Source organism: Crassostrea angulata, chromosome 7 (assembly GCF_025612915.1).
Source record: "Crassostrea angulata isolate pt1a10 chromosome 7, ASM2561291v2, whole genome shotgun sequence".
In the NCBI taxonomy this organism is placed as follows: Eukaryota; Metazoa; Mollusca; class Bivalvia; order Ostreida; family Ostreidae; genus Magallana; species Magallana angulata.
Window position 1 is genome coordinate 8,736,970 of NC_069117.1, and position 288,358 is coordinate 9,025,327.

Below are 288,358 nucleotides of genomic sequence, written 5' to 3' on the forward strand. Positions count from 1 at the left end.
TTGGCAGTAGTGATGGCATTTTCGATACCGAACAATCAATTCTGGGAAAATCTATGATGTAAAGTTAGTGAAATTTCAGAATAGCTGTAAAGAATTAACAGTACCTTTACCTATAAGTGTGAAAGGAGACCTCAAAGGGAACTAAAACTTCTTTAAATCACAGTGGATGAATTACGAAATAGCCACAGGCCTGGACAAGAAACATGACACAATCAGGATAGCAACATTATTAACAGTCATCGGCACGAATTGTTACCATATTTATGAGAACTTAAATTTAACGGAAGAAGAAAGAAAGGATAAAGCAGCAGTTATAGAAGCATTTGGAAAACATTTTTCACCAAAGATTAATGTCAAGTATGATTATCTTCAAATTTATCTTCAATACAGATGATCAACTGCCCAACGAAACAATAAATGACTACATCTGCAGGCTAAGAGAACTCGCAAAGTCGTGCAAATCTGTAAACATGATTGATTATATGGAACGAGATCGTCTTCTGTTAGGGGTAAAAAACAAAGCAGCAAGAGGTAGCATGTTGAGAGAAGCTGACTGAACCCTGGACAAAGCCATCACAATGTGTATCACAAGCAAAAGAACCTCATTACAGCTTCAGAAGCTACAGAAGGATACCAGTTATGCCACCAATTCAAAACATGCAGTTGTGAAATATGTTAAGACACAAGTGACGCGGACTCTGATTTCATATAGGCTGTGAACTCTTCATCTGAAAAGCAGTGATTCATATACATCCATAAAAGTGTCAGTAGAAACAGTTCAAAAATGCCTGTCAACTGGATACCTGCAACGTAATAAACTTAAGGCAGTACGCACGAAACATGCAAACAGGCTACCCCGAACTGAAACCTATCAAGAAGACATTAACACTATACGGGGGAACTTGAAACTTGAACTTAAAACTCATTCCTCATTGCGACCTTGAAATGCAAGGTGATCAAGTTCGGAAAAACAGAATATCTTGAAGTTAATGTAGTCGATATGAACCAGACACACATTCTCTCAGCAGAAACTTGTGAAAACTTGGTTACTGACTATCAATGTAGTCCACAAGCTGACAACATCACAATTTAAGCCAGTGTCCAAAAACAAATTCTTGATGAGTTCAAGAATGTATTTGAGGGACTCAGTTAGTTTGAAGGCAGGAACCACATTGAACTTTAATCGACAGTGAAGCCAGTACAGTAATAGCCAAGAGTATCCTAAGCTCTTAGAGGAGAAATTAAGGACTAAGTGAATCTCTAATCAAAAGAGGTGTTTTCTAGAAAGTTTCAACACCAACATAGTAACATGGATGCTGTCAAAAAAAACTAGTAAAGTGAGACTGTGCATTGACCCCAAAGACTTGAACCCTGCTATTAAAAGACCAGATTTCCAAATGCCAACTGTAGACGATATTCTACCTAAAATATCAAAGACCAAACTGTTAACTGTGGTGGATGCAAAAGAAGATTTCGGGAAACCGGACAGAAATTTAGTCTAGTCACCAAACTCTAGACATCATTTGAAATATACCGCTTGACACGTTTTCCATTTGTACTCTCATCAGCACCAGAGGGGTTCCAACGAAGCAGCATGAAGTATAAGGGGGCCTTCAACATACAAATGTCATATTGATGATATCTTAGGCTATTGATCTGGGGAAAATATGTAGGATGCGATTAGTGATCATGACTTTCACCTTAAGCGCTTCTACAAAGAGCACGCGATGTAGGCCCGAAACTCACAAGCAGAAGTTAAAGCTGAGAATCACTTCTGTCAAGTACATGGGTCAGATACTTTCCTCGGAAAGAATGTGCCCTGATACAGATAAGGTAAAAGCTGTTGTCGAGATAGCACGACCAAAAAAAGATGCTGAAAGACTTACAGGACTTGTGACCCACCTGTTCAAATACCTACTACATTTATCTGAAACATGTAAACTTCTACGCAGACGTACCGTCAAAGATACTTTATGGCACTGGGATTTACAACAAGAAGGTGCATTCAAAGAAGTTAAGCAGCTAGTCAGCACTGAACCAGTATTAAAGTACTATAACATAAATGTAGAAGTGACCGTATAGTGAGATGCGTCTGAAATTGGTTTAGATACAACTCTATTGCAACAAGGGCAGCCGGCTGCGTATGCATCCAGAGCTTTATCTCAGACTTAACAACGATATGCCCAAATTGAGAAAGAGTGCTTGGCAATAGTGTTTGCATATGAGGATTTGTATTAATACATAAATGACAGAGACTTTGTGACAGTCCAGTCCTGTCACAAGACTATTTTCAGAATATCCTTATTAGCAGCTCCAAAATTTATTCAATGAATGCTTCATCTCCGAAAGTTACAATCTACGAGTAACATACATCAAAGGAAGCAAACTTTACATAGCGGACACCCTGTCTAGAGCTTTAGTGACAGAGAGCGAATACATTTTCCAATCATTTTTGCAGGAAATCTCACAAATTTATCAAAGTGAATGGATTCCCTTTGGAACATACGTAACGAGTTAACGGCTCAGAGTGGATTGATCTGTAAGAGCAACAGAGTCGTGATACCAAATGCCCCCCCCCCCCCCACCCACCCAGAGATGATAAGTAGAACTCATTCAAGTCATCAAGAAACTGAGCATGTGTAAGGAAAGCAAGAGATGCAGTTTTTTGGCCTAATGTATCATCTGAGCTTTGCGACTTCATATCGAAGTGGATCACTTGCAACAAAATGCAGGACCAGCAATTAGAGTAGCCTCTTATCACACATGATGTACCCAAAAAAAACGTGGGAAAGTTAGGAGTTAATATGTTGACTTATCAAAACTAAGACTATATATTTACTGTGGATTATTTTAGTGATTTCTTTGAGCTAGATATCCGAACTGGCACATCAGCAATGACTGTAAAAGATTGTCTAATGCAAGAGTTTGCTCGCATTGGGATTCCGGATACCTTATAATGGACCTTAGGTTAAATCTGCGAACTTCCACACCTTTGCTTGTGATTGGGAATTTGTACATTTTACTTCTACTTCATCACCATATCACAGCCAATCTAATGGCAAGGTGGAATTTGTGTGTATTTTCATAACAAGACTGATAACTGGAAAGCAATTCTAGACCGGCGAAACATCCCTACAAAGGATATGGATTGTAATCCCGTCCAAAGACTGATGTCTATGAGGACAATATATTCATTACCAACAGCCAATGTTCAACTTGAGCCAAATATCAACATAAATGTCTCTAGAATATCATTGCTGGAAGGTATGCCAAAGACATTATCGTTTGTGACGATGGCAAACTTGCAACGTTAACCGTAGCTCAGAAAACTTTAACTAGACACAAATCAATTACCGAGAGCTAGTGATCAGTTCTGGATATGGACAGATGGAGCTTTCAGAAAATTGGGACTTGGGCAACGTTATGTGTAGGACGGAATGATAAACCACTCTAAGATGGCTTTTTACAGCGCAAATTCAGGCTATCTTACCATCTGACTTTGCAAGCCGTAACGCACAAGAATGCAACAATCCGTCCTGTCAGATGTGCAATTCCATACACTTTCAAGAGGAGTTAGTCGTGCGCCACGTTACAACACAGGATGTTCTCAGTGGTAAAGTGAAGCTTTCTTTAACAAGCATAGCTGCATTGTTGTCTAGACAAGGTGAATGCCCAATATACAACGTATAAGCACATCTTTGCAAGGTACACGTCCCTTCAAGAAGCTTACCAACATAAAATATGTAAAGAGATACCTCTTCATCGAAACACTAGCTCGGAACGGTTTATTAGTTGTCAAACCAAAGTTACCTTTCATCACTTTACATGATTGTATCATTGTCCCGAGCAAATACTGGATGGATCGTTCACTTCTTTTCAAATAAAGCTTGACCACCCATCTTGTCATCAGGGTAAGTCTGTGATCAATTGCTACTTCTATGCTTTTGATCTTGAAAAGTCTGTTGAAACGGTCACCAACACTTTCCACTAATGTCCTTTTCTTTTATTAACCCCAAAAGGTTTGCATTGATCACAGTGAGTCTGATCATCCAGAAATTATACTTTCTGTGTTTGCTGCTAATGTACTGAAACCGGAACTACAGCTGGTTTTTGTTATTTGTGTGTGTTATTCACATTTACAAAACTCATAGAAAGTGAAGACCACCAGAACTCAGAGATGCCATTTTACAAGTCCTTGCTGAAATTAATTCCTTTGGCGGACAGTTTATTATTACAGATTATAAAGAGATTATCCACCTGGATTTTAAGCACTTGTCAGTGCACAACTTTTATCTCGCCATCGTCTATCCATTAAATTTATCTATCCAAACAAAGCTTCAACAAAAATTAAGTTGCAAAGATAACAATACAATGACTCGAGGATGGAGCGCTGCGCTCTAGCTTGTCAAATTCAGCCCTAACACCTTTGTCTTTTTTCCTTATCACAGATTGCTTAAACACACGCATCAGAAATCGAAGTTTGTCATCAAAGGAAATATGGACTCAACGAGACCAGCTCGAGTTTGATTACTTGTAATGTATTAAAGGTGATACACTTTGTTTTCTTTATCTACAGTAAATTATGGGTTTTTTGTACGAAATAGAATAATAATGTAGCTTTTCTTTACTTATCGGCGATGATCACATTTGTATCAGAGAGAAGTATGGTATACCGATATGAATTTTTTTTTTAAAAAGGGAAACAACCTATCAAGGAAAAGATGAGAATAAGCCGACCTATAATGAAGCACATAATATAAATAATTTTTTAAAAGGGAAACAACTTATCAAGGAAAAGATTAGAATAAGCCGACCTAGAATGAAGCACAACATACAAAATAAAGTGAAATTTGATGAGCATATAAATTAATGTAAATTTGTAAAAGAACTAAAGAGTAAAGAAGTACATGTAAGTTGAATAAAAGCAAAATACATATACTTTTGGCGTTAGTACACTTTTACAGCGAAGTTTTCCACGATCTTTACAACTGACCTACAAATAAGGTTTAAGGTCATTTGTTAGGGCAAACTAGAAAGATTTAATATGTAAGAAACTTCTTTGTGGTAATTCACACCAAGGATTGCTATTATAACATTTAATTTAGTTACCTACTGGTATGCATGTAGAAATTAAAAAAATACGTCAAATAAAATCGTGTTATAAATATGTTTACCTGGAGGTAGCGCCTTTGAAACAAAAAGAGTTCCCCATTCTTCTTTCACTGAAGATATCAGAGCTTGACAAAAAATACACAGTCTTATCTACGAAGATTTAACTGAGTGGCTTGATTTATTGATTTTCTATATTTAGTTTTTATTAAAAGATTTTAAGGTTCATATATTATTAGTATAAAGCTGCTTGATCGATTTTATATCAAATTTTGAGTTCGCTTTTAAGGTAGCTCCATACTCGTAAAATTCTCTGAGGAAAGTTGAAAAACCCAACTGATTTCGACTTAATAGACTTAAATGTCATCAATTGTTAGAAAAAATATACATGTCATCATACTTTTTGAGATGCCAGATAAACATTAACTAAAGCATATTTTAGCATTAGAAAATGTATTTTTTTTTCTGTTAAAAGTAAAATCTTGTAGGCAGAAATTTGTTTTTCTTGTTTAATTTTAATGTCAACTTTATCAGAAAACTAAAATTACAAAAATATTTTTAAATTAATCGTTGGAATAAGAAAAACTATAGCATTTAGACATCCAACTGAGAGAAAAGTCAGAAAAAGAGTTATTTCCCCTTTGCATAGATAAAATATATAAAAATTTGGAAATTTAGTATAAAATTAAGTGCGAAAATATCTTTAACCTACCAATAATTCTAATTACATCCATGTGATTATATTCACATAAAATAAATAAAATATCTTGCACAATTTTTAAAGAATTCAAACTTTTACAAAAAAGTGTGACGTCATAGAACACTGGATCTACTTTAAAGGATGGGAATGATAGGCATGTTAATAACAATAGACAACGTTGCAGTAGAGTCCCCAGTCAATCAAGCCATGTTTCAATGAAAAAAATGATGTACGAAACTAGTTTACAGAACAAACGACATGAAAGGGTATCGCGTTATTTCGCCATATATTAAAAATACTCCTAACGTCGAGGCGGGCATAATTGTAATACACTTTGACATATCTATAAATAAAGGTCATCATGTTTTGACAAATCACAAATAAACCACTAATTTTTCACTAATATTTCTGAAGTTAGCTTTGTTTACAATCTAAACAGATTGTCCCAAATAATGTTTGTCATCTTGCACTTTCCGCTCATATTCATCATTAATGTATTCTCGTAATGGGACGTGGATATAGAAAATAAAAAGTGTCACCGTCACGTTATTGCTAAATTGATTTTTTTAAAAAGTTTATTAATTGCCGTTGATATTTCTGTATGATTTAGATAAGCACTTACTGGCGGAAACGGGTTTTTTCCCCATTACACACATAAAACAAAGGGTTGTGGTCAAAAATTGAAAAAATTTGCACCCAGCTTACCTTGCCTTTAAGATTTTTACAACAAGACTTCAACTAAAGTCATTAACTAAAACGCGGCATAAAATAAAAGGGTTAACTATACAACACATACTCTTGAATTATAGAAGTAATTTAATCAAAAAGACTATTTTTCAATTTATTATGATCATGTGTAAGGAACATTAATATCATGAACAATAGGTCAATTATAACAGCGCGTACATGTAAAATCATAGATAGGTAAATTAAGCTACTAGTAACTGGCTACGAGAAATAAGAAAAGCTAGCTACTAGTAACTTGCTACGAGATGAAATAAAAGTTGGCTACTAGTAACTGGCTACGAGAAGTAAGAATAGCTAGCTACTAGTAACTGGCTACAAGATGAAAGAAACTTGGCTACTAGTTACTGTCCAAATGAGAAAACATACCTAGGATTTTTATTTGTATTCTTAATATGTACATTTCACTATATCATCATTTACTCATATTCCTCTCATACCCTCATCAGTAATTGGTGCATTTCTTTTTTTTTAATCTCTATTTTAAACAATATTGTCATTTTAACTCAAGTAGCTGTACTAATAGATTGAAAATATCAACAAGTGTTATTAATTATAACAATCTATCATGTCATCCGCATAATATTAAAACTAAATTACTCAGATATATTTCTTAATCTGGTCAGCTACCATTGCATTTCGTTTCAACTACCTCTATTTTAAAGACAACTTTTTCATGTAACTCAAGTAGCCGTACATAAAGATTGAAGACATCTTCAAGGGTTGTTAATATATATATATATTAAAACTCCTGAAGATTATAATGAAACCGGTAGAGTTTTGAATCGGCTTTCTGTTATTTTTTATTATTTAATACTTGTGTGGATTAACTTTACCCATTTTGGATTTTATATATATATATATATATATATATATATATATATATATATATATATATATATATATATATATATATATATATATATATATGGTCACTTCTTTAATTGTTTTGGAGTTGGTGAACATTGGAAATTTTTACGACGTTTTCTCAAAACAAAATTGTCAAAGGTGTCATCATCAGTATCACTTGGAAATATGATTTGCGTTCCTTCCCGACTTGATCTTTGGATGAAACACAGAATTATAATGACAATTAACCTATCACGTTACGATCTTGCCGAAAAAAAATACATTATTTTCCATATTTCGATTTTTTCAAAATGAACGAAGAATACTTTGCGAGTGTATCCAAAAATAATTCCACATCCAGGTCATAAGCTCTCAGTAGAGATTGAAACCAGTCAATATCTTTTCTGAAACAAAGAGCATAAAGTGGTTGATCATTAAAAGTAATTTTTCGCACTCTTTTCAGAGAGGTTTATCTACATATCATGACAAAAGAGAATACTAGTCCTTTGAAGTTATGATATCAGAATGTTTCGTGTCTTTTCCCAAGTTATGTTTGCATTGTTAAAGTTTTGAATGTGATATTTAGCTCATTTTTATGCTGCCATTTGCGGATGAGTATTTGACACTCTTTTGCAAATTAGATAAGTCAAAATGAGAAATAACATTTTTACGAAGAGTTTACTCATTGAAAACACATACAATGCACAATTTTGAACATGCATTTTTATGTTGGTAAGCCTTTAATAGATACATCAGTGATGAACAATTATAGTTTATTCATTTCTCTGTTCAATGTTCCTTTGAAAATTAAACTGCTTTAAACTAGTCTTTTAAAATTGGCGAAGAATAAAATGCTTTAAATCTAGTAATTTACTTAAAATTGGCGAAGAAAAGTGAATTCATGATGTCATAGTTATGTAATGCATTACCTTACAGGCACGTAGCATCGATTTTGAAAGTGGGGGGGCCAGACCCATCCAAAAAATCTTGACAAGCAAAAAAAAACCAAACAAAAAACAAAAAAAAACAAAAAACAAAAAAAAATAGGGAAGTTTCCGAAAATCTTCACAATCCTAATCCGTGGGGGAGGGGGGGGGGGGGGGGGGGGGGGGACTCAACTATACTTCCAAAAAAAAATTCTTCCCTACCAAAATTTTTTTCCCTCCAAATCATGAAATTCCTAATCCGTTGGGGGGGGGGGGGGGGGGGTAACTTCTATTTTACTACTCATTTTCTTATTTTCATATCAATTTTTTACTAACTTCCAAAAAAGTGGGGGGGGGGGGGCCAACTCCATTATAATTCATTTTTTTATATGTAAATTTTAAAAAATTTGTTGCTGCGAGAAAAAGTGGGGGGCCAGGCCCCCCTGGCCCTCCCTGATGCTACGTGCCTGCCTTAATAATTAAAAACTAGATTTTGACCCGTGCGTGCAAGGGTTGACATTGTATATGATATTGGACATTTATAAAATAGATACAACGACACAGCGTATTGTTGACATTTACACAACCAAGCTACAATAATTCTATTCATTTCACTACACTCTGCTTAGTTAGACTAATCAAACTGTGTCTCGGGACAGGCCTTCACCACAGTTGAAATGCCTCCCATATACCCATAACGTAGCAAAATTTGCAGAACAAAACGATTTTGGGGGAAATTAATGAAGCTGCATTGAAAATAACAGTCAAATTATTCATAACAAACCATTTTGAGGCTGTAATTACCTTTCATCTAAATGTTTGAACTAAATTAACTAGATACTGTCATTAGACAGTAATACCCGCACCAAGTGTTTGCCCCTAAATGACACTGTTTTGTACAAGTTTAATTAAAAATGAAGGCCACGTGCAAACTCCAGTAAAACATTTAATTAAAAATTATAATTTTCATAACTGAAGGATGAGATCCCTTCCCATATGATAATACACATGAGCAGCACTTTATGTGAAATTTTGGGTTGAACTGTTTGCAGTGAATTTTCAGTTAATCAATAATCTTAACATTTCATGTCATAGAAAGTATTACGGTCCATATAATTATTACAAACAAAATTAAAAATGAAATCATGCTCCCTCCCCGTGGCGGTTGCCGGTTTAAGATTTGCTTCTGTGTGCCTACATGTACATCATCGTGTGTACAGATTAAGAGAAGGGGTGAGAGTGAGGGGTCCAGACCCCCCCCCCCCCCCATGAAAATTCATTTATATCAATTGAAAAATTACCAAAAATACACCTTGGACCCCAATGCTCTTACAAACATGTAAACGCTCTAACCCATTGCGCTTCAATGTTAGGTAACATTATTTGGGGGGTAAGTTATTTTTTGCATTTGTCAGACTTGTACTATTGAGTTGACCCCATCTTGACCCTGTATAAACAATTTCTTATTAAATTTGTGTATTACATGTAAGTAAGTGTACTAATTGATATTTAAAATACTTTATTGTTTATCTCAATAGAAAGTATACATCACAATATGCAGGTGTCCTTCACCACCTTAAAATTGTTATTTACATAATAAAATAGTGGATTTGAAGAATAGGTCGTAAAAATACATGCATGTTACAAATGAATGATCTTTGTCTGAAGTTACGTACACAACACAGGTCTGCATGTCTCATTAGCTGGTACTAGTTTTACCCAGCTCTTCGATTAGATGGGTTCACGTGTATACATACATGTCTGTGTTTTCCATATGCAAAAAAGGATTAGTTAAGATCAGTTAAAGGAATTCATTATTGTGTTTTAATTGGATTATCATTATGATGTTGACCAATATAGGTAAGCATAATATATGTAGCAGCAGTAGCACAAAATACTGAGATGCCAGCATACGTAAGTTCTACTTTCACTTTCTAAATGTGATCTCCCTTTGACAGCATACTGTATCATCATCTTTTAATATTTAAATTTCATCGTTACCTATCTTATCGCATTTGTAAAGTTTCTGTCATTTTAGTTGCAAAAGTTATTTTTTGCATTTGTCAGACTTGTACTATTGAGTTGACCCCATCTTGACCCTGTATAAACAATTTCTTATTAAATTTGTGTATTACATGTAAGTAAGTGTACTAGACACTTAATTATCATTTTTATATGAGTTATAATAGGAAGGAATGTCTTTCTTAATGTATTATAATGCATCAAATACAATGTAGGTCATGACCTTATGGAACTAGCTGTGCTGACCCCACGAAACAGGAAAATACAAAATAATTTCTAATGTCATTATGATGCATCAAATGGTGTAAAGTACATTAATGACCCCCAGGTGTTGTTTTTAACCCCCCCCCCCCACCTTTATGAAATAGGAAATGATGATACACTGTATATTTTGTTAACTTCTGAGATCTGAGATCCTCATCCCTAAACCATATAATTTATTCTTACTCTTTGTGTCATTGCGCATAAAATTGTATATAGATTATGTCCCCTTGGAGACACCCTGACAGTCTAGAACTATAGAAATAATAAAGTATTTTATCTTATTCATATGTTACAGTAGTGTTTGATCCATGTGGGTAATTCCTAGCCTAATGATGTCACTGCTTTGTTTAGGAGACTTTACAATTGCCCCAAATAGGCGAATACACATGCATGTATTACATTTGATTATAAATCTTAAAAACTGAATTAAGCAATTTCCAGGAGAGAAAAAGCAATCAAAAAATGATTTAAAATTTGCTACTGCACACATGTAAGAATGTATTAAGAAGACTGAATCTAAAGAACCAGGTTAGATTTGGGAGGGGGGGGGGTGAATGTGGAGTATAAACATTTATAATTTGAACTAGATGCTGTCATTAGACAGTAATACCCGCACCATGTGTTTGCCACTAAATAACACTGTTTTGTACCAATTTAATTAAAAATGAAGGCTATATGCAAGCTCCGGTAATACAATTTAAATTTATAATTTTCATAACTGAAGGATGAGATCCCTTCCCATATGATAATACACATCGTGACATGAGCAGCACTTTATGTGCAATTTGGGGTAGAACTGATTGCAGTGAATTTTCAGTTAATCAATAATCTTAAAATTTTATGTCATAGAAAGTATAATGGTCTACAAAATTATTACAAACAAAATTAAAAATTAAATTATGCCCCCTCCCCGTGGCGGTTGCCGGTTTTATATTTGCTTCTGTGTGCCTACATGAACATTATCGTGTGCACAGATTTAGAGAAGGGGTGGGAGTGAGGGGTCCAGACCCCCCCCCCCCGTCCCCATGAAAATTCATTTATATCAATTGTAAAATTACCAAAAATACACCTTGGACCCCAATGCTCTTACAGACATGTAAACGCTCAAACCCATTGCGCTTCAATGTTAGGTAACATTATTTGGGGGGTAAATATTTAATCAATATTTAATATACTTTATTGTTTATCTCAATAGAAAGTATACATGTACATCACAATATGCAGGTGTCCTGCACCACCTTAAAGCTGTTATTTACCTAATAAAATAATGCAAGTGGATTTGAAGAATAGGTCATAAAAATACATGCATGTTACAAATGAATGATCTTTGTCTGAAGTTACGTACACAATACAGGTCTGCATGTCTCATTAGCGGGTACTAGTTTTACCCAGCTCTTCGATTAGATGTGTATATATACATGGGTGTTGCTAAAACGCAGAACGGAAAACGGAACGGAAGGGAAAACGGAAAATCTTATGTAATGTTATTTACCTCATAGATTTGTTTATCATGCTAAAACGATATACTTTAAGTACCTTTTTAATTTTTTTTGAAAGATTAGCAATATTAGATTATTTATTCAAGAATATTTATTTCCTCAAAATTAACAGTACATGCATTGACCACTATATTCTGTCCCAAAATATCCTCGATTCACTTTTTGCTATATTTATATATACCTTAGGGTTCAAGCAATTCTCTTTTAGAAGCATTAAACATTCTCATTATTCTTTCTTTAAAACGTCCTCTCTAGCTTATCAGCTGGTATAAATACACGGCTAAAAATAAAGAAGTCTACGGGGTTTTGCATTTCAACAGACCCGGATGATAGTGTTGAAAAATTGTGCAAGGTCTTCTGAGTGACTTCCAAATGGAGAAAAGATGTCAACATTTTCCATTATAAATCGTCCAAATGTGCTGCATGAATATTTTGGGATCGACAGACTATAGTCCCAATATATAATCGGAAAATCAAACCAGGCGACGTCTACAGCTCTCTATTCGGATCATATGTATAGAGCTGCTGGAATAAACAACTGCTTAGTAATGCAAACGTAAGCAAAATTGCATTGCTAAAAATACTAGTTTCACAAATTACTAGTTTCACAAATTTCCGGGTATTTTAATGTTTACTGTATTTTAAGTAATATATAGAGTACTTTTTAACGAGTGTATCTTCAGATAACAGACGAGGGGGCTTGTCCCCCGAGTCTGATATCTGAAGATGCACAAGTTAAAAAGTTACTCTATATGTTTTGTATCGTTGTTTTCAATGCACTGAGTTGCCCATGATCTATCAAAATTTTAATATGTTCCATTTTATGACCAATGAAAAAAGAGCACGTGATTCTAGAAGTTAAGCGTAATACATTTTATGAAAGTTCCATCTACCTCGCCCTTTTAAGCAAAAATGCCGTCGATGACGGTTGTGATTTTATGCTCTCGCAATTCTTAGGATATAGTTGAAACCGAATTCCTCAGATAGGAAACCTGAACATTCACAATCTGTTGATATGCATCTCGGATTCTCCGGGATGAAGATCCTAAACAGAATCACTGGTTACGGCGCTTTGTGTTAGACGTACATAAACAGAATGGCAGTGATAACCCCCGCGTCCTCTATTCGTTGTGTGCGGATTACTGCGTCATTTGCGAGAGGAAAACATTCAATTTGAATTTTCTTGATGAACACGACGACCTCTTTGCCGTTTTCCGCAAAGTTTTAGATGTTTGCATGAAGGAATTATTATCAAAGGGTTCAGGTACCAAAGTGCGACAAGTTGATTCGATAATGCCGGAAGATGAGGAAAAAATCTGGACTCGTGGAGTACATCGGATTTAGATAATTGTGTATTTCATTTTGAGCCATAATTAACTGGCTGTTTACGCAGTAAAAAATGATAAGTTTTCTTGTAATAATTTTTATACCTGCTTCAAACATTTCACAGAAACTGGTATGTTCTTTGAACTTCATGAAGCACATGAATTTGTAAATGATAAATACAACTTTCTTATTTTTTGCTACTCTTCTTTTTTTTTTAAAGTGTGATCTATCAGGGGGAAAAAATGTGATCTATTACAGATACATCACATAAAACTGTTGTGTATCAAGAATAAATGAATTGCTGACATCAAAGGAATAGCTCACAAACAATGATACAGTTTTTAATGTCGTCAGTCCTACGGTTTTTTTTCTTCCATCTCATTGATACTGTATCGTCTGTATGATAAAAGATCGTCTAGAGCACCGAAAATTCAATTTTGATGTAAGTATATACATGTACATCATATTTGAAATATAAAAATACTCAAAACGCGCATAAAACGCTTTCACTAACTGCGTACGTTACGCTGATATGCCAGCAATACCATATAAGAATCAAAGTACTGAAGAACTGACGGGAGTTGATTTTGTCGATGTTTATTTATTTTTAAAATCAATGATATGTTATTTTGCATGACAAATACATGTCGTTTCTAATTTGAATAACGCACATTTCTATAATATGAATTTTTGGACTTTTTCGATAAGAATGTCACCCCCATATGAATCATGTTAAATAATATTTAAAGATAAAATTAATTCAATCAAACTATGTTTCAGTAATAGAAATATTTCTCGAAAATTGTATGGATCCAAGTAATATTGAACAAACGCTTGGCTGACACCGTAGATCTCCGACAAGGATTTACGGAGACAGCTGAGCGTCGAGTTTAACGAGACTATATAGAACTCTGGCGTAGGAATACATACGACTACAAAAAATATTTAAATTGTTCGTACCATTTAAAATCTGACTATTTTCAAGGTATTTATAAATAAGTTTCCTTGAAAAACAATGCTTTAGCATAAATTACATCGAATTTATCAATTATTTTCAAGAACTAAGTCTTGTCAGCAGCAATGATTTGTGCTGAGGTCCAAACACTGTTTCACTTTCGGTTTGTCAGAGTAACTGCATAGGAGAGTTGATTAAAATCAACTCCCAAAAATAAGTAAAAAGTTATAGCTAATTTGCTCGTATAATCATGTTAATGTTTCACAATTCGTATACATTTAATTTTTCCGTTTCCGTACTCAACTAAAGCCGAATGAATACAATGCTATAATTGATAGACATTCATATGAATATTAATAAGATAACAAGATGTTGATAATCATTCATTAGATATAAATAAAAGATACAAAGTAAATCGTTTCTGGCCAGTCTATACCCTTTTTAAGCGATAAACGTGATGATATTCTCCACTCCGTTCCGCTTTCCCTTCCGTTTTCCGTTCCGCGTTTTCGCAACACCCATACATACATGTCTGTGTTTTCCGTATGCAGAAAAGGATTAGTTAAGATCAGCTAAAGGAATTCATTATTGTATTTTAATTGGATTATCATTATGATGTTGACCAATTTAGGTAAGCATTATACATGTAGTAGCAGTAGCACAATATAATGAGATGCCAGCATACATATATATAAGTTCTACTTTCACTTTCTAAATGTGATCTCCCTTTGACAGCATACTGTATCAACATCTTTTAATATTTAAATAAGCTTATCATCATTACCTATCCTATCGCATTTGTAAAGTTTCTGTCATTTTAGTTGCAAAAGTTATTTGTTTCATTTGTCAGACTGCATGCACTATTGAGTTGACCGGTAATCCATATTGACCCTGTATAAACAATTTCTTATTAAATTTCTGTATTACATGTAAGTAGGTGCAGACACTTATCATTTTTATATGAGTTATAATAGGAAGGAAGGAGTATTTCTTTCTTAATGTATTATAATGCATCAAATACAATGTAGGTCATGACCTTATGGAACTAGCTGTTCTGACCCCACGAAAAAGCTAGGAAAATACAAAATATCTTCTAATGTCATTATGATGCATCAAATGGTGTAAAGTACATTAATGACCCCCCCGCCTTTATGAAATAGGAAATGATATGATACACTGTATATTTTGTTAATAACTTCTGAGATCTGAGATCCCCATCCCTAAACCATATAATTTATTTTTGCTCTTTGTGTCATTGCGCGTAAAATTGTATGTAGATTATGCCCCCTTGGAGACACCCTGACATTTTAGAACTAGAAATAATAATGTATTTTATCTTATTCATATGTTATACAGTAGCGTTTGATCCATGTGGGTAAATCCTAGCCTAATGATGTCACTGCTTTGTTTAGGAGACTTTACAATTGCCCCAAATAGGCGAATACACATGGAAGTGATGCATATAACATTTTGTGTATAAATCTTAAAAATTGAATTTTAAGCAATTTCCAAAATGTTAATGTGAATCACGAGAGAAAAAGCAATCAAGAAATGATTTAAAATTTGCTACTGTACAAATGTAAGAATGTATTGAGAAGACTGAATCTTTATAACGTTACCAGGTTAGATTGGGGGGGGGGGGTGAATGTGGAGTATAAACATTTATGATTTGAATCATTTATTGTTATTAATTTTATCTTGTCAATGAATACTACTTATTGATCCCAAGGTAGAAATATGACCTCTGATCATATCTCAATAGATCATTTGTCAATTATGCAAAGTGTAATATAATTTTTTTTAGGAATAACATTTTTTACCAGTTTATAAAAGTTTTTAGACACCCAAATTATATTTTGATTTTAATAGATCATTCGACAAGGGGGGGACAGTTTATATTTGAGTTTGTTTGGGAGTGGGGGTTCGTAGTCATATATTTGACAATTATTTAAAGTAATTTAAAATAAGACTAAGCCACACTACAGTCATGAACATGAAAAGTATAGAACAAAACACAAACTAATATATGTACATGTATATACATAGGATGTATTACAAAACGGATGATTGATCTATATCTGGGTTCTTAAATCGAATCATATATCATGTACATATTATATTATTGTTTCTTTGTTCATGAAGGCATTTAAGATGGTATGTAGGTCATGATCCCAAGTTCTCTTCCTGAAATTATTAAATATCATAAAAACCATTAAGATCCCCACCTTAATCCAAAGATATTATTCCTCCTTAGGTCATGCAGGCGCATCAGATCATTATGGCATGTAAGTCATGACCCTAAGGGGTCATCCTGACCCCCTTAGAATCAGAAATTGTCAATTATCTTTAAATTAATGATGTTTGATGACCCTATCTCTATTTAATCTTTATTATTAAGTCTCCCGAATGAAATTTGGAGACTTATTGTTTTTGTACGGTTCTTGATACATGTATTATTATTCTTCATCTTCTTTTTCTTCATCATGCTCTGAACTTGTTTCTCAGAGATGGCTGAACAGAATTGTACAACACTCTGGGATATGATAGGCCTGCATATCTAGTTGTGCACCCTGGTTTGATTGTTCTCATTTTTGGTTAGACAACCACTTTTCGAGGGGTGGGGTGTGGGGGTGTCAAAAGGGTGTGGGGTCTAACATTGAACCTTGTAGGAAGAATCGTAGACTCTATTTCAAATGGTAACTTGAAAACGGACAAAGATAATAATATAGGGTTTTCATAATCATATATTGACTGATACTGGCAATATATAGGGTTTATTAGATCTGACCCCTGGGGTCATCCCCACCCCCCAGGAATTTGAAATTACCATATATCTCAGAAACTGTTATAATCATGACCCCTAAACCATATATATTCATGTTTCTGATGTCAAGGGGCATCAAATGTTATATAGGTCATGGGCCCTGTAGGTGGTCCTGACCCCCTCAAACATCAAGTCCCTTAATATCTTCAAAACAGTTGAGATCCCCACCCTTAAACCATATATATTATTGTTCCTTGTGTCATGGGGCATCAAACAGTGTGTAGGTCATGGGCCCCGGGGGTGGTCATGATCCCCTCGAACAGGAAGTGCACGAATATCTCGAAAACGGTTGAGATCCCCACCCCTTAACCATAGATATTCTTGATCCTTAAAGGGTATCAAAAGATATGTAGGTATTGGGCCTCAGGGTTAAGTTTTATTTTTCAATACCGTAATGCACATCTATGGAACAGTTCCTATCATATCCCAAGATATGATGTGTCTATCCATTAAATAATAAAAGGAGTTCTAGGATCTATGTTTTTTTGAAGTGATAAACGTCAATTTTCTTCTACTTTTTGACTCCCTGGATGAAATGTAAATTTTTAAAACCTTACTGCACATCTATAGAACAGTCCCTATCATATCCCAAGATATGATGTGTCTATCCATTAAATCATTACTGGCACTGTACCAGTTATCGGCTAAAATTTAACGTTTTCTTTTCGTAATTCATTATTTCTTGATATTTTTGGATAAAACTTGGCATACTTTAAAAAGTGAAGTCCTTATTTATCAATCTGTTAGTTTACATCATTATTTAGAACCCAAAACATCTTGTTTTGTGCTTTTAAGCACGCCCCGAATTTGCCGAGTTTTTACAATTTACTGTACCAGTTATCGGCTTCGTGATAAAAACATAGTAAAAATCCGTGTTCATGTTGATTTTATACTCTGCTAAATGTAGTTTGAATTATGCCCCTTCTGAGGTCAGACTAAAGCATTCGGGATCATGATACATTTTAAACAAAACTCATAAAACAATTTGTTTATTATCATACGGTAATACACCAAATCGTATACTATTCAATACATAATTGTGCAATCAGGCGTTCAATTGCGCTTAGAATCTCTCGGAAATTCGTTAATTCCTTTTGTTTATACATTTTAAATGTATTGATTTTATATGTCAAATCAAAGAAGGGATATAATAACGTATCACAAACAAGTAATATTCTATTTTTAACTTATTACGTCACTTCCCCCACTGCTGAAAGTGCAAAGATGTAAAATCAGCGGTAAACAATGATCGTTTAAGCTCATGTATAAAACATATTCAAGAAAGTTTTCAAGCAAACTTACTTTTCTTTATTCGAAAAAGACGACTGAATTAAAAAATCTTGCATTGTCGCGTGCTATAAACCCGAACTCTCAGTTTAGCCGATAACTGGTCTTAGCCGATAACTGGTACAGTACCAGTAGAGAAGCTCTTGGATCTATGGTTTTTTTTAAGTGATAAACGTCAATTTTCTGCTACTATTTGACTCCCTGGATGAAATTTAAATTTTTAAAACCTTATTGCACATCTATAGGACAGCCCCAATTATATCCCAAGGGAAACATAAATTTCACTTCTAAACGTGCTCCTCTACAGATACGCTTAACGAGGCCGGGTCTAATTTGTTCTGCCCTAGATTTTTGAATGAAATTTTTTACATGAATTTCTACTGATATAATTATTATTTTAAGATAAATAAATAAGACATTTACGACACCGTTTGTTTAAGGGGCCATCTGAAAGTTTATTAATTTTAAACATAGGACCCTATGGGATTTTGCTTGAAATGTATCAATTTTGCACATTTTTCTTAAACTTCTGCCCTAGGGATTTCTTTTTCTGTTCTACATATTAAAGTTATTGCTAAAAGGCATCAAATGGTAAAAAAAAACCTTTTACCTCCTGGTTTGTTCTAGGGGTCTTATCAAAGTTGTTTTTTGTATGCCCAATTTCCCAGTTTGTCAGATAATGGCTATTTTTTATTTGACAAAGACGAAAATGGTGATCTTTATAGTATTATTAAAATATTCAGACGTGTTTCAGTAATAAATAAATATATAACATCACACATTAAAGGTCATTAATATAAAATACACGGTTACTGTTTTGAAATATATGAATTAAGCTATAATTAGGCGGGTTAAGAAAAAGTGACAGGGGGCTAGGCTTGCTGAACCCTCTTCACGTTTTTAAACTGAGTCCAAATATAGCTTATACTTCGAAACATTTATGTTTATTCCACAACATAATATAAATTGTACGCATCAAACGAGATATTTTCAAGAGATTTCGCTGAATATCTGCAGTTGAAACTATCACGCCATGGCGTCAACAAAGCAAAAAGATGACGTCACAACAAATGAAACGCTGCGCGAAAGCGTGCGTACTCGTTCTGTTGTCGGCCTCGTTAATACATTATATAAAGACATCCTGTACGGGATCACAACCCCCTACTGAAATCTTGGTTGGTAGTTCTTTTTCAGAGACAAATCGAAACACCTCCATGCAGAGTGCGCATACTATCGAGGAGACTGTCAACGGCTGTTCAATTTTTCTGGGTTTATATTAGTATCCATGAACAAATAAGTGATTAAATGGAGTGCCAAAGAAACTTAAATTGATCCAAGAATTAAACTCGTAGAAAGGGAAATCTTAAATTTTCAATATAGTTGAATCAAATCATATTTATGATGTTTAAAGGTTCGTTTGGATAATATTATTACATCTGGAATACCATGCTAAAGAGAAGAGAATGAACAAAGCTGATTTCAATAAGATTGTTTAATATCATCGATGACAACTATAATGTATCCTGCAACTAAGGTTACAAAACGTTAAGCGCCTTTTTCTCCCATAAAACAATAATAATGAATAATTATCCCCCCCCCTCCTTGGAAACATCCACAAAGAAATGAACGTAAACTGCAAATATTTGGAATTTTATCAAGTCCAAGGGGCATAACTCTGTCGAAAATTGCTCTATCACACCAAATTCAAACTTGAGAAATTATTTAGATAAACCTGTTTAGCAAATTTCATATCAATAGGTGCACCTCTGCGAAGAAAATGAGCGGAAACTGCAAATAATTGGAATTCTTCTACATCCAAGATCCATAACTCTGTCAAAATTGCTCGATCGTACCCAACATCGAACTTAAACTAGATATTATCATGATAAACCTGTATAGCAAATATCATTTCAATATGTTAATCCTATGCGAAGAAAATGAACTAAAACTGTTGGTGGACCGACCGACCGACAGACAGCTGTAAAGGAATATGCCCTCCCTTCTTCTAAGGGGAAGGGGGCATTAAAAATCTGTCATTCAATTTTTTCATTCAAAAACAATATCAATATCGATGATTACCTCGACTCCATAGCAGTGTTTTATTTCACAGTCTTCTTCACCATTACTTCTACACACAAAAAATACAACGATTTATTTAATAAAAATTTAATCGTCAGTCCTTCTACCAGAAAATTTTTCATATTTCAGACTTCTTCTCAAACGCTCAGGCCAATTTAATTTATTTAATTAATTACTAGTACTTAAGTAAAGTGAATTCAAGATTGTTAAAGGCAACATCCTCTTTCAAGGCGAGAGTGAATTTAAAATAATTTGTAGGTATTTAAAAAGTCTTCTCAAAAACCAATTGGCCAAAAAAGCTGCAAGTAGAGTGGAATCATTCTCGGGTAGCTAGATTCAAGTTTGTTCAAATCATGATTCCTGGGTGTAATGTGGGTCCTATATGAGGAATTGAATTTTTACATAGGAATAAATAGAGAATAATTATGATCCTTAATTTTTTTTCCAATAGCTATTTACCCACAAAATCTTAAACTCGTGTGAAAACATCCTCAGGGAGTGAGGATAGATTTTCGTTTAATTTTTTATCCCTGCTGTAGAGTGGGGCTTGCATTTTAACATAAGAATAAAAATGGGGAGATATTGTGAAACAATTGACAAAAAGCTACAACTTATGTGGAAACATTCTCAAATAGTTAAGAATCTACTTAGTAAAATCATTAACGCAGATAGTGAGGCCTTAATGGGAGTTGATTTTTTTGCATAAAAATTAACAGAGAAATATCTTCAAAAACCTTATTTATAAAGACCATTTAGCTTAAATAGATGACGTTTGTGTAAAAGCACCCTCTAGTAGCGTAGGTTTAAGTTTGTTAAAATTATGATCTCTGGGGTAGGGTGGTATCTTAATGGGGTTCTTTTGACACAAGAACAATCAGTAAAAGTCTTTGAAAATTGTCTGCTCAAAAATTTAAAAAATGAATGTGGCTAAACGATTAACATAAGATTATGAAAAAAAATTATTTTTCAAACAATATATACTCTATTTAATTTTCATGATACTGTATGCAGTGAATGTTCGACCCCGTTTTATTTTCGCCTCTTTTACTTCGTTGTCAGCAGGCAAGTTTATGACTGGGCGAATTATTCTCTCTTTAAACACAAATATAACTGTACACATTCAAGAAGGGACGAAATTGTTTGCGACTGTAGAAGAGTGAAAAATACACGGGATGAAATACTGTAAACAGTAGATTTTTGTATTTGAATATATAAAGCTGATTTGATCAGAGTTATGCCTGTTGTTGCATAGGAGACTGGTGTGGCATCTGTGCCTTTTGTTGTTTCTGTATGAAAAAAACCTCAAGATTAATTTTCCATGGATTTCTTATACGTATGCTGATAAATCATAAAATATTTCATGGATTTTATTATAGCAACAACGAAGGTTTGTGAATGTTTATTAGATAAAAAAAATAATCCATTTCAAGATAATTCAAATTTCAACAAATTGACAACGTTAAATTTATCTACACAATATTATATTTACATAAACTTTATCACATTGCAAACATTTAAAAATACTATACAGTCAAGTGTCAAAGGTACCTTTTTAATAATTTTAAAATTCATTTGGTTAAAGAAACTAACCTACATATGGAAAGCACTGCATAGCAATCTAAACTAGTTTTTTCCAAAATTATATGGATTATTTAATCAATATAAAAACGTGGGTTAAGTAGTTTACAAGATTAGAAAGTGTTACTAAGTTTTCAATTGTGACTTCTTTTTGTAACTAAACAATGACTAAAAACTTTCTTCGATATATTTTTTTCAAATTAATAATTCAGAGGGTTTCAGAAAAAATGAAATGCATCTTATTGTCATTTATTGTAACAGATGTAAAGTTAACGGAATAATTATATTCTAACTTTAAAGTTCTTAGTCCAGGTTGGTATCGCAATTTGTTAAAAACAAATTTAAATGATGACTACCGGAATTGCTAATTCAAAACTAAGTGTAAACTATTCTATCAACAAAGGGTCTGTAGAAACTATTCTGTTACGATAACCACCTTTTTTTTTTTTTTTTTTTTTTACAAATAATGGATGTCATTTTATTAGATAACATGAATATTAACGAAAAAGACGTTATGCATTTATAACCTTTTTCTCAATTTAGTGATGAGTTTTGTTCTTATATGTTAAACAATTGTTTAACATTAAAAAGTTCATGCATGCTTTTTTTGTTATCAATTCACTTCGGTTGGGCAATACCTTTATTTAACACAGGTCCGTTTTCATACAAATACATGACAGGCCATACAATGTAATCCACTTCCTTCCCCGATTTCATGTACGCTCTAAATATATCATTGTTTTTCATCCCGTCGGGAAAACGGGTACTTAGATGTATTGGTGGCTGGGTTGTCTGCATGAACCAACACAACTCCACACAGCGCTCGGCAAAGTGAGTCGTTTTTGCAAACTGGGACGATGAAATTGTCTGAAAGAAAGAAGGGGCACCCATCTGTCCACAAAATTGTTTTTTCTTCAGCAAACATCTGTCTCCAGAATACTGTTCATTACATGGTTGTGAGGAGTCAACGTTTTCTGAGTGTGCTACTTTTTTTCGTCTCTTTTTTGATTTTTTAGTCGTTTGTAAATTATCTTCCTTTCCTTTGCTTTGCAAATGTGCTGTACTAACGTCATGCAAACAATAGTCTGAGGGGTTGTTTATTCTGACATTGTCTTCGAATGGATTCATAGTATGTTCGTGTGATACTGAACTCTTCACTCTAGTAGTTATATCACTTAAGATACCGTGTAAGGTGTCAGCAAATTTCTAAAAGCATAAATATGAATGTCATTTTATTTTCTTCTAAGATTCTTTTAAAAAATAATTCTCAATAAGAAAGAACTACTTAAAACCTCTTGCATCTCAGAAATCAAAGTTGTTTCTTTAGCGCGTAAACACGTTTTAAGTGCCTGTTGGATGTCCGGTACCATCGCTTCGGGAAGTTTGGTTACCACCTTAAAAAGATAACATAACTGATTTACATATATTTAGGAGGTAAAAGCAGGATTTTAAAGATAATTTATATTATAAATAAAAGCTTACTTTCATTTCTCCAGTGTCTTTACAGGTCATTATGGTTTGACAATCTGTTAGGTCAAGAAACATGGAACGAGAGCCAGAACAAAAGTTGTAGGCTGTCTGTAATGTATGAAGAAGAATATTTATTTTCTTATATCAAGGACGTACATCCAAATTGTTTCATGGAATTTATTTTACCTTCTATCCTTGCATTAGAAGGTTGATTTAAGTTAAATTTAAGAATTAAATATCAAGTTTACTCACTCAAATGTATTTTTTTAATATCCCAGTCAATTGGAAGGGTGTCTTTATCATATGGATGGTATTTACATTTAGTTTTCCAGTTCATTAACATTTTTGAATTAAATTCTTCAAGTTTATAATCAAAAGTAAAAGATCAAATAAACGCATATCCCACCTTTGGCAAAAACTTTGGCTACAGCCCTAACCTCATCAACAATAGCAAAAATATTTAATGAAGTCATATAAAAATAATCTGGAATACGTAGCAATTTATCTTCTGTTTATAATAAATCATATCCCCCAATTCCATCCGCCGAGATATTCTTAAGTTAAACAATGATCCACTTTGGTAACGGGGTGATTTCAAAAGCATATCATATATTAAGCATTGCAGTGTTCCAAAAGATCTTAAACAATTGTCATTTCTATACAAAAAGCAATATCAAACTTAAAAAATCGTCTTAATCAAAAATCGTACATCTTGTTGGACCCAAGAGTTGTCCAAGGTCCACAGTCTAAACAGATGAGAATCTGTGCTTGTTAAGATCTTTCTATATAAGTAATACCATACATAAAACATTTGAGTGTTCAAAAATTATTTAAAAAATTTCTTAAGTAAAGATGTTGTCCCACCTTACCCCCAAAGACAAACTTGAAACTACACAATATAAAGATGCATGCATTTAAGTTATAGCTCTGTAATGCATATAGCTTTAGAAGAAACTTTTCTATATATATTCATATCCAAAATTTCAATTCCAATTCTGGCCTCCGCATGTTTTGAGCAAACTTAAACCTAAACTACATAAACTGAGAATTCTTTCAAGTTTGGGAATATGATATTACATACAAGTCATTTCAAAGACAAAAGAAGTAAGTCATACCATGACAATGCGCAATAAAAAGCCAATTGCAGCTCTGTCATTCAGCCTCAATTCCCCTCCCGTCAACTCCTCCATAGAATCTGTCCATGCGTCGTCATACAACTGACCGAATTTTTCTGCCAGCTTGGTCGGTCGGTTATCATCATTCAAGTCAGCAATATCAGGGTTGTTGGAGGTCAATTTGGATCCAGCTATTTTGCTAAGCCTTAATTGGAATAAATAAACACAATCATCACACATTATAATATAATGAAACCTATGTCAATGTCGTGTAGTTGAAGTTTATTTTTCTAAAAAAGAAATCATTTTTATCTTATGCTTATCTTGTATTGGAAACATACCGAGTTAAGAGATGCTCCTTTTCTTCTGCGATCTGTTTGAGCTTACACTCGAGGTCTTTGACCTTTTCTCTTTCTTGTTCAACCTGGTCATGAATACGAATCCAACCATTTTTACTCTTTTTCTCCTGACGGAGTGCTTGATCAATTTCAACAACATACGGCAGATTTTCATTTAAACTGTCAATTTCTTTACTCAATTCTTCAGAGTCTTCCTTTGTTAGGACTTTTCCTTCTTCAACCTCATCATGAACGCGTTTCAAATATTTTTTACTCTTTTTCTTTTGATGTTTTTGTTTCTTTGCCTGCAATCTTAAAAAGCAAAACGTCATTATATCTAGACACGAAATAATTACAATAGAGGGGCGAGCCCGATTTTTTTTCTTTTACTATTTTACTAATTAAAATAATAAGTGAAAATATACAATGTATTTAAATTCAAGTAAGAGGAAAGGAGAAATGAATTGTCTTGTCTTATACTTTTGAAGTTCCTCATTTTCCTCTTTAAGTTTCTGAACCTCTAATGTCAATCTGCAAATTAATCAAACATGAAGAAAAAATGAATAATGTATACATTTCAGTAGGCTTAAGGAAACATTCTTCCTTTGTTTCTGTCAAAATACTTATAGTACAATAAAATTTATAAAATGATTTTTCATTATTTTTAGGATAAAAAGAATTTATTTTTGTTACTTTTTACAATTTGTTTTCGCTCATGCCATCAGTTGACATCTTGGCATGAAAATACAGTAGATATATACAGTACAATATACATGTAGTTGACAAAGATTATTATCTAACACAGACTATATTTTTCGCAAAATAATGGCTTCGGACAGCGTTTAATGTATTGTGCAACAACAATTTTATTTGTTTAATATATATATATAAAAAAACAGTACAGGGTTTTTTCATTAAAGATGTTCGTTCCTGTTTTTGGGTAGACATTTTGCCTCACCTCTAGTCCGGAAATTATGCATCATATGTTAATTCTACTTGTAGATTCATATTTTACAATGTCAAATAATATTGAATAAGATAATTAAGGGAAAATTACACATCTATAATAGTTTAATGAGGGACTATATTTTGTTGCGGAAGGTCTTTAAGAAGAAAATCAACTTTTTCTTTATGATAATTTTATTTTACTTATTTTAAATGGTATTAATTTGTAATTGATGCCATCATTAAGTCCGATTGAAAATTATAGCGAAAACAGTTATTGTTTGCAATTTGCACTTTCAGTGAGGAAAGGTCATATTTAATACACCGTAGCGCCGAAAGCAGCATATAGACCCCAACAGTTTGTTTTGAATTTTGGTTAAGCCATGTGTGTAGTTTTATAAATACTATAGAAAAAAACTTCAAGACTTTTGATTGCAGGATCCAAGGTCCTTAAATACACGTAAGCACATCTATTAGAGACTTATGATTTGGAACTTGTTACCAAAAATTAATATGATTTTCCGACCGATTCCCAAACTTACTACGTTTTGACCTTGCTACAAAAATAAAGTTGTCTGGTAATATAGACTACTCGGTTGTGTAAATATGTCATAGAAATCTTATAACAACAAATATTAAATATTAGTGGTGGTGTCTCGATAGAAAACGCTTTAGTACATTACCTATTGTGTTTCTTAAGAATAGAGCCCATCTTTATCAAAGTCCCTTTCTTTTTCAGACACTTTTTAATACAGTCATACAGCTTTCTACAATTTTAGTGATGAAAAAATTATAACAAACAAATTTTATGTATGGATATCTTTCGATATATATGTCTTAGTTTCCATGATATATCTAATAATCATACTGTTTCATTGTGGTTTCAGTCCAGGAAGTTGGGATCTCGAAGCTTGTTTTTTCTGTATATTTTCTTGCAAAGTCATCAAAGGCTTTATCATCCATATCATCAGGACAACGTATCATTTCTTCAATACCATTTGACCTAGAGTAGCAAAATATATGCATCTAAGATAAAACAAATGAGAGTTATACAAATTATAACTGATAGTTTGAATCATTTTATTTTCATTTTATAAATTATTTATTGAATATAATTTAATATATACTTAGAAAGAAATTCCAGAATATTATGTGTTTGCTGTTTATAAGCTGCCAAGAGGTTGAAGAACCATTTTACATCATCTATGAAACTGAAAGCATACATAACACAAAACGTTAATATATATCAACTATTTCCTGACTGTTTATCATTTTACAACTTAATGCTATTATTAATGCATCATGCACGAGATATCAATTATTTAAACATCAGTGGATATGTACGTTAAACCTTTGTTTAAGTTAGTTCAAAAGAACAAAAGTGTCCTCACACTTCTTGCTTCAAGTACCAAAAACATTTTGAAATTCACATTATATGTAAAGTTTATATTAAGAGACTTGAGGTAAATGATATATGACCTGTTATCGATATATGTCAGACCCGATGGAGTGTCAGAAGAAATAGGAGTTAAGCAGACTGTAGGTTCCTTTTGTACGTGAAGCTTCCAGTGCGGCGGTAACAGGTCTATGTTTACATGCCCATTGCTATTTAAACAAAAATACACAAGTGTAATTATCATATTGATTGTAAAATTCATTTAACAGCAGACACTAACTTTATTTAACACACCTTCCTAGAATAATAATCGTTTATCAAACTTGGTTTTTGATTTAAGAAGGATACGAGTTAAACCGGAATCATAATCACGATAAACACCCTATTTCAAATAGCAACTGTAACTCTTGAAAGCTAAATAGACTGAAAAAAAAACACCTTTCATATCCCTCCAGTTCACCTTTCATCAACTGTTGTGGAAGCTGATTTGTGTCAATGTCCTCATTGCTATTTAAACAAAAATATATTTTATTATTTAAAGTTATTGCATCAACCGCATTTAACATCTCCTCGAAAGCAAAAACAAAACAAAAGTACATTAAAAAAATATTTTCCTTCTCAATAAAATAAGCATGATCTATCTCTTTTCAAATAAATAATCATCATCTCACATAGTCTTATTATTTTAAGATGCATAATAAAACTGACCTTTTACATTAATTTTTACTCAAAATTTAGAATTCTTCAAAGATTTTTAGAGTTTTTAACCTACTTTCACGATAAGGCGTCAATTACCTCGACTGTTCCTTCGGTTTGACTTCTAATAGTTTTTGCGGCTGTTGGTTTATGTCAAATTTTTCACTGCTATAAAAACAAGTTTGATACAAGTTATGGAAAATGTGATCAGCTATAGTTTTAGTGCTCAAAAAAAATAAATCATTTTAAGTAAAAGGCAAACTAGAAAAAGGGATACATGTATTATCTTTTATTACTCTTTGACTTATAATCTAAAAAGAAAGTTTTAGAAGCTGAAACATATAGACGGTAATACCTCGTATTTCCCTCTTGTGCGTCTTGCTTTAAGCATTGCGTATTCTTATCTGTGCCGTTGCTATTTAAACAAACATATAATTATTAGTTAATGTGTTACACCTATCAAAAGCGTTTAAAATCTCGACGAAGCAAGAAAGCCAATGTTACTTGACATTCAAAAACAATGTACATCTAATCTAATACCCGATTCCCTGAAATAATAAACAAACCCAATTCAACCAAATCTTCATCATTTCACAAAGCTATAGATTTATTCAAGGATACAAGAAAAAAATATATAACATATACATAAAAAGTATAGTACAAGCAAATAAGATAGTTGTCTCACCTTGTTCCCGAACACTTTTTTCCATACCAGATTTTTCAAAGATTAAAAACGGGAGCAAGCCACTAAAGGGTTAAAAGGGGCATAGTTTGAAAAAAAAATTAAAGAAACACTAATGTTTCTCATAGGTCCTTTTAATGTCTTTTATCTTACCTGACAGGTGAGATATTAACCTTTAAAAATAAAATCCCATAGTAAAAAGATATTCATGGGAAAAAGTTTTTCATACAGGATAAATGGGAATTTCTTCTACCCCTATAAAGCTGTTTTCTGTATAAATTTTAAAATAATTTTACTAGAAATACAACAGGTTTTTTAAATTTTTAAATCCTATGAAAACGTTAAATAGTCTCATCTCAAAGGAAACAATATTCCTGGAGGATTTTTGAAAACTACTACTGGATATTTCCCCCATTAGTACCTTAAGTAGTTCCCTTTAGAAAAAATATCACATTGGCCACTATATTGGTCTACTATAAACTTGAGAGTTTTTCAATATCCATATCCATATTTTGATTAGCAGTGATGTAGTTGCTGAGACAAACTCTTTTTAATGAAGTTGTCTTAGTTAAATTTTACTAATGCTAATATGACTGATTATATTCTAGGCGGTTATGGTTTAATATTTTTAAATCTTTACTTTATCGATCGTGATAACAATTTTTTATCGTTAGAACATGAATTTTTAAAACATTTTCCCATAGTTTATCAATATAAACTAATTTCAACATTTTTGAATAAGTTTGTTGGATGATGCTTATGTCCAGTTTGGTTGAAAACAATTCGTTTTTAATTTTATAATGATGAAAGCACAAAATCTTTTATGTTAATGGATATTCAAGCTTTCAAGCGCTAAAAGGTGAGGTACTTGTAAATTAAGAACTTCAAGGGAAGAATGGACCATAAAATACTGTTAAAAATCTTTGAAAAGGCAGATGAGTACCACAAGTGTTTCGTTGTTGTTACTGTACACTCTGGTAGAATTGTCTTAAGTGCGAACCTGGCAATTTATACCAGGGTCTGCTTTGACTTTGACGGTTATTATAGAAAAAAATTTTAATATCAGTGCAAACAATTTTTACCAACGAATACTCCTTATTTTTCAAAATTTAAAATTTCAAGATAGGATAAGGACAGTGAGATAAGACAATGAACCATCCAAGGAGTTTACACAGATTTAATTTACATGCTTTTTATTCAGATTTTAACGTAGTTGCACACGCCTGATTGGTTTGGAAAGAAAATATTTACATTTAGTGTATATATTCCTTTGGAAATTTGCGACGTTCAATTTCCTGTGAATACACTAATTCATGCGCCAGAAGCACAAATATAACCGTCATCACGCGTTTTGAGTGTATATTTTATTGTAAAATTAATTTAACGTTTAAACTTACATAATCAATTTGATATTTACTATTGGAAAATAATCGTTCATTCATATTTATTCGTCAATGAAATGGAATTGTTTGACATAGTTTCTGACACTATATTTAAAGTTGCAGAATTAAAGCGATCTAAATACTTAAAGCATGTTAATATGGCTGTTCCGTGTGTATTTCATGCCCCTGACTAAGAGCGTATATAATGGCTTTATAGCGACGGTACATAATATTTCATACAAATAGACATCAGTAAGGATAAATAAATATAAGCTATATAATTCGGATGGGTCACGTCGGGTAGACAGACGGACGGAGATATTGGTCTCTATAAGTACCTGTAGAGCGAACCCTAATAAATTATGCTAAATGAAATCTTGTGATAAGTATGTTTACCTTGGATTCACGGCTTTGGAATTGGAAGCGTTTCCCATTCTACTTTCACTTTAGATTTTCCAGCACATTAAAAACTTGTCTTAGTACAGTTTATAATCAAATAAATGTTGTTAATTGATATCAATTCAATCCATGCTAAAAAAAAATTCACAAAATTAAAACTCCATAGATACCGGAATAAACATATCCGCACTTCTGTCCAATGTTATATATGTAGTATTCCTTCATAGATACTTTTTTCAGTAGAATGAGAACTATTGTTAAAAATCCTTGAATATTAAGGATAATTTTTACAATGACTGGTCTACTTAACCGTGGGAGAGAATCCTTTTCTATTTCTTACATTCCACATATTTCTTAAGTTTATCATTCTTGAACTAGTTTCATTATTGAATAAGAATTACTTCCTTGATCGTTGATAAGGGTTTAAATTGATACCTGAATGCTAATGATCGACGTCATGTGCGGATCCAGAATTTTTTTCCAGGGGAGGAGGGGTTCGAGTGATATTATGTTTGACAGTTCGAGGCATATTTTCGGTAACTTTACTATGTAAATATTGGAAATCTGGATTTTAAGGTTGGGGTTAAGAGTGTCCCCCTTCTTCTACATATAGATCCGCGCATGGACGTTGTATACATTGCACGTGTATTGATTCCGCAATAAGTAAGATTTAACGTCGTTGAGTTGCAGGACTTTAAAGTGCAGACCAGAGAGTTTAAAGCAAAGCAAAATTATAATGAATTCAATATTCATATAATAGTATTGTAAATTGAAATCTTTCATACAATATTGGGCACACCGTCTATATTTAAGGAATTGTCATTCCATATTTTTATCCTTTTATGTTACATAATTACATGGCGATTAAAACATGAAACTTTAAATAATCTTAACATTCATCCACTTTGCTAGGTTTTATTTCTTTCCTGTTCGTGTTTTTGATACATGTGTATTTTTGTATCATTATCAATGGAGTTGTAGTAATTAGCTGTATGGTCTGAAGCTGATAGTGAAAATGAAGTTAATGTTATGTTTAAGATTTTGAATTGTTAAAAATGTCATATTGTGAGTTATGATATGTGAACAATCTTGTCAAATATTTTAGTATATGTTGTTATAGCATTGAATCATGATTTTTTGAAGTATACACTCTCATAACTGCAGCGGTGTGTGCATACAAATTGAGTAACGCGCGTTAGCGCGTTATGAAAATTTGTATGCACACACCGCTGCAGTTATGAGAGTGTATACTTCAAAAAATCATGATTTAATGCTTATATTTACATTTTTTAACTTCTTGCCTTGTCTGCAAATGTGATTCATACCTTAAAATTCCTATCTTATCCTAAGGGTAAGTTAATATTAATGGAAGAGCCACAGTAACAGCCACAAGCGTGAACTTTGATTTTCGCTTGTGACGTTGCAGTTTACAGCGTTAAACGCTTGTGACGTCATAATAAAACTCGTCAATTTGACCTTTGACTACTTGTTGCATTTAGAGGCATTTGAAGATCACAGAATTTAATGGAAAAACACAGTAGAATGTAAATATTTAGAATTGCCTCCCAATATTTTTATGTATTTTGTTTTATGTTCAACGTCATTTTTCAATAAATGACATTTATGGAACCTGATATGTTGTATTCTTTTATTGGCAAAAAACAGCTTCATTGTTGGCAGTTTTTTAAGGGCGGAGAAGTAATTACAAGTATTAAGGTAAGGTTTGCGGTTACAGGGAGATAACTCACACATTTTCATTGTGACATAACACCAACTACCCTTTATTTCAGTTATGACGTCAAAATTTATATGACGTCATAATTGATTTCAGTTTTTTTATTTCGCGGGTTTTTTTTAGTTTCAATGATAAAATAAGAGGACACAAGCATTTTATCAATTTCCACGAAAACGAAATCCGCATCATATGGTTTTGAATAGTGTTTTAGAAACATCAGATTACACATTTTCTAAGATACGTTTGTTATGTTGTAGATTTTGTCATCATGATGACAATTTGTAAATTTTGTATTTACACCCATGCACCCAGTACATTCAAAATTTACAACATAAAATGAAAATGAGCCTCCTTGTTTATAACACAATCATAATGTAAAATTTTAGCATTACAACGTAAATCTCTTAATGTTTCCAAAGACGCGAGTTTACATAGCTAATTTTTTAATAGACCGATTTCTAATCGTCTCCTAGTTGCTTTTAAACGTGATAAATTTGTAACTTTATCATGGATATTTGAAAATGTGCAATCATGGATAAAATGTACGTTAGTTTTGGAATAGAAACAGTTTTGCAATGGTGATACTGAGTCTGAATTTTGTCCTAGGACAGATTTACCCAATGTTCTTTTTATGTCAATATGTAGTTTTATCATGTTTCTAAGATAAGAATATAAAAATAAATGTGTCTTAAGTTTCATATAAACTAGAGTTAAGGGTCCTCCACACACTTGGGAAAATTTCTGCATACAAGTCCATTTTTCAAAACGACTTAAAGATGTGGATGTCTAGCATGTTTTCGACTAGAAAAAAAACAGAAAAAGAAATCTTTTTGAGGGAGAAAATCCGCTTATTAAATTTTACCGCTATCATTGAAAAATGTCCCTGCAGTATTCAAACTCAGGGCCTGCGGATCGGTAGATCGAAGCTACACCCAGAGATGTTGGCCATATAAACTGTTTCATTATGGGTTTAAATCGCCATGTTGTGACGTACTGTCATAATTTTTTAAAAGTAGAAGTCAAGGAGTATCGAGGATCATTATGAGAACAGCAAATTAACATAAAAGTATAATAAACTTATCATATCAGCCACTTTATTCATAAAGATAACACCCTGAACATATTTTCATGACAGAGAGAGAGAGAGAAAGAGAGAGAGTATTATGCGTCATTTACACATAATACATTCGGAATGCGATTCGGTTTTGCTGAGAATTAGCATTACACTGGTTGGGCCACACCTTTAGACAAGAGGGGTCCATGTTCATGTAAATACATCACAGGCCACACAACATAATCAATGGTCTGGCCCGATTTTGTGTAGGCTTTATACAGTTCTGGACTGAATTTCCCATCTACTGGAATACTGAAGTCTAGATGAACTGGAGGCTGAGTACACCGCATCCACCAGCAGACTTCAACGACATCTCTCGCAAAATTCAAAACATTAGAAAACTTGTCATTGTCCAGAGTTATCTCACTTGGCTCGGTCACGTGACCGTCTATGATAGGCTTAGCAAAATCAGCCCTAGCGGAATTTGCTTTTCTGTCAGGAATATTTTCTTTTCCTACTGCATTGCTAATATTAAGGGAATTGGAACCTGTGGTAAATTTTTGCCTCTTTGGCGTATTATGATACTCGGTTTCGGGAGGGTTTGCTGCCTTCTTGTATACTGCTTTTCCAAAGTCCCCTTTTTGTTCATGTTGTTCACACAACTTATTATTCTCTCCTCTATACACGTCACCAGATCCAGAACTGGTACACAACTGCATTCTGCGTTGGATCAGTTTAGAAACAACAGACGTCAGCTTCTGAAAGTGCAAAAAAATTATTTTTTTAAATTAACTTCATTTTCTATTTATCAAAATGAGTAAATAACTATATGCAGCTTGCAAAAGTATTACACAGATACGTTGGTAGCTACCTCTTGACAAGTCTGAATAAGGTACTTGTGGTGTTTTCTCTTCAATGCGCCAGTAGACTTGCGCAGCTTTGTTCTTTCCTCATCTGTCAGTTTATTATCCAACGCATGCAGCTAATGAAATTAATAACACAACTGCATTAAATTCATTTCATTTTTTCATAAATCTGCTAACTATTCAGTTGAACGGACAGCTAGTTAGATTTTATTTGTATATATATTTTCAACTGTGTAAGTAAAACAAAAAGCTGTACTTTGCCAGTAAAAACGTACCACTGAAAATATTAAACAATAAAACATTTTCTTTCAAGTGTTATATCAATCTATGAAATACATGGTATAAGTTTAGGAAAAAAAACTTTTCAAAAAAACTCTTAGGTAAGTTAACTATACATTCTTATGATTAAGTTGGACCTTTTTGATGAACACCTAATCTTTCATATAAATAAACTTATTTTAATTTCCATAAGTTAAAATTACTTCCCGCAATACTTAGTTACCACACCTCTTGATCAGTTATTGTATAGAGCCAGTAGCCCTATATAGCTGGGCAATAAAACACAGATAGTGTTTGGTAATGTAACTATGAAGGTTCTCGGGTACCACCTTTCTTTGAGAGGGATCACTCTCCTGGACACATTCTAGTAGTTGACACTCTGGTAACCATAACAGCCATAGATCGGAGTCCTTGCAGAGACTAAAGGCTTCCTATAGACAGAAAATAAACAGTAATAACACTACAGCTACATCCTTTGACAAACAATGGATAATAGCGAGCGCAGCGAGGCGGCGCGAAGCGCCGCTTGCGTAGCGAGCTCCCTAGACAACGTGTACGAACGGAGGAAATTCGAGTTGAAATCTGCACATTTTTCAAAGAAATTTTTATGAGGCCACGTGAAAAAGTTCTACATATCCCAATATTTGCATTCCCATTGTTCTTTCCCACTGTAAGCCCATGCGGAGGAGCTGCAATTATTTAAGAAATAAACAACGTTATTTAGTGAACATGGCGTTATGAATAGCAATTGCTCTGTTGGCATATTCCATGATGCGCGCTAGCGCATCATGGAAAATATGCCAGCATAGCAATTGCTATTCATAACGCCATGTTCACTAAATAATCATTGTTTATTACTTATATTTGCATTTTACCACTCGCAAATACCCTGTATTAGCCTAGACCTTGACATTTAGCTATCGCATCAAAAGTAAACATTCAGACTGTAATGTATCTTTTTAATTCACATAGATTTGTTAACAGAATCAATGATATGTTATAACAGTAATTCCTTTTAAATGTTATCAAAAACATGTTTTAATATTACATGTAAATACGTCAATTTTAATGGAGTTGGAGAAAAACACAGTGGTTTAAATCTATAACGTCATGGAAAAGTATATAATATAACGTTACACCTTTGTGACGTCATAGTATACTGACAGAGCAATTGCGATTATAGAGAAATAATTGCAGCTCCTCCGTATGGGCTTACAGTGGGAAAGAACAATGGAAATGCAAATATTTCTCTATAATCGCAATTGCTCTGTCTGTATACTATGACGTCATAAAGGTGTAACGTTATATATACTTTTCCATGACGTTATAGATTTAATATAGCATTAAATCATGATTTTTTTAAGTATACACTCTCATAACTGCAGCGGTGTGTGCATACAAATTGAGTAACGCGCGTTAGCGCGTTATGAAAATTTGTATGCACACACCGCTGCAGTTATGAGAGTGTATACTTCAAAAAATCATGATTTAATGCTTATATTTACATTTTTTTTAACTTCTTGCCTTGTCTGCAAATGTGATTCATACCTTAAAATTCATATTTTATCCTAAGGGTAAGTTAATATTAATGGAAGAGCCACAGTAACAGCCACAAGCGTGAACTTTGATTTTCGCTTGTGACGTTGCAGTTTACAGCGTTCAACGTTTGTGACGTCATAATAAAACTCGTCAATTTGACCTTTGACTACTTGTTGCATTTAGAGGCATTTGAAAATCACAGAATTTAATGGGAAAACACAGTAGAATGTAAATATACCACTATACGATACATCATGTGTTTTTCTCCAATTACAGTCTGAATGTATACTTTTGATGTAATAGCTTAATGTCAAGGTCTAGGCTAATACAGGGTATTTGCGAGTGGTAAAATGCAAATATAAGTAATAAACAACGATTATTTAGTGAACATGGCGTTATGAATAGCAACTGCTCTGCTGGCATAATATGCCAACAGAGCAATTGCTATTCATAACGCCATGTTCACTAAATAACGTTGTTTATTTCTTAAATAATCCTTTTTCGGTGCATAGCAACATGGTGGAACAGGAAGCGTTTCTAAGGAAAATGCTTACCTCTTAATCGTTTCATTCATAACAACAAAAATCCTTTAAGAACACTAAAGTAAACAACACATATGCTTACGTTAAAATAAACTGTACCTATCTGAACTTTTGCTAACATATGACGTCATTTCCTTTCCCGAATTTTTCCGACAATTTACGAGAACTGTCGAGCACAAAATAAAGTTAACTATGACGTCACAGTGATTTCGCGCAATAAATTAAGAGGTGGATCAAGCACATGTACTGGGATGTACTGGGTGTAACGTGTACTGTAGTAAGTACTCAGTATCAGTATTAATGGTAACTCTTCGGCTGATTAGTTTTGTTTTGATCATATTTTTTTACTAAGTAAATACACATGCAAGCTCCATACTTTAATTTACTGTCATATATTGATCCGATTGTAATATGCATGCGTGAGGTAGGTGACAAAAAATTATTTAAAAAATGTCTACAACGCATATATAGCATAAAAAAAACAAAATTATAAACGAATTGATGATACAGAGGAAAATAACAAGAAACAAAATGGGAAAAAACACACTCAGACAAGCAGTTTATTGTTTACTGGTTTTAATGATCATTATTTAAAAGTGAAGGAATGATAAAACATGATTGTCTTTTTATAAAAAAGAAATCAAAGTTAACGGCTTTGATTCAACATATTTTAATAAGTCTGTTTTACATTTAATTTATGCTCAGTGGTTGTTTGTTTAAGTGTATTAGCCTAAAATGGACAATTGGAATAAAGGTTTGATAACTTCGGGTTCCTTGCGGTGATAAAAGTGTTCGAGACAAAACCAAAGTTTTTAGGTTGGGGCAAGTCCACGGGTTAACGTTGCATTTAACGATGATGAGAGATGTTTGGTTCTGCGCTCGCCCCAAAGGTCACACCGTAAAACATATTATGCAATACCTTATGTCATGGACCAACCTTAACTATCTGCAGCAGGAGGGTGACGGCCACCTTGTCCTGGAGGCCTCCGGAGCTGAGATCCTCCATGGCGTCCGTCCATTTGTCGTCGTACATTTCACGGAACATGTCGTTCAGCTTCAGGGGCCGGAACTCGTCACTCAGGTCCGTGATTCCAGGGTTGTTGGACGTTAACCTCGTCCCTGCAATCTCACTTAACCTGTTGAAGAAGGAAATTTTCCATTGGCATGAAATATTTTTCCTCTTTCCACGGTCCAATAAAAACAGCTTAATCTAAAGAGAATTGAACTTAAAATTTTGACAAAACCTAATTAGCCTTGATGGTATTAAGAAGAATTACTTTGAATTTTAGAAATTGTTTTCTATTGATTTTATCATAAACTTTCAACCTCCATTACAAAATAACTTCCCCCATGTGGGTTAGGATAATTACATGTATGAACAAACTTAAATCTAGCTACCATTATCAGAAATGTAAAACTTAATATAATTTAACGTAAAAAAAATATAGTAACTAGTATCAGGTTATTTTGTTTCTTGAAAAGAACATTTTAAAAACAACTCGTTTTTTTTTTCATGTTTTATCTCTAATTATAATTAATATTAATATTATATAATTAACTAAGCCTTTTACATAAGGATGTTTTGTGCATTGTTGGTTGGAGTAGGTTCAAAAACAAAGAATGTTCAATGGTGCAGTGGGCAGACACACAAACACCGACTAAACTGTGATCAGAAAAGCTCATTTGAGCTTTCATATCAGTAATCCGAGATTCCTCTGACTCTACCCCCGCTTTTATATTGTGACTTGCGCAAGTCACAATATAAAAGCGGGTGTAGAGTCAGAGGAATCTCGGATTATCATGTCAGGTGAGTTCAAACGGTTCAAAAACAGATAAACAAACAATTAGGATTTACCTCGTGAGTAATGCTTCCTTTTCCATTTTAAGTGTATCAACTTTCTTTTCACAAGTGTTGTTTCGTTGTTGCAATTCTTTGACCTGTTTCTCCAGTTGTCTGACATAATTGGCCAATGTTTGGCTCTGTGTTTCTGTGTTAGTTTTTAACTGACATTGAAGTGAATTAATGCGTTCTTTACTGCTAGATAACTCCTCTTCTATGCCCGCTTTCTTCCTGAAAAATTATTATCAAGCATTACATTAGGTTAGTAAAAATACTACTATTGCTCATTTGAATTCTTACTTTTAAAAATATTCTGAAATATGATATCAAAATGAAATGACTGATTTGATTTATAAATTTGTTAGGCATAAAAACAAATGCTCAATACCAGGCTCCCTGTAATTTTACTTACTTCTCAATTTTCATATTTTTCATGCAGAGAAACTCAACATCTCTTTTTAACCTGGAAGAATATTCTACTTTAACTGTTTTATAAAAATCGTAATCTTTACTAATCACAAAGAAAATTGTAAGCTATGGTTTATTAGGAAAAAATAATAAGTTTATCTTACGCAACATTCTCATCTTGTAGTCTGCAGATCATATTCATTAAACTTCTACAATAAAAATGCAGAAAGCTATGAAAACCGAAACTTCCTAAAATAAATGCTTACACTGAAATTGCAGCTATACCATAATTTATTTGCATATGTTTTTCCCAGTTCATTGAGGAGAAAAGGACCTAAAATTAGAAGATCATATTCTAATCCTCTGTGACTAATTATAATTAGCAATATTTGTCCTTACAATAATCCTTGAGAAATATGCTGTAGTTGTGTTTCATCTGCCCCCATTCCTTGGTTTACACGAATGACAAATTGTTTAGAGTCATCATCTAAAAGGTGCCAGGCTTTTAAAGGAACACACCTCGGTCTCCTAGAGAAAAATAGAATTGATCAAAATCATGTAAATAAATCTTCATATCTCCCTCACCATCATGCAATAAATGTATAGTGTTAGTCCTACCCTTCAATGTCTGCAATGTTTTCACATATTGTAATGGCGATTCTTTTTTCTGTGGCACATTCTTCAATAAGCTGATCCAGATTCCTTTTAAAATTGTAATTTAACAATTATGAACTTACTGTAAACATATAAAAAAGTATCTTCTGAAAATCTTTCATGGAAATTGTAAACACAGTAATAAACTACCATATCATTTACTTTTTTAACTTGGACAACATTGTGAAAAAGGAAAAATCGATTTGTTCATTCTCCATTCCAGAAAGAAGAGCATCATATTCTTCGTCGTTGATATCAGAGATGAATCTCAATTTAGGAGTTTTCTCGCGCTTACTGGAAACATAATATGTCATATTTCATAAGAAAAAAGTTTCTAAAAAGGACTCTTGCAATCTGTTTTAACTTGCATATGATTGTTACATTATTTTAAGGTTATATAAATACTATCACCATACTCAGCAAATCTTTTCAACCGGTAACAATTCTTCTGGAGGCCCTTAAGGAGATTCGTAAAATATGTTAAAGACCTGTAATTTAGAAGATGTGCATGTGAAACAGTGAGATAAGCTTTGTGAGCCGATTTTCATTAGGTAATCTTTCATTATTCTATATACAATAGGATATGGTCAATGCTAATCATATAAAAGTTACTCTTTGAGTTGTGTCCCCTTTTCTGACCAAACATGCTGCCTCCAAGCAGTCGGTAAAGTGGCTGCCCATTCATCCCGGGATCTAATCTGTGGTCTCTGACCTTCCTTGGCCTCTATTTGTTGTTGCCTTAATACAGCGAAAAACACGGACATTAACATAAATAACCTGCCAAAAATACTAGTACATACATGTAGAGGCATCTTAGTGCCACCAAAACTCGGCAATCTAAGTACAGAACATTTATAATATGAAATATAAAGAAAAGTTCACGACCACTTAAAGAGACTTTGACACGATTTAAGCTAAAAATCTTCAAATTTTATTTTTCCATTTTAGCATCTAGAATGATATATGTGGGTATTTTTAATGATTTGCAAAATTTGAAAGTCAAGTATCGAGTTACAAGCAAGATCCAGAGTTTGAAACTCTTTGTTATGTAAACAAAGCTTGAGTCTTGTTATTGTTTACACATGTGTGGTATTGGTATGAGTTTCATTCAAAGGTTGCATTTTTTATGTTGATAATATTTTTATGAACACATTGAATCGGTTATTTTTTTTTTGGCCTGAGCCTTTTTTGTCACAGAAATTGTAATTTCTGTTCTTTTCATTATTTGTAAACAAATAATCATAAGACTCGAGTTTTGTTTACATAACAATGATTTCTTACATCTGTATCTTACTTGTAATTTGACTTCTAACATTAGTGATTTTGTCAATCATTCAAAATGCGCATGTAAACCATTTTAAACATAAAAAATAAAAAACATAAACATTTGATCTCAAATTGTGTAAAGTAAATTAAAGTCAACTTGGCACCTGGTAAACCCGGCACCCAGTGAAGTTAATTCGGCAGCTATAGTAAAATCGGCACTTGTGTTAAATATGATTAATAAAACATATATTACCCACACTGTTGATTTTAATCAATGTGTTTCTATATCATTTTCAAAACGATCTTTATAGTTCGTTTACTGTGCATTTTTACCCTGTCCGAATCCTTTACACTCTGTGTAAAAGTATTTTATATGCAAAAGTCGATAAAATATTGTATTTGATCATAAATATGCAACTGATTAGCATTTCTTAAAATTGAACTAAAAAACGAATTCATTGTGAGTCATGGTAATTAAAGGGTAGGTTGCAGTTAGTTTTACCTTTCATTGTACTCTTGTCGCGCCATCACTGTATCCATGGGAATAAACAATCTGTAAACCAAAATAAAGAGATATGACAAAAGCCGAGTCATACGAGGGTTGTTAGAAAAGTTCGCGAGCAAAGTGATTTACGGCAAAATTACTGTGTACTTTGCATGATGACGTATGTTTTATTAAATGACTACTAATTGAAAATAAGTACGCAATATGGTTTTGAAGTTGTTATCAAAAGATACAGCGATATTTATTTTGCATGAATTGGATTCACGGAGCACCATGTCATATTTTCACGACGTCAGGTGACGTCAAACTACTGAAGGGCAATTTAAAACTGTCACTCTCTTTCAAAGTAAACAAGTGCACCTTTTAGTTCACACAGTTTTCATGCCATTAACCTATTTTTAAAACGCATGTTCACACTATTATTTGTCATTTTTTTGTATAATGTCTTTTGTGTCGTATCGTAGTTCATTTAGGTCCGAAAATCTCTGTCCATGCAGTTTCAACTTCAGATAAGGAAATAAAGCGAAATCCATAGGTGCAAGATCCGGGCTGTATGAGGGGTTGGGGTGCTGCAAGAGCTCAATATATCAGTATTCCCTCAATTCCAATTGTGGTTCCAATTGTAAACCTTTGTCCTATAAAAATAGCAGCATCTAAAAACCTTTTGGTCTCCATCGGAGATTTTTTCTCGTGCACACAAAATTTAATGACGACCCAGTGCTCCACGATTATGTACAAAATTCATTACAATCTTGTACCTCAATATCTTAGTGATATTGCTAACATTTTTAGGAAAGATAATTCTCGCTACAATACCCGTTATGAAGACAATTATATACCTCAAGTATGTTACATATAAAAAATCATTTATTCCAGATGCTATAGGCAAATGGAACTCACTAAATTCGGATATTAAAAAATCAACATCCATCCGCCAGTTTCAAAGAAGCATCTCTAATAATGGCAGTGATTCAAAAGTTCCAAAATATTTTCTTCATGGCAAAAGAGTAGCTAACATCATTCATACAAAATTAAGACACAATTGTTTACTAAATTATGATTTACACAGAAGAAATATTGTTGATTCTCCAAATTGCATATGTGGAAAGAAAGAAGATGTATATCATTTTTTATTTGTTTGCAAACTATTTTCTAATGCAAGGAATACCTTATTTAATGAACTATTCCAAATACAAAATTTAGGTATAATAGATTCGCATACTTTACTATGGGGTAATGACAACCTAGATTATAAAACTAATGTTAGAATTTTCACAGCTGTGCAGAACTTTATAATCAATTCTCGCAGATTTACATAAGTATACTATTATGTTCTCTACCATTTTTTTTTTCAATATATGTGTATATACCTGTACCATGTTTTATGACAATTGCAAATTACTTGTAATTGGGTGAGAACCTAGTAAGTTGCAAGAACTTGTGTTCGAACCCTTTGTATATTATATATACAATAAAATATGTTCAAACCAAACCAGTGCTCCAAGGTATCCATTTACATTAACGTTTTTGTATGGAACGCCATGGCTGCCTTATGTTAGATAATTTTATTATATGCGTGGGTCTATTATTATATGCTGTGGTTCTATAATTATATGCTGTGGGTCTATAATTATATGATGTGGGTCTATACTTATATGCTGTGGGTCTATTATTATATGCTGTGGTTCTATAATTATATGCTGTGGGTTTATTATTATATGCTGTGGTTTTATAATTATATGCTGTGGTTCTATAATTATATGCTGTGGTTCTATAATTATATGCTGTGGTTCTATAATTATATGCTTTGGGTCTATTATTATATGCTGTGGATCCATTATAATATGCTGTGGGTTCAATTATATGTTGTGGGTTCATAATTATATGCTGTGGGTCTATTATTATATGCTGTGGGTTTATTATTATATGCTGTGGTTTTATAATTATATGCTGTGGTTCTATAATTATATGCTGTGGTTCTATAATTATATGCTGTGGTTCTATAATTATATGCTTTGGGTCTATTATTATATGCTGTGGATCCATTATAATATGCTGTGGGTTCAATTATATGTTGTGGGTTCATAATTATATGCTGTGGGTCTATTATTATATGCTGTGGGTCTATCATTATATGTTGTGGGTTCATAATTATATGCTCTGGGTTCATTATTATATGCTGTGGTTTCATTATTATATGCTGTGGGTTCATAATTATATGCTGTGGGTTCATTATCATATGCTGTGAGTTCATTATTATATGCTGTGGGTTCATAATTATATGCTGTGGGTTCATAATTATATGCTGTGGGTTCATTATTATATGCTGTGGGTTCATAATTATATGCTGTGGGTTCATAATTATATATGCTGTCGGTTTATTCGAAACTAGCTATTCGAATCCGGATTTCTCTTTTTGGAGTTTACATTTACAAGCACTTTCAGCTGACACCAAGGACAATGGTCGTGTGACCTTGACTGAGACCCATATGCTAAAAATTGCTTTTCAGAACTTTGTTGTCGCCGGGCGCATAGTGTCTCACAAACACATCTTGTTTCAATTTATCAATATTATACTTTCAGACAAAGCAGAAAATGTGTTTGTGTTTTAAATCTTTTATTTTTCTTTACTACTATAAAAATTGATTAAAATACTGAGTATGCAAAATTGATTTCTTGTTTTATTTTCTATTATCAACTATAATAATTGAAGCTTTACTATTAATCGTTGATGTTTTAAAAGATTCTTTAAAGGGAGTGTGCTATTAAAAATCAAGTACAAGCTTGAAAATCTATACCGACGTTTGAGAGTACATTACTGAAAGTCCAAGTAGCTCAAAAAATTCTATGTCTTGGCATCTCTCTTAGCGCAGCCGTACGTGTTTGCTCACGAATTCTATCAGGACACATTTTTATAGTGCGTTACCTTTTCTATACATGTACACAATGTTGAAAACACTATCTTTTATTTGTTTGAGGAACTGAAGTAGAGATGTGTATTCAGCCTCGCCCAATGCCCGGAAATCCAACACAGATTCAATTTTGCAGTATTTTATGCCACTGTCATCGAAGATTTGGGGGTACATAGTTTTTCACAAACACATCTTGTATTTATTTTGGTTAACTTGGCTTTTTTCCCTTTGAAGAACTACTCATAATTAATCAAATGACATGAATTTAAGATCAGAATTTTCTCACTCTCTTTATAATAATGTGATGGCGGATCAATAAAAGAAATACAGTAACGGTGCATTTAGGGGGCAAACAAATTATGAAATTAAAATCAGATGCGTTTTTGAAGCACCATGCGCCCGGCGGCAACAAATTTCGAAAAAGCAAATTTTTAGCATATAGGTCACAGTTAAGGTCACAAACTCATTGTCCTAGGTGTCATTTAAATGCACCTAATTAGTGAAGTATGCATACCAAATAAGATGTCTCTTTCTCCTATGGTTCAAAAGTTATGGCGAAGGTTAAAGTTGACAACAGACAGACAAACAGGACAAAAACAATATACGATTCGGACGCATAAAAATGTGTCCTGATAGAATTCGTGAGCAAACACGTACGGCTGAGCTAAGAGAGATGCCGAGACATAGAATTTTTTTATCTACTTGGACTTTCAGTAACGTACTCTCAAATGACGGTATAGATTCTCAAGCTTGTACTTGATTTTTAATAGCACACTCCCTTTAAAGAATCTTAAACATCAACGATTAATAGTAAAGCTTAAGTTATTATAGTTGATATAATAAATAAAACAAGAAATCAATTTTGCATATTCAGTATTTTAATCATTTTTTATTGTAGTAAAAAAAAATAAAAGATTTAAAACACAAACACATTTTCTGCTTTGTCTGAAAGTATGATATTGATAAATTGAAACAAGATATGTTTGTGAAACACTATGCGCCCGGCGACAACAAAGTTCTGAAAAGCAATTTTTAGCATATGGGTCTCAGTCAAGGTCACACGACCATTGTCCTTGGTGTCAGCTGAAAGTGCTTGTAAATGTAAACTCCAAAACGAGAAATCCGAATTCGAATAGCTAGTTTCGAATAAACCGACAGCATATATAATTATGAACCCACAGCATATAATAATGAACCCACAGCATATAATTATGAACCCACAGCATATAATAATGAACCCACAACATATAATAATGAAACCACAGTATATAAGTATGAACCCACAGCATATAATAATGAAACCACAGCATATAATAATGAACCCACAGCATATAATTATGAACCCACAACATATAATAATGAAACCACAGCATATAATTATGAACCCACAGCATATAATAATGAACCCACAGCATATAATAATAGACCCACAGCATATAATAATAGACCCACAGCATATAATTATGAACCTACATCATATAATTGAACCCACAGCATATAATAATAGATCCACAGCATATAATAATAGACCCACAGCATATAATTATAGAACCACAGCATATAATAATAGAACCACAGCATATAATTATAGAACCACAGCATATAATTATAAAACCACAGCATATAATAATAAACCCACAGCATATAATTATAGAACCACAGCATATAATAATAGACCAACAGCATATAATAATAGACCCACAGCATATAATTATAGACCCACATCATATAATTATAGAACCACAGCATATAATTATAGACCCACAGCATATAATAAAATCATCTAACATAAGGCAGCCATGGCGTTCCATATTTTTGACTCATTTTTTAGCGTTGGTCGATCATTGGCGATAAAACGGTCAGAAATTATTCAACTTAATTGACACTTTCACCAAATGACCTTCAGAACTAATTGTGATCTCATGTGAATTATCGTATATTTTTATGCGCTTAAAGTGTACATTTTCTTAATAAGGAAAAATGCGTACAAAATATAAAACAATTAAAAACTGACATGCTCCGTGAAGCATACCTTATCAAAGTAATTAATCTGTATATTTTTCAAGGTGCATTTAAAATAAACAAATGTTTACATATTTCTTAGAAAAAACGTCAAGATTAAATATGAAAAGTTTCGCTGGTATCATGCGAATAGTCCGCTCACAATTGAACTTGTCCGCGAACTTTTCTAACAACCCTCGTACTTCAAATCTCATTTTGATTCGCATGTATTCAAAATAAAGATAATATATAAAACAGTACAAAACCAGATTCAAATAAGTTACGCACAACAACCTTATTCCAAAACACGTGCTTTTACGTGCCCTGCTTAATTCTGGTGTTCAATCATCACAGGATGGGCCTACATCATTACACAATTAAAGTACAGTTGTATTATTGTTTGAGCATTTTCTAACCATATATTGTGAATAATAATTCATACAAAGAAATATGTGTATCACAAGAGCTTAGGTTAATAAATGCTATACACTTACAAAATGTGTCGGGGGCAATGCTTACAAAATATATATATAGGGTAGACTTAATTAATATTAATTAGGCATACATAATAGCTAGTATTCAGAAAGGTGTATATTAAATGTAGTCTTCTCATGAATATTTTAAAATTCTTCACATTTTAGCAACCACAAGTATAAGTTCATGATTCATAGTATTAGAATGTTACTATAGATAATTTATCTCAGTGTGTATTTTCATCTAAATCTTAATCCCGTGTGGGACCCCTTCGTTTTCAAGTAAACCGAAAGTAGATTTGGGTCAAACTAAACGAACAAGGAACTTTATAATATTTTATTCAACGGATGCCATATTTCTGTATTTCAATATATAAATTCCTTATTTTCATAATATTTCAAAAACACAAAAGGAAATTTCCGGTTGATTTGATTATTTTATATCAAAGGTGAAAAGTTGTATCCGTTTAATTTAACAGTTGGATGGAAGTAGCTTCCTCACAAATCCTTAAAACAATCTGCTTCCTTGATAATACTAAAACAAACAAAAAACCAATACTGAGTACCCCCAATAAAAAATGCAGAAATAATTTTATATGAGAGAGAGAGAGAGAGAGAGAGAGAGAGAGAGAGAGAGAGAGAGAGATTCACGGCCAAGCTACCTTTTTTCATTTTTATTAATCATCTTAATCATCATCATATACCATCATAATTAATTCAACCTTCGTAAAAGAAAATACTTTTTTTCATAAACGTCAAAAGAATCTATTTCACGAGCTTATCTACTGTATATAATTAGGCCTAGTTCTAGGATTTTTAAATTCTGCGGACATTGGATGTAAAAGTTTTAAAATGATATCAAATTTATAATACACGAAGAATAAAAAGAATCCGTCATGTGGATTGACCGAAAACATAATTACATATAATCCTAATCAACTCAACAAAACTTTATAAACAAACCCTATTCAAACACAGAACTTCAGAAGCAGAAGCTTGTTCAAACAAAGCCTAGGACCATGGTTATTTAACACTGTTCAACAGTTGAAATGCGACCTCCGATTACGTGTAGGTAATATCACTGGGTGGTTTTATCGAGGTTTAACGTTAATCAATGATTGAAAAATCATGGAATATGCATATACTTCGAAGTTCAATGAAAGATTCAAGAAGGAAAATGGAGATCGGGGTGCTTTATACCGGAAGCTACAAAAATTATGTCGAAAATATGTGTCCAGAAATTATTACCAAAACTGTGCACGAACTACGTTTCCCTTCCTGGGTACTTTGCGTTCCTATAAAGTGAAGGATTATCTTGCTAATGACGTAATATCAGGACTTACCGTGGGGGTGATGCAAATTCCACAAGGTAAAATCTCTCTACTTTTCTTTTGAGTCATTGACTATTGAGGAAATTCGAAATGTACACTTGGCTGAATGAGTATGGTGCGCCATTTATGCAATTAAAAATAAAATGAACACAATGGAGAAAACGTTGTCACTGAGTCCTGATTTAAATTCAACAAGCTAACAATTCAAGATTTTAAAAAGAAAATGATTACCACATGTAAAGGTGTTTTATTTGTCAACTTTTATTTTTCTATTAAAATCGACAGCCGATCAGTAAATTTTGGCCAAACAACAGATTTTTGAAGGATGTTGTTTATTCAGAATTTGAGTCTTCGGATTGCTTTAATTAACGTTCAATGTCATGAAATCTCAATCATAGTATAATATTTTGAGGATTTTTTTTAACTTCAAACCTTTATTCTAAAAAACAACAGACCACCCAGTGTTTGGGTAAAAAATATAACATTAAAATTGAAGCTTTATAACATACAAAAGATGGGTTTTCATTATCATCTTAAGACATCTTTGGAATTTTTTATGTTTAATTTTTTATATTAATACTTTTAATAACGATATTTTGTAGGTATGGCGTACGCCATGCTTTCGTCGCTTCCCCCGATATGTGGGCTATACATATCGTTCTTTGGTCCACTCGTTTACTTCTTCCTGGGCACGTCAAAGCACGTGTCGATGGGTAAGATGTACTGTTTGAAATGCATTACAAGACTACTGAAATTCGCTTATTTCATATTTTATTATTTCAAAATTATTTGTAGAACCATGGTTAATCGGCAAATAACATATATACGTTACACTATTCGTAACATACTTCATAAAGCTTCTAAGTATTTTGTTAACTTCTGATTGCTGTTTTGGTGGGGGGTTTTTAATGAACCTATTCTGACAGTGACACTTCTTTTCGTTTCTACAGGCTGTATATCGATTGTAAGTCTTATGATTGCTTCCGTATTGGATGACGCTCTATCTTATTCCGGCCTAAACACAGACCAAAGTCTCATTGCTCAGAATCTCACTGCCCATGCCGTGCTGAGCTCACCCGAGTACAACATGTCTAACTACAGCCAGTCAAACAGTACAGTTGAAGCCTTTCCTTTACCCGGTGTTTCTCAGGGACAGCTACCTGACACCCCCATCAACAGGTTCAAAATTGAGCTTGCCAGCGCTCTGTCATTAATTTCAGGGATAACCATGGTAACTGTTACTTCCTGTACTGGATTTACAAATTGTTATTGATCAACAAAATATATGTTTAAGCGTTAACTTTTCAATTTAATTTCATAGCATTAGTACAATAGAAAATGTTTAATTCACATGTGCTTGGAATGGGTTTTTATTTCATGTTTTCTCCATAAAATTTTGCAAAGAACCATATTTTGGAGAAAATAGAAAAATTATGATAATATTTGAATATTTATTTTTTGTTTCTTGCTTAATTGTCAAACTGACAAAAACTCACACGAAGTTGCTCTTGAAAAGGTTTGATATTGATGACTCGAACATTGATTTGTTGGCTTTTCGTAGATAGCCCTGGGTAGGTTTGGTTTTAGCATCAGCGATAACAATAAATCGAGTAGTGAATTTGGCTTTATTTCGTAGATAATCCTGGGTAGGTTTGGTTTTGGCATCATCACCACCTACATGCCAGAGCCCATGGTGAGCGGGTTTACGTCAGCTGTGGCTGTCCAGATCATCACTGCGCAGGCCAAGCACATCTTTGGTCTGGATGTTGTGCGGCATAATGGGTACTACAAGACGATTAAGGTCAGTTCTGTAAATTTAAAAACCATTACATGCGATTCTCTGAATACTATTTCTAGAAAGAAACCGTACTATAATCATGCCTTTATTTTTCCACTGTAGAACTTTATTAAAAAGACTGCGAATAACATTATCAAGATACTGGGTTTCTCTCTAAAAGAATTATTTTGTAGGTATTAAATATTAACATAAGCTTACAGATCTGGAAAAAAAAAACATATTTCATATGTGCTGATCAAGATAATTCTGATATTTGCAGGCACGTAGCATCGTTTTTTAAGAAGGGGGGGGGGGCTCATCCAAAAAATCTTGATAAGAAAAAAAGGAGGAAAATTCGCATAAGCATAAAAATCCTCATTCATTGGGGGAGAGGATGGGGACTGTACCTATATTGTATACCTATAACATTAATTTCACTATCAGTTTTCTTATTTTTACTTAGATGCCACGAAAACTCAGTTTTCTACATGAATATTTTAGAAAAAATGTTTGCTGCCAGAAAGAGTGTCCCCCCATCCCGATGCCACGTGTCTGTATTTTTGCTTTGCTTTTGACATCACGGTATCAAGTGTCATTTGCGCTATATCCAATGTTTGTATTAATATTAGATAACATATTAATGGTAGATTTTTGTATCATTAGTGGTTAGTTAGAAGAGTATTACACGTAATATACCTCGCTTTTTCTAGGAATCAGTTAATCATTTTAATCGTTTATCACACAGAAACTCAGTAAACTAGTTGTACATGTCTTTTTTGCACATTGTAGGTTATTTATATAAGATTGCATTATAGCAAATTTAAAATTCTTGAAGTCGATGTCCGAGAAATAAAGCCCGCATAATTAAATTTGATATTGCCAAGCATACGTCAAAATATATTGAACATGTACATCATATTTTTAATCGCCAAAACTTACAAATATAGCTCAATATACATTATTGATATGTTCGAATGCCACTGAGTAATCGAATTCCCCAAAATAGATCACAAAACTGACGCTTATTGCCACAGATAGTGGTGTAGGGGGTGTTTAAACATTTCAGCTTTCGATGCTTAAAGTGTATCCTAGAACCCATCGCCTAAGATTTATTGTGAATTTTTCAGAATAAAAACATAATCCGTTGAAGTAAAAGAACAACAGAGGATGTCGAAAAAGGAAAGAAATGTTGTTAAAGATGATAAAGAGTAAACAAAAAAATAAATGAATATTATTTTATTTTAATTACAGACCTGGATAGACATACTGAGAGGTATCAATGGTACACAGTGGCTCCCATTGCTTATATTTTGTTTTTCTTTTGTCATTCTGTACATCGTCAAAGTCCATATCAACATCCGTTACAAGACAAAACTCAAGGTCCCCATTCCAGCTGATCTCATCGTGGTGAGTATAGCAAATCATTAATGTAATTAAACAAGCATTCGATATCTTTCAATGTGTGAACTGTGGTTTTGCGTTTGATTTTTATTCATCTTGTTACAAAGGTTGTCCTAGCAACAGTGATTGCGTACGTTGCAAAGTTACCCGAGAACAACGGACTGAATGTTGTCCGAGAGATCCCCGCGGGGTGAGTAGTAACAACGGCTAACACATCGGCCAGCAAATTACTTCATAATATTCAGGCACGTAGCATCGTTTTTGAAAGTGGGGGGGCCAGACCCATCCAAAAAATCTTGACAAGCAAAAAAAGGGACATTTAAAGTTTTCCAAAAATCTTCAAAATCATAATCCGTGGGGGGGGGGGGGGGGGGGGGGGGGGGGGGGGGGGGGGGTGGGGTGGCAGACTCAACTATACTTCCAAAAAAAAATTCTTCCCTACCAAAATTTTTCCCTCCAAATCATGAAATTCCTAATCCGTGGGGGGGGGGGGGGGGGGAGGTAACTTCAATTTGACTACTCATTTCCTAATTTTCATACCAATTTTTTACTAACTTCCAAAAAAGTGGGGGGGCCAACTCCATTATAATTCATTTTTTTATATGTAAATTTTAAAAAATTTGTTGCTGCGAGAAAAAGTGGGGGGGCCAGGCCCCCCCCTGGCCCCCCCTGATGCTACGTGCCTGATATTGTATTGCTTTTGAATGAGGCATCATCTTAACCCTCAGCTCTCCAATAGATTTTTGATTTTACTCCCCTTTGGCATAATCACTAAGTGTTTATGTCTTAAAGTCTTTGCGAGACTGAAACACAAAAACTGGGAAACATACAGATGTGTTCGTACTTTTGTATTTCATGTATTTCAAATAAATTGAATATGCTTGTTCTCAATTAATATGCAATTAAAGTTAAATATGCGTTAATTTAAGTATTCTACATAATATGAGCATTATTGTATTCCAGTTTTCCATCCTTTCGTCCACCTGATATGTCTCTCGTTTTCTCGCGTTACTTGAAAGACGCCATTATGATTGGGGTAGTAGCATTTACCCAGACAGTTTCCATAGCCAAGATATTAGCCCAGACAAATAATTACGACATCGATTCAAACCAGGTTTAGCATTTTATAGCATGGGTAATTTGATATATTCTATTTCAATCTGTAAACGCATAGCAACGATTCTAAGTTAGTGTGTATGTGTTAATCATAGGAAATGGTAGCATATGGAGCCGGAAGCGTGGTTTGTTCCCTGTTTTCTGGGTACATTCCTGCGGGGTCGGTAGGAAGAAGTATGGTACAAGAGGGAGCAGGTGGTAAAACTCAGGTGAGACGGCGGTGTTATAGACAAAATGTCATGACAATGTCAAATACAATGTATAAAATGGATGGAACTGCTACACATTTTCTGGAAAACTAAATGAAATGGGGAAGGGGTGTTCTTCCACCCAGAATGGAATTCCTGGATTAGTCAATGTATTGATACATGATATTTGTTTAATAATATTCTTGGTTATGCTATATTGTTACTGTTGAATTCGACCTTACAATTACTAATATGGTATTTTCAAACAAGCCATGAAAAGTTACACACTATCACTCCAGTCTTTTATATGAACCATCAATGAATGATCTTTATTTCCCAGGTGGCGTCTTTGTTTGGTTGTCTCGTTGTCTTAGTTGTTATCGTCGCTATAGGACCTCTATTTTATCATCTACCAAAGGTATAGTAATGTTTATATTGCACTGACATTTCATATACATTTACTTTTTTATTTATATTTTCATGTTAAAACCTTATTGACCAGTCAGAGGCAACATTTAGAGACTGTACTTTGTTTGTTTCCATATTGCAATAACATGATGTTTATCGTGACAAACATTTTACTGCAGTGTGTTCTGTCCGCTGTGGTGCTCATGAGTTTACGGGGAATGTTCCTACAGTACACCGAGCTACCCTCACTGTGGCGCAAGTCCAAGATAGATTTTGTAAGTCCATCGTAGTAACTTAAAACAGCAGCATTAATCATGAATTTCTGTTGATTAAGGAAAGTGCTGCCATTATTTTTATTATTTTGGTAAATTGGGGGGGGGGGGGTACTAAAAAAAGTTATTGGTTATTTTTTGTAAATCCAATTAGGATGTTAAACGTTTGGTATGCAGTATATTTTCCGTGAATTTGTTCCAGATGATCTGGATTGTCACAGCAGCTAGTACAATTATTCTGGATGCGGAGATAGGAATTATCATCGGGATCGTATTCTCCGTTTTTACAGTGACTGTCCGAACTCAAAGGTACACCAGACTTACTAATACATTACAAATACAAATTGAACTTGATATAATTTTGCCAAACATTTAGGTGTTTTTTATTTGTTTGTTTTAGGACTGACGTATACAAGGCAGGGGTGGTTGAAGGAACTAACATTTTCAAAAGTACCGAGCGCTATCAACCGGTAATATTGCCATCAACCAACTCGTGATATATGATTCATTGATAATCACATCATTAATCAACCAGAGCACCAATTTCCTTTTAATGAAAGTATTAGGATTTACGAATGTTAATCTTTACGTTAGATTCGGTCTGACGAGGGATCTCATTTCGTTGCCATACATTTCCATGGACCAGTTTATTTTGCCAATGCGGAACATTTTATGAGGACTGTTTATAAGAAATCTGGACTTGATCCAAATGTTCTCCGGAAAGCGAAGAAACAAGAGGCAAAATTCATGTCCCCATTGACTGATTCAGTAAGAAACGTGTATAGTTCTCAAAATCAGAACCATGCATATGTATCCAAATAAAGCTTCTATTTAAGTGTGACTTTCTTAAAATAAGAAATGTATATAGTACTACTTTATGTAATGCCCTTTTCTAAAAAAAATTACACAACATTATAATGCCATATGTTAATTTTATCATATTGACTGGTATTAGTAAACGAAACTCTGATTTTATAATTGGTTGCTTTGGAAATATTTTGGTTTTTTAAAGAGAATTTGGATTACTGTGTCTCGAAAAGAGACAATGCATATGAAATATGAGTAAAACTATATGCATTTTATCAGTTATCAATTACTTGTATATAGGATAGTTTAGCCGAAACAGAAATGATGCATGGTCGGCGGAAAGTTGTGATAGATTTCACGACAGTCAATTTTGTGGACCTTGTTGGAGTTAAAACAATAAAACGGGTAATACATGGAGATTTCGATCACGTTTTAAAAACTGCAATCGTTTATTTGAAATAAGGGACATATGACATTTAGGGATTCATTTTTCTTTTCAGGTGTATACAGACTACCAGTCTGTCGGAGTTGATTTACTATTGGTCGGATGTAACGGTAAATATTAATCAAACCCCCCCCCCCCAAAAAAAAATATTCAATAAAGTTTGAAATGTTTTAGATAATAAACTGCCTATATGTTTGTATTTACAGATGAAGTCATTAAAATGTTTATTAACTGTGATGTCATGAAGGATCTTTCGCAGTGCCTTATGACATCAATGGAACCTCTTTTGTCTGGTTTTAATATTCATCGAACAAATTCCATTTGTAACGGAAGGGACGGTTTAGTGAATGGATGTTCTTCATTAGAGTCCAAGGAACAGCCATGATAAGACTGAAAGTGAGGCATAGCCAAATCATTCTACTCTTTGCGTGTCTTGTACGGAATGGTAAACACAAGCATATATAAGGATAGCTTACTTGCATATAGAAACACACCGATTGATGGATATATATATATATATATATATATATATATATATATATATATATATATATATATATATATATATACACACACACCTGGATCAATGATTACCTTTCGATGAAAAGCATATAGAAGAACTTGATGTTTTTAAACACTATTAAAGATAACCCACGGTTATTTTTCAGGCGGAAATGTTAAAATCTTTTTACAACATATTTTGTATACAATTTTTTTTATATATGACATATAGTATGAGATGTTTTATATGTTTTTGTATAATTATTTTTTACATTTACATGGCATTAGAATTTTGTATTCAACATGCAATATAGATCTTTATGTATCTATTTTATAGCATCACCTTTACATGGTATTGTTCTGTGTGAATATAAATGTACGTACCTCTGAATAAGAGTATCAGTAAAGGACAATAAAAGCTAAGTTCAACAAACATTTTATTAAGACGGCGGGTACGTGGCGGAAGCTGCTTGTGGACGGAAGAACGCTGTAACAGGGTAGGTATTGTGAGATCCACAGTGATACCAGTAATAGGCCGCCCGGTTAAAGCAGATCTCCTGGCTGTTGTCTGATTAAGAAACAGGACCAAGAGTGATTATCAATTCCAGATGGTTTCATCCGTATTTTTTTTTATTAATGTATTGTTCAATCTAAAGAAAATGAAGAAGAAAATAAATAGATTATCTTATGTTAGTCCTAATTTTACCTGATCCCGAACTTGTTTGTCCCAACGCATCATAAAAAGATAACTGTATAGAAGAATCGGCTATGCATGCGTCCATTTGAATCCAACATCCACCACCCGCTGTTGTAGTTTTACCTGTTTCAATGACATATAAAGAAACTCAAAGTTGAAAAAGCTGAATTTAGAATTATAATATCAATGTCATTCTAAAACATCCTTGTTTAAAATCAATCAAATCAATGTTTTACATCATTATCATTTCCTTGAATACCTTGACATCCACAATTGTATCTTAATCGATGGAAAACCAAGCGGTACATGAAAGATAGAAGAGCTATACCTGTCGGTAAAAATATGCTGGTGTATGGATAATCAACGTGACTACCACAATAACGATATTGCGGAAATGCGCGTGAGAGGCAGTTGTGTTCATTGTGTAAGGCATTTAATGAGTGCTCGGCGTAGGCGTCGTGGTGGATAAGGCCAACCTTTGGTAGGCTATGGCTGTGGTCAGGACAGCCATATTCAGCGAAGTAGCAGCCCTCGTGTCCCCCAACAGTCATCGCCCCTGATAATCAACAACGTACTAAAAACAGTTAGCCTCGAAAACCATAGCATTCACATTAGTATTTTATGCCCAATCGTGTTGTCATTGGAGAATATATGATATCTTAAAACTTGAGGTACCTCACTACATCAAGACTTATTTCACAAATAGCGATTTAAATGTTCTGTTAAATCGTTTTTATCAATATTTTTGGTCGTATATCGTAAAATTATTGGGCTTGCGAATCGCATATCACAAGTTGACTCCGCGCGCCTGGGAATTTCGTATTTATGAAAATAATAATTTTTCATCCAAAATTGCAATTTTTTTATTTTACTTGAATACTTCTTATGCATCCGACTATCTATCATCAATTAATTTTCTGCTGATTTGAGCAACTATTTCAAAGTGTATTGAGCCACCTTAAGACATGTCAAATCTGCAATTAAAATCGATTCTCTACAGTAAACATTATTTAACTTTAAAATGAATCAAAGGATAGTGGAAGTAATTATGACTGAATGATTTATAGAAAATTAGAATCTGACTAAAGCAACCTTTTTAGGTCGATTGCAAAGTTCATGTAAACGTACCCGTAGGTCCGAAAATAACATAGAAGAGGGACTCTGCTCCACAGTAGCTGACGTAGTGAGACACTCGCTGCAGACAGAGAGACTGTCTGGTGTTGGCACCAGGGTTCGTGTCTCGGTGAAAATGAGTTTTGTTTCTAGATATCAGTCCGGGGTGTGAGGCGCATTTTTCCACATACAACCAACATCCTTCAAATTGCACAAGCAATGCAATAGAGAGGGAATGGTACATCCTGCACAGTTAATATCGGTATAGCAACCAGTTCATTGTAAAAAAAAAAATAATGTCTATAATATCTTTAAAATTTTTAGCTGAAATGAACGCCTTTTCACTGTACCACTATACCATGTATTTGTCTAACCCTGTTTGGGGGTTGCGTGTATTGTATTGGGGGCGGATCCGTCCGGTAGATAAGATCCTTTGGGTACATGTGTGACCGGTGGGTAAGTGGTACATGGGGAAGGAGAGCTGTGTGTGACAGGGGCCGTCGCCACGTGTTCTGTAAACACGTAAAATGTGATAACATGTAATATAAAAACAACATATTAATTGTTAATATATTTTTGATTGATATATAATATATTATTATACTTTCATGTGAAATACTGAAATCTGATTGGTTTAGACGCAGTTAATAATCCGTTCTATTACCCTCAGCATTAGCAACGCACTTAGCAACGGGTAACACAACGAATTGTTACATGCGCGTAAATTATGCGCGTACGGTTCGCCGTAGAATTCACGTCATTTTTATATAAAAGCAATATACAAAATTCTCTAAAATCAAGACATTCAGTATAATAAATTAAATAGTGCCTGTTTGGGAGGATAAAAGTTGAAATTGACACCCCTCGAAAACCATTGTCAACCTCCGCGTCGCGTCGGTTGACAATGGTTTCCTCGGGGTGTCAATTTCAAGTGTTACCCTCCCAAACTGGCACTATTTTTATATTACCGTTTCTTCTAGGTATTGATTTAAGAAACAAAAGAAAAACAACAACAAGCTATATACCGTTGTATTTAGGTCCCACGGCGAAACGTGGACCCACCTGGTTCAGTTGTATTGGGGTCGGAAAATGGACTCTATGTGCGAACTTTGCCAGCTGACACTGAGGCCGGAAGTCCCGCACTGCTACGTCATAGAAGTCTGACGTCAGATCTGACTACAAAATTAATATTAACCAATGTTAATACTTTTATACAACACTAATGTCATCTGTCTGCAAAATTTTCAGTTATTTTAAAATAACTAACCTTTTTGTTCTGTTTCTATAAATCTAATCGTATATGTCATACAAGTTATATATTTGTATTTACACCTTTGGGATTTTATGGATTTTTTTACGTATATCCTATAGGCATCATCTTTAAAAATGCACTACACAACAACACACAAAGTTATTGTTCTTTTACTTTACAGCAACTATTGAATATATCATTGCCGATGCATTTCGTTACTTACGTAGGCGTTGTTCGACACGTTAAACCAGTCCACATTTTGTACCAGGCCACGTATAGACGAAGTCTTAGCTCCGTAGAATACGTTGTTGTAGATCTGGTTTCCTATTCAGTTTTATATTCATGAAATAATATTCCGTAAACGATTCTATATCAAATATCGAGCATTTTACAAAATGTTCACAAGGGGTTTTTCCCATCATGTCGCCGTTATAAAATTAATGAAAGTTTGAACATACCCTGTAAATGTTCACGTCTACAAATTATACTGGTTTTTTCTAGGATTATTCCTTATAGTTACATTTTTATCATCTCAAGAAAAAACAGACTTACCTCTTGGTTCGCTTGGACTGTTCGATTCAATGACAGCCAACTTTGGATATTTCGAGGCCCATATCCCAGTCTTAAAAGGTACTTTCTGTACATCAAACAGGTTCGCCAGTTGAATGACAATTTTTCAATTTAACATTAATATAACGCAACTTGTTTCAACAGAGATGAAGTATCTCACCCGCAGTTTGTCATAGAGTGTCGTGTCCACACTATGGGCGGTGCCTCTGTGGTCCACTTGCATTGCGTTCAAAGTGGCATTATAGAAAACATTGTCACGTATGATGTTGTCCCGTCCACCTCCGATATTTGTATGAACTTCGTTCTTTAGAAATATATGAGTAACGAAATACATGCATTGATATTATTAAATGTACAGTAAATAGGAACTTTAAAACTGAGTGGCCCCGCCCACCACGTACGTCATAGAACACGTTTTCCTCGATGGTCACGGACGAGTACTGATCGTCCAGCATGATCCCCCGGACATCCGCCCCCGGGACCCTCCTCAGAGTGTGATGTATATGGTTCTTACGGATTATATTTCCTCTCTGCATGAAAACACAAGTTAATCGTTATGCCTGGTAATTTAACAAGTAAATCTTATTCACAAGCGCCTGTTGTTCTAATAAAAGATCACCCTATAGTGCAATACTAATATTATATAGTATAATATAATAATACTATTATACTATAAGGTAGACTTATAATACAGAGAGCAAGCGCCATTGGTCTTATTTCAACAGTATGCATATGATCTAATGAGATCATTGTATTTTATGAGATAAGCTGATGGTTTTGTTTCTTAAATAAATGATAAAACAATATAAGGCGATAAACTTCAGAGACAATACTTTTTAAAACATATACATGTATTACATATTTACATAGCGTATTAGAACAACCATTATATTCTATACGACGATTATAATGTAAATGGCTCTCACCGCAGTCCAGTCTCGTCCTGAGTGTATCCCTCCGCAGTCGGAGCTGTTCTGACACGTGTGGTGGACGTTGTTGTATTCCATCACGTGATCGTTCCCCTGAATAGTATCATACAATGGGTGATAAGGTATGATATTCTTGTATTATGCAATATCCAAATAAAACTGAATATGTTACTAAAAATATTTTACAGTCTCAAATCATTATTATTAAATTCCTGTATGTGATATGATGTATTGTATTTCCAAAGGCACGTTTCGATTGAAGACTTCGCTCAATATGCAGTTTTCCTGACTCTTATTAATAATGATTTTAAATAAATACTCACTGACCACCGAATGGCCGTGTATTGCCCTGTGTGCATGTCGTTATATTGTACCCGTGCGGCAACTCCCCTTAGAGACAGAGCATTGGCCCCGACCCCTGTTTCTCGGCTGAATCTCCAAATAAGGTTATCTGTCACCAAGTTTCCCGAGGGAGTCAGCGTGACGCGATCGCCCCCTGATCAGTTATAAAACAGTCATGTAAAATTAACAGATTTTGACGACAGTTTATAAATAAAAGGAAAAGGGGCATGGTCACGATTTTGGTTAAATATTATTTCTCCATTTTACTTGTTGACAATGCTTCCATAATGGTCAACCAAAGTTTGAGGGTAAGTCGTAGAGTTATAAGCAAGATACAGAACTCATATTTCTTCGTGTAAAAACTAGGCCTGTGAAACGTTTACATCGGTTCAATACTAGTACATCGGCAAAAATTATTTTAAAGATGATATTTTTATCTATGTTTTAGTTTTAAACACAAAAAACAGTTCCTAGCGTTTAACACATTCATTTTACATCTAAACCTAGAATTTTTTTTCATTCAAAATTTTAAAAGTAAGGTGACCTGAGCTTTGTTGACATATCCAAAAAGTTTACAATAGAAAGCTCTGCATGTCGCTTTTAACTCGACGAATGACGCTCAAATTTTCGATTGACTATTAGGTGTGCCTTACTAAAGCATTGTAAACATTATAAATGGAATATTAATTTTTTTACGAAAGTCGTGACCATTTAACTTTTAAACCTAAGCACCACCTTAGTCAGATGTAAAAAAGCCATGTTTAATCCATAAATTCTGCGTTTTTAAAAATAAAGGTAATTCTTACCATCTAAACTGACGCCCCCGTCCCCGTCATGAAGATTACAGCGGCTGATTGTGACGTCACGTGAATCTCCCGAAAAGAAAACATTGTAAGACCCTGTTGATGCAAATTGGGAGTATATCTATATATACTATTTGAATGCAATTCAATTTGACCTTTTCGATGTCCACGACCGATTAAAACTTTAAACAGAACTTTAGAAGCTATAGATATCGTTTAAGCACCCTATTTTAATGTACACGAACTCGAATATAGACACTACAATTGTCGTTATCAGATTAGTGGATATTTCAATTTATTGAACACAAACCTGTGTTTTTGATCTCCATTTGTTCAACAGTTATGTTGTGAGCATTGTTTCCTTTAATCCCAAACCTTCTACATGCCTCCAGTGTAAATCCCCGAAATACCACATTAGTACTTGTTCCATCAAGGCTGAAAAAAATGAATAACCTGATGTCTGAGAAATTAATATATAAACTTTACGAAATACTAGATTACTGCTTATTTTGCCATCATCTATGATAAATAGGCAAAGTGAGGTCTTCTACATGTATGTAACGTATTTCCGTAGACCGCGAGTAACACTCCAGTTAATGTGGGCTAATTGTTTTCTGTTACCTGAAACAATCGTTAATGATAGATGTGTATATGACGTCATGACTGCTGAGACCAGTAGATGTAGGCGGCCATAGGTAGAGGACTCCCGAGGATCTGTCTATGTAATACTCGCCCTAATGAACAAAAGAATGGTCTGTGTCATTTGTTATAAACGAACATACTAGTAGTGTATGAAATCTTAAAAGCAATATTTTCTGCATACATCCACCAATGCATTCATATGGTTATGAACATCATTAAGCAATCATCAGGTCCAGGTAGACACTGAACTATACCGGTTCATCGATCTCTCCAAGGACGTTCAGGAATCTGAAATATCCACCTTGTTGCGAATACTTTATCCCTTCATTTGATTGATTGTTATAATGTCCTGTAATGAAAAAAGAACAGGCATATGGTTAAATTTTCAGCAACAACAAAATTATTAAATCGAGTAGATTTCTAAACCGTATGACAGATTGCCTACCTTCCTTCAGACCATACCAGGTGTCACGTTCAAGTTCTACCACGTGATTCGTGACATCTAAAGAGTGGATTTTCACACCCATGTCCGCCCAACTCCAGAACCTGAAAACATGCATATGTTAATTAGTACAAAAAACAGTTTCAAGAGTGTCATACTTAAGATATCTATTGGCTTGAGTAATAGTACCCTTTCCCTATACAGTACTATTGCTTACGTTTATGATTGAACTTTGAAAAAATATTGCAATCCAAGGTTTGTTCAATTCAGTTAAACTATTTTTAATGTATACAAACTTTTTTTACCAATATCCGTATGCCCACAGATCGTTTTCAGACGACCATCTCTTTGGTCGCTCGCTGTCGTACGAGAATCGTCGTCCGTGAGTACCACTCAGCACTTGTCTGATGTTGATGAACCCCTCGTTCGGCCATCTCGCAAGACGTAGAGGTGCGCCATTATAAAACACCTCGAGGGGCGCTTCTCTGTTGTGATAAAATCCATATGAGGTAAGATGTCCCAAATCTGTGATTCCAACATCGGAAAGGTTCATTTGGTACACCTTTAATAGGTGATAATGGTTTTGATGAACAAACAAACATGATTGTATTAAAACAAAAATTTGAATTATCATACTAGTATGTTACAAATGCACAGGGCTTTACCAATCGGTTTATTAAAAAGACTTTTTAACGAAGTTAACGTGTGCACACTGCAAAATACATATTTTAACTTTCACTCTTCATTCAAATTTCGCGCGCTCTCTTTAGGAGCCTATCAGAACGCACCTTGTGTCGAGACTCCGGCGGAAGCCTGTGGAGTATGGCTGTGTCTGTTACTTTGTGGAACATGTTGCTGGGTATTCTCTTTCCCCCTGTCTTCAACAAAATGATATAAAAGAACATTGCATGTTTCATTCAACACGATTGCCTTGTTCTCATGTAAAATATTAAGTAATAAATGTCAGCGAATTTATAATATAAAAATAATACAAAAGAGACATTATAAAGAAACAAATTGTTGTTGCTAATATGGGACACAAATACAGAGGAAGCAAGAAAAAGGGTTCCATGCGCAGTCCTTGTCTACAGTAATTTAAAAATCGTAGACTTCTACTAAATTACTGATAAATTGTACTCGTATATTATTCAGCTATGTTTTCTTGCCTTATCATTTCTTTTCCATTAAAATGTTCTTTATAAATTCCTTTGAATTTTTTACGGTAATGGAGATTTAAGGTTCAATTGATACCACGTGAACTTCTTCATCTTTATGTGCTTGAATTGTGATCGTGTGAGGGGATCTGTGGGTAATGTGCACAGTTGCATCCAAATCATGGTACCCTTGCATCAGGTTAATGGTAACATCTACAGCAAAGGACAGAATTATAAAAAGAAACCAAGAATAATTATATAAAAATAACATGGAATCGGTATTCGTTCTAAGACTGACCTCTATTGGAGTAAGTGGACAGTTTGAGTTGGGACAAGGCCTGCGACAGGGTTCTCACTGGATGGTGAATTTCGTGTCTGAAAAAAATAAGAATTTTAAAATCATAACTTAACATCTTAAAAAGAATTTCTAACTCTGACAAAACAAAATGGTACGGACCAAATGTGACAAGATCGGGCTTTGTGATTTGTACTTTGATATAACCACCTATCAGTGTTTAGTCTTAAACTAAAAAAGTTGAGCTTTTTAAAAAGTTTTCCGTCTTTAGAGAAAATACCGAACAGCAAACAAAAATTGACTCTTTTTTTACATATATGTCGCCTTCTCTACATTTTTACAAATACCTTTTAAGCTTGCCTGTCTAAAACTAAGAAATGTGGACAACGTACTTGTTATAAGTAGGTAGAAAGAAATCGTATAATGAGGGAGTGTATTTTTAAAATAAAATCAAAGTTAATACCACGCAATAGCATCTGTTTGACTTATATTACATGTACTTTTACCGTATCTAATATTAAAACAAACTTATTTACAGATATTAGCCATACCGTATCGAATTTTAACATTTTTTGTATACATTTGAATAAACGTTACAAAAACAAGAACACATCATATAAAAGGATATTGTATAATATTGCTTTCAACTAGTACTGACAAGTTAAAACCTAGATTTCATTCATATCAATTTTTATTGGGGTTTTTCGTTTTATCACTTTTTAAGATTTGAAATCTACGAAAATCATTGTCTTGCATAAATAAAGATCACCAGAAAATTATTTCCCTAGTGCCGAACAGAATTTTATCCAATAAAATAGATGATTTTAATAGTAATCTTTGGTGCAAATGATTGTACATGTAATAGTAATATTTGATGCATGATGCAAAAATGATCTTAATAAAAAAGAACAGTTTCTTTAACTCTATTTAAAATATATCGTTATTCTATGTATTAAAATGAGTTTTACACAAGTCCTTGATGGCATGGCCGTTACACTTACTACATATTTATGATTTTATATCGCAATTTTAATCGTCACAGTCATTGAAACACTGCAAAGCGACATTGTTACCGTCTTTTTTGGAAAACTGTATAAAGAGTTAATATAATTTACGGTCTCCGCATTGTGCACTTCCTCTCCTTTGTGATTGGTAGAAATTAAATGATGTGATAATCTACATTTAGTTGCGCAAATTTGATTCATTAAAAAAGGCATTTACATTTTAAATTTGTACTATTTAAAGAAATGAAGTGCTGTCATTTGATAGATATAATTTTGACAACTGACCTTAACAGACCGACGGACTGACAGACACTGTTATTAGGCATGGAACATCACGTAGTTCTTTAACTTGTGTATTCAAATCAACACAGTGTATACCCGTTATTGTGGTCCCTTCCGTGCGTTGACACGTACAGATTGGCGGGTCCCGAAAGTCCGTCCAGAACGAACCCCCCACAACAGAGCACGTGTAAAAAGAGCAACACGGCGTACAACATCCCTGTAACAGTTAAAACCCTCTTCTACGGCCAAGATTTACTCTACATCAGCTCTAGGACTAAATGGAATTAAGTAAACATATAGGTAACCATTTAGTTAGACACTCCGATAGATTATGTACCATGTGAACTGTTCAACAATATGAACTTTTCCAGGGTTGCCTTATCGTATTTATTCAACATAGCGCGATTTAGTCATGATCCCCAACGCTTAAAATGTTGACGGATAAAATCTAAAATAACTTTCATGACTAAAAAAATCATGAAAGTTATTTTCATCTTTTTTAATTTCACATGGTATGATTTGATAAATTCGTCAAAATAACTTTTTTGAGATGCATTTGTGACACATCTGTCTTTTTGCGGCGACGAACGACAATTCAAAAAGCTCGTACAATGTATCGGTACAATGTAACAGTAGCTACATGGGTGTTTTCAAAAGACAACTAGAACGCAAAATCCAGCATTATCAATCATCATTTTAACAAGAATATTTTGCATACAGCTTTGTGATTGCAAACAGTCTAAAAGTTCCACACAGCTTAGTAATCAGAGGTAAATTCACACAAAAGCATTTGCCTGCTTGACTCTCGTTAAAAAAGGGCAATGCTGTTCGTTACCAAAGCATTACTTGTCTCGCATATTTTTGTGAAGAGATTTAGAGTATCTTACGAAAGACGAATAGGGCCACTTAAAAAATATTTTTATCTCGTAATTACGAGAAAAGATCTCGTTATTACGAGTTAATTATCTCGTTATTACGAGAAAAGATCTCGTAATTACGAGAAAAGATCTCGTTATTACGAGTTAATTATCTCGTTATTACGAGTTAATTATCTCGTAATTACGAGAAAAGATCTCGTAATTACGAGAAAAGATCTCGTTATTATGAGTTAATTATCTCGTTATTACGAGAAAAGATCTCGTAATTACGAGAAAAGATCTCGTTATTACGAGTTAGTTATCTCGTTATTACGAGTTAATTATCTCGTAATTACGAGAAAAGATCTAGTTTTGAAATGGCGCGTTTCATTATTCTATTCTTTTTATATAAAGTGTATGAACTACTGCAATGTCTATTAATATACACTTACTTAGCATGATCATCGTTTAAAATGCATAATTTGATATAAAATTGGACCAAGCAGTTTTAAAGAAATTTCAAAAGAATTAGCAAAGCAAATTGATTAAAAAATTCATTGAACTGTATGTCAATAATTAAGAAGGATATGTGTTATTTTTTTTCAGACTCCAAAATGTTTATATAAAATCAATTATTTTCAATATACATGTAGGTTGTGTATGAACATATAAAACACAAATTCGGGTAAATCCTGTGTATCCATATCCATGACTGAAACTATTAGTCATTAAAGTTATCTGTAACTAATAAAACTGTGTTTTTACGACTAAAGGACTACCTGGTATTTACTTCGGAGTGGGATTATAATATATATAAGTTGAATAGAAAAATTACATAAAGTTCTTTCCTTTTATTATTACCAGATAAAATGTCGAAACCAATCATTTTGATATGTAAAAATTAATGAATAATGATCGTTGTTATTTTTAAATATTGATCAAAATTGAATCAACGTTTCTGGAATGAAAAAGATAGACTTAAAGTGTGATCCAGTCGAATTCTTTTTCAGAAACGCACCATTTTATATAGATCTTTTCTCGTAATAACGAGATCTTTTCTCGTAATAACAAGAAAATTAACTCGTAATAACGAGAAAATTATCTCGTAATAACGAGATCTTTTCTCGTAATTACGAGATCTTTTCTCGTAATAACGAGATAACTAACTCGTAATAACGAGATCTTTTCTCGTAATAACGAGATCTTTTCTCGTAATAACGAGATCTTTTCTCGTAATAACGAGATAATTTACTCGTAATAACGAGATCTTTTCTCGTAATTACGAGATAAAAATATTTTTTTATGTGGCCCTATTCGGCTTTCGTAGTATCTCTTGAAGTGTGTGCAACTTTTTACACTGATTTTCTTTTTATCAATAATTCGTTATCTATCAATACAGAAAAAACGTATCCGTTCGTTAAACCAGAGACGTCATAGCTTGGTTGTTTTATTTTCTGGATTATTCTCAACGTTGACTACTTGTATTTCCTTTTCCACAACATGTCTGTTCCTGTACACGTGGACCTCCACACCAGCGTACATCGCCGAACCAACGACCAGAAGAACGATGACAAGCAACAACTTGACTTTGACGCATACGTATAAACTGATAACGAAGTACACAGTAAAACTAGCAGCCTTCGTGCAGTGGTAGTTGGCAAAGGCTGCTTCCGTCCTCTCTGGGAACAGTAGCGCTATCAATGCTGTAAATTGCAATGGATTAGAATTATAAAACCAATTTACAATTTTTGTATTTCTTTATATCTTTTCAGTAAAACATTTCACCTACCATTGAATTGTGTTGCCCAAATTCCTTCGCCCAAACCCCACACGACAGCCATGGAAAACAAGTGAACCTCTTGGTCTGCTGTCGGAGCCCAGAAATATAAAACAATAAATATGGTCAAATCAATGGCAACAGCAGTGGCGAAAAGCACGTAACGTCCCGTGTATTTGGCTATCCGTGACGTCACAATGGCACTGGCGGTGGTGGCACATCCATAACTGGCCATCACGAAGCCTACCATATGTATCCCAAATGTGCAACTGGCGTATGACTATGAACAAAGAAAAATGTATAACTAACTACAATCAAATTGTTTAATATTGCTAAATGATCGTCGTCACTTTAAGACTGTATTGATCTCATTTAGAAGAAAAGCTCTATATATAAAAAATATATATAGGAAAATACCCAAACTCAAGGATAAAATATATGAATTTTTCTATAAACTAGATAATAGTTTATAGCCAAACAAATCATATTTTAAATTTTAGATAGATCTGGTGTGAGTTTGTTGACCAACGGGTCTCCTTCAGCCTCTTAGAAGTTCTTAAAAAATAATATTCAAATTCAAACCTTTGTAAAATCTGTCCATACAACGGCTTTTTGCATTGCAACAATGGAAAACAGGGGCAGAAGAAAGACAAGCTTAGGATCTGTGCGTAGGACAGAGCAGCAGGCTGTTACGGATTCCTTACCATTTGCTTTTTCTGCCCATTGTGTTTTTTGAATTGCAGGCAAAAATATTACAGTACACAAAAATCCAAGAACATCAAAAGCTAGGAAAATCGACATAAGAAGATACCTTGCCGAATTCGCAGGCTCCGTGATTTTGCTTGTTGAGTTACTATGCACATCAACAGGGCAGTCATTACAGCCGCACGCTGAAGCAGAAGACATCGTCGTATTGAATGCAGTATCCTTGTTTAAAACAAAGGATGAAATCAAGTTTCCCGTTATCTGTGTAAGTTCGAAGAAGGTGAAGAAAATTCCATTCAAACGACTGAGAGTGGCGTGGATTTCCGCCTTGTTGTTTTCACTGATAGAGTATGCATTTGTCGAAATAAAGACTCCCTGTGATGTCCACAGTAGCCCGGATATTAGTCCCAGTAGAATGGATGTCGGTATCAAGGTTGCAAAGGTTGGATAGAAATTGCTGCACGTGTACAGAATATGTGATACCCAGGAAATAAGCAAAGAAATCTTAATTCCAAGCGTCTTTATGATCCAGGGAGCTAAGATGGCGGATACGATGACAAATGCATAGAGACACGACAGCGATGTTATTCCTAGCCCGTCGTCTTGGTTCAAACTACTCTGGAGATTCTGTAGAGCAGTGTAGGCAGTAAACACAGCGAAAAAACTCAGGGAAATGATCACGACGTTCCAGGTTTCCCGTCCGGTAATTCCAACCTCATTCTCAGTTGTTTTACACCCAAAACAGATCTTCATTGTATGTTTCATTTAATGGTTGACCTTCTGTGACTATGCTCAATCACAAGTAGTGATAGATAATAATATGCATTCCTGTATATCCAACCATTTTGTTTTGTTTACTCTGTCAGGTGAATTTTGAAAAATGTCGTCGATAAATGTCGCCCTGGTATGCTCTTTCCTTTATTATAAATGGAGCTAAGATGGCGGATAGGATAAGGAGGTCCGTAAAAGTTCTATGATGATAAGATTACCATGAAACACCTTAAAAAGAACTCTTGCACTGGAGAAAATAAGGGGTTCTTTGCATTCAATGACAAGTAGCCTACAGCTTTCAATATCAATATTTCATTGGCGTTGCTTAAAAAAATCTGCTGTCGTCATTCTGAAGTAGAATATGAGATTTTCATTTTATAGTCAAATGCACAATTTAATTCACATATTCTAGTCCACCGTTTGTTGCTATGAATGACATTGCATCATATTTGTTCATTTTCTGAAGAACGAATTACTATCAAATTATGTTCTTCTCTACTACATGTACATGTATGTATGGTTAATATGATTTAAGGTTGTAACGCGTTTTCTGATTTCCTAAAAAACAGTTTAAATAGGATATAGTGAATGTTGCCTGCGTCACTGTATCACTGACGTAAAAAACGTATTATTTCATCTAACGGTACGTTTGAATTTTGGTATAAGTTCATGTTATTTCAAAAGTCAAATGACTGGGGTTTTTTTTAACAATCAATAACAGAAAACCAAATTATAAGGAATTAATTCAATACTAGTAGTTACCAAATTTATACTAGTATAAACTGGGTTGGAACAATTTACACGGGAATAAGTTCGAGCAGTAAAAACTAATTTGAATTTTTCAGTTCTTTATTAACAAGAAGTCTCACTGATACACCAATGTATTGAATACACAGTTGTAAAATGCATCTAGACGTTACATTTTCAGTTTTTCTTGACGGTCACACGGTCCTGTGCATCTATCCTATTATCGATCCACTATTAAAATTAGACTGACGAGCCTTCTGGTCAAACGTCATCTCGCAGATGAACGCATGTTTCTCGGAGCACGACACGTCCCCCCACTCATAGTCATACCTCGGATACTCGATCAACAGACAGTTCTGGTTTCCAGCCACGTTGTTGGGCTGCCCGGGGTGCCAGTGGGTGTAATTGAGAGGGACGGGGTGGGCCTGACCAGTCCACGTGAACGAATTTTCTTGGTCAAGGTCGTTCCCATTCGTCCACAGTCCGAAGTCGGCGGCAAGCCTCATGGCTGAAAAATTATATTTTTACATGACATTTTTCCATCTATCAACAGACTTATCCATTAATGTTAGCGGTAACCTAATTAACGAATACGATCTCTGTTGTTATTAACAATAGAATGTAGATTATTTTAATAACTATTTTGGAAAAGTGAATGTACAAGAAATAATAAATTATATTTATATATTTTCTTTACCGTTTGAGTTCTTGATCATGTTTGAAATAAACGTTTGTTCAGCTGCAGTTTCTATGGCTATTAGGCTTGCCTGGGGCCATCTCGCTTTACACGCTTTCATGGCATCTAAGTAGGTTTTTAATTTGGTTCAACGTGGAACACATAACATGTGGTCGTTCCACTGACATTGTATATCACAGACCCGTTAGGACACCGCGGAAATCGGATTCCTGGAACACAGATACGCTTATGAACTTTTGTTTTTAACTGTAGTCGAAAAAAAGTAATTGTTGTTTACTCTTTTAAATTAAGCAGATATAAAGTTTAGAATAGATTAACTTTACCTTCGGTACTACAAGGTGCGATATAAACACTCGGGTCGTCCACATACACGTACTGATTCAGATGGTCAGCCTCAAACACAATCTGCAAATCAAAGTAATGAATTTCAATTCCCTGCTTTTAGTACTAAATCCATCAAGAATTGTCCACAAATTTTATTATGCTTTCATAATTATATATATATATATATATATATATATATATATATATATATATATATATATATATATATATATATATATATATATATATGTTTTTTTATCTACAGAGTATGATTCCCTCTATTTCTCACGGATTTTTTCAGAAAACCCATCAAGAATAACTTTTACAATATATATTAAACCATTATTTTCTGTATTTGAGAAAATATTTTAAATAATTATTTTCGCGGGTGTTTCGCACTACCTTGAGTAGTCTTTAGATAGCTATAAGGTTTTGAAATCATATATGTATAACGAGGCCGAGTCTAATCATTTGTACCCTAGATATTTTGATGGAATTTCTTGCGTGTAGATTTACAACTCTATCAATTCTTTTAAGATAAAAAATAATATGTTAACCACCCCGATTTCCTATGGGTCTCAAATGCGTCTCAAAAGTGTTCTCTTTTTTTTTTTACGATCGGGACCTTTTGAACTTCGTTGAAAACGCACTAAATTTTCATATTTTCCCCATATTTTTGTATTTCTGTCTCTCACATATATGAAAACTATTGTCCTTCCACAAATTCATTTAAAAATTAAATTTGTTGTTATGACTATTGTAAAAAGTCTCCACATGGTAATTTTTTTTTTATGTTTTCCTCGTGGTTTGGTCTAGAGATGATATCAAAGTTGATTTTTTTTCTCCAAAACGTTTGGACATTGTAGTATAATTGGCATATGAATTAATTATGAACAAAATACTTGTAACTCTTTAAAATTGCTATTATGTTTCTCTTAATTATGCAGATACGATTACGCGTAAGCACCATTTTAGCATTTCATCCTATCAAATTCATAAAATCAATTTTCCAAATAATAAACTTTACATATATTGTTAATTTTGTACAAAATTACAATTCAAAAGTTTATAACTTTTGAGCTACTGCTTCATGAAAATAAAAAGATGCGCAAAGCCCCGCGCTTTCATAATGTACTCGGCCTCGTCAAAATAATCTGGATAGTACAACATAACAAAAAGACCAAAACAAAGAGTTATTTTTAAGTTGGAAGGATTTTGCAGAAAAAATGAAAATAATAAATGGCTTAGATTTTCAATCCTGTTGTATATTTTCATGTATGTATATAGGTGTTATGGTTTGCAATGAGAGAAAAAACATTCCTACATCAAGACGATCTTTTAAGAAGGCTTTATCGTACTCACTTGGAATTGCCTTCTTAGATATTCCGGGTCGGGAGTTATTTCAGCGAGTGTCCAGTCATGCGCAGGAATATTTGTCACCGAGAAGACCGGGGATCCCCTCTAATTCCCCTCCTACAAGTGAACAGATTTTTTAAAAATGTATTTAATTCAAGAATTTTACAAGTGAACAGCTCATGTGCAAATTAAATACGACTTATTGACTACCTGCAAATAAACACTGAATTTTCCAGCAGTGTTCTGTTTACTTTCTGCTTTGTAGAAAAATCGTATGCAATACGCATGTGCAGGATTAAAAGGCCTAGACGTAACACGCATTACATAACTAGGATGTTGAGACTTTAAACTGTGTCCTGTAATAAAAAGAAGGCGTTATAAAAATATACTCAGAATGTAAAAATAATATAAAATGAACATGTTAAATTTAAAATCATGTAAAATTTGATAATATTTCAGGTGTTTGAGTTAATAAATTGGCTCACCCAGTTTTGAGCCTAAAGTATGGTCAGGGAGTGCGTTGTCTAGCAACCAATTATATTGGTCGTCGGTGTTTTGAGTAAAATTGCACATATGGACCCCATCCTCGAAATCACAGTGCGTTAAATTGTACGAGTACATGTTGCTGGCAGCTTGCAGATAAACAAACACATTTAGGTAAACATTCATATTATTTTTTTTTTTTAATCACAAACAGACGCACATGTACATGAGGATACACATTCATGATATTCATTTAGGATCTCTCATGATTTGCGATGTTATAGGATTTTTATCCAACGAGTTGTGTGTTTTTGACGTTAGTCTGACTATGACGTAGGCAATATTCTTTATACAATATAAAATAATTTTTTATTACGCGTTACAACCAGAATAAAACTATTGTTAAATAATGCGAGAAAAATAATAATGCATTATATACTCGTGTGGGATAGTGACATTCCACCTCGGGGCCAAGACTCACGGTCTAGGACTCGATAGAGCCCCTTCCTCGACCGTGAATCTTGTCCCCTCCTCGGGGAATTTATCTATCCCACACTCGTAATAATGAATGATTCTATTAATCCCATGAGTGATATCCACCGTATATTGAGATAAACATGTGATAAATTTTATTCTTTTATAATCAAGGGCCTACCATTAGCTCCAAGATCGCCACAATTACTTTCGATCGTGTTGTCGAGTTGGACTTTAAGCGTCTGTACCAAAGCAGCAAGTTCCTCGGCCTTGTTGCGGACATCGTTGTACGTGGTCTGAAATGTATGCATTGCCAGACACTGTTGTTCGTTCGCCAGACCCAATCCCATGCAGCTTAGGCCGCACAGCAGGGGCAGAAAATGTATATAACGCATTTTTTACTTGGTCCAGACCGAGTTTGATATTTCGGTAAAACTTTTTTACAACAATGGTTGTTACCTCGTCTAGAGACTTTTCAAAAATGAAAAAATGGCGTTCGTTGCAAATTGAAATAAAAAGATGTTTATCTTTCGGGGAGGTGTTCGAGGTGATTGACAACTATTCTTCTTAACATCTAAAATATTCCATATCAGTTTGCAAAGAAAAAATTTCATTTTCCTGCAAAACAAGAATACCGTGCACGATATAGACATGATACTAGGTGTCAAGTTAAAGACTTATGCACTTCATTGTTTACACATGCAATATAAATTACCACAAATCTGTAATGTTGCGCTATGCTAACAGTTCCCATTGTGGAATAACTAGTACATACCGATATATTTATCTTAAGGGTTGATAATCTTGTATATATCAAGCTAGGCGACGATTAAATATCTCTGCCCCTTGTGTGCAAGTTATTTTTCTATCAAATATGTCGACATGCAAGATAAATATGTTGACATGCAAGATAATTATGTCAACATGCAACATACCCGGTAATTATGTTGACATGCAAGAAAATTGCAATCAAATAATTTTTAAATTTTTAAACTTTTAATTTTTTTTAGAATTTGTTCGTAATGAATTAGGCTAATTGCGTGCGTTTAGAAGTCCGTGCAATCTTAATGCATCGAAACCTTTTATGAATCAGTCTTCGCTGATCATTAGAAAGACACGATGTACTGGATTATTGGTGTATAAATCTAGTCAACATTGTCATCTGAATAAAATCCGAGTAATATTTGATTCTAGCATTACAAAATTATTGAGGTGATAATGAATAATAAACAATACAACTTTGTTGGTTTTTGATAGATAGTGTTATACCAAGCACTCTCTTGTTAGTTAAAACATCTGATATTTGCCATGACATTAAACGGTACAACATTTATTAGGAGGTAAGAGTATACAGTTGAACCATTGAGGGAGTCAGCAAGATTCCAGTTCTCCGAGAGTAAGTCTATTTCCCGAGGCGAAGCCGAGGCTAATAGGCTTGCTTGACCTTTTAACTGTTTTATTAAAACAATACAAACAATTAATCAGGAAAAGTTCAAATTAAAAGAATTCTTCGTATATGTAACAAGTTATAAAGTCAAAGTATTGAAATCAAATTGCACGCGCGTCGTATTTTGACGTAGAAAATTTATATCATAGGATAAAGATGAATAATAGCCAATCAAAAAAGGATGTTGCAACTAGAATTTAAATATCATATGGCTATGAATATTCATGATTTTATTCGGAATAATTCGGAACTTCTCCTTTCATTCGTTTATCGAACTGACAAATCTTTTTGCAGGGAATCATTCTGTTTTGCAGGGAATCAATTTGTTTACGGAGATTTTCAGGAAATCAGCGAAATATATCGAATTTCTCTTACTGTAAACCAACTTTTATTCGCATATTATACGAGAAATTTTCGCGAGGTAAGCAAGAGCCTTGTCGTCGCGAATATTTCTCGCCGCGAATCAATCCTTTGTCTAATGTTTTAATAACAATAGAGCCTGAATAAGGCTTGGTCGCGAACATTAGTCGTCGTGAACTAGTTAATCGGCAGTTCATCGCGAAATAAAGTCGCCGCGAATAAAAATTGGTTTACAGTATATAGTGAAAAATAAGTAGATGTATAATAACATAACGCCAAAATAATCAATAAGATAATTGTTATTCCTTGATTGATCATATATCATTTTATTGAAAATTGTTAATTAGTAAAATACACCAGCTCGCATTTGTCTATCAGTAATCGACAATCCAACCCATTATTTTCACTTGTTTACAGTAGTTTTGTTCCTGTACACGTGGACCTCCACAACGGCGTACATCGCCGAACCAACGACCAGGAGAACAATAACAAGCAACAACTTGACTTTGACGCATACGTATAAACTGATGACGAAGTACACAGTAAAACTAGCGGCCTTCGTGCAGTGGTAGTTGGCAAAGGCTGCTTCCGTCCTCTCTGGGAACAGTAACGCTATCAATGCTGTAAATATTCCAATAAAATTACACCTCAGTTTATTTTATTCTTTTTTGTCATTAATTTCAAAAACGTTTACATAAAAATATATATATATAGTTTATATAAAACGGCATTTTCCTTTGAGAAAAAGAGAAAATGAAAATTTCACCTACCATTTGATTGAGTCTGCCAGATACCTTCTCCTAGGCCCCACATAACAGCCATAGCGAATACATATGCTTTTTGGTTTTCCGTAGGAACCCATACGTATAAAAGGATAAAAATTGCCAAATTGACAGCTGCCGCGAAGGAAAAAAGAACATAACGCCCCGTGTATTTAGCTATCCGTGACGTCACTAAGGCACTGATGGTGGTGGCACATCCATAACTGGCCATAACAAAACCTACCATCTGTATTCCAAAGATGCAACTTATGAATGACTGAAAAGAGAATTAAGAGACTCTAGATTATTTACGTTCATCAACATTTTTACTATTGCAGTATCAGTATGTCAGTCATATAAAAAATATTGGAAGGTTTAAAACGTTAAATCTATGGATTATTTTCTTTACAGTATCATAGTTTAGAGCTTAACAATTCATATCTTAAAATTTTAGGAAGATTTTGATGGTTAATGTGTTGAACATCCAGTCTCCTTAAAGCATTGTAAACGAAATACAGTTAATTTATTGTTTTGTAACATTGAAGCACAAACCTTTGTGAAATCAGTCCACAATACGGCTTGTTCCATTGCCATAATTGAAATAAAGGGTAAAAGAAAAGCAAGTTTTGGATCCTGCAAAGCGGAGAAACAGGCTGTAAATGATTCTTTTTTGTTCGATTGTTCTGCCCATTCACTTTTAGGAATTGAGGGCAAAAAGGCCGCAGTGCAAAGAAATCCAAGCACATCAAAGGCCAAGAAAATCGACAACATTAGGTAGACTGTTGGCGCCGCAGGCTCCACGATTTTGCTCGTCTCGTTACCGGAAGTGGTTATGGGACAGTCATTGCAACCGCATGTTGACGTAATAACTGACGTCATATTATATTCATCCTTGTTTAAAACAAAGGATGAAACTAAATTTCCTGTTATCTGTGTTAGTTCATAAAAGGTGAAGAAAATTCCATTTAAACGACTGAGAGTGGCATGCGTATCGGCTCTATTTAACTCGGAAGCCGAATATGCGTTGTTAGATATAAACACACTCTGAGAAGTCCATAATGGACCAGATATCAATCCAAGTAGAATAGATGTCGGTATCAAGGTTGCAAAGGTTGGATAGAAGTTGCTGCACGTGTACAGAATATGTGATACCCAGGAAATAAGCAGTGAAATCTTAATTCCAAGCGTCTTTATGATCCAGGGAGCTAAGATGGCGGATACAATGATGAATGCATAGAGACATGACAGCGATATTACTCCTAGTCCGTCCTCTTGGTTCAAACTACTCTGGAGGTTTTGTAAAGCAAGATAGGCAGTAAACACAGCGAAAAAGCTCAGGGAAATGATCACAACATTCCAGGTTTCTCGTCCACTTATTCCAACTTCTTTCTCGGTAGTTTTACACCCAAAACAGATCTTCATCGTAAACTTTGTGGTTGCTAGCTGGACTTCTGTGGCGATGCTACAATATGATGGTGTGATAGGTGATAGTTTAACACCTAAAGCAAATTCCCATGATGACCTTCGGACAATGATACCCCACGCTTGTTTATTTTTATCTTAATTTTGTGAGCGTCCCGGATCCACTAGACAACAATGATAAATTGGACATTCTTGGATTTCTACCCAACCCTACCACTTGTTCATACAATATCGTTTTCATCTCAACGAATATTGCTAGGCACCTGTAAGGGTTCATGTGTGTTCAGTAAGTAGGACAAGACATGTAGCTGAAATAATTCATCTAAATATCTTTAAGATCAGTATCTGGCCGATGTCAGCAGTTTTAAATCAAGGTAGAATCAACCCTAATTATGTAACATTCATCGTATTCGATGATTTGTAGATTTTCTAAGAACTGCGGATAATAACGGTGAACATTTCTTTAAGGTAGTCCACCCATAATGATTATTTTTCATATCTAATAGATTGCAAGTTTAATCGCTAAACTATAAGTGTGATTTTAATGGGTTTATTTAATAGTAAGATTCATCTTAAACATTTCGAACATTAACAAAGTTAACATTGACATCTATAGGAACACACATTTTTACTACAAGCAATTTTCTCACAAAGGAATATATATGTAAGAATTAACAAAAAATCCTACTGTAGTTTATTCTAGTTTATCAATCATGAGCTTACAATAAGAATATTATGAATATTGTTTTATATCAATAAAGTGCAAAGGAAATCAGTTGTAAACACTATTTTTTTTTTTTGAAAAGGAGAAACTTGTTTCGTCATTTCGGCATTCTTGACGCAGATCGCTTATACGCTTTCATTAAAAACCATGTATCAGAATGGTGTGATGACCTTGGTTTGCAAAGATTTCGCTATCGCGTATTGTGAGTTACCCTGTCAACAGTATTAAATCAAAAAGTTTGGCTGTCAGCATTGATAAACTTTATTATTTATAAATAATTACAATATAATTGTACTATGATTCTCATCATGAATATCACAAGAGTTAATTCTAGTTTACCAATCATGAGCTTACAATAAGAATATTATGAATATTGTTTTATATCAATAAAGTGCAAAGGAAATCAGTTGTAAACACTAATTTTTTTTGGGAAAAGGAGTAACTCGTTTCGTCATTTCGGAATTCTTGACTCAGATCTAAGTACGCCTATCCGATTATGGTTCCAATGTTTTGACTGGCAAGAGTCTGTACTTTCGGGTCAAAGTTCATCTCGCAGATGAACGAATGCTTCTCGGAGCACGACACATCCCCCCACTCATAGTCGTACTTTGGGTACTCGATGACCAGACAGTCCTGGACGCCCGCAATGTTGTTGGGCTGCCCGGAGTGCCAGTGGGTGTAGTTTAGGGGGACGGGGTGAGCCTGACCACTCCACGTGAAAGAGTTCTCGTGGTCAAAGTCGTTCCCGTTTGTCCACAGTCCGAAGTCGGCAGCAAGAGACATTGCTGAAAGGTACCGATATTGCTAGGTTATACATGTACAGTGCCGATATTGCTAGGTTATACATGTACAGTATATACATTTCCCTACAGTATGTGTCATATTTGCAACTCGCGAATCAATATTTGACATCAGTTCTTTGCGAAATAACGAATTTTCTTATAAAAGCGGATTAAAATGTTCGCTTTTAATACATATTGTACTATATAAATAGTGCCTGTTTGGGAGGGTAACAGTTGAAATTGACACCCCGAGAAAACCATTGTCAACCGACGCGAAGCGGAGGTTGACAATGGTTTTCGAGGGGTGTCAATTTCAACTGTTATCCTCCCAAACAGGCACTATTTATTTTGTTATACTGAATGTCTTTTTTAAAAATTTTAAGAAAATTTTACTGCTTTTATATAGGAATAACGTGAATTCTACAGCGAACCGTACGCGCATAATTTTCGCGCATGTAACATTTTTTAATGTTACCCGTTGCCATGTGCGTTGCTAACGCTGAGGGTAATAGTAAATATTATTAACTGCGTCTTAACCAATCAGATTTCAGTATTTAACATGAAAGTATAACAAAAGTATTTATCACATGTAGTACTTCTATGATATTTTACATTCATGTAAAAGTGCATGTCGTAAATACGTTTTTGTTGCGTATCTATAGTAAAAAAAAATTGCCTGTAATTTACAACGTGATTTTATAAAAAGCAAACTTAATTACCATGTGAAGCGTTGATCATGTTTGAGATGAACGCTTGTTCGGCAGCAGTTTCTATGGCTACTAGGCTCGCCTGGGGCCAGATGGCTTTACACGCTTTCATGGCTTCTATGTACGTTTTTGGCTCCATGTGGAACACGTAACACGTGGTCTGTCCACCAATGTTGTTCTCCACTGACCCGGGGGGACACCGCGGAACTCGGATACCTTCGCATAAAAAAATTTAATGAATATGTATGTAATTTTAACTATTTTAGACATTTCATACATTCGTCAATCTAGTTGGCTACTATTTTGTTAAATTGTTTGAAGAATAACATTTTCTTCCTACCTTCTGTACTACAAGGTGCGTTGTAAACACTCAGGTCGTCCACATACACGTACTGATTCAGATGGTCAGCTTCAAACACAATCTATGAATCAAAGCCCATACACACTTAGTAGAATATACATACCGCGGTATACATGACAAGCTGGGGTGTCATAACTAGATGTGTCATTTTAAAGAAAAAAACAAGTGCATATATATTCTTTATTGATGGTTATCTTTGTATTTACAAAATCAATTCGCGTTTTTGTTTACTTGTTGGAACATCACCAATAATTACCAATACCCCATTTTAGTTCCTCATTTACAGTAAATTTATTATTACATGACATATGGTGGAATCTCCCTTAAATGTAATCCAATGTTCAGGACAATTTCAAAGAAGAAAAACATTCATTATAATATAGTGGGCATTAACTGGCTTAATCTTAGACATAACCATTAATAGTTATGCTTGGCTCAAAGTTTTTTTTCTTTCGAATGTTCACAGGTTGTTCGACGGGGTCGCGTTAGGGATCGGACCTCGTATCCTATAACCGTACAATGGTCGAAAAATGCCACTAAACGTTCATATAACATATACTAGTATCTTCAAGAATTTCCTGTACTCACTTGAAATGGTCTTCTAAGATACTCTGGGTCAGGGGTAATCTCAGCAAGTGTCCAGTCGTGCGCAGGGATATTAGTAACCGAGAAGACCGGGTTACCCCTCAGATTTCCCTCCTACGGATGAAATAAAGTCCAATTAAAATTGTCCTAATTAGAAGTTCCTTGTTTCATGTTGTTGTCCAATATCGGTACATTTGTTACTTTTTTCAGTTTTTTTCGTCAATAATATCTTACCGTTTGTCTATTTGGCTTACTTTAGCATACTTGCTTAACCATCAATATCAAAGTCGCTATATTCTGTTTGCATACGAAAATGTTTGAAATTGTAAAAATAAATGGTATTCCTCAATGTCTTAAAATCGTCAAATTGTACGCCCGCTCATAACTCGATTTTATATCATGATAAAGTGTCTTTCATTTAAACTTAATATGGCATTACTTGCAGATAAACATTTAGCTTTCCAGCAGTATTCTGGCGAGTTTCTGCTTTGTAAAAGAACCGGATACAATAAGCATGTGCAGGATTAAAAGGTCTTGATGTCACGCGCATTATGTAACTTCCGGGTCTGTAATTTCTTAAACTGTGACCTGAAATAAAAAATATATAAGAAATATAATATATAATAAAATATAAAATATAAAAAAAAAAAAAACTATTTCTCACACAAACAGATTGAAAGGGTTTTTTTTCACAGTGGAAATTTTTTGTGTCGATTCATTAATTGTTCACCCATTTTGGAGCCCAAGGTGTGATCAGGGTAGGTGTTGTCTATCTGCCAGTCATAAGTATCGTCCCTGTTCTGGGTGAAGCCGCACATCAGGCTGCCATCCTCGAAATCGCAATGTGTTAAATTGAACGAGTACAGGTTGCTGGCAGCTTTCATATAGGAAAAACAGAATGTAAGTTTATTTCACTCTTATATGTAACAACAAAAGACAAATGTTTAAGCTGCATGCAGAAAGGTATTATTTTATTTCACTCTTTTAGAATACCAACAGAAGACCAAAGGACTATAAACTGTGCTTGATTATTTTAGCGAGAAATTAGACCGCTCACCGTTAAGTCCTACATCGCCACAGTTCTGCTCGATCGTGGTGTCGAGTTGTGCCTTCAGCTTCTGTACCAGTGCCGCCATTTCATCGGCCTTGTTGCGGATATCGTTGTACGTGGTCTGAAATGTATGCATTGCCAAACACTGCTGCTCGTTCGCCAGACCTACGCCCATGCAACTTAAGCCGCACAGCAGGGACAGAACCCGTATAAAACGCATTTTTACTTGGTCCAAATAGTTAGTTACCTCAGCAAAAGTCTTTTCAAAATGAAGAAAATTGAAGCAGTTTGAAATTCTGTCACTGACCAAATTTCTAAAGTTCTAGGAGGGACGATAACTGTTCAAGTAAAATAACGATCAGCTCTAAGAATATTTCGTATCATTTTCTCAAGTCGCATTACGATTCGATATTGAAGTTTTGTCTCATAAATGTGCCAAATAAAGGGTGTGTAAATAACAGAATATCGCATTTATTATTTACATACACAATATAAATTGTCTCTTATCTGCAATATAGCGTTGTATTAAAACAAATTGGATGCAAGATCTTTAAAGGTGGTACATTACGATATCTCCATCGTAAATTTTTGTAACGTTCGATTTCCTTTTGAACTAAAGCTACAGTAATCTTGATTTACTACATGAATGGGTTTTTCACAGAGAAAAATATTCGTTATATGCCCAATACATTTTACTTTGTACATGTCTATGTAATAATTTCTATTAAATAAAGCGATGATTTTAATGTGTATTCCTTCTGAAGTTCTCATTTTATTTCCTGCATGGTAACAACATTTTTGAAATTCATGAAGTTGCAATCACGTTTTCTCTGGCATTCCAAAAGAGCTTTCCCCCCGAAGTGTTGGTGATTGTTCATTAGAATAGTCTTCATTGTCTTAAGATAAACAAGACTTAATATTGTCTTGAGCGACTCGAACACGTCGTACAAGCTACTGACTTTGTCACATCTGAAGCCTTATTGAGATAATGCATTTACAGATTTAGATACAGCAATCATCCCTACTAGTTTGACGTGCTTGAGAAGTATGCCATCTTCTTTGATTTGAACATATTTTATTGTGTAAATAACACAAAAGGATTGGAAACAAGTTCTTGCAACTTACAAGTTCCTCTCCTAATGATAATACATACAATATATACAATTGTCATAGTACATAGTCTTTTAGTTTCACGTTCTCATTTATCCAGAAATGCTGATTAGATGCATCTAATAAAGATATCTGGGTAAATTTGTTCAAAATTTCAAAGATGTATTATAATCGAGTCCTCAATTAAATAAGTGCCTATTTTCATCAAAATCAAAATTCTAAACACAGTCATCATTTTGAAATGATTTATTAAAAATTACATTATATATATTTATCATAAAAAATATGGTTGATTAAATTATATACATGATTTCACAGAGGTACAAAAGTAATGAACTATTTACAAATGAATGAGGTGGAATGGTCTGTGATACATAGTGTACACAATCCACAGCTGTGGTAAGTCTTGGTTAAAGAGTTCTTGGTAGAAACGATGATCACATCCATGTCCATATACACATGTCCATCAACAAAAAGATGATGGTTTCTGATATACATTATTTATGAATGAAACAATTATATGGAATATGATGCATGTATTTTTATTTTGGTAAACTTTGTCACAGGTGTATTAAACAAATGGATGTAAACATCTCAAGATGATGGTCTCCACACAACAGTTTTGAGGGAAAACTGGTCTTACTATCTAAAATATCTTCTTTTCAGAATTCCTGAATTTTCCCTAACAACAATCCATATAATTACATTTAATTTTCTTTTTGGATATAAAATAACATAATACAAACATGGATTTAAAAATTTAGTAATCATAGTGAAATGCTGAGATTTCTATTTTTAGAGTAGTACATTGCTTGGTATAGATGGCACATGGAGGATAAATGTACTGTCAGTGTGTGTGTCAGCTAATGACCTTTGACCTCAATAATGGCCTCGTTTTGATTCTCCTGCGAACCTGAGTTCCATCTCCATTTGTTCGTTCATTTCCTGCCTCCTTGCTATCAGAACCACAACGAAGACAACCTAGAAAAAAAATCAAAGGTTTTCTCCGGTTACAATACTGTAGATTCCTAATTAAATGTGAGGAATTAATATCCCCGTAAAATTGCGAGAAGCACCCTTCGCGGATTTTAAAATCTCGCCATTATTATCTGAGAGTTTAGAACTATAAGAAATAAGGAGAAAATTTCCACATTCGTGATTTTATATTCTTGCGATTTGGTACAAACCAGCGGATCGCGGAATTAAGTACTCGCGTAATATAAGAAATTTACAGTAGATGATTATAGGTTTTATTTGCATGTGCAATGAAATTAATGAAATGTTTGCTGTTTACACAAAGTTAATGATTGGAGATGTGATAAATGAACTTACATTGAGTAGAGTCCTGAACACCCAGAACAGCCAGGTAAACACCACGAAGGCCAGCCTCTGTAAGACAGGTACAACAATTTACTGATACTGCAGTGGTAAAGGGTGTAAATACATGTACTACAATGACTGCTTTATATACATTGTGACTATAGAGGCCTGTTAAGCAGAGCGAGTGCTTATAAGCTGAGGCACCAATATTCACTATCCTAACGATGCAAATGTTGAAGAGCAGTCATTCTGCTGAACAGGTCTCAGGAGTAGCCTTTTTTATTCCCTCTTGCAACTTGCTGAAGAGGGGATAAAATATGGCTGTGTGTACGTAAGTTAGTTGATAAGTATACAAAACTGTCTGTAGCAACAATAACTGGGAAAAAACCCTTTAGTACATGTATTAGGAATAATCAATTTTTTATATACTTTTTAAGCATTGTTGTAATTAAAGAACCCTAGTCTTTTTCAAAGATTTTGGCAAATTATTTTTTGAGTGTTAAAACTCAAATTTCTGTTCAACAAAAGAAATAAAGGAGCTAATTTTGCTCATTGTTCCAGTATTGAAGATGTTTTAACATTGCGAGAAGAGGAATAACTTTATTTATTTGAACATTGTAACCATGCAGAGGAGTTACTATTTTAACATTGTGACAAGGGGAATAACTATGTTTTAACATTGTGTAAAGGAGATATACTTTGTTTTAATTAACATCGTGCCAAGGGAAGAACTTTGTTTTGCTATGTGAATTGGGGAAAAAAAGTTTAATTATGGAATAAGGGGGATACTTTAAAAACAAATGATGATTTTGTTTTAACTTTGTGAAATAGAAAGTAAATCTGTGACAAGTGCAAACATTAGTAACATATTGGAATCAAATATTCATTTTACATTGTGACTAGTTGAAGGCTATTGTTTAAATAATATGTTATTATTTTCTAATAAAGTTCTGAAATGGAATTTTACAACTAAAGTGAAATGATCTCTCCTATTAAAACTTCTAAAACATGTCTCTTAAAAAAGATCTCAGTACTTACAAATGTGTTCATGGCGTAGAATGTGTACTCGAAAACAGAAAATGCGAACTCGACAAGGATGTAAATGATGAGATAGATGATGTAAATTTTGTGAGCTCTCATGTACATCACAAAATGCTACAATAAAAAATGCAATCATGGTAGATATACATAAATTAATCATATGTTAATTATCCTAAATAATCAATATGAAACGAAATAGATATATATAGACAATATTTTGAAATAACCTTGCATATACAATGTAGAATGAAATGAATTATAAAAACAAAATCATAATAAACACATGCAGACATTTTACAGACTTGACTGCTACAAAATCATTCATGTCCTTTAATAATATCAACACATACCCTTTCCATGGTTTGTAGAATCATGAAGCCACTGTACAGGATAAGGACCACATGACCAAATGTGAGCACTATGTCACTCGCCAAGAAACCTGGAACAGACAAAATTATAGTTAGTGGCCGAGTGTGTTATTGGACAAAGAACGCACACTGCACTAAACAGTACATCACAAAAGAATCCAATGTAAATTGAAGTGAAATACAAAGTTAAGGTTGTTACCGGTATTCTATTTTTTAACATTTTTTAATTATCACAACTGTTATAAAACATATGAAATTTTTGCTGAATATTAAATAAAAAAAGAAAACCTAAATATGATATCACGATATCAATATATATTTAATATAATTTTATACTCTAACTGAAATATATTTATCAAAGTCTTTGACACGCTGGTTTTATATATATATATATATATATATATATATACCGGTACTTACTCTGCCAGAAGTGAGCCCGCCACAACGTCTTAAATCCCATACTGATCTCAAAGTCCGTCCCTGTTGCTATAAGATCAACCAGTCGCAGAGTCAAGGCGAATGTGGCCGTAAACTACAAACAGTAAAAAAATACATGTACATATACATTCATAGCATTATGTCAATTTTCATGGGCATGCAATAATTAAACCTTTATATTAAGGGAATCTTTTGAGAAAAAAAATTGACCTTTACCAACTTGGTAATTACTACGTAAACTTCGGATCACTATAGGGAGAATACCAGTATTTATTGTTTGTATTCAAACTTTTTTGTATTTAAACTTCTTGAATTGAAGCTCAGATTGTGGATTAAAATATCTTGAGTACTTCTCATTATGAAAGTCAACTGGGTGAGGCACCTAAACTATATTCATTCTGTTTCTGATAACTGTGGTATTGCTGTCATCTGCAGGAAAGTAAAGGAGTTACGGTCGGAACACTTCCGTGTGATATTATTCAAAGTTGTTTGCCAAGACTGCTCTGCGGTTTGAAATTGACTCTGTATCAGCAAAATATACATCCCATGATGAAGTCGGACGAGTGTCATTGCATTCTATGTATTCATTATATATATTAGCCAATGACTGGACAGTTAACCATGAGTTATTTATAAGACCCAACCTTTATCAAATCAAGAGTTTCTCACATACTGCTAATTTTAAGGTTCAAGCTCTTGTTAAAACAGTTCTAAAAGGCATTTTCTGGTCAAATACTGTGCAATTTAAATTTTTTTATAAATTGTGACATAATTGTACTAAACATTTTCGTTGATTCCCATTCCCTAGCTGATATAACCACCTTAAATAAAGTACACAACAGAAATTGCTTAATCAACATCATTAAATTATCTCCTAGGTAAACAATCATCAAATTGTCCCTAAAAAAAGTGCATTTAGTTACTCTCATTAATTTATGTAATACCATTTATAGAGACTTATTCTGGGTCTTTTACGTAAATTAATTATATCTTATATATACATACAGTACTTGTACCATATATGTGTACAAACATATATACTAATTGACCATTATGTATTAAAACAGTTGATACGTTTTAGATTCATTTAATGGAAATGTATTGACAATCCATGACAAATACCGGAAGTAAATATACGGCGATTGATAGTTCGAATTAATAATTTTACCTTTTCTATACCTGGCCAAATAACTTTAAACATCGCATTCTTGTTCCTAGTATACTTATTAACTTACCACCACAAAAATATAGCCCACAAAGCATGCTGTTCGTAGATTCCAACAGAGGAACCTGTGCATCAACGCCATATTTGTTTTCTCTCGTCTCGTTTTAAACTTGTCACACCTGAGGCAGGTAAGGGAGAAATCAGTATATGCACCATGCACTAAATGACGAAAATATTTCCGATTTAGGAGAACCTGATGTTGCAAACAGAGTAATTAAAAAACGTCCAACTAATTTTGTTATTATTTAAAGTTAAAGAGCTGTACATTAAAACCATATTATAAATTGATGATTATATATTTACGTTTTCCACGCTCCGGTACATACAAATATAACGAGTGCTCCCTCAGTCGCGTAACCAAGTGGCGGATATAAGACTTTTACAAGTAATAGATTTCCAAAACACTTGCCTGACTAAACAAATTTATTAAATGGAAGCATGCATGTTTCAATTAAGCTATCTTATAAGAAAAGAATTTTAATTTCTCGATGTTGATCATAAATTCTAGTGCATGTATATCACTTAAAATTAAATTATTTCATTAAATTTAATTCCCAACCATAGGAAATAGGAAAGGCCAAGGATATTCAAGCACGTGTTGTTTTCGAAAGTATGTGGGGGGGGGGGGGGGGGGCTTCATCTATAACATCTTGACAAGCAATTAATAAAAGGGCGAATTCTCAAAATCATGAAAAAAATCCTAATTGTAACTTCCATTTAATTACATTCCTTATTTTCAGTTTCATTTATTACATTCTCCAACAAAAGTGGAGGGGGCAAATCCATGATATTACTATTTATTATATATGTAAAGTAAAGGAAAGTGCCTGCTGCCAAAAAATTAATATGCTTGTATCAAGTTTTATTCCCGTGTCACAAACTGTATTGAGAATATTTTCATTTGCAAGGAGCATATATTTTTAAATTTGACCTTATGGTCCTGGTATTGAGATATTGAGCCTACGTGATTTGTCCATAATATTTTCATCATTAAATTTTGACTATATGATTGTGTCCTCAAAACATTACGGTCCTCTATTTTTCAGAGGGTGCAATACATGTACGTACAAGCAAAGGGTTCTTTAGGTATAAAGTGGGTGATAAATTTTTATGTCCGAAGAAGTGTGACCATTAAACTTTAACCTTTAACTCTATGACCTATACTTCAGTAGGGGTCATGCATCTACTTTTAAGAGGATACCGATCGAGTACCAAATTTGATTTCTTTTAAACAAAGGGTTTTCAAGATATTGAGCAGACAACTCCTACCTGTTGACCGAGCAACAGATGCAAATCAGTTCTTAATTATCCAGGAAAATATTTATTAACTCAAGATATATCTTATACAAAGTAATCATGTAAATTTCACAGAATGAAAACCAGATTAACAAAATGACTGATACTGTTATCACATATAGCATACTTTTATATCACAATAGAAGATATATAGTTGAGCCATATCACAGTTCAAGAAAAATGATGGAAGTATTTGCATACATATTCAATATAATTGATAACATACAAGTAAAATAAACATTTAGAATTCATATTAAAAAAAACTTACAGTTCAGTTTATGTATTTGTGTGAAATTTTATCACATTGCATTAAAATTTAAAAGAATTAAATATGACATATTATACATGTAAAAGTGATATTATATCAAACAATAAAATAAACATGGACAAAAGCATGACTGTGTAAAATACAAAGACTTCCTGTGACTAAACATCAGTGATCCCATCAGCAAATGATACAGACTGTAAAACTTTCAATGGCTACAGCTTCTACCAGTTGACAAAACAAACACATAAATATCATAAGGCTCATTTTTACTACTTTTTCAATCAGAATCACTATAAATCCATTAAAATTCAACAGTTTTAAATTTTTGACACACTTTAAAATAAGTTTTGAAACTTCCACTATACAGTTCATTGGCTGACACATCCAGCAACTGAACTACTCAGTGCTGTCAATTTGATAAACAGATTGATATACACTTTTAAAAGTGCATTTGAGCACTCTAAAAAGAATTTATTGTGTACGAAATTTTAAAGAAACCAACTAGTATGGAGATTTCAACACAACTATTTCCTCATTTCATACAGGATTTGAAAAAATAAATTTCCATTCATCAAAAAATGAAGATTCTACAGACTAAATCTCACTACAGATCATTTAAATTCTCTTGTAAGTGATTAGATATTCGGGATAGCAGGCCTTGTTGTCATACAGAATAAATTCTCTAAAGTTCCAGCTTCCATCTACAACTATGGAATCAAACATGGCACTATGGGTAGGGTCCTTGCACCGATCATTGTGACAGCTCTTACAAGGAGGCCTGGTATAGGGATGTTTGTTTGTGGTATCAGTTCTGATGAACATTTCGCCAAGGCAAGCTCGAACCAAAAGCATTTTCTTCTCATGGAGATCTCTTTGATTTTTTGGATCTGCAAAAACATAACATTCAAAAAGATTTTTTTAAAAACTCATAAAAATGTACCAAAATGTTTTAACCCCAAAGAAGTGGCTCAATTCAACTGATTAGAGCATTTTTATCCAATAAAATAATAGCAATACTTTATTACGACAAAATTCACAAAGTTTACCTGCATACTGATCCGATTTACTTGAGCTCTCTGCACAGTATACTCCATTTCCAAAACATGGATTGTTTGCTATCCTCCCATCTAATCCCTGAGTTAAAATATTTGTAATGAGACTTGGTTGAGTCCCATGGAACAAATAATGCTCATTGATCCCTGGGTAAATCTCCACCTGAAGACATGGATCGGCTATCTGTTTAGTTGCCACATCTCCACTTTGGTTGAGTCCCATGGAACAAATAATGCTCATTGATCCCTGGGTAAATCTCCACCTGAAGACATGGATCGGCTATCTGTTTAGTTGCCACATCTCCACTTTTCGCCTGTGGAATCTGCCCTAGTGCCTTGAATTGCCCCTTCTGTGAAGCTCGTAGGAAGATCTTTTCTCTGTACTTCCAATACTCCTCAAAAAGATGAGGACTTTCAAGACGTTCTATATTAGTGATCTGTATCTTTGTATAGTTTAACTGGGCTAAACCATCTGCATCAGTGCCTTTACCCACAAACTGGGACTTCCAAGTATTTAATGCCAACTTCTCTACAGCAGAATATGTTTGAGAGCTTGACTTTAAAGCTTCAAGTTTAAAGTCCTTTGATGAGACACGGGAATTCCAAGTTGCCAAGTCATTGGAGGAAGTGTAAACTGTCCAATAGGATGGAGTTACAGCCTTCATTTTGTACAGATTCTCAAAATATGGCTTTGAATTCACTGGTGACTTGTTAGCATGTGCTGTAACAAATTAATTACTGTTTAATTTTATTTTATTCATTAGCATACCTCATTGAAATAATCTTATACAAAGTGAAATTTGTAGGATGTTTAACATTGAAATACCTGTCCTTATATTTGTGATACAATTTTAAAACTTAGAACACTTAACTTAAGAACATGATATATTGATGATAACTGGGCATATTGCTTATTAAATTAATTGTGTGTATATATGTTAAACAAATCAAGCACCTGTTGGTGGGTTAGGACTCTGCAGAGTTGCTGCTGGGGTCGACATCTTGAAAGCTGAGAGAAAGGCCTGTAATCGACCATAATCAAGCTACATGTGTTATATGGTAAAAGCTATATCATATGAAAATGTTGAAATAATTTTTTGCATAACTTTATGTAGCCTATAAGACTTGAATAATCATGCATGCATATGGTAATTCCATCTCTAACACTGTGCACCACTGACCTGCTCCACTGTTTTCCTATTCCTGTCTTGGTTGTATACAACAATAGTGATGCGAGCAAGTTCTGTTTGCGGATATTTCTGATCAAAGTCCTTGATGCACTCAGCCATTACTTGTGCCACTTGGTCGGGAGGGTAGTTCAGAGACCCTGTCCCCAGGGTGGGGAAAGCCAGGGTCTTTGTCATCTTGTGCTTGTTGGCCTCCTCTAGACATTTGGTCACAAAGTCTTTTAAGATCTGTTAAAATAGGTTTGATTTACACAAACATTTTTTACAAACACATGTATAAATTTAAGGATGTTCAAATAGGAAGGAACAGATTTGTAAAAATTGTAAAATTGTATCTACATTCAACAGATATCCAATATACAAATACTGCATGAATAAAATAGCTGATCATGATAACTAGTACATACTATTCTTTTGCATGGAAAACTGATATACAAGTATACTAGTGGAATATAATAACAGCCATAGTTGATAAGATGTCATTTAATTGTCTACCGGTTATAAACTCTCAAAACTAAATTAATTTGCCCCACAGAGGTGCAGTACAAGCTTTGACGTGTGAATGTTTGTGGGAAAGGCGGGAGGCATAAATAAAGCAAGCCTTTTATCATTATTTTTTTTTATTCTGATGTTATATACCCGTACATTTGTTTAGTTATTTTTGCCATACTCTGTCCTACAGAAGCGTATTAGTGCCACTTTGTATTTTTTTTTCTTTAAAATTCCAACTTTTAAGTTGGAATTTCCAACTTTAATCTTGGAATTTCAAACTTAAATCTTGGAATTTCAAACTTTAAAGTTGGAATTTCCAACTTTAAAGTTGGAATTTCTAACTTTAATGTTGGAATTTCCAACTTTAATCTTGGAATTTCCAACTTTAAAGTTGGAAAAAATCAACTTTAAAGTTGATTTTTATTATATCTATATATATAGATAGATAGATATATACTATGATTTTTTGTTCAGTGTGAATTAGGCTTTACTCATAAAAAGAATGGGGGAGCTCATTTGCTTTCAAGAAGAACTCAACATAATAATACAACAACTCGAACTCACTGGAAATAATTGAACATGTCATAATTATAATTTCAATTCTATTTTTTGAATTCCATGAAAACAATAACTATGTCATAATCAATATATATATGTGTATAAAAGGTTGCTTGATTGTATCATATACATATAAAATAAATTTTAAAAATCCTCAATAAATAAAAGAATGAAAAGGATTAAGCATAATGAAGCATAGTACTGAAAAACATTTAGGAAAGTAATTATATGTAAACAATAATCTATTCTGCAATTTTCAACAAAGAATTTTCAGTTAACACATACATATGTGCATGATAATCTTGAACAATCAATAAATATGTTGAATTGAATCCCAAGATTAAAGTTGGAAATTCCAAGATTAAAGTTGGAAATTCAAACTTTAAAGTTGGAAAAATCAACTTAAAAGTTGGAAAAATCAACTTTTAAGTTGGAAAAATCAACTTAAAAGTTGGAAAAATCAACTTTAAAGTTGGAAATTCCAAGATTAAAGTTGGAAATTCCAACTTTAAAGTTGGAAATTCCAACTTTAAAGTTGGAATTTTAAAAAATAAAAATATATATAGAGTGGCACTAATACGCTTCCGTACTGTCCCGAGTTTTTGTTTCTACCACTTTTTGCTTGATATTTCAATAATAGTAAATACCTTTGTGCTCAAACTATGCTCATCCACTAATATGAAAAATGTCCAGATTATCTGTTTTGAAACGCCCCCTCTATCGCTTCAGGTTTCAATACACTTCCAAAAATTGAAAGTCTACGGAGATTTTGCATTGAATCAGCCATTAATAAGCCCGGATGATAATGTTAAAAATTTGCGCGATGTATTCCGAGTGTATTCCGAACGGAGAAAAGATGTAAACATTTCCCATTACAAATCTCCGTAAGAAAATTGTTTTTGTTCCTGTGAAATTTTATGAGTGAAAAGGGATAATTGTTCTATGAAGACATCTTAGATATATTCCCTTTCATCGATTTGAATTGTATTTCTTTCACAGGTATGTGTATTTTTATTAAAAATCATCAAAAATTGATGGAAGCAATAACTTGGCACAAACTATAATGATCTTAATTTAAGTTTCGGAATAAACAGTATACAGGAAAATATTTGCCCCCATTTTTTTTTTCACCCCTTTTGCCCTTGTTGTCAGCGGGCACCTAATTTGAGACTGAACAAACTCAAATTTCTCATTCTCATATTATCTCTCCTAAATACATGTACAACTGTGTGGATTCAAGAAAGGGCGAAACCATTTGCAAGTGAAGAAAGGCAAAAAAAAAACAGGGCAAGCATAACCCTGTATACAGAATAATCATTTATTATATTTTAATACATCAGAACAGAAGAACTAAACAACTTTAATATACAGTTGGACAGTATAAACAAATGAGTCCTTGCAACTCTCTCACCCTTAAGAACACTGTACCTGTTTCGGTGTAGGTGTACCAGCAGTCCCCCACTTTGGAATGGCTCCGTGGTACACAAACTGACACGGCAGATTATGACCCCCAGAAATAGCGAGGTCTCCGGACTGAATCCCCTGAGGATACTTCTGGTCACACTCTGTCTGTAGACCAGGCCCCACAGCCTGTAACAGGCTCTCTGCCATTCCTCCATTCTTAAGTTGTAGATTTTCCGGTCCACTGCATACTATCACATCCACCTACATTTAAATTAACATAGATGACACAGGATTGAGCTTTGTCACCTAGAGCACCCATTTTATCATTGTACAAACATTAGAACTGAACAAATGGATTTAGCATGTTAGGTTCATGTACTTCCATCAATACCTGCTGATGTGAAAGTTCTCCAGCTTTAAAAGATATCTGTATTTTTCCAATCTTTCCTTTGGAATTTGAAACATGTATGACTAGAAAAATAAAAATAATGCATAAAGCAAGAACTTGATGTAATTAACTAATTAAGAACCATATATTTTTTTATTTTCTTTGAAAGCATGATAAATTTATGTATGCATAAAAAATTATTTTCCTATTTAACATGCAATACAATTAAGTCAGACCTCATGTTGGCTGCTTAGTTTCCATATATATTATCATGTCCACTTCAATAACAGTCAATGAAAAGTATAAATTATAGCAGCTAGAACATTTTACAAAGCTACTAAATATATCGTACATAGCAGAGAAACTATGACCTGGTATCATGTGTACCAGCAGTCTGAGATCACTACATCTCCTCTTTTTTGGTTTATACGGTATATGGTTACCCTATCTCACCTGCAGGTGGCACTGCAGCTGCCTGAGAACTCTGTGTTGCAGTTGTCATGTTCAGAGCAGAAATAAATGCCTGTGAAGAAAAAATTAAAAATCCATTGGCTAAGAGACCTTTACAGCATAATGTTCATTCTTTTTACTGTGAATGATACTGTATTAAGACTGCTGCAAAAAAAGCAAAATCCTAGTCTACCAATAACTTGTGACATAATCTGAGGTAAAAATAAAAGTTGCTTGGTCCGCTTGTAGTGCAAAAAGCACAAAGAACTGATGGGAATTATCGAATGTTCTAAAGAGTGATGGATCATTTAGCCCCTTGTAAACAAGTGTACAACCACCATATGTAATGACTTGATGGAAGCTGACCTGTTCCACTGTTTTCCATTTCTTGTCCTGATTGTATACAACAATGATAATCCTTTTGAGTTTCTTATTCGGATACCTCTGGTCAAAGTCCTTGATGCACTCGGCCATCACTTGTGCCACTTGGTTGGGAGGGTAGTTCAGAGATCCCGTCCCCAGGGTGGGGAAAGCCAGGGTCTTTGTCATCTTGTGTTTGTTGGCCTCCTCTAGACATTCTGTCACAAAGTCTTTTAAGATCTAATAAAAAATGTTTGATTTACATAAATTTGAGGAAATATACATGTACATATTAAATAAATATCAAAATTAATACATGCACTCTCAAAATAAAAACAAAACATAATCAAAGTGGAAAGGGAGACAAAAAAGCCATAAATGGAGCAAGCCCGGTTTCACTAGACATATATATTCTAGATTCTGGTGTACCATAAACTTATTATTACAAGTTCTTGAAGGAACTCTGTATACCGGTACATGTAATTAACCATTGATGAATACTGATTTGAAGAAGCAAACACTAAACAAAGTTGAATGTATTCAGTATAAACAACTGAGTCCTTGCAACTCTCTCACCCTTAAGAACACTGTACCTGTTTAGGTGTAGGTGTACCAGCAGTCCCCCACTTTGGAATGGCTCCATGGTATACAAACTGACACGGCAGATTGTGACCCCTGGTAATGGCGAGGTCTCCGGACTGAATCCCCTGAGGATACTTCTGGTCACACTCTGTCTGTAGACCAGGCCCCGCGGCCTGTAACAGGCTCTCTGCCATTCCTCCATTCTTAAGTTGTAGATTTTCTGGTCCACTGCATACTATCACGTCCACCTGGATAATATATATGTAATTTATATATCTCAACAGACAAATACAGCTTTGAAAAAAGACACTGATACTCAATGAATTATCAGTAGTCCTTTAAAGTTAATTCTAAATGATTCACATTTACCAGATATGTACAACCATTTACTTTGGACAATGGACATTAAACACAAACTTAATATAAGTTGATGAATAAATATATATATACCCTGGTATATATATTTTTGAAATATTCAAATGATTTTGATGTAATTGGTTTTTTTAAAGTGTGCTTAATATCTGTATTGCATCCATAATCCCATTCCCAGTCCCAACCATAGCTTGCAAACTGTCATTATTGTGTTTTTGTACCTTCTGGTCTGGGAGATTTCCAATCTCCAAAGAAACATCAATATTTCCGACCTTGGAATGGCTTGTCTGTGAAGAGCCTGAATTTGAAAAAAAAAATGAGTTACCAGGTAAATAAAACAATAACAAAGCAAACAGCATAGAATTAAACTCAATCAATCTATTAACCTTGATGACTGATACTTTATTCTTTTACTCTTAATGAATAGAGGTACCTGTTTTAGATATTTTTCTGGCTTTCTTCACGAATGCCTATAAAAATACAATAATGCACATGTAATTAAATACAATGCAATGCTCATCTTTTTACAGCTTCCCAAAAATTTTAAAATGCTATGACTAATTTCCTTGTTCATTGCACCAAATTATATCATACCGAATAAATCGAAGACTTAAACACACAAAATACAACTTGGCTGAGTGTGGGTCCAGCATTTTCATTGCTAAATTCCTCCACAGCTTTGAACAGTAAATCGGCAAGGACCTTTGCTGGGTAACCAATGGTGGATCCAAGATCAGGAACAGCAATAGAACTGAAGCCTTGGGAGTTTGCTCTTGCGAGGCAATCTTTGACAATTTGAGTTACCGTCTTTATAAATTAAAATTGATAATTACTGACACCAGATAAAAAAGTTAAATGTAAATGTCATTCATTCATTAGAATTTATCAACTCTAGTAATGAAAACAAAAACTGAGTTCAATAATTCATATATAATCTTTTACCATACAGAATAGAAAGCAATAATATATATTTTATTTTTCAAAAATTCAAAAAAAAATAAAAAATCATAAAACTCATTACAAAGAGGCTCTTTCATGCTTTAAGATTGTATTCCAGTCGTAATAAACACAGGTACCAGTATTATGAAACTAATGTCTGAAAACCTAAATACATGTATTTAAAATAAAGCATAGTTTGGACAATTTAAGCAGGATTAAATCGATTAAATTGTTTTGGGAAAATACATCACTCAATGATCCATACTTGGTTTTGGCTGCCATCTTTCTGATTGTCTGGAAGGGTCACATGGTATACTCTCTGGCAGGGTAAGTTGTACCCCCCTGTGTCAGCTATGGCCCCCACACTCACACCGTGCGGAAACTTTTTCTCACACTCTGACTTCAGATTTGGTCCAGCAGCATCACTAAGCTCCTTGCTTGGAGTTCTTCTGAGGTCAAAGTTAGGAGGTACCCCATTAACGTACACATCCACCTGCAAACATTTTGTACTATGTTTATTCTAATGTGCTGAGCATAACATATTGTATTGTGTTGTTAACATAAAAAATGTTATGTATAAAGTATCACTAAGTGTATATGGTCTACTGTACTATGGTCACATTTATTGTTTTATATAAAGTATTGCTATATGTACATTGACTACTGTACTATTGTCACACTGACTCTTATGGAACCAATATTACTAATCTATTTCATATACATTATTGCTAGGCATACATTGACTACTGTACTACTGTCACTCCGATTGTTTTGTATACAGTATCACTATGTGTACACTGTCTACTGTCCCATTGTCGCACTGATTATTTTGTATACACTATTGCTATGCGTACACTATCTATTGTACTACTGTCACACTGACTGTTATGTATACACCCAGCAGTATCATTATTTATTATACTTTCATGTTAAATACTGAAATCTGATTGGTTTAGATGCAGTTGATAATCCGTTCTATTACCCTCAGCGTTTGCAACACAATTAGTAACGGGTAACACAACAAATTGTTACATGCGCGTAAATTATGCGTGTACGGCTCGCCATGGAATTCACGTCATTTCTATATAAAAGCAGTAAAAATATCTCTAAAATTAAGACATTCAGTATAATAAAATAAATACTGCCTGTTTGTGAGGATAACAGTTTAAATTGACACCCCTCAAAAACCATTGTCAACCTCCGCTTCGCGTGGGTTGACAATGGTTTCCTCGGGTCGTCAATTTAAATTGTTACCCTCCCAAACAGGCACTATATATATAGTGTATATTGTCTACTGTACTACTGTCACACTGACTGTTATGTGTACAGCCAGCAGTATCACTATGTGTACACTGTCTACTGTACTATTGTCACACTGAATGTTATGTATTAAGTATCACTAATTGTGCATTGTCTAATGTACTACTGTCACATTTATTGTTGTGTATACATCCTAAAGTATCACTAAATGTACATTGTCTACTGTACTTTGTCAAGTACTGTTACACTGACTATTATGTTTAAGGTATCACTATGTGTACACTGTCCACTGTACTACTGTCACACTGACACAGACTGTTACGGATACATACTGCAGTATCACTATGTGTGCAATGTCTACTGTACTACTGTCACATTGACTGTCATGTATACACCCTATATAACATCACTATATATGTGTACACTGTCTACTGTACTACTGTCACATTGACTGTCATGTATACAACCTACAGTGTCACTATGTGTACACTGTCTACTGTACTATTGTCACACGGACTGTCAATTATACACCCTGCAGTATTACTATGTGTACAATGTCTACTATACTTCTGACACATTGTGTGTTACTTATGTACTGTACCTGTTCATCTGTGAGTAGTCCCTTCACTACTGTCACACTGATTGTTATATAAATAGCTTGCAGTATCACTATGGGTACACTGTCTACTGTACTACTGTCACATTGACTGCTCTGTATAAAGTATTATTATGTTTACACTGTCTGCTGTACTACTGTGACGTACTGTCCATTGTGTGTACCTGTTCATCAGTGAGTGATCCATTCACTACTGTCACACTGATTGTTATATAAATAGCTTGCAGTATCACTATGGGTACACTGTCTACTGTACTACTGTCACACTGACTGCTCTGTATAAAGTATTATTATGTTTACAGTATTGTCTGCTGTACTACTGTGACGTACTGTCACATTGTGTGTACCTGTTCATCAGTGAGTGATCCATTGACTACTGTCACACTGACTGCGCCAACCTTTACCCACTGTCTGGCATTCTGATTGGCCCGGGCTTGGAACAGATTGAGAGATGAGGGTGTATGTGGTAGTGGTACTGTAGTGGCATTGGCTATAAGTGCAACATAATGAATCAAGATCAGTTTTTTTTATCACAATAATACAGCAATCTGATTCAATATCCTTATTATATGTAATAAAATTAATTATTAAGTAAAGGTACTATTGATGAAATATACATATAAAGATATAAACATAACTTTTAGCACAAACTTTGATATTGTTTTCATGACACAACTGAAGACAGTTGTTAAAAGAGCTTCTAATCCTGTCAGCCTGTAACCCAAATAGCAGAGAAAAATAAATATATACATATTCATATTTGCCAAGACCAAAGCAAGCACCCGTGTATTAAATTATACTTACCAACACTGGCATTAGACTTTTTAGTTTGTTGTCCCCCCATTTAGATGTTTAATATTGATTTTTATCCCCAGTCACTTTTTTATAAACAAAGTGAAAGTAATAAGTAGATTAATCTGAAGTATATCTATTTTTGTCATTCCAGAGACATAAATAAAGTAATGTTATTAATGTCTCTGGTCATTCTAAATATAAAACCTGGTAATCTTAAAGTTGTTTATAACTTCCTATTTTCCTATTTTCATTTTCTTAATCTACGTTCCACTACCTGGGAGACATTATTGTTGATTTTGGTGACACTGTTCGTAATATTTGTACTGAATTAATTTAACACTGGTATTGTTTATTCCCTCTAGCTATAATCTCTCGGTGACCCAGCTTTGATCGGGTTCGAAATTCATAAAAATATAAACACTGCTAAAAGGGGAAAATGGCGGGGGCTTTGAAATATATGTCAGATCATGAGAATCGATTGCAAAGATTTAAGTCGAATCTTTTGTATATCTTCGATAAGGTTGGAACTGCATGCATAAAATTGACATTCCTTATCAAGTTTCTTTGTCTGGATGTAAGCAGCATTCGAATATGATTTGAACATGTCTAAGTTCTGGTTTCTGATTATAGTATGAAAACTGTGAAGACGACGATACAGAAATAGACCTGCGTGATCTTTCTTTGCATCGAGGACGAAGTAAGACTTAACGTTTACTTTTTTACAGTTCTTGTACATCTTCTAATATGCTTTATAGGAGGTCTAGTTGTTAATGTTACTGTCTAATTATGTTCATGATGTTTTATCATATTCCAAAGCATTTCTTACCATGACTGCCTTTAGCGCCCTTTCACCAGCTGTTCACAGTCAGGTTGGGACTAATCTCCCAAGTGGGTTATATAGAATGTATGTTCGTTGGCCACATGCAAGTCCAACATATTATGGATAATTTATTGATTATGAGTAAATTGCTTATTGGGCTTAATTATTTTATATTAGGGCAAACTGTAAACAAGATAATACACGTACTGTGACGTACATGTATGGAGTGAACAAGTTATAGGGTAAACGAACGATAATTTTGGTGAACAGACACCGGGTGATCTGACCCAGGCAAACAGGTAGATAGGGCAAATGAACCCAGTGTCAAAATTTATACGGCAACATGGCGGACGTAACGTTTTTTAAGCTGATTTTTTACAGAAATGGTCAACCATACCTTTGATTTTTAAGCTCCAAAATATTTAGAGTGACCCCCTTTAAATTGCCCGTGACGTAATATTATAATCCTACAATATGGCACCCAGGTTTGCACAGACGACTGACGAGGAACGTAAAAAATTAGAGAATTTAGCTGTGAATTTAATGTTATGTATTATCTTTTGTTTGTTTACATTTCTGTACACAGTCAGTAACAAACCTAATAAGTAATATTTAAATATTATGAGCAAAAGAAAGCTCCATTTAATTGAAACTTGTACCAGGGCCATTCTTTAAAAAATGTTTGTTTGGAATTGTCGCTTGGAGGTTTCTAGACTTGAGAGGGAGGGAATTTTTTTTTTTCAAACTTGAAGTTTCACTAATTAAAAATTGGTTTAAAAAAATGTTCTTTAGTTTTTGCTAATAAAATTTTATCAGTGGGGGGTATTTCAATGAGACGGGAGGCAATTCCAAACAAATAATAATTTTTGTTGGCCCAATACAACACATGTAATCAATAACAAGACTTAAGCTTTGTTTACAAAACAAAGAGTTTCGAACTCTGGATCTTGCTTGTTACTCGATATTTGACTACATTTTTGGGGAAGCATTAACGATACCCATATTAATCATTCTAAACATTTAAAAAAAAAATGGAAAAATAAAATTTGAAAATGTTAAGCTCAAATCATGTCTAAGATCCTTTAATAGACACTTAGAACAATGCTAATTTCTCTTTTGAAGCATATAACGGTAACAGACACTTAGATTAGTACTAATCTCTCTTAAGAAACAAGGTAACAGTGTTACAACTTGCGAGGGTAACAGACCCTTGTATCTATATGTATGTCTTTTAATTCTGAAACAGGGTAACAAGGGTTACGAGAGTTACAGACCCTTGTATCTATACTAATGTCTCTTTTGAAACAGGGTTACTAGGGTAACAGACTCTTGTATTTATTTGTATGTCTTTTCTGAAACAAAATTATGAGGGTAACAGACCCTTGTATCAATATGAACTAGTACAGACTTAAGCTTGTGTGTTAACCCTTTAGCTCAATTGTTAGAGCATTGTTTTATTTTACCAAGGGGTCTGGAATCATAGCCTACTGGTGGTCATTCCTCCTATTCTGTTACTTGACTAATAAATCCACTCCATATGTGCAGAACTTTCCTTAACATGCTTAAGTTTATTTATACTGATTAATGAAAGAATAAAAACATTTATGATAACATTAACTTGTCTGAATTGTACATGATGACCAAATTTGAAAAAAGTCTTCTAGCTATATATACATGTTTTTCATAATATAGTGAATTCATAATTTTGTAGAACAATTTATTAGAAGCAAAACCAAGGGGTTTGGACACAGCAAACTTAAGAGTACACCAAGAGAGGGGAACCTAAATCTAGAGGACCATGGTACGTAATTCTGTTGTCATGACCTCTATATACCTGGTATACTATATAGTACATGTTTAAGTACATGTACATCAAAAGTAATTTAAAATCAAAGATGAAAATTTGTTTTAGTAAGGCACGACTAATGAGAGATAATGGTGACCAACGGTTCAATATGTCCATGGAAAATTGTAAATTAGCAGTTTGCCATCAGCGACATTATTTAGTCTTATATTTAGTATATGCATTAGATCATGATGTCATGTAAAGAAAGCAGTAATGTTTAAGAAATGTCATGAGTTCAGTCACTGTCTGGATAACTCATATAAATGAGATACTAAGTTGAGATAATTGTCTTTTTATTACAAGTTAAATAATATTTGATTTCACAATCTAAAAACAAGTGTATCCAACTTTTCTACTAAAAAACAATTTCTCTTTCATATTGAGCTGAAAACGACAGAAGACTGTCTGACTCGCATCAATTACATATGATTGCATGCACAGTTGTAAATGTTTTGTGAACAGTCATGAAGTCCATGATATTTTTTATTTGTATAAGTGTTCAAGGAACAAATAACATCCCACTTTCATACAAATCATGTAACTTTGAAATATTAAAGATGATTCTTTTTAATCAATGAAACTGCCTTACCTGAACTTGGAACAAAATAACCGAAACATGGTGGTACTTTATTGGATAAGTTCATTTCTGAAGGAAGTTTTTACAGGGCATGTGACATTTTTGTCTGTCTATAATCTCTAAACATAGCGACTTGCATTTTTAGCTATATGTACTTAGATTACAACTTTTGTAGTGGGGTGGTAAACAAGATGGGTCCAATTACAGAGGGATATCAGTTACGTACAGGAATATGATCTAGCTATTAAAAGAATACATTATATAATATATATAAGTTTATTTCATGTGATCAAGTTTTACATGATAATGTTTTAAAAATAGGTAAAAGATATGTATGTGATATTGTAAGGACTTTTAATTTTGTGTATAATATCTATATTTATATTATTTATCCCATGAGATAAGATTATATACAGCAAAGACTGCAAATTATACCATTATATTTGCATTTCTATTGTTCTTTCCCACTGTAAGCCCATACGGAGGAGCTGCAATTATTTCTCTATAATCGCAATTGCTCTGTCAGTATACTATGACGTCATAAAGGTGTAACGTTATATATACTTTTCCATGACGTTATAGATTTAAACCACTATACGATACATCATGTCTCCAACTCCATTAAAATTGACGTATTTACATGTAATATTAAAACATGTGTTTGATAACATTTTAAAGGAATTACTGTTATAACATATCATTGATTCTGTTAACAAATCTATGTGAATTAAAAAGATACATTACAGTCTGAATGTTTACTTTTGATATAATAGCTAAATGTCAAGGTCTAGGCTAATACAGGGTATTTGCGAGTGGTAAAATGCAAATATAAGTAATAAACAACGATTATTTAGTGAACATGGCGTTATGAATAGCAACTGCTCTGCTGGCATATTTTCCATGATGCGCTAGCGTGCATCATGGAATATGCCAACAGAGCAATTGCTATTCATAACGCCATGTTCACTAAATAACGTTTATTTCTTAAATATATCCTTTTCTGCATAATGACTGGATTAAACCTGTTTGTCAGTCAAAACTTCTTTCAGGATTTTTTTTGTTGTGCTTGTTAACATTAGTCATTTTCATGCCAAAATGATATCTTTAGATGGGTATATATAATTTTTTATGCCCCCCCCCCCCCCCCCCCCCCATCTAAGAAGGGAGGGCATATTGCGTTGCTGCTGTCTGTCCACCAACAGTTTCCACTCATTTTCTTTGCAGAGGATGAACATTTTGAAATGAAATTTGGTATACAGGTTTATCATGATAATATCTAGGTCAACTTCGATATTGGGTACGATCGAGCAATTTTCAACAGAGTTATGGCCCTTGGACTTAGAAAAATTCCAGTTATTTGCAGTTTCCGCTCATTTTCTTTGCAGAGGATGAACATATACATTGAAATGAAATTTGGTATACAGGTTTATCATGATAATATCTAGGATGAGTTCGATATTGGGTACAATCGAGCAATTTTCAACAGCGTTATGGCTCTTGGACGTAGGAAAATTCCAGTTATTTGCAGTTTCTGCTCATTTTCTTCGCAGAGGTGCACATATTGATATGAAATTTGGTATACAGGTTTATCATGATAATATCTAGGTCAAATTTGATTTTGGGTATGATAGAGCAATTTTCGACAGATTTATGGCCCTTGGACATAGAAAAATTTTCAATATTGGCATTTTATGTTCATTTTTTTGTGGATGTTTCCAAGGGGGGGGGGGGGCATAAGTGTTTCACAAACATCTCTTGTTAGTATTGCTTTCTTAAGCAAAGCACTTTTCCTTAACATGTACCATGCCATTTTGACAATATCATGCTTAAATTTCAGGACAGAATAATATCCCTGTCATTGATTACAGACAACAGACAGGGGATAGACAGGTAAAATATCTTAATTGATGATTTCTTCAAATAGGAACATGTTATTTGAGATTTTCATTATATGTTAACCTTGAATAAGCTATAACTTTATCATAATAACCCAAAATTAAACTACATGTAGTAACAACTGGAAAAGCTGAGAGTACCGGGGTATTTGATACAAACAGTGTGTAATGCTTGAAGACGATGACTTTAGGGGTTCTTCACTGTAAATATTTTATTTTTGCTTTGATTTCAAAATTGATTTGCAATATTTAAATCAAAGCAAAGCAATCTTTTTTCTTCAAGTTCAAAAAGTGAATAATTTAGTACCAGGAATTTCTTCGGAATTCATGAGCGTCAACTTTTACACTGTACCCTTATTTCAACAGAGAGATGACCTACAGGCTACATATGTTGTGTCAAGGTCAGATGATCTGTGGAATTCTCATAGAAACCAACCTGTCCCACTGAATTATGATGAGCCAGATTGCTTGGATCCCCGACAGAGAATAGATGTGGATCCTAGTGATGTTGATCCCAGGGAAGTCGACCATTTCTCAGACGACAGCTCCAGGATACAGTGCCTCAATGGTAAATCTGTTATATATCACACAGCAGAGTAATTCCTGTCAGGAATTGATCTGGGCCACAACATTTTGATTTTTACACATATTTAATTAAAATGGCGCAGTTTAGCAAACTGTCCGGGTACTAACATAGATAAAAAGAACATACAAAGAACTAACATAGATATTATTCGTTGTAAAGTGACTGAAACGGATATGCAACTCAACTGCTAATTTGTAAAAGTACATTTATTAGTCATGTGCACTTAAATCAGGTTAATACTGGTAAATGCTTATTGTGATGTTCGTAAAAATATTACATTATCCAGTGTGTGTGTGATAATACTACAAATCGATTTTGTAATGTGTAGTCCAATACATTTCATCAATGACTATATTGATATTTAATTGTACATGCAGTTGCTGAAAGTTATAAAAATTTAAGTTATAAGGAATCATTCTTTGATTATTATGAGGTGATCAAATATGGTTGGGCAAGATCAAATCTATCATAAAGTCTTTGGGCTTCATCTTCGATCATATTTGATCACCTCATAATACACAAAGAATGACTTCTCATTCCTTAAGACAATGATTGTGAGGGCATGACCTCCAAGTAAATTCTCGCAATCAACTTTCTGATCTTTCTTTGATCATTTGATAAGAAAGATATAGTTGATGATTATGAAACAACCCATTCCAATGAAAATTAAATGAATCACTTCAAGTAACTAAGGTCTAGTCTCAAAACACTTAAGGAACTGTTCTTATGTTTCAATCATCCTAAATAGATGAAGCTTCGTGGTCATACACCCTGCAAAAAATTACAATGTGAAAAGAATGCTGCAACTTGTGGTATATCAAAACAACTTGTCAAATTCTGAAAGTACTAAAGATTTTAATTAAACTTTCCTAAATTCTAGAGACATACAAGGATGTCTTGTCCTTGTTTGGTCCAGATGAGGAGGAGGAAATCAGTGATGCAGAAACATTGACCACTTCCTCAGACAGTGAGGAAAGTTTGGATGAGGACTTTGAGGACCTGACTTACAACCTGAGCTCATCAGAGGAGTCAGACAAAGACCAGGTAAAAAAAAAGAAGCTCCTCAGACATGTTAGACAAAGAACAGGTACACTGTTAGACAAAGACTAAGTACACAACTAAGCTCCTTGGAGTCAGAACACAGGTACAGAATTTGCTTTCCTCAGAGTTGACAGGGAAAGTACAGTAACTGAGATTCTAAGAAAAGTCAATAAAGGGATGTAATAAGTAATGACAAGTTAAAGCCCTCTTTTATTCTGTATTGAATCAAACTTTATAAAAATGATTCACAAGGTTTAAGATATTATATGACAGTAGAATTTGTCTTTTATATTGCACAGAATATTTATGTTACTTAAGTCTATCTCTTTCAAATTTTCTAGTATATGTATTTGCAAATAAAAAAAAATGATTCAAGACTAATAGATTTTAATTTTTCTTAGACTTGCAGGCCAAGGGAGATGAGAAGGGGTTACCATGGGGATTTACAAAGCAGTCCAAGAATGGAGTCTTATTTCGCATCCTCAGAGGACAGCTCTGGTTATCATAGCTCAGAAATCCAGTCCAGTCTAATCAAAAGAAGCCAAATCCACAAACAGTACCGCCAACCTGAAACCAACATCAGCTACCGGCAGATTCACAACCACTTCCTGTCTGGTGACGCAGGCTTAGTGAGCATGAAACGCCCCAATTACCGTCAACAAATTCAGAACCTGTACAAGTCAAGTAGCAGAGAAAATTCAGGGAAGTCTGATAGTGACCTTGAAAAGAAACAAAGGGGAAGAATTTCTCTGTGCTTAGATGAATTTGAAGCTTCATTTAAAATGTCTCAGAGTATGATGACAAATGGAGCTTCAGAATATTGCAGTCAACCAGAACTTAAAGTAGGAACTCCGGGACTGAGCAATCAGCCTATGTCTTCCATTGAAAAGGTTACAAAGTGGATTTTGCCACCTCAGGAAGGGGGTGGAATAGACAGATACACTGTGAAGGCCAAGCGGAAACTTTCCATTCAGAAAGTGCCAGAATCAAGTGCAGAGAGTTTCAATAGAGAGAGCGAGCTATCTTCAATTGTGTCTAGTTCTTGTGGAAATTCTACCATCACCACAGAGAACTTATTACACCAAAATCAGATGAGGAATACTGAGTTTGATCAAGAAAGCATGTCAATAGGATGTAACAGTGTCCATTGTTTTTGTCAAAACAGAGGTGTTTGTAACTGTACAGATTGTGTTAACAAGTGTGACTCAAGGCAGCCTCAGCAGTTTGGAGATGATGATTGTGATAGTGGAGAAAGTATTTCTCAGTATAATGAGTTCGGAAGTAGAAGTAGGACTTCAATGACATTTGCTTGTCCTTCAGGGGGTAATAATTCAGCATACAGTTTTCCACCTCAAGCTATTCCACTTTCACCAAGAACATCCACTGAAATATCCACATACCGACCTCAGCCAAGAACATTTAATGAAATATCCTCATACCAACCCCAACCAAGAACATCCACTGAAATATCTACATACCGACCTCAGCCAAGAATATTTACTGAAATATCCACATACCAACCCCAACCTAGAACATCCACTAAAATATCCGCGTCCCAACCCCAACCAAAAACCTCTTTCTTTTCTCCCAAGAGAGCTCACAGTTGCCCGTCATCTCCACAGTCTGTTGGACTGTTTCCTGATCCAAGCAGCTCTCCATCTTCATCACTGGCAAGACTTCACCTTTCCTCACCCAGATCTTCACCCAGAGCATCACAAAACTATTACAGAAGACAGGCCGTGGAGGAGCACTCACCCCGCATACAGGCAACATGCAATGTTCCACCGGTATTCAAAGTTCCAAATGCTTTTCCATATGAAAGATCTCCATCAACCAAAAGAGGTTCACAAAGAACACTGATAGATGAAGGGGAACGAGGACAGCAGCAGGTTGAAAGGGCTCGAGATAAGCATGTGAGGTCGAACTCTTGTGACAACAAGACAAATTGTAGATTTAGATCTCAATTTAATGACGAGCCTGATTGGATGAATTTTAATGGACAGTATCAAGTTTTCCATAGAAAAAATCTGGATAGCAGTCTTTCAAGAAGAGTTTGTGGTGAATATCAACAAGAAGAAATGGAAAGTGGACAACAACTGAAAACTGGCTATCCTCTCCAGTCACTGCCCAGAGAACTTGTGTCTGTCGGAAAGTCCAAGCCTAAGTGTTTAGGAAGCTTATTTTCACCCCAGAGGCCCAGTTTCACTCTCAAAAATAGAGACATGCGTAATGAAATGATCTCAGATAGGGGGGATCACTGGAACCAAACTAGGCAAGAGCATTCAAAGATTTCATCCGAGATTCCGTGTCGCAAGAACTTACAAAGCACACCAAAGAAAAGGAACTGTGAACTTGTCCTAGACACTTCTCTTTCAACTATTAATCCTAATGTAGATAGTTCCAGTGATGAAGATGAAGTCATTTTAATTTAAGGAATTGTTTTTCATTCTAGTGAAAGTATTGCAAAATGAAATTACTGCTGAAATAAATCATGTTGAAACCATCAGGTGTTTTTTGTTTCCTTTTATCATCGACTATAAAATGACTTTTCTTTAATAGGCAGTAAAGCTGCCCATCTCTAAGTGACTGTAATCTATATGTTGTTAAATACTTTTATCCACAATAAAATTTCAAGGTGTCACTTACCATTCCAAATTAATTGGAAGTCCGGTATTTCAAAAAGTTTATTGTGTAACTTAAAATTTTTAAAGGAGGTACATGAGTCTTTAGAATTTTTTTTTTAAATAGTTAAAATGTTTTTATCCTAACAGAAAAATTTAAATGAAGCTAGAGTTGTTTCCCTTAGAGCTGCATCAAGTTTAAATGTCCTGACAGTGTTATATATAGCAACAGCATAAACAGTTTTCATACAATGCCAAAATGGACTCTCATTTTGAAATGACTGGGACTGTGTAGTGGCCTTCAACAGAGACAGTAATGTGACACAAGTAAAATTATCATGCTATGGGCTGCTCCTGTTCCTCGCACTCAGGTATGAAGTAATTTAATCTATATTGTATTGATTGGCAGTTATATCTGTATTGATTGGCAGTTATATCATACATCCCAATACTGACTTACTTGTGTAATTTTTGAGTGACTTTTGTTTGTATAAATTTCCAAATGAGTAACACTGAAAATGTTAATGTTTACATTTAGATACCAGGTAATCAAATAATGGAATGGTTGTAATTCATATTTGAAAATAGCTAGAATATTTTAGACAAGCTAGTACACAATGTTACATATGTATATTGAAGTAGCACAATAAATAATTGATCATTTTCATGTATTTTGTGTTTTCCCCATGCATTTTGGTTGTTTTTTTTCTGAATACCGGTAACTCCTTTATTCATATAATTATGTAAACATGCATAATGCATTTGTTCTGTAGACCCCACAGTTCCTCGGTCAGCAATGAACTCTTACCCCCGCAGTCAGGGAGTTGAAACAAGGTGGATACAGCCAGGTAAATGGGCATGTAACAGGACCAGCAAATACTCCCCAGTCCCCACCCCGAAAAAACTCCCCCTCCCCGTGAGATATTTTCTTAAAATTTTCCCAATTATATATTATTTTTAGGGACTTGGAGTATGATATCATATATGTTTGTAGTTATCTGTATGTTTAATTGTCTCTTATTAGATACAGTTCCACATAAACACAGTTTTAATCTCAAGTATTAACTTTGTAATCTAGGTGACACAATCCTCAGAACGATCCTTTTGATTATATTGAGAGAACAAACACTGAACATTTCCTACTGGTATATATTTAAAGAACAAACAAACATGTTTTAAAATCTTTTTTGATATTGTTTTGTTTATGAAATAATTGAAATTTGAGTCAACACAAATTCTAACAAAATAAATTTGCAACAACAGAGTCTTGAAACTTCTCAACATTGATCAATGTTGTATCAAAAATTAATAATAGAAATCTACCAGGTTTGCGCTTTGATTATATCAGATTGAGACTAATTTTGATTATGGCAAGAGAAAAAAAGGTTTTTTAAATGCACAGACTGTACGTTCATGTATGTTTGAATGTTTTTCTGGTTTCAGATCAACCTATGACCTTGCCTCCTTCTGGGCACAATATAAGAAACAGCAGAAATGAAGATATGGTTATAGCAGGTTTGTTACTCTTCATGTGGGCTTTTTGTGTTTAATCTTTATTAGTTTAAACTGCATAAAACCAAGTGTTTAGGGTAAATCCAGTTGATTGCAGCTTTTATACCCCCAAACCCCTCCTTTTTGAGTTACATAGCTGAAATGTAAAAGTTTGTGAAAATGAAATGCTTTGATTTATCAATGATATATTTTTGTTCGTGATTTATGCAGTAATTAAGGTTGCAATATTGGAGAGGAAATACATAACTGGTACATGTATAAGCATGTGATGTAATTTTATTCTGCAATGATTGCTACCTTCATAACCTGCATGAATCATCAAAGAAAGCATTTTATTGTATATATTTACTTTTTTCTTTTAACAAAATTGTTAATGTACATCAATACGTTAGATAGAAGAAATAGCCAATTATTCTTACATGGGAATTAGAGTCTGGGGCATCAACTTGAATATTTCCTACAGTCTGTGAAATTGTTTTTAGCCTGCTGAAGGTTTCAACCGACCAATAAACTGGTTAGAACTGGATCATGTATATTTCAGCCCTGTCAGTTTTTCTAGAGCTTAGTGAATGTAAATATTACACATATTTCAAATTATTTGTCAGTTTTACATAGCGGCAATTTTTTTCTAATTTAGCAGCGGCAATGATGCATCATGGGGGTTATGGACACATGCATGGATTTGGTCCAAGACTGTACAACCCCATGGAAGGAGATTATGGACTTCTGTGAATAAACAACCTTTAATAAACATGCTTACAAGCTGAAGCATATTGCAAATTACCTCAGAACATCATATGTATCATGTTATATAGAAAGATTTATAATACGTTACATGGATCATGCAGTCACCCACATAACTGGAAATGGCAATGCATTCTTACTAATTTGTTTCGAACAATCATGTGTTATTTGCATCATGAATACTGGTAGATTTTATTTGATATGAGTTGGCAATTATTTGAGATTATGTAAGTCTTAACTTTCTTTTGATTTACCATATTTTTTGTTGTGGCAATAACTGAATGTTATTGAAAAATATTTTTCAATATGATATTATTTGCAGTATGTGTGTGTCAAGTTTTCAACATTGATCAGTATTAAAATCATGTTTTGACATGAAAGATGGAATTCAAAATTCAACACACAATATGGAATTTATAGATTAACACAGTAATTAAATACCAATGTGACATGAGAAATGATAAATATTATGATGCTGACAACATATAGAGCTATTTGATATATCCAAATCAACACCTGTACTTTAGCACATCAAACCTTTGTTGTGATTAAAGCCCATTTGCTAGTAATATATATTATAACAATGTGTAAGGTTGACAGAACAGAAATACCTGTCTTGTTTATGTCAAATTATGTAACTGCAGTCTGACAATCACGTGTTGTGTTAGCTAGTCTCTAAAAAATAACGGGAAAAATTATAAACCATTCCTTGATGCAAAGCTGTCTTATTTCTTTTACATTTATTTCTGTTTTCAATGAAGAATACTTAAAACAGTTACATATGTTTTCATTCTTTCATTTGATTTAAGTTTTTTTTTTTTTTTATATATCAGGCTTACAAGTTATTCAATTAACATATGGACTCAATGTCTACCAAAGTTGTTCAAGTATAACCTGGGTTGGGGAAGTTTATGCTTTATGCTGAACAATATGTGTTAGACATTAAAGTTATGAAAGAAAAAGTGTATAAAATTGTTGAGGGTTTTTTTTTGTTACTTCTGGAGAAAGTTTGTCCAAAGATGTAGATTTACCACCCATTTTCAGTTTTTCTTATATCAATTTTTTGGGTTTTTGTTGTTGAAAAAAGAAAAATATTAGACTCTGTATAATTAATCTGTTATCATGAGTTTTTCTGGATTAAAGTGTGTAGGTCCATTTCATATGTATCACTGACCTTGCTCAGGTAATTATAAAAGGTCGTGGTCATACAGGTAATGAGGTATCTTGTCCTTTTGCTATGAATCATGGTTGCCATTATAATTGTCTTAATTTCTCCACATAGCATTCCAATAATGTCTTGGGGATAAAATTGATATCTGCATATCGGGAGTTTTTTAATATGAAAATTGAGAATCATTGGATGCTCCTTGTCGGATGCTTTCATATTTTAATAGGAAGCTATCCTCAATCTCTTGGATCTAACAGGCTTTGATATTTTGGATTTACGCTGTACTGTATCTTTTTTTTTATTACCGGTATAGAAGATGAATGAATTTGAGATCCAGAATAAGACAGATATTAGATGACTATAAACATTAATGGTACTTCATCGGACCAATAAAAAACAGCAGAAAGAGAGTAATGTTTTAAAATCAATGTAATATAAAATCTCAAAAGATTATGTAAACTTTCAATGTTATCAGTAGAGAAATGTCAATCTTGAAGATATTGCCCAGGATGGTTAAATAAGATCATATCCAAGAGGTTGAATATTTAATTTTTTATATCTCCCTCTCTCTCAAAAAAAAATCAATATATTAATTACATTTATTTTATAATGTATATATGTTCACATATTGGCAAGATGCCTAAAATTTTTATTCTATAAAGAGGGGTGCCTTTAACTAGCCCGCACATCAATCAAACATTGTGAATTGTAAAATGTCTTTTCATATGCTGAGTTTAATTAAAGGAATAAGCCATGCAAGAACACATTTTGTATCCTTGTTTAAAAAACAGACAACAGTGTTTGCGTTGGTATGGGTTACAGCAATGATCCATCATTATCACACGGAATGAAAAGTTCACTTGGAAGTGGGTAATGTTAACTGTATACTTAAATGATGATTTCTTCAAGAATACCAGTAGATAGCTTGAAGGTTAGATGAAGAATTCAACTCGGTTCAGATATGAAACACCAACTGATGCGTATATTCATACACATATACGTCAGAGCCTAATTGTCGGGTTCCCTCTCAATAGTCAGAAAATAAATGTTATTTATATACATGTGAAGGACGGTCTAAGTGCTGATGTTTTTGTTTGTGAATGATATTGCTGGGTTGGTCTATTAGTACAGGCACCTGTTGCTTACAGACATAAGTTCCTTACCCTTCTGCCACCACTGAACTTTGGTTGCAGGTCAAGAGCCTCAGTTTGGAATTAACCCAGGTTTTAATGCATTAACTGAAAAAAGGATGTTCACTTGAGGAAATAAGACAGTTCTGGGGGTTTTTAATTTCAATTTTGTGTTTGTTGATACATATATGTATAAAGTGTTGTCGAATGAATAATGTAAATAATTACTCTTGTACATGTACATCATACAAAAATAGGTGATTGCAATTTTTATACTATATAGCTATACAGATGCATGTATATACACAAATAAACAAAAAAACCCATCATTTTCCAGCTTAAGTTCATTGAGGCATTCAATCCATGAGTCATTCAGGCAATTTAATAAAACAAATCAATAAGTTCATCTTTAGGTCAACAAATGGCGTAGCAGAATGATCTAGGTTGCTTTGCTTTAATAAGGCAAACTTGATTTATACAGTCATTTAAAAGAGGCCTGTGGGTCTTAACACTCACTTGGGTAACAGTTGTACTTCTTCATTTCAGCTCCATTTGTTGTCGATACCTTGCCTTTGAGGAGTTGGAACAGCTAGAGGTTTCATGTGTGGTGTAACTGAGGTTTAATGATACCCAAGAATAACTTGAAATGAACTGTATTAAATTTTATAAGACCTCTGTTTACATAGGATCACTATGGTATATCATTATAACTAAGGTGATGAGTTTGGTACACTGAAAATGTGATATAAGAAGTCAAAAGTTTCATTACTAGGGAGAAAATGCTTGGTAAATTAAAATGTACTATTCAAGATGCATTGATTAAGTTATAAAAGAGTAAAACATGAAGGAACTTAAGGCTGGTGCTTTATCACTGGTTTCCTTTGTGCTAAGCAGATGAGAGTATAACTGCATGACTCCCCCTGGATGGGACACCAGTCCATCGCAGGTTAACTCCCAGTGTAAGCCGGTAGTCAATTTCAGCTGGGTGGACTGAGACAATATACTACTCACTCAGATGAATTGCCTTGTCTCAGGTCACAGCTCATAACACCAAAATGACCACAGCGGTGCTTACACCAGCGAAATTTGGGTTATCGCCTATGACAACTAAGCTTTGTGCTCTCAAGATGCATTAAAATAAAGGAAAAGTCATAAATTGTTAGAGCAGCAATGAAAAGTTGGAGGTTTTCTCCTTGTAGGAAGATATAAAGGAAGAATTAAACGTATTTAGTGTCATGTTTTACCAACTGTGAGATGGAGAGAGATGTTGATAATCTATTTAGGTGTGGTGTAGACAGAGTTTCATTCTCTAGGCATGACATAAAGACAGAGGATCATTCTTTAGCTACATGGGATTGAAGTTAGGGTCATACAATAGCAGCACCACTGAGATAATAGATAGTAACTCTCTAAAAGCAAGGTATATCCAGAGGTTATCCTCTAGCAATGAGATGTAAACAGCTAGAACCATGAAATGAAAACAAAGGATTATTTTCCAGCCATGAGGTGGAGAACAAAGGTTCATTTTCCCTCTCTCCATGAGTAAAAAAAACCATGGTTCATTGACTCTAGCCATAAGGTGAAGACGGGTTTATTTTATAGCCATGAGATGAAGACGGAGGTTTTTATATTTTGGCCATGAGGTAAAGATGAATGTTCATTCTCTAGCCATGAGATGAAGACAGAGGTTTTAATATTTTGGCCATGAGGTAAAGATGAAGGTTCATTCTCTAGCCATATGTTAAAGATAGAGGTTCATTCACTAGTCGTTAGATGAAGATGCAGGCCCCTTCTATAGCAATGAGGTGAGGATGGAGGTTCATTCTCAAAATTTATGAGATGAAGATTGTTCATTCACTAGCCATGAGATAAAGTTAAGTTTCTAGAAATGAAGTGAAGATAGAAAGATAGAGGTTCATTCTCTAGCCATCAGGTAAGGATGGAAGTTTATTCTCTAGCCATGAGGTGAAGATTAATGTTAATTCTCTAGCCATAAGGTGAAAATGGAGGTTCATTCTGACGATGGAGGTTCTTTCTCTAGTCATGAGGTGAGGATGGAGGTTCACTCTCTAGTCATTGGGTGAGGATGGAGGTTCATTCTCTAACCATGAGGTGAAGATTTATGTTCATTCTCTAGCTATAAGGTGAAAATGGAGGTTCATTCTGGTGATGGAGGATCATTCTCTAGTCATGAGGTGAGGATGGAGGTTCATTCTCTAGCTATGAAGTTCATTCTCTAGCATGAGGTGAAGAGTGAGGTTCATTCTTTAACCATGAGAAAAAGATTTATGTTCATTCTCTAGCCATAAGGTGAAAATGGTGAGGTTCATTTTATAGCGATGAGGTGAAGAGTGAGTTTCATTCTCTAGCTATGAGATGAAGATTAATGTTCATTCTCTAGCCATAAGGTGAAAATGGAGGTTCATTCTGAAGATGGAGGTTCATTCTCTAACCATGAGGTTAAGAGTGAGCTTCATATTTTTACCCATAAGGTGAAGGGTGTAAATGGAAGTTCATTCTCTAGTCATGAGGCAAGGATAGTGGTTCATTTTATAGCTACGAGGTGAAGAGTGAGGTTCATTCTCTAGCCATCAGGTAAGGATGGAGGTTCATTCTCTAACCATGAGGTGAAGATTAATGTTCATGCTCTAGCTTTAAGGTGTAATTGCAGGTTCATTCTGATGATGGAGGTTCATTCTCTTGTCATGAGGTGAGGATGGAGGTTCATTCTCTAGCTATGAGGTGTAGATGGAATTTCATTCTCTTAGACTCTAGCCATGAGGTGAAGAGTGGGGTTCATTCTCTAGCCATGAGGTGAAGATCAATGTTCATTCTCCAGCCATAAGATGAAAATGGAGGTTCATTCTGACGATGGAGGTTCATTCTCTAGTCATGAGGTGAGGATGGGGGTTCATTCTCTAGCTATGAGGTGTAGATGGAATTTCATTCTCTAGCCATAATTTGAAAATCGAGGTTCATTCTGATGATGGAGGTTCATTCACTAACCATGAGGTTAAGAGTGAGCTTCATATTTTACCCATAAGGTGAAGGGTGTAAATTGAGGTTTATTCTCTAGTCATGAGGTGAGGATGGAGGTTCATTCTCTAGCTATGAGGTGTAGATGGAATTTCATTCTCTAGCCATGAGGTGAAGAGTGGGGTTCATTCTCTAGCTATGAGGTGAAGATTTATGTTCATTCTCTAGCCATAAGGTAAAAATGGAGATTCATTCTGATGATGGAGTTTCATTCTCTAGTCATGAGGTGAGGATGGAGGTTCAATTTCTCGCTATGAGGTGAAGAGTGAGGTTCATTCTCTAGCTATGAACTGTAGATGGAAGTTCATTCTCTAGCCATGAGGTGAAGATTAATGTTCATTCTCTAGCCATAAGGTGAAAATGGAGGTTCATTCTGACGATGGAGGTTCATTCTCTAGCCATTAGGTGGAGACAGGGGAGACACTGAGGTAACAGTGGCTAACTCTAGCAGTAAGGTGGATACAGAGCTATCCTTGATGATGTGAAGATGAGGTTCATTTTCTAGCCATGGGGTGAAGATGGGGGGTTTATTTTCAATCCATTATAGATAAAGACAGAGGGGTTCATATTAATAGTTCTAGCCATGAGGAGATTAGAGACAGGTTCATTCACTAGCAGTAGCAATGAGGTAACAGAGGTTAACTAAGCAGTAAGGTTGATACAGAGCTATGGAATATTGTAATAAAGGTAATTCCCTAGCTCTGAGGTGGATATACTTAAGTAAATTTTCTAGCAGTGAGGTGCCAATAGAATCATTTTTCGCAACAATGCGAGTTATACAGTTTAACCAGTGAAGGGGAGGCAGGAGAAAAAATTCCATAGCAGTGAGGTGACTGAGATATGTTATTGCAACGTGTCATGATGCTTAAGTCTAAAAGATATAATGTGGTAAAAACGCAAGATCTTTTGTCTTAATAAAACAATTGTCATTTGACAATTAATACTTCAAGATGTAAATTTTTGTATAGTAGAGATGGAGACATAATGATATAAGGTAGAAGAAATTAGTAAGTCTCTGGCATATTTACAACACTGCGTGTAATATGGTCATGCAATCAGATCACCATCTTCGCTAGCCAAGGGTGACGATCCACGGTGTTTCTCTATTCTATGTTTTTCTATTCTGAATAGAATCGTCACCCTTAGCTAGCGAAGATGTCAGATCACATTAAATTGCTTCATGTTCAATATACATTTGTAATTTCTTCTTTTTATTTATTTTTTTTTTTTTGTACATCTGAAATAAAATTAATTTATCAAAATACTAACTCCCTTATTCCTCCAAGTATTTATATAGACGGATATATCCATGTTTTCACCCTGTCCACTACTTATATTCAGTGTATACTCGAAAGAAAAAATACCCCCCCCCCCCCCCCGGGCAATCTTTTCTGAGATTCGCACATGAATTCACAGATACAAAAAAAATGTTGTATAGTACTGCCATTTAATTATTATAAATAAAAATGTACAATTCTACATGTTTAATACCTCACACTCGCACACGTGCTCTCAAAGTCTGTGACGTAGCGGAAATTTTCCCGGAGAGTGAATAAAGGAGATCGATTTCGTTGAACCATAGTTGGTGAGCGAGGAAGGAAAGCACACGTGTTTCTTGGCGCTCCTTTAAACTGAAAAATAATAATGAGTGTTTCAGAGAAAAATGTATTTACGGGTAATCAGGAGTATCTAAAAGAAAAAGAGGTTCGTGTTTAGTTTGTTTTAATGCATACAATTTTTGCTGATGATGATGATGATTTATCGATTTTTTCTGGGCATCTTTTTTTCTTGTATAGTCTGAAAATATTCCCTCATTACGATAATTTATTCGATATTGGTTTTTTAAAGGAGTATTTTCTTACAATTTACAGATTTACAGTTGTTTAATTCGCCTCGCTGACAATATCGTTACAAGTAGTACCTATAGAATTTAGCATAGAAGATATCTGCAGTGTTTTGCGTAACGTGGTCTTTAACATTAAATTTTATGTGCTATGCTTGGTGCAAGTGGATCAATAAATATTCTCTTGTATCCATGAAGTATTTTACAGACACCATTTGATATGCCTAATCTTGATATGAATCAACCATGCAGTTAAGGCGATTTAGGAGGGGGGTGGTTGGGATGGGCATAAAAAGAATTTATGAAATGTAATTTTAAAAAGACATTTATGAAATCATGACATGTATAAACTCCTTCACAGCTAGCATTGGAGGAAACGGAATCTTCTTCAGCTGGTAGCAGTCAGAGTAGTTTAGAGAGTGGGGATGAAAATGTGGGTCGAGGAAATTGGTCTGGCCGTTTGGACTTCCTATTGTCTTGCGTTGGGTTTGCCGTGGGGCTTGGCAATATATGGAGGTTTCCCTATCTGTGTTATCAAAGTGGAGGAGGTAAGAAAACAATTATATCTCAGTGCTTAAAAATATGTTTAATTATTTGGAATATAAGGGGAGTAAAGTTTATTTATCTTATGTGCTCTTTTCTTAATCATACATTTCTGATCTATTTCCAGGTGCCTTTTTGATCCCCTATGTGATCTTCCTGTTTCTGTGTGGGGTTCCATTGTTCTTCTTAGAGATCAGTTATGGACAGTTTGCCAGTCTGAGCCCAATTACTGTTTGGAAAATTTCACCACTCTTCAAGGGTTAGTAATCTCTTTTGCATCAAGCCTCTGGGCTGCGTAGCCAGACTGGTTTTTATGTGATATGTTAAACCTCACTGAGAGATTAAATTAAAGGTGAGATTCGTGGAAAAGTTTCTCTCCATTTTTACTGAGTTCATGCATGTTTGCAAGGTTAAAGGGTAAAGCCTCTGAATATTAGTGCTTGTAGTACAGTACCAATCTTACAGTAGCTAGTAAATAATTCTTTGTTGATCTCCTTGATATGAAAGACAGAGATCAATACTCCCAAACAGTTATTGGCACTATTCCATGGTTAGCCAAGCTACTTTACAATAATTTAAAGGCCAAAAGTTATGAATTTCCAAAAACATTCTGAATGAATATTTTACAAAAGGTAGAGTTAATGCTATAATATAAAACAACAAATATTACAGGGGACCCATTCTCCCATTAGGTGGTAGATGTCAGCTGTCAGGGCTGACTGGTAGGATAGGTAGCCAGCCAGTCTCCCACCAGGGGAATTAATTATCTCACTCCTGAACCTGCATAATAACTGTCAAATAATTGCCTTTGGACAAGGAGAAACACTCCCGGGGAAATTATTTACTGACCCCCTAGGTTAGCACAAAGTGTTGGGTAACATAAGTGTCAGGTCAGTTTATGGAGGGAGGGAGATGATGAATAAAAACTGCTCATTGGTTGGAATGGACTTCTGTTGACCTTCTATAATGCTATTATTAGTTAATGGGAGTCTAATTTTAGAGCTTTGCGTCAAGAGAGTTGTAAAAGACTATCAGAAGCTGCTTGCTTTGTGTTATAAAGATTGGGTTTTTTCCCAGAATTAAAGGGGGGATGAAAATACCAACAAATTAGCATGCAGAGTCACAATCAGATAAAACTGAGGAAGTTGGGGATATACTCACATGCATAATTGAAGAGATTTAAACAAATAGAATTTGAAGGGGAAATTAACACACTCACCCTCCCACAGATTTGATGTTTAGGTGGATCAAAGAAGGAAATTATTTAACAGACTACAAAGATATTTATATTGAAACATTGCATACAAATTGTAAAATAGGAAGCCTTATAAATAACCATTTTACAAAACCTTTTAAATCTAGTTTCCTCTAAAAATAAAATGTCCTTATGGAGTGAATGATTTGTAACAAATAAGTTGAAAAGATCGATGTTGATATACATTTTTAAAAATTTGAAATGTTTGAATCTTTCAAATTTGAATGCATGTCCCTAAATGACATTTTACCTTAAACTAGATTAGCATTAATAAAATTTAAAGAACTGTTTCCAAGTGCCCCAATCCTAATTTTCTCTGATTATGATTATAAATGGGGGTGGGTGGGTATGAGCTCTTTGGATCATGATTGTAGGATAAACCGTAGTTTTTTTTTCTCTTTCATATAGTCAGTATTGAGTAATTACATACCAATATCTAAGATTACCGGTTAGTGTTTGAACATAGAATTATAGTATCATTAAACCATTGCTAACCTTACCGACTTTGTGCTGATTAATCAATACATATCTACACATTTGAAACGCAACTCAGTTTACCTTTAAGAGACAAATGTGTTTTATTGCAGAAAACAAATTTTGGTCACAGATGAAAAGAGAATATCACAATAATTGTAGTAATATATGTCTAGAAATAAGTCTGTTCAAGTTAGAAGTTCATTTGTATGATTAGAAATACGATATCTCTACTATAAATTGTTTATGTACATCAAGAAGTAGGGAAAAACATGATTTTTTATTTGCTTTATTTCAGGTGTGGGCTATGGCATGATCATAATCTCTGGTATTGTGTGTGTGTACTACAACATCATCATAACATGGACCATTTACTTCCTGTACCACTCCTTCAAAGCAGTGTTACCATGGAGCACTTGTGGCAATCCCTGGAACACGGAAAAGTGCTACATCCGCGGGGAAATTAATCTGACCCAAGCGGACAATGCCACAGCCAATGGGACGATTGGATACAACATAAATACGACAAGTCTCCTCAACCTCTCTGATGTAACGGTGGCTTTTGTTGGGGGAGCAAGTAATACCTCTAAATCCGATTTGGTCAACTTGACAAACAAGGTCACAGCTAGTGAAGAATTTTGGCAGTAAGGAGCCCCTTTCAGTATTTTATTTAAAAGAGTGTTCATCTCTCAAGCAAACACACTCCTATTTCATTGTCTCTTTTGTGTATAAAATGTAACAGTTATAAGAATTTTTTAAGAAAAGGAATTCAGAGTAACTGGGTCATGTCATTAAAAGATTGTTAAACAGTACTGATCAGACCCATCCTAACAGAAAGTAAACCCGAACTAAACCCTGGGTTTACTTTCTGGGTTTACTTCGGGTTTACTAGAGAGAACTCGGAGTAAACCCAGAGTGGACACAGAGAGTAAACCCAGTCAGAAGTATACCCCTGAAAGCAGACACTAACTGTGTATTTGGAATATACAAAGGGTAGGAATTACAGGCAGTAGGATGGTAAGACAAAATACTAGTCTGCTTCACACTTCAGTGCATACAGTTGACCTCAAAAGCAATTTCAAAGTAAACCCAAAGTAAAACCCGAGTGGACCCAAATTTTCAAAAAGTAAACCCAAAAAGTAAACCAGGGGATTAGTTGGGGTTTACTCTGGTGTTAGGTTGGGTCTGATCGGTACTGTAGTTATATCTTTTACCATTTTTTCAGTATTAATAAAAAGTTATCATTAAGAAAGAATAAACAAAAAACACATTCTGTTGGTAAATAGAAAGTATTGTATGTTGATGTCTTTATTTGAATATTGGTGTTGCTGAAAATGAATTGATCATTATACAGATATCATATTTGACTTGTTTAAGGAATGAAGTTTTACAAATCACTGATGGGATAGAGGATTTGGGCACTATTCGCTGGGAACTATTAATTTGTCTGGCCATAGCATGGATTGTTGTATTTCTCTGCTTATGTAAAGGAATTAAATCCTCAGGAAGGGTAAGTGAAGCCCTTAATATACATAAAAACATTTTTGAACTGGATAAATGCACTCGTGAATATTATTTCTTTGTTGATTGAATTTTAACATGTGAATGACCTCTGTAGGTTGTATATGTGACAGCCACTTTCCCCTACTTGGTTCTGACTATTCTTCTTATCCGTGGTGTCACTCTCCCCGGGGCAGGGGCAGGGATTTACTTCTATCTGGTGCCTGAGTGGGAAAAACTCCTGACATTCAAGGTTTGTGACACTACAGTGCAGTAGATATTGATCAAAATTTACATGATCCATCAGATATTCATGATATCAAAATCATATCTAAAACAATTGTTTATCTCAACGTCTGATTGTTTATCTGAACATCTCTAGGTTTGGGGGGATGCAGCGGTCCAGATTTTCTACTCGGTGGGAATGGCGTGGGGCGGTCTGATCACCATGGCCAGCTACAACAAATTCAACAACAACTGTTACCGTGACGCTATGATTGTCCCCCTGATTAACTGTGGCACCAGTGTGTTTGCCGGGCTGGTCATCTTCTCTGTGTTAGGATTCATGTCACACGAGACGGGCATTGACATCAAGAACGTTGTCACTCAGGGTACCTCTCATTGATTGTTTTCATGCAGATTTTAATTTTGTTGGCAATCGTACATATTTTGTCACTGACTTCAGCTTTATCTGATTTGAAAGTAGAGATTTCCTTTAGTAGAGTTTTACACGGAAGAAGAGCAACAATTTGTATTTTGGGAAATTCACTGTGACCTGAATAAATGCTATTTTATGAAGTCTACAGCTATGGCAAATTACAAATCTAAAAACTAATTCATTTGATGTTTACTTCTAGTATGCACATGGTTGTTCAAACATTAGCATTATTTGAAGATTTTATTTATATTACTGTATGTTTCTAGGTCCTGGACTGACCTTCGTGGCATACCCCGAGGCAGTGGCCAGGCTCCCCATCTCCCCATTGTGGGCGGTTCTCTTCTTCCTGATGTTGTTCACAATCGGTCTGGACAGCCAGGTATGATGTTGTTCTGGTGCATGTGTACTTAAAACAAAATATGCCTTCAAATGATGACACACTCGTTTGATGAAGATGAAAAATAATCTACAGAATATAAACTAAATGGAGGGACAAGAGAAACATTCTAGTTTGATCTTGATGCATAATGTTGATTATTGTTAACGATCAAGGATACTTGAAATACTGTATGTGAGAGCTCAATCAAATAAGATGAATAAAGATACTATGATTTCATCATTATCTAAATTTGACGCGTGTGTCACCATTCTTTCCTAATCCAAAATCTTGGTTCACAAGAAGCCATTTCAGGCTCTCTGTGGACACATACGCCTCTAACAGAATTAAGACAGGAGTGCAAGTAAAGAAAGAGGATGTTGTGATAATCGCAGTAAAATGTTCAAACTTGAGGGGTTTGTAAAGGATATTGAAATTGATAACTTGAAGACCTATAACATAATTGATAAAAACTTCAGTCGAATTTTCTATTGGTTCCTCTAAATGAACTGTGATGGAAGCTTGCACACCTGTTTTCACCGTCTTTCATAGTTTTCATGGTGTTTGCAGATCGTTTTACATCCTTCATTAATCATCCATCATTTAAATAATCATTTATGTTCTTTATGAAAAATAAAATGATTTGGTAATGAATAGTTATGTATGACTCATAAATATGTTGTTTAGTTCTTAAGGAGACAGTTTTTTTCTGCAAATCAATTTAGATGGGAAGCGCATCACAAGGGGAATAACTCTGAATTTTATTTAATTGAACAACAGAATTTTATTTGATTGAACAACATATTTATGAGTCTTTAGTTTTAATCTTAACATTGTCTTGACATAATGAACTATCTTTATTATCTAGAATAGTCTTGCTGTAGCAAGGTACACAGGTAAAGTTTAGTTTTTTTAATGGGAGAGTGAGGAGAGAGTGAAGCTATCTTAATGAGTTATAGATTTAATTTTACATGCCAAGTGACATTAACTGATATGATGACAAATTATTTTTACCATGGACAGCCAGATTACATATTATAGTCGGAATTTGACAGCAGACATGAACAAATAAAATTACTGGTCACCATTGACTTTAGAAGTAGTTTTTTTTGCTTATGGACTATATGTTGACATATACAATGTATCAATTCTTTTTCCACAAATTTGGAGAGTAATGAGAGTAGTGGCAGCTGAGGTTATACTTATTTTTAAAAGTCCGTCAATGTGTACAAGACTGTTTTGTGATTTTTGATGAATGGGTGGTTGTTAGATTTATGTAAGTTGAAGCTGAGATTAGAACAGGGATGGGTTGTTTTTCTCAGATGTGACAATTTTATTAATTTAAAATGCTTCCCATTCCAGGCTAATTTAACATCAGTGAAAGTTTTGTTTTATATATTAGCTATCATAGCTGCTTCTTTACAGTGTTCCACAAATACACAGTAAAGTAATTGAGAATTTTATCTACTTTCTTCAAAATTTCTTCCCTTCAAGAATATTTCCCACATCTGAGTCATAGAATGACTAACACATCCATGTAGGGGGTGGCCCACTGTGGACAAATTCAGAAAAAATACTGGGAATATTGGGGTGGGAATGTAAAACAAGATACTCTTAGAAAACAACCAAACCCTTGGGCTATGAGCATTGAAGTGAATTTGGTGAGACACTTTGAAATGCTTGTATGCTATGTTTCTTTTTTGTCCAGGAAGTGTGGGAATGTGGTGCTGGGAGACCATGTGATCAACACATCTTTGTATCACCACGGTAACCCTGGTCCCATACTGTGATAAATAGACAATATTTGTTTCAACAGCCCAAATAATATTTGTTATGCCTGGTATGCATAAGGAATTAATTACAAAGCTTTTGACTAGTGGCTGGGATTTTGTTTTTAACTCTATCATATTAAAGAGATTTGGTTTGAGGGACATAAAATGGTGTCTATATATGTTAATTTTCGTACTGATTTGGTAGAGAACTTCAGCAAATCTAAAATGGCTTATGCATTAAAGGCATATACTAAGGTTTAACACACTTTGAATTTCATTGTAGGTTTAATTAAGCACAAAGTTCACAAGATTTCTATTTCTAATTTGTAAATACCCAATATTCTTCAAAGTAATGGTTAAACCAATTTCAACATTTAATAAATGTCACTTGTGAACTTTTAATCTTTTGACTTGTTCTTATTTCACACACATGTACTTGCTGATTAATGATAAACAATGCATGGTCTTTGTGAAAATCCAACCTTTCAAACAGTATTCATTTCCAATTTTCCAGTTATTATGACATTATTCTTTTAAAGATCATTATTTTAATATTGAAAATAGTATATTAAAAAGAACCCAAAATTACAAGATTTTGGTCTTCTCTCTTTTCTTGATTTATGAAAACTATGCATTGAATGTTTATTTCCTCTGAGAAATCTTATGAAATGGTTCAGTGTCTTGTACTTCTATTAATAAGCCTTATTCTTAAATCTGTTTTCAATTGATGCAGTGCTATCTGTTTTCAGTTGTTTGAATTATCATATTGTTAGTACAAAATCCAGAAATGACAAAATTCTAAGAGCATGAAAAATTGAATGCATAAATACAGTGGAAACTTGTCAATAATTGATAAAGAACTGCAGAGGAAGTAGACAAACATTGAACCCTGGGATGGCTGGGGCCATGAGAACTGATTCGGAGCTCTGTTGACCCTCAGGCTGTCTGTCCGCTCTCTAAGCCCCAGGGGTCACAGGTGTCCAATCGCTTCATTTAAGTCTTGCCTGAAATTCATGCAAAATACATGTGTGTGGAATTTTTGGATTTCATTTGAAAAAAAAGAATTCAGGATTTTTAGGAATAAGGATTTTGTAAAGTAGTATTCACTGGCGTCATGGGCGCCACCAATTTGCATTCTGGAACTTGTAAGAGCACTCATCAAAATAAAAAATTAAACTGCTTTTCTCTTTTTAAAATCTAATAATGAAAGTTTTTAAAACAAAAGGATTGTTAGAGAGAATCTATCCTGAATTCTTTCTCATCAACCACATGTTTTCAGACTCTACTCAGTTTCTTTCCTTGTACTGTCATTGTCTTTCGATTTAATAGTTTGGAATGTTTGAGACCATGACCAGTGCATTTGTCGATGAATTTCCACATCTACTGAAAAACAGGAAGGTCCTGTTCACAGCATTTTTCTGCTTCATCGAATTTCTGCTGGGAATTCCCTGTATCATGGAGGTAAGAAACTGGATACTACTATAATTATCTCAGTAGAAATTCAATTTAAAGGTAAAAAAAGCTTTTTTGTTCCAAAATGAGGCATCTGCAATTTTTGTCATTTACATGTTCCGAGGATAATGAAACCCATTGGGAGATTTATGTGAGGCTGTTGGACTGTAATTAAAATAACACATAAGCCTCTTTTTAACCAGCTTGGTTGCTTTCTTAAGAGTTTGCTGAGCTATCAAATTTGGGGGGGGGGGGGGTTGGTTAAAATAAAATTACAAATTATACAGGTTATCAATGTCAGTGCAAATACTTTTATAGGGAGGAATCTACGTGCTCCAGATCATGGATTGGTACTGTGCTACATTCTCTCTGATGTTGCTCTCCTTGACTGAATGTGTTGTTATTGCTTGGATTTATGGTAAGTCTCTCTCTCTCTCTCTCTCTCTCTCTCTCTCTCTCTCTCTCAGAGTGTCAGTCTGTGCAAATTAACGATGGCTTGAATTTCACAGTGAAATTTTTCCCTCTACAGGTGCTGACCGATTTTACAAGGACATCGAGCTGATGATTGGTTACCAGCCAGGTGTGTGGTGGAAGATTTGCTGGAAGTATATCACACCTGCCACCATCACTGTGAGTTGCCACACCTCCCCCTCCCTAATTCTCTCTCCTTGGTCACATACAACCTCATTAGTGTAATTATCATGTAGATGGAAAACTGCTGCTTCAAACGTAATTTACTAGAGATGAGCCGGTTCAGGATGACAAATTTTTGTTTATATTCATTAAATTAGTTAGATTGCAAAAACTCTTTCAGCTCTGTATAGATTTTTGGTTAGTTTTAAGTTAACTTAACTTCAAGATTTGTCATGCAAAACTTATTTATTTGCCAAGAAAACTAAAAAATAAACAATTTTTGTTCCTTTTCCAGTTTATTTGGCTGTTCAGTGTTACCCAACTTAGTCCTGTGACATATGGTGACTACGAGTATCCAGATGGCGCCATCGTGTTTGGTTGGATGCTGGGACTGGCCTCCATTGTTCCTGTTCCTGTGTGTGCAATCATCGCAATCCTTGGGGAAAAGGGAAGCTTTGTACAAGTAAGCTGTCATCGTCACATTTTATTTTATCAAGATTTATAAAGGGGTTACTATGTGAATTAAACAAAAAGTTGGATTAAAATTTCTCCAATAGTTTCATCTTTGAAAGGCAAAAGTGCATTGCTTTAATGTAAGATATGAAGAATTTTTAACCGGGTTTTCCAACGGAAAAATCCGGTTATTAAAATGGTGAAAATGGCGGGCGGGTGGGTGGGGGGCTGCCAAAAGGGTACCCTCATTGTACGGATAACTCCTCCTACAGTTTTCAAGATAAAGTTGTTCTTTTGCAGATCAATTGTACATATATCAGAGGTGTGCATATTGCTAGGATTTTGATTTCCAATAATTTATGAAAAAAATACCAGCTTTTGAACTTAGTCTTTTTTTGGCAAAATATTGCATATAGGGTACTCCATTTCACTGGATACGGGTTGACATGGATTATGGATACAGTTCACATAAAAGCAAACCCGGTTTGCTGTCACATTGACAGGTTTTCAATTGTTTTTCTTTTTTTAATTTTGATGTACATCTAATGAAGTGTTTTTAATAATTTAATTTTTTAACAGCGAATCAAGAAGCTGGTCCATCATACAGATGATTGGGGTCCCGCGGTGGAGAAACACCGCGTCCGTTATTTACAGTCGCTACAGAACTCCCAGGAGTCCCTGGATTCTGTGGTCTGCACTCCATTGGTTGATGCTAAAAACATGTCAGTAAGCCAGCAGTTATGATGATTGAAGATTTTTAAAGTGTCAGAAGATTTCAATAGATAAACTGAAGGGTGTAGAACTCATTTGATATGTGTCAGATTGGGCAGGTCCGTTTTTGGAGGAGGTGGACAAGATAATTGTCGAAAGCAATGCATTTCAATGCATACAAAGAATCTCAAGGCAGTGACGCCAAACGATCACAGGGACCAGAAATTGTAGCATGTAGTCTGGGAACTATTGTACTGTATCTCATATTTGAATTGTTATGAATAGCTTGTTGATGTTATGGAGTCAATTTCTAGCTACTACTCAGACCGAAATGCTTTCACTTAATTATGACTGTAAAAAAAAGGAAAATCTAACTGAAAATTCCAACTTGCTCACCTTGCCGAATTTTTCAAATGTCTTCAGTGAAGATACAGTGATTTTAATGGAGATTATATACCTGCAATTTTAATTAAATGTATATAGGATTCTCAAATTAAAAATTTTTTAACAGATTTTTTAAATTTGAATCTAGTCGCTTTTAACTGAAAAATTATGACATTTTATTTTAAGTTTTTTAAAGACATCTTTTATATATTCTTTTTAAAGTTTTTGATGTGTTCAAAATTGATTTGATCTTTTTAACTGTGGTAAAAAATTGTATTATGTAACTTAAATTGTTCTTAATTTTATTTTTTAATAAATTTAGAAATTAAGATGTTTATTTATTTTATTGACTGGAACTTTATAAGTTACTGGCTTTGAGCTGGTAAATGGTAATCAATCACCACAAAATAAAAATACATAGGAATTGTGCTAGATTAAATCTATGCTAACTTCTTTTTAAAAAAAATTGCATAAGTGAACACCTCCATATACATGTAATCATTAATAGCAATGAAAAAGTCCCTGTGGTTTTTTAAGCAGTTAAAAAATTGTTGAAAATTATACCACATTCAATAACAATTTTGAAAGATTTCATATATATTCAATAAGGTTCGCTATAGCTTTCCCAAACTATTATCCTCGTCTATTCAAATTTATAAGGGGAAAACATTTAATTTGGGAATTTACTTAAACAATAAAATATATACGTTCTATGGCAGTTCATGTTTGTATGAAGTACTGGTACATTTATACGCAAACAAATTGGCCCACAAATTTAAAACTGGTGAAATCATGATTTGGCTATGTGAATAGCTAAATGAAAACGAAGAGAATGTGATTATATTTTCCTAATGAAATAAGGGAGAATATAGTTTGGTAGATATACCGGCAAATATTCAGTTTTGATTTGTAATAATCGCGTCATAACGTGCGCATGGACCACTCTGCTGACAACCTGTTTGAATGAAAATTGCATGGTGCACGCCCTATTTGCAAAAGGTTTTCTAGTTGCAAAAGAACACAAACTCAACTTCGAAATCAAAAGGGCGAGGATTTTATTTCGAGGTATATCTATAAATTTCTTTGCAATGTATGCATAAAAAGAAAATCGGAATGAATGCATAAAAAGAAATCGGAAGTGAATTGAATTATACAGAACTGCATTCTTAGAAGTTAAGGACCATTCCCAAACTCAACCAAACCTTTATTACAATTAACCAAGATCATCTGAGAATATACTCGAATATATCCCTTCACCAATTACGCGAATATATCCCTTCACCAATTACACGAATATATCCCTGCACGAAATTACATAAACTTTACACATTTTTGGGGAGTTAGACAGAATATTTCCCAAGGTTTGTCTGTTAAATCTACTTTGTGTCGGTATTTTAGAAAGTTATCTAGGTAATTAATGAATTAATATATGCATTTTACAACATATTCCAGATGAAAATATGTTATTTTTTCTTCTTTATTTTATATTACATATCCAATGTTTTGTTGCCTTAAGAGCTTCCATTTCCAAAATGAAAAAATTAAATTCAGATTTATAACATTTATTTCAGAGTTACATTATTAAGTACACGAATAAATAATACCATGATTAATTGGAATAAAAAAGTATACCAGAACACACTACTTTGATTAGTATGCTATTTTCATTATTATTATAGCAATTTTTTTTTTAATTTTACCGAGTTGTGTACCTTTTCTAGCAGACACCTATGCATGAAAAATAAATGACACCAATATATCAATCTAATTAAAATGAGACTTGTGAAACCGTACCATGTGTAATGCAATTAATTATGAAAAATGAAATGATTTATTAAAGTATAATTATGTTTCCAAAAACAAAAACAAAAAACAACCAGAACCCGTAATCCTCGGGGTGTGTTACATCTATGCACTATTCATCAATATATTATGGATTTGGACGTCTGACGTCATTTCTTACTGAAAGTATCGATTGGTCATATAAAAAGTCACTGAAAAGCAAACTCATTAAATCCATCCCTAATGTTTATATACGATAGATATATTAGTATATAACAGTTAAATATGCAAGGAAAAATCCATTGTAAAAGAAAAATTATAGATGTATAGAACAAAATATGAAGGAATGCATTTTCGCACACTGCTAAAATAACGGACCTGACAAGATACATATATGATACGTACCACTCTCCCTCCCAACTACCTTCAGTATTAATTTAGTCTTTGTTGCCCAGGGGGAGGGGGTTCATTTGTATATTTTTTATACCTTTACTATGTTAATTTACAAACGTTGCAAATTCCAAGGGGGGATTATAAATCTCCATTTGAAAACTCTGTCGTCACTTTTAAAACCATTTTACCAATAGCTTGGACTCTGGGTAGATGTGTCAAACAGCAATGTGACGTAGACCTGTCTATTTCATTGTCAGCCACCCAGCCATTGCTCTTTGAAATCAACAAGATTTGTCTGGCTTTTGAGCTAAGACTACGCAATCGGTGCATATTTCACTTGAAACCTCGTTATTTTCAACTTGTTTTCACGCAAGAAATAGATAGCTACGTCCAACCGAAAGTCCAAGGTCTTGTTAAAATGGTTCTATATCAGTCGATATGAAAGATATTGAGAACAAGCTTAATGAAAACACACAGAGTATATGGAGAGAAGGAATACCTGCTTTTCCAAAACTAAGAACATACGTTACCTTTAAAACTAATTACAAACTTGAACCGTATACTAGTATTGAATCGGCTTTCAATTTTATCAAAACATGAGAGATCAACTTTTAATTGTCCGATTCAGATGTGGAACTCTTCCGATTCGTTTTGAGACTGGACCTTTCCGTAATAAACAATTCTGTGACCGACTTTATTCATTCTGCTCAGAACAGTGTATTGAAGATGAAAAACTTTTTTTATTGCACTTTCTATAGAAATCTATGATAGAAACATTTCGACATGATGAGTATTTACTTGTTTCATTGATCAACAATTTAAATACCATTACAAACTGAAAGATTGATAATCTCTTAACAAATCAGGAAAAATGATATTCAAAAGAAATATGTTAAAATATTGTACCTCAGAAATCAGTGTAATTTATCAATGTCCAAATGTTAATATAATATAAATTTAAAATCATACACGAATAAAATAACTATTGTATAAAGTGACTTATAGGTCCAAGGGGCCGGATGCAAATTTCGATTATTCGACATATACATGTACATGTATGTACTTTGTATTTTAAATGTCATGCACAATCTCAATATAATAAACAATAACTTAATTAATTACTTACAAAATAAATTATCACTTTCCTGATTTTTTTTTTTTTGTATTATGATCTTTTATTGCCAAATTATATAAAATGCAATGGGATGAACAGCCAAAAATATCCACAATGGAAGTAGTCTTTTACTTTTCAGATTTCGATTTCTAAAAATATGTATGCATAATAAATATTGTATAAATATTCATAACTATATAAACGTTGTTACAGCGTAGGCTATGTGTACTGGGAATTACAAGAAAACTTCGGGTAGATGTACAACTTACGGCCATATCGAGGTATCAAATATGCATGAATTTTCAGGTGTGTTGACTTTTCTTTTGAAGAAAAATTCCAGATTATATCATTTTTCATGCAGCTAATAAGAATAGTTTCACTGCATGTTGCGGACCATGCATGCATAGAAAATATCAATTTACAATGTAAGTTATCATGGCTTTTCTTTGTTCGCAAGACCAAGTCCCTAGCAATAGAAATATATTGAAATTCGAAGTCTTGCAAATGAAGGCAAACGTTTTTTCGTGAGTCAGTCAAATCAATGAACAGATGTGTATTTAGTAGCTATAAAAAACATAAATCGGAGTCAGCAATAGAATTCTTTGTTGTTTCGTGTTGGTAAAAGCGGTTTAAAAATATAGGCAAATGATTAACTAAAAATGAAAAACTAAAACACGTGGAGTTTTTCTCTAACAAGAAAAACCATATCTAAACATATTAAAGGTAGGTTTGACAAGTATTTATTGACTGCATGGGTGGTCAAAATTATTTTTCAAAATATTCATATTTAAGATTTCGCATCAAAAATTTATTTGCTTCATAAATGAAGAGCTATAAGACACTTCTCAAATAAGCCGTGATCTGAATAATCAATAAAGTTGAAAGTTACAGATATTAGATTTTTTGTAAAATACTAGGAAATTCACAATACATGGAAACTATAGTGATATGATGTGTATTACCAAAGGGGAAGGGAAGGCTTTGTCTCGTAATAAAGATAAAGCCATATCTGTACATTCAATTGTCAATAAGGCTCAACGGATTCGCCTCATCTACAGTACTTCATCTACTCCAGAGTTGTAAACATTGTATTCACTCCTACAAAACGGTCTCAACATTTGTAAAGTTTTCACATAATATTTTAATTGCTTCATAACACGTGTATCTACAACGCGATCCGTTTATCTATCCAATTTGTTCTCACTATTCACTTTATTGTGTTAGAGTTTCTTTCGCCTTTAATAAAATTTATGTTGATTAGAGTAGAATTTTTCCGTGTGTGTTCAGTGACGTAGTTTTCGCCATTGTATGCGCACATGCACGCATTCGCGATCAACTTTGGTCAGAAACAGGCGTTGAGCAGAGGAGGATAGAGCCCCGATAATCGACAGCGTGCTTTTAATAAACAGTTTTTAATTCACACGAAGAAACATCATGAATGAAATGGTGAAAAAGGGTGATATTTGCTTTGACGAGAAGTTTTCAAAGGAAGAGGTACGTGTACTATAGTAACAAATTTAATTCACTCGCTTTTATCGACAAAGTTTTCTGTTTCCTATCGATCGCTTCAAGAACAAAGCACATCGCTTTGTCGGAAAGTCAAGGATTTCCACTCCTTACAATTTGTGGGAACTGACAGTCTTATCTGAAAAGAATATACAGGTGAAAAAATTGCCGGTGCATATATTATTTTTCTATGTTATGTAATATATTTCATTTTCTATAACATTTTTAGGAATGATTCATAAATGTCCAGAAAATAATTTTAAAGAAATCTTTGTTTAAATAAACCCGACAAAAACACCCTTTTCTTTACATTCTGTATTTTTTTCCAAAGTCACTCAATAAAGGATAATTTGCTGGTGCAAATATTAATTTTCTGTTATGTAAATAATATATTTCATTTTCTATAATATTTTTATGAATGATTCAATAAATTTCCAGAAAATAATTTTAAAAAGCCTTTGCTTAAATAAACCCGACAAAACACCCTTTTCTTTACATCCTGTATTTTTTGTCCACAGTCACTCAATTGTTAGGTTGAATCCGTGCGCTGATAAGAATTTAAACTGAAAAAAAACCCATCAATGGTGGCTTCATATTACTTGAGAATATCTGAAAGATCAGCCATGGGTATCCATACAAATTAATGAACAACCAGAAAGCCCCAGGGCTAGAGAGGGGGATATTCCTGATTACTTGATAATCTCATCATTAAGACAGTTTTCATGGTACAAAGACCTGTTACTGCAGTAGCTATCTATATGTCTCTCTGACTTCAGGTAATGGATGTCCACGGTTATATTCTTGGGTTGTGATAGCCAAATTTTAAAGCTATGGAATGGTTAAGATACTATGTTGTGGCCAACAAAGCCTATGAACCAAAGTCTAATACTGTTATGAAATTAGTTTATTCACCAAAGTAATGGCCCTCGAGGGGCTTGTATATTAAGAACAATAATATGGTATTAATAGTATACATGTAAAAGTAAAAAATAGAAAGTTCAGCATAGTAGACATACCCATACAAGTAGTTTCGTTATAGATTTATCATGCTTAGCTTATTGACCATAATTTTTTTGTAATCACATAATAACTCATTTTGTCTTAAATGTGCTTTTGGTAGCCTTTATGTAAGACTTGCTTCATGCCCCTATAACCTTATATTTACATTTTTAGCTGTCATTGTCTGTGATAACATTACGAATCAATTTTGAACCCTAAAACCCAATAACTTCATAAAACATGAGTGACACAAAATGGACGTGTTTTACAGCATAACCGAGACCAATATTGGCTGCGCCGTGTAGTAATACATAGCATGTGCTTCATGAAAAATATAGTGGTTTCAAAAATGTTGTTTTAAAGTATAGAAATTGGAAATAATATAAATATAAATAATAAAGAATCATTTTTTGAATATTATGAGATGATAATTTCGGTCGGAGCGTGGTCAAATCTATCATAAAGCCCAAAGGGGCTTATTAAATTTGACCACGCCCTGACCAAAATTATCACCTCATAAGACTCAAAGAATGATTCCGTATTCCTTAAATATACCGTACCTCTGTCTACATTGGTTACATATCAAGTTAAAAGTAACTAACCCTGAACCCCTAGCATTTTAGAGGCAAAAAAATACTTTTGTATTTTCATATTTTATGTTTTTAAGCAAAATTTATTGTCGTGTCATCATAGTATGATTTACATCCACTGGTAATTCGTATAAAAGTTGAGGTTTTAAAAAACCCCAAAACAAAACAAGGATCCGTTTCACAGTATTGACAGTAATTGCGCTAGCTTGCTTGATTCCAAATTTGAAATTTAATAGCCTGAAGGCCAAACATAGGTCTACATTTGAAGCCCTAGTCACAAGCTTGCTTTAAATTCAGTGTGAGGGAATGATTCTTTTAAAAGAGGACATAAAACAACCTATCAGTTCAACAGTATATGTGGACTTTAACATTTAGAATAGGATACTTGTCAAAATCAGAATAATTAATAGGCCAATAATAGCTTTGTAATTAAAAAGTACCACGAGTATATAGAACCATTTTAACAAGAGCTTGGACTTTGGGTAGTTAAGTCAAACGGCAATGTGACATAGGCCTGTCTATTTCATTGTAGGCCACTCAGCCATGGCTCTATATTTACATCTACCAAGTATAATTTCCTCTATTTCTAACGGAAAGTTATAGTTAATTCATAGCTGTATAGAAACAGCCAGACTGAAATCTACACACCCCATTTATCAATTGGTCGAAATCTACAGCGGCTGAAAGTGACAGGACTGAAATTGACACGCCCTGTTTATCGATTGGTCTGAAGCTAAAGCGACCTAGGTAAAATCACGGACTGCACGAAATAATCTTGATGATGCCAGACTCAAAGTCTCAGAGGAGACAATTTGGCTGTTTCTTTTAGCTTACGCACTTATGTACATTAACAGTAATTTAGTGAATTTTACTAAAACTTTTCATAATCAATTTATGAATTAGTTAAAGAAAGATGTAAATATAAACAATAAAATGCTTTCTTTTATGATTCATACAGGTTATGAAGGTAGCAATCATCGCAGGAAAAATTTACATAACCCGCTGACGCGGGTTATGTATTTTTCCTGCAATATCGCTACCTTCATATTTTGAATGAATCACAAAAGAAAGCATTTTATTGTTTAATTGAAATCAACAGGATTTGTCTGGCTTTTGAGTGATGACTACGCAATCGGTGTATATTTCGCTTGAAACCAGCGTCAGTTTAACTTGTTTTGACACAAGAAATAGATCATTACATCCAACTGAAAGTCCAAGGTCTTGTTAAAATGGTTCTATATATGTACTGAATTGCATTTCATTATTGGCAGTTTTCCAAAGCAGAACTATTAAAATTGAAATTTATGGTTTATGTACTGAAGGAATGTTATTACATTAAACACTGGAAAATGAAATTTACCCAGTAAGCAAATGTACAGAATTTGGCTTAAAAACAGGCATTAAGACTTTGAATCAATCGCTAAAACATACATAGACATACAGGAATTGAGTTGGTTTCTTCCTGTTGTTTTTTCACTTCTTCATTGATTTATTAGTTGTGTAGGTTTTATTGTTGCTTTGGAGAATTTTCAAGCCGTATCACCATGGTGATATTCTCCACTTGGGACTAATTACTTTTTTATTATCTTCCTCCATATATATTGTAATAATCATGACAATTTTACATTTGAATTTCTCCCCACAAACTGGTATAATGAAAATTCCGGACTGGACCTCCAGAAAAATTCAAAATTTTTAAACTTGCATAGTAAATTCACCAAAAATAAGCCTGGGACCCCCTGACAAACACAACTATCTCTCAGACTCCCCTTTTAAAAATTCTGGATCCGCACATATGATAATTAAGTGCTCATGTAAAGGAAAGTTTTCTTTAAAAAAAAATCTATTATTATGATATATGATTCTGAAGTAAAATGCAAGAAAAATTGAAATGGTGTATGTTAAGTGAATTTGAAATACCATATCTGTAAGGGGTGACAAAATAAGTTTAAATTTTCAGATGGTCCAGCAGTCACTGATGGAGACAGACACCTCATCCTCTGGAGGAAGCAGTGAGACGGGGGATGAAAATGTGGGTCGCGGTAACTGGGTGGGCCGTCTGGACTTCCTGTTGTCTTGTATTGGATATGCTGTGGGGCTTGGCAATATATGGAGGTTTCCCTATCTGTGTTATCAAAGTGGAGGAGGTATGAAAACTTATTGCATACAAATTTGTTGCATACAAATTTTAGTTTTCTTGTAAGTTAATGGGTGCACTTGGCTCATATTATCAGATAATATAATGGCGGCATGTGGCCGGAAGATAGGTGGGGAATATGTTTCTTAGTGTAGAATAATTTGTTTCCTTCCTGTTCTTTTAAAGAATAGTTAAAAGTTTGTGTTGTAGTTTTTTATAACCCTGCTGAATGTGATGATACACTGTTCAAGGTCATCGGAATTCATGTTTCAAATTGAATTTGGATTCTTCATGTTAATTGATTAAAGCTTGCATTAATATATAGTCATGCAAATAACAGAATCTTATGTAATAATTCAGTGAGAGATCGACACAAAATAGGCTCCATTGCTATGAATTGAATCAATCCATGAAATTTGCCAGTTCTATTAATCAGATATACCTTTAGTTATCAGATGCAGAAAGGGTTTTTTTTTCATTTTGTGAGAAGTAGTGCATATCTGTTTTTTGTTTTTATTACAAATATTGCAGAAAATGAAGTAAACATGTAATGAACCAAAAAATAATTTCTGTGTTTCATTTTTTGTGACTTAATAATGAATGTGAAAATATATAATAGTGCAAAATCAACAATTGTAAAAATTACTGGATGTAAGAATATTCTAACAAGATATATCTGCAGATATTGTCTTGTCCTCCATAATTAAATGTTTTGAATAAACACAATTTTTTTCTGCAGGTGCTTTTTTGATCCCCTACGTGATTTTCCTAGTATTATGTGGGATGCCATTATTCTTCCTGGAGATCAGTTATGGACAGTTTGCAAGTCTAAGTCCTATCAGTGTCTGGAAAATGTCTCCACTTTTTAAAGGTGAGCATTATATAGTGCATAAGAATATGTTTAGTAGCTCTACCAGAATCTGACAGGCAGGTGCATTCAATGTTCCCGTGGCTAAATTGCATGATCATTAATTTGTGATTTACCTGGTGCCACCTTCCAGCTAAAAGCTTTTGCACTTTACTTATTCTAGTGATATGTAAATCAAGTTATATAAAAACCTCATTAATTTAACATAAAGTTGTTTTGCTGGGTTCCCAGTTACTGTATCAAAATGTGTGTCACAGTGCACCAGAGATAATGGGGAACAGGCCTGGCTTGACCAACTTCTTATCTCATCTGTTTGGCTCCTGCCGAGAAGTTGTTTACTTTAACTGACCGCAAGCTCTCATAAACATAAACATAAACAGCAAAGCTGCTAATCTGTGCTCTCCATGTTAACTTGGAGGGCCTCCAAAGGACATTCAGTGTTGGAGACTTGAATTGTAGATGAATGGAATCCATAATATCAGCCTGTTAGATTGTTACTGATTTATTTCTTGGATTTTTATGAAACAAGTGTATACATATAAAAGAAAGATTTATTACGGTATTATGATAAAATGAAAATGGGGATATCAGTGTGTGGATCATAAAATTGTTGATTTAAAAGCGGAAGGAAGCCCACTCCTTCAAGGTTCAGATAGTACTAAATATAGAATATTGATAATTTTTCAAGATGGGACTAGTGTGTGCTTTTTAAGATTGAACGAATTGCACAATACAAAATCAAAAACACCAAAAATACACACACACACACACACAGTCACACAGGCTGTATTATGCAGCCACAGCCCCTGTTACTAAAATAGCTCTACCCAACCTTAGAATAAGATATTCTACAAAGTAGTCTATCATAAATATGTATTGAACTACTGAAACCAACTGAATGTTTTGTTTGGTACTTCATACAGATAGAGTTCAACTGACAATCAAAATGTAATTCCAGAATATTTTTTTTTTGTGCTATTCCAGGTGTGGGCTATGGCATGGTCATAATCTCTGGTATTGTGTGTGTGTACTACAACATCATCATAACATGGACCATCTACTTCTTGTATCACTCCCTGCGGGCTGTACTACCCTGGAGTACCTGCAATAATGCTTGGAACACAGAAAATTGTTATGTTCGTGGGGAAAGTGTTTGGACCAATTCTACAGTCAACACCACGATGGGCTACAACACTACAGGTGTAAACATGACAGGTCTTCTTCTGCCTTCGGGGATTGCTAACGGAACAAGTAATGGAACATCAGATCTGGCGGGCAGAATCACGGCCAGTGAGGAGTTCTGGCAGTAAGGGTTTTATTGATTTGTAAAGACAAAGCATGGAGAAGTATCTAGGAATAGAATCCAAAGCTCCATTTGTACTTGCCTTAACTTAATTCCACCTTGGGGTCATTTCATAGCACCATTCTCCTATAGTTGCATCCATACTTTCATCACAGTAATATTGAAAAGCAATCTTTTATCATCAAAGTTCCTTCAGTGAATTTTGTGACTAATATTCTTCAGGTTAATTATAGCTCTGTAACTCTGTAGTTCCCAGTATATATGCTTCTTTGTTTTTTATGTCTGATTTTGTTGATCCAATTAACATTGAAATATTCTTTATGAATTATGATGAAAACATAAAACACGTGCAAATTAATTTTTTTATTAAAAACAAAGAACTTTCAGATGAACATTAGGATATTTAGAATATTTCACAAAAGGAAACATGGTTTATTAGACATGGTATTAATTGTTTAAAAGTGAATTTAAATTTCTAAATGGGATACAAAAGCATGTTTGGAATATACTGGTAATAGCCCAAATGGGATATAGATATATAGTGCAAAAAATGAAAAAAAATTGATTTGGTAATTTTTTATATAAATTTAATCTACATTAATTAAGAAATAAAGTAAATAGAGTTTTCGTGAATGTTGAAGCCTCGATCAGCTTTTATATTTCGAAACAACATTTATCGACCTCGGAGGTTATTCTGCAACATTAACATAACAAGAACTTTATTTCTATTTTACTAAGAGTAAGAGCTCCGACTATCAGCTGATTAGTTTATTTATAGAGAGAGGAAGTAGATCATACTTTCAAGTGAGATGAATCTGATTGGTTGAGATGGCTGTTCCGCGTAACCCTAAAGGTTTTTTTTGTAATAACTTGTTTGTACATCGGCATGTACACCGTTTTGTACATCGGCATGTACACTGTACATCGAAAGCAGACTGTCGATCGGAATCAGATGTAGACGATATATTTATTGATGAATGAAACACACACTGAAATTATTTATGACTTTTTTTTTTATTAGTTTAGATTAATGAATTCGATAATTAACATATTAATTCGTTTTTTTCTTTGGACAAACAAGCAGTGAAAATGTCTTGGGGAGCCTGGGTCTTGGAACAGCCGCGATTAGGCTCTTTGAAATAAACATTTAAAGGAATACACATTGCTCTAAAGGACACTAACCCGTGTTATCAATGTGTTTTTTTTAATAAAGAGCAAGTTTTTAAGTTATAAACTTTTGATTGACTCGAGTTTAGTGTGTGTTTAAGATCTTATAATTTATTGATGACATTCGTGGTATATTGGAGAATGTCTGCGGCATCTTTTTGATATCGGTAATAATTGTAATAGAATGTATATAAATTGCAAATTCAATTCACACATTGGCATGCAGATGTAATAAACCCTTTTTACATAAAAATAAATGATTTTTAGATATTTGCTTTCTAGTTAAATGTACTAGACTAAGTATTTCATAAAAGTTGATCAGGCGATGAGCTCGCCTTCAGGAAGTTTATAGATTTGATTTATCAGATTGTTTAAAGTATGGACACAAGTGTAGTCTTTCCTAAGCTTAAATATTTCAAAAATGTAAACAATGTCTTTTAATAAAGATACTTCCTTATTCCTAAAAAATGTGCATAGTTTAAGGACCCAAAGTGTAAATAAAAAATTCTAGTATGATGTAGATCAATGTACCATGTAAGCTAGCTAGGGTATGTATGTACATGCGTATTTACTGGTACATCAATTTTTATGTCACCTCAGTCACTCAGTAATTCTTTGAAAATCTTCTCCTTTGCTCCTGAGTAAAAATCAAATAAATAAAGTACATACAGCCTACTCTGGATATATTGAAATTCAGGGGACCATGCAAATTATTTCAATATATCCGTATTTCAAATGTTTCAATTTCTGTCGAATGCTGCTTGTATATCATTGCAATTGTTTTCAGATTAATCTCAAAATCCTTAGCTATTTCGAATATAACCTTTGTCCTTTGTCAATAGCAATAACTAGTTTGTATTTAGTGTCCGAAGATAAGGTTTTTCTTTTCTGTGGGGTTTCCATACTACGTCTAGCCTCAATACATCTGTATACGGTAAAACAAAGAATTCAACAGTAAATAAATTTTATTTTTAAAAGAAGTATAAAAACACACAAGATGAGAACTTATCAATTCACAGTCAGGCATAATTACTGTCACCAATTGTGTCGACAACCACCAGGGAGTACTTCAATATAACCGTTATAAAAACCACTCATTATCACCCCTTGGGAACGATCAGTGTCTTCAATATAAGCGATATTTCAAAAAAGCCGATTTCATTATATCCATTAAATAATGCTAAAAAAATGAGAGGCTTAAACTGGGGATTTATTTCTATTTCAAAATCAGCGATTTTATATAAGTGGAGTAAGCTGTAGTTATGATGATGAAGAGTGCCTCTTCCAAAGTTATAAATTTCATGGCCCCTTGGTCAGAGGTTTTGGTATTAGGGCAGGGCTCTAATGATTTTAGAGGGTAGGGAGGCGTAATTTCGACCAATTGTTTTTTCTGTACTTAAGATTTGTTCAATTATGTCACTGTAATGCAACAATTTTTCAATAGTTATTTTAGAATTTAAAAAGTTTATTGGATTAAATTAAACAATCTCAGAATATTAAAAATGATTTCATTAGCACAATTATAATACACATGAATATACATTACAAAAGCCACATTACAGTTACTCAGGTGACTGATAAGGCCCATGGGCCTTTTGTTATTACATGTTTTGATGATTCTAAATTTTCTTGCACTATATTTTACAAAAATTAGAAGATTTGTTAATCTCTCCATCTTCAAAATATCATAAATTATTTATTTTTATGTAATTATAACTAAACTTATTTGTCCTTAGGAATGAGGTTTTACAAATCACTGAGGGGATTGAGGATTTGGGCACCATTCGCTGGGAACTATTAATTTGTCTGGCCATAGCATGGATTGTCATCTTTCTCTGCTTGTGTAAAGGAGTTAAATCCTCTGGAAGGGTAGGTGAAATACTGTACAATATCATATACCTTTGTCTTTGCCTTGCCTTTTACATTTGTTTTAAGATAAATTGAAGAATGAATACACTTTAGGTGTCATTTTCAGTACACATTATTATCAACAATGAAAACTGTATTTTTCATCATTTTGATATTATGATCCATAAAAGAATAAATATGTGTGCATCATTTATGACATTTTCCTGATAAACCACTATTTTGACCAATCAAATTGCTTATGGTAGCTCAGTGAAAATAAGGTGTACCATAATACTTCAGATTTTTTTTTTTAGGTTGTATATGTAACAGCTACCTTCCCCTATCTGGTTCTGACTATTCTGTTTATCCGTGGTGTCACTCTACCTGGGGCAGGGGCAGGGATTTACTTTTATCTGGTGCCCGAGTGGGAAAAACTCCTGACATTCAAGGTTTGTGACACTACAGTGCAGTAGATATTGATCAAAATTTACATGATCCATCAGATATTCATATCAAAATCATATCTAAAACAATTGTTTATCTGAACGTCTCATTGTTTATCTGAACGTCTCTAGGTTTGGGGGGATGCAGCAGTCCAGATTTTCTACTCGGTGGGAATGGCGTGGGGAGGTCTGATCACCATGGCCAGCTTCAACAAATTCAACAACAACTGTTACCGTGACGCTATGATTGTCCCCCTGATTAACTGTGGCACCAGTGTGTTTGCCGGGCTGGTCATCTTCTCTGTGTTAGGATTCATGTCACACGAGACGGGCATTGACATCAAGAACGTCGTCACTCAGGGTACGTCCAAATAAAATCTTTAAATTTTCACATTTACTAGATGATAACTAGAATAAAACAATATAAGAACAAATTCATTTACCATATATCAAATTTACGTTAGCAAAATCAGTTTCATTTCCCCCGATCTTAAATTGTATTATAACACATCAGATATAATGAATTACATCTGTTATGAATCAGAATTGTTCATCCCTGGCACTTTGTTATAAGCATGTTCTACTGAAATTGTTTTTAAAAATATAATTTTTAGAATGTCTAAACTAGAGACATAATTCATTTGCGAGGGTTAAAACACATCTGCGTCATGCTCACTTTTCTGGGTTTTTTTTCATAACAGCTTTCTGTTATTAATGTAATTGTCAAAGCAAAAGCTTTTAATTTTTACGTAGAAATCCTGTGGTAATATTGTGTAAGACATATTTTGATAATTTGTCTCTTGGGATAATTCTCCTGAGGCTCAATTTTGGAGCAATGAACCTTCTTCATTATGATATATGAATCAACAAAGGAGTACATGTATTAAAGTTATTTGCTGTACCAAGCCTTATAATGCTCTCGGGTTGAATATGAACAACTTGTGGACGTTTGCATTTTAATTCTTGAAGCTGCATGAACAACCTTATAGCCCTAATTATTCAGATTAAATGTTATATGTTTCAAGAAGAAAAGCTAATAGTTTGCTTAATAATGCCTAAGTTAACAAGGTTCTACGCTAACTGCAAAAATGAAAGAAAATTGGCAACATGTATACAGTATTAATTATTGTTTCAATTTCTGTGAACTTGCAGGACCTGGTTTGGCGTTTGTGGCGTACCCTGAGGCAGTAGTCAAGCTCCCCATCTCCCCCCTGTGGGCGGTTCTCTTTTTCCTGATGCTGTTTGCTGTAGGACTAGATACACAGGTAAAATATCGGTTTGTTGCATGGGTTGTGTGTTCATTTGATTAATTAATCACATAATGGTGGCACACACCTTAATAATGGAAAACCTGAGTAGCCTTCAGATATAAACTCAGCTAGTGTGTAGTCTTAAGTGTATGATTTAGATCCCTAGTGATGTTTAGAAGCTGTCTATGCATGAGAAAAAGAGCGTGGTAATATTAGGATTTCATGATATTATTTTCAGAGATGAAATAATCGGGTTTAATTAAATTATATGAGAATTGCCAATGCATTTGTCTCATATCACTTCATGCATCATACATCATTCTTGGCTTTGTTGAATTATTTGAATCTTTTATGTTGTTAATGTTTGTGAGTGCATCTGTTGAGTCTGATTTCCTTGCTTTTAACAAAAACATCCGAGTGCAAGTATATTTGTGTTGCTAATTCACTGTATGTCGTTTAATTTAATGCCAGCATATACTGTAGATTCCTAATTAAAAGTGAGGAATTAATATCCATGTAAAATTGTAATAAGCACTGCTCGCAAATTTTAAAATCTCACTTTGGTTTTTCGGACATACGGTATGTGAACTTCACAAAACTATGATTTAAACTTGGCAATAGGGATTTTATGTTATAGCGATTGCAGAATTAAGTACCCATGTAAAAGAAGGAATCTACAGTATATGAATATTTAACATTGTTCCAAAGAGTAATAAAAATACTTCCTCATCCATGAATTGAGCCCATTATGCCTGTTGCTACAAATGAGTATTATGATAACATTACATACCAAACAGAGCCGTGATAAATCAACTAATTAACTTGCAGGGAAGCCATGCCGGTAGTCCCAGTGTTAAAACACCGTACAAACAATAGATAAACTAGGAAATAAATTGATTTACTCATATGTTAGGAACTCACAATAATGATAAAGGTCAGAGACAACAGTGATAAAGGTCAGGGTGATTAAAACATGACATGAGGTCCAGTAAAGGGCACCTGTTGTGTGCCATCTGTCATATGTCAATGATTCTGCATCCTGACAACCTGCACCTGATGTGCTGGCATTGTATGCACAATGGGCTTCATTGCTTTACATAATGTATAGAGGAATATTTAGACTTTATGGTATACAGGAGTTCAAGTATTGGTAGGACAAACAATGAAATAGTTAATATGTTTAGTGTAGGTATATTGGTACATTGATTTCATTCCTATTCAGCACATTAGAACAACATATTCATGCACCTCTGCCCCTTTCTGTAAGTAATATATTAGAATAATAGTGGACCAGCTAGAGAGGTGTGTAGACCGCATGATAATAAAATAGCATGATGCCTCATAATAGGATGCAGTACATTGTATTGAAAATGTTGTAGAATTGTAAATATTCTGAATTGTGCAGAAATGTGGAGTATACATTTATATATATCTTAGAATAAGAGCACCATATGTAGCAGTCCTTGATTGTTTACAGTGTAGCAGGACTGAAGACTATCCTGTTGTGACCATAGCTGATCAATGGACCAGTTTTAGAAATTGATGTAAATTTATAAAAGGAAAAAGGGCTTGCAACAAGTGACTCTTAAATTGTATTGATTTGCTACACTCAGGCTGAACGAGTGTAAGTGATGGGGATGGCAACACGATAACTACAGCACACAAGCTGTGTTTGAATGAGAAAATTGAATTGTTGAATAGAAATTTATCTCTGACATGGTAAATGTTGTAATTCTGTGTATGAAAACTTAGACCCCATATATTCTCTCATTCCTATCATTTTCAAGTGATATGCACCCATTGGAGAATGGACTGGATGCTTAGAGTTGTAAAATGCAATTTTATTTTAATGTACACATGCTACCACAACGTAACATGTGTTCAGCTTACGTAGTTAACACTGAAAGTGATAAACCTTCCTGCTTTGCTTCATTCTTTAGTTTGTCTGCTGGCACTAAGTTAATCAATGAATTCATATATAACCCATGCAGGCACCAGAAGCATCGATAATGCTTCCATTCCCACCCCCCTCTTTCCTGATTATTTTTGTAGGAATATGTGGATTCCTTTTGTCTCATCGGTATTTTAGTGGGTGTTATCATTCATTTTTTTGTCATCTTCTAGAGATGATCAAGATTTTTTTTCAACATCAGTAACAGGAGTATGAACTATGATTGCATCAATTAAAATATGGATGACAAAGGAAAGAGAATCCACTAACTTCCAGGAATATCAGAAAATGGGAGTGGGGTTGGTAGTATCTTTACTTCAGGTGGTTGTGGATCAATGTTTTTATGTTTGAAGAAATATTTCAACAGGTGTGTTTTAATCCTAGCTTACATTATTGATCTGTACGGGTTCTGATAGAAAGTTGGTATATTTTAATGATTACCAGCTGGTACATGTGTACAGTTTAATTAAGGTTTTTAACTTATTAGTCCATTTATTATAACAAAGACTGTTGCCTTTGGTGAAACAATCACCTTATAGATAACCTAAGCAACATTTAGTGAATGAGTCCACAGTTGTATGTATTTACATATAAATGAATTTCAAAGTTTTCCCAGATAAAAGCCTACAGGTCGACCTAGATATATTCTGTCTTTCTAGTATTACATAGCATTTAAAATGTTTTTCCAGTATGGTGTTCTTAGTTGATAAAAAAAAAAACATTTCATCTTGAAAGATTAGAGCTTTTGTGTTTTTATTATCAGAAAGCCATCATCATGCATCATCATGGATATATGTATATTATATACATTACAAAATAATTTGTAAAACTCCACAGAATCCAAAAATACACCCAAATATTATCCCAATATTTCAGAGTAAATGAATGCTGCCCACAGATGTTGAAGACATTCTGATTGTTAAATATAAGTAAATCTAAGAGTTGAAGCAAAGGTAAGGGAGGTAATTATATGGTTCGGAGAGTGTTTTTTTAAATTTGTTCATATATTTATGCAAATGTGGATTGTGATTTGGGTTATATATGGTATTTTTATATATAGACTCTTAGAAAAACAAATTGAAATGCGTGTTTGGTTTATTTTTTGTCTAGGATTCTGGTGAAACTTGATAAAGGAAGACCTTGTGATCAACGTCTTTATATCCCCATGGCAACCTGGTCCAGTCTGAAGATATCAACTTGTGCCTTATTTTATTTTGCCCAATGTGTATGAGTAAAGAAATTTTCAAAAAAGAAGAAAAAACGATTCAAACATCAAAATAATAGCAGTTTACCAAAAATTCAGACTTTTCAATTTTCTTTAGATCTGTTTTTAATTTTATTATTTTTATACCGTCAAATTTGGTGCAAAAATTTTGGAGCTTTTATCAGGATCCTTTGATTTGGCAGTTTTGGAATTTTAAATAGCTCGTGTATATTGGGCATGTAAGTTTTAACACCCTTTCATTTTGTTGTAGGTTGATAACAATGCAACTTAAAATATGTAAATGTCAAAAAAAACAAAATATTAACTTGTTAATTGTACATCTCTTGTCACAATGTTATAGCAAAGATTCATCCACATAGGTTTTGTTGATGGGATATACAAGGTCTTTGTTAAAATGAAACATTGGTAATCAGTAACTTGATTCTTTCTTACTCTTTGTCAAAATTTTACATTTTTCAAAATCATACATAGGCATGAGTTTGTTATAAATCATTTTTTGAATTAAAAATTAATTTGAATACCAATAATTTTTCAGCTTTGTAAAGACCTTGTAAAAACTGTTGATTTCCTTTGCACATGAATCAAACCTTTTAAGTCGAACACTTAATAAAATTGTGACATTTCGATTGGCTTTAGTATTTAGGTTTAATGGTATTGAAATACTAAATCCAATTTTTTTCAAAAATATTTTCACTAAAATAAAACAGGAATTAAGAATAGAGAAGTTGTGCAAAGGAAGTAAACAGGATTAGGGCCTTTTGACATACAATCAATCTGAGAATTGATTCAGAATTCTGTGCTCAGGGTTTTGTAATGTTCTTGGTTCTTTGATGAATGACATTTGACCCTGCACTCATAGGTATTGCCAGGAATGATTTCACTTGGAATTTCTCTTTTAATTCTCATCCAAAATGCATGTGTTTGAATCCTGACATTGGGACGTTTTTAACCACATTAAGCATTCAGGAACTCATAGTTTTAAACAATTTTGTACCTCGACCAAAATTCGTTACAATAAAATTTTTAAGTATTCTCAAAATTAGTGCCGAAGATCTTCCTGAATTCTTTTGTAAAACCAGTTTCTTTTTTGAATATGTATCATTATTTGAATGTTGACACTGTTACCTTCGATCTTATAGTTTGGAATGTTTGAGACCATGACTAGTGCCTTCATCGACGAATTTCCACATCTACTGAAAAACAGGAAGGTCTTGTTCACAGCATTTTTCTGCTTCATCGAATTTTTGTTGGGAATTCCATGTGTAATGCAGGTAACTATTACATATCTGTAGGAAAAAATGTTCAATTCTCTTGTTAAGTTAAATAAAAAATTCATGGTAATGGGCCTTACATCTTTCACAAAACGGAGGACATTATTTGCTTGTAAATTAAAAACCCTTCAGTGTTTAGCATTTTTCTGTTACCAGAAAGCCTGCACAAATTAAAAAAAGATTTTTGTTTTTTTACAATATTCTTTAGACATGAAGCAATGTTTCTAAGTCACACAATTAACTAAGCTCAGTCAAGTTTTATCTTGTGTTCATTTACATTATGAATATACACATTCATTCCTTATTCTTTAATTAACCAATTCTTCAATTTTAGTTCCAAGTCCTTTCTATCCTTTATCAGATAAATTTCTTCTCTGGTTAGATTTGAATAACAATGTAAAGGAAGTATCTACTATTTACTTAGTTAACCCTATCAATGGAACAGGCCTTCAAATTATGTTGACAAGATGTTATTTAAGGAGGTGAGGTTACAAATCTGTCAGGAAATGCGTGTTAACAGGAAATTACACATCATTTTAAAAGAAGAGGGAAAAAAACAATGTGACAAAATAATTTCTTACTTACATTAGCCTTAGAGCTTGACTGTGTATTAGTCTGCATATAAAGGTTCAATCTTGCCGCGCTCCTACTAGCACTAGCAAGTGGGATAACCCTTTAGCTCAGTCGGTAATGTGTTGGTTTTTAAACTGAAGGGTCCTGAGTTCGAGTCTAGTTGTGGTCCTTCCTCCTCTTCTATTACAATATCACCCAACAAAATAACCCACGTGGGGTAGAAATCTCAAAAGAAAAGAGGGAAGAGTGTAATAGTGTGTATATAAAGGCTCAATACTGCCGCGCTTCATCTAGCACTAGGTAGTGGGTTAACCCTTTAGCTCAGTCAGAAGAGCGTTGGTTTTTAAACTGAAAGGTTCCGAGTTCGAGTCTAGTTGTGGTTCTTCCTCCTCTTCTATTACAACTGCCTCAGGTTTTTTTTTTTTTTTTAGAATTGCTGAAATATGAATATTTTCTTATTATTCTTAGATTAATGTGTGATAGAATAGAAATAAAGACCACAACTAGGCTCAAACCATAGACCAAGACCAATACTCCACTGACTGATCATGGGCGAAAGGGATAGCTAGTGCTAGCAGGAGCAGGGCCTGTTATACACACTATCTCATCCCCCCCCCCCCCCCCCCCCCCCCCCCCCCCAATGTAACAGCTGGAGTAGGAACTAGGGATGGCCACACTTACTACCAAGTAAGCTAAAGGATAGTGCTAGTAGCAGTGTGGCAGTACTGAGCTTATTATACACCAGTTATACAAACTACATGTATCCAAAATATTTAAGTTTTAATGTTACAGTATTTGCCAAAATCTAAAATCCAGTCCTACAAAAACATGCCTTAAACATGGTTACTAAAAGATATATCATATAGGTCCTTAATTGTCTCCATTCATTGTAGGGAGGAATCTACGTGCTCCAGATCATGGATTGGTACTGTGCTACATTCTCTCTGATGTTGCTCTCCTTGACTGAATGTGTTGTTATTGCTTGGATTTATGGTAAGTCTCTCTCTCTCTCTTTCATAATTGTGGAACTCTTTCTGTTGTGGATAGCCTCCTATTTTGTTATTATTAAACAAAGTTTACAATTCCTAATGGAATATTTTTCCATTTCAGGTACTGACAGGTTTTACAAAGACATCGAGCTTATGATTGGCTTTCAGCCATGTTTGTGGTGGAAGATTTGCTGGAAGTTCATCACCCCAGTTACTATTGCTGTACGTGACTCATCATAATAAAAGTAGAAAAACAAGACAGATCTCCTATCAGCATTTAAATGATGATAATTATCTGTCAAGTCTGGTATTTAGAGGAGGATACAATATGTAATATTGATGAAAACATAGTTGTTTTGAACAGTATTAATGACGTATTTCACAGATATTTTAAAACGTTGTTTTCTGAACTTTCTTGTGAAAAATTTAAAACTAGTTTTAACTAGTTAGTACCAGTATTGTATTGATTGCAAAAGACATAAGTAGTAAATTGCCTGAAGAATTTATGATGCTACTGATTATTTTTACAAAATGTGTGATTAAATAAGGATAATCAGTCGAAAACTAGCGCAAGTTTTGTGCGCTGTAAATTGAACTTTTTAACATGTAAGGTACTGTAGCTTCCAGGTTGTCCATCTGATTTTTTTCAGACCGGGAGCTACAGACCTGGAGCTAAGTCTCCAATAGCAATAATCACCTTCAAATGTGAACATACTGGTACATCACAAAAGCAAATCTTCTGATAATTTTCAGAATGAGATGCACACTACACCTTTCAAGATTTTGATGATTTCATGTTTGTTTTGTTCATACAAATCAAATGAAATTCACAATTTCAATTGACAAAATAAATTGTCTTGGATTATGCCATGTTTGATATTTTTTTCACTGCAAGAAAACTTTTGACTTTAATGCTGCTAATGTACTCCAACAACCAGATTTATTTGCATGCGTATAAAAATTGATTTTCTGAAGTGACAGTCTACTGGGAAAATACTGTTATAAGTCAAAAGTATTTTGATTAGGTTATTACTTTCTCGAAGGAAAACATTGATTTAACATATTCACACAGAAGTATAATACATGTACTTGTATATTAAGATTATGAAACAATCTTTTTTTTTTTGCACAGTTTGTTTGGCTGTTCAGTGTTACCCAGCTAAGTCCTGTGACCTATGGTAAATATGAGTATCCAGATGGTGCCATTGTGATTGGGTGGATGCTGGGATTGGTTTCTCTCATGCCAATCCCCATTTGTGCAATCCTGGCCATTCTCAGGGAAAAGGGAAGCTTTTATGAAGTGAGTATTTGAGCAACGAAGTCACTTTAAAAATATTGACCTGTTAAAAGCTACGAAGGTTTAACACAGCTGTGTAAAGAAAGATATGCTAATATATGCTGAATGTTTAACACAGCTGTGTAAAGAAAGATATGCTAATATAGTAAAATTGGAATTTTTACATGAATATTAAATTCCATGCAATTGCTGAATTATATTTTGAGTGTTTGAATTGTTTCTGCAGCGAATTAAGAAGCTGGTCCATCATACAGATGATTGGGGTCCCGCTGTGGAGAAACACCGCGTCCGTTATTTACAGTCGCTACAGAATTCCCAAGAGTCACTGGATTCTGTCATGTGCCACTTGTACTAGTCACATACTTACAACGGTCTCAACACAACGGTGAAGAGGAAAGATCTCAAGAGAATTAAACTGCCTGGGATGTTTTGTTCCAAATGTGTATGTCAGTCTTTAAATGTAGTTTTTTGTCTAGCTAATTAATGAATGAATGAACAGCCATAGTTTAGACAAGTCAGATAAGGTCTTGTTGCTGCAGTAAATACACAATGGATCTTACATGAAGAGGAAGTGAATGGGGACCAAATGAAAGTTGACTTTCCAGGTACTGAGGCTTGGGCTTCACTAGTCACCAGTTCTATTGATACTACACAACTGTAATGCACTGTTGAATTTTTCTGTAAATTTATTGTTTTGATCATGCTGACTTTTTATATATAGATATAGCAATAGACAAGCAATAGTCTATTAACTTTGTTGATAATATGGCAATATATGCCCGACCTGTTCAAAATAATTAAAATTATCATAGAATTCCTCAGAGCTGATCTTGATAAATTTGAATAAGATAGTCTATTGATTTAGTTTGTGTATTGTCTTTTCAGTCCAGAGTTTGATTATAAGTGGTTTAAAATATAGATATACTTTGAATTTTTTCTTTGTTCATAGATAAGGATCTTTTTACAATGTTTTATGAACTTGTACAGGTATTTTATCTTTGTAATTGAGCCAAACAATTTCAAAAATTATTTTGAAATTAGAAAAAAAAATTAGGTTATGCCATCATAGTCAAATACAGACACACATGTCAATGTGATTATTTGCACATTTAGTTTTTGATGTATTTTTTTTATTATGTGTATTGTTATTTCATTGTGTAATGGGGGTGGGGTGGTAATTATCCTACACTGCCAACAGATCTCTTCACACATTTACATTTGATTAAATTTATGTGCATTGTCTTAACTGCTAATTTAAAAATATTTTGGAATGACTGCTAATGCTTTGATCGGATAAATGTTGTCAGTAAAGAAGAAAAAAAAAATTAAGAACAGTGACATTTTATGTTAAACATTTGACATGAGCCCAGATAAGAGAAATTGTTATTCATATTGAATATTGCATACCTGTAAGAGTTTATACATGTATTAGTATTAAGTTTTAACTCTTTTTGCAACGAGCTGAAGTTTAAAGACCAAACAATTTTTATATTATGATTTGAGTTGTATTTACAATTTACTGATAGACATATTTTTTTTAACTTTTGAAAATATTTGTTCAAAGTAGCTTGGAGTTGTACATATCAAAATGAAGGAATTTTAAATTAGTTTATAATAAGCGAATTTTTTAGAACTCTGTTCAAAATAATGTGCATCATTCTGTAAGCTTTCTTATTTAAATGAAATTTGCTACAATAAATTTTGTCTGAAATTTGGATTTGCTTTTTTTTTTAAGGTAACTTTTAAGTTTTATTGGGGTGGCTTATTGCCCTCCGTTTTGTCTGGCATTGTGTGTTTACATTTGATCTTTATCTCTGTTGCTAGCAGGGTTATCTATTGGAGGAGGGAACTACTGCTATAAAATGTATAACACATGATGTCTTGCATCCCGTAGGGCCATAAATTTAGCGTAAAACCCCAAAATATTCAATCCTTAAAAATGATTTTCCTACTCCTGGGTATTTAGCAGACTGTGAGTCTGACAGTGCTTGCTGTGGTTATAATACCCCTCTCACTCTCACTGTGCAAAGGTGGGTTACAAAGTATGTTGATGCAAGTACCTTCTTGAAATTTTCTAGCAGATATAAAAATAAAATTAAAAATCAGTAGAAAGGCCTATAGGTACTAGATATACCTTCAATGCAAAGAAAGTGGGTACTTAAGATGTAGATTCGGCAGGAATCTTGGCGCACAAGGGGAGTGAAAATTTCTTAGATTAATTTTGCACATTTTTGTATTATAACCGTCATTTGGTTGCTGTTGGATGTGGAATGGATACAAAAATGTTTGAAATGCTAAAGGTTTTACCATAATATGGGTCTAATAAGGGTATATAATATAGGGAGAGGGCTAAAATAGGCTGTGCCTGCTGCCCAATCCCATTCAATATATTATATCGAATGAAATATTGTTTAAATAAATATGGGTCTGATTATATCAACACCACGGAATTTATGCAAAATCCTTGTACTTATTTACAGCTGTTTCTAGGGTAAATGATTTTGTTGTCTCTGGGTCTTCTCTCCACAAATTTGAAATGTGTAAAGATAACATATTTCAACATTAAAAATGTCACTTTTTAAAAAAAGATGGAGATGACCCAGAGATGACTAATTACGTAGTTTTTAAAAATATCTTTTGGAGTATAAAAAACAAAGTCCAGAGATATGACAATGTTATTTCAAACAATACTTAATACCCAATGTTGTTAAGACTCGCATGGCTCACTAGTTTTGTTCTGGATTAGAGAATACAACCATGCAGTGTTTTGGGTTCAAATCCTCCTTGTGACTCCTTTTTTAAAAACTTTTTTGTTTTTAAATATATTTTGATATAACAGTATGTTGAATTATAGAATAACAGTATATATATACTCACATGATATAGTTTGAGTAATCAATTTTTGTTCAAACCTGTACATAAAATTTTGAGATTTAATATAGACATTTAAATCCCAATTGATTCGTGTCGATGATTCCTGCAAACTTACAATCCTGTGCGCCCAATTTCTTTGATTAAGATTAGGCTTGTAACTTATAAGTGAACGGACTGCTCCATAATCTTCAACCTGTTCACTGTTACAAAAATATAGATCCAATTCAGCATTCCTGATGATCACTGCATGTTATCCACCCAAAGTCACTGTATGGGTAAAGTCTGAACTGAGCACTGTATGGATAAAGTCTGTGCTAGACACTTTAGGAGTAATGTCTGTGCTAGGCACTGTATGAGTGAAGTCTGTACTATGCACTGCATGGGTAAATACAGTGCTAGGCACTGTATGGATAAAGTCTGTGCTAGCAAATGTATTGGTAAAGTCTGAGCTAGGCACTGCATTGGTAGAGTCTGTGCTAGGCTCTATTCAGGGAAAGTCTGCGCTAGGCACTGGATGGATAAAGTCTTCTAGGCACTGTAAGGGTAAAGGCTGTGCTAGGCTCTGTATGGGTGAACTCTGTGCTAGGCACTGCACCAGAAAAGTATGTGCTAGACACTGTGCTAGGCTCTATAAGGATAAAGTCTGAGCTAGGCACTGTATGGATGAAGTCTGTGCTAAGCACTGCAAGGGTAAAATCTGTGATAGGCACTCTGTGCTAGGCTCTGTATGAGTAAAGTCTGGGTTAGGTCTATGCTAGGCACTGTATGAGAAAAGTCTGTGCTAGACAGTACTGCATATGTAAATTCTGTGGTTGGCACTTATGGGGTAAAGTCTTTTCTACTGACTGTATGGGTGAAGTCTTTGCTTGGCACTGTATCGGAAAAATCTAAGACATGGGTAAATCTTAGCTAGGATCTGTATGGGTAAATTCTGTACTAAACACTGCATGGGTAAAGTCTACACTAGGCACTGTATGAGTAAAGTCTATGCTAGGAACTGTGTGAGTAAAATCTATACTAGACACTCTGTCCTAGACTCTGTATGGGTAAGATCTATGTTAAACACTTTGTTATAGGCATTGTATGGGTAAAGTTTGTGCTAGGCACTGCATGGGTAAAGTCTAGGCTTGGCACTCTATGCAAAGCTTTGTGTTGGTAGAGTCTGGGCTAGGCACTGTATTGGTAAAGTCTGTGCTAGCCACTCCTTGCTGGGCTCTGTATGGGTAACATCTGTGTTAGACACTTTTTTATAGGCATTGAATGGGTAAAGTCTAAGCTAGGCACTGTATGGATGAAGTCTGTGCTAGGCACTGTATGGATAGAGTCTTAGCTAGGCACTGTATGGATGAAGTCTGTGCCAGGCACTATATAGGTAAATTCTGAGCTAGGCACCTTATGGGTAAAGTCTGTGCTATGCACTGTTTCCACCATGGATGAAGTCCGTGCTAGGCACTATGGATAAAGTCCGTGCTAGGCACTATGGATAAAGTCTGTGCTAGGCACTATGGATAAAGTCCGTGCTAGGCACTATGGATAAAGTCTGTGCTATGCACTGTTTCCACCATGGATGAAGTCCGTGCTAGGCACTATGGATAAAGTCTGTGCTAAGCACTGTATAGATTAAGTCTGAGCCTGGCACTTTATGGGTAAAGTCTGATCAAGACACTGAATATTTTAAAGTCTGTAGAAGACACTGTATAGATTAAGTCTGGTGCTGGGCTCTGTATGGGTAAAGTCTGTGCTAGGCACTGTATGGGTGGAGCCTGAGCTATGCACTGTATAGATAAGGTCTTTTCTAGATATTTACGAGGTAAATTCTGTGCTAAGGACTGCATAGGTAAAGTATATGCTAAATTAAGTTCTCTGTGCTGGGATGGTATGGGTATAATCTGTGCTAAGCGCTGCATGGGTTAAGTCTGTGCTAGGCACTGCATGGGTAAAGCCTGTGCTAGGCACTTATTTATCAAAATATGTTAGGCACTCTGTGCTAGGCTCTGTATGGGTAAAGACTGTGCTAAACACTGGTTGAGTAAATCTGCTTGCTTGCACCAAAACATCTATACAACCCAGGTATACTTTTGACCTAGAATTAGACCTACTCCTAAAACATGGCTGTGACCATTTTTTGATTACGTATTTCCTTCTTTTAGAAGAAGAGCCCTGTTTTAAGATACAACAGGAAAATACCAAAATTCAAATTCTTCAAAACTTAAATAACCATATTTGGGCTTTTTTCTCTATTATATGATAGTTTGACTTTGGCTAAAAAGTTTAAAGCAGATTTGATGGTTAATTCATTGACCATCCATCCTCAACCGACAGTAGTATAAGCTCATCCCATTCAAAGAGGTGAACCAGAGATTGTTTCTCAGGTGCTTTGGTTCATAATCATTAGAATAATCATCTTTCATATCAAAACTCCCTGCAAATGTACAAATCTATACTATTGTCTTTATCAACTACAAAGTTTTGTGAAAATTTTATTCAGTGATTTAATTACGAGGATCATCTTCAAAAACTATTTTTGTAGTATTTTCAATATTGGTAAGAAATTCAAATTTAAAAGGGGCAATCTTAACATCTTGCCCTAATTATTAACAAGTTTTTATGAAATTCTACACGGTGGTTTTAAACATTGTTGTACCGACATCCTTTTTCAGTGGTATACTCGGTATTACAGAATACTATTCAATATTCTGGTAAAAAAAAACCACACCAACAAAAATGGTGACAGTTACATGCATACTGGTACATAGAGTTCTGGATCTAGATTGATCACAGGTTATTTATTTAGAAGTTATTTGATAAACATAATATATACACCATAGATTGATGTACTTTTTTCAGATAGGAAAATATTGCAGTCTACATTAGTATATTTCTTTGAACCCCTCTTGGTGCTCCAGTATTAGTTCGAGGGTCACGGTTTTATCAATATAGATTTTTTTTTATATATACAAGCTTTGGCGTAAACATTGGCATTTCTGGTGCAGTGGTTCTTGAGAGGAGATTTTTAGATACACACCCTATTTTAACTGTTTCGCAATTATTTTCCTTCTAAAAAGGGTTTGGCCCTTTATTTTAACAATTAAGAATTCCCTTCCCATAAGGATTCTTCTTAAAAAAAACCATAAACAAAGTATGATCATAAATAAAGAATTATAAAGTATAATAATAATACAATATAAGCCTGTTGTAAAATAATCATTTATTGTAAATTCTGCTACATAATAGGGATAGAAAATTCAGATAATGTAAAAAATCCTAACCAACCCTGCTGATTATCCCATATAATTCTAAACAATATTTGGCAGGTTAATAAAGCATACGCTTGTAATGTGCCTGCACTTTACAAGTCAAGTGACAGGAAGGGAAAAAATAATGTCATTGACAAGTTGTGCTGTTTACCAAATTGAATATTTCTCTGAGTGGTTGGTTATTGAGGTAAATTTCTTTCTTAAATGGGTAACTTATGAAATTATTTTTGGGATAAAAAATAATAACAAATCCTTTAAGTGTGTATAACTTGCAGTCTTACAAAACCACAAGTTATTTCTGGTACATAAAAATGAAAAACAATATTAAACACAATCTTTATATGGCTCCTAAAATTAAGTCCAAACTTTACGATACACGGCTAAAAGTTGAAGATATGCATGTAAAAATCACATCCAAAGTTGGCACATTGTTTTAACATTTACAAAGTCTGCATAATATGTCATCTAATGACGAATGAAAGGTCATTTCTCTACCTGAGAATAATTCAAGAAGATAACTTACCATTGTATGACCTGAAAACAAAGCATCAGAGCAAACTCGCTTACCGTACTCTACTTGATTTTTGGAGAATTTACAATTTGATAAGACCCTAATATTCAGCGTTAAATAGAAAATTGTTTTAGTTTCAAATGACTAACTCAAAATCAATAACATTGTCGTCTAACCAAAAATATTATTCAAACACAAAATTTCCCATAGAAATGCTGTACAGTGTAGATGGTCATACTGAATAGCAGTGTAAAAAATTATCTAAATGAGAAAGAATGTTTTTCCATATTTTTCAGTCATGAAAAGATGCACTGCATTCCAACCTGAAAATCCTTAAGAAATACATGTAAAAGGATTCAGGTATCTGATAAATTCAAGAAAATAGTACGAGTATCTCAATATTTCAAATGCACACTCCAATATCAAGCATGCTTTAGGAGGTAGATAGAAGGCATAAACCCTCTGTAAAATTAAAACATATAATGCTCATACAAATTGGACGAAAATTTCACTTCTATATTATCTGCTTTGTTCAAGTTCCATAAACAAATTTCAGGTTCAAAGGTCAAGAATGTTCCTGCGCTGGATTGTAAAAGTTTTCCAGTTCCAAGTTCAGATCATTCTCCTCTCTAATAGGAAGAAAGAGATTTCAATGATATTGAATAAAGGAAATTGATTAGAAAAACTATACTGTACAATAAATTTTGATAATACTTCACAAACATTAAGTCACTTTTTAAATCGCAATACAGTTAAGGCCGCCAATAAAAATATAGGCAAATTTTTGTGATGAAAACACGTATACTTTAGTTCAACTGGCATGTCCTTTTTAAAATCAATAACAGTTACTCAAATGCAATATATTTCTAAAATATATATATAACAGTACAATATTTTATGTTCATAGTGGTCACGTGATATGGCAGAAGCATGGTACAAGCATATGTATCGGTGGTTTGGAGGTCATTTAAAAAATTCAATATTGCAAGGGCATAATCACAACTGAATTATAAAATATCTTGATGTTATATTGTAGATTTTGAAAAACGGTACGAACTTTATAAACTAAGAATATTTGTTAGTTGAAACCGTAATTTATAATGCATATGTTGAATAATTTTTAAGGTCACAGGGTTAATTTAATTAAAAAATAATTAATTTGTAAGATTTTACAAGGATCGTAGAAGTTTTTAAGTTACATAGCATATTTCAAATTCACATGCAAAAGTTTGTCAGGATCAGGTAAGCGTATGCCCTTGCAATTAAGTGATTTATTTAGGTACTCAGCTTTCAGGTATACAATATTTTATACAAAACCGAGGTTGCTTCTTTATACGATGCATACTTTTAACAAAATGAAAATAAGACTTTATATGTAGCATTCTACTAAAAATAATGTTAAACAAAATATCCATTTATAATTTTCCGTTAATCTATGACATTTATTTTTCTTCGCTATAAAACTGCATGATAGCCTTCAATGACTTAACTTAATGCGTCATTTTGAAGCATATGACGTCATATTTTGTAGTACAGCGAGAATGACATCTTGCTTATTTTTCAGTGTGTACGATATAACGGACATCAAAATTGTAAGTAATAACATTAGTTGTTTTCAATTAAAAGATTAGTATAAGATAATTTTGCTAATAAATAGATTAATAAGTACTTTCGAGGTTTGTTATATACTGTGAACGTCATAATGCACATTTCCCGTACTTTTTGTCTGAACTGAGTTTATTGACAGCCTTAACTGTGCTGCGATTGACATATTCATAGTAAATGCAGAAAAAGCATACTGTATCATGTAATACTTACAAAAGGTCTTCATATTTACGATAGATTTCATCTGTTTCAAACTGTCCATCACTTGTCAGTTTTAATGTCAAAACACAACAAGCTGGTTCTGAAATCCATCATAAAATAATATTTTAAATTACTCACACAACAGAACTTACCATAAAGCACACTTTTCAATGTTTCACAGTTTGAGATTATTTTACATATACAAACCACATAAAGTTTATTGATATGTATGATTTCCTTCCAATAAACATTTTTCACTATTTATGTACAGTGGTAAAAACACTAAGTAACACTTTTTACACTAAGTAAATAATCAATTCATTGGAGATGTGTTATTCATTTCCCTGGGGAATCAAGCATGAACTCCCCATGTTATAGGGAACCTACTGTCTAGTTTCCTTGGGAGTCTGCCCATGATGCTCCAGGTATCCTCTTTGGGGTCGTATTCCTCTATTCTATCAGATCTTAACTCTTCAGGGTCATTTATATCCAACTCCATTCTTCCTCCAACACGCCAGATTTTATCATCCATGACTACAGAACCAAAATGCATATCATCATGGACTATTTTTTTTAATTGTTCATTTTCCATTTATTTTCAGATATTCGGAATGAAAGGTGATGTGTAAAAGAAGAGAATAAACTACCACTGGGGTTTCAATTGGCCAATTGGTCAGAGCTCTATTAATCATATAGTGAAAATGCATTACCTCTTTATTTTGGAGGGGGCTAGGAAGAGAGGGGGAGCATGGTCCTTTAAATGGTCACTTGGGTAAAAAAAATACAACCCTGCGAAGAATCAACAGCTTTTGATCATCTGGATGCATAGTACAAGAGAAAAAAATATATTAAAGAGTTGATGCATTTTCACTATATGATTAACAGAGATCTGACCTAGTACTAGACCCCTTTCTCATTTTATTTGAATTTTGGTGAGAATCCCCAACAGTTTCTTAAACAACTTGCCAGGTAAGTAGTCACACAATGCAATTACATTTGAAAGCTTAATTAATAAACTAATAAATTAAAATGGAAAAATCACATAATCTGGTTACACCCTCAAATACATTGTAGTTACTGATGAATCTTCAAAACAAGAAGGGGATCAGTTTTGTGGATTTCATGAGTACCCATCACCCATAATTTAACACCTCCAACAAATTATAAACACAGTCATATTTCAATGACAACCAATTACTACATGAAAAAACATCCCCTCAAACCTTTATAAAATAAACAATCCACAGAAAAATTAAATTCAAATGATTTCTCTGAATACCGGTATTTGTAGTTTAAAATTCAAGTAAAGCTAACCAAAAGTGCCGGCCTTGTATGTAGGCCATGGTAGAGTGGTACATAGTTTTGTCCAGGTGTTGGTCTCCACATTGTAGGTTTCCATGGTATCCAATATCCCTGTGTCATTCTTTCCTCCCATTACATATATCACATCATTAATGTTCACCATTCCATGACTAGTTCTCTCTGAAATTTAAAATTGTCATGAAGATTCATGATGGTAACTAGAACTGTCCTAATGGGACTAAAACCCCCGCTAGGCTAATTTCAAATGGGACAAATAATTGAATTGAATAATAAAGGTTTGGAACACATACAAAAAAAATTTCTAGAATTGCAAAAAAAAAAATAAAAAATTAGTTAACAAAGAAAAATTAAAATCAAAATTGTCAGAATTTCACTGTAAATACATATCTATAACAGTAATACATTTACAAATGTATGTATTTGATGATATATTTTTTTAATTTAATTGATTTAAAGAAAAACCAACAAAATGACAATAACCCCTCCCTTTGCAGTGAACAGAAATACCGGTAGCCAAGCAATGCTCTTCTGTTGATAAAACTTTCAATATCTTTCTAATAAGAGTCTTGACAGATGCAATTAGTTGTTTCAAATTTTCCTCACTTTCTCCCATGGCACAATGGAACTCCATATCAGAAAATTGATCCCATAGGACTATGATTTTCTTTGATGAACTTGTTAAATTTAATAAACTCCAAAAACATTACCATAATTACCATACTATGTAAAAATATGTAAAAAAAGACAATTTAATATTACAAACAATTTTAAAATTGCCAAAACACTACAATCATATCAGTAATTTTGAATTTCATTTAAATCAATGCCCAATAGGGTCACTTCATCAATTTACTTGACAAATAAATTTAAACAACCTCTAAAAATAGTTTAACTTCTTTATTAATAATCATATTATTTATTTCCTTATAATGATAGACCTTTTGGTTTACATGAAACAGTTTTAAAATAGCCCCAAAACCATCACCCACTTTACAGATAATCAATTTCCCCTAAACAGGTGCTCCATCTGAACCATGGCTCCGATAATGGCTCCCTTGGGACAAATGAATTCAGCCACACTTGTCTTTGATGTTCTTATTAGCTCCTAAGAATTTATCATTGACAAACAAAAACTTTGCATTGTCAGTTGATAGAATACTTATAAAAAATAATTGTTTTTATTAATTAAGACATAAAGACAAAAAACTCCATCTGGATGTATTTATATAAATATATTTTAGAGTGTTTTCTATTAATTAATTAATAAAATCTGTAAGGATTACCTCCCTTACTTTTCAACATTAGTGTACAATATATAGAATAAGGAAAATGAAAACTGTCATACAATCATTAAATCTTGTCTGATCTTAAAAAAAATTGCAGGTGCACATCTTCAGATGGTGTTCAACATATGTACAAATTTTCAAACTGTTCCATGCAGTAATAAAAAATTCTATAGGGGGGACAAAGTTGCGTCTACAGACAGACGGACAGACGGACGGACAGACAGACGGACAGACGGACAGGGTGAAACCAATATACCCCCCTAAACTTCGTTTGCGGGGGTATAAAAATGTCAAATCAACACATAAGGGCTGAATGTAATAGGCTCTTACCCTTCTGGTAGGGTATGACATCAAGAGTACATATCAATAACAATTCAAGAAAATTTTATTATAATGATGAGTATCCAAAATAAGATATCAATAAAACCTTTTTCACTTCATCATCGTTATTTCAAAGATAGATTTTAAGGGAACCAATGCTTATTATGACAATGTATCAAAACACAGGTAATCACAGATTACAAAGCTCATCAAGACGAGGCATCACCTTTATGAGGCATCACCTTTATCATATCATATGAAAATCATACTTAAGTTTATGATCTTGGATATTCATGGATACTGTTTTGACACAATATCATATATCATATACTAAAAAATTATTTGATAATCATATGTTCATTTCATACTGTATTTATTTATAAGATACAATGTTTATCATACTGGTACTGTACCAGTTATTGGCTAAGACCAGTTATCGGCTAAACTGAGAGTTCGGGTTTATAGCACGCGACAATCCAAGATTTTTTAATTCAGTCGTCTTTTTCGAATAAAGAAAAGTAAGTTTGCTTGAAAACTGTCTTGAATATGTTTTATACATGAGCTTAATCGATCATTGTTTACCGCTGATTTTACATCTTTGCACTTTCAGCAGTGGGGGAAGTGACGTAATACCTGTAAGTTAAAAATAGAATATTACCTCTTTGTGATACGTTATTATATCCCTTCTTTGATTTGACATATAATATCAATACATTTAACATGTATAAACAAAAGGAATTCACGAATTTCCGAGAGATTCGTACCGCAATTGAACGCCTGATTGCACAATTATGTATTGAGTAGTATACAATTTGGTGTATTACCGTATGATAATAAACGAATTATTTTATGAGTTTTGTTTATAATGTATCATGGCCCCGAATACTTTAGTCTGACCTCACAAGGGGCATAATTCAAACTACATTTAGCAGAGTATAAAATCAACATGAACACGGATTTTTGCTATATGTTATTATCACGAAGCCGATAACTGGTACAGTAAATCGTAAAAACTCGGCAAATTCGGGGCGTGCTTAAAAGCACAAAACAAGATGTTTTGGGTTCTAAATAATGATATAAGCTAACAGATTGATAAATAAGGAGTTCACTTTTTAAAGTATGTCAAGTTTTATCCAAAAATATCAAGAAATAAGGAATTACGAAAAGAAAACGTTAAATTTTAGCCGGTAACTGGTACAGTGCCAGTACAATAATATAAAATACAATATTGCATCCTATCATACTTTTAATATACCGGTATATCATATTATACAATGAAATACCATAATTAATAATAATGCAATATGATATTGTTACATGATATGACATTGTATCATGTTATACATTATTGTATCATATGATACAATATAATTATATATTACAAGATTATTTAATACAATTTCATGTGATATAATAATATATTATCACATGTTTATCTCAATATACGGTGGATATCACTCATGGAATAAATTTTTGATATAAACTGTGTGTTCTTATGCCACATGACATCATAATTAAACATTACGTAGGTATAGGCAGTTAATTGACGTAGAATGAAAAAGTAAATAATTAATTCAGTTGAAAAGAGTGGAGTTGTAAATGTGAAGCATGATATCATAAAAAAATATTCGAAAATGAAATGTTTGTTCGTTAAACTTCAAGGAACTTCTTTTCCTTGCGTTAAGTAGTTGACGTCTTGCAGTTAATGTGTTGTGCGGCTCTCAATAACAGTTTTTATAGAAAGAATTGAGAAGACAAGTAATAACTTAGATACAGGACCTGCGCATGCAACAAGAACTTTAACCAGGTCTGGACACCGACGCCGACATTAGGGGTATAGCAAAAGCCCCCTCCCCCCCCCCCCCCCCAAACTTCGTCTCGGTGAGTTATTAGAAATGTATAAATGTATAATGTATGCATTTAAATTAAATTTGTTTTACCTACCATTTGCCTCTAACACCCCCCCCCCCCAATAAAAAAGAAACCAAACCACACAAATAAACACAGATTGTCCAGTTTAGTGAATCACATACTTTCCCACATGGACTTTTTCTTGTGCCATCGGTTGAGCTCTGGACTGTAGCACCAAACTTTGTCCGATTCTCTATCTCTTTGCTCAAATCCTCCTGATATGTAAATCTGGAGATAAAGAATACCAACAGGCATATGTATGACCTTTTTTACTTCTCATGATTTGCCATGGAATGATTCTATTTAATTCCTGAAAAATTTATCCCTTAGACTCAATTTTATATTCAAGGGAAATTCATTATTCGATGACATCCTTTATAAACAAAATGTTTTATACAGAAATAAAAGAATATAAGAATATGTGAATTAAATATGTAGTATATTCATTGATATTATATAGTATATTCATTATTGTTATATTCAGTAGTATATTCTCACTATATAACTCTATATAAACAAATAGTCAATAATTTTAATATTAGTTCGTCCAAAAAATATTGACCGGTCAATATTTTTTTAATATTGACCAGCTAGGAATAATCTCTAGAGAATATTCCCTCTATTTCAATTAATCGCCTCTGATTTATTGATTGGTTAACGATGACGTAAATAACTCTTCGCGACTCCAAAACAAGGTGACGTCATAATAAGCAATCAGTCAAGGCAAGTAAACAACGAACGCGCAATGCGACAGTTTGCTATCATAACGGGTATATGGATTTGTGAATTATTGTGAAGTGAAATCAGGTAAAACATCTTTAGCTTTAGTTCCTACGGATGGTGGAATGTCACCAGTGACCTTATTTTGGAAATGATCTTTGCGCAAAATTGAATTCTATGTTGAGCCGAGAAAATTACGGCGATCTGTTTTCAAATCCTTTCTTGATTTTTGGTTTGTTTCTTCATATAACAAAACAAATGTTGACTGCGTTTTCGGACAACATTGATTATATTAGCCCCCTTGGGACGAATATATTGCCCTCCGCTTCGCGTCAGGCAATATTTCGTCCCTCAGGTTGCCCTCAACCCCAGTCAATATTTGTATAATATATTTAAAATGACCATTTGCTCATAAAAATTAATTGTTATAAATAAGTTTATGATCAGCTTTTTAAAAAAAATGGTCTTTCACTAACATTAAATAACCCATATTCAGAAAAACTTGTTTAGTACGAACACGGATATAGGGAATTCTCGAGTATAGCGAAGTTTTTCTGAGTCCCAGGTTAAATTCTCAATAAATCTTTGCAACGTTTTACGGTTATAACGAATTCTGATATAACAAATTTACGGATATAGCGAACTGATTTTGAGTTCCGTAGAGGTTAATAATAACGATATTTAACACTTTTGTTACAAATTTCTTAACAGTTTTAAAACGTTTGCACTAATATTTAACATAATAGTTTGAATGAATCTATTTTCATTTAAATTTTTAGCAATCCGATTTCAAAGGTAACACAAGAATGTATTTTTATTTTAAGCCTCTATTAGCAAAAATTATAGTCTGGTGAAAGTAAATAAAGTGAATTCACTATAGTTATTATTACGAATTTGTTATATGTATATAACAAATTACGGATATAACGAAGTAAATCCATTGGGCCCTAGTACTTCGCTATAACTGCGTATTACTGTAATGATTTACAGTATCGAAGGATATCAAAGTAATACCACGTATGTTTTATTTCTTTAAAAAGAAAAAACAATTTAATTTTCATTACCTATTACATGACATGTAATTAATGTCTGAAATAAATGACTACATACCTTGTTTTTACATACAACAGCAGCATGATGTTCAATTGAAACAGAAAGGGGTCGGACATAGGACCATGATAATTTGCCATTTTCACCACTAAGCTTCTCCACTGAACACAGTAACTTAAAATCATCACATCCTCCAATGGCGTAGAGGCATCCTGGAAGTCGGTTCAAAACATGATTACAAATATATATAAAACCAACTTTATACATGTAGTAGTTATCTGTTTGGTTTATAATTCAATAAATTTTGCAGTAATCTAGGTTTCTCCTATAGAAAAATATATGTACTAAATGGCTAAGCTTTTTAGGTATACTCTGTCCCAAAATATCCTCGATTAATATTATGCTTAATTATTCAATATTTATAAATACCTCAGGGTTAAGATGAAGTCTATTCAAAAGTATGAAAAATTTCCAAGATTTCTGAGTTGAAACGCCCTCTTTAGCTTATCATGTTTTAATACATGGCTATAAGATGTGATGTCTACAGGGATTTTGTATTGCAGCAGACCCGGATTATAACATTGAAAATTGTGCAATGTATTCCAAGTGACTTTCGTATTGAGAAAAGATGTAAACGTTCCCAATCATAAATGTCCATGAGAAATTTGTTTTCCTTCCTGTTAATTTTTTCGAGTGAAAAATGATAATGCATCAATGAAGATATCTTGGGAATTTTCCCTATTTATTAAAAAATGACCAAGTGTGCTGCATAGATATCTTGGGACAGACTATAGGCAAGCTTTTACCATTCAAGAAGACTGCTGCATGTCCCTCTCTTGGATGCTTCATTGGTGGTAATGGCCTCAGGCGACAGTCACTGGCAGTGAACAGCCAGGTCTCGTCAGTGACGTCGCTCTCCTCATCTCCGAATTCATCCATCTTGTGAATATAACCCCCACACAGTACGGCTGAAAAAAAAAATCAACAAAAATTTAACTACTTTCAAAATCTCGGCAATACAAGACATACTGGTACCTGTGTATTCAAAATGTTCTTAAACATGTAAAAAGGTAATATTACAAAAAGAAAACATTTTTAAAAAAATATCTATGAAACTTGTCCATTGCAAAAATCAATAAAGTGAGAGAGAGGAAACTTCTTTATAACTAGACTGCTAAGAAGTATTTTGACAACAAAGCACAGTGACTAAATGAAAGTAAAATGATTATCCATTGTTACCATTTCCATTGACTTCAGTCAGAGTACCACCACAGGTGCGTTTTTCACCAATCTCTGATGCTCCGAGTGGCAGCCAACGTTTGAGATCAGCATGATAATAATGATTCTTGTGCCATGCAATCCTAAATGAATCTTCAAACGAGTCTAGAGACACATCAGGAAAATCCAAAAAATCTGAATCTGTAAGCTTGATTTTCCCTCCAATTTGAATCAGGGATTTCTTAGGATATCTGACTCTTGTCATCAGATCATTGGTCAGGAAGCGTGTGTGATGGTTGGTCAAACAAGAGTCTGCGAAATCTATCAAATTTTTAAGTTCAGGCAGTGATTTAAATGGTTCCAAATGAATGGCAAAATACAAAATAGGCCATCCATCCACAACAAAACGGATTTTCTCAAACACAGATCTAGCTGTTTTTTTGCGAGAATCCGGATCATGGTTGTACCAGTTCAACACTAGATGGAGAAGCATGCACTCTGATGTTGTATTCAAACTATCATCACTGAGATAATTTGCTAATGTTTCACTGTCTAAACTTAGAAACTGATCTGTAAGTGCATATTCTAGGAAATTATCTAAAATATATTTTTTGTAATAACTTCTCAAATTCGGAATAGAGTACAAATCTGCAATTTTGAGCAAATATTCAGCATTTTCAAATGTTAATTTGTTCTTCAAATACTGTACACAGCAATTTACAGCAGGAATAATTTGAAGAAATGTTGCTGCATTCATCACATCATAAATGTTTCCAAGATTTAATCTTAAGGTTCCATAGTAGAAGAATCCAATGAGTGGTCCCACGCCTGCCTCCGTGAGACCCTTCAGCTCTGTAGAGTCTTCTTGATTCTCAATCATGTCATGATCAAACATAGCTCTGAAGTAGTCACTGACACTGGCCAACACAACTTTGTGAACCTGCAAAAGGAAAATTTTAAATGTTCACAAAAAGAAAATGAAATGCAGGGATTATTGTTACGGCATGCATCAATGAATGAAGTTTTGTTTACAGAGATGAGGCTTGTCCTGAGACACAATTTCACAATTATATAGATTATCCTTACGATATATTGCAGTTAGCATGCAGTTACAACATAAAAAAATCATAGATAAGAATTCCTTTAAGTTATTTAAAAATATACTAAATTTCATCTTGATTTCATAAAATTTGCCACACTGTAATGACGATTACCTTGAATTCTTTGCTATCAACTTTGATGGTAAAATCGCACAATTTTTGATCATCATAAAGTTGCTGCAGATTAAATATCAGATTGATGCTGAATTCTGGAGCTATACATTCTTCTTCTTGCAAATTGTCTGTACAAAAAGTAATTATTTATGATAATCAAGAATGAAAAAGAATACAATCTAAATAATGTTCAATCATACATTGTAATATTTTCGACTTACCCATCACGTTGTAAGCTCTTCTGTTTCTGAAGGTATAAAAGTTGTTACTATCATTTTCGGTGAAAAACCGCCAAAGGTAAGTGATTGCTTGGTTTGCTTTATAAATTCACGGTGTTAGCTTCTAGCACACCTTTAATATTTTCGCTCGTCAATCAGGTTTATAGAAAAAAACTGCAATAGACATTTTCCTAGAACTGCAAGTTTTGTAATGTAAAGTGGGTTTTTTTCAAGGAATCGTCTCAAGATATTAATCAATTAAGGAGGCCGATTTGGATTTTTTTTTTTGCGGAAAAACTACAATAGCAAAACTCTTTATTTTCTAACCAAATATTATTTACTCCATTTCTAGTTTATTTGCGATGTTTCACAAAATTTTAATTGATTGCAAGAGCAAGCTTTTATCTGGGACGTATATATACGTGGTGCTCAAATATATGATTATACTCTGTCCCGAGTTTTTGCTTCCACCACTTTTTGCTTGATATTTCAATAATAGTAAATACCTTTGTGCTCAGACTATGTTCATCCTCTAATATAAAAAATGTCCAGATTATCTGTTTTGAAACGCCCCCTCTACCGCTTCAGGTTTCAATATCCCAGTACCCAAACTTCGTCACCATAAGCAGAAAACCTCCCGCGTTTTTCTGTAAATTATTTTTTGTGGTTTTTATCATTTGCAATCACTAAATATAATCTGAAACAATATAATTTATAAAATTATTAACAAAAATATTATTATTTTTATTCAAATAAGCCCTCTGAATACGACGTTTATCACACGTGCTATCATAACTTATGAACCTAACTCCGTCACCCACATGCTCTATGATATGGCAGGGAATGAAGACACATTAACAATTTAGTTAAAACTCAATTTGTATCTAGGCCAAGTTATAATAAGTTAAAATGGTGCATACAATTTAAATTGTATCTAATTTCATTGAAATGAAATGATCGCCAGAATAAAAAATGGGTCCATGTAACAACAATCACAATGGCCTTTTCAGAATTTATGGATGCCGTTTGATTTATGTCCTTATATATTTCATATATTTTATATCATTAATTAATATATTACTTATCAATTATTTATTTATTACATTTTTAGAAATGTAGCATATTCTAAATAGCGATATACCGGATATGTCTATACCCTGTATAAGCCAAAAGTATCGGCATGAGCGATTTGACGTTATCATCAAGAGTAGTGCATTAAGGCTATTGTGGTCTGAAAAAAATGTATTAATTACCTTAATCAAAAATGTATTACATGTGAAATGTTTCATATTGACCTCTCTAAAAATGGCTTACCACCGTAAATGATCGAATGGGCCCGCATGTCAGATATATCGATATTTTACTGCACCCGTGAAAAAGTTTCAGCTGATTTCACACAATTATTGGTGCATAAAATGAACAAGGTTTAATTCTGTTATTTTTTGACATATTCTTAAATTTAACTGTTGCAAATTGTTGACATTTGATTAACGATTTTTGACATGTAAAAAATGACGTCATAATCATACTTGATTTCAAACGGCGAGGAGTTTCCCGAAAGTGACGGAGTTAGGGTAGTGACGGAGTTAGGGGGCTATGCGATACACATCCCGAAATTGAAAGTCTACGGAGATTTTGCATTGCAACAGCCATTAATAAGCCCGGATGATAACGTTAAAAAATTGCCGATGGATTCCGAGTGCATTCCAAATGGAGAAAAGATGTAAACATTCCCCATTATAAATCTCCGTAAGGAATCTGTTTTCGTTCCTGTGAATTTTTCTGAGTGGAAAGGGGTAATTGTTCAATGAAGATATCTTGGATATATTCCCTTTTAACGATTTCAACTGTATTTCTTTCACAGGTATGTGTAATTTTATTAAAAATCCTCAAAAAGCGATGGAAGCAATAACTTGGGACAGACTATAGGATGTATACAGTAAATAAATGATTGAGTCAATAGAAACTATAAATCTACAGTACATGCAATTATGATTAGGGGAAATGGACACAGGGTACTGGTATTTGGTAATAAAAATATCTGCATGTACTTGTCTACTTGAACAACAAGTGGATACAAAGTTAAGTTATATATAATAGAAACGGAATTGAAATGTTTTATAAAAAAAATTCTTATTTTAGACGATGGCTTGCCAATTTCCAAATGAATTGATGGAGACCATTTTTATACAAATGAATGCTGAAAATTTGATGCAATCAAGGAACGTTTGTCTTCGCTGGAATGAAATCATATCAAAGTTGGAAAGAAATGGAAGTTTATGGTTAGACTTTTGTCTTGAGGAAATTCCATTACATTCACTGACTGATATTACAAAGATGCAGGAACTGCATGTAGCTCAAAAAGGGAATATATTTTATCACCTGCTATCAAAGTTAGGTTGGATTTTCTGGAAGGAAATTTTCAAGGAGTATGTAAGAGCAAGGCGTGTGAAAAATGAACTGTATGTCATCACTACAATTAAATATAATCCAGACAATGGGCAGGTCACTTCTTTGGCCTTAAATGGTAAGTAGCGGACAACAAATTTATTAGATAAAACCCAATTATGTGATATAGATTTTTTTAACAATAAGACATACAGTAAAACAAATTAATTGATACAAACATGGATATAGCTATACTTATTATAATGAATTTGTTATATAGGTATAAGTGAACTAAATCAGCTCGTCCCTAGGACTTTATTATAGGCGAGTTTTACTGTATTGCAAATCAAATTTAAGTTTTACATTAATGGGTATTAATTAATAACGTCATACATGTAATTTTTAATTGTATGCTATTATAATTTATAGATGATTTATAGTATAATTTATAGATGAATCTTGAAAGATGGAAACAGCAATTTAACTCTATGAGTGGACTAATTACCTAAGAGAAAACTATTTTCCAAAAATTAACTACGGGTGCCTATAATATTAAAAAAAATTATGTTTATCGATATCATTTTCAGATTTGCTTTTATATAGTGGTTTTGAAAATGGGGATGTCTATATTTGGAAGAATATTGATTCTGGTCAGAGGAGTACCAAAGTTGTAGAGTCTGTCCATTGTCCAGTGCAGGCCATATTCTGTGATCCAGAGGGTTTGTTTTTTATTTTAGAAGACTTGTTCATGCGTTCTGCTTTAAGCAGGATTATAAAATACTGTAGAATTGTATAGATTAATTGTTCAATGAACTTTCTCTTAACTTAGGAACTACAAGCTCCAGAGTTCTGAAAGGGGAAGTCAGGAATACAGAGTCATTGATTGTAGTGTACAGAGACTTGGTCAAGTTTGTCAGATATACATCAGAATCAGGTAACAAGAGGTCTGAGTGGCTATTGGAAGTCCCGAGGAAATCTTGTGAAAAGTAAGAACATTGTACAATAGCCAGGGGCTGACAAATCCGATTGCCCGACGCCCGGGGCAGGTGGTTTTTCCGATCGGGCAAGTAAAAAATCGGTAGGGACTTGGCCGTGGGCAAGTGACTTTTAAAACTTTCGCATATGTACTGAAAATGAAAGTACCGTATTTTGCTGAACATAATACTCACTTTTTTCTAGAAAATTCTTTACGATCTAAGGGTGCTTAAATCATACACCACAATAGGATTTTGACGGGGTTTTTTTTTTCAGGTGCAGCATAGGCTATATCATAATGAAATAAAATTCTAACTACTGTTCTTCAGATCGACTGTTCTTGTGTTTGTTTATCATAATGTTTAAAACTAATTTAATCTTTGTTAAAGTGTTTAATTGCAAAAACTGTTTTGATTATAATTTGACAATTTAACATCAATTTGAGCTGTTTATTCTATGTTCGACTTCTTTGAGCTGTGTTCACCCTCTCCATGTACGCCGCCATAACTGATGTTAAAAATAGAAGTGTGCCCGTTATCACTCACTAATCATAATCCTAGCCTAGAACTTTTTTAAAATTAAAATATCAGGCTTAATATGATTAGATACAACTCCTAATGATTCATTTCACCTTTATTTTTAACACCTCTGTGGCCTAAATGAAATCATGGCCGTGAAGACGTGTGCGCCTGTGACCTATTATCTCGGACATTCACCTAAGGTGACAAAAATTATCAAAACACCCAAAACTGTTTATAAAATGTTTGTTTTTTACCTTTAAAACAAATCCAACTAAATATCAACATGTTATATGTTGATTTTTTAACACATTCTCGAGAAAACTTAGAGGAAGAGATGTTGAATCAAAACTATATATTTTATGAAGAGTACTCGTATTAAAAGTGGAAAAATTTAAAGTGAAGGGCAAAAACATCGTACGGTATGTGTATTGTTATTTTTAATTACAATAAAGAATTTGGTTGGGCTAGTAGATATTGAGGTAGGGCAAGTAAATTTTGCCTTGCCACTTGCCCGAGGGCAAGTGCTTAAAAAATGTATTTGTCAGCCCCTGAATAGCTGACCCTCTTTCCTGTTTTTATGCCTTTTTTAACAGATTGAAGTAATTATGAGTTATACATTTCAGTTCGTTTGAATTTTGCCCAGTAATTCCTAGTGATGACAAGGTCTGGTTTGAATGGTACACTGGTAACCAGTTTCATTTTGTAACATCAGAGACAGAAACTGTGCATGTCAGTACATCTATGGACAGAATAACTGCTTCAGACTCCAGCAGTGGAATGGTAATGCTACAGATCAAACCCCTTTACCTATATGTATGTTTGTCTATATAAAATGCAGATTTATGGTATGAATACAAGAAATCCGTATAAATTAGAGTTATTGAACATGGCTGAGGATCAGAGATCGTTAATATTAAAGTGGGTGTGGCAAAACATGTAACAATAACACCCAACAGAAAGCAGAAAAGGTTTATTTTAAAAACTTATGAAAAGCTAACAAAAATACTACAAGTACAAATTTGAAATGAATTGTTTACATCCATTCAACATCAGTTTTACTGAACTGAAAATGGAAAAAGACAAGTAGATACAATATAAGTATTGTAATTAAAATCAAAGCACAATGTTCTCATCTATACAGGATGTTCTTTATCATCCCTTTTATGCATTATTCTCAGCCTTGTTTATGTGCTAACCATAAATGCAACTTTTATAAATTCAAGCAAAATGTATGCATACATGCCTATTTAAGGAAAACATCAGGAGAAGAAACATTTCTACTCCACTTTACAACATTGATCTCTCTTTACTTTCAACAGATAGTGTTGGGGATGAGGACAGGAGACATTGTGTACTGTGACAATCTAGAGACTCATGGGAACTTGTCAGCCATTGGTCACACCAGTGACATAGAGTACAAGGTACTGGGTAATGTTGGCTCCAGTGTCAGACAGCTGATTATCAAAGGCAGAAATGTGGTGTGTTTAACAGGTAACATACAATTAAATTTATAGCACACTACTTGATTAATAGTCAACATCTGAATTCCTCCTTATTTTGATTTTACATTTTTAACTAAATTATGCAATTTTTGAAATACATGTACCACTATTAAAATGAAGCAACTTTATGTGTTAATACATGTAGTTATTGTTAAAGCAATATCGGAAATTTTAGCATATTTCATTTAATCATACTATTTGACATATAAAATTGCTAACTAAATAATTTATATTTTTAGATGATTGCAACATCTATGTGTCCATCAACTTGTCAAGGTTTCGTTGTCTTGATGCCCATACAAGTTTTGGTTGTCGTGTTGAATGCATTGCATGGCACGGGGCAATTCTAGCTATTGGAACAAAATACGGCAAGTCCAGTAAAATGTCTTATAGATGTCATTGCAAAACTTCAATTCTATATGTTGAATGCAGTTTTAGTTGACATAGGTACATGTATATGCAAGTTTATATTTATTGCTTTTAATTAGGAAGTCATTATTTTGACTTTTCAATTAAATGTATTTTGAGAGCCACAGTTCCTCTTATCTGTACTTTACAAATATCATTGCAACAATTTCCACTTATTTAAAACAGATATAATGCACTGGATAATATTCCTGGTCAATGTCAAAGGTCAAGGTCACAGTAGCCAAAATTATACTAAATTTAGCAATTATTAGTCAGATCCAACAATTACAATTTTAGGAACAGAAAATGAAGGCATTAAGATACTCAATGTACATGTACTAACTTTTATTGTAAAAAAGCTAGTAAATTCAGAAACAAGAGAAATATCATTTGTCATAATCACAACTAAAAGTACTTTTGATTGTCCTGCACATTCATTACCCAAAATATTGGTTGACCTCTTTTAAAACAAAAGAATGAACAACTTGACTGTAAAATAAACTGTATTGTAGGTATTGTACATGTGTACCATGTTCCACAGGAGAGGGATCTACAGAATCTAGATTTGAGGAAGAATATAGCAATATCTCTAGACTGTGAGCATATAAATGCCATCGCAATAGGGGATGATGGGAGTAGACCTGTTATTGCCGTGGCAACAGATGTAGTAGGGGTCATCCATGTTATCCGTTGGTGATATTCAAGACGATGTCAGTGATTTTTTGTCATTAATATTTACATGTGTCACAAATTGACAGTTTACCTAGTCCATTGTTTTATTTGAATTATGAAAGTGATTTGTTTTTTTCACAACACACAGTTTAAAGTAATTGTTTTTGATAGGTGTATTATTTGTTTATGCTATAAGAATGTGAGGTAGTCATAAATGTTTGTACACAAATACTGCTTGTCACCTTATTTATGTAAAGATAGTATGTACATAGAAAAGGAGTGTTAGTAAAATTATAGGGAGAATATTTGAAATTTAAAAGTAAAACGTTTGAATTTTTCACTTACTGGTAATTTTTGTATGACCAAAATATGACTGTATACTTTTTCATGCAGATCTTGTGGGTAATTGGTTGACCATCCAGTCTCTATACGAAAAGACAAGTCACTTTGTTTACTTACAAACTATAACACTGTACACTTGAAGGAAGCAAGCATTACAGACAAGAGGCCCAGGGGCCACATTGCTCACCTGAGCAAGAATAGCCACAACTACTCCGATCAAATCAGCATTACAATATCAAAATCAAAATATCTTGACAACTAAGTACAGTAGATCTTGCTCAGAAATTTTAAAAATCTGCTGATTTTTATGGTAAATACCAAGCCCCTTTTATTGTTGAAGTATTTTTCAAAAGATTTTTCTCTTTTCCCACATAACCCCCCCCCCCCATGGTGTGGCCCCACTTTTCTCTATGAAATCATGGTTTGATTGAACTGTAATCTGCACAGCCTGTGCTTTCAACAAGTTACTGCTTCTTGGGCTGAATGCTTTTCAAGAAGATTTTTAAATATTTTTCTCTAATCTTCCTATTTAAAAATTTGACCCCCTCCCAATTGGCCCCATCATACCCCGGGGATCATGATTTGAACAAACTTGAATGTACACTATATGAGGATGCTTCCACACAAGTTTTAGTTTTTCTAGCCAATTGGTTTTTGAGAGAAGATTTTACTCTATATATTTCCTAATCAAAAATTCGACCCCAGGTGGTGGCCCCACCGTACTACCTGAGGATCATGATTTAAACGAACTTGAATCTACACTACCTGAAGATGCTTCGTCACAAGTTACAGCTTATCTGGCAAATTGGTTTTTGAGAAGATTTTTCTCTATATACCTATGTAAATATTTGACCAATCGAGGTGGCCCCACCATACCCATGGGGATCATGATTTGAGCAAACTTGAATCTACACTACTTGAGGATGCTTCCACACACATTACAACTTTTCTGGACGATTATTTTTTCCAGAGAAAGATATTTTCAAAGATACTTACAGATATTTAATAATTGTTAATTATCTCCCTTCATTTGAAAAAAAAAATTGAATCCCCTTCACATAAAGGTGCTTTTTGCCAAGTTTGGTTGAAATCGGTTTAGTGGTTCCGGAGAAGAAGTCGAAAATGTAAAAAGTTTACAGACGGACAAACAGACAGACGGACTGCCGGACCAAAAGTGATCAGAAAAGCTCACTTAATTGAGAGCTGAAAACTGATTATTTTTGTGTGTCACATGATGCGACATATTTACCGTATCCATTTACAGCACTAAATTCGCACTCAACTTTTTATAATTAATTCTCCTACTCTGAATCTATTTTTAATTATCTATATAAAGTGAGAAGAACATGAATTACCAGTATAGGCTAGCTACAGTATATTTTTCTTTATATACACCTCAACCGATTCTTACAATAAAGCAACGGAATTGGGAGAGGTTTGTCAATACTCAATAGATTGAAAAGTTTGACGTCAGACCGTGCATTCCGTGCTCTGAGTGATCAGTCACAAATCACGAAATAACCCATTGTCGACTCTACACGTATCAAATAAGACAACACTGAACAATGTTGTAAACGTTATTAATTCTTAATTCGGTTATTTACATGTATTCTCCGTATATACACCATGACTCTATATAGACTATACTGATAACCACGCAAGGTAGTCAATTTTTATAATGTAAGCTCGTCCAAAAATATTAACCAGTCACTATTTTCAATGTTTTTGCGTCGGTTGATATTTTTGCGTCCCGGGGAGACTCACATGATCAATGTTGCTCTCAACCCAAGTCAACATTTATATATATATTGTATGTATTTGAACAAATGTTTTCTCTTATTCAACTGGAAACTGTAAAAAAAAAACATATGGACAAAAATAAGTAAAACTTGCGAGACCATGATTCGGTTGTGTCAATTTCTGTATGAATACAACCGGAGTGTATTTCCGAAGAAATACACTATAGTACAAATGTACATGTATTTTGTTTTAGTTTCAAGATATTCTTGATAGGTCGTCAGCTGCATGATGTATAAATTTTATTTTATACCGTTTATAGTATGCAAACTGTTTATACGTCTAAGGCAATATTGCATTTACAGTCAACGTGTGTAGCAAAGCAGATGTACGTTAAAATCAATGAACATGTACACGTATATAACACAGACTTATTAGATTATCAGTCATGAAGATACAATTTACTTTTAAACTATATGAAAATGATTTGACGAAATTAACGGATGACATGGAATGCATCATCCCATTCAATACCGGTATCTGAGGAGTTAGTCCTTCAGGAAATTGAAGGAATCCCTGTAGGTTTCATCGAGACAGTCGTCTGTAAGTGCCACGTGGAACTGCGTGCCACCAAACTCCACTACTGCGTGAATTTGGGCGTCGTCCGTCCATCCCCCATTTGGTTGACGAAGCTTGATGCTGCCAAGTTTTTTGCAGTTTTTCTCGGTTGTGTAAGTAGGATTTTTGGAATCAGATTGGTAAACTGCAATCCCCGTTATTGCATCTTCTTCGCTTGGTGAATAGTAGTTCTCGATTTTGTGGCCAATAGGAACTTCCTCACCTTTCTGCACCAAGGCTTCAAAAACATGTTGACATTTTGCCTCTCCGCCTGGTCTCTTTACCTTGTATTTATTAGGATGCAAGCCCTCGATGAAAGGCACATTCACTTCAAATCCTATGGAATATCGACTGATTCTTGAAGAAATAGCGGTTGGATCATGACCAAATAAAACTGCACCTTTTAACACAGCCAAGCCGGGATCGGCAGGAGCGATTACTTTTTTGTTTGGAAATAATTCTCTTATTGCCTTCAGAACCATCGGCGACTCCGAAAATCCACCCACAAGAAGAATTCTCGACAAAGAATCTCCTGAAAACGATTTCATGATATTTGTTATGTGCTGAATAATTCCTTGCAACGTTTCGTTGAAAAAATCCTTGAAAACTTGTGGCTGAATTCTTAATTTGCCTGCAAAGTATTCAACTGTTCTTGCGTATCTTGTGTTCGGCAATGCCTCTTCCACTGTTTCATCCATTTCGTTCTTGTAGATTTCCATCAGGCGTAATGGCAATGTGACAGTGACTTTGTCCGTCATATCGGGTTTAATCGTGCGTTTCTTTGTTTCAAAGTCGCGGAACAGCGCGATATAGTCATCCATGTTCTCTTGCCTTAACGTTGTCAGCGTATCGTTCCCGAAGATCTTGACCAGGAATTGGTAGAAGGCGTCGTCCACCTTGGTCCCTCCCCAGGCCCCTCCTGTGGCGTGGTGAACCTCCCGCAGTTTCAAGTTGGGTAGCACTTCATGGACCGTAATGTCGGCTGTTCCCCCTGTATAATAAAAAAATCTACTTGCACCATGTCGAACCATTAAAATAGAGCATACATGTAGCACGAGATTCTAAGTACTATAGATGTACATGTATATAATATTGTACGTTAATCTTACATTCTAACGAGTGTATATTAAGAATCGCACACTAACATATCTAGAGCTGTCAAGGAATGGCCTCGTGGTCATTATGAAACATTTTTGTTCTGCTACATCACACAACTTTGGTCTTGAAGTAACGGTCTCAAATAAAACACGGTCTTCTCTACGCCCCCCCCCCCCCCCGCCCCATCTTAAAATGTGCCGCGCAAGCAGTTTTATCGCGTAAAATTGAAGAAATCAACCACACCTCCCAAGTCCAGGACCATATACTGTGTTCCTGGTTCGAATCTGGCGGATCCAGTTTTCCCATGGCCGTATGACATTACGCCCAGAGGGACATAATTACAGTAAATGGAGGCCGCCTCCGGCTCCAAGGCTAACAGGAGCTGTTTCCGGGGGATGCCAGCCTAAATCATAATTAAGTGTATAAATCAAGTAGTTGATCAATAATTAAGGCAAAGTGTTAGATTATTTAAAAAAATATATAGCGTACTGACTGTTGTATTCTCAGTTATTGTAACAAATATACGTGTGTTTTCGCAGATAGCGTTAAAACTGAAATCATTGCTCAAATAACGTATTTTACATGCCTGTAATTAGTTTATGACGATTACATATCTCTCAACAGTTACTCTGTGATACAGCTAGAACTTCACGTAATTCGGTCATATACTTGTACATCATTTAAAGACTTGTACGGGGCTTACATCTACCGCGGCCTCCTCCATGAATTGTTTGGCTCCCTCGTCCCAAATGGCAGGAACAGTTACCACCCACCGAACCAGGTCGTCAGTGAAGGCGTCCACGCGCCTCCGGACTGTCTCCAGCAGGTGCCCCTTCAGGTAGCGGATAGCCATCGTAAAGATCGTCTTGGCCGACATCTCAACACCGTTGATGTCTTTGATGGTGGTGGTGCGACTCAGGCTCTGTCAAACACACAGACAAGTACTTATTTTATTACCGCTCACGTTGACCCTTCATATATTTATATGTAATTTAGAAAAAGGTGTATTAATTAAATAGTGAAATAATTTAATTATCAATTTCACTTTATATAACTTTCCGTTCTGCTACACTTAGGTGTCATTTAAAAGGGGTGGTCTTTTGCAAAAAATCACTAAACCATGTCTAGATAATCTGCTACAATATCGGTAAGTGGCATCTAACTGTATCTTTGTATCTTTAGCGAATGAACAAATGATTGCATTTAGATAAAATTATTCTGACCATTTCCTATATTGTCTATAATTTTGTCGATTTCGATAGCACGTGTTGCTGTCGATATTACAGATCAACTGTTTAATTCCAAAATACTAGACCTCGGTGATGGACTTACCTTATTCCCGTGCAGTGTCATCTTGAATCGTTTGAAGTACAGCCATCCGGCATGTTCCCCGTCCCCCGCCAGATCACCATACTTGTTCTCCGCCTCGAACCCAAACGAGTGGAAGGTTCTGTCTGGCTTTAGCAGCACCACAGAAGGGGTCTTCAGGGAGACCAGAGCCTGACCCCCTGCCACCCAGTTAGTGGTGCTGATCTTTTCAGGATCTTTTTCGAACTCATGACGAAAGGAAAAGGCGTATCCGGAAAATGTGGTTCCAAAGTCAATAGCCGCCACCAGAATTGGCACAGAGAGACTCATGGTCTACTTCATGAAAAATAAAAACATACATTAGCATCAGCTGAAAATGGTGCTACCCCTCCATTTTTTTTTTAACTTTGGAGACAGTGTACAATTATAAAAAATATTGAATATTGCCTACATACTTTCGTATGCTATCCGTTAACTGCTGATGAAAGCAATATGAGCTGCGATTTTCATGCTGATTTTTTTTACGAAAAATGTTATTTTATACTAAAATGACAAAAATATCATGGTTTTTAAAGTTCTGTTAGCCATATTTTTTATTGGAAAAACCGTAAAGAAGCCTTAAATGAAGCAAAATTGAATTATTGTCATCCTGTACAAAAGTTGATCTCCTATCAGGGATGGGGTAATGGTAATTTGTAATGGTAATTGAGTGTAATTAATTACAAATTTGGATGTAATTGAAAGAAATGTGTAATTGGCCAAATTTTTATTTACATGTAATGGAAATTTAATTAATTACTTTCAAAAAAGGCATGTAATTCCAGTTACTTTTCAATTACTTTCAATTACACACCGATGTACATATAAATATGAAGCTGTCCACTACACATTTTCCCCCACACTTACAATGGTACAAGGTCAAGTTACGAAGAGTAGTTAAAAAGCATTGAACTATCATTATATATATCATACCAAATATTTTTCAAAATGGATTTTTTCAGTGATTCAATATTTAATGATAAGTTTCCCAAATTTGATTAAGTACATGTATTTGATGATTTGTTTGATCTCTTTTTTCCTTAAAAAATACTTATTACCCTTCTTATTAGAAAAATTAGTGTGTCAATTATCATTGAGTTAGTTTAAAACATCAATGTTTAAATTACAAACAAAATCAGTGTTATCAAAATTATATAAACTATCAAGTCATGCTTTGTAATTGATAGCCAAAATACATAGAGCTAAAATGCATGGCTTCAAATGGGTTTTAAGCTTTTGATGCCTAACATGTCCACAGGGTGTGTTCCCTTATTGCAAACATTTGATAATTATGTAGAGAACAACAGGTGTGAATTGTGTTTTGATAACAATTCTAGTCTGCCCACTACCTGAAATTAACCTGTACTTTGGCATTGAATTTACAATGAAAAAAAATAGTGTATAAAAATGCAAAGGAGAAAGTTGTCATATAATAGTTTTGCATGCAGGAAATACTTTAGTTGACATGGTAGGTGTAGGTAATAGGGGATATGACTTTCAATTGTTTATTGAATTTCAGGGTAATATGGGACACCTCCATATTGTGACTACCAGTACCTGCGTTTTAAAATAAACAATAAAACCAAATTTATATTTTTTCTATCCAAAAATTGTAACTTAATTGTAAATTATCAGAGTAATTAGCAAATTCTCAAACAGTGAAATTATTTTGATTATGAGGGACTTTTACTCATATTATAGACATACCTCCTTAAACGTTTTAACGTTTATGCGTTGTAGATAAATCATGGTTTTAGTAAATTTTGATGAAAATGTAATTTGTAATTTATTTCATTACATCTGCAAAGTAATTGTAATTTAATTAATTACATCTGAAAACTCTTGTAATGGTAATGGTAATTTAATTGAAGAATTTAAGCAAGTAATTGTAATTTAATTAATTACTTTCCATTGTAATTGACCCCATCCCTGTCTCCTATATATTCCTTAGAAGATAAATCTGTCTTCTGACGAAGATTAATAAGATTAATAAGTTTTTCAAATATTATTTATCATAAGTGTTTAATTTACATCCAGATTCATCATACTAGCAGGTTTTTGCAGCAAAATAAAATTCTAAACAAATACAGCTCATATTGCTTTAAGTAAATTTTATGTTATGTTAGATGTAGTCGAGATTGCAACACAGGACAAGTCTACTCGGATATTCTTTTCATTTGTATTATTTTTGTATACAGCGATGCATTGACCTTCCTAAGGATAGGAACTGTTAGTTTTAAATATTTGGTAAATGTAGAAAATCTACTTTATAGAACTTTTTTTTGCCAAGGGAAACTCTGACTCAAGTGAAACCCTGAGTCAATTAGAATTTATTTCTCCCATTAAAAGTTTCTATTCACCAAATTTCCGGGAAAAGGCTTCTATCCAGGGAAAAGAGGAAAAAACTACTATAAAACACTAACACTGTATCAATTAATATCATCGATGCTAGTTACATAAGTGGAAACTTTGTCGCTTATAAAGTAACGCATAATATATGTAGCAAGGCAAGTCTACCCCATTACATGCTTCGCAACACTTTTTTCATGAAGGTATCTTTATTGAAATAAAAGTTATGGCATTTAATTTATAATTATGAAATTTCGGTCGTTTTATAGAATTTTATGCTTTAACAATGATAAAGCTCAAGAACCCTTGCGGCGGACCCGGCGAAGAAAAAACTTATTTTGATCTAATTTTTATTATTTCTTGTAAGATTTTCATGAAACCTGTCACTCTGACTGAAAAAGTTCTGATCGACCTTTCTGATATTGATATTGTTTCTTCTCTATCTTCAAGCATTCATAGAGAAAAAAGCATAATGTTTTAAGTTTAAATAAATTTATTTTCTTTGCATCAAAACGACATCATGAAAAAGTTAAAAATTCAACATGATTTTACTTTGTAACAAAATTAACTTAGAATTTGTCCAGTATTCAAATTAATATACTCTGCCATAAAATTATACAAGATATAGACATACAATTTACTAAACACTACACATAAAACTTTTACATTATCGTGATCACGCAAACAACCAATAATCACTCCAAGTTCTCTCCTCCAATTCTCTACTGTTGAATTGTATTAGATTACTGCTATTGTTTTTTGTCAGAATCTTTAATTCTTTTGGTTAATCTTACACCCCAGTTTATTGCCGTTTCCTTTAAGTTTGTCTGTGTTTTCCTGCATATGTTGTGTGTGGCTTCATAAACTTATCGGTACATGTATATCACTCACTGCAAAGTTTTTGTAACACAGGTACTATTTTCCTCGTTTTTCTTCTGTCATCTTCCTCATCAACGAGTCAATACCCAGTAAGAACATGAATGGTGATAAGATGCATCCTTGCATAACGTACACCAGACGTTGTTCTGACGTTGACCTTTCGTGTCTTGCAGAACATCTTAACTCTTCATACATTTCTTTCATGATTTTAATTATCTTTGATAGTATTCAATATTTTTTCTTTATTTTTCAGAGCGTAAAACGATGTACACTATCAAAGCCGTCTCAAAGCCAACAATATGCATATACAAGGATGATCTCCATTCCCAACTTTGTTCGATGATGATACGCAAGCAGAATAATTTTTTTAAATGATCTGTTCTTCCTAATTTAAGTACCGTTTTTTAAGTATCTGTATATGTGTCTCTGATCGAACTTCTGAAGATACTTGTATTCCAATGCTCTTCTATGGCGTTTTCAATGTTTCCAATAGCTGCCAGTCTGTTTTAATCAACTCTCCTATGCAGTTACTCGGACAAACCGAAAGTGAAACAGTGTTTGGACCTCAGCACAAATCATCGCTGCTGACAAGACTTAGTTCTTGAAAATAATTGATAAATTCGATGTAATGTATGCCAAATAATTGTTTTCCAAGGAACCTTATTTATAAATACCTTGAAAATAGTCAGATTTTAAATGGTACGAACAATTTAGATGTTTTTTGTAGTCGTGTGTATTCCTACGCCAGAGTTCAATATAGTCTCGTTCAACTCGACGCTCGCCTGTCTCCGTAAATTTCCGACAAGCAGAGAGCCTCTCTTGCTTGTCGGAGATTTACGGTGTCAGCCGAGCGTTTGGTTGAACGCGACTAGAATTCAATATTGCTTGGATCCATACAATTTTCGAGAAATATTTCTATTACTGATACATAGTTTGATTGAAATAATTTTATCTTTAAATATCATTTAACATGATTCATATGGGGGTTTTTCGACATTCCAACAATTCGTATTATAAAAATGTGCGTAATTCAAATACAAATTAGAAACTACATGTACTTGTCATGCAAAATAACATATCATTGATTTTAAAATGAATATACATTCGACAAAATCAACTCACGTCAGTTCTTCAGTACTTTGATTTTAGTTCTAGACAGAAATTTCTCCTTATATTTCTATAAGTTAATCTGTTTACACCCAAAACATGTCTTTCAGATTTTATTTTGGAATATCTTAATTTGAGTTTGATCTTCCCCTGACAAGGTAGTGCTAACTTTATGTCAGGTCCTCGTCATGCCCCGACCTCTTGTAATGATGCTCTCCACTTTTTGTTGATTAAGATGTGGTCTATATGTTGTTTTACTCTGCCATTTGGTGAGGTCCATGGCAAGGTTTGTATTTTCTTGCGTTGGAACAGAGTCCCTCCCATTGTCATGTTGTTGTTTGCGCTGAAACCTACATGTATGAGCCTCTCCCTAGTGATATTCTTATTCGCCATGCCATTTTTCATAACATCTTTTGCTCCTGGATTGTCAATGCCCATTTCGCATTCATATCACCCATTACAATAATGACTTCATGTTTTATTATTTCATTTAATGAATGCTTCATAGACTGAACTGGTCTTCCTCCTCATCATTGCCATCATTGGTGTGTCCGTAACACTGACAGATGGCCACAGCTTGTTTTCAAACGTGCATATATATAATTTTGTGATAGGTGTCGCGCTACTCCAATAAAGACTGGCCTGTTGTTTTACTAAAAAAAAATATGTTGCAACTCCGCCATATTAATGTAGCCCATTATCTTTTAAATAGCACACAACACACCCTGAATTGTAAGTATTTTTTCCTGGATCCAGTCCATCTACACTCAATAACACCTAAAATAATTACCAATATCGCACTTATCATATCGTGATTGACTTTTGATAGTCTTCCAGTTTCGAGCATAGTACGCACATTATCAGATATGTTGGCTTTGGAGACAGTATGGAGGTTGTCGAAGTATGTCTGATGATTTGCTGAGCTGACACAGAGCTTTCCATCAGAAGCTGACTATATGATTCCTTGTTTCCGTTTCTGTAGCGGGCTAGTTTTATTACATGTTGGGGTTGCTGACCCAGGCACAACCCCCTGAACCCGATTCGAGGACTGGTAGTTTTCTGTTGGGACGTGCCTTTTTTTAAGCACACATTTCAGTGATTTTCAGTGATTTGAAGGCTCGCCTTTCGCCATTGTCGCTCGATCAGCTACCGAGACATTCCTAGAGTCACCCGGCCAGACCGATGAAGTTTGACATATGACTTGTGACAGAATCACAAAATATTACGGCTGCGATTTTTTTTAACCCCTTCTGATTCTCATATCCTATTGGAGAAGGGATTATAATGATCATAATGCATCATTTGCAAATAGTATATTAAGCCAAATGATTTAAAGGTGCCTCACTACAATAGTTTCTCAAATCAGCAGAAAATTACTTGATTATGATAGAAAGCATGATGGATAAGAAGTATCTATGTCAAATAGGCGAAAAAATGTGCAATTTTAGATAAAAAATGATGTTTTAAAAAATTTCATTCAGTAAACATAAACAAAAGCCCCAGGTGGATTCGAACTCATGACCTGCGGTTCACAAGCCTGATAATTTAACCACTGAGCTATGACGATACACATCTGAATCGATTGATACAAACAGTTTAACAAAACATTTAAATCGCCATCTTGTGACGTAGTGTCTTAAAAAGTAGAAGTCTCGGTGTAGTGAAGTACCTTAATTAAAACATTAAGGATTCGACTTGGATCAACGTCACAATTCAACGTCATTTCGAATAGCGTATAATAAATCATTTTCAACGTCATTTTTACACTGATATGCAACGTGTTCTCAACAAATGTACCCGCTGGGCTATGGACATTTTACGAGTACTTTCGGTTTAATTTTTCACAATTTTATGTAGATTTGCTCAAATTCATTACTTCGAAAATAAATATTTTAAGATGCTAATTAAATATTGTAAATTGTAAAAAGCATGCATGAAACATAAGAAATAGGTTTACCTCAGAAGAAAAAGGGATTCGGGAAGTAATAGGAAAACCTGGAAATTGTTTATGTTGATAAAGTTTGTATCGTCTAGTTTCGTTTTGAGTATGAAGGTAAACAAACAAATTTTCTTCGTCACACACACAGTGGATATATATGTGTTATCGACAGAACAAAAATTCATTCATTAAATGCCGGAGACGATGATCTTTCATATACCTGTCAATCGTGGTCCACGTTTATATGAAAGGGCCAAAAAAGTAGCGAGGATTTAAAAAAAAATAATTAAAACGTGATGTTCACAACTATTAATGCATACCATTACAAAATTTATGCTAAGATTTTAAAATTGTTTGAATGCTAGACTTTTGCACTTTTAGATTTAAGCGTTCTTGTGGGTTTGTGGTTTGAATGCACTTACAAATAATGAAATTATATTGTGTATTGGAGTTGACAAAAAGTGAAGTTGCGATTAAAGCAACTGTAAAAAGTTAGAAGCCATACACAATTGCATGTTCTATATAATGAAGGCTATTTTTAAAAGCTGAAAAAATTTGTTCATGATGATTATGAAAAAATGAAACCTGATGTTTGATACGACTATTTATGCATTACAAAAACCATGACAGAATTTATGTGAATTTTTTTTTGAAAGTTTGCACTTTTAGAATTAAATTGGTTAATATTCTATTAGAATTTTGGTTTAAATCATCAGTGTACCTTATTACACTGTAATATTTTGTTTAATATCTATCTTAAACAAAATTGTATACAATCAGACTTTAGAAACACCCTCTACATTTCATACGCGCACACTATTTTTAGCTGCGGGTATCATGAACGGCGGAGCGGTTTCTTGGCCAGCGCCGAAAAGTTTGGTCATTCTGATCTTGCTGTTGTACACAAGGATACTCGACTGTAAAACTTTGGCAAAGAGTGCACCACAAGCTTTAGTGTTTGGAGGCAATGGCTTACTTGGAGCAAGCACAGTCGAAAAGCTTCTGGTGGGAGGATTCCACGTCACCACAATCAACAGAGGAAACTGGTACTGGGATTCTGGCATCAAAATCAAGCCACGTGTACATCACGTCACCTGTGATCGTCTGCTATCTCTCAAATCCTGCAAAGAGATCGCAGCGCTATCGAAATCAAAGTTTGACGTGGCAGTTGATTTTAGTGGTTACCACCGATTTCAAATTCAAGAAGTCTTTGATATTTGGCAGGACAGAATAGGACTATATATTTACATTAGTTCTGACTCGGTGTTTGAGGTGTGCAACAAAAGCCACGATGGATACTCCCGAGAAACTGATGCCGTTAGACCAAACAATGTTCTTATACGGGAAGAGTATGCAAAGAAAGATAGCTATGGTCATAGAAAACTGTTATGCGAAGAGGAGCTACAGTTCCAGAATATGAAATGGGGAGTACCGTTTGTGTCCCTGAGATTACCTGACGTCATTGGCCCCCGGGACAACACGTACAGGTGGTGGATTTACCAGCTGATGATCCGCCTATATCCTCATTTGAACTCCGATATCAAATTACCCAGATCTTTTTGCGAGAAGCCGTTAAGTTTAGTACATTCCGATGACGTAGCTGAGGTCATATTCGACTTATGTTCACAAAATCCAGAAAAGTTTGCTCACGGAAAAGCTTATAACTTAGCATTCAAGGAAAATCCAAGTCTCTTTGAGTTGCTTGATTTGATGAAGTCGGAGCTTGAAATGCCGGATGTTCCAGTGACGTGTGGCGAAGAGCCAGGGGTTCACCTCTATCCATCGGTGACCCTAGGGCCAGTGAATACATCTCTGGCCGAGCGGGAACTGAGCTGGAACCCCAGCCCGCTCACCGAGACCGTGAAAGAACTAGTAATCTTTTACGAGTCCGCATCTCGCAATCCAGAATTCAGAAGAGAGCAGGAGGGAATGTTGAATTCAGCACACATTGCCAGAAACCAACAAGACATGTCCAAAGCTTTCAACAAGGTGTATTTGACTTTGTCCATGAGAGACGAGCTGTGAGTCGGCGAGATATGCCAATAAGTGTGTGTCAACAATATGGGAACATTAAAAATATTTTTTTTTGCTCAGAGAGAGAGCAAGAGAGAGAGAGCAAGAGAGAGAGAGAGAGAGAGAGAGAGAGAGAGAGAGAGAGAGAGAGAGAGAGAGAGAGAGAGAATGAATCATTGATCTGTTATATAGTGTCTAATCTATCAACATTCAGCATAGCTTTGCTTTTGAAACTTAGATATGTTTTCTAAGTTGAATATTTTTTTTTGTCAATAAATGATTCGATTTTGACTCATACTGCTTTATTATATGTTTATTTAAAGACTTATCGAATAGATCTACCTAATAACATGTTTATAAATCTCTCATGATGAAATTATTTCTCTTTAATTATGTGTTCGCTTGCCAAGTGTCCCTTTTGCACCCACTTATCTCTCTCTCTTCATAATGAAATGAGGGAATACATGTACTAATCGGCCACTTGTATGGCTATCATGGCAAAAGATAAAGGTTTGATTATTAAAAAAAATAATAATAATAAATTCATTCAATTTGAACGTTTCATGTACTTATCTTTTTCTCCCTTAAATTCAGTCACTGATGCGGGATAAACTGTCATATTTTTTTCAATTTGAAAAAAAACCCACGTATTTTGGGGGATTTCTTTTTTTTGTCATGACAGAAAAAAATAAAATAAAATGCAATTAAGTTGCACAGTAAAAAAATGCAATTAAGTTACACAATCAAAAGTGACACGCATTGAATTTGACTAATTTTCTGACAGCTCATTTATAACATTGTGTATTTTTTTACTGGATGTTCCACTATACCATGTATACACTAGTATTTCTTTTGCACCTTGTAAGTAAAAACATTCTTACCATTGGTTGTTTACATTACATCTCAGAAATGTAGGTTTCTAAGTGTTATGCAAAAGAAGCATAGGAAATTCCGTATTTATCAAACTATTGCCCACAAGGTAGATAGAATGTTCTATCGTTAAAATGACAGATGTCCTGTGACCTGAACGTAGTCTGGTCACGGTAAGATTATTCTTTCTGCCCACAAGGGAAGTCCTATTCCTTGAAAATGTTTTTTTTTGTTTTGATAATGAAATATATCGTGAAAAGTAAAAATTGACACACATGTACTTTTAGCTATTGAGTGTAAGTAATTAATAAACGGAATCTGGTGGAATGCCAGTTGGACTCCCCCCCCCCCCCCCCCCCCCCTTTCATCATAAGTGTAGGAAAAGGGGGAGGTGAAAATCGTTTTGCATCGGGTTCGTTGTTACAAACAGGAAATTCAGAGTAAATGTGACATCCGACATTACAAGAAACGTCAAAAATCATGGTGAGTAAATAAATTGTGTTCATGTTAAGTGTTAATCTCAGCGAGATTCGTCGAGACTGAAAATTTCAGTCTCGGAAGAGACGTCCGTCAAAAAATTTTCAGTCTCGACGAATCTCGCTGAGATTAGTTAAGTGTATACAATTTAAATGAATACTCAAGCAAGTTGATTAGGGCAAAGTGTATTTGACTCGAATAGGATGAACGGAATAGCGTTGTCCTATTTCTTAATAATTAATTGTGAAACCGAAACCGTCAAAATTACCTGCCCAGTGTCCACGACGTGTAGATCTATATATTGGAAGTGTGGTCTTAAATTTAATATCGTGTCTCTCCATGGTCAAGTCCCTACATTGTACTTTAGGTTAAAAAGTTTCTTCAAGCGTTTACTAATTTTAAAAAAATAATAACAAAGAACAATACAATCAAGTCAACATACACTGATACAGTGCCGGTATATTGGGGTATTTATAAGTATTGGTAATAAAAAGGATTAATATTTTATTTTCAAAATATTTCAGTGCATGAAGTGTTAATAAAAAAATTGCAACATAAATAGATGATGAGATTATCATTTTACCATTTAGATTTTTAATCGTTTGATACCAAGTATGTCAGATCTGTTTATTCCAGGCGTCTCTAGATGCTCCTCCATCCTATGAAGAAGCCAGGCAGGAGGTCCAGGGAATCAAAGGTCTGGATGCACAGCCCCCTATGTACTCTGACCCTGAGAGTCAAAGGGCCCCACCCATTGGTAAGATCTTATATGTTGTATATGTATTGTGCACTGAATTCTCCGAAATGAGTTCATTGACAACAGATTCACAGTTCATAAACTAGTTTTATTGACTGTAATACGGTGTAATTGAAAAGTAAAAGAGCAATCTCCTACGAAGTTCTTTCACATTGTTGTAACAAAATAAGTTTCCTTTCTCGTTATGTTTAAGTCTTACAAACATTACTAAACATATTTGTCTCATGCAGTTTTGCATATAAAACTTCCTTTGGACGAGGTCTCTTCTTTGTATATATTAATATAGGACTGAAACATGCCATGCCATTTGAATAGTCTGCCATTTTGTTTATTTTGAAAGAATTTTAAACCCGATGAAAAAATTTAAAAAATGAACTGAGCGTCATCTTCGCTAGCCAAGATTTTCTGATCCACACTGCTTCTCACAAACCCTTGGCATATCGTGCTATCAAAAATCAAGATTTTTTTGCACTGGATTTTGATTGCGGTTTACTGAAACTGTTCGACCAATCAAAAAAATGCAAAGCATATCTGATTTAATCGTGTTTTCCTACTGTTTATTCACAAGTATCTCTAACACGAATAGCTCAAGACCCTTATTTTTCTTGTCTTTCTGTTTGAGCCTTGATGATGCATGTATCATTCAATGGTGCAATAACAAGTACACCAGATTGTCTATTAACAGAGGCATGCACTTGTAGTTTGAGGATTTACCAACTGTTCACCGCTCCCAGTCTTTCACCTTTTGCATGAATTTGATCTATATGTAACATTTCACATTATTCCTATTTATTTAATACACTGGGCATTAAAAAGTTCCTCCAACTTGTCAATATCAATGTCTACAGAGGCTGCCATTTCTGCATCATGCAGGTACATATATACATGTAGTACAGCATCTTTCATCATTTGGCTGATTTAAATATAGGATAGAAGATCTTTGATGAAAAAAATCCAGACTTTTGATAGCACAATGGTTTGTGAGAAGCGGTGCGGATCAGAAAACCTTGGCTAGCGAAGATGACCGGGCATATATTTTTGGTCGTCAAATGGCTACTAGCGTTTAATTTAAGTCGCAAAACATGAATTTTAGTCGCATATGCTAACTTTTTAGTTGCAACTTTGAGCCCTGTAAGTGTTCTCTGTTTGTTATTAAATGTTAACAATAGATTTTGCTGATAAATATTAATTCACATTGTGAACTATAATTTACTGTTGTTTACTATATAATAGTTAAGAGTTCTTAATCATAGTTTCACAAATCATTCAACTGCATTTATCAGAGTTGTAAATGGTAGTTTATGAGTATGAAATAGTTTTTAATAGACAAACTTTTTTGCTATCGTAAATGGTTGTTTTCAGTTTTAATCATAGTGAAGACTTCTGAAACATAGTTACATATTATAATAATGGCTTTCACTCTGGTTTAAAGGTGTGAAATATAGATTATAACATGTTAACTATAACTATAGTTCAAAGCCAATAAACCTAGTTTATCAATTGTGAAAATATGTTCATCTTGTTTTTGTGAATTTGGCATGCCATAGATTTACATTCTCAGGAATTAGAGCAAAACTGACTTATTATGTTTCTTGTATTAATTATAACAGATCAAACTTTGATATTGTACCGGTAATATTATTTTTAACTCTGAATGATATTAATTACATATTCTGATATTATTACCTTCTCTTTCATGCACTTGAATGTATTAATTATGTTACTATTACTTTATTTAACAATTTTGTTTAAAACCATACATGTGAGAAAAATTTTCTTATGCTTACGTGTTGCATGTACAGAAACATTATGGCCAAGTTTATAAGTTGATATTGTAGAGCCTCCCCCCTCCTATGAGTCCATCTATGGCCGAGTGAAAGCTGCTCAGCAGGAGGCAGAATCCAAGCCTCAGTTCTTTAAAAAGTTACTGACCATCATCATGGGAACTTGTATGTATATTTCTATAGTGTTTTACCTCCATGTAATCACTTTCTTATAAATCGGTACAAATTAATATCGTCAGTGTTTTAGTCTTTCATAATTTTTTTCCTATAATTTATAAAGACACCAAATAATAGTTAAAGAATATAAGGTATCAAATGGTAATTGTTGAAATGGACAGCATTGTTTAACAGATTCATGGATATACTTTCTCTCTTCTTATATGTCTAATCTTATTCATACTTCAATCAGGCAAAGAGTTCCTTAGGTGAAGTAATTCGAAATAAAAAAATTTGTCAATTAAAAGTTAAGGTCCATCTGCATGATGTCTAGTTTACATAAATATATATAACGGTAGTTTACATCATTCTAATTGCTGCCAGAAATACTGGATCAGCACTAGTATAATCCTTTAGTACTGCTTAATTGAATGCCTGTCTTGTTTTCATTTGAAAGTGGGATGCACAATTTGCTTGGGAATAATACTTGCTGTCCCAGTATCCATGATTGTTATGGGTAAGTACAACTGACGTGACCACCTTGTGATAAAGAAGAGTAAATTTAATTCAGATGTTCATTCATGTGAACAGTAGAATGGTCGATCAGTTTCAGCCAGTATAACTATATCACAGTGAATTGAACTCAAGCTAGCCTAATTAGAATAACAACATTGGCATCTTTTTTGTTTTAATTGTGAAAAGAATTGTTTGCTTCTTCTTGCAGGAAGCCTGTATTTCAATGACTGCCCAGCTGAGTGGCGAATTCCTCTGTACCTAATCGTGGGTGGTTCTGTTGGTATTATCAAAAACTTCTCCAGTCTGTGTCAGAAAGTGAAAAATGACAAAGACAATGCAGAAGATGAGAATGTGAAAACCACAAAGTTTGACTCCTTGTTGAATTGTTTCCTGTTATCTTGGTTTATTTTTGGTAAGGTTTAATTAATTTTCAACCCATTACATGTTCAGTACATGTATTTAAATATAAAACATCTCAAAAACGTGCATTAATCAAAATAAATTCATATGCATGGCATTATTTGGTAAGAGAAAAATTGGACAAGTTCAAACAGAACATGAGCAATGAAAATTTGATAATGCAAAACTTTTTAATTTTTATTTTTCAGAAAATTATTTATTGTTTGTTTTTCAATGGAGTACTTAAGACAATTTTTAATTATAATTTAATTAGCAAGGCAGGTTTCAAACCTTGTTTTATGTCAAATACAATTGTGAAACAACTCCTGATATTTGTATTTTCATTTTTACAGGAAATGTCATTATATACAGAACGTATGGCCACTTCTCGCCTGACAAGACTGTGAGCCCCTACAACTACTGTGATCAGACCCTGTTTGACTACGCCTTCTGGCTGACTACCTCCTTCTACATACTGCTTGGGACCTCCTGCTGCTGTATCTGCTTCTGTGGCTGTCTGGCCAGCCTTTTAGGGGGAGATAAAGCTACCTAGGGGGGGGGATAAATCTTCCTGAGCAGGGGAAATAACTCGGGCTGATTTGACTGTATTAGACAAATTTGTTGTACAAATTTGTTGTTATTTTATACATAATGGTATTTTGGTAAAAATAGGTTTTGTCGAATGTTGTTGATGGTCTTTCTTTTCTTGCATGTATTCTTCTTTCTATTGTTCACTTTTGTACCAGTGTTTATAATAATAGAATCAGTAACTTGTTGTGATAAGTTTAAATTAAACAGAATAAGATATTACTATTTCTGGATGATATTTTTACACTTTTATACTCTATTGTATGTAGAACTGTATGTGATTTTCAGCAAATAGGAAAATGTACAATATATCATTAGGCCATTGTTTCCATTTGTTATTAAAGCTTTAGTTAGTATACCTCCAAAGTTAGTGAAACAAGTACCTGTGCAGTGTCTAATAGCTAGTTTATGAAAAAAATACCTTCAGCAACTTTTGTTATGTTTGCAACAAAATGAGGTAAATTGATAGAAAAGTTATTAAATCTTCTTAAATTATTGACCAAGAATAAAAACTAAAAGGAATATTTTTATCATCCGTTAAGAGTGGTGATTTTTTGTGTTAATTTTGTTGTCTCTAGTTGTATTATGTTTTTTTGATTCAGAGAAATATTCAAATCTTGCCTTTTTTTGTTTGGTTTATTCAAAAATGTGTGATAAAAATTGTAACATTTTATGCTATACGTTCTGTTTGATTACAGTGGAAGTGAAAATCATTGTTGACAAAGACAGCATGTATCAATCATAATAATTTAGCAATTTTATATGTACAGTACCTAAATAGTATGTCATTTTGCCATTTTTAAAAACAAATTTGTCCTGTTTTACATAACTGATCTTGTTAAGTCATTGTTCTCCAGCATTTCATTATTTAGTGGCACAGAGCACTTTTATCGCATGTTCAGATGCCAATTTACTCCATTGTAAAAGCAAGTGTAGAGGTATTTAAAAATGTTTGAAATTTAATTTTTATTAAATGTTCATCAATATTTCACAAACAGCCCATGCAGTTTCTCAATGATTAGTCTAGTGAAATTGTTTTTAATGATAAGCATAGAGCTTTACCATAGTGCAGAGAAATTTTATTGTAAGTTATAAAAGATATTTTTCTTTAGGAACAAACAATGTTTACTGTGGTACACAGTAAAAATGATACTCATGGAAACCCAGAAAGTGATAAAGATTGATTTATTTCTGAATCTCAGTAAATCTTTGAATTGGATACTATGTACGTATGGTTCATGGAAACAAATTTTATATATTTTTTTTTATAATGGTACATTGATTGTAATGCATACACACATTCCTGTTTTTGAATCAATTGCTTTTGAAAAATATGGCAGGAATTATTACTGAATTGAATGATGAAATTTTACAAATGCAAAATGCTTTTGTCTATTCATTGCTCATCATCAAAAAGTCAATAAATCAAAAATAAATCATGATTGTGACTTGTATTGATTTTATCAAACCTGATTGCATGAATATAAGTTTAAGTCTCCCCTAATTTGGAAATATAATTTTAAGACTCAAAAAATCTTTTTTTGTTGAAAGATAATCACTAAAAAAAACACACCAGGGAACAGTGTTTTTTACGTTTTGGTTCAACAATATTGATGGGAGATATCAAAAGATTCTCTTTGTTGTTTTATTTGATGTTAACAGAAATATTCTGATATAATTTATCAAAACTGATATTGCTGTAATAAATCAAAATTTAAAAAAAAATCTTAATTGCTTTATAAAGTACATGTAACACCATTTTTAAGTAGGATTAACTTCAATCTGATTAGAACCAGATGTTTAATTCACTCAGTTAGATAACTGATTTCAAACACATTGCTTTTAATTTTTCATTTTGGAAAATTTGCTTCAAAAGATGTCAAATGCAATAGTAATTGTGCATTAGGGAGGCTAACTTGTTTTTTCCTGCAAAAGCTAATAGAAAAACTATTTATTTATTAACCATTTTTAAAATGTATCAAGGTTACATGCTAAGTTTCTATAATATTTATAGATTGTCTTTAGACGCCATCTCAAAATGCACTGGTTTAATTTTACTGCATGTATTAATAGGAACATTCTTGGATCAAGAATTTTTTTTCCACAGGGCAGGGGGTTTATAGATCATTTTAAGTTTGTCAGAGTGGGGGTCCAAGTATGGCTTATCAAATTCCCCAAAATGAGCTAAACATAGTTTTACAGTGAATAATTAAACCAGGTTTATCGGTACCATTGTAAACTGTACTAGTTTATGGACCGTTATAGATCAATAGTTAATGATGTTGATCTACAGTTCACATCTGGAAATACCGAAATTTATGTTTCAAAAGAGTAAACTATAATAAACTCAGTATCATTAAGTATAATTTATAGTGGATAAACCTAGTTTATCAAATGTGAATTAAACTTATGTTTAGCTCAATTTTGTGAATGTGGCGTGCCATATCCGAGGCATATTTTTGTGTAAATTTAAGAAAATTGAACTTTCCAGGGGGTCCAGACCACCCATATCCCCCAACACCCCCTAAATCTGCACATTAGTATTATATAAAAAATTGCATTTTTTTGGTAATTTGAAACCAATTTTAAAAATACTACCATTGATCAAATTGTAATGCTAATATGTCTTTGTTGTTTAAATATAACTATGGTAATTTAAAGCCGAAATTTCAAATAAAAAAAAAAACAACCAAACAAATGATATTTATCATGTTTATTGACCAAAAATTATTTTCCCGGATATTCGATGTTTTTAGGTCTGAATATTATAGTTCGAACTCTTTTGCGCTTGGAGAAAAGAAAAGTACGTCGAAGCAAGTTCTCTTAGATGAGGTATAGAATAGGGTACTTTTTATATCCCATAACCAGGCACTATAACCAGGATGTGCGCATGCGTGAATCAACTTTCCATCGGGATCGGTAAACGATTGGGAGGAAATTCGAAAGCTATTTGGAGGAACTTCGAACTGATATATGTGCAATTTAAAAATGCGATTTTTATATGAAAAATATGATCAGAAGTGATTAAAATGTTATGTACATTAGATTTTACACCAAAAAATTAAATAAATAATTGAGAGAACAATCAAAATCAATGTTACAGGAAAACAACAGGCACTTAGCATCGGAAGGGGGGGGGGGGGTTGGAATGGGGGCAGGGACAGGGGGACGGGACTGCCCCCCCCCCCCCTCCAGCACACGTTTTCTCGCAGCAAATATTTTTAATTAGCATCGGAAGGGGGGGGGTTGGAATGGGGGCAGGGACAGGGGGACGGGACTGCCCCCCCCCCCCTCCAGCACACGTTTTCTCGCAGCAAATATTTTTCTTGGATTTACTTATAAAAAAGGAAATTAACATACAGTTGCACCCCCCCCCCCCAATGTTTTTGGGACCATGTAAAATTTGAAATGAAAGAGAGGAAATAAACTGTGAAATTGAAGTTAAAGGTACACTTAGCCCCCTACCCCCACGGATTAGGATTTTCAATTATTTAAAAAGTATTTTTGAGTTGGTTTTTTTTTTCAAGGCAAGATTGGATGAGTCTGCCCTCAACCCACTTTGCTACGATGCTAGGTGCCTGAACAAAATATCATGGTTTCATTACATACATGTATGCTAGTATAAAGACTTTATGTAAACCAATATTATCTCGTGCATTGTTCCATTCACCAAGTTCTACAAATACCTTAGTCCAAAATAAATAAAAAATCCAAGACAAGGAGGGGAAGAAAGAGGAAATCTATTTTCCTTTTTTTTCTTTTTACTCAGGAGCTATTTTGTTGGGGGGGGGGGGGTATTAGGGGTGAACAGGTCACTGACCCCTTGTAGATCTACACATGACCTATCACCAGGGTCTGTATACACATAACCAGGGTCAGTATACCCATCACCAGGGTCTCCAGGGTCAGAGTACGTATCACCAGAGTCTGTGTGCCCATCACCAGAGTCTGTACACCCATAACCAGGGCTAGTATACCCATCACCAGGGTCTCCATACCTATCACCAGGGTCAGAGTACGTATCACCAGAGTCTGTGTGCCCATCACCAGAGTCTGTACACCCATAACCAGGGTCAGTATACCAATCACCAGGGTCTCCATACCTATCACCAGGGTCAGAGAACGTATCACCAGGGTCTCTGTGCCCTTCACCAGAGTCTGTACACCCATAACCAGGGCCAGTATACCCATCATCAGGGTCTTCATACCTATCACCAGGGTCAGAGTACGTATCACCAGAGTCTGTGTGCCCATCACCAGAGTCTGTACACCCATAACCAGGGTCAGTATACCCATCACCAGGGTCTTCATACCTATCACCAGGGTCAGAGAACGTATCACCAGAGTCTGTGTGCCCATCACAAATGTCAGTATACACATAACCAGGGCCAGTATACCCATCACCAGGGTCTCCATACCTATCACCAGGGTCAGAGTATGTGTCACCAGAGTTTGTGTGCCCATCACCAGGGTTTGGATTCCCATAACCAGGGTCAGTATACCCATCACCAGGGTCTCCATACCTATCACCAGGGTCAGAGTACGTATCACCAGAGTCTGTGTGCCCATCACCAGAGTCTGTACACCCATAACCAGGGCCAGTATACCCATCACCAGGGTCTCCATACCTATCACCAGGGTCAGAGTACGTATCACCAGAGTCTGTGTGCCCATCACCAGGGTCTGGATACCCATAACCAGGGTCAGTATACCCATCACCAGGGTCTCCATACCTATCAGCAGGGTCAGAGTACGTATCACCAGAGTCTGTGTGCCCTTCACCAGAGTCTGTACACCCATAACCAGGGCCAGTATACCCATCACCAGGGTCTTCATACCTATCACCAGGGTCAGAGTACGTGTCACCAGAGTTTGTGTGCCCATCACCAGGGTCTGGATACCCATAACCAGGGTCAGTATACCCATCACCAGGGTCTTCATACCTATCACCAGGGTCAGAGTACGTATCACCAGAGTCTGTGTGCCCATCACAAGTGTCAGTATACACATAACCAGGGTCTCCATACCTATCACCAGGGTCAGAGTACGTGTCACCAGAGTTTGTGTGCCCATCACCAGGGTCTGGATACCCATAACCAGGGTCAGTATACCCATCACCAGGGTCTTCATACCTATCACCAGGGTCAGAGTACGTATCACCAGAGTCTGTGTGCCCATCACAAGTGTCAGTATACACATAACCAGGGTCTCCATACCTATCACCAGGGTCAGAGTACGTATCACCAGAGTCTGTGTGCCCTTCACCAGAGTCTGTACACCCATAACCAGGGCCAGTATACCCATCACCAGGGTCTTCATACCCATCACCAGGGTCAAAGTACGTATCACCAGAGTCTGTGTGCCCATCACCAGGGTCTGTATACCCATAACAGGGCCAGTATACCCATCACCAGGGTCTCCATACCTATCACCAGGGTCAGAGTACGTATCACCAGAGTCTGTGTGCCCTTCACCAGAGTCTGTACACCCATAACCAGGGCCAGTATACCCATCACCAGGGTCTCCATACCTATCACCAGGGTCAGAGTACGTATCACCAGAGTCTGTGTGCCCATCACCAGAGTCTGTACACCCATAACCAGGGCCAGTATACCCATCACCAGGGTCTCCATACCTATCACCAGGGTCAGAGTACGTATCACCAGAGTCTGTGTGCCCATCACCAGAGTCTGTACACCCATAACCAGGGTCAGTATACCCATCACCAGGGTCTTCATACCTATCACCAGGGTCAGAGTACGTATCACCAGAGTCTGTGTGCCCATCACAAGTGTCAGTATACACATAACCAGGGTCTCCATACCTATCACCAGGGTCAGAGTACGTATCACCAGAGTCTGTGTGCCCTTCACCAGAGTCTGTACACCCATAACCAGGGCCAGAATACCCATCACCAGGGTCTTCATACCCATCACCAGGGTCAAAGTACGTCTCACCAGAGTCTGTGTGCCCATCACAAGTGTCAGTATACACATAACCAGGGTCTCCATACCTATCACCAGGGTCAGAGTACGTATCACCAGAGTCTGTGTGCCCTTCACCAGAGTCTGTACACCCATAACCAGGGCCAGAATACCCATCACCAGGGTCTTCATACCCATCACCAGGGTCAAAGTACGTATCACCAGAGTCTGTGTGCCCATCACCAGGGTCTGTATACCCATAACAGGGCCAGTATACCCATCACCAGGGTCTCCATACCTATCACCAGGGTCAGAGTACGTATCACCAGAGTCTGTGTGCCCTTCACCAGAGTCTGTACACCCATAACCAGGGCCAGTATACCCATCACCAGGGTCTCCATACCTATCACCAGGGTCAGAGTACGTATCACCAGAGTCTGTGTGCCCATCACCAGAGTCTGTACACCCATAACCAGGGTCAGTATACCCATCACCAGGGTCTTCATACCTATCACCAGGGTCAGAGTACGTATCACCAGAGTCTGTGTGCCCATCACAAGTGTCAGTATACACATAACCAGGGTCTCCATACCTATCACCAGGGTCAGAGTACGTATCACCAGAGTCTGTGTGCCCTTCACCAGAGTCTGTACACCCATAACCAGGGCCAGAATACCCATCACCAGGGTCTTCATACCCATCACCAGGGTCAAAGTACGTATCACCAGAGTCTGTGTGCCCATCACCAGGGTCTGTATACCCATAACAGGGCCAGTATACCCATCACCAGGGTCTCCATACCTATCACCAGGGTCAGAGTACGTATCACCAGAGTCTGTGTGCCCTTCACCAGAGTCTGTACACCCATAACCAGGGCCAGTATACCCATCACCAGGGTATCCATACCTATCACCAGGGTCAGAGTACGTGTCACCAGAGTTTGTGTGCCCATCACCAGGGTCTGGATACCCATAACCAGGGTCAGTATACCTATCACCAGGGTCTCCATACCTATCACCAGGGTCAGAGTACGTATCACCAGAGTCTGTGTGCCCATCACCAAAGTCTGTACACCCATAACCAGGGCCAGTATACCCATCACCAGGGTCTCCATACCTATCACCAGGGTCAGAGTACGTATCACCAGAGTTTGTGTGCCCATCACCAGGGTCTGTACACCCATAACCAGGGTCAGTATACCCATCACGAGGGTCTCCATACCTATCACCAGGGTCAGCGTGCGTATCACCAGAGTCTGTGTGCCCATCACCAGGGTCTGTACACCCATAACCAGGGTTGGTATACCCATCACGAGGGTCTCCATACCTATCACCAGGGTCAGAGTGCGTGTCACCAGAGTCTGTGTGCCCATCACCAGGGTCTGTACGCCAATAACCAGGGTCAGTATACCCATCATCAGGGTCTCAATACCTATCACCCGGGTCATAGTACGTGTCACCAGAGTCTGTGTGCCTATCACCAGGGTCTGTACATCCATAACCAGGGCCAGTATACCCATCACCAGGGTCTCCATACCTATCACCAGGGTCATTATATCCATCACTAGAGTTTGTGTGCCCAACAATGGGGTCTGTACACCCATCACCAGGGTCAGTATACCAATCATCCGGGTCTGTACACCCATAACCAGGGTCAGTATACCCATCACCAGGGTCTTCATATCTATCACCAGGATCAGAGTACGTATCACCAGAGTCTGTACACCCATAACCAGGGTCAGTATACCCATCACCAGGGTATGTACACCCATAACCAGGGTCATTATACCCATCACCTGGGTATGTACATCCATAACCAGGGTCAGTATATCCATCACCAGGGTCTCAATACCTATTACCAGGGTCAGAGTACGTATCACCAGAGTCTGTGTGCTCATAACCAGGGTCTGTACATCCATAGCCAAAGTCAGTATACCCATCACCCGGGTCTCAATACCTATCACCAGGGTCATAATGCCTATCACCAGAGTCAGAGTACGTATCACCAGAACTGTAAACATATCACCTGGGTCATTATACCATTATATATCATTTAGTAGGGTCAGTGTTCGTAGTACTAGGGTCTGTGTGCCCATCATCATGGTCTGTATATTCATAACAAAGGTCAGTTTACCCTTCACCAGGGTCTTAATACTTTTCACCAGGATAGTGTACGCATGCATCAATAGGGTCTGTGTGCCCATCACCAGGGTCAGTATACCTAACACAACAGTCAGTGCACTTATCATTAGGGTTTGTATATCCATTACCTGAGTCAGGTAATACTGACCCTGTTGATAAGTAGAGTGACCCTGGTGATAGGTATACTGATCCTGGTGAAGAGCACACATACCTTGGTGATACGTACACTCATGATCCTTGTGATAGGTATACTGTCTCAGGTGATGGTTATACTTACCCTGGTTATAGATTTTGAGATTCTGGTGTTACGTATGCTGACCCTTAGAATATCTACACGTTTGTGTATACCGACTCTGGTGATGGATACATACTGACCCCTGTGATTGGCTACAAACCCTTGTGATACGTACACTGACTCTGTCGATAGGTATACTGACCCTGGTGATAGAGAATGTGATAGATATACCGGTGATAAATGTACTGACTCTTGTGATAGGTATACTGACCTTGGAGATGGGCCCTCAGACCCACGGATGCGTACACTGACACGGCCGTTAGGTAAACTAACTCTGGTGATAGGTAATAGGTACAGTTATCCTGGTGAAAGTCTACTGATCAAGGTAATGGATGTACAAACCCTGAAGATAAGTGCACTGACTGTTGTGATAGATATACTGACTCTAATGATGGGCACACAGACCCTATTGATTCGTAAACTATTCCTGGTGATAAGTATTTAGACCCTGGTGATGGGCATACTGGCCCTGGTTATGGGTGTACAGACTCTGGTGATGGGCACACAGACTCTGGTGATACGTACTCTGACCCTGGTGACTGGTATGATGACACTGGTGATGGGTATACTGACACTGGTTATGGGTGTACAGACTCTGGTGATGGGCACACAGACTCTGGTGATACGTACTCTGACCCTGGTGATAGGTATGGAGACCCTGGTGATAGGTATACTGACCCTGGTTATGGGTATCCAGACCCTGGTGATGGGCACACAAACTCTGGTGACACGTACTCTGACCCTGGTGATAGGTATGGATACCCTGGTGATGGGTATACTGACCCTGGTTATGGGTCTACAGACTCTGGTGATGGGCATACAGACTCTGGTGATACGTACTCTGACCCTGGTGATAGGTATGGAGACCCTGGTGATGGGTATACTGGCCCTGTTATGGGTATACAGACTCTGGTGATACGTACTTTGACCCTGGTGATGGGTATGAAGACCCTGGTGATGGGTATACTGGCCCTGGTTATGGGTGTACAGACTCTGGTGAAGGGCACACAGACTCTGGTGATACGTACTCTGACCCTGTTGATAGGTATGGAGACCTTGGTGATGGGTATACTGGCCCTGGTTATGTGTATACTGACACTTGTGATGGACACACAGACTCTGGTGATACGTACTCTGACCCTGGTGATAGGTATGAAGACCCTGGTGATGGGTATACTGACCCTGGTTATGGGTATCCAGACCCTGGTGATGGATACACAAACTCTGGTGACACGTACTCTGACCCTTGTGATAGGTATGAAGACCCTGGTGATCGGTATACTGGCCCTGGTTATGGGTGTACAGACTCTGGTGAAGGGCACACAGACTCTGGTGATACGTACTCTGACCCTGGTGATAGGTATGAAGACCCTGGTGATGGGTATACTGGCCCTGGTTATGGGTATACATACCCTGGTGATGGGCACACAGACTCTGGTGATACGTACTCTGACCCTGGTGATAGGTATGGAGACCCTGGTGATGGGTATACTGACCCTGGTTATGGGTATCCAGACCCTGGTGATGGGCACACAAACTCTGGTGACACATACTCTGACCCTGGTGATAGGTATGGAGACCCTGGTGATGGGTATACTGGCCCTGGTTATGGGTGTACAGACTCTGGTGATGGGCACACAGACTCTGGTGATACGTACTCTGACCCTGGTGATAGGTATGGAGACCCTGGTGATGGGTATACTGACCCTGGTTATGGGTATCCAGACCCTGGTGATGGGCACACAGACTCTGGTGACACGCACTCTGACCCTGGTGATAGGTATGGAGACCCTGGTGATGGGTATACTGGCCCTGGTTATGGGTGTACAGACCCTGGTGATGGGCACACAGACTCTGGTGATACGCACGCTGACCCTGGTGATAGGTATGGAGACCCTGGTGATGGGTATACTGACCCTGGTTATGGGTGTACAGACCCTGGTGATGGGCACACAAACTCTGGTGATACGTACTCTGACCCTGGTGATAGGTATGGAGACCCTGGTGATGGGTATACTGGCCCTGGTTATGGGTGTACAGACTTTGGTGATGGACACACAGACTCTGGTGATACGTACTCTGACCCTGGTGATAGGTATGGAGACCCTGGTGATAGGTATACTGACCCTGGTTATGGGTATCCAGACCCTGGTGATGGGCACACAAACTCTGGTGACACGTACTCTGACCCTGGTGATAGGTATGAAGACCCTGGTGATGGGTATACTGGCCCTGGTTATGGGTGTACAGACTCTGGTGAAGGGCACACAGACTCTGGTGATACGTACTCTGACCCTGGTGATAGGTATGGAGACCCTGGTGATGGGTTTACTGGCCCTGTTATGGGTATACAGACCCTGGTGATGGGCACACAGACTCTGGTGATACGTACTTTGACCCTGGTGATGGGTATGAAGACCCTGGTGATGGGTATACTGGCCCTGGTTATGGGTGTACAGACTCTGGTGAAGGGCACACAGACTCTGGTGATACGTACTCTGACCCTGGTGATAGGTATGGAGACCCTGGTTATGTGTATACTGGCCCTGGTTATGTGTATACTGACACTTGTGATGGGCACACAGACTCTGGTGATACGTACTCTGACCCTGGTGATAGGTATGAAGACCCTGGTGATGGGTATACTGACCCTGGTTATGGGTATCCAGACCCTGGTGATGGGCACACAAACTCTGGTGACACGTACTCTGACCCTGCTGATAGGTTTGAAGACCCTGGTGATGGGTATACTGGCCCTGGTTATGGGTGTACAGACTCTGGTGAAGGGCACACAGACTCTGGTGATACGTACTCTGATCCTGCTGATAGGTATGGAGACCCTGGTGATGGGTGTACTGGCCCTGGTTATGGGTGTACAGACTCTGGTGAAGGGCACACAGACCCTGGTGATACGTTCTCTGACCCTGGTGATAGGTATGGATACCCTGGTGATTGGTATACTGACCCTGGTTATTGGTGTACAGACTCTGGTGATGGGCACACAGACTCTGGTGATACGTTCTCTGACCCTGGTGATAGGTATGGAGACCCTGGTGATGGGTATACTAGCCCTGGTTATGGGTGTACAGACTCTGGTGATGGGCACACAGACTCTGGTGATACGTACTCTGACCCTGGAGACCCTGGTGATGGGTATACTGACCCTGGTTATGTGTATACAGACCCTGGTGATAGGTCATGTGTAGATCTACAAGGGGTCAGTGACCTGTTCACCCCTAATACCCCCCCCCCCCCCAACAAAATAGCTCCTGAGTAAAAAAAAAAAAAGGATAATAGATTTCCTCTTTCTTCCCCTCCTAGTCTTGGATTTTTTATTTATTTTGGACTAAGGTATTTGTAGAACCTGGTGAATGGAACAATGCACGAGATAATATTGGTTTACATAAAGTCTTTATACTAGCATACATGTATGTACTGAAACCATGATATTTTGTTTAGGCACCTAGCATCGTAGCAAAGTGGGTTGAGGGCAGACTCATCCAATCTTGCCTTGAAAAAAAAAAACAACTCAAAAATACTTTTTAAATAATTGAAAATCCTAATCCGTGGGGGTAGGGGGCTAAGTGTACCTTTAACTTCAATTTCACAATTTATTTCCTCTCTTTCATTTCAAATTTTACATGGTCCCAAAAACATTGGGGGGGGGGGGGGGTGCAACTGTATGTTAATTTCCTTTTTTATAAGTAAATCCAAGAAAAATATTTGCTGGAGAAAACGTGTGCTGGAGGGGGGGGGGGCAGTCCCGTCCCCCTGTCCCTGCCCCCATTCCAACCCCCCCCCCCCCCCTCCGATGCTAAGTGCCTGTTGTTTTCCTGTAACATTGATTTTGATTGTTCTCTCAATTATTTATTTAATTTTTTGGTGTAAAATCTAATGTACATAACATTTTAATCACTTCTGATCATATTTTTCATATAAAAATCGCATTTTTAAATTGCACCATATATCAGTTCGAAGTTCCTCCAAATAGCTTTCGAATTTCCTCCCAATCGTTTACCGATCCCGATGGAAAGTTGATTCACGCATGCGCACATCCTGGTTATAGTGCCTGGTTATGGGATATAAAAAGTACCCTATTCTATACCTCCTTAGATGGAAGCAAAGATTAAATTGTTTTTGTCGTCAAAAAGACACGTTTGATATACTTGTGTACATCGAGTATTTGATATAACAAAGTTCGTATAGGACAGATTATATTTCAGTCAACGTTGTTGTCTTTTATGTTGCTGAGATGACTGCACCGCTGTAGTTGCTAGGGACTCGACATGGGAGACTCGAATTATTCTAAAGCCTACATTCAAACGCTAATCGATGAACTGAAGACCTCAAAAATATACACAGATCTCCAGTGCGCTGCGCAGGTATTTCTTTCAAGTGGATCTCATATTTGATCGCAGAAAACGCGATTACAAATTTGAAAATAAAGACTTTTATCAACAGTGATACAGTCTGACAGTGTGTAAATATATACATTCAAGTATTGGGACTTCTCTTGCTGTATTTTGATATTGATTTCAGATTCTCTATGCATGAATTGTCAGATATACGCTTAAATGAAGACTCATCTACATGTTTCAACATTGCATGATTGCAATTTTATCAAAATACACAATATTGACATTAGGAACACAAAATTGAAATCTTTGACATTCAGACCAGTTTGATCACCTGTTACCGCGTGTTACAGATAGCTCAGTAGGGAGAGACCTGTCACTAGAGATTCAGGGAGCTTAAGCATATCAACACTTCTAATTATGAAATGTATTATTGAAGAAGTCATGTGTGATATAAAGTATCTTCTTCTTCTTCCGTTAAGGGGTTGACCTCATTGACTGATCTTTTAAGAGATGTTGTAATTAAATTAGATTAAAATATTGGATTTTTTTAAAAGGGAGAATATAATTAAGATATCAAAGCCTTGATATAAAATGAAATGTTTACTCTTATTTAGAGTCTAAAATAGACAAATTACCAATCATGGAAAAGAAAAAGACATGCCAATAAGAATACCGCAGTAAATATATCATTAGCAATAACCAACATAAAGCATATCAAAAATATATAGTTTGAATGAGAATATTGACAGTATTAATTCAATTTAAAATTATCAACATTTTAGGTAGAAATAGCAAAACCTACTTTGAGATTGTCAGAACTGAAGAAAGGTGTGCTCAATGGACTTGTGAATTCAGGTATATATATCTGAACATATCTTTATGATTTTGCTATATTCACTGATATTAACAAGCTTTACAAGTATTCTTCTAAACAACCATTTTTTGGTCAATGCATCAGATATAAATTTTCTCATATAACAAGATTTTAAAAGACCACCAGATAATATCACATTATAATGCTGTATGTTTGGTTGGTTTTGTTTTTCAAAATAAGCCACAAATAAATCTTAAAATTTGATATGAGTCATTGATAGCTGATCTGTTAATGTTAAACTATTAAATTATATTCTGAATTACAATTGTACACTTTTTAAATTCATTTTTATTCATATTAATTTCCATATCAAAATAATTAATACCAATAATTTGCATCACCTTTATCAGAGGATGAAGGCTACATGTATGCCTGTCTACTACACTAAAGAGAACAATTTGATTGCTGTGATATTTAGGTTGGGATAGAAAACTCAGGAATGCAATATACAGGTTTCTTCAAACACACCCTAAACTCCAGTTTCCGAGCCCTCCACCTGAGCATTTAAAGGAACCACTGGTCTTTCTTAGAAAAGCCCAGGTAAGGCTTGTTTATCTTATTTAATCTTCCTATCTATATTTAGTATGTAGACACATAACTTAAAAGATAAGCGTTGTGCAGAATTTTTATTTCCATGAATGCATGTTTCAGAGATTTAGATGTGTTCTTTTTTTTGCATAAAAAAGCAAGCATGGGAGAAGAGGATTCTGAAGAGTTTAAACAGCATGTGTACAGACTTGAACATTCCTTTGGCCAGAAAGGTAGATCCATTCCTTTAAAGTATATTTTGATGGGAGTTGATAATTTGAATATTGTTTATGTCTATGTACCTTTATATCATAACTATACTGACTTCTTTTTAAGTACATGTACTCCTATATTCTTGATGTTTTATCAATTTATAAACAGGGTTAACAGAATCCTGTTTCACAAACTGTACAAATTTAAGTAAGAGTTTTGAATTCATTTTTTTTCCTTTTGCTTGATTCAATAGAGACCTGAGAAAGAGCAAAAGGAATGGACACAGAAATGGACAGAGCTTGGAATTGATGGTCCAGGTATGTATAACACGAGACATTAGGTGACACAGGTACTGTACATGTAATACATCGCACCTTGGCAGTTTGTCTCACTGTAGTCTTGTGGTTTGATTGCATTTACAATGTTTTAGAGAAATTCTATGAGCTTCCAAGTTAAATTATGAGAATGCTAGTTAAAAGATCATGTATGTATTACCAACTTTAAAACTGCCTTTTATTGAATGAAATGTCAAAACTACAACAACATGTGATTGATTCAATAAATGTTTTCTTTTTTCTTTTGAAATATTTGAAGTTATAAAAAGTAAGTGAAAAATCAGTTGACCTATAGGCTATGGGAGTGTTGATAACATTATTGGGTTGCTCTGCCAGCCTTAAACATTACATGTATATCTAGCTGCTGAAGAGATAGAAAATATTTTTGAACAATGCTTTTATTTTACTTGCTAAATAATGATTAACATCTGGTTTTTGGATGGTCACAGAATGCTCAAAATAGGAATTTAAGGTAGTTACTGTCATTCACACAAATGTGGAGTTAATTATCTTTAATTTTTCCAAAAATAAATCTTGATATCATTTTACATTTATCATTTTTCAAAAAAAATAAAAACAAATGTTGCGTTTATGCCTAGCTGTCCATTCCTTTGGTCTTGTTTTTTATTAGATTGTGAAGAAAAAGCTATTACTGTATGTATAGTTCCATTTATCAATTTAATGATATTTTATATACATATTGTACAGGTTATTATGTACATACAAAACAATGTTTCATGAGCCACTTATTCACGTTTAATCTTAGTACCTCAATTCTTTATCATTTCTTCATTTATTGCATTTGGGTAAAAAGAACACAGATACATGCAAATGACATATGTATATTAAGTAAATATTTTTTTTTATAAAACTATTTAACCAAGCAATTACAAAAGAGAATGTTGTTTAGATTTACATAAGTAGTACTTTTCAGTCCATTTTGAAAAGACAGAGCCCAAAGATGCCTCTGTGAAAGGTAACTTGTTATGGGGATCTGCATGGTTCAGTGCCTGGTAGTAGTCGGGTTCTATCAGTAACGCCATTGGATGGTCTGGTTCCTATCCATAGCCATATTAGACTGGTTCCCATCAATAGTCATAGAATAGGCTTTATCTGCAAATAAAACTATTTAATCTGTACTCTACTTTTTAAATACTTGTGAACATTAGATAGAAAATTTAAATGTAGTTGAACTCCTTTTTTATGCTGTTAATTGAAATAAAAAACTCATTGGAGACATTCTTGTGTATATGCATGGTTTGTGATATGCAGCTTCTATAATCTTTAGTCAAACTAGTTAATTTCTGCATTATGCATTGATGTTTTAATTTTTGCTTAATTTTGATAATATGATGGTATCATTCCTTGCTGCAAGCCTCGCCTAATTTTGTAAAAATTGATTTAAAAAAGAATATGGTATGTAAGGAAACAATTTACTTACTTCAAACATTATCAGACAAAGAAAGTTAATAATGACTTGTTTCTCTGGCTCCACAACATCATGCTAAACATCAATTTTTCATCATGTAAAAGGTTTTGCTGCCACATCTTATTGCCATATATTGAAAAGGGGAATAATATGATCTTAAGTTTAACTTGAAAATCAAATTATTTCCCTTTGCAAGTCTTTTAATAAAAATTAAATGCCTTTTTGTCACATTGTATTTGATTTTCAGACTGAGAAACTAATGATCAATTTTTTTTTTTTTGCCGTACAAAGCATTATCATAAAGAATTCCAAGAAGTGTCACATGTCTCAGAATTGTAGCTTCATGTATGCAAATAAATTCAATAGGTCATATGTGTGTGGAAATCAATATTTTTCTCACTTGTACACTTACTGGAATATAATTTTAGTCTTTCAGTGCACTATATTTTTTAGTACAAGGTAGTAATTTGAATTAAAGATATCTTAAATTGAACCCGGGTGAATATATTTTTATGTGGTATGCACATGCAACTGAAGGAACAGATCATTGTTTTCAGATGCAGATTTTGGGTGGGAAGCATGCCAAGGATGTGCATGTATGTAAGGATTTCAAATCACCAGTGTTACTTTACTATTTATTCCAATATAAATCCAGTTTGCAATTTGATTCAGCAAAAAAGAATTGAGTTTTATACTCACAACATAGTATTGGGTGTTTTGGACCAAATCTTGCTGTTGGAATTTTTGTTCCTCATATTGAAGTTTGGAATTTTTTTCATTAGACTTGCATGTAATTTGACTTAATTAGTTGTTTCAATACTTGTGATATGTACATACATGCCAACTTTTGATAATCTTCATGGGGGATTTTTCGCGAACGACATTTTTCATGTCTACAAATTCGCGACATTTAGTTGTAAAAATATAATTTGTCTTTTTTTTTTATGTTATAAGAATTTATTCCATATATCCAAACAAGCTAACAAATATAAAACAAAAAGGTTTATTCTTTAACAACAAATGTAAAACTTTCAACAAATGTGCTTAAAATTCAGGTCCATGTTAAAAGAATCTGCAGCCAGGAAACATATGCTCTCTTTCTTTAGAAAATGGCCTACAAAAAATATGATACATATATATTATTAAATGCAGTGTTTGTCATAATGTTAATTGTTATTATACAAATGGTTTACAATACACTTAACAATTTATTGTACTTACCTTTATCTTGGTCCACATTTTTTCCAATGCAAAATGTTTGCATTCCGACTTCTGATTGACCTGAAGCATGGATGCATTTACAGGTATGCCATTCGCTGTAGCCACCATGGTTAACGCTAGAAAAATAGTTACGCTGAGCTTAATTAAATTCTTTAAACAGTTTAAAGACAAACAAATTTTAAAGGAATTTTTAATCATAGTAAACTTTTAAGTGAAAATGTTTTTACAAACCATCAGGCATCACTCGGAAACATTTATCGGTAGTGATTTACAAGCGATCGGTGCTGTCAGTTCTTTATCTATAAAACAATTAACTTCGATCGCCTAGGTCGTTCTCTGTGTGTACAATACATGCCGATTAATTACTATCAACACACGCTCTCAGTTAACTCCAATTAACCTCCCACCACATGTTCACACATCCCAAATCACGACTTGTGCCCCATGTAAACAGTAATGGCAACCCTAAATCCCGATTTCTGATTGGCTGGCCAAACAGAAGCCGCGCGAGATATAATATTCATGTCGGAAATCGGGGTATCTTGTCGTAATATTTACGAAATCGGGATTTCTGTACAATTTACAAATCCCGATCGGGAAATCAGGATCAATGCTTCAAATCGGGAAAATCCCGACTAGATCGGGAAGGTTGGCATGTATGTATGTATATAATTGTAAGGTATCATTGATAATTTGATAGTCTTACAAAAGTGTATAACTTAGAATTACATAAATTCTTGTTATTAGTATTGGTTCAGGTTTATTTATTGATAATTTAAAGCCAATTTATATTGGATAAATAAGCTAGACCTTTAGCCTTCAAGAGGCATAAACTATTCAATATTTTCCCTTTTATCTTAGGAACTAGATTTGAGGTCAGTATATTGGCCAATTTTGATGTATAAGATCTAGATCTGTGAGGGAGGGAACTTATTTACTTTATTTGAACCATACAAAAAGTATAATCCATTCATTTAACATTTTACTCCTGGATGTTTAGCAGACAAAATAGAGGAGCATTGATACCTCTACTGAGATATTCTAAAATGATGAGGTTCATTTGGATCATAGTTTGAAAATGAATTTTATAAATATTGTAAACATCTTCAAAAGATATAAATATCTTCTGTAAGTACATGTATCTGCAATTATTTTCATTCTTTGCAGGAAATTGTATGTATACTCGGGTGACTATTAAGGCCCATGGGTCTCTTGTTTTACAGATGCAGAGTTTATGTACACAGATATATTGATACAAAATTGTTATGATTTTCTTAAGAATTCTAAATTTGCTGAACGATGCTGTTATTTGTTGATTATTTTCAGAGTAATTATTATTTTAAAAAAGGGAATTTTTGTTGCAAGTATGGTATAATTAAGTCAATTTATATCTTAATTTTCATCCTTATATCAAGTTGCTTAATAAATTCATTATGAAAGGAGCAATATCATGAACATTTTATACTTCTGCTCTAGATCTAAGCCAGTTCCGTCCTGTCTATGCCCCCAAAGACTTCCTGGAAGTGATAATAGGTCTTCAAAACCCAAACTATCATGGATCCGACACACCAGGGTACGTAATCTATAAAGGATCACTGGCTCAACCCTCCTCTGGTACATCCTAATATATTGGTTTCCTTATGTCTAAACTTATCTGTCTGAGGATTTATTAGATATGCATTGCATGGACACAAATTGTAGTGTCTTGGCCAAATATGGCAAACATTAAATCTGAATACTTTATACAGGGTTTTTTTACGCCCCGTGTTATTTTCGCCCTTTAATAATTACAAATGGTTTCACCCCCGTCTTGAATTCGCTCAGAAGCAGAACATATATATTTTTTGCAATATAGAATTCGCCCAGTCTTAAATAATTTGCCCTTTGACAACGAGGGGGAAAGGGGTGAAAATAAAACAGGGGCGAATATTTTCCTGTATACAGTATACAAGCTAGTTGTTACTAAAAGGACTATTTACAGTTAAAGTCAAATTTGGTCCCCATAAAACAACATACAAAATGTTTCAGGTACTTCGTTTTTTTAAGTGGAAGAGTTGACATAAGATATTTTTCATCAATTTATTACTTGTATATTGGAATCATTTGTCACCAAAAATGATACCAGCTAATGTGCTTTTGTATTAGAGTTGACGTAAGATCTTTTAAAATCAATGTATTCAATTTATTTTCCTCTTTGGCAGTATATTCATTAAAAAATTGTTTGTGTTGCAATACATTTTAAGTAAAAACATTCATTTGACATTTTCCTTAAGGGAAACAGTGTACCATGGTAGATTGTAAAAGAAAATTGTTCATTTCAGCAATGAACCTTGGATAGATCCATCTTTGATGAAGATGTATTGTTTTTTCAGGTCTTTGCACAATGTTTCTATTTAAAAAATTTGATTAAAAATAAAGTGAAAATTTAATGCAAAGCAGGGAAAAGTTTACTTATGATGTCAAATTCCTAAATGTAAATATGTAAAAGGCATCAAGACCAAATTGAAAATCAAGTAATGACAATTATAAACTTTGTATCTATATTTTTATGAAATTTGATTTTAATGTAAAGGCAGTTAATGTTGATTAAAATGGGGGGGGGGGGGCATTTATTTCACCCCTTGTCATACACACATGTATAGTATATTGCTAACCAGGTTTTATTTTTTTGGCTTGTGAGTAAATTTTGTGAGATTTGCAAGAGCCTTAAAGGTTGTGAATATTTAAGGCACAAACCAGTTGGTAATTGTTTGAGATTGTAAATGTAGGTTTATTTTGTAAAATAAGTCACTGCAAGCTACTTTACTATAGGTTAATAAATAGTGAAGAAAAGTAGTTGTGAAATAAAAATAGTCCAATCTTTATATTGCAAGAGCAAATTTTTTAATCAATAAACTTTCTTAGATCTTAATGGAAATTTTGCAATATATGAATTGAAAAATCTATGTTGATAAGTAAAACAGATGGATTTCCTATTTAGTAAGTTCCTTTGTAGTCTGTACAATCATAAGTATAGACATCATAGAAGAAATTAGAGGGGTTATTCTGAGAAAAAGGATTAAGAATATGTCTCGAGAGATATTTTCTTTAAGAGAAATATGTTTTTGAATATAAGAGATAGGTATTGATTTTTGTCAAGTGAAATGGGTTTTTTCTCTTTCTTGGAAGCTGTCAAAAAATCATGTCTCAGTTTATTTGATATGATGTATGTGATGTCATTTCAAATCAATGATGTTGTATTCTCTTTGTCAAACTTAATGTTTTTTTTAATTTTAAGGAAGAGCTGTGTACCCAAAAGTATTGATATTGAGAAAATCAATCTCCAGAATTAAATGATCTCATACATTAATTTTTTTTACTTTTGACTATATTCACAGATTTTATCATCTCTGGGGTATTGTGCAAGTTCCATTAAAAGTGAAAGACATTGATGAATTGGTGAGTTTGACAGGAAGTGTTTTGAATCCCTCATAATGAGTTATCATACATGTGAGAAATCCCCATAACTTTTCAAACATGAAACGGCTGTAAAATGCAATTAAGTTTTGTGAGAGCTGTATAAATTTTTTTGATTATGGTTTTGGCTGGGGGTTTCTTTCAGAGACTTCAATACAGTGACATGTCAATCAATCAATGCCAGTCGGGAATTGACGACGCTCAAGATATTCCATCGGAACTGTTCGAGCAGGAAAGAGTCAAACTCGGCAAGAAAGGTATATAACAACCAATCAATCTTCCTCGAGAAGCAGGAACATACGCTCTACCAATTGAACAGCTGATCAATTTTCTGGATAAACTTCTTAACACATGCAATAATGCATGGTCTTTGGTACAATAACTTTATTAATCTCTTTATTAGTAAAATATCCATAGTAAATTTTTTAAATTGCTTTGGTGTAATTACCTTGCAATTCTTTCTCTAAATAAATCTTTAAAAAAAATTTTTGGAATGTCAGAAACAATTCATTATTGTACCCAACATTTTCAGTATTCTTAGAATTGAATACATTTAATGCTTTAGCATTTGCATTATTCTTAGAATTAATATTGATTATGCTTTTTAATATTCTTACTATCAAAAGCAATTTTCGGTAATGCTTTGGATGCTTTTATTCAATAAAGTACATGTATCATGAAGGGTTTGGCAGTATGCCAGTTTCCAATCTAAAAACTTGTGATGCATAAATTATGACTTAATTGCCATGATTGTCTTCATTTGCTACTCTAAACTTTTCCTTATTAAACAATGAGAACAATTTCATGTAATTTTGATACAAATTCAATGTACAAGTATATACATTGTACATGTAAAATACCCTCTTTTGATTTTATGAAACATGTGAGAAATTGTCAATCATTTACTGGTAATGGTAAAAAATGCAGGTCTGGGATTTTAAAACTTTTAAAGGATGGATTGGCTTTCTTAATTCAAAGCATAGAAAATAAGATGGCTGAAATTCAGTAGATTCAGTAGATGTAAATAAAACATGTCAATAAAAGACAAGGAGTTTGTTTGTCTGTCCAATCTGATACTTATTCATTTCTTCACCAGCTTGCTCTCCCTAGCTGCTTTTAATTAAATTTCTGCCTGATGCAGAAATCTCTATTCACCACTTCAGATAAAATGTTAATGTAACAGGGGGTCAAAAAAGTGAAGTCTCGACTAGGACTGGAACTCAGCTTTGTTTCTAGCATATGAATCGTATGCCAGCACTCTAACCACTGAGCTATTGAGTCTAGACAATATATTGACTGACAGCTAGCTAGCTAGCTAGTACTGTCACACACCTGTTAACCTGGTGACATTCATTTATATTCATTTCAGTTATCAATACAAATCATGGTCCTCTTGCTCAGGAATTTTCCAAAAAAGGTTGTCCCACCAGCATGCGAGCCACACTGTGGTGTCAGATACTGGCCGTTGAGTTGGACGAAATTGTAAGAATTTTAAAGTTATTTTTCTCTTTGTTATATTTGATTTTCGAAATAAATATTTATAAATGAGCAGATTTTATTCAAATTGTGTGTACTGGACAAAATTTAGTTGCAATGTTGAAGTACAAGTACTTTTTTTTTTTTTTTAACAGGATATCCTGTATTATGAACAACTGAAAACCAATGTTTTGCAGCATGACCTTTTGGTGGACAGTCTACTTTACAAGGTCAGATATTTTTGTAAATTTACAATTTTTGGTTTAACTTACATTTTATCCTGAAAAGTTGTGTTTTTACTGATTTTATATGTGAACCTAAAGTGTGACATTGAATATTTTTTTTTTATCCTGATCAGCGGAAGATTTTCTTTGGAATTATTGTCTCTCCATATTGTTATTAATGCATCTAGATCTGCTATCCTTGCATGTGTTAGAAACATAGATTAATAAAAAAAATCGAAGCTTTTGAAGTGAAGGCATGGGGGAGAAAATTGACAAAAGAATAATCTGTATGTCACAACAAAGCTTTTCATTCGTTTGTATGTTTTGAGATAAGGAATGTTTTCTATCAGTTCATAGAATTATGTTGTTGAGTCCTTACATTCATCTCCTGATAGTAATCTTAACGATTTTTGTTAATGTCAAAAGAGGAAACTATAAAGGAAACCAATTCCATCAAATAGGAATATGATAAGGCATTATATGCCCATTATTCTTACATTATTTATTATTAAAATGTTGTCTAAAACAAGCAGCGTTTGTTAGAGTTATGTCAAAACAGGTACTTTAATATCATATAATAGTTTAATTAATGACCAATCAATCAAAAAATTCACACAAAAAATATTAAATGTGAAAATGTTATCCAATAACTATTAATACAACACTGTGTGCTTCAGATAAAATGATTTAACAAATAGAACTAATAGACCACTAAATTTGACAAAATTATTGGGGAAAATACTGTGGTTTAATTCATAAAAATTATTTTCTTGGATTTCGTTGTTGGGTTGATCGAAGAAATTGAAATGCTCATTAAAGTGCAATATATCTATATAATAACATATTGTACTAGCCGGGTCATTGGCAATGAATTTTTGTGTCTATAAAACTGTGATTTTCACTTAATCCAATTAAATCAATGCCATTACAATTTTTGTCACTCAAACAGGATGTAAAGTTGACTGCGACCAATGACGACCAGTATTTTGTGTTTGAAGATTTCCTGTATCAGGTAATAAGAGTTCTTCCTCTTTGAATTGCAATTTATTTCACTTCGTCGATCACTGAGTTGCCTCTTTAAAAATCATTGTGCCTAAATGGAAGAATTTATATATTTTCATTTTAACAGAAAGAAAAGTTGCTTAGTGCTAGCATTTTCTGTGACTTTTATCGCAGGCATTAAATTAATTTATTTGAAGAAGTATTTTATTCAAGTATATAGATACATTGAAATGGATTATCGCAGGCATTAGACTTCAACATATATATATATTTTGTACTTTCTTTGATAGGTTTTGTTACCGTTTTCAAGAGACACCTATGTTTTGAATCACTTTGACTATAACAGCGCTAGTCCTCCAAAGTCCTACATTAGAGGGAGGCTGGGAATGGATGAGTTCGCCGTCAATTATCCCCCAAACGGTGTCATACCATTCCATGGATTTGCTATGTATGGTATGTTACCCTCTTTGTCCAAGAATTATTATTCATTCAGGATAACAATTAATTTGTTGAACTGGAAGTATTTTGAAAGTAAAGAATAGTTATGGTTTGTTTCATACTGTCAATATACCCACTAAAAACATTAACAAAGTATTTTCGTTTTTTGGTGGGGGGGGGGGGGGGGTTATCAGAGTATTAACAATACCATGTTTATTTGCAAAGGTTAGAGAGAGTGTAACTGTAATAAAATTGAAAAAAAAAATTTCATGGTTAGAAGTGTTTGAAAGAAATCCCCATCAACCTGTAAGTCATGTTTCATGCTCCCCTACCTCCAAAACTTTTTAATCGAGAATAAGGGGGTTCTTCTTGATCATATGAGCCAGTGTTGGGATATGTATCTTAATAACTGATTTGACTTTAAATGAATATGGGGTCAGGTTGTATGGTACCACAGTTGTATAAAAGCATCTTTTCTCCTGGAAAACTGAATATGTATATAGTAGCTGTCCCAGGTTGAAATTCTATGCATGACCCTATCAAATGATGTCTAAGAAATGATGATTCCCGATTCCATATATCTTTTATCCAATTACCACTTTGTTTGGTGAGGATCGCCTATTTGTGTTAAATAATTGCTGAAATTGGTTTGAATTCGAATATAAAGTGGGTTATCTCTGTATGATTGTTACAGGTATTTATTTAGACATGTTATGTGATATGTAAAGAAAGATAGCATTAATACAAAAGTAACAAAACTATAGGGGGAATCTACTACACTATATATATTGTTAAGTGTACTTTATTGAGCAATTTGAGCCATTTTTCATTGGGGGGGGGGGGGGGGGTGTCATTGATGAGGTTGGGGTTGGATGGGGGAATATTATAAAGGAGAAGTTTATGTATGACACTGGTTCAAAACCAATTCAATCATGCTATGATGTAACAAGGGATTCTCTCTTAATTACCCACACTAATCAAAGTGTTAATCTTTATCTGTAAAACAAAATTAACAACCCCCCTACCTTGTCTAATTTACAATGGAACTACATACAATATTCTCATCATATGCTAAAATAGTGGCTGCAAAATGAATTTTAGATCTCTAATTAAAGTCAATAGAGAAAGCTTAATTTACCATAGTAGCCAGGAAACTGGAATAAATCAGACATTGTTGTCAAGACTTGTGTTATAGGGGTTTTGCAGATAGACTATGATATATTAAAGTAATTTCAAAGACCCTTTGATGAATTATTAGACATCAGTGCATCAGCACCACGAAGCTTATGCTACAGTGTATACCCTCCTTTGTTAACCTGACCTAAGACAGTGGTCTTGTTTGAACGTTTCTCCGACCTTCACAGAGACAAGGACAATGAGACATGTCAATCAATATCTTAATGTGTTTTTTTAATTTTGTAATGGCCAGTAATTAGACCCTAGTTGATATTAACTGTCTCCCTATCAGCTACTGTAATGGAAATTAACTCATTGTAAAATAGTTTTATTTGACCTATCCTGTATGAATTCTGGTCCAGTGGGTATGGCTACAGAGCTTCAGGCAGCTGGTGGGAATCCCAAGGGATAAACAACCAAATATCCATGGTTTCTCCTTAATCCTGACATAATGTTTATTTCTCATTGAATAATTATTGTCAAGGTTTCAGAATTTACTAAAAAGGTTAATGCAGAGTATTATGGGCAAATATTTTCAACAATAAGAAATCTGACTGTAGAATATGCACTCTATTAAAGCTGTTATGAAGTTTGTTAAACTTGACACTTTATTGCTCAAACGATACATCACAATCAATATGTGGCAAAATAGTTTGCAGATTATACAATTTTAAACTGATGTTTTACATTGAACCATTTGACATCATTCATCAAATTCGTTTGTCATGCAAAACTGTGTGTAGTAAAATTTGATGCCATTAAGAAATGATTGGAATGACAGTGCTTGGATTCTTATTTCCCAAAAGTACACTTTAGAGGCAAAAAGTTGTCAAATTTCCCATTCAGCATGGTTGATTTCTGATTATTTTGATAATTGAACAAAACAGTTTATGACTACCATAAATATTGTGGGTGTTCCATGAAGCCCCGTCTTTCGTTGACAATTAACAAACATGAACGCTGCATATCTGATAATCAAATAAATTGCAAATAGTTCACAGTCTTCAAATAGTACGTAATTTGCAGAATCAAAATTTAATCCTGGTTTAGTCTTTATATATATTTAAAAAAAAAGAATTTGTCATGCATTCATTATACTGTGTAAATTCATCTTTCTGATGGAAAAATCGGCTAAATCAATTTTAAGTTAAACGGTGTTCTTCTCTAAAGTACCGGTAATGGTAAATTTTTTGGCTGAAATAGTTCGATAATTTAAATATCAAAAGAAAAAAATGTCTGCTTGATGTTACCTACGTGTTTTAAAGTAAATCAATCAGACTTTGAAATGTCTTTTTCAATGTTGCTGCTAATTATTTTGTTTTTCATTTACTTTTACTGATCTCTCTGGCCCCTTAATTCCTGATGTACTAACCGTTCATATCTAATGGTTTTTAAGACAAGGATGCACATCTGAGCTTGATAACTAAATCAATTATTCATAGGGCCAAAATTAATCACCAACACAATATTGAAGCATGTTTAGGGTGCTCCATAGAGACATGAAGAAAAAGAACCTTGGGGGTGTGTGATTATTTTTGCAGCTGTGTGGAAGGGAAAACTCCAATAACATCAAACAACATTTGAATTATTGAAACATGGCCATACATTGATATGCAGTCTGTATTTAGGTTCACTGTCCTGAAACAAACCACGTCAGCAAAGATTCTCTTAAAAAGATTCTCAAAAAGAAAAATTCTGATTGGAAGGAAAATTTACACAGTTTTGAACATCAATAATTAGGTCTTTTGCCTCTATGTGGAAATACCCGTCAATTTTGTACTGAAGGTTTTTTCCTCCCTAACATGTTTTCTTTTTAAAATGAAAAAAAATGAATAGAATCTTTTATAGAATTTTGAAAATGATATGTGCAGTTGACCATTGATTTAAAAACACCTTTCAAATATAATTACCGGTACATAGTTTACATCACTTGTTAAAAGATATATAATGCGAAATCTAATGTATTTCCGAAGTTAATAATATAATTATTTTTTTTATACAAGTACCATTTAATAAAAATTTTTCGATGTTTATTTAAAAGAGAAATCATTAGAATGATGGAGAGACCCATATAATAATTGTTAGGGAACAATTACTAGTACTTATGGTGAAGACCTCGTAAGTTGTCAGATCTTGAACCTTTTGTATTTTTTGAAATACAATAAAATATGTACAAATCAAAAGTTTTCATTGTTTTCTATCTTATCTATCCATTCATAAGAGATTGTTTTTATTTTTTTAATAATGTGACAATCCTCTATTGTTATCAGTCCAAGCAATACTAACCACGTTAGCCAGTTGGATGGAGAAATGTTAGATAGTACACATAAAGCTGCTGTGATTTAGGAACATATGTTTGGTGCATTTCTTCATGACACCGACTTTCAAATCAATTGTTGCCAAGAGCATCCTCCATCTCTCATGTTGTAAAATAAGGACCGGTTGCACTTGATGTTCACATAGGTGATAAAATGTGAAAGATCCCCAATTATATCATAAAAAAGGTGTAGTGCATGTAAGTTAGTTGTTTGTGGGGCTCTGTTGTATATCTGCAATCCACCAGGTTTTATACGCAGCTTGAGAAATGGGACAATTGGAGAACATTTTGGCAGGTCTGGTAGATATGAATTATGGTAAATTATAATCCTACCTGATGCTGGGGAGAACATTTAGCGTTGAAATAATCTGTAGCAGAAAGCCTTCCTATTGTGAATTGCGTTAATATGACGTAGTGTCGGTTCATGCGGTCGTTTGTCTTATACCCTATATCTCTCACTGTCTACTGGCATTACTTTAATGACAAGGCATGATCTGTTTCATATTAATTCAAATATTTTATGAAATGAAATCTGTTAGAAGGAAATTTCCTGGATTTAGGATCATATAAAACTATTGAAAACAATATTGATTTAAGAAGACATCCTTAAATATGTTTAAGAAATTTAGTCTAAGCAGGAAGTTTAAAAAATCCAATATACTGCTAAATGTTCTTTTATGCATAATTTAATAGTTGACCAATGCAAGACTAAAACTAAGAGAATGCCACCCAAACACCTGTTTCTATAAATATTACTGGAATCACATGGTCTTAGTTTTACTGTACTTTTTTAAAGAATAAAACCTGTTTACCGGATGTCCAACGGCCAATTTAAAAGAGATACAGATATTACAATGACAATAGTCTGTTATTTTCTGAAATTTGAACCCTTTTATTGTATTGAAATATATTCTGTTGTAAATTTTTTGAAGTGTATTGACCTGCTTTAGAAGACAAGCTCTATATAAAGATACAGGGAAATGTTAAAGTATATGTTTCTTTTCTCAATAACAGTTTATAACTGAACAGTTAAAGCTCTCTTAAAATTTAAGGTAGTTCTGATGGGTAAAGGTTGACCACACAGCCTCCTTAAACTAAATACATCCATCTCAACTCAATATCATTAAATACACTGTCAGTTTCCTCTTTTTTTTTGGGGGGGGGGGGGGGCTTTTTTATGATCTACAATAATGTGTACAGGTTTTTAGAATTTTTAATTAAGATAAATAGATATTCTCAAAAGCTTCAACTTATTCATCTTCAAAATTCTTTCGCTTGTAATATCCTATTTATATATTGTGAAATAATTATTTGAGATGACACCAAGAGCTATGGTAGCCAGATGTCCACTCATTTCCTGAATATAAACCGAAAGGGGAAGGACATGATTTAATTATTCTTTTATTTGATTGCTGAGAAATGACGCATTTAAGACCGAGAATATTAGAATGAGTTTTACAGAAACAGCTGGCGTGTATATATGTGAATGGATTAACGACTCCTACTTTTAATTACCCCATATAAGACGCCATTCTGTCGACCTAAAATAACAAGAGTTTTGTTAATTCATTTTTAAATGCATTTGCCTATCCCGAATGTTTTATACCAGATGTGACGATTGTTTGATAGAACACAGAGCTGTACTATAAGATGTCCTTCAAATTATAATGCATGAAAAATCCTACCATTCTGTATAAAATTCATATTCATCTTATCCATTAACATAATACGACTCCCCATAAATCACCGTGTGCAACAATAACGTTGTTTCCTTTGCTGTCGTTTCAGTGGCTCCAATGTGTTTCCTATATAAGGAAACCATCACCCTGTATTACGTCTTTCGGGAGATGTACGTCCGGTATTTCTTCAGACTGCACAGTATTTCCTCTCACCCACAGGTATAGTTACAGGGGGTGAACTCCACACGTCCCGAAGAATACACTTGGAGACAAACTTCTGTTTATACATATAATAAGGCAAAGTGCTAGGAAGAACAGCAGACGTGAAAACCGAGAAATTCCTCGATAAACGGACCTTGTTCATTTGGTCAAATTTGTATTACACGTTGTATGTCTGTCTGCCGTAATGGTTTGAAACTCTTTTATGTAATATAAATTCAATGATTTTAAAGATTTATGATAGTTTTATATAGTTAACACAATACTGATCCGCGCCAAATTCAATAGAGGCAGCACATTTTATTAATCTAATTAAAATAAGACTATAACCATACATAACAGAGAGCGAGATGAAAGGTCTAATTTTAATTAAATCACACATTTTACTCAGGTATTTTCTTTAAAAAGGAACAAAGATTAAAAATTCGTACATTTAAACTCGCGATTTCCACAATTTAATATGCATGCATGTAATCATCAAAATAAAATGAGTTGAGTTGTCATTTTTAAGCAAACTCTTATCACGCATTCAATTTGAATCCGGTATAGCGCCACCTACACATATTCATTGAATTTGTTTTATGGTTATTTTGGACTCGGTCTTTGTAACACATTTCTTTCGAGAAATATACAAAAAAGTAACGTGTCACTCCTATATGCATACATGCTTTTCGCATACATTTCTACTGTCGATTCTTTGAAAATAATTTTGCTATTATATTAATTATTTCACGGTAGATTCTAAGAAATGAATGATTTGGTTTCAGGGTATCGTCGGTCTGAGCCTACTTTTTGAGTCACTTCTTCAAACACACGAATCCGATCTGTTTTTTCATCTTAAGTCTGTAGGATGTCAACCGTAAGTATATTTAGTCTTTTGTCTCTTGTGTAGATTATTACGTATTGATACGTATATTACGTAGTAATATCATCGCTGGCTCTCTACTAAATTACAAAAACAAGTGTTAATCCATTTTTTTTTTCAATCACAACATTTAAAACTTATGGCTTTCTTTTAGTTATTAGTGAAAATTTTATTAAAGTACAGTAAAACTTGCCTAAAACAAACTTGGATTTAGAGAAGTTTCGATTGTATAAAAGATGCATATTTTTCCTTATCACCTTTAAGACGTCATTTTCTAAGTTGTCATATTGAAATTTTCTTTTTTACGCCCACCCAGTAAATTAAAAATTTACCATACGACATCTAACGTTTTAAAATAAGACAGCTAACACTTTCTGATATGGGTATATATATTAAAAATATACTTTAAATTGTAAATACATTTTAGAAAAATTCAAGGATTGTGTTTTTCTGTCGTTTAAATGACCTACATTGCATGATATGATTTTTCAGTTTTTGTGGACGCTTGTAATTTTCTATAATAAAAAAAATGGACAATTTATAACGTTATTAATAAATATTTGGTATTACGATTATCTCTACGCGACACGCAAAAGAGAACACAGCTTTGATGCCTCGATTGGGGATTACGTAGATTCAATGATTATAGCATAGCGCCATAAAGTGCATATGCCCTTGTAATCACCCGCTTCCAGAAACTGGCGTTTTCATGGTATCAACCGCGAGCACATGCAAAGAATCCACGCAGTCGGCACGCGTCCGTCAATAAAGATAATGATGGCTGGATATACACACGCCTAAAATGTACCCAACGCACACAACAGAGGAAATCTAGCTGATTGACGAGGGGCACTGAATACTGACCTTGCATATTTTTGAAATTTATTGATTAATCTTGACCTAGATGATATTAATTATCTTGCAACTTGTACTTTGCTTGTTTAATCTAAAGCTGCCAGCCACGAGAATTGCTTTAAAGTTATTCGTAGATTATTACGGACACGAAAGTATTTCATAGTCGTGAAAGGAAGGGGTTTTAATTTTTCAGGAGGGAGGTGGATATATGCTGACACCCCATCAATCAGGGATCAATGTCAGGGGAATTCCATTCATGGAATTGTAAATAAAACATAATTAACCCTTCTATTCTAAACCATTTCATGTGATGTATTAATTGGCAACTCCAGTTATGAGAAGTTTTCTGTGTGTGGTGCTTAATCTAATGTTTTCTACTCTTTTTAAAATCAGTGTTTTGAATTGCGAAAAGTACCGGGTAAATAATTAATCATGAATAGGCCCCTCTCCACGCATAAAAACCCCTAAAAATACTGTTGGTTTTTTTTGGTAGACTATCATTTCATATTTCTCATAATGTATTACCCAATGCCCAGGTTTTAACGTATGTAGCACTACAATTACAGAATAGATCTGTATATCGTCACAACATCGTTCTGATTTGTCTGTCCCTCTGTCTGTAGACTGAAAGTGGCCTTCAAGTGGCTGGTGCGCGCCTTCTCCGGCTATCTGTCCAGCGACCAGGTCCTGCTGCTGTGGGACCGTGTCCTAGCCTACAACTCCCTGGAAATACTAGCAGGTAACCAGTGATTCATTCATTAGGATTCATTAGGACCGGGGAGGGAATTGGGTTTATATGCTGGCGAATGGAGGATCCTCTGGAAGTGTACTGCGACAGACACATGATTATTGCTTGTCTTGATTTGAATTCTATATTCTGAGCGCGTTCTATGACGAGTTTATGTAATAGAAAGTAATAATGATAACAACGTTATTAAGAGACTGGCAAACTTATGGAAAATAAGAACGATATAGACTAGTTAATATAGGATTTTTCAAAAAGCAATAAGCCAACTGTATGTTTTAGTTAATGTTTTCCCCCTCTCTTTCAGTGTTGGCTGTGGCTATATTCTCTTTCAGGAAAACCAACCTAATGAAGGTGCAGTCTTACAATGCGGCGGAGGTAATGTACCACGCTACACTCCTTATTATTATCCCTGTCTATGCGAAAGAAATGAGAATCTTTTGTTAACTGTACACCTTCAAATTACATTGGACCAACTGCAGCTATGTAAGGAAGGACAGAGTGACGACAGATTTATTTTGTCTATATCCATAAAATTATTCTATTCTCGTAGGTGTTCTTAGTTCTTGTTTAATTAACAGATGTTTTCACTGCAATTATCATTATTGTTTGTTTTGTGACTTAGATGCAGTATTCATTTCAAAACATCTACGTATCTCATTCAGTTGTTTTTTTTTATGCTTTCGACACCATGATTTTCAGTGCACTTCTCAAAACCACATTTAGAACGTAGAACATTGACAATTTGCTCTCTTGTTTAGGTTCAGATATCTTGTAATTATATTATTGAAGGAAAAAATACACCAATATACTTGGAAAAGTTAGAGAAACTAACATGAACCTGACCGAAATAAAACCGAACGACTTATTACGTGATGGTATGGTACATTGTACAATGCTGGGTTTTTTTTTTGATTTTGCAGGCGGTTCTGGCGGACTTGACAACATTGCAAGTGATCCCCTTGATTCAGCTAAGTCTTTTCTCCAAATGAGTGATCTTTTTACCGGATCCCCACGCTCTCCCAAAGGACCGGCCATAATGACAGGATCTGCAATGACATTAAACTAAAACATTATGCATTTTGTGATCAGTCATGGCGACGGATGAAGTAGTCCTGGTTTCATTATTGATAGTGATTCCATAGCCCTAGTATTAATGACTTCAGGTTTTGGATTTATTTTTACGAGTCGACGTTTCCAGAATGATAGTATAAGACAACAACGTATTATTTTTCATGATAATAAACTTTTGTTTTTCAATACTTATATTATTACAATCAAGAACAATTTGTATTCACCATGAATCATGATTTTCTGAAATGTACTAGAATTTGGACGTATAGATGGTGAGTTTAGATCCCCTTTTAACGATTAATTGGATTTTGATTGTCTTCAACACTTTGTGACATTCATCATGATGTCCATTTTATAATAGAAATGTCACACATGAGACGTTTTTTTCCTCTTTGCCTCGAGCCGCCTCAATGCCAGAGAAGAATAGAGGGGGGGGGGTATTGTTGTTCTATTAACAAGAAAGCGATTACAGCTGTAGCCACAGGATCGCATGATAAGTGGGAAACTAAGACTTCCCTTTTTAAAAGCTGAGGAGTCACGATGCAAAAATAAGATGGAGTCGCAGTGCGACAGTCTGTAAAGAAATAATTTTAAAGCCATTAAGCGGAAGTGATTTGTACGAAACACATTTACCACTTGCAACATTTTTAGTGTTTTAAATATATGTGTCAATATTAAATCTGGTTTCTGTGCAGTTTTAAAAATGAAAAAGAGGCACCTTAAACCAGTGATAGGCATATTTATATTTGTTGAGTTTTAACAGAATAGAAAAACGGTTTTAAGACAATATTATTCTCCAACTAACTTGCACTTTTGTGCAAACTGGTGTTTACTCTCGCTTTTTGTTGAAACCATACAGGCGTTGCGAGAGTCGCCAGATTTAGTCCCCGAAAAAGTGCAGTTACATGATAGGGTATTTTTGTAAATGACAGAAAAAGATATTTAATACAGTTCGAAAAACTTACAGAGAACACCAATCAAGTAAATATAGAATTACAAAGACTAATTATAACGTGGCAGGCATCAATATTTTGTCAGGGCTCGGCCCGACTGTCCACATGTAATTAGGGGAGGATAAACATTGTTTCCAATTACAAGGTTGTTTTTGACAATTAGTAGATGCAGTCATAACCTTTATTAGTAAGAAATTCATTTAAAAAAACTCAATAATGTATATTATTTGAAAAGCAACCCACAATCAATAAAGGGAACAAGAATAGTAAATTCTATGAATCGCTTAGATTTGCGTAGGCAAAGTACAATAGGCAGTTTTGTTTGATGACAATTGACGGAAGGGTTAAAGCAGTGATGATATTAGACGGTGTACCGTTCGCATGGTTCGTGGGTTATTTAATTCACTACAAGACTCGGCTACGCGCCAAATCATCCATTATTGAAGTCCTTTTGACTTTTCCAAAAAATCACTCACGGTTCTTCCAGAGACGGCTATTTATACAGTTATTATGAGGTAATAATAAACAAAGGCTGTTATACACCTATGTATATTTTATATCCGTACGCACTCAATCATCCCAAATCCAAATCCATACCATTTCTTAAAATAAGATATGTAGCCACGTTTCTCTAGTCCCAGAGAGGTACTATACACACCATAAATAGATTGTTTAATGTCCTGTCGAGATAATTTGAGGATTATGATGTTGACGGTGTTTTATGGTTCATCCAATCATTGAGTATTTATAGAACAAAAGTTACATGACTTATAATCCAGTAACCGCATTGGAATCATTAAAATTCGCAGTGGCTCAATTGTTATGGATTTCGCAAGTCCCATTCATCCGTGAATTTTCATTCTCAGCTACTTTTATTAAAACTAAGTATGAATTTATTCATCATGCAAATAAATCCAAAACTTGAACTTCTCATGAAGTTGAGAAACATTTGAAATCAAAGAATTTGGCATATTCAATGATTCTACATTGTTAGGTCGATATACTAGTGCTGGTAAAAATGAAACATATTTAGAATACTTCTGATTTGAAAAAAGGAGATCAATGCACTTTAAAAACCTACTCAAACACAGATATTCTTTCCTAAACTTCTAGCTTTAAGTCAATCTGAATCATCTTTCTATGAACGATAGCATGCTTGTAATACTTCTTGCTATCTCGGCTTATACATACTGGGTTATGTGCTCGAGGTATTTCGGGTTATCTCTGTATATACAAACTGGGTTACGCGTTTCAAGGACTTTGGGTTATCTCCATATATACTCGGTAAGATTGTGTATCTGTTGATGATTTGCTGACACATTCAAATCCTCTACATCCGACTACACCCATCTGTGATTTATCAGGCCGGGGTGAAGGTCATCACCTATTTTACAATATTGTTGACAACGGCACACGTCACAATACGTCACGCATCAATATATTGACACGCGGTAATTATATTTGCCGCCTCTGATGGTTTATTTTCTGATATACACATTTATCAATTTGAATTATGTGCGTATGTTACACTTTTCAAAGAGCGGGGGAGTCTAACTCGTCTGAATTGCATTTCGTACTTTGGGAATTTTTTAAAATTCTTAAATACTCATTTTACGTCGCTATCATCTAACCGATAACCTGACGCAAGAACCTCATCTCTAGGACATGTATATCGTCTGGATTAATGAAGATAAATCTTTCAACACAGCCATCTATTTATTTGGAAAATTCAAAAACTGATGTTAATAAGGCATTTTAAGCACGGCGTTTCTAAACATTGAGTACTAATGAAGGTCTTCCATTTCCAGCGGAAGACCTTAATGTTTTCGTTCGGTTTCTTCTTATTTTTTTTCCAAATTTTGTGCACGCGATTTCTCGAAAACTATTCGACCGATTTCGACCAATTTTTCACAGATGATGGGACATTATCTGAATTTCATTTTTTAAATTTTTTTGTTGTATTCACTTTCGGTTCCGATTTGCGGCCGATTCTGTATTTTTTTACGATCTATTTTATGCAGAGTTGATCTAAAAAATATCAGAGATATGACTTTGAAATTTTCAGGATAGGTAGTCTATAGTTTGAATTGTGCACTGTTATGTCGTTTTACGCCAGTGGTGCCATTTCTTGGAGCTCGCCCAGGCACGAAAATTGGGTACGAATTTCATTCAAAATTTTCAAACGTTTTGATCTGTATCTTTTTATCATTTGATATATTGTTAAAACATATATAACAAAAGTGGTAGAAAATCAAAAGTTCATTCCAACAAAAACAAGATAAAGGGACTGGTCCCTTTATTTAGGGACCAAGACACTCGTAAACTCTATTACAAATAACTTAAAAATGATTAAGATTTTGTACTGTATTATAGAAGCAAAGTTGTTGATCGTCACAATATCTATCAGGAAAAATCATTGCCACGCCCATTTATTACGTAATAGAGATTTTTAGGGGACAAAGGTACTTAAACTTTGACTCAATATATCTCGAGAAGGAGACATACTTTGTCACGCATTGTAGAAGAGAAAATATTTTCATTGATGATTTTAATCGATTCTACTAATTAAAACACCAATGACTGTCCCCATTAAGGATCTACAGGACTGGCCCCCTGAATATTCAACCATTTGTATCTAAAAATGAACAACAATTTTAGATGGTTGTGAGAACATAAAATGTTAGTATTCTTAAGAGCTTTTTAAGAAAATCAAGAAAAAGGGGCTGGCCCTTTAATTAGGGACCAAGACACTCGTAGACTTTATTACAAATAAATTTAAAGTGATAAAGATTTTGAAATGCATTATAGAAGCAAAGTTGTTGATCGTAACAATATCTATCTGGAAAACTTATAGATATACCCATTAATTATGTAATAAAGGATTTTTATGCGTTATCTAAAAGTGGGGGGGGGGGGGGTTAATTCTGATATTGTATCGATTATTCATGGTATCAGCTACAACAGAAATTGTAAGGAAGACCTACTCGTAACGAGATCGTATCTAGTATTATCCCCCCCCCCCCCCCCACAATTATTGTGCACTCAAAAACTCAAAAACTTTTTGACCAATTTCCACAATTTTTTTTTCAAAATAGAAATTGATATGATCTTAATACACTTTTAATATTTTCCTTGTCGTCATTTCCGGTACCGATTTATCGGCCATTTTGTACATTTTTACGACCTATTTTGTGCACTTAAAAACTCTGAAACTATTAGAGATATGAATATGAAATTTTCAGGATAGGTAGACCATAGTCTGAAGTTGGTCCTATTGTTTTTGTTTTACGCCGGTGGCGCTATTCTTTAGAGCTCTCTATGGCTCGAAAATTGGGTACGAATTTTGTTCCCCTTTTTGTCCACAAGATTTCTTAGAGATGGCTCGATAGATTTTCTTGAAATTTTCAGGAGTGATAGAAAAAATTATATCTCTAGGAATTTCCTGTCGTCCGTTTCCTGTCCCGCGACAAAAAGCTTGTGACATTGAGATCTCAAAAATGATAAGGACTTAAGCAATCAGACTTTGTATGATTATAAACCTATTCTTGTAGATGTATTTAAACTATTTTGTTTTGTTCGTCATAACTTCCGGTCGTCACCGGAAGCACTTCAATTTTTTTAAAATTTAATTTTATTTTATATAGAATTGAAATGTCAGTATTAATTTTTACATATGTAATTTATCCGATGTTATAACTAAACATAAGAATTGTACTTCTGGTGAGATATCTCAAATATCTGTGATAGCCCTTTTTTTAAATAAATGTTTTACCCACAAGATCTCAGAAAGTCAAGCGATCAATGCACGAAACTTAGATGATAGACATGTTTAACCGCTTTCATTTTGTCACCCGTCACTTCCGGTCCTCACCGGAAGAGTTCAAACAAATCAAGCTGTTTGAAAGTTTAATTGTTTTTCTTTGACAATTTTAGTAAAATTGATAAACAATAAAGTACAGTTGTCTGATGTTCAAGAAATACTAACTTTTATTTTCACTGAGCATTTCCGTTTGTCTGTTTCCTTTCAAGAGACAAAAAAATATGACATGACTCCACGAGATCTCAAAAACAGCGACGACTTGAACAACCAAACTTTGTTCGATAATAATTCTAAGTATGTATCTGTATTTACTTTATTTTGTTTGATTCGTCGTCACTTTCGGTCGTCACCGGAAGCACTTCAAAATTATTTTTTCCTTATTTTATACATTTAACATGGAATCAATATATCAGTACACGATCTTAAATATGTTAACTATGCAATGTTAAAAAAGCAAACATATTCTACTTTCGGTGAGATATATCAAATATCTTAGGTACCTATCCTTTTTACAAATTTGATACCCGCGAGATTTTAGTCACTGTAAGTGATTGAGACACAAAACTTTTATGAATGATAGAAAATTGATTGAAGATGTGTTTAACGGGTTTGATTTTGTCAACCGTCACTTCCGGTACTCACCGGACGGGTTCAAACAATTCATGTTTTTTACAAGTTTAACAGATTTTCTTGGGTGTTTAGCATAATAAACAGTGGTGTACACTAGGCAGATGTTCAAGAAACACCAGCTTTTATTTTCATTAATCACTTTCGTTCGTCCGTTTCCGGTCTCGAGACCAAAAACCTAGTTTCACCAGGATCTCAGATTTGGCAGAGAGTATCAATATTTCATCGTATCACATAAAACAAAATCAGACGGAACACCTATTCATTACTCGTAACGAGATTTAGTTTTATCATACCTATTGTTCCTAAAGTGAGCGATGTGTCCCATGGACCTATTGTGTTCCAAAGCGTCTATCAAAAATTACCAATTTTCTTTATACATGTTGTTTTTGTCATTGCTGACTTAACCACTCACTGGCGTCGGAAGCAAATTGAAAGTGGGGGGGGGGGGGGCTAGACTAATCTTCAGAAATATTGAAGAAAAAGTAATTCCCAAAATCATGGAAATCCTAATCCGTGGGGGGGGGGGGGGGGGGGGGGGGGGGGGGGTGGGTTAACCTATACTTCCAAAAAAAAAAAAACAAATTTACTTACCCAAATATTTTTTTTTCCAAAATCATGCTAGTTTGCTTCTGAATACAACTTCTTAATCTTTCAAGGTAAATTAAGGGACAATAACCTTTCCTGCGAGAAAAAGTGGGGGGCTGAACCCTCTATCATGCTATGTTTCTAATGGTTAGGTATAACTTTGCAAAAAAAGTGGGGGGGGGGCTAAGCCCCCCCCTAGCCCCCCCCCCCCCACCCCCCCCCCCCCCCCCCCCCCGGTTCCGACGCCTATGCCACTAGCCACCTACCACCTCTGTCTTAATCTACAAAATACCCGAGAAAATTCGCAGCTTACTGCTTGCGGAACTAAATATATCCACATATAATTCACCCCTTCCTTGATGGGGGAAAAGCGCGCTTTTTGCCTAATGAAGCACCCTACGGCAGTTAATCCCTCTTTCAGTCTCTCTGTTAATAGAACGTCACGACACGTACACACTGAAACTGTTCTATTATGCACGTGGACAGATAACTATTTGAAAGCTCAATGGGCTATTTTCGTATTTAAGGAAGTCTAAAAAAATATATTTAAAAAAAATCAGTTATATTTTGTTATATTATCAAATATTTAAGATAGATATCCCGATTACAGTTTTAGAAAAAGGAAAGAATACGTATTATTCATCCTTTCTTTCTGTTTAAATGCTCTGTTATGAAAAAAGTATCAGAAAATTAAAAATATAGGTAATAATTTTTTTTTACTTATCTTGGTCATTTTAATCAGGGTGTCATATTAATCAAAGTACTGAAAGTGCTAATAGCTGAACGTTTTGAAAGACAATTGTGCACAACTCGCCAGAATAAACTATATGTTTATTTCTTTACTTTGTTAGGAACAGATAAAGAAGGGGCTGTCATTCTATACTACAATTTTTGGTCAAATTAAGTCACATTTTTGGGATCTCTGACTCTGTCTTGTAAACCATGTGGTTTATATTGCATCGACTTCGTCCAAACTGAGCAAAAAAACAAAAATTAAAAAACAAAAGGATGCATCGCTTATCAATCAGATCAGACGTAGCAATCTGCCTGACGTTATGTTTGAAATTTATTCAATTCAGTGTCATTTCAAGGTCAAATGACCTTTTTCACAATTAATATCAAAGAGTCAAATTATAAGGAGTTATATATCTATCCAATTATACTAGTACTAGTATATAAATTGAGTATCTACTGAATTTATTCTCAATGAAATTCTAGGTTGTTTATTTTAGAAAACTGCGTCATTTCTAGCGCTGCACGGACTAATGGCCCATCAACATCAAATATAATAACGATATAAGATTTGATAGAAAAAAAAACCACTGGCTTGATATGTTGATACTATTGATATTAATTTGTAGTCCCATATTGCATATTTATGACCAGATTCCTAAGGTTTTTTGACTTAATTGCTATAAAATATGATTTATATCATTGTAAGTTTCAATCGATGTATAAAAATTTCGCTGTTTGTTTTCGAATTTCACAAGCATAGAATTCTTTCAAAAATCAGAGTCGATGTTTTTTAGCATTACGAAGTACAAGTTTAATCAATTCAATGGCGTATCTTGCATCATCAGTGGCCCACGGGGTTCCATCGATTCTCCGGGGCCTCGTCGCTACTTGTTTGTCGCCATCAAAACAGCAGCCTTTGATCTTGAGCATCACATCATTTCCATTATTTGAAACACGTTTAATGATTTTTAGTTTTATCTACTGCATTTTTAAATCTAGATATCTTGACGTTGACCTTTTTTTCACATTGTGTCTCTGCAGAAATCTCGGTGTTTGTTTTGTTGCTGAGCAACAAAACAATGATATTGATAAAGGATAACGATTGATAGATCATTCAATGATTAAAACAACAACAAATAGGGTCCTAAATTATGTACACCATTTTAATGAAATTTACGGTATCTTCTAATTATCTCCCCAGATTTTAATTTGCATTTGATGTGCGTATATTTCATTAAATAATAATCGCAAAATATATATTAATAAATATGATTTAAAGTTCTGTTTATTATGTTTTTTCCAGTTCATGGTGCACAGATATCAAATCGATGAATTAAATGAAAACAAACGTATCCTTTAGCATCAGTATGAAAGATCAAAACTTAGTGACAGTATAATAATTTTTATTTTTTAGTGCCCCTGAAAAGTGTACAATTCCTTTTATTTAATAGAGCATTAAAATGGATTTTTCTAGGATAAAATATTAATGAATCATCTCAAATAAAATACTAGATACTCATAACAAAAATCCGATCGAACTGGTGTTAAACTTTGACATATTTTCATGAGGTTTATACATTTCCTGTTTAAGTTCCATCCTTAGAATTTACATGTAACTTCTCCCCATGATTAAATCCGAGTTGTAGGAGAATAAATTCAAGTACATAGAAAGCAATTCAGGGTATAGATGCTCTAAAAGCAATTTATTTATTAGCTTAGCCTTATACCCACCCCCATTTTGCCAACTAAATTGTAATAAAAATTCCTTCTAAATACTGAATAAATGCCTTTCTGACTGATCCTCTTCGCAGACCATTAGGTTTTCCGTCAACAGGGATTATGTAGAAAATAAGGATATCGGGACCTGTTTTTAGTGCGTAAAATACTATTTAAAATCGGCTTTGATCAATTATGAAACTGCGCTGCTTCCCAAACACTTAGGTAAATTACAATTCATTGACTTTAAGACCTTTTTGTTAAGATATGGTGCAGCATGAGCGACTAAAAGGCTAAATACGACTGTTGTTCGATAGTTAATGTGTATTGTACGATATCTCAAAACCATTCGACTCAAATAGTGGAATGAACATTTTTTTTACATCCTCCGCGGTGTCAAACATATAATATCAATCTCTGAATCCTTTCTGAAATGCGTCACGTTACGCTGATTTAGGTAGAGACTGACGGCTGAGCCAAGCGCTTGACGGGATTTGTTACGACGACCAGAAAGAACTTTTGAAGTTTTGGAAAAAAAGGAAGAAGTCGCATGGGGCTAGATCTAGGGATTATGTGGGTTGTGACAAGACAGTAGCTTCTCCCACTTCAAACATTGCTTTACAAGTTCAGATGTATGTAATGGCCGGCACGAAACATTGCTAGATGGGTTACGGGCAGCACCCTTCCCCCTTTTTCTCGCAAGAATCATTTTTCTTTAATTTCCAAATAGAAAAGGGTTGGATTTTTCCTTTTGTGGCTTGCCAACAGCTTTGGCAATCTCACGAATCGTTTATCTGCCATCACTTTATATATTAATATTCTAAACCCGTTTTCCAACTTTTTTTTTTACAACTGTGGTCAACGAATGGCTCTATTAAAATGACCATAAGTTTAAAACTGTGTGGAGCTGTTTATACCGTTTGAAAGGTGTTGACTAGAGCTATTTAAAGGTATCATGAAAGAAATCGTGCAAAGTGTTATTGCGCTGAGCTACAATTCATTACATTATTATATATTGAATACTGTATATTCCTAATTAAACACGAGGTATTTTTATCCGCGTAAAATGGCGAGAAGCATCCCTCGCTAATGTTAAACTCTTGGTATTATTTTCTGAGGGTTGGGGACTATTAGAAATATGGATAAATGTTACGTCTTCGCGATTTTATACCCTCGCGATTTGATACAAAACAGCGGGATCCGATCGCGGAATTGAGTACTCGCGTAATATAAGGAATTTACAGTAGCCTTTATTTATCGATGAACATCATTAAATGTATACTTGTATATCAAAGAAAAATTATCATTTAAAACACAACGAACAACTCTTAATACAAAACTTCTCTATCATGATGGTAGATTGTACATATGATTTCAACGAGTTGTTTTTTTTTCTTTCCCCAAGCATTTGGTAAGGGATAGAAAACAATGAACGAGTTGGATAAAAGTAAGATATCATCATAAATGCCCGGATGGACGTTATTACTGGACTAGTGCTCTTTAAATTGAACTATACAAGGGACTTCAGACCTGGCGACGTTAAATCCCAAGGATAAGTAAAGTTGAAGATCATATCTTGAACAACATTTAATCAAACTTTTGATTGGTATTGCTGTTCATTCTTGCTAAGCATCAATAAACATGTACAGATTTCTTATCAAAGTAAAAAAAAAATGAAATCTAAAAGACCCTCTTCGTTGTCTCTTCGTTGTCTCTTCGTTGTTACTGGCACGATTTCAGATTCTAGTTTCCTTTCTTCATTTCTCAGAAATATCTTTTTTCCCATAATACTATCTACAGTTTTCAGCCCTGATCATAATTCGGTGAAAAAAGGGTGAATGGTTCTTTTGAAGACTAGCTGGCTGAGCTCTGACAGGGATGATTAATTATTCCTTTCAGACATAAATGAGTGAATTATGCTGCAATTACATCTGTACACAACTTCAAAACGCTTGAAGGAGTAAGACAGATTATTGTTTTCTTTTCCTGTCCGTTTGTTAAACTATTTTTTTCTGACCTGGGAAGTTAGCTGTCAAAATCCCTAGCTGCCAATATCACGGGTGTTTGAATAGAGTTTGCACACTGGTCAAGAACATAGAATAATACATGTTATTTGTATTTTAAGCTTTATTAACTTAGTTCATGTCAACCAATATTACAAGTACGTTTTTATGTTGTCAGTTTATTTATAACACTGTGCCGGATAATTATGCCAGTGCCAAGGTGGCATTTTTGCACCCGCTTAAGCTGCATATATCGAAAAATTCAAATATGCCATATGATAGACCATTGCTTAAAGAGTTAACAACCACCTTTGTTATCAGTGTATCTCACCTGTCAGGTAAGATATTTACCTTTCAAAAATAAATTCCTATAGGAAAATAATTTTTCCCATAGGAAAATCAATATTCCTATAGGTAATTTGAAATTTCCTATCGGAATACAAGAACTTCCTAAAGGAATTTCAATTCCGATAGGATTTGATAGAATCTGATAGGAAAACTTAATATCCTATAGGAAAACTACATGTCTGAATCAAATTCCTAGAGGAATTATCATTCTCCTATAGGAAATATAATTCCTACAGGACTTTTAAAAAATCCTATAGGATTGTCAATATTTCCTGTAGGTGAGTCAATTCTCCTATGGGAATTATCATTTTCCGATGGGATATTAATTCTTAAAGGTAAATATCTCACCTGTCAGGTGAAACACACTAAAAACAAAAGTGGTTATATACTCTCTAGACAATGGTCTATCATTTGGTATACATGGATTTTTCCGAAACTGCATCTTAAGCGGGTGCAAAAATGCTATTCACTATTTAAGTAATTATTTTATTACTAGAATAAAGATTTCTTAAAAAAAAAAAAGAAGCAAAGTTGTTAATTTTGCCACGAGTCAGTTACATATGCATATGACTTTTTGAGTCATTCCTTAATTTTCTGTGGGTAACTGGAACGTAAGTTACTATCATACTTGTAACTTACAACTAGATTTGTAGAGTTGCAGACGGAACTCTTTATCTTTATCCAGGGTTTTAATACATAACTACATGTACATAGACCAATAATATCGTTATTTTTTTACATACTGGTTTTCTTTTGCATGGAGTGCCTCATTCCTCGAAACAAATAAATAAATACTAGAAAAAAAATAAAAACTAAAACCACACAAAGACCAAGGTGTACGTAAAATATATTGTTTGAAAGGTTGGACACTTATTTTGTTTGATCATCAATCCATTTTGTATTGGGTTATGATAGACCAAGAACAGCTTCAAGCTGTATTTTTGTCCTCAGGTCCAGTCGTCAAAACAAAACTCTTCTCTATGCAAATGTCTTTTAAAGGAATTGAACTTGATTTATTTTTAAATAAATGTCGGTGGCGGTGGGGCCTATTATATTCTATTTGTTGCTCTTCTTCTTTTCTTCGATTTTGTAATGACCTTGAATTGGCCCATTTTAGGCAAATGTAGCCACACAGTGAGGTCTGGTTGAATTTCAAAAATAAAAAGAATTTCGAATTTGCGATGGCCAAGTACCAATTAATAATATAAAATGTAATATAAAAATATCGAGTTTGTTTAGTCCATTGAAACAGCTTCCTTCTGCATACAATATATATTTAATTGATGTAGAAATAACGACAGCTGTCGTTGTATCTTCTTACATCATTAGAGAGGACACTCCAAAGGAAGTCTCTTGGTAAACACCAATTATTCCGTGTCTGTCGCAATGATTAGAACACTTTACAGAACAATGCCCCTCAATGACCAATCACTTTCCTTAAGAATATTCTATAGACAGTATGCAGTAATTTTGTTTTACATACACATAAAATACACGTACTGTTACTAGTATATTTTGCTTAAAAAGGTTGTTAAAAGGTCACAATATATACTATAGTCAAAACTTCTAACCCCCCAGGCAAGTGTTTTTATTGCACTATTCCTAATTCTTATCATTTTGACGATGACAATAATTAGATATAAAGAACAAAGAATGACAGAGCATTTCTTAAAAAATCAGAATAAAAAAGTAAAGGTTACCTACGTTATAAAAATTACATTATTACCACGTGCGTTTTCCATTCGCACTAACAACAGCTCCTCATGGTGATTCCATAATGGAATAAAAACCATTGTGTAAGGGTTTTTTTATTCTTCTGGTCAAAAAATACAGTCATGGTCGAGTAATTACTTACTCGATAACAATTTTTTTTGACATGAATATTTGAACATTTTAAACAGCAGACGATGATATCAACGACTTAAAAACTGATGTTAATGTTTATCAAATTATAGAATATTAAAAGTGGGGCGTTAGAAATTATGACCAGCATATTTTGTTTCAGAAGAAAATTATTTTCAAGAAGGGAAAAGTGAAACTACGAGTGGGGTTGTATACATGTATAGCTTTGTATTTCCAATGTATAAGTTGCATATTACACTTCCTTGTGTCGTATAATTGCGCGAACATTGCCCTGGCCGGCATTTGAAGTTGGCACATAATAAGATCTGCAATAATGCATCAACTGAAAAGAGATTCATGTGTAGAAATGGAGATAGCTTTTTTGTGTACCTGCTCAGAAGAAGAGATACTCTATGAAAATTACATCAATTTTTACTCCTTTAGCCCCAGATTTATGTATCCTGTAGGTTTGGGCTAATGAATTTCACATGATGTACAAATCAAGTTTTCAACCAATGAGCGACGCTCGGCGATGGATCTAAAACGGATATAGCAATAAACGGACACCTGACAAACTCATGTACTAGTATATCTAAAATTTCCGACACAATTTGCCGTAACAATATGTTTCGGAGGAAGCATTAAAATGTCAAGATTTGCTGTATCCCGGATCCGGGAAAATGCATATAAAATTTCAATATTTATTCAAAACTTTATACATTTTAAAACATAATATAAATGGTCTTGCAGTGTAAAAGTATTCTAAAAAATATGTAATTAAGTTTCAGCACTGATTTATTTGACATTTCAAGCTTTAATTCCTGCCATTATTAGCCGATGTTATCAGACCAAGGAATCATCTCGTGGTTATCCCCTATCAATTCAAGGATTTCACATTGTTACCACTTCCTGGTTAACATTCGCAAAAATAGATTAAACTAGAGCAGAGCTCGTGGCAAAGCCCCGAGTAGGTCTTCCGTTGTTGCTGCGAGTTGAAAATATATGTTATATGGTGTCAAACGATTATAATGACTAAACTTTCAGTTCTGCTTTTGTTATAAAAACGTGTTGTGATTGAAAGCCTGTATATAAAACGTGTTTTGAAACAAAGAAAGGAAGAAAATATTTTAGGAAAAGTATTTGTCGAGCAGAGTTTATGTAATCGTTTCAAACATTCTTTAAAAAGTGAGATGTTTAATGGCGAGTTAAATTTTCAAGGGTAGCAAGCATTGTTATAAACAGTACTGGCACTGTACCAGTTATCGGCGAAAATTTAACGTTTTCTTTTCGTAATTCCTTATTTCTTGATATTTTTGGATAAAACTTGACATACTTTAAAAAGTGAACTCCTTATTTATCAATTTGTTAGTTTATATCATTATTTAGAACCCAAAACATCTTGTTTTGTGCTTTTAAGCACGCCCCGAATTTGCCGAGATTTTACGATTTACTGTACCAGTTATCGGCTTCGTGATAATAACATAGTAAAAATCCGTGTTCTCTGCTAAATGTAGTTTGAATTATGCCCCTTTGCTAGGTCAGACTAAAGTATTTGGGGTCATGATACATTATAAACAAAACTCATAAAAGAATTCGTTTATTATCATACGGTAATACACCAAATCGTATACTATTCAATACATAATTGTGCAATCAGGCGTTCAATTGCGCTACGAATTTCTCTGAAATTCGTGAATTCCTTTTGTTTATACATGTTAAATGTATTGATTTTATAAGTCAAATCAAAGAAGGGATAGAATAACGTATCACAAAGAGGTAATATTCTATTTTTAACTTATTACGTCACTTCCCCCACTGCTGAAAGTGCAAAGATGTAAAATTAGCGGTAAACAATGATCGTTTAAGCTCATGTAAAAAACATATTCAAGAAAGTTTTCAAGCAAACTTACTTTTCTTTATTCGAAAAAGACGACTGAATTAAAAAATCTTGGATTATCGCGTGCTATAAACCCGAACTCTCAGTTTAGCCGATAACTGGTCTTAGCCGATAACTGGTACAGCACCAGTATGTACTCATGATTCATGTCAGGAATTGTATTTCTTTTTTAAACTGAACCCGCCTACAAAACACGTAAACCTTTCTCAAAGATAACTTCTATATTAAAATATTTCTAAATTTTTGAAGACTATGTGCAAGTTTAGAATTGCGTGCTGACAAAATTTACAGACCCTAAAACGTACTACTACACCAAAAAAGCGTGCGGCCTACGTGCGAGAAACGTTTCGTGTAAACCTTTTAGAGTTTCATGTACCAAAAAAGCGTGCGGCCTACGTGCGAGAAACGTTTCGTGTAAACCTTTTAGAGTTTCATGTAAACCGTTTAGCGTTTCGGGCAAAGCGTGTAAATCGTTTCGAGCAAAGCGTGCGAGAACCGTGTGAAACGTTCATCAGATTTCATTCGGAACTCTCTGACAAGTTAATTGTTTCAAAATGGCGCCCGTGTTTTACATTACTTTAACAAAATTGAGCGAATTTTTAACAAACAAAAGAAAGGTATATATATTAAAAGACGACTAGTAACAGATAATTACATGTATATTTAACGTTTTCATGCGATGTTTCAGTACTGAAACAATATTAAATCTCGCTATACATAAGAAATATTAAATACAGTTAGCGAAACATGATTTCTATTGGAACAAACCTAAATCAACTTTAACTTGCACGATCATGTTTTGATAAGCATGTATTTTTTTTTATTTATTTACAACGATAACTCTTACTGAGACCATTCGGCTGTGTACAAGCAGCACACATAACCTCGGACATCGGGTGAGACCTGCACCTGGCTAAACCTGTCAATCAAACTCTGTGTATTTGTTTTCATTGGATGGTCAGGCGTCTCTCTTTTGTCAAAAGCCAATGGAAAATTAATGACTTCAAGGTAATCGGAATACGTATTTGATGAAGCACACAATTTAAATTTATTAATTATTTGAACAAAATTAAATGTAAACGTAGAAAGGTAATAAAAAAAATTAATTATTATGGGAATCTATACGCATTGTACTCAATTCAAATAGATTATATTATGATTTTGTTATTTTATGTAGTAAAATCACCCTTCCAACTGTTACTCAATTACATAACAATTGATGACCTGGGGCTATAAATGTTCTGAGCTGTGTGCGCTGAAGCGACACAAGATTCTCGGTCGCATGTGGCAATTGAATTAACACAGACTGGCCGAATAAACAAAGGGGTGGGAAAGTGAAACAAAATGTTACACATAAGAAACCACCAAAAATCTTGCTATCTTTTCTCCAATTAAAAAGAAAATCCAGCGCGAGCACCTGTCAGCGGGGCGGGAGGAGGGGGGGGGGGGGCAGCAATGAGTTCGCTTCCACAATGAAACTACAGTAGTGATTAATATGTGACCGATAGAATCTAATCTAAAGTTGTTTAAACTCATGTGAATATTTTTTAAAATAATCATCGAATGCCTCAATTCAGGGCATTCCTTTATCGTGCTAGCACCTACCGCAAACATGTAACATGGAACTTTGATTATAATTTGATTTGATTTTTAAACTACCTTATACGCTATCGTATAAATCAATGCTTAATCAACTGTACAAGTAAAATAAATTTATCTTTTCATCTTAAACCAATATAATAGTTGAAAACATAATAATATATAGTTGTGTCCGTGCAAAATATGAAACATAAACGCGTCATAAGGTACATGTAGAAGAACACGAACCGACCGCGGATCACTTATCCACTCGCGCCGGATCTCCTCAGCCATGTGCGAGGGATGATCATCATTTAAATGTTTAATATTTGAGGGGGGGGGGGGGTGTTGAATTAAAACATTAATTGTACAGTTTTTAAAGTAGTTTACATAAACAAACCAACCATTAGTTTATGTCTAACGATTTTTCCGATTTGGAGTAATATCGTTCATTAATATTCATTTACACTCAAATATTTAATTAAATATATACAAGTAGGACAAACTTTTATAACATAAAATTAAAACAGTTCTTGTATATACGGCTATATTAACTCAAACACGTTCATATGCATGTTAGTGTAAGTCGCGGTGTGCGAATCTTGTGTATTAAATAACCGCTTACCGCTAGGTAATGCAGCCGTCGCTGATCTCCTCGGCCGTGGGCAAAGAATATATTTCGTAAAGGTACAACGCACAGAAACGCACAGCTCACAACGAAGGAAGAGTTGAAAAGTTTGCAATATAATGACCTTACTCTATCAAATAGAAGTTATATATTTTAAACTTAAACCCCACAATTGATCTATGTCTATTATTGCTTTAGAGAATGACATTGCTTTTATTAATTAAATGAACTATTTCTTACTTGACATCCAATCGTTTAATCCACAAAAGATTTTGTGTAATCAAAACTAAAACAATTCTTGAGTTCGCGGCTAAATAAACTCATATATGAGAGACGCAACTCTCGTGTATTAGATAACCGCTGACCGCTAGGTAGTCCAGCCGCGAGCATGGTGACCGATTTTCTCGGCCGCGGGCGAGGGAGAGCTTACGTAATGGTACACACACACACAGCTCTGATTCAAGGTAGATTTTAAATGCATGGAGCTAATAAATAAACTGTAATGCATAGAGTTTTTTAATTCCATATTTTGTGGTTAAAAAGAAAAGAAAAAGAATGTTTTGTTTTCCAATTGCCGTTTTTAATGATTGTGCACTATAAGAACTAAACAACAATGACTTAAACTCCTAAAAAAAAAGCATGTACTCCAAAAAAAAAAATTCTTATAAATTAATGCCTCCTGTATAAACCAGCATACTTTCTGCGGCAACTTTATGCCAGTTGTACGCACAAAGACTTTCGTTAACTTGTCTAATGAAAACAGGTACATGTCAACATGTAAAGCTTTTTACACTCATACTACACAAATCACTTACAAAATAATATTGTTACGACCTTTATGAGATCCCAACAAACAACTTTTCAAGCGACATCCATATCAAAATCCAAACCGTTTTTGAGTTATTAAGCAAAAACTTTTAGGGGCTATTGGCCCTTAATTTAAGGGGCCAGCCCTTTTTTATTGGTGTCAAATGAAAGCCCTTGATATTCTGCACAACTTTTATTCTGCATGTTTTAACAAAATATTTTTCGTTAAAAAGATATAAAGGAAAATATGTCTAAATTTTTGCACTTTTTGGAATCCTGTTTTTTGACCCCCTACCTTTTCCTAAATAAGGAACGTAATCCAAAAACAAAAACCGATGTATACAACTTCAATGTCTTTGTTATTCAAATTCGTTGGATTCCCATTCCCTGCTATCATAGTCTCGGAGCCTTTGTCTGGAAACCAAAGGCCCTAAAAAATTTTAAAAGGGGAATAACTCGTTAACGGAAAGGGAATTCTAACTTTTATGAATTGATGAAGATAGTGTTTTGTAAAGTCCATTAGCCCTGAAAATTTGAGCAAAATCCATTCAGAAATGAGCACGATATGAAGCCTTAAAGTTCGCGTCTAGGAAGAAAAAAAAAAAAAAGAAAAATAAGAATAATCTTAACCTGCACAATAATAGAAAGGTCTTCCGTTGGAAACGAGAGACCTTAAAAAGAAACGAGAAAAAGCTGCATTTCAGACTTGCTGCAGGAAATGCCTTTTTGTATTCAGAAGGCGTGTAAAGCAATGAAAGAATTAAAGATATAAATGTACAAAGAGCACAGAGGGGTCATTGCATATGCATGGATAAACCTTGTCTAATAAAATTCTCATCATTTGGAACCGAGTTTCCAAATTAAAACAACACAATCATCGTACGGTGAACACAACTAAACCGGTTCAGGAATGGAACAAAGTGTATTCTTCCGCCAAATTAGGGAATCTATCAACAAAACTGATAGATTGACGTCATAGCAAAAATAAAACTTGTTCTTTTCCATTTTCCATTGAGAAGTAATGGTGGGAGAACAATGACAGTCCAGAGTCGTAGTTCCACTCAGTTCACTTCATTATACTTAGCTCTGATCAGAACCAACATTCTGATAATCCTGCAGCTTTCTTAATTACTGAATTCATGTCGTTTCCGATCTGTTTAACTAAATATATAAACCAGCAAAATCTGTTCAGGGTGGATTTAAAACTGTGGCCATACATTTATTTTGTTAGATTTTACATTTTGATACTGACTTTGTGATAAACATAAACTTTGATTCACAAAACATCTCACGAACATCTTCTTTTCAGGGTTGCTACGATGCTCTGAAAGCCGAAATCGACAGCTACTCTACCCCAGTTATAGGGGTCGGAATCACGATACTCGTCATTGAGGTAGGTATTGCTGTCATCAGTCCATCAGTCTGTAAGACTGTCCCAGGCATCTTTATAGTTTTTCATTTTATGTTTTATTATTGTTATATTCAACGAACATTACATGAATATAAAGCGTTATACAATAATGTTTCATGAATTTGCCGTAAGTTATGATTGGAACAAAGTTAGGAATGGAACAAAGTGTATTCTTCCGCCAAATTAGGGAATCTATCAACAAAACTGATAGATTGACGTCATAGCAAAAATAAAACTTGTTCTTTTCCATTTTCCATTGAGAAGTAATGGTGGGAGAACAATGACAGTCCAGAGTCGTAGTTCCACTCAGTTCACTTCATTATACTTAGCTCTGATCAGAACCAACATTCTGATAATCCTGCAGCTTTCTTAATTACTGAATTCATGTCGTTTCCGATCTGTTTAACTCACTTACGCTACGTTTGTGTTTTAAAGCAGTCAACGATAGTCTGCACTAATCAGTGTTAGAAACTAAATATAGGTACATGAAATATGAGAGAGAGAGAGAGAGAGCGAGAGAGAGAGAGAGAGAGAGAGAGAGAGAGAGAGAGAGAGAGAGAGATGTGTAATACTTGTGTTTATTCATTTAACACTTTATTGTTTTATATTCGGACGATGCTAGTGAGGGAGAATATAAGATGTTTTAAAGTACAAACGTACATGTATGCTCTAAAATGATATGTCTTTATGTATATTGTAAATGCTTTAAGATGAGATGTGTTTATATACATAGCGTAAGATGAGATGTGTATGTTGAAAATGACTTCTTTTAATACTCAATCCCAACTGTTTGTTTAAACGTTTAATCATACTCTGTATGGGGATTGGTCAAATCTCTGTTCTCATTATAAATTAAAAAAAACATGTCTTAAATTAAAAAATCAGACAAATACGGATCTCAAGATATATCAATTATTTCATCACTAGAATAATAATATCTATCATAATAGATCGCCCACCTTTGGTACTTTGCTGTAGAACAAACTGTTCAAAGATACTTGGAAAAGTGATATGTACATGTCATGTGACTCCTCGCCACCGTGTAATAAACATTATAATGGTATGACAAGCAGCGCTGATTTTAGGGTTAAAATGGCCAGAGTGTAGCTCTCACTGCATACAGCAATTAAGTACCATCATATCTATCTTCACTTAGAAATTTATTATTTAAGGAAGAAAAATCCAAATATTTTATTTTTAAATTTAATTCATTTTCTATATCTTTATAGAGAATTCCCTTTTCTTAAGGAGATTGATAAAGTCAATATAAAAATGACAACATTCACTGTAAAACCAACACTTCTGTTTAAGCTTCAAAGTGAAACAAAAAACAAATCAACATTTGATTTTTTTTTAAATTTCTTGCTGCTTTAGAGCAAATCAAACTGCAAGAACTCTTATTTTGAATTAAAAAATTTTAAGGTACTCTACTTAATTATGAAACACATTCCACACATCAACCAGTTAGATATAAATGTACTGGTATCTAACAACCTCTGATTACACAATATCATCTTATAAACTGAAACTCTGCATAACCATCTGAACAAACAGAAAAGATATGCAGATTTATGGCATTTACAAGAATCTGAATTTTGATAATAACTTTTAATAAACTGGATAAACGAAATTGTCTGGTGAATTTTCCATCAATCCTTTTACTAAACCTTACCAATATTCAGAATGCCCTTTACTCAGGGTTTGGAGTGACAAAATTGTATATCGATTATTGCATACTTTTATCCAATGCCAATGAATAAATTGTTCTAAACGGGTAAAAGCAATAAAATAAATGTATATCGACATAGTTGTTAAAACTATAACTACACGTATTTAAAGAAATAAAAAATTACTCTGCTAAAGGTAGATTTCTGGCAAAACTTCTTTTGTTTACAGTTAGATGATATTTATATTCCAGATAAATGTATGTATGTTTCATCTCCCAACCAAAAAAAAAATAATAATAAAAGAAACAGAAATAAAAAAAGACCCGAACACCAGTATTAAAAATCTCTCAAAAACAAAACTGGGGTTATTCGGATTGTGGATAGATTTTACTACTCAAAAGTTATTCATTCATTTGAAATAAATACGGTCAAAACTCATAAAATCAAAGCTGAATTGCTCAAATAAACGCCAGACGATTTGTGTGAAAGAACCACACTCCAGATGCACCTCGTCATTTATTCAGAGAGAAGAAATATCTGTGTACAATGTGTAGCGGTGATAGCGCGAGCCTCGTTATCAATGGACTGGTGGTGCTCGGAACGGTTTCGTGTCAATTGATCAGAATCACTGTCAATATTCTTTGCCCCTCTTATCTGAATACTGGTGCCAGGTAGCTGTGAATTATAAATATATTTTATACATAGATTGATACATGTTTTCTAAGTTTTTGCGCGATCTTTCACGACGATTTCAAATACATCAATGGGAAAAGTTCACGTCAAGAAACATATGTACCGCTTTCAGCCAACAAAACGTCTAGAAACGGCTTTAAACCCTCCTTTTTAAAACAGTTTCTCCATTACTCATGATACATGGATCTTACCAAGAAAGTCCAACTAGACAATTGAACGAAAAATATCGAGCAAGTTACAGGTTACAGAAGTAGAGCTCAGACTGTCACCACTCTCCAATTCCTTGCGGAGACCATAGAAGACTTAAAACAACTTTAATTTTAAATCATTTCTACAAAAGAGTTTATCTAATTTATTCGTGAACAATGAAATCTCAACTCCCGGAAGAAAAATAATTGAGAGACATCTGTACTCCCAATAGAGTGCCAATGACACTGCTCCTGTAATCCACAAAACCTCACATCGAAATGGAAATGATTATAAAACATCCTAAAAGTTTATCGCGTCGAATAATTCAAACCGTTTATGAACGTTCAAGTCCCATAAGTCACCCTGATGGCTTTTAAGATAGTTGAATTTGAGTCTTTACAATGATTCATCACTCACGAGCTACCGAAAACGTGAGGAATAATTCTAAGAAAACTCTGCTTTCAATTATTGGTAGGGGAATAGTGATGAGCTGTTATTATACAGTCAGAATATAAACTAGTAGAAAAACATTCATATTAGACTCATTAGCTACTCATTGGAAAAGTGTGCATTTAATTTAACCCAAAACATTCAACAAACATGAATTTGATTGTCCGGTGTGTCTAATGAATCGTCCCCCCCCCCATATTTTTGTTGTATGTTACCAATATATTCGTCAAAACGTTTACATTGCTTGTTACAACGCACTTCGAAAAATTACGCACTTTGAAATTTTTTTTCAAAGTGCGTTAATTTTGGGACCAAGTCAACGCACTTTGAAAAAAAAAATATTTGTTTTTTCAAAGTGTGTTGATATCAATGCACTTTGAAAAAAATGTTCACGGTTTAGTGAAAATAGTTGATAGTTTTATATACAATAAATGATGGTTAAAACCTTGTCTAGCTTAAAGTGATATATTTAAAAAATAACTCATTGCATTCTCAGCTAACTTGATAAAAAGTTTCTAGATGAGAATTTTTTCTTTTCTCATAAGACAATAATTTACACACAAAAATTATTCGGGAGGTTTGAATTATCCAATATGACATAAACTTCATTGCTTAGCAACTGCATTTTCCTTTTTTTGAGGATGCAGCAAATTTTCCTCTTATCTAGTATATTGGGCTTTGCCCGAACGAATATGATTTACATATATATGATTTATATATATATGAGTAATGGAGATCAATGATAAAGATTAATTTATTTCCACTGGCTTATTGCAAATATGATGTGAAAAAGATACCTTAGTTATGTTAATCAAAAACAATATGATCTTTTAGAAGATCAGTGCGAGAAAATTAACCCACATCCTAATGCTTGTTTTTAAGTTTATAATAATTTAATGTTCGTTAATGTTAATATCCTTTTAATGACGTGATTTATTTAATTAGAATACGAAAAGAGGGTTACTGTTGAACCACATAGATTCTTATACAGAGAATGTTTCTTTTTCCGATGTTTACCCAAAATTGCTGAATATCATACGTTTTGGAAGGAAAAATGAGGGATAGGGGACCTTCTTCTCGTAATCAATTAAATGATGCACTGGTATTTGACCTGTATCTTTGATTAACCCCTACCCCACCCCAATCCCAGTTCTAAATACGAGTGTTAACAAATCATCATACTATCAACAAATTAGAAATTCAGTTCCAGAATTTGTGATATGAAAATATTTTTTCAAAGTGCGCTAAGAGTGTCGATACTAAAAAAATGTTGATGTACCTTTATAACGCACTTTGAAAATTTTTTTCAAAGTGGGTTAACTTGGTCCTAAATTTAAGGTCAAGATCTAGTGAATGAAAGGTGCCTACAGGTTTATGATATTCAAGATAGAAGATCTTTTAATGATGCTTCATAACAATATCTTTGTTTAATAGGGTGTACCAGGGCTTTAATTTTTGGTAAATACACAGAAAAATCATGTTTTAAACAACTATTTTATATGAAATATGAAGGATAAAAGAAACAGATCTTGGAGCTTTGTCCATTTTTGACTTATGAAATATATCTAGAATGCGTAATTTTTTCAAAGTGCGTTGCCACATTGCAAACTAAGTAGGAAAATTGCACGAACAGAAAATCAATACAAAAATAACGACTGGTCAAATCTTTAATACACAGTTTTGTAATTTAAGTTAAGTATATGATGCTATTCTATAAAACATCATTAAACGTATATTAGATGGTTTTCCTCAAGAAAATAATTTGACGCAAGAGTCAAAACAACGGTCGCAAACCACGAAGACATGTTTTTCTAAATAATGATATTGAAATTAAAAAGATCGGATTCTTGCAGAACATGAAAAATCTATTCGTGTATGCATTACCAAAATCTTATTGTTTTTGAAAATGATTAGAATGCAAAGAAACACAATACCATTCTATATAAATTATTTTTTTTAAGGTTCGTTCTCTCTCTCTCTCTCTCTCTCTCTCTCTCTCTCAGAGAGCACCGTTGCCGAGGCGAATCGTCTGCTTGAAATTGCCGGTAATAAAAGCTCCACAAAAACGCACAGCTACTCTTTACTTTCATATCATTTTGTTTTAGATACTGTATGCATATACTTAAGTGACTCGTATTGATATTGTCCTTAAGCGCTACCATCGTCTCTGGATTTATTGTTTGCTTGTTTGTTTTTGTAATTTGTTTGTTGTTTTCTTCATTTTTTGAGGGGGGTGGGGTGCCAGAAGTTAGTGTGCTAAATCTGAGGGTAGATGTATTTTTTAATATGGTCAGTATATACATTAATTTTAAGCTTTCTCCGATACAAATATATAATTATATAATAATTATAGCTTCATGAATGCATTTCTCGTTCATCTCAATCACTTGGCAGACCCATTGTGACCCTTTTTCGTTCGTCATAGGTACAGTTTCTGCTGTTTACTTTTATCAGTCGTCAGCAACATGTATATTAACTTAAATTACAACAAAAAATTTAAAAGGGAAATCATCGTATATGTCCAAGTCCATGAAAATGAAATAAACTACATGTTGCTGTGCATTTTCAGTTTTACTGTTTGTTTTGTGTGAGACAAGTCCCATTAAGGGTGTAGATAAGAGACGCCATTTTTAATGAAGAATGTAGATGACCGGACGGACCAATCGAATCCCTCTATAATTTTGAAAACAAATATAAAGGATACCTTACAACATTTATTTGTAATGAATTACAAATCACACATGAAAGTAACCAATAATGCGTAATTCTATCCTTGGAAAAATTTATTTATGTGCAGTAAATGTGGTCGAAACATATAACAGCGATGTTCTCACACATAAACGCTCGTTTGAACGAACGATTTGTCTGGGTGATGGCTATAAAGGCCAAAAACAAACCTATAGATAAAGATGGACGGGGGAGAATAATGACTTTTAAATGTGTAACGGGATGAGTACGATTGAAAGAAATGTCTCACCATTTCCAATGAGTTTGACGTTTGAGTGGGGAAGTTGAGGAATCTTGTACTGCTATTTTGAGATTAAAAAAAAAAAAAAAGATGTCGATTTCATGCATCTGGCAACATCCCCTACAATCTAAATTTTAGCATAGCTGATGGTTGTTTTGAATTTTGAATGCTCCAAAATGTGAAATCATTCTGGAAAAAAAAAGAATCTTATTGACAGCTTTTTCATTTGTTGAACATCAGTTAATTATGATACAATACACGTATTAAAATGCTTATTCCTAGCCATAAAATAAACGTAAGAATGGGGTTAAGCTCTAACTTACAAGTTAAAGTTATGCAAATTGCCACCAACACTAAATAATACCATACTGGTATTTGACCAATCAATAAAAAAAAAATAAGCAAGCAAAAATCCACACTGGTAATTGTCTAAACAAAATGTTTGGGCTATTATTATGAGAATATGCTGACGAGGTGTCCTTTATGACGTTTACTCGTGAGATAGGTAACATCAGTGCACGAACAAAATGATTTTTGTATAAGTTAAATCCTTTATCAATTTATGATAAAAAACGTTATCTACATCTTTCACAAACTACATGTAGAACTGAAGTAATTTATACGAAACATAGCAGCAAACGCCCTAAATTACAATACTAGACTAGTCATTTATTTTTGCTCATGTATTGATAAACTTAAAGCTTCTACCAATCTGTTGTAGCAAGTACTCTAAACTGTAATACCAACATTATCAGAACTCACACATGTATTGGTTAAGGTAAGTGATCTCGACAATCAAGTTCAATGCAGACAGACTGTGAGACTTTTTGCAATTTTGTTTAGTGATTCATTTTGATATGAGGACTAAATACTAATACTAAACTCAAAAATATTCAAAAGCCAGAAAATATTTGATTGTCTTAAAGGATAACATAAACCCTTATTTAGTCTTATGTGAGAATATTTTTCATAGAAAGTGTTGACATTGATTTTGAAGAGCATAAGTATTAAATATAGAGAGATTGTAACAGTCTACATTCTAAAATTCGGTTGTATGGCGGTAGATGGCTGACTACATAGCATTCTCTTTTGACTTTGACTTTCCATGTATGCGTAAAACAAAGGTTTTATGACACAAACTGAAAATATGTATATAAAATAACCCCCCCCCCCCCACCCCGGAAAACTGAATATATTAGATACCATTAACCCATATAAATATCAATAAAAATTCATTTATCAAAAAAAAAAAAATAATAATAATAAATAAATAAAAGGAACATTTATATAAAGATATACTGTAGATTTAAAGGCGAGGAATTAATATCTGCGTAAAATCGCGAGAAGCACTCTCGCGGATTTTAAAATATCGTTATTATTTTTCAGACAGTTTTGAACTAAAGAAAATTATAAGAAAAAAATTGTGCTCGCGATTTTATATTCTCGCGATTTGATACAAAACAGTGGAATCACGAAATTAAGTACTCGCGTAAAATAAGGAATTTACAGTATCTACATCCTCTAAGCATGATCCCCTCAATTTCCCACGCATATTGATGGTAATTCACAGTTCTTTAGAAGCTGACAGGACTAAATTCTACACGACACAGTTCTTACCAGTTATCGATTAATCAAAATCTGCAGCAACTTTAGAAAAATCACGGACTGCATGACATCAGACTCAAATTCCCATTTAAAACGATTTGGCTATTTCTTTTATCTAGCGTTCTGATATACATTAACAACAATTTATCTATTTTTTACTTTCCTTTTACAATCAAATCATTCATCTGGTTTTAAAAAATGTTAATATAAGCATAAAAATATTTTCTATGATGATTTATGCAAGTTATGAAGGAAATGATAGCTATCATTGCAGAAAATTTACATACCCGCTAACGCGGATAATGTATTTTTTTCAATTTAGCTACATGTTCCTTCATATTCCGTATGAATCAGCAAAGAAAGCATTTTAAAATTTACATATGATATTTGAGCTGCTTTTTGTCATGCTGAATTGCAAGACTGAAAGTAATAAACTTCTTTAAATGATTTCTGAATAAAAAATGTAATTGCAAAGCCAACGTGGGCTTCCATGTACTTCAGTACTATGTTTCTTATATACAAAGTAGTTATTGAATGAATGCAGCACTAAATTGGTTATGATTCAATTTGCGACACTACATTTGGAAACAATATGATTTAGCAAACAATTGAGAGGACTTTAAAGTTCTAATATTCAATGTTATGTCATTGTAAGAGACGATCTTAACAGAATTCACGATAATTTTGCTGTTTGTAATAATGTTAGCTGCCACTAGCGAGGCAGGCGTTTGGGATTCGGAACCAATTTTTCAGATACCGCCGTCTCACAAACATTTTATCTTGATTTGCTTTAGATTTGCGATACGACAAATCACATGATTTTTAGAATATTCAATTTCTTTTCCCCATTTTCTTTTCTCCAGTTTAAAACTCATGAAAAACCACTTCGTATGAAATCTTCTGATTGTAAGAATAAAACCCATTTAATTAAAGAAGAATCTGCAACAGTTTTAGAAATGTAGGGAAATATTTTGAATGTATGGCCCTGTTTTTCCTCTCCCTGAATTTCCTCTGTAATCCCAATCAACAGAGACCCATTATAACCTTATTCACTATCTTCAGATTGAATTTGTCATGGTCTTTCATCTTTTGATTTAGTTTGAAATTAAATATTTCTTTTAATTTTAAGTCAGAAAAATGCCAACTAATGTACATTGATTAGAAATTGAAGTCACTTTCCTTTATACATTTGTGAAATCATAAACGCATTAAACACACATAGAAGAAACAATGGAAAAAACATCATCATCTACTGGTATACCCACATTTTAGTACTTTCCGTAACTTGATTTGTTTAACCATACGACGAATTTTACTACGTAAGATAAAGGCGTGCTCATAGGAGAAAACACACAAACTACTAAAGCGTGTTTTTCCTAGTATAGAATTTTTCCTCACCCTTTTTGTTTTGTTTTGTTTTGGAAAAGAAACTACAATACAATATTATAGACTCCTCTCTCCCGCCAAACTAGAAATATCAAGAATATTTCTTTAAAAGATATCATAATCACTTTTTGGGAGTTGATTTTAATCAACTCTCCTATGCAGTTACTCAGGCAAACCGAAAGTTAAACAGTGTTTGGAACTCAGCACAAATCATTTCTGCTGACAAGAATTAGTTCTTGAAAATAATTGATAAATTCGATGTAATGTATGCTAAAGCAATGTTTTTCAAGGAAACCTATTTATAAATACCTTGAAAATAGTCAGATTTTAAATGGTATGAACAATTTAAATATTTTTTGTAGTCGTATATATTCCTACGCCAGAGTTCAATATAGTCTCGTTCAACTCGACGTTCGGCTGTCTCCGTAAATCCTTGTCGGAGATTTACGATATCAGCCGAGCGTTTGGTTGAACGAGACTAGAGTTCAATATTGCTTGCATCCATACAATTTTCAAGAAATATTTCTATTACTGATACATAGTTTGATTGAATTAATTTTATCTTCAAATATTATTTAACATGATATGGGGGTTTCTCGACATTCTTGTCGAAAAAGTCCAAAAATTCATATTATAAAAATGTGCGTAATTCAAATTGGAAACTACATATACTTGTCATGCAAAATAACATATCATTGATTTTGAAATAAACATCGACAAAATCAACTCCTGTCAGTTCTTCAGTACTTTGATTTTCTCAAGTATTTTTTAACCATCGTTTTAAAAAGCATATACAGAATGAAAAATAAGAGTGGTATCTACTTATAAACTTTTAAAGGCAATATTCTGTTTAAATTATTGCGCTTTATTAAAGGGGCATGGTCACGATTTTGGTCAAAAATTAGTTTTCTGATTTTAATATTTACAATGCTTCAGAAAGGCATTATTAATAGGCAACAGAAATTTGAATGTGTCATTTGTTGAGTTATAAACGAGTTACAGGGCTTGAAATTCTCCGCTGTGTAAACAAAGCGTTTGTTTACATTTTGAACGTTGAAGTAAAAACTTTAGTTTAAAACCTATAACGAGTGTTTTAAATGTTAGGAACTGTTTATCTATGCTTAAAATAAATAAAAAGATAGACAAATAAGCTGGAAAAAGATTTTTACTGGTATATTGAACCTATGAAAACAAAAACAGGGCACGAGCCTTGTTTACATGACAAAGAATCGTGAGCCCTGTATCTTGCTTATAACTCTACGAATAACTCTCAAATCTTATTCGATCATTAGAAATGCATTTCTAAAGCATTGTAAATAATAAAAACATAAAAATAGAATTTGACCAAAATTGTGACCATGCCCCTTTAAATAAGAGCTTTAATAAGGAAAGACCAAATTTAATTGTCGTATGGGAAACTATACTGATGCAAACGCAATTTATCCGGTGGGAACGTTGGAAATAAAATATACTTCTCAAAGTGATTTTTAGCTCACCGAGACGAAGTCAAGGGGAGCTTATGCTATACCCCCGGCGTCGGCGTCAGGACTTAGTTAAAGATTTTGTTGCAGGTCCTGTTTGTAAGTTATTACTTGTCCTATTTTCACCAAACTTGCTTGGATGATGCATCTGGACCTACTTATGAACTTGAAAGACTTGGATGCTCAATCTGAATCCTGAATTTCATATGCTGGAGAATGTTTTTGGAGCAGGTTAAAGTTTTTGGTGCATGTGCCCTTTGATAGCAATATCTAAGTAACTGCTGGTCCTAACTTAACCAAACTTGCATGGATAGTGTGTTTTATGATACTGATGCACCTGACAGGCTTCAATGCTGGATCTAAGTTTCGGATGCTGAAGGAGATTAAGGTTGTTAGAGCTGGTTATAGTTTTTGGTGCAGGTGCCCTTTGATGAATATATATTAGTAACTACTGGTCCTAATTTCACTAAACTTGCATGGATGGTTCATCTTATGATACTGATGCGCCATACAGGCATGAATGATGAATCTGAGCCATAGGTTTCGGATGCTGGATAAGGTTAATTTTTTTTGGAACAGGTCACATGTTTAATAGGTAATAGTACCATTTTTGATTTGCATAGTTGATAAAACTATAAAATAAATGAATCTCAGAGGTAGCTTTAGATGCAAAGCCTGATCTCCATTATCAAGGATGCTAAAAATATATCTTAGTTATTATTGGTCCTGACTTCATCAATCTCGCATGGTGTGTTTTATGATACTGATGCATCTGACAGGCTTGAATGCTGAATCTGAGCCATAGGTTTCGGATGCTGGATGAGGTTTAGTTTTTTGGAACAGGTCACGTGTTTTATAGAAAATAACTTTCTCTAGAAAGTGCGGGTATAATAAATGATTCGTAGAGGTAGCTTTAGATGCAGAGCCTGATCTCCATCATCAAGGATGCTAAAAAAATCTCCTTCCTCACTCAAACCTGTTTGATAGATGTGTTTGTTGCTAAATGATATAACATGCTTCCTATGATATGGTTTTGTATGACATGATACATTATTGTTTAATATGATACAATATTATATTGTATGTACGATCTGATATTGTATCTTTTTTTTCATATTCAATAATATGATATTGTTTCATGATATTGTTATGTCTAGTATTGAATATTATGATACAATGTTGTATGATATAATATTGTATCGTTAATATATTATTTTATCACATGATACTTTTAGATATTATTTTGCAATATCTTATATTGTATCATATGATACGATATTGTATATAAAATAATATCGTATCATATGATATTGTATAATATGATATTGGTTTATATATTATATCATTATATCACATGGAATTGTATTATATGATATCGTAATATATAATATTGTATCGTATGATACAATATGTATAATATGATATTGTATTATATCATATTTTACTATATCACATGATATTTTTTCATATGATATGATGCAATGTTATATCAAATTATATTATATCATATGATACAATATTATGTATCACATATGATACAGTATCATACAATAATCATACTATATTATACAATATGAAATCTTGATGTACAATTATGTGATGTATAATGTGATTTGATATTGTATCATATAATACTATATTTTTTCATATATAATAAGTTTTATGATATTGTATTATGTGATCAAATACAAAATAATGTAAAAAACAATACAATGTCAAATAATGTTTTACAATATCATATCTCATCATTATTTATTACGGTATTTTATTTTATTATTTGATATATATTGTAAGTATGATAGGATGTAATATTGTATTTTATATTAATGTATTGATAAACAATGTATCTTATAATATCGTATGAAATGAACATAAGATTATCATACCATTTTTTAACAGATGATATACGATATTGTGTCAAAACAGAATCCATGAATATCCAAGATCATTAAGTATGATATTCATATAATATGATAAAGGTGGTCTCACAAAGGTGATGTCTCATATAAAGGTGATGCCTTGTCTCGATGAGCTTTTGTAATCTGTGATTACCTATGCTTTATCTGTTTTTTCACCCAAATTGCTAGATTAAAATCTTAAAAAGTTTTTATATACTAGTTTAGAGGCAATATATATCGTAAAGTACCAATCAATTTATGATAGAGTAAACTTTGTCAAACAAAATGGCTGCCAATATGGCGGCGCCCATGAGCTGGAAGAAAAACTTTACTTGTTAGTAGCCCTGATTCAATTTTCATTTTTTAAAAAGTGTCTTCTTTTAGTTTTTTATATACATAAATCTGCGCTTGGTATAAGGTCTCTCATTTACATCAATTTGGAATAAAATTGTTTTTACTGTTTAAATGGCCTCTCTTCGATTTTAAAGACGTGCAAGCATTAGCGAATCCATAATTTTATCTGGCGTCTGTCACATTATTAAAATGGCGACCGTCAGATATTTATTTGGCGGTCGCCAGATAATAATTTTGCGCCCGCAAGATAAAATATTCTTTCCAACTAGCACCAACGGGCTTTCTTATAATATCATCCACTTTGATCTTATAACAATCGCAAGGCCAAAGAAATTGCGATTGCTTACAATAAATGCATAAACTTTGTATGGAAAAATATTTTTATTTATCATTTCATTCAGTTTTAAAGTTTAACGAGAAGATAGCATGCTATCTAAGAAAAAAAATAAAAATTAGACTTCAAGATTTCAAACATTGGAAGTCCATTAATGTTTTCATGTAACATAAAAAATATTGATAATTCATGAACCTTATACAATAATTATAATTTTTGTCCCATAAGAATAGATAAATCAAAGGAATCAATAACAATACAACAGTCATTTTCATTTTATATGTTTTTCAAAAATTCAATACAGATTTATCAATGCACGGATTAAATCTTGGGGTTTCTGAGGTAAAAACCAATGATAAGAGAACCAACTGATTACATTTCATCGAATCTCATTCCCTGCCACTCCAGTCGCAAAGAGGTTACATTGTTGTCCTTCTAGTTATTTTCCCACCATGAGAAACTCGCCAGTGTTTTCCTGTTGTATTTTGTCGTAAGATGGAATCCGACTCATATTCGTTCTGGACACGCTTGAACCACCATTCACGTAAAAAGACGCATCACTCTTTACTCGCCGCATGTACAGACACCGAAACACTGACAGAAAGCCTTGTCTAAAGTTTCTGTTCATGAAACAGTACGTCACGGGATTACAACACGTAGACACGTACGCTAGGAGATTCAAAAACATTAAACCTTCGCCGGAAAGATATTTCTTAACACTAACTGGGTTAACTATTAACCAAGTCTGAAAAACGAAAAATGGTGTCAAACATAAGAAAAACTCAAAAACTAATGCGAACAGCATCTTAATGACCCGCTTCTTAGCGGCTCTACTTTTTTCTCCATTTGTTTGTCGAATTCCTCCGCGTAGATTTATTCGACATGATTTTCCATTTTGTCTTAAAGTCTCACACGATTTTAATTTTTTTGTGGAGAAAATTGGAGTTCCATTTGAGGATGAAGTATCGTCCATTCGAAGAAAAGATGAAGTTTCATCGTCAATAGGTTTTCGTGTGCCATTTCTTGCCTCTGAAATAAGACACGAAATATTTAAATGTTTGCATACTAAACTGGTATGACATTTTCTTAATATAATGAAAATTTAAGGCTTTATTATGTGTATATATTATACTGATTTGTACCTTTAAAAACCCTTAAAAACAAAATCCCGATACATTTCAAAATTGAGCATGCAATGGACAAAAACACATTTGTAGCGAAATTCATGGATATTTTTCTTACCCATCTCGCTTTTTTGGTCGAGTTTCATTCCAGACCACAGAGTAATGCTGATCATTCCATAGGCCAGACTCATGATGATGAGGGGAATAGCCAGTAAGAGGATGGGAAGCATGATGCTGTACGCGTTCTTAAAGTCAGGGTTCGACCACTCCTCCCGGCACGTACTTACACCTGCCCCCTGATACACCCTGTGCTTGGTGTGGATAGGGACCGGAAGGATGACCACGAGCGCCGAGGTCCAACAGACGGCGATGATTTTGTAGGAGTGCGATAACGTCTGCCACGATCTGGACTTTAAGGGTCTGCAGATGGCGAAGTATCGCTCCAAAGACAATGCAACCAGAGTGAAGCAGCTCACGGCAATAGACACACCTAGTACAAAGCAGAGATATCATTAATGGAATAGCGATTGAGACACACAAACAGACGGACAAACTAACGGACATAAATTCATTTCCTTAGACACGCAAACATATTTATTTATTTACGTTAAGAGATATATGAATCTTGAAAAACTTTTGTGTTCCGCAGTTAACTCGGTAAAAAGATATATCGTTAACCGTTTTGAAGAAGCTAGATGTGACAAATGATCCTCATGAATATCATTTATAAATTATGTTATGATGCACCAAATCGTGTGTAAAATTGAAAGGAAGTAATACAATCCAGATTCCAACGCTTGTGGTGGAAAACATCATAACAGCTGACCCACAATCAAGATAATAGTGAAAAACAACCAATACAAAATAGCAATAAACAATCTTAGTGAGTCTTAACTTTTTTTATATGATATGTAATTACATTATAAATATAAGGATCCCATAAAAAGAGGTTTAGGTACTGATATCATAGTATATCCTGCGGTCACGTAGTGTACTGATATCATAGTATATCTTGCGGTCACGTAGTGTACTGATATCATAGTATATCCTGCAGTCATGTAGTGTACTGATGTCATGGTATATCCTGCGGTCATGTAGTGTACTGAAATAATAGTATATCCTCTGATAACGTAGTGTACTGATATCATAGTATATCCTGCGATCACGTAGTGTACTGATATCATAGTATATCTTGCGGTCATGTAGTGTACTTATATCATAGTATATCCTGCGGTCAGGTAGTGTTCTGATATCATAATATATCCTGCGGTCATGTAGTGTATTTAAATCATAGTATATCTTGCGGTCATGTAGTGTACTGATATCAAAGTATATCCTGCAGTCATCTAGTGTACTGATATCATAGTATATCCTACGGTCATGTAGTGTACTTATATCATAATATTTGCATTTCCATTGTTCTTTCCCACTGTAAACCCATACGGAGGAGCTGCAATTATTTCTCTATAATCGCAATTGCTCTGTCAGTATACTATGACGTCATAAGGGTGTAACGTTATATATACTTTTCCATGACGTTATAGATTTAAACCACTAACGTTATACGATACATCATGTGTTTTTCTCCAACTCCATTAAAATTGACGTATTTACATGTAATATTTAAACATGTTTTTGATAACATTTTAAAAGAATTACTGTTATAACATATCACTGATTCTGTTAACAAATCTATGTGAATTAAAAAGATACATTACAGTCTGAATATTTACTTTTGATGTAATAGCTAAATGTCAAGGTCTAAGCTAATACAGGGTATTTGCGAGTGGTAAAATGCAAATATAAGTAATAAACAACGATTATTTAGTGAACATGGCGTTATGAATAGCACCTGCTCTGCTGGCATATTTTCCATGATGCGCTAGCGCGCATCATGGAATATGCCAACAGAGCAATTGCTATTCATAACGCCATGTTCACTAAATAACGTTGTTTATTTCTTAAGTATATCCTGCGGTCACCTAGTGTACTTATATCTAGTATATCCTGCGGTCACCTAGTGTATTGATATCATTATATGTCCTGCGGTCACGTAGTGTACTGATATCATAATATATCCTGCAGTTACCTAGTGTACTGATATGATAGTATATTCTGCGGTCACGTAGTGTACTGATATCATAGCATATCCTGCGGTCTCCTAATGTATTGACATCATAGAATATCCTGCGGTCACCTAGTGTACTGATATCATAGTATATCCTGCGGTCTCCTAGTGTATTGATATCAAAGTATATCCTGCAGTCACCTATTGTACTGATATCATAGTATATCCTGCGGTCACGTAGTGTACTGATATCATAGTATATCCTGCAGTCACCAAGTGTACTGATATCATAGTATATCCTACGGTCATGTAGTGTACTGATATCATAGTATATCCTGAGGTCACCTAGTATACTGATATCATAGTATATCATGCGGTCTCCTAGTGTATTGATATCATAGTATATCCAGCGGTCACGTAGTGTAGCGACGGTAGCGTTCTCTTGATATTAGCGACACGACATAGATTTATTGGTCTCCTACCGGAGAAACCCGACGAACTATACTCTTTTTGTAATTTTTGAAATTTTGTTTCAAAAGAGACATCTGTGTGTCCTTTCAACAATTAATGTCAAGATACTACAAAACATGTAGTTATCATTTTAGAAAGTACGTGTAAATTTTCAAGAATGATGGAAGGTTGTGAACTACCTGATGCAATATTCATAAATCCATTAGTGATTTAAAAGTAGGTTAATATAATATAGAATACGCCAATATTCCATACGATATTGAAGAATAGTGTTATAATGTGCAGGACATAGCCATTATATCTGTCACCTGACACTTCTATACCTTAAATTTTCCTTTTATGAAGCATGTGATATTGTAGAGATTTGTTTATCATAGCATACATATCTTTTTTTCTATTTTCATTTCAATTTAATATAAGGCCCATTAACAACTCATAACCTCGTCATGACTTGTCCACGTTTGCTATGCGGTATCACAGACACAATGCACTCTCCTGTAGTGTCACATGTATAAACCCTAATTAAGGGTGAAATCATGTTTGATTTACAATTATATTAATGATTTAGCTATCGGCTATCAATACATCTGAACAAGTCTTTCGTTTAGAATATATTTTCATTTTTTGTAATTAATTTTCGCGAAAAATGAAATAATATAAATTAACTTTACTAACGTCAAGCAAAGGTGTAGATATAACCAACCTTACACACTTTTAGAGACAGGTTGGTTGGAATTTAAATAAATTGATGAAATATGGTAGGTATGTTCCTGAAGACAGCCTGGTATAAATTTAATCACAGCAGAGATTTGCACTGTTGTGTTCTTAATGGATTATTTAGTGGTGCAATAAAATGAATACGAATCAAGTCAGTACGGCGGATAAATGGGTGCGAATTCAAAGTTTTCCGACGAACCATTGCGGGCCTAACCGAATTCAAATCAACACGAGGCGTGAAATACCGGTATTTCTTATCCATTTAGATAATTTTTGAAATAAAAGAATTATGCATAGTGCTGTGTATAATGCTATGTAGATTAGGTATCAATTTGTTACATCAAGCGATATTAGATTTCAGATTACGTTACGCATTATCAACAACAGACAAGGGATTGCAAAAATTCCAAAGTTCTTTTAACCTTAATTCTTTAACGCTTTTGTGCCAATTTCACTACGTAAACAACATTTTACACGATTTCTTTCGACTTCAAGGCGTCCCGGTAAATATTAAAAAGTTTTCAAAGTGCATCAAATGGAATTGAATTTGTACGGGAAAAGTAAAACAAAGTACGGTTACACGGGGCAATGGTATCAGAAGCACTCATCATAATATGAAATTTAAATTATTTATTGAGTCAGACTTTAAATTGATTCTGATCAAAACAATATAAACTTCAAAAAAACAAAGAAAGGTTTTGAATTAATGGTTTCGTCCGAAGTATAACCTAGGAAAACACGGGAGATTCATCCAGAGATTGTATGAAATATCCAACCTGATTACCCGTGTTAAGCAGTATAATGTACAGATCTCCAGATATCCCCCGATGAATAATGTTTCTTTTGCAAACTCTCTTGTTTTACCTCAATCTTACATTTTATTCTAAAATATCTTCGCATAAATCGAATTATTCAAACATCTTAAAATCAATGTATTTCCCTTCGTTAGAACTTTAATCCATAAAACGTGATTAAGTCGTATATATTTTTCAGATCAAGAATTAATCTTGCGAAAAGTTTCTCTGTAATTAAAAAAAAGTTTACACAAGTATAGTACACCTGATTTGTAGTTGTGTGCAAGATACCAAAATGTATTCACTGAAAAGTAACTTTCCAAAAAGTACTTTAGATTTATTCTTGGACTGAACGGTTCCTTAAAATAGTCTAAACTAACTATTTACCATCTCTTACTAAAAATATATGCATTCTATTTCCACAAAATTAACTACGACGTGTGGCAAACACAAAAAATCGAGAAAAACTGTATGATGAACATTATCTGTCTTATTACCAGAAATCAAATCAGGGACGAGACGTCCTCTACCAATCTCACACAGAGCATTGTGCTACAGCTCCAGATACAAAGACCCTATCATCTAATGCCAGCACCGCTTTGTTACCGAACAAATCCCAGAACAAATCCCAGCCAGGAAAATTTCTACTGACATGTAATATTAACACAGAAGAGAAAGGACCTAAATGATTTTTCCTCTGGTTCTATGAAAGGAAATTCAATAACCTGTCTTTGCATTTCATTCGTTTATTGTGAAGACGCGCGCCAGAGCAACAGTTATGTATCTTATTGAATTCGCTGCAAACCTCTGCTAATAATAAAAGTGTCTTTCATTTTTCCCTTCGAACCCCGCATGTATCTTTAATTGAGGAAACTTGAATGGTATGGGAGCGGATATTAACACGAGTCTGTAGTTTTACAATTTCGGTGTTTCATCTCGTGTTCTGAACTCTGTATGGTTATCATCACTGTCGCCAGAGGGCGCTCAGTAATTTATTGTGACCCGTTGCATGTAGTTTTGCAGGTCACATACTAAATCAGGTTGCATCAGGAAATTACGGTCAAATTGAAATAATTTGAATATACAACCTGTTAACGTTGTAAAACTTGAATAATACGTATGAATGGTTTTGCAAGCGTCAAAGCCTAACATTGCAAATTTTAGTTTCTTCGTTGACATGTTTCAATTTTGCTAATATTTTCAAAACAACGGAAAGATACGTATTGAGATAAGTGTAGGGGTAAACAAACTTAATCTATGAAATGATTCTTATATATCAAAAAGTGAAAAAGCAATTATGTAAAATAAAACATGCATATGCATTGTGCACGATTTAAACAATAAAATGCTTTCTTTGGTGATTCATTCGGGATATGAATGTAGTTAGCGGGTTATGTAATTTTTTTCTGCGATGATCACTACCTTCATAACCCGAATGAATCATCAAGGAAAGCATTTTATTATTTATATTAACATCTTTCTTTAAGCTAATTGATAAATTGATTAGGAAAAGTAAGTAAATTCACTAAATTACTGTTAATGTACGTAAGTAAGTTAGCTAAAAGAAACAGCCAAATCGTCTCCTGTGAGACTCTGAGTATGACATCGTCATGATTATTTCGTGCAATCCGTGATTTTTCCTAGGTCGCTAAAGGTTAGGACCAATCGATAAACAGGGCGTGTCGATATCTGTCCTGTCATTTTCTTGTCAGTTTCAGCCGCTGTAGATTTCGACCAATCGATAAATGGGGCGTGTAGATTTCAGTCTGGCTGTTTCTATAGAGCTATGAATAAACTATAAGTTTCCTAAGAAATAGAGGAAATTATACTTGGTAGATGTAAATATAATACGATAAAGGCACGTCTTAATGTTCATAATATGTTATTATAATACATAGTCCGTATGACATAAATAATCTATAAATATCTAACCCCCGTAATTATATAATTAATAACTATGTCCTATTATTTTATTATTCATAATCTATGAGACAACATGAATACGTGTAGCATAGGCATGCAAGAGTGAACTATAGACAATCAGTGTTCGTTTCTATTTCTCCTAATACACTTTTAACCAAAAGTGTAAATACAACATAAATTGTTTTAGTCTAACCGACAATATCATTTCTAGTTCTTGTCAATTTTCTTTTTGTACGTGATAAAGTATGATACCTCATTCTTAAAAAAAAACACTAGAAGCGATTACCAAGAGTTTCTATTTTAATTTAGACAGGTTTGAGACCGAAGAAACTTATCATTTTGATCAAGTGGCAAAATTTCTTCGCAGCACGAATCCTTGCTAGGAGCGGTGTTAATGACAGAGATCACTACGGAGGGCGAGTTGAACTCTCAGGTTGTCCAGACTTCAGAACTAATAAAAGGCAGGTAACACTCAGTCGGGGTTTCAGCACTATAAGTAGTCTGTAATTGTAGATACTCGTTTTCTAAGGTAGTACTAATTAGCTAATGGCATATGCCAAGCTAATAACACAATTTACTATATGAACTCTCTCAGACAGTTTGTACGAAAATGATTGCCCCGTACTGAAAACACGAAATTGCTCTTGAGGTTTACAGATATATTACAAAATGGCACGGCGACCCCTTCTTTATATTTTATCCATAATTTTCAGTGAATAGTTGCATAAATAAAGCTCAGTGAATTTAGAATTTAAAAATTAAAATTTAAAAATTATGTCTAACTACTGGATTAATAAAAATACCTACCAGAGCACATATTACGAGAAGCTTGCATGGTCGTATATTTGAATGATAGTTGAAATCTACATACTCTTTCGATCAATTGAGCTATATATCTATATTGAAGTCACTTCAATTTTTTGATTTAATAATGCTACTAATTAAAGTTTTAAAAAATCTCAATAAAAAAGACACATCAAAATTCTAAAATATAGATAATTTCTATAAAAAAACCCCAAAAACCCAAATCGCTTAACCCCCCCCCCCCCCCCCCCCCAATCCTTCTGTTAGTAACTGACGGCATATGCCATAATCGTTAGATCTGCATCTGCCTGAAATCACGGCGCACAGATGGGATGGCCCACAAAGAATATTATGATGCATTCATAAATCGGCGCTTTTTTACGCCAAGGCATCTAAAGCAATTATGTATATAACAGGAATTTAATGACGGGGAATGGATCGCTCTGGTGGTTTACTGCTGATCCCCATGAAGTATCGAAACAACAAGTTCTGCTTTTTCAGGAGACTGGGATTTCGTTAGGTGGTTTGATGGTAGAGCTTTGAATATCAAATAAAAACAAATGCTCGGGCTTGATACTTTGTTGTCATATAACTTATCTGATAAATTGCAAACGCGAGAAAAACACTCGTACGCAAATCTCTCTTTCCTAGCATAATCTTGTTGCTTCGCTTTATTTTACATTTTAGTTCCTATTGACAAAATGATTTACAGGCTTAAAATTTAAAACAAATATTGTATGTCTTTGATTCCTATTCTATTTTAGTATAAAAATTTTGCAAAGAATATTTTTTATTTGATATTTTTTAAATCAACGATATATTTCCTCTCGCAAATTGAATGGAAAAAAAAAATTATTCGTGATTATAAAAAATTATAATTGCAAGTAAAAACAAAACTTGAAATCCCCCCTCCGTGATAAAGCAAGGAAAACACGACCTTTTCACGGACCGATCTGAAGGTATTTGTTCCATGCTTCACATCACGACTAATCTCATGAGGGAAGACGTAGAATTTTAACTCCGTGAATTCGCACCTTAGGCAGAAATACCATTACATGAATATTCCCCAAGGTAGCAACAGCAATCAGAGTAAGACCCTTTTTAAAGACTTTTTCTTCCTTGCTATCTTAAAAATTGAAGTGATAGCACGGCGCGAAACCACAGTTAATGCATTGATATAAAAAGAGTGTCACTAAAACTCACTCTGTTTTCGATACTTACTAAAAGAAATGAAAAAGATGTGCATATTATCCACTCACTCGCTCTCTCTTTTTTTAAAGATATAAAAGTCGCTTTTGTGTGCAATCCAACATCGCACTTCCATCATGCACTTACCTATAGTATGAACAATATACATACATACCCCTTACTTCTGTAATAACTTGCTTACCTTGAAAATACCTGATCATAATGCACACAATCCCACCAAATATAAAGTTCCTCATTAACATCGGAATCACCGTAAATGGCATACAAAACACGGCAAGGAGTAGGTCGCTGACGGCGAGGTTCAGGAGTAGGACGTTGGTCACAGTCCGCATACGTTTGTTCTGGACCAGTGTCAGAATCACCAGGATATTCCCTATCACCGCCAGACAGAATATAAGGATATAGAGTGGAACCACGACCAGTTCCAGATTGGTCAGTGGAGGGGGACTCCATTTGCCTACAGGTGGTCGAACACGGGTACTTCCGTTTTGGTCTGAGGTCATTTCCAAAAAAGTGTCATTCCAAGTTGAACAGTTTTCAAAGTTGATCATAGTGATAGTAGTACTGAAATTCATACAATCAGAAAAGTTCATTTTTCTATACCCGTTTGTCCTTTTCTTCCGAACGGATATTTCACCAAGATTTCCTATACATATGAGTTAGATTAATCATTATTGCTTTAATTGGATGACGTGTTTTATTATAAATATTCCAGAGATTAATCCTCTAAATGCCACAACAGTAAGATATGATCAAATACACAACATTTGATGATAATCCGAAAAACAAAACCGTCTTCCCTGCTACCTTAACAGATTGTATTAGCTTTCTATAAATATTGGTTTCGGAGTTTATAGTAAGCTGCAGTTTTTCCTGTTAAGCCAACACACCAGTAGATCGATCGCTTAGGAGAAATGTACCTGATTATCGCCAGCCACTGAATGCGACAGAAAAAAGCCGGCCCAGTATAATGCAATCCCGATTCCCGTAGTGTACCGCCCTGGAAAATGAGCGCACGGCAGTGTAGCACTTTCTAAGTTTCACTCTTGATTGTCAATCTCGATAACTTCCGGAACTAATACTGACAAAGGTCTCTTGTATAATCAAAGTCATTTGTAGGTCTTACAATACACACAGTACAGGTTGGAAAAGAAGACAAAATAAGTTTCCTTTTCAGCAATTCTGTAAAATATTCATTAATTATACTGCTTGCGTCTAAAACAAAGCACTTCAGATACCCTTCAAACTGGCAGGTACCTTCTGTGTCGCGTGCTTATATTAGAATTCGCCAACAATTGCCAATTCTAAAATATATGACGTGCATTTTTTACTATGATATAACGCTAGAAGATATTTTTAAAAAATATTTAATATTTAAAAGTATATTCGTACTAGACACAAATTAAAATTACACATTTATTTTCAGATCAAAGATTTTATTGAAATAAAGCTAACACAATATTTTTAGACATAAATTCAACATATTTAAGATCAAAAGAGAGAAACGAAGTAAGGCAAATCTGAGTATTTTTTCTATTCTTGTGCTATACGTCTTGCATGGTGACTTGGTACCAGACAAATTAAATTACTCTGCATTACTATAAAACATTATCTAAATCTCATTTTGGCACATTTCCCGATGGAGTTAAGCACTTATGAACATGCTGAACTAACAACACGACAGTATACGTGCCTCAGTTCAAAATCTTTTGAAAGATGCTATGAAAGTGAAAGCGATTCAAGTAGGTTAGATATTGTTTTATTTGAAATGTAACTTTTGTTTTTACTGTCACCCGGTAAATTCAAAATTTACAACATGACAGAACTATATATGACGTTATGATTAAAATTGATCTACCAATCTAAAAATTATATAATGATTGATAGTATTGATTCACCTTTATTTCATTGGGGGTATAATTCATTGCTCTGTACCTTTGATATGTTACACTTACGTGGATGCAATAAGTAAAGATCATACATGTATGTACAACACTTTTCAAACTTAACTCTATTTCTGTGCTCAACAGTACTTTGATAGGTTAGATACTACCTTTGGACCATAGATATCTAATTATAAGTAGATGACACTCAATGATCAGGAAACAGATTTATATTTCTTAGAATGATGATTCTAACACGTTAATAATATATCAATATTGCAACCTTGAAAATGTCTTTCCTCAATTTTCGTGTGTGAAGTGTGATGGTAAATAATTTCCATTACTTAAAGGTCATATGAAACGATTTTTAACACTATGATTTTCTTTCATGAATATAAAGCTTGGTATAAACAAATGTTAAAATACATGATGTAAGATTTTTTTGCCTTTGCATTACTGAGAAATAACCGTGAAAACTGAGCACCTGAAAAAATTCTTGCCCGCTTATCGTTCTTGATTTTGTGGATTTATGACGTCACAAAGACCCACCGATGTAAACAATGCATTAAAACTAGTGTAATTTTACAGTAGTTTATCGATTAAATTTTAGTAATGTTTGCATATATGAACGTGTCTTTCTTTTCAAATGAGATCATTTGATTTCGTAGTAGCCTGCAGATGACTTAGTTTTAATTGGTCGTTAATGAATAAATCTAATATCAGCTTCTCACAAAAGTAAAATCATGATGAAGATCCCGTACTGGAGTGGAAATTTAACGAAAGAAATGCTCCAACATTTACAGCTGATTAATGAATTATCCTTATCCTTTTGAAATAGAAACATCATTTTCTTCTTCGGTACGTATAATGATTGAGCTACATTTAAAGGGAATTAAAGCATTTAAATTGATTTGATTTATTTTGTCACATAAAAAAGTATATAAAGCAGGCCAATGAAAATGTTTGAGGCATTGTGTACATAGTTTGTATTTAAGAGCTGATATAAAATGCCGCAAAATTATTCTTAAATTTTATTTCGAAATAATATAAATTTCTGACGTATTGATATATACATGTAGCAATATCTTTAGAAAATACTTTGTGTACACGTGTATTAATGTTTTATTAAATTAGATCGCGGAAATATGGCATTTAAGGATTTAGAAATGTATCGGTAAAATAAATCGGTTGTTTGATAAAAATAGTTGTGAACGAATGTGAAGATAATCAACAGATTTTATTAAGAACAAGCATCAATAATGATAAAAAAAATCCGAAAGAAAACATTGCGGAAGAAAGTGAGATAAAAGGGATCTGTGAGTAAACACCGCACATACACGTTTTAAAATCAAAACACCGCACATTCAAGTACACGTTTCAAAAACAAAACATTTGAAGAAATTTCTCTTAGACTAAAAATAATTAAATGGTAACATATTTGTGAATTTGAAAGTGAAACAAACAATATAACCGTGAAGCGAATGAGGCAAAATGAGGCCTACAAGTTGTTTAGAAAAAAAATCTTAATGAATTGCATGAACGTGCAAATGGGAAAAAACGATCAGACTTATTTTTGAATTTTTCAATTTCATTAAAAAGATCAAAATAAAACATATAAATATGCTTATATTAAAATTATATTATACTTGCATGTGGATCTATGAAGAAAATCATTTATTCTCCCTGTAGTCTCGAAACTGAATATCATTATGTACACGCTATTACATGTAAATAAAAACGCACACGATTTCATTTCTTGAGAGAAAAAATACTGACTTGGTTGATTATTGTATAATTATACAAGTTTTTATATAAAATAGTATTTTTTTCTTTTAAAATGCTGCAAAATGACATGGATATTTGTAGTCACAACATAGCTTTATAAGGCGATTGGGTCTTACTGACGTCATAAGCAAGGGAGGTAAGCCGCGTAAGTCAATGTTCCTTTTCCCGATTAAGTAATTTTGATCGACTGTGGCGCTCACATTTTGCATAAAATATCCAAAAAACAATGTCAGTCTTATTAAATAGGCACTTATGAACTCATTCCCGTACATAACTCAATATGGTCAGGATATCGTTTCATATGACCTTTAAAGTACAATACATATTTTGAAAGACGATTATTTGTCAAAAACTGAGTTTTAATGTAGGTATGGCACTAAATCGATTTTGTATAGTTAGTAACAAAGATCATCCGCGCACCGTTATCTGTATACATAGACTATAAATATATATGCATGTGCATGTTATTGGTTTGGATGGGCTTAATAGAAGCCAGTAGTTGACATGATTCTGCTTATCAGTAATAGATACAACAGGCCGTGATTTTAAAAGTAAATCGGCGAATAATACAGAGACATGAAATATATAGTACAGTCATACAAGTTAAAATGCAATCAACTGATTACATGCTCAATTTACAAGAATGTTCACATAATCATCGGCAAAAACTATGAAAAGTCGGCGTAAAGAACCTTTGTCTCTGTCTAATGTCTTTAAAACCCGTGTTTTACATTTGTTAAATAAAATCATGCACAATGCATTAAAGCCTACATTACCTGAGTGTCATTTTTTCTAGATCTTGAAATAATAAAAATAAAATTTAAAACGAACAAAATGTAAACATGGTCTTGTTGATTGTCTACTATAGCTATCAGATGTGTCATTGGTGTAACTTTTAACCGAGAATGCTTATTACAAATCGTCATACTTGAATTTGTTGTTTACTTTAGCTCCAGGAAGTACCATTTAATAGTATTGATAGAGAATATTTTTTTTTCAATTCAAACTTTCAAAGCAAAAATAAAAAAAAATATTGAAAAATAAGGCGAAATCACAATTAAAGACACAAACAATTAAAATTCTCTGGATGAGAAGAATCCAAATTCAAAAGAAAGTGCTAAACAGAAAAGAACTATTTTTTATTTCTCTTCTACCTACTAGGATCTGTGACCATTTGTTGGTAGGGTCGGTTAGTTGCATCTTCTTACTATTCTTACTAATCCGCGCATGCAAATCGTATAAAGTCAACGCTTTGAATAGTGTCAATAAATATCAAGATATTTTCAAATAATCTCAAGATTCACAAAATGCCGGCGAAGGCCCAATATGAAAAGCGCTTCGGGCATTTGGCGTTTAGGGATCGTAATCGTGCCAGCGCCTACTGTTATAAGGGAGGCAACATCCGAAAGATCCGATATTTTACATTCAGATGCTGAGCAATTGGTGTAGAAACAGATGCGACATGTTTAACTTGTCATAACCTACAGGACTCAATGAATGAAATACCAGTATGTTTTTTAGCAAAAAAATGCACTTTCTATGAGAACCTTTATTCGTGAAAATTACGTTCAAGGAAAATCACGTTTATCTTCAAGGTGGCCAACTTTTATACTGATCTTTCTGTAGGCACACACACAAACAAACAAAAAAACAAAGAGTACATAACTAAAATTTCTGTGCTAAACAAAATACGCACTCGTGTTATATCTGACATTAATAATGTTCGATATACGTATCATTTCGCCTCCTTTATTCCTCTGAGAATACTATAATACTAAGCATCGTTATAAAATAAAAATAACATATAGAAATGCGACTATAAAACTCCTCCTCTCGAAGCGCGACACTCCTCGTTTGTCGAGACACTTGGCAAGGATCACGTTTACTTAATAATACATTAACGAGTGTGATGATATCAACAGCCCACATATGTATGTTGAATGTTCCTATGCGCTATTTTCATCACTTTTTGTCCGACGTCCCCCTGTCTGCTGGCACGTAGCATCCTCTTTTGAAGCTGAAGGGGAAGGGGGAGGGGGGGCGGACTAAAATATTCTTGTCTAAAAGAGGCATGTTAGCGAATCGTGGAATTCGTAATCCCGGGGAAGGAGGGGGGGGGGGGGTACGTATACCTACTATCACCACCACGATTTTACAGTCAATTTTCTGATTTTCACCTCAATTTTTCACATGCACCCAAATTTTTGGAGGGGGGGGGGGGGCAACTCCATGATAATTTAATTTTTTCTATGTTAATTTAAGAAAAATAATTGCTTAGAGCATATGTGGGAGTGGCAGCCCCCCCCCCCCCCCCAAAAAAAAAAAAAATAAAAAATGCTACGTGCCTGGTCTTTCCGTGTCATTGACAATACAACATTCTGTTACAAAAGGTACTCAATATTCTCCAAAAGAAAAATATTAAAATCTGTTTATACAGGATCTATTCTACTATATTGTCCAGTTATGACTCCATAAAGCTGATTTTGTTATGGCTATTGTTATTCAGGTGTCATAGCAATGTTGTCTCATGGGCCTCTTGTTTGCTTCTGCAATATTAAGCACAATGACTATTTTGGCATCTATGCTGTGCAATCACTACCAAGCATTGAAGACCTGCGCGTGAAGGGAACAGCATCCAGTCATGTTCAAAGAATTAGGTTCAATTCATTATTCAATGAACAGCTCGCGAACAAAACATACAGATGTTGATAACCTATGAAACGGAGAACTTTATACATTTATTGCTTGGGAGTGAGGAAGATAGGAATATTTATTCCCTCGCTAGAGGACACGGTGTAATACCTAAACGGCTGCTATTGGTAAAAATAACGTGGTCAATGTTTCTATTCGAAAATTATACGGCTAGTACCAAAAACAAAACAAAACAAAACCCATATTCGGACACTTAAATATAGTCTATTTTTCTACAAAATAAAGAATTTACATTAAACTTAGCGATTAAATGTCGTTGATTTGGACACATGTCCAAGCAAACTATTTTTTGGAACTTGATTGCGTCATATTTAGAGATGATTCTAAGAAATTGATTTGATTGAAACTTACTTTGAATAAAACGTATTGAACGTTTACCTTTTCATTCTTGATTAACGTTTTAGTTAATTAGGTTATTTGACACTAGAATGATTAAACATTTTAAAATAATCTCATGAAAGTTTAGATTCAATCATTGTCTGATTACATCGAATGCACATGGTATGAAAATACTCTATTACAAAGGGGTGTGATATGATTATTAATCCCTGGAAGACACGACGTTGTTTGCCCTGGCAAGTGACTCTCTAGACTAATCAGATGACTCCTTAATTAGAATTAATACAATTAGGTATATTTAAAATATAATTACTTGATTTGTTACCGAAATGATGACGTTTCCAAACGCAGCAGCAATATATGTCAAAACTTCCAATATGCTTACATAAATTATGATGAAGTGTTTTCTTGAAAGGGCAGAACTATTTAGAATTTTTACACGTGAATATCTTAGAAATAATTTTCATTTAAAATATTGAAATATGATTATATGATAAATATCTAGGGGCAAATGGGTACAAAGGTTAAAGAATATCATATATTCATTTTAGATTAGACGCCTGTGGGTATAAACTTGATATTTGAAACCATATCTTCTCTGTATGAAGTGTATTTCACCTAAGAAGCCACGATAATTTACTTTGTTTACATGCATTACATGTACAATTAGTTAAAACTGTTGGCAGTATACTTAAATTTTAAATTAACTAAGTAATTTTTGCATTGGATGATTGTCAAGATGAATATAATGGATGATCATTGTTTTCTTCGTTGTGAGAGCGTTGTGAGGCTTTAATGCCCTCGTAATATCAGCCAGAATTGTGTGAAATCCGCAGAGATTCAAACTATCTGGACTTAATTTCCTTCTTAGAATTAATTTCATCATTTTACAAAATAAATCTACTGAATAAAAACCCAAACTGCCATTATTAAAAAAATATTTCAATATTTTTGTTCTTGAACATGGCAAAAATTCTTACATATTACTTCAGCAAAGCTTTACTGACCGGCTAGGGAAATAAAATGTCACTCATCGTTTTTGGCTTTCAATGCCCATGGGACTGTTGCGGCATCTAGATAATAAGGTCTTCGCAATCATGTTCTTTCATTAAAGTTTTAGTTTTGTTTGAAATCTCAGGAGCGATGAGGAAAACAACTTTCATATGAGTAAGAATGGAAGACACAAACCTCGTAAACCTCGAAAATAATTGTCTTGAAAATACACAGATAATGAATGGGAAAAACAGTAAAAATAATTGTATAGTACGACACATTGGCAAACTTAAAGAACTTTGGTGGCAGTGGATAGCTTTTTTGTCGAGAAAATGTCAATTAAGCAGGAAGTGCTCACATGTGATCCAATGTTTTAGTGGATTTTTATACCCGCACTTTCTAAAGAAAGTTCGGGTATATTGTTGTTACCCTGTTCTGTCCGTCCGTCCGTCCGTCCGTCTGTCACGTTTTACTTTCTCAAACTGCTCTTATATAAATAGTGCCTGTTTGGGAGGGTAACAGTTGAAATTGACACCCCGAGAAAACCATTGTCAACCGACGCGAAGCGGAGGTTGACAATGGTTTTCGAGGGGTGTCAATTTCAACTGTTATCCTCCCAAACAGGCACTATTTATTTTGTTATACTGAATGTCTTTTTTAAAATTTTTAAGAAAATTTTACTGCTTTTACATAGGAATAACGTGAATTCTACAGCGAACCGTACGCGCATAATTTTCGCGCATGTAACATTTTTTAATATTACCCGTTGCCAAGTGCGTTGCTAACGCTGAGGGTAATAGTAAATATTATTAACTGCGTCTTAACCAATCAGATTTCAGTATTTAACATGAAAGTATAACAATACATCTTATAAACCAGCAAATTGAACTCTTGGAGTTTGATTGGGGGTGTAATGTTGTTTTGTAAAAAGGTTTCAAAATTTTCTGGTAGTCCTGGGGGTCAAATAATTGGTAAAAAATGACGTTTTTTTTCACAAAAAACCTTCTTCCTCGAACTCCTCCTACATTTTCAACAGTAGACAAATAATCTCTTGAAATATGTTTTAGGGTATCCTGTAGATGCGCAATAAGGTTTCGGAATTTTCAATTTTGTCCTGGGGGTCATTTAATGGCTGAAAAATGACGTTTTTTAAACAAAAAAACTGGTTTCAAAAACGTCATTTTTTTTGCAGTAGCCAAATGATCTTCTAGAATATGATTGGGGGTGTCATATTGAAGTGTGATCAGGTTTCAGATTTTTTTTTTTTATTAAGGGGATCAGTAGGCAACAAAAAGTGACGTTTTTTGCAAAAAAAGTATGGTTCCCAGACCTCCTCTTAAAACTTTTGAAGTAGCTACATCATCTCTTGGGATATAATTGGGGCTGTCCTATAGATGTGCAATAAGGTTTTAAAAATTTAAATTTCATCCAGGGGGTCAAATAGTAGCAGAAAATTGACGTTTATCACTCAAAAAAACCCCCATAGATCTTAGAACTCCTCTTATGATTTAATGGATAGACACATCATATCTTGTGATATGATAGGGACTGTTCTATAGATGTGCATTACGGTTTTGAAAAATTAAATTTAACCCTATGGCCCATTACCTACATACCGTTTGATGCCCTTTAAGGATCAAGAATATATATGGTTAAGGGGTGGGGATCTCAACCGTTTTCGAGATATTTGTGCACTTCCTGTTTGAGGGGGGTCACGACCACCCCCGGGGCCCATGACCTACATACCGTTTGATGCCCCTTGACACAAGGAACAAGAATATATATGGTTTAAGGGTCGGGATCTCAACTGTTTTGAAGATACATTGATTACATGCTCATTGAAGATGTATTAAGGGACTTGCTGTTCGAGGGGGGTCAGGATCACCCACAGGTCTCATGACCTACATAAGATTTGATGCCCCTTGATATAAGTGTGGTAGAACAGATTTATTACTATCTATTTCATATGTATTTATTCGTTTTTGGATTTTCTATTTTCGTTTTGTGCAGTATATTCTTAAATATTTTTCTATTTTCGTTTTGTGCAGTATATTCTTAAATATTATTCATCTAAAGTTTTATTGCGCGCGTATGGTTCTTTAATTTCATTGGTTCATATGATTATTCAATTTTGATTCTCTATGAGTATAAGTAACCGTTTAACAAAAGTAAAATTGGGCAGTTTTTCATTTTCAACGACCTCGGACAATCCAGTGTTGATCAGCTGCATCTTGTGGTATGTTAATATTATATTTAGTTATATATTTCTTTACTACCATGATAGTGATTAGGGCATATTATTTTAATTGCAAGGTTTATACTTGCGTTTTTTTGCAGTTAATCTTGCCATTTTAATTTCTGAAACTTGTTTGTAAGTTCTAATATTAAATTGTTACAAAACATGTTTAACCATATAAATGAATACTGAAGTGAACGGTTGTTTTTTTATCAATGAAATATCAAAACTAAAATGTAAAATTGTATTTTGTCTAATGTATTTTTCTTATTTTATAGGTCAATGCTTTAAAACTAGGGATGTCAAATCGGTCAATTTTTAGTACTCGGTTACTCGGACGTTTTTCCGATCGAGTACCCGGGTACTCGGTAAAAGTGTAAATAAATATGAACAAGTACATTGATGACAGTAAAAATATTTCCAGACCTTTGAAGTCGGTGGCGGCATTTTAGGTCTGTTCAATTTCTCTACTGTGTGCTATCTAATTTATATAATAGACTACATAAGCGATGTTCTGTGAAAACAAATCATTAAAGTAAGCCAAAAATAAGGGTAGAAGACAGCCAAAGGTGAGAAAAGCTAGGTAACAGGTGCTTGGTCACGATATTTACTATATAAACACTCCCACATGCGATAACGGTCATTTAGCATATTTAGAGGTGTAGGGAATTATAATTACTGTATGTACAAGTGCAATGGACATTTTAAATTTTAAAACCGATGTTTTAATGCATTATTAAATTGTGGTAGATCGGGATTTTGTTTCTATTTATTATTATTAGTATTCCGATCCCGATGCGATTTATTCTATTACTTTGGTAACGCCCACTTTATACGATAGCCAATAACTTTAATGACATTTGTCTATTGTTCTGTCCCATATATAAACCCATGTAAGTCCTTATTTGACGAAGGGGTTTCGCTAGCTACTTTTCTCCTGAGTTCAGGCCCGTCTCGTCTGTCTATTAAGGTCCCTGTTAAAGTTAGGTTTTAGGGTTGGGGGATTTTAAGTATATGCTATTGCCTTGTGTTCTTATTTTGTTATAATAAATTTATAAAGGGTTGTTAATCTTGGTTTTCATTTACTTTGGGTTTGGTTTATTATATCTGGTTTATCTGTGAGAGTAAAGTCGTTTTCATACCTTATTTATAATTTAGTAAAGTTTAGTAATGTAGAGGTCAAATTCAGTCTCAAAACAAAAATAAACACAACGCGAAGTACTGATAAAAACTTTTTCGGCACTGACCTGCTACATTATTTGGTGAACCGTGACCAGGATAGGGTTTGTACTACAATGGTCAGTGGCACGTGCTACTCACTTTGAGAGCCCTATTCAGTGATTCGGACTTGGCTGAATTCTTTTGTTGTCAGTTTCTATTGTATTGTGTTTTTTGGATTTCTTTAGCTGTCGCTTTTCTTTGTAATGGATTTGTAGGTTTGAGAATTCATGCTGTTCGTGAGTTGAAATATTTAGTAGATTTTTTTTTTGTACTTGATTTTTTACGCTGCATTTTTTCATCATGCAGTTATGTTTAGAGATGATAGAGAATTTTTGCGTGAGAGAAATTATCACTCAGCACATATTCAGACCGGGATTGGTGTCCGTTGTGAAAGTTCAGATAAGTCCAGCGAAATTAGAGTAAGTACTCTTGATAGACAGATAGAAGAGTTATCAGCAAAGTGTGATTTCTTAAAGAAAGAGCTCAACACGAAGTATTTAAAAAATGGTTTTGCTTTTGAAAATGTTAGTCAGACGGCTAGAGAGAATCGAACGCACGTGCAATCTGACAATTATCTGGCACAGTCACGTCATTCAAAGAATAGAAAAGAAATTAAGTCGCCAACATTTGATGGTAGTTTTGACATTCATGAATTTTTCATTCAGTTTGAACAGGTATCTAAGTGGAATGAGTGGAGTAAGAGAGAATGTGCAAGTCAGCTTATTATGAGTTTACGGGGGTCTGCAAGGCATGTGTTATCCGAAATTCCTTTGACAAAGTCTGACAATTATGATGTTTTAAAAGAAATTTGTAAAAACGTTTTCAATCCTGGAGAAAATGTGAAAGCTTACCAAGTTGAGTTCAAAACAGCGCGTAGACAAAATGGGGAAACAGTCGAAGATTTTGGTTATGCTTTGAAAAGGTTAGCCTTAAAATCATATCCACATATTCCCTATAAATATTTAGAACCTCATATTGTTGACCAGTTTATCTTTGGTTTAGGAGATATTGATTTGCAAAAGCATGTTCAGTTTAAACATCCCTCCACAATTGAGAAAGCGATAGGTCTAGCGATAGAATATGAGAGTTTCATAAGTAATTTTGTCGCAAACCAACTGCCTGTTTCAGTTCACACAAGTGATAGCGATTTTAATGATTTAAAAGCATTTATTAGGGAAGAAATTCAGAAAGCGTTTTTGAACATTTTGTTGATGAAGTTGATTCTTTACAGAATTCAAACATGTCTGATTGCCAAATCTTTTCACCTAATATTACCAGTAAATCGTGCCATCTGGTTGGTCATTGTTCTGAAAATTCAAGCTCGTTAGAAACAACTCTTACTCTCGAAAAACCTTCAGGGACTAATGCCATGGTCGGGTCATTAGTTTCAGGCCGTTCAAATCTTACCGAACACAGTCGACCATTCGAGATAGAGGTAGAGTCGCAGAACCAAACAGAAACTGGTAAAACGCCGGATAAAGTTCAATGTTTTGAAGAAAATGCAGGTCTTGGTGAAGTTACTGTCGTACACGATGTACATATGCCTGTTGACTTTAAGTCCAGTTCTACATGTAATAAATCCGAGTGTTCTGACACTGAGTTACAGACTGAAACAGTTTCCAATTTAAGTGATAATGGCGTAATGTTGTCAACTTTGAACCCCGAAGCAAATGTTTTTATACCAAACTCTCAGACTTGTTCAGATTTACCAGAAAAGAGAGAGAACGAGCACATGGCAAATTCCATCCTGGAATGGAAGCTCGATGGAAGAACTGTCCCCCCTGGTAAAGTTTATTCTTGTCTGAGCGGTGAGATCCCCTTACAGTTGTCTTTCGTGGGTATTACTTCTATGTACAAGCCCGTCAGCCCAGTATTGTACCCTTACTGCCGACCCGAGCATCCGAAGGCTAAATGTGTTTTGATATAACAATGTCAGTTGAAAGTTAGAGCGGTGTAGCATTTACGTGTTCGTTGATTTGTATATTTTTGTGGCTTATAAACTAAATTAGATTTTTGTAAAATTTAATAGGATATTAAACACGCGTAAATTTAGTAGGTTAGTCTAACAGTAACTATCCTCTGTCGATCTTGTTGACAAAACTGGGATAGTATGCCTGTTAATAACCCGTGTAAACATAATACTTTCATGTACTGTAAATTTCTGTGTTCTGTGTGATGATTTGATATATGGATTCAGTTATGATATTTATGACATGTTTATTAATAATTCTTTTGATTTTTCAGACCATGTATTCACCAGTTTTATTGCAGTTTATCCAGACACCAGGCTGGCTAATGTGAGATTTGGAAATGGACTGGAACCTGATACATTCAACTCGATACATTTCAAGTGTCTGATCACCTTCATAATATCCGATGTTTTACCGGTATCCATTGTGTTCACCCTGGAATCAGCGATATCCGTGAAGATTGTGTTAATTGTGTGCAAATGTTGTGTTATACCTATAGTATTATATTCCGGAATGTGTTACCATTAGTGATTGTTGAGGACCACGAAGACTTGTACTGTGAAGCCACGTTGAACTTAGCAATGTAACATATTCCTCTGATTATGTTTTGCTTATATTTTGTATAATGTATGTTTTTTTAGGGAATTTGATTGAAATGCACCACTTGATTTTAATCAAATGCATAACATTTGTCATTCAGGGGGGAGGAATGTGGTAGATCGGGATTTTGTTTCTATTTATTATTATTAGTATTCCGATCCCGATGCGATTTATTCTATTACTTTGGTAACGCCCACTTTATACGATAGCCAATAACTTTAATGACATTTGTCTATTGTTCTGTCCCATATATAAACCCATGTAAGTCCTTATTTGACGAAGGAGACGGCTGGTTTCGCTAGCTACTTTTCTCCTGAAGCAGAGAGGGGGAGGGAGACAGCTGGTTTCGCTAGCTACTTTTCTCCTGAGTTCAGGCCCGTCTCGTCTGTCTATTAAGGTCCCTGTTAAAGTTAGGTTTTAGGGTTGGGGGATTTTAAGTATATGCTATTGCCTTGTGTTCTTATTTTGTTATAATAAATTTATAAAGGGTTGTTAATCTTGGTTTTCATTTACTTTGGGTTTGGTTTATTATATCTGGTTTATCTGTGAGAGTAAAGTCGTTTTCATACCTTATTTATAATTTAGTAAAGTTTAGTAATGTAGAGGTCAAATTCAGTCTCAAAACAAAAATAAACACAACGCGAAGTACTGATAAAAACCTATACGGCACTGACCTGCTACAAAATAAACTTAGAAACATTAAAAAATATATACATCCGAGTAACCGAGTACCGATTTTAGTATTCGATACTCGGACGTTCGATCGAGTACCCGGTTAACCGGGTACTCGTTGACATCCCTATTTAAAACGTTTAATAAATCTGTTAAACAAAACGACTGTCTTTTGGATTTCCTTACTGCTCGGTTACACATGGCGCTGCGAGAATACATCTTCAGGCATTGGCCACCGTAGGAATTTATTTTCCAAATATGCAGCTAAGTATGTTAAAGTGAATTTATCAGAAAAAAAACGTTCTATTGTGGCAGTGAGTAAATATCACGCTGAACGATTTCCTGTGTTAAAGTCCTTATACTATCCGCGGAGTGAATTGTGTTAGTGAGTACTGTGGTATTTACGTCGGGCTCGGTGCCACTTATAATTACAGTGAACACTCATCAGCGCCTTTATTCCCTTGTCCTGGAGACGTGCAGACGTATTTCTTAGGACTGAGGACCTGGGCCATCTACCACTGACCTTTTGGTAAGCTTTAGTGTAGATTTATATTCACAAATATAACATTGGCGACGAGGATAAAAATAAGGTCACTGAAATTTACAATATTTACTTTTGTTACGTATTTTCCCGTACTTTCCCATTTTGGCGCTAAATTCAAAAGTACAACACAAAGATCGTTTTTTTTTCTCGTTCTTTATTAGGATTTTTTCGTTTATTAAATATAGTTTGACGGTTGTTTACACAACAAGTTAAACTAATCATTTCATTTTTCTTTTTGGTCCCTTAATTTTTTTCCCCCTCTTTCATGTTTTCAAAGTTCCGTGTTCTTTAACAATGGACACAATAAATCTCCAAGCTGCTTCAGAATTTGAATTATCGAAATTACCGATAACTCACCATGATGTTGACGACATCATTAAGGTTAGAAATTTTTTTCCAACAGTTGAACCTAATGTGTTAGGTAAATACACAAATATCCCAAAAAGGAAATGGTTAGAGTGGGAGAGAAATGGATTAGTTTTTTTTGGTTCAGGGGATTTATTAGATTCAGATAGTCAGGGTGAAAGGTGTGAGAAAGCACTGGATGTGAAATTAGAGAGACAAGGGGCAGAACTTCAGCTAGAGAGAGAGAGAGAGAGAGAAGATTGAAAGCAGAGCACGAGTTAGAAGAACATTTGAAACGAAAGAAACTGTTAGATGCGATTCCATCAGATGGAATTTACACCCCAAGATTAGGCACATTCAAAGACAAAATTGCATCAAAACAACAAATTGATCATGCAAATACAAGGGGAAGAAAAATATATAGACACACAAGACATTATAGTTCTTCAGATTCAGATCAATCATCCTCAAGGTCTTCATCTAGCAGTATTAGTTCAGACAGTGACACGCGTGAACACAAACACAGAAGAAACAAATATAAGAGTCGCAGCCCAACATCAAAAATGAGTACATTTAGTGGGGATGGAAAAATTAGTTGGGACACTTTCATCACACAATTTGAGAGATTGGCTGAGAGGCATGAATGGGGAAAGAGGAAAAAATTAGACAAATTATTGAGTTGTTTAGAGGGGTTGGCATTAGAATATGTGTGTAAACTTAAGTTAGATAAGAATAGACATCAAAAAAGAAATGAGCAGAAGATTCAACACTAAAGCCATCCGATTTCTGCTAGAAGGAAACCAGTACATCAGACAACATGAGGATGAAAGGTTACAAGAGTTTGCCCAGAGGGTTCACTTTATCACAATTGATGGATATAGTGAATCGGGTAGAAAAGCAATAGACCAAATTTCTACAGAAAGTTTTTTGAGGGGTTGTAGAGATAAAGAGGCAGCTAGGTCAGTGATGGAAAAAATCCAAAAAATATTCATGAAGCTTTAGACCTAATTAAAGCATCAATTGCAAATCAATAGGCAGTGTATGGTAGTAGCAAGGCATTTCATCATAGACAAGTCTCTTTTGCCCCATCAGAACAACACACCGACATTGATCATGGTGAAAACAAATTTTCAATTCAACAGAAAAAAATTGAACAGTTAGAAGAAAAAATTACAAAATTTACAGATATGGTGTTTTGCATGAAACAAACAATAGATGAAAGGTTGCCAGTGAATAGGTTTCCAAACAATACACAGCAGTTTCAATCAAGGACCAGATCACCTAGTCCTTAAAGATTCTATGACAGAACACTAAACCATATCAATCTTTCAGCAGGTCATTGTCTCCTCTTAGATCAAATCCACGATCTCCTGCAGGTAGTCCATTTAGATCAACAACTAACAAACCTCAGGGTCCTACAAACTCTCCAAAAATGGTACAAGATTTAAACTCTGTCCAACCAGCCTAGCTGACCGTAAACTGGTTACCGAAGACAGGTCAGGATCCTAGAATTAACCTTAACGAAAACTCTAAAGGTTTAACTTTGGAGATTCCTATTGTTGTTCAGGGTCACCAAACTACAGCAGTTGTTGACACAGCAGCTATGATGACCTTGGTCAACAAGAAGGTCTTTCCAGGTAACAACTCTTTTGATATTACACCACAAGAGATTTCTTTGAAGGGTTTAGGAGAGCAAAAAGTTACTGGGCAGCTATTCAAAAATGTTGAGTGTCAAATAGAATTGCATTCTTATATACTAGATATGTATGAGTTGACATGAAAGATTCTGTCATTCTAGGGTTAGATTTTCATAAAGCCCACAAGTGTATTGTTGATCTAAGGAGAAATTTAGTAGAAATTGGAAATGACAAAATAACAGCGAGTCTCAAACACATGACTAAAGATCTGTTACAATATCAAGGGTCACAGTTCAGAGCAAAAGTATTATTCCAGCAAATTATGTAGGTTTTGTCAGTTGCTCTTTAAAAACTCCTATAGATACCAAGTACATAGTAGAACCTTTAGAATCATCCAAGTTTTTATGCTCATCAGTTCTTGGTCAGGGTGATACTGTGAAACTCAAAATTGTGAATGACTCAAACAAAAGTGTTAAATTCAAGGTAAGACAACACGTTGGAAATGCAGAATCAGTAGAAATACAGTTAAATCAGTTAGATTCTGACATTGCCATTAACAAAGTATCTGTTGAAAACAATGCACCATCAAATCAAACACTTCCAAATCATTTACAAGAATTTTATGACAGGTCAAGTGAGGGGATGGATCAAGATGAGTCTCAGATGCTATTTCAATTGTTATCAGATTTTTCAGACATTTTTTCTACTGGCGAAATGGAGTTGTTTGAAAGGTGTTAAACATCATATAAACACAGGGAACGCAACCCCAGTAAAACAAAAGTTCAGGAGAACACCATTGGGTTTTCAATACCAAGAAAAAGAACACTTACAAAAACTGTTAGACACAGGGGTTAAAACACCGTCATTATCTGAATGGGCCTCTGCTCCAGTTTTAGTTAAGAAAAAAATGGCAGTGTTAGATATTGTATAGACTTTAGAGATTTGAATTCCAGAACTGTCAAAGACTGCTGTCCCCTACCCCTTATTGCTGACTGTATGGATGTTTTGTATGACACAATTTTTTTTTAGCACATAAGATCTAGCTATGGGGTATTATCAAATAGAAATAGATGAGAACAGTAGAAATAAAACTGCATTTTTGACAAAGTATGGGTTGTTTGAGCACCAGCGAATGGCCTTTGGTTTGTGCAATGCCCCAGCAACATTTCGGAGGGCTATGGGTTTAGTTCTGAGAGGTATGGACTGGGAAGAACTATAAGTGTACTTGGATGACATTATTGTATTAGGCAAAACATTTTCAGAATCTTTGGAAAACCTTCGAAAAGCATTTCAGATATTTAGAGAATACAATCTTAAATTAAAGCCAAAAAAGTGTTGTCTTTTTCGAAGAGAACTAGAATTTCTCGGGAGAATTATCAATTCCGAAGGTGTACACATTTCCCCAGATAAGATCGAAACTATTAAGAACTGGCCCATTCCCCAAGACAAAAAACAGGTTCAAGCTTTTCTGGGTTTTGCAAATTATCACAGGGACCACATTAAAGGCTTTGCAAACATTGCAATACCCCTGTATGATTTACTTCAAAAGAAGACCAAATTTGTATGGGCCCAAGAACAACAATATGCTTTTGACTGTTTAAAACAAACCCTCATCAATCCAGAGTGTCTTAAATTTCCATATCCAGACGGTACTTTTCTACTTGATACTGATGCTTCAAATCATTCTATTGGGGGTGTTTTATATCGGATCAATAATGTTAAGAAGAAGTCATTAGCTATGCTAGTCACGCCCTTCTTAAAGAACAGAGAAAATATTGTACCACAAAAAAAGAGTTGTTAGCCGTGGTCAAATTTTGTAGACATTTTCGCCATTATCTATTAGGAAAACCATTTTTGATTAGGACAGATCATCACAGTCTCACTTGGCTGATGAGATTTAGACATATAGAGGGTCAATTAGCAAGGTGGCTAGAAGAACTATCTTCCTATGATTTTCAGATTAAACACCGGTCTGGATCTTCTCATGTAAATGCAGATGCCCTCTCTAGAATTCCAGAAACTCTTTCAGAGTGTGCATGTTATGATGCTGGAAATTCTCCAGAAAATCTTCCTTGTCTGGGTTGTCACTATTGTACACAGGCTCACCAACAATGGTCTAGGTTTCAGCTTGATGTTGACGATGTAATCCCTCTTTCAATTAAGTCTGAAAACAATATAACACCTACAATATTAACAACACAGTTAAATTCAAACAATCAACAACAACAACATGTAGGTTGTAACTGGTGTGACACTTTTCAAAATCAAGATTTAGCTCAACTTCAGAAAGAAGACGCAAATATTGAACCAGTTATTCATTGGATTAAAAATCAAGTAGAATCGTTCGATCTTGAAATCAGGTTAACAAGCCCCGAAACAAAAGCTTTGTGGCTGTGCAAAGATAGGCTTCTCATTCAAGACGATGTTTTACATTACGAATGGCTGAAACACCCCGATACAATTCTATGTCTTGTAGTTCCAACATCTCTTCGAGAAGAAGTGCTCAATCTTTGTCATTATGTTAAATCTGCCGGTCATTTAGGCATTGAAAAAACATTAACAAATTTAAAGTCAGCTGCTTACTGGCCAAATATGACCGTAGGATGTTATGATTATGTAAAATCTTGCTCAGTATGCAACATAAATTAAAAAAAACCTACTAAAACTGCTAGGGCTCCTTTGAAATCTTTCCAGGCAGGGTATCCCATGGAAAGAGTATATCTTGACATCTTAGGTCCATTTCTGTGCAAAGATAGGCTTCTCATTCAAGACGATGTTTTACATTACGAATGGCTGAAACACCCCGATACAATTCTATGTCTTGTAGTTCCAACATCTCTTAGAGAAGAAGTGCTCAATCTTTGTCATTATGTTAAATCTGCCGGTCATTTAGGCATTGAAAAAACATTAACAAATTTAAAGTCAGCTGCTTACTGGCCAAATATGACCGTAGGATGTTATGATTATGTAAAATCTTGCTCAGTATGCAACATAAATTAAAAAAAACCTACTAAAACTGCTAGGGCTCCTTTGAAATCTTTCCACGCAGGGTATCCCATGGAAAGAGTATATCTTGACATCTTAGGTCCATTTCTGTGCAAAGATAGGCTTCTCATTCAAGACGATGTTTTACATTACGAATGGCTGAAACACCCCGATACAATTCTATGTCTTGTAGTTCCAACATCTCTTAGAGAAGAAGTGCTCAATCTTTGTCATTATGTTAAATCTGCCGGTCATTTAGGCATTGAAAAAACATTAACAAATTTAAAGTCAGCTGCTTACTGGCCAAATATGACCGTAGGATGTTATGATTATGTAAAATCTTGCTCAGTATGCAACATAAATTAAAAAAAACCTACTAAAACTGCTAGGGCTCCTTTGAAATCTTTCCAGGCAGGGTATCCCATGGAAAGAGTACATCTTGACATCTTAGGTCCATTTCCTCCTAGTGAAACTGGAAACATATATGTTTTGGTAATAGTAGATCAATTTTCCAAATGGATTGAGTTAGTTCCTATTCCAGAACAAAATGCAGAACAAATTGCAAAAATGTTTTCAGAACACCTCATTGTTACTTTTGGTTGTCCACTAGAAATTTTTACTGATCAGGGTAGGCAATTTGAATCAAAATTGTTCAAATCATTGTGTGAGACATTAGAAATTGTAAAGAAGAGAACAACTCCATATCACCCTAGTTCTAATGGACAAGTTGAAAGGTATAATAGGACTATTGTTCAAATGATTCGCTGTTTTATAGAGAATAAAGACAGACAGTGGGACAAATATCTTCCTCTCTTAGCCATGGCAATTCGAGCAACTATACATAAACAAACAGGCTTTACCCCAAATCGGTTGATGTTAGGTAGAGATGTGATACGTCCTTTGAACATTATGACAGGTGCCCACGATCAGATTTTGAAAACTGCTGAACCATCCTGTTGGGTACAAGAATTGGAAAAACATCTGTCTGAAGCTCATGAAATCTGTACAACAAATCTCAAATCTGTCCAACTTCCGCAAAAGAAACATTATGATTTAAGAGTTTTAGAAAACAGTTATCAGATTGGTGATGTAGTTTTACTGTTTAATTCTGCCACCAAAGTTGGACAGTCAAGCAAATTGAAATCCCCATGGAAAGGACCTTATTTGGTAGTAGATTCAAAACCCCCTCAATACACTTTTCAAAATAAAAAAGAAAAGCAAACTGTACACCATGATAGAATCAAAATTTCAAAAGGCCCCATTCCATTTGCTCTC

At 34.2% G+C, this 288,358-nt stretch overlaps 19 protein-coding genes and 1 pseudogene across 29 annotated transcripts; 8 read left to right on the forward strand and 12 right to left on the reverse strand.

Annotated features, from left to right (window-relative positions):
- Positions 1-21,977: 21,977 nt before the first annotated feature.
- On the reverse strand, positions 21,978-31,139 carry LOC128157464 (uncharacterized). 3 transcript variants are annotated; one of them, XM_052820024.1, is made up of 14 exons: positions 30,756-31,030; positions 28,478-28,537; positions 28,222-28,290; positions 27,865-27,933; positions 27,510-27,635; positions 27,158-27,241; positions 26,899-27,033; positions 26,714-26,797; positions 25,566-25,616; positions 25,089-25,397; positions 24,748-24,952; positions 23,645-23,740; positions 23,455-23,556; positions 21,978-23,368 (listed from the first exon to the last, which is right to left on the reverse strand). In XM_052820024.1, exons 4-14 carry the CDS (start codon positions 27,891-27,893, stop codon positions 22,781-22,783), a joined length of 1,809 nt encoding a protein of 602 aa, XP_052675984.1. In that variant the 5' UTR covers positions 27,894-27,933; positions 28,222-28,290; positions 28,478-28,537; positions 30,756-31,030; the 3' UTR covers positions 21,978-22,780. The 3 variants fall into 3 exon arrangements, with proteins under 3 accessions (XP_052675984.1, XP_052675982.1, XP_052675983.1); XM_052820022.1 differs by having other exon boundaries at positions 30,583-31,030; XM_052820023.1 differs by lacking the exon at positions 25,566-25,616 and having other exon boundaries at positions 30,583-31,139.
- A 2,253-nt stretch (positions 31,140-33,392) lies between these two features.
- LOC128155306 (uncharacterized) lies at positions 33,393-48,112 on the reverse strand. 2 transcript variants are annotated; one of them, XM_052816946.1, is made up of 14 exons: positions 48,003-48,112; positions 41,271-41,321; positions 40,115-40,240; positions 39,919-39,990; positions 39,665-39,796; positions 39,467-39,550; positions 39,248-39,376; positions 39,013-39,057; positions 38,853-38,903; positions 38,456-38,671; positions 37,538-37,736; positions 34,849-34,950; positions 34,246-34,356; positions 33,393-34,132 (listed from the first exon to the last, which is right to left on the reverse strand). In XM_052816946.1, exons 2-14 carry the CDS (start codon positions 41,306-41,308, stop codon positions 33,542-33,544), a joined length of 1,896 nt encoding a protein of 631 aa, XP_052672906.1. In that variant the 5' UTR covers positions 41,309-41,321; positions 48,003-48,112; the 3' UTR covers positions 33,393-33,541. The 2 variants fall into 2 exon arrangements, with proteins under 2 accessions (XP_052672906.1, XP_052672908.1); XM_052816948.1 differs by lacking the exon at positions 48,003-48,112 and adding an exon at positions 46,475-46,565.
- Positions 47,415-54,946, forward strand: LOC128155305 (sulfate transporter-like). Its single transcript, XM_052816945.1, has 16 exons — positions 47,415-48,028; positions 48,593-48,703; positions 48,941-49,221; positions 49,627-49,791; positions 51,019-51,174; positions 51,276-51,358; positions 52,132-52,282; positions 52,380-52,493; positions 52,813-52,890; positions 53,060-53,155; positions 53,355-53,461; positions 53,553-53,622; positions 53,747-53,920; positions 54,260-54,364; positions 54,460-54,514; positions 54,611-54,946. The coding sequence occupies exons 1-16, from the start codon at positions 47,788-47,790 to the stop codon at positions 54,787-54,789; spliced, it is 2,166 nt and encodes a 721-aa protein (XP_052672905.1). The 5' UTR covers positions 47,415-47,787; the 3' UTR covers positions 54,790-54,946.
- Positions 54,947-55,325: 379 nt separating this feature from the next.
- Positions 55,326-64,786, reverse strand: LOC128155304 (uncharacterized). The gene is made up of 22 exons (XM_052816944.1): positions 64,527-64,786; positions 63,148-63,224; positions 62,947-63,062; positions 62,484-62,573; positions 62,001-62,257; positions 61,699-61,799; positions 61,508-61,602; positions 61,233-61,345; positions 60,922-61,046; positions 60,615-60,707; positions 59,790-59,962; positions 59,464-59,559; positions 58,939-59,067; positions 58,698-58,841; positions 58,520-58,604; positions 58,191-58,291; positions 57,741-57,891; positions 57,090-57,227; positions 56,731-56,916; positions 55,931-56,158; positions 55,612-55,725; positions 55,326-55,473 (listed from the first exon to the last, which is right to left on the reverse strand). Exons 1-22 carry the CDS (start codon positions 64,643-64,645, stop codon positions 55,346-55,348), a joined length of 2,859 nt encoding a protein of 952 aa, XP_052672904.1. The 5' UTR covers positions 64,646-64,786; the 3' UTR covers positions 55,326-55,345.
- Positions 64,787-66,618: 1,832 nt separating this feature from the next.
- On the reverse strand, positions 66,619-68,753 carry LOC128155614 (protein unc-93 homolog A-like). Its single transcript, XM_052817413.1, has 3 exons — positions 67,647-68,753; positions 67,077-67,344; positions 66,619-66,990 (listed from the first exon to the last, which is right to left on the reverse strand). Exons 1-3 carry the CDS (start codon positions 68,532-68,534, stop codon positions 66,719-66,721), a joined length of 1,428 nt encoding a protein of 475 aa, XP_052673373.1. The 5' UTR covers positions 68,535-68,753; the 3' UTR covers positions 66,619-66,718.
- Positions 68,754-69,371: 618 nt separating this feature from the next.
- Positions 69,372-73,080, reverse strand: LOC128155615 (uncharacterized; annotated as a pseudogene).
- Positions 73,081-74,738: 1,658 nt separating this feature from the next.
- LOC128155986 (protein unc-93 homolog A-like) lies at positions 74,739-76,891 on the reverse strand. The gene is made up of 3 exons (XM_052817929.1): positions 75,742-76,891; positions 75,199-75,466; positions 74,739-75,049 (listed from the first exon to the last, which is right to left on the reverse strand). The coding sequence occupies exons 1-3, from the start codon at positions 76,609-76,611 to the stop codon at positions 74,832-74,834; spliced, it is 1,356 nt and encodes a 451-aa protein (XP_052673889.1). The 5' UTR covers positions 76,612-76,891; the 3' UTR covers positions 74,739-74,831.
- Positions 76,892-77,559: 668 nt separating this feature from the next.
- On the reverse strand, positions 77,560-81,167 carry LOC128155454 (uncharacterized). The gene is made up of 7 exons (XM_052817159.1): positions 80,828-81,167; positions 80,501-80,647; positions 80,210-80,358; positions 79,774-79,884; positions 79,165-79,246; positions 78,837-79,040; positions 77,560-78,120 (listed from the first exon to the last, which is right to left on the reverse strand). Exons 1-7 carry the CDS (start codon positions 81,039-81,041, stop codon positions 77,822-77,824), a joined length of 1,206 nt encoding a protein of 401 aa, XP_052673119.1. The 5' UTR covers positions 81,042-81,167; the 3' UTR covers positions 77,560-77,821.
- A 995-nt stretch (positions 81,168-82,162) lies between these two features.
- On the reverse strand, positions 82,163-86,475 carry LOC128157302 (uncharacterized). Its single transcript, XM_052819795.1, has 6 exons — positions 86,334-86,475; positions 85,081-85,192; positions 84,643-84,731; positions 84,290-84,406; positions 83,264-83,320; positions 82,163-82,912 (listed from the first exon to the last, which is right to left on the reverse strand). Exons 1-6 carry the CDS (start codon positions 86,403-86,405, stop codon positions 82,811-82,813), a joined length of 549 nt encoding a protein of 182 aa, XP_052675755.1. The 5' UTR covers positions 86,406-86,475; the 3' UTR covers positions 82,163-82,810.
- A 589-nt stretch (positions 86,476-87,064) lies between these two features.
- LOC128192772 (protein mono-ADP-ribosyltransferase PARP15-like) lies at positions 87,065-102,700 on the reverse strand. 2 transcript variants are annotated; one of them, XM_052865730.1, is made up of 16 exons: positions 101,598-102,700; positions 97,895-98,037; positions 95,937-96,164; positions 95,327-95,539; positions 95,166-95,202; positions 94,954-95,030; positions 94,372-94,608; positions 93,785-94,018; positions 93,422-93,491; positions 92,972-93,051; positions 92,605-92,841; positions 90,121-90,354; positions 89,895-89,961; positions 89,203-89,660; positions 88,934-89,102; positions 87,065-88,774 (listed from the first exon to the last, which is right to left on the reverse strand). In XM_052865730.1, the coding sequence occupies exons 1-16, from the start codon at positions 101,650-101,652 to the stop codon at positions 88,503-88,505; spliced, it is 2,811 nt and encodes a 936-aa protein (XP_052721690.1). In that variant the 5' UTR covers positions 101,653-102,700; the 3' UTR covers positions 87,065-88,502. The 2 variants fall into 2 exon arrangements, with proteins under 2 accessions (XP_052721690.1, XP_052721691.1); XM_052865731.1 differs by lacking the exon at positions 101,598-102,700 and adding an exon at positions 98,352-98,593.
- Positions 98,623-110,762, forward strand: LOC128192773 (uncharacterized). Its single transcript, XM_052865732.1, has 10 exons — positions 98,623-98,862; positions 98,973-99,039; positions 100,874-100,963; positions 103,423-103,475; positions 103,847-104,048; positions 104,947-105,110; positions 105,509-108,099; positions 108,502-108,576; positions 109,172-109,243; positions 109,878-110,762. Exons 1-7 carry the CDS (start codon positions 98,779-98,781, stop codon positions 107,537-107,539), a joined length of 2,691 nt encoding a protein of 896 aa, XP_052721692.1. The 5' UTR covers positions 98,623-98,778; the 3' UTR covers positions 107,540-108,099; positions 108,502-108,576; positions 109,172-109,243; positions 109,878-110,762.
- Positions 110,763-116,862: 6,100 nt separating this feature from the next.
- Positions 116,863-127,701, forward strand: LOC128192774 (sodium- and chloride-dependent glycine transporter 1-like). Its single transcript, XM_052865733.1, has 13 exons — positions 116,863-117,022; positions 117,523-117,709; positions 117,832-117,963; positions 119,732-120,077; positions 120,811-120,943; positions 121,052-121,186; positions 121,316-121,544; positions 121,858-121,970; positions 125,069-125,200; positions 125,510-125,609; positions 125,721-125,821; positions 126,120-126,287; positions 126,857-127,701. The coding sequence occupies exons 1-13, from the start codon at positions 116,963-116,965 to the stop codon at positions 127,019-127,021; spliced, it is 2,001 nt and encodes a 666-aa protein (XP_052721693.1). The 5' UTR covers positions 116,863-116,962; the 3' UTR covers positions 127,022-127,701.
- Positions 127,702-131,884: 4,183 nt separating this feature from the next.
- LOC128192775 (sodium- and chloride-dependent glycine transporter 1-like) lies at positions 131,885-151,793 on the forward strand. Its single transcript, XM_052865734.1, has 13 exons — positions 131,885-132,155; positions 135,717-135,903; positions 136,633-136,764; positions 137,746-138,067; positions 140,968-141,100; positions 141,394-141,528; positions 141,655-141,883; positions 142,675-142,787; positions 147,088-147,219; positions 148,686-148,785; positions 148,903-149,003; positions 149,914-150,081; positions 150,305-151,793. Exons 1-13 carry the CDS (start codon positions 132,096-132,098, stop codon positions 150,431-150,433), a joined length of 1,941 nt encoding a protein of 646 aa, XP_052721694.1. The 5' UTR covers positions 131,885-132,095; the 3' UTR covers positions 150,434-151,793.
- A 4,344-nt stretch (positions 151,794-156,137) lies between these two features.
- On the reverse strand, positions 156,138-167,867 carry LOC128192790 (kelch-like protein 26). The gene is made up of 10 exons (XM_052865757.1): positions 167,791-167,867; positions 167,570-167,697; positions 166,377-167,295; positions 165,944-166,105; positions 165,198-165,349; positions 163,490-163,595; positions 159,841-160,008; positions 158,914-159,060; positions 158,539-158,626; positions 156,138-157,349 (listed from the first exon to the last, which is right to left on the reverse strand). The coding sequence occupies exons 1-10, from the start codon at positions 167,792-167,794 to the stop codon at positions 157,286-157,288; spliced, it is 1,938 nt and encodes a 645-aa protein (XP_052721717.1). The 5' UTR covers positions 167,795-167,867; the 3' UTR covers positions 156,138-157,285.
- LOC128192792 (uncharacterized) lies at positions 167,801-174,484 on the forward strand. 2 transcript variants are annotated; one of them, XM_052865762.1, is made up of 8 exons: positions 167,801-167,866; positions 169,930-170,314; positions 170,763-170,894; positions 171,005-171,161; positions 172,295-172,451; positions 172,991-173,162; positions 173,413-173,541; positions 174,094-174,484. In XM_052865762.1, exons 2-8 carry the CDS (start codon positions 169,933-169,935, stop codon positions 174,276-174,278), a joined length of 1,314 nt encoding a protein of 437 aa, XP_052721722.1. In that variant the 5' UTR covers positions 167,801-167,866; positions 169,930-169,932; the 3' UTR covers positions 174,279-174,484. The 2 variants fall into 2 exon arrangements, with proteins under 2 accessions (XP_052721722.1, XP_052721723.1); XM_052865763.1 differs by lacking the exon at positions 167,801-167,866 and adding an exon at positions 167,886-168,000.
- A 66-nt stretch (positions 174,485-174,550) lies between these two features.
- Positions 174,551-185,805, reverse strand: LOC128192791 (heat shock 70 kDa protein 12A-like). 4 transcript variants are annotated; one of them, XM_052865760.1, is made up of 6 exons: positions 185,688-185,787; positions 179,381-179,689; positions 178,752-178,970; positions 178,292-178,451; positions 176,867-177,941; positions 174,551-174,678 (listed from the first exon to the last, which is right to left on the reverse strand). In XM_052865760.1, exons 2-5 carry the CDS (start codon positions 179,684-179,686, stop codon positions 176,881-176,883), a joined length of 1,746 nt encoding a protein of 581 aa, XP_052721720.1. In that variant the 5' UTR covers positions 179,687-179,689; positions 185,688-185,787; the 3' UTR covers positions 174,551-174,678; positions 176,867-176,880. The 4 variants fall into 4 exon arrangements, with proteins under 4 accessions (XP_052721720.1, XP_052721721.1, XP_052721719.1 ...); XM_052865761.1 differs by lacking the exon at positions 174,551-174,678 and adding an exon at positions 174,986-176,446; XM_052865759.1 differs by lacking the exon at positions 174,551-174,678 and having other exon boundaries at positions 176,648-177,941; positions 179,381-179,692; positions 185,688-185,805.
- A 638-nt stretch (positions 185,806-186,443) lies between these two features.
- Positions 186,444-187,967, forward strand: LOC128155656 (uncharacterized). Its single transcript, XM_052817468.1, has one exon. It carries the CDS (start codon positions 186,507-186,509, stop codon positions 187,692-187,694), a length of 1,188 nt encoding a protein of 395 aa, XP_052673428.1. The 5' UTR covers positions 186,444-186,506; the 3' UTR covers positions 187,695-187,967.
- A 969-nt stretch (positions 187,968-188,936) lies between these two features.
- On the forward strand, positions 188,937-194,671 carry LOC128156478 (transmembrane protein 272-like). Of its 2 annotated transcripts, none has more exons than XM_052818645.1 (6): positions 188,937-189,031; positions 189,665-189,786; positions 191,625-191,735; positions 192,184-192,243; positions 192,451-192,654; positions 192,995-194,671. In XM_052818645.1, coding segments are annotated over exons 1-6 (699 nt in total). In that variant the 5' UTR covers positions 188,937-189,029; the 3' UTR covers positions 193,195-194,671. The 2 variants fall into 2 exon arrangements, with proteins under 2 accessions (XP_052674605.1, XP_052674606.1); XM_052818646.1 differs by having other exon boundaries at positions 188,948-189,035; positions 189,666-189,786.
- An 11,032-nt stretch (positions 194,672-205,703) lies between these two features.
- On the forward strand, positions 205,704-226,451 carry LOC128155697 (TBC1 domain family member 19-like). 2 transcript variants are annotated; one of them, XM_052817533.1, is made up of 18 exons: positions 205,704-205,971; positions 206,730-206,802; positions 207,240-207,361; positions 207,508-207,582; positions 207,816-207,879; positions 208,832-208,873; positions 212,024-212,120; positions 213,925-213,985; positions 214,149-214,260; positions 215,373-215,485; positions 215,635-215,709; positions 216,653-216,715; positions 216,996-217,158; positions 222,425-222,534; positions 223,302-223,393; positions 224,878-224,993; positions 225,307-225,377; positions 225,923-226,451. In XM_052817533.1, the coding sequence occupies exons 1-18, from the start codon at positions 205,876-205,878 to the stop codon at positions 225,989-225,991; spliced, it is 1,614 nt and encodes a 537-aa protein (XP_052673493.1). In that variant the 5' UTR covers positions 205,704-205,875; the 3' UTR covers positions 225,992-226,451. The 2 variants fall into 2 exon arrangements, with proteins under 2 accessions (XP_052673493.1, XP_052673494.1); XM_052817534.1 differs by lacking the exon at positions 208,832-208,873.
- A 31,642-nt stretch (positions 226,452-258,093) lies between these two features.
- LOC128155538 (cholecystokinin receptor type A-like) lies at positions 258,094-268,369 on the reverse strand. Its single transcript, XM_052817300.1, has 3 exons — positions 267,343-268,369; positions 259,294-259,665; positions 258,094-259,080 (listed from the first exon to the last, which is right to left on the reverse strand). Exons 1-3 carry the CDS (start codon positions 267,752-267,754, stop codon positions 258,491-258,493), a joined length of 1,374 nt encoding a protein of 457 aa, XP_052673260.1. The 5' UTR covers positions 267,755-268,369; the 3' UTR covers positions 258,094-258,490.
- Positions 268,370-288,358: the final 19,989 nt, after the last annotated feature.

What these genes read in the sequence shown, in the direction of transcription:
- LOC128157464 (XM_052820022.1), bottom strand. Translation starts at nt 30,620, where the DNA reads ATGGGAAACGCTTCCAATTCCAAAGCCGTGAATCCAAG. An exon ending in GAAAATGAGGAACTTCAAAA is followed by an intron (nt 25,398 to 25,565) that starts GTATAAGACAAG and finishes TTGCTTTTTAAG; the next exon opens with ATTGCAGGCAAAGAAACAAA. An exon ending in TGATTTCTGAGATGCAAGAG is followed by an intron (nt 23,369 to 23,454) that starts GTTTTAAGTAGT and finishes TTATGCTTTTAG; the next exon opens with AAATTTGCTGACACCTTACA.
- LOC128155306 (XM_052816946.1), bottom strand. Translation starts at nt 41,308, where the DNA reads ATGGATACAGTGATGGCGCGACAAGAGTACAATGAAAG. An exon ending in AAGGGGACACAACTCAAAGA is followed by an intron (nt 39,991 to 40,114) that starts GTAACTTTTATA and finishes TCTAAATTACAG; the next exon opens with GTCTTTAACATATTTTACGA. An exon ending in CTACAAGATGAGAATGTTGC is followed by an intron (nt 38,904 to 39,012) that starts GTAAGATAAACT and finishes ATATTCTTCCAG; the next exon opens with GTTAAAAAGAGATGTTGAGT.
- LOC128155305 (XM_052816945.1), top strand. Translation starts at nt 47,788, where the DNA reads ATGGAATATGCATATACTTCGAAGTTCAATGAAAGATTCAAGAAGGAA. An exon ending in GGTGATGCAAATTCCACAAG is followed by an intron (nt 48,029 to 48,592) that starts GTAAAATCTCTC and finishes GATATTTTGTAG; the next exon opens with GTATGGCGTACGCCATGCTT. An exon ending in GCAAGTCCAAGATAGATTTT is followed by an intron (nt 53,156 to 53,354) that starts GTAAGTCCATCG and finishes AATTTGTTCCAG; the next exon opens with ATGATCTGGATTGTCACAGC.
- LOC128155304 (XM_052816944.1), bottom strand. Translation starts at nt 64,645, where the DNA reads ATGTTGTACGCCGTGTTGCTCTTTTTACACGTGCTCTGTTGTGGGGGG. An exon ending in TTGGAGAGATCGATGAACCG is followed by an intron (nt 61,346 to 61,507) that starts GTATAGTTCAGT and finishes TTTGTTCATTAG; the next exon opens with GGCGAGTATTACATAGACAG. An exon ending in CAGTCCAAGCGAACCAAGAG is followed by an intron (nt 58,292 to 58,519) that starts GTAAGTCTGTTT and finishes AAAACTGAATAG; the next exon opens with GAAACCAGATCTACAACAAC.
- LOC128155614 (XM_052817413.1), bottom strand. Translation starts at nt 68,534, where the DNA reads ATGAAACATACAATGAAGATCTGTTTTGGGTGTAAAACAACTGAGAAT. An exon ending in TATGGACAGATTTTACAAAG is followed by an intron (nt 67,345 to 67,646) that starts GTTTGAATTTGA and finishes CTTTGTTCATAG; the next exon opens with TCATACGCCAGTTGCACATT. An exon ending in TTGGGCAACACAATTCAATG is followed by an intron (nt 66,991 to 67,076) that starts GTAGGTGAAATG and finishes TGCAATTTACAG; the next exon opens with CATTGATAGCGCTACTGTTC.
- LOC128155986 (XM_052817929.1), bottom strand. Translation starts at nt 76,611, where the DNA reads ATGAAGATCTGTTTTGGGTGTAAAACTACCGAGAAAGAAGTTGGAATA. An exon ending in TGTGGACTGATTTCACAAAG is followed by an intron (nt 75,467 to 75,741) that starts GTTTGTGCTTCA and finishes TTCTCTTTTCAG; the next exon opens with TCATTCATAAGTTGCATCTT. An exon ending in CTGGCAGACTCAATCAAATG is followed by an intron (nt 75,050 to 75,198) that starts GTAGGTGAAATT and finishes GAATATTTACAG; the next exon opens with CATTGATAGCGTTACTGTTC.
- LOC128155454 (XM_052817159.1), bottom strand. Translation starts at nt 81,041, where the DNA reads ATGCGTTTTATACGGGTTCTGTCCCTGCTGTGCGGCTTAAGTTGCATG. An exon ending in AGCTAAATGTTTATCTGCAA is followed by an intron (nt 79,885 to 80,209) that starts GTAATGCCATAT and finishes TTTCATCCGTAG; the next exon opens with GAGGGAAATCTGAGGGGTAA. An exon ending in CGCACCTTGTAGTACAGAAG is followed by an intron (nt 79,041 to 79,164) that starts GTAGGAAGAAAA and finishes TTTTATGCGAAG; the next exon opens with GTATCCGAGTTCCGCGGTGT.
- LOC128157302 (XM_052819795.1), bottom strand. Translation starts at nt 86,405, where the DNA reads ATGGCGTTGATGCACAGGTTCCTCTGTTGGAATCTACGAACAGCATGC. An exon ending in TTCTACAAACCATGGAAAGG is followed by an intron (nt 84,407 to 84,642) that starts GTATGTGTTGAT and finishes TTTTTATTGTAG; the next exon opens with CATTTTGTGATGTACATGAG. An exon ending in TCTACGCCATGAACACATTT is followed by an intron (nt 83,321 to 84,289) that starts GTAAGTACTGAG and finishes CCTGTCTTACAG; the next exon opens with AGGCTGGCCTTCGTGGTGTT.
- LOC128192773 (XM_052865732.1), top strand. Translation starts at nt 98,779, where the DNA reads ATGGCGGGGGCTTTGAAATATATGTCAGATCATGAGAATCGATTGCAA. An exon ending in TTCTTTGCATCGAGGACGAA is followed by an intron (nt 99,040 to 100,873) that starts GTAAGACTTAAC and finishes ATAATTTTGTAG; the next exon opens with AACAATTTATTAGAAGCAAA. An exon ending in AGGAGTCAGACAAAGACCAG is followed by an intron (nt 105,111 to 105,508) that starts GTAAAAAAAAAG and finishes AATTTTTCTTAG; the next exon opens with ACTTGCAGGCCAAGGGAGAT.
- LOC128192772 (XM_052865730.1), bottom strand. Translation starts at nt 101,652, where the DNA reads ATGAACTTATCCAATAAAGTACCACCATGTTTCGGTTATTTTGTTCCA. An exon ending in GAAATCTCCCAGACCAGAAG is followed by an intron (nt 94,609 to 94,953) that starts GTACAAAAACAC and finishes TATATTATCCAG; the next exon opens with GTGGACGTGATAGTATGCAG. An exon ending in AGCTGCAGTGCCACCTGCAG is followed by an intron (nt 93,052 to 93,421) that starts GTGAGATAGGGT and finishes TTATTTTTCTAG; the next exon opens with TCATACATGTTTCAAATTCC.
- LOC128192774 (XM_052865733.1), top strand. Translation starts at nt 116,963, where the DNA reads ATGAGTGTTTCAGAGAAAAATGTATTTACGGGTAATCAGGAGTATCTA. An exon ending in AGTATCTAAAAGAAAAAGAG is followed by an intron (nt 117,023 to 117,522) that starts GTTCGTGTTTAG and finishes ACTCCTTCACAG; the next exon opens with CTAGCATTGGAGGAAACGGA. An exon ending in GTGTTATCAAAGTGGAGGAG is followed by an intron (nt 117,710 to 117,831) that starts GTAAGAAAACAA and finishes ATCTATTTCCAG; the next exon opens with GTGCCTTTTTGATCCCCTAT.
- LOC128192775 (XM_052865734.1), top strand. Translation starts at nt 132,096, where the DNA reads ATGAATGAAATGGTGAAAAAGGGTGATATTTGCTTTGACGAGAAGTTT. An exon ending in GTGTTATCAAAGTGGAGGAG is followed by an intron (nt 135,904 to 136,632) that starts GTATGAAAACTT and finishes TTTTTTCTGCAG; the next exon opens with GTGCTTTTTTGATCCCCTAC. An exon ending in GAATTCCATGTGTAATGCAG is followed by an intron (nt 147,220 to 148,685) that starts GTAACTATTACA and finishes CATTCATTGTAG; the next exon opens with GGAGGAATCTACGTGCTCCA.
- LOC128192790 (XM_052865757.1), bottom strand. An exon ending in TTGATAGCAAAGAATTCAAG is followed by an intron (nt 167,296 to 167,569) that starts GTAATCGTCATT and finishes TTCCTTTTGCAG; the next exon opens with GTTCACAAAGTTGTGTTGGC. An exon ending in TGCAGCAGTCTTCTTGAATG is followed by an intron (nt 165,350 to 165,943) that starts GTAAAAGCTTGC and finishes ACCGACTTCCAG; the next exon opens with GATGCCTCTACGCCATTGGA.
- LOC128192792 (XM_052865762.1), top strand. Translation starts at nt 169,933, where the DNA reads ATGGCTTGCCAATTTCCAAATGAATTGATGGAGACCATTTTTATACAA. An exon ending in CAGACTCCAGCAGTGGAATG is followed by an intron (nt 172,452 to 172,990) that starts GTAATGCTACAG and finishes TACTTTCAACAG; the next exon opens with ATAGTGTTGGGGATGAGGAC. An exon ending in AGCTATTGGAACAAAATACG is followed by an intron (nt 173,542 to 174,093) that starts GCAAGTCCAGTA and finishes ACTGTATTGTAG; the next exon opens with GTATTGTACATGTGTACCAT.
- LOC128192791 (XM_052865760.1), bottom strand. Translation starts at nt 179,686, where the DNA reads ATGAGTCTCTCTGTGCCAATTCTGGTGGCGGCTATTGACTTTGGAACC. An exon ending in TGACACTGCACGGGAATAAG is followed by an intron (nt 178,971 to 179,380) that starts GTAAGTCCATCA and finishes TGTGTTTGACAG; the next exon opens with AGCCTGAGTCGCACCACCAC. An exon ending in TATGGTCCTGGACTTGGGAG is followed by an intron (nt 177,942 to 178,291) that starts GTGTGGTTGATT and finishes TTTATTATACAG; the next exon opens with GGGGAACAGCCGACATTACG.
- LOC128155656 (XM_052817468.1), top strand. Translation starts at nt 186,507, where the DNA reads ATGAACGGCGGAGCGGTTTCTTGGCCAGCGCCGAAAAGTTTGGTCATT.
- LOC128156478 (XM_052818645.1), top strand. An exon ending in AGTATCCATGATTGTTATGG is followed by an intron (nt 192,244 to 192,450) that starts GTAAGTACAACT and finishes TTCTTCTTGCAG; the next exon opens with GAAGCCTGTATTTCAATGAC. An exon ending in GTTATCTTGGTTTATTTTTG is followed by an intron (nt 192,655 to 192,994) that starts GTAAGGTTTAAT and finishes TCATTTTTACAG; the next exon opens with GAAATGTCATTATATACAGA.
- LOC128155697 (XM_052817533.1), top strand. Translation starts at nt 205,876, where the DNA reads ATGGGAGACTCGAATTATTCTAAAGCCTACATTCAAACGCTAATCGAT. An exon ending in GTATTTCCTCTCACCCACAG is followed by an intron (nt 222,535 to 223,301) that starts GTATAGTTACAG and finishes ATTTGGTTTCAG; the next exon opens with GGTATCGTCGGTCTGAGCCT. An exon ending in CTCCCTGGAAATACTAGCAG is followed by an intron (nt 224,994 to 225,306) that starts GTAACCAGTGAT and finishes CCTCTCTTTCAG; the next exon opens with TGTTGGCTGTGGCTATATTC.
- LOC128155538 (XM_052817300.1), bottom strand. Translation starts at nt 267,754, where the DNA reads ATGAACTTTTCTGATTGTATGAATTTCAGTACTACTATCACTATGATC. An exon ending in TATGATCAGGTATTTTCAAG is followed by an intron (nt 259,666 to 267,342) that starts GTAAGCAAGTTA and finishes GCTTTGTACTAG; the next exon opens with GTGTGTCTATTGCCGTGAGC. An exon ending in CGACCAAAAAAGCGAGATGG is followed by an intron (nt 259,081 to 259,293) that starts GTAAGAAAAATA and finishes GTCTTATTTCAG; the next exon opens with AGGCAAGAAATGGCACACGA.